The sequence below is a fragment of the Patagioenas fasciata genome, chromosome 3 (genome assembly GCF_037038585.1).
Source record: "Patagioenas fasciata isolate bPatFas1 chromosome 3, bPatFas1.hap1, whole genome shotgun sequence".
NCBI lineage: Eukaryota > Metazoa > Chordata > Aves > Columbiformes > Columbidae > Patagioenas > Patagioenas fasciata.
Window position 1 is genome coordinate 77,786,723 of NC_092522.1, and position 230,535 is coordinate 78,017,257.

General features: G+C 40.1%; 5 protein-coding genes and 1 long non-coding RNA gene across 12 annotated transcripts; 3 read left to right on the forward strand and 3 right to left on the reverse strand.

The window, feature by feature from the left end:
* Positions 1-24,634: 24,634 nt before the first annotated feature.
* GPR6 (G protein-coupled receptor 6) lies at positions 24,635-26,233 on the reverse strand. Its single transcript, XM_065835126.2, has one exon. It carries the CDS (start codon positions 26,201-26,203, stop codon positions 25,103-25,105), a length of 1,101 nt encoding a protein of 366 aa, XP_065691198.2. The 5' UTR covers positions 26,204-26,233; the 3' UTR covers positions 24,635-25,102.
* Positions 26,234-44,265: 18,032 nt separating this feature from the next.
* LOC139827600 (uncharacterized) lies at positions 44,266-57,108 on the reverse strand. The gene is made up of 3 exons (XR_011738422.1): positions 56,995-57,108; positions 54,698-54,905; positions 44,266-44,472 (listed from the first exon to the last, which is right to left on the reverse strand). It is a non-coding gene; the product is annotated as an uncharacterized lncRNA (long non-coding RNA).
* A 271-nt stretch (positions 57,109-57,379) lies between these two features.
* On the reverse strand, positions 57,380-125,062 carry FIG4 (FIG4 phosphoinositide 5-phosphatase). Of its 2 annotated transcripts, XM_071806645.1 has the most exons (24): positions 124,812-125,062; positions 116,605-116,703; positions 115,433-115,556; positions 112,393-112,549; positions 111,553-111,603; positions 109,976-110,069; positions 109,547-109,664; positions 106,573-106,701; positions 104,900-105,000; positions 104,365-104,527; positions 103,606-103,703; positions 101,095-101,228; positions 98,847-98,963; positions 97,284-97,329; positions 95,592-95,740; positions 92,897-93,063; positions 86,756-86,894; positions 83,700-83,758; positions 83,373-83,520; positions 82,449-82,532; positions 79,520-79,715; positions 77,198-77,280; positions 72,164-72,253; positions 57,380-59,222 (listed from the first exon to the last, which is right to left on the reverse strand). In XM_071806645.1, the coding sequence occupies exons 1-24, from the start codon at positions 124,875-124,877 to the stop codon at positions 59,045-59,047; spliced, it is 2,790 nt and encodes a 929-aa protein (XP_071662746.1). In that variant the 5' UTR covers positions 124,878-125,062; the 3' UTR covers positions 57,380-59,044. The 2 variants fall into 2 exon arrangements, with proteins under 2 accessions (XP_071662746.1, XP_065691678.1); XM_065835606.2 differs by lacking the exon at positions 109,976-110,069 and having other exon boundaries at positions 109,547-109,695; positions 124,812-125,059.
* A 69-nt stretch (positions 125,063-125,131) lies between these two features.
* Positions 125,132-199,114, forward strand: AK9 (adenylate kinase 9). Of its 2 annotated transcripts, XM_065834561.2 has the most exons (38): positions 125,393-125,495; positions 126,682-126,811; positions 128,268-128,331; positions 131,488-131,540; positions 131,625-131,721; positions 135,606-135,718; positions 139,296-139,469; positions 140,162-140,287; positions 142,325-142,399; positions 143,807-143,905; positions 144,960-145,099; positions 145,190-145,370; positions 145,785-145,929; positions 147,996-148,115; positions 148,502-148,635; positions 149,279-149,435; positions 154,485-154,635; positions 155,137-155,198; positions 160,493-160,594; positions 167,970-168,173; positions 169,130-169,248; positions 170,230-170,442; positions 171,020-171,286; positions 177,660-177,778; positions 179,460-179,679; positions 182,017-182,079; positions 184,009-184,197; positions 184,889-185,107; positions 187,877-188,090; positions 189,036-189,237; positions 190,405-190,551; positions 192,125-192,345; positions 193,548-193,744; positions 194,248-194,417; positions 195,137-195,235; positions 195,314-195,416; positions 195,991-196,105; positions 198,777-199,114. In XM_065834561.2, exons 2-38 carry the CDS (start codon positions 126,695-126,697, stop codon positions 198,977-198,979), a joined length of 5,394 nt encoding a protein of 1,797 aa, XP_065690633.2. In that variant the 5' UTR covers positions 125,393-125,495; positions 126,682-126,694; the 3' UTR covers positions 198,980-199,114. The 2 variants fall into 2 exon arrangements, with proteins under 2 accessions (XP_065690632.2, XP_065690633.2); XM_065834560.2 differs by lacking the exons at positions 125,393-125,495; positions 195,991-196,105; positions 198,777-199,114 and adding an exon at positions 125,132-125,287 and having other exon boundaries at positions 195,314-195,913.
* Positions 199,115-199,198: 84 nt separating this feature from the next.
* Positions 199,199-214,088, forward strand: ZBTB24 (zinc finger and BTB domain containing 24). 5 transcript variants are annotated; one of them, XM_071806648.1, is made up of 9 exons: positions 199,213-199,292; positions 199,781-199,899; positions 200,712-201,976; positions 202,406-202,573; positions 202,730-202,813; positions 203,523-203,606; positions 205,491-205,572; positions 209,409-209,555; positions 212,895-214,088. In XM_071806648.1, the coding sequence occupies exons 3-9, from the start codon at positions 201,007-201,009 to the stop codon at positions 212,971-212,973; spliced, it is 1,614 nt and encodes a 537-aa protein (XP_071662749.1). In that variant the 5' UTR covers positions 199,213-199,292; positions 199,781-199,899; positions 200,712-201,006; the 3' UTR covers positions 212,974-214,088. The 5 variants fall into 5 exon arrangements, 4 of the variants coding, with proteins under 4 accessions (XP_065691152.2, XP_071662749.1, XP_071662747.1 ...); XM_071806646.1 differs by lacking the exons at positions 209,409-209,555; positions 212,895-214,088 and adding an exon at positions 206,750-208,749 and having other exon boundaries at positions 199,217-199,292; XM_065835080.2 differs by lacking the exons at positions 199,781-199,899; positions 209,409-209,555; positions 212,895-214,088 and adding an exon at positions 206,750-208,749 and having other exon boundaries at positions 199,199-199,292.
* Positions 214,089-214,825: 737 nt separating this feature from the next.
* Positions 214,826-224,089, forward strand: PPIL6 (peptidylprolyl isomerase like 6). The gene is made up of 8 exons (XM_065835289.2): positions 214,826-214,982; positions 216,281-216,376; positions 216,810-216,998; positions 217,890-217,952; positions 218,088-218,235; positions 219,588-219,644; positions 222,620-222,755; positions 223,874-224,089. Exons 1-8 carry the CDS (start codon positions 214,896-214,898, stop codon positions 223,983-223,985), a joined length of 888 nt encoding a protein of 295 aa, XP_065691361.2. The 5' UTR covers positions 214,826-214,895; the 3' UTR covers positions 223,986-224,089.
* Positions 224,090-230,535: the final 6,446 nt, after the last annotated feature.

The following is a 230,535-nucleotide window of genomic DNA, read 5'->3' on the forward strand; positions in this document are numbered from 1 at the left end:
TACAGCAGCTGGTTAAAATCAAAGACTCAAAGTCTGCCACAGAAATAACGCATCAGTAATGTTCAATATAAGTCAAGGGAAACCTTTGTTCAACTTCACACCTTTCTTGAACTGTAATCTGGGACAGTTAAAAATGATTTACCTCTCCTACTGCAAAATGGGGAAAAGAGAATGAAATAAAAAGCAGGGAAAGAATAAACGAAAGGTATGTGGTGGCAGAACTGGAGCAGAAGACTAGGGAGGTGTAAAATTGGTCACTAAGAGTTTTTATGAAAAGATTATGTAGTAACAATAGCACAACCATCATGGACAGGCCAAAAATAAATGGATAAATGGAAGAGGACAAGTACTGAAGAAACAAAAGTGACAAGGAGACATAATTCTGGTTCTTTTTTTAGTGTTACTTTGTGAACAGCAACCATTAAATACTAGACATTCAGGGATTACGTAATCTCCCATTAAATTAGAATTAAACAAGCAGGAGGCATCTAAGAAAGGCCTTCCATGGATCAAATCATCATTCCCTACATGTGGCACAGGGGTGCACTCTTCAGCACTCAGGTGGATGCCTGTCTGATGGGTTCACGGACCAATGCAGAGTCAGCTTCAAAAGGTGCGTGGGACCTGGGCGTGCAGATAGGTACTGACAGCCCCAGTTTCATTGTGATGAGCATTCTCCATGATGCTGGAACCACCCCTGAAGAGGGATGTGTTATAACAGGACAAGGGGTAACTGTTTTAAACTAGAAGAGTGGAGATGGAGGCTAGACCTGAGGAAGAAATTTTTTACAATGAGGGTGGTGAACCACTGGCCCAGGTTGCCCAGAGAGGTGGTAGATGCCCCATCCCTGGAGACATTCCAGGCCAGGCTGGATGGGGCTCTGAGCAACCTGATATAGTTGGAGATGTCCCTGCTCATTGCAGGGGGTTGGACTAGATGACCTTTGAAGGTCCCTTCCAACCCAAACCCCAAATTCTATGACTCTAAGCTTTACCTGGTGGCTGTGAGCCCTCAGCCAGCTCCAAGGACACAGACAGAAACACAGGCTCTGCAGTGGGCTGCCACATCCCCGTCTCACCAGCCCATGGATCATCATGGGGAGCAGAGGGTCACCACCAGCTTCAGAGCATGGTGCAGAAACCCCTGCACAACAGCCAGGCAATGCCAAGTTTTTAGTTTGAAGCGGTGTACCCATAACAGTACAGTACCATGTCAGGAGTCCAAACCCCAAAACCTGGCATTTGCACAAACTAGAGCAGTTCCAAGAGGAGACACAGAGGCAAAGCCTCGCTGCAACCTCTGCAGCTGAGGTCTGCATCAGCAAAAGATCTGACGGAAATTCGACTCGAGCTCCATCAAGTGTCTGCTCTCTCTCTCCTCAGCTACAGGGTAGAGCGGAAGAGTTTTATCCTCTCTCACTCTCTTTCACGGGTGGCATCATTGAACACCAGGAGAGGACTCAAACCAGAGGCCAGGGACAGCAACAGCACACTCCCTTTTTGGGGACACTCAGCTGTTTTTTCCCCTCTCCTTCCCACTCCTGACTACTTTTCCCACTTGAACGATTCTGGGGGGCGGTAGCCTTCCCGTGGGAGACATTTCACACACCCTTTGTGGCTGCAGCTGAGATGGACCTTACTGATTCCCAGCTGCTTCTCAGGTACATCCTCAGCACTTAGTGGACATTTGTGCCCCCTATCTGCCCCTTGAGCTGCTTGGGCCAGCACTCCCTCACCTGATCCAACTGTAATGAGCTGGGATAGGTTTAAGTGCTTAGAAAGCCAGCTCCTGGCAGCACAGCTGGTTTTGACAGCACACATCCAGGGAGCAAGCGCTCCCAGGAGCGACTTGGCTGCCAGCTCTAAGGACTTCATCAAGGTCTGTCAGCCACCACCTGGCAGAGCACTGGACAGCTGCTCCAGCTACCTTCCTTTTGGCAGCTGGGAACATCTGGGTATGGATCAGAGTAGATATCAAGTGTCTCTCACCAATTGGTTGAATATTCCCCTCCTTATGTTTCTTTCTCTGAGGGTTCAATAGTTTCACTTTCAGATACAGGATAGTTGAGGTTCCCCCCCTACAGGTTGTTTCCATTTCCCCCCTCATTTTAATGCCTTTAATGAGTGTTTCCAATTGCAAAACCTGTGTCATTTTCAAACAGCTTCATGGCAGTATCTCTCTGAGAAAAGCTTAAAAACCTGTCTCCCTTCAGTACAGTTTTATACTTCATTTTAGCCACTTTCACACCTCTGCAAGTCATTTTCTTCATCACAGTTTTAAAATCTCAGAAGAGGACTCCTCAAGCTGCCCCACATCACTCAGTGTTGTATTAGCACAGCTTGATTTTGCACTTGACTACTAGCCAGAAATAACTCCAGCAAACTGCCCAAGCCTGCTAACCTCAGGAGAGAGCAGCGTGCAGCCCAGGTGTCAGCGTGCCTGTGGAGCTCTAGCTCTGCCCCTTTGGGCCAAGCAAATAGCATAGGCTGAATTTTCCCAACTGCACTTTGGCAAAACCAGTTTGTAAACATCACCAGCAGGACGCATGGCCAACACAGCCCCATGCACAGATGCTGAGGAGCTGTCAAGCAGCCCAATGTGAGACCACCCTCCCTCACAAAGAGGGATGTGTCTTCTAGATTTTAAAAGCACAAAGAAGTTAGCAATGCTCCCAAATGGGTCAGGTGTTGCCCATGAGTCAACATCATTTGCTGGCCAGCAGGACTCCCGGCAGTAATTCAGCAGTGATTAATTAGAAAACGTTAGGATAATTCCTTTGCTTCTGTATGCTTTGTTCTGCACATGGCTGACTGCGCCCCAGTGCCTTCTGGCAGGAGTTTTGGTGCCAATGAATCACCTTTGGATAAATCAGAAATTGAAAGCAGCAACTCAGCTCCTTGTTTCCTCCACAGGGAGAGCCCAGCTCTGGGAGAAACCAAATGTACCTGAGCTTCCCAGGCAGCTCATCTCTGTGGATCACTCTGATGGAGATCTCCAAGGTTGCACAGAAAAGTTACAACCCTAAATCCAGCGGTTTTCAGACCAGGCTTGGATGGCTCTTCCATTTTTGAAACCTTCCACTGACTTGCCACATCTCTGCAGCCTGCAAAATCCCAGGGTGTGAGTGTCTCTGGAGGACTCTACAAACACAGGGCACAGCCAGACCAGCTCCCACAACTGTGGCAAAGCTGACTACACACTTCCTGCAACCAGGAGGTGGTTTTGGGAGCATCATGGCCACGGCTCTGCCCCAGAGGTGGCCACAGTGCCCTCTGTGCCTGAACAGGTCTCACAGGGGCAAACCAAAGGGGTTCACATGGCTGCAGCTGCACGTGGCCATCACCTGCATTTGGGCTAAACTGAAGTCCTGCTGGAGCACCATGCCATCATCCATGGCAACTCTTCAGAACTGGCACAGTCATTGACACCTCTACAGAGGTGTTTAACAGAAATCTGGTGGCCCAACACACATGGAAGCAATTACTTTAGCATTTTCCCCCCTGATTTTAATAGTCCTTACACTCACATAAATTTCATTAGCTGAATTTATGTGGTCACTAAACTGCTTGATAGAGTATTATGTTCACAGCAGGAAATTATTTGCCATTCTGGTGAAAATGAGCATTTCCTAGTTTTGTCAGTGCAGAGAATTACATTATCAGGGAAATAATAACCAGCTGAAATGAAGGAGGGTTTGATTCATGGTAATTACTGATTATATGCAGATTACTTTATGGCTTTAATTCTTTGGTCTCCCGCTGTTTGCTTGCTAAACCTCTAAAAAAAAAAAAAAAAAAGGTGGGGGGGGGGGGTGTGGAAGCAAGCATATGAGTGTCTTGTTTGTAAGGTAAATTACAGAAACTAATTTGTTGATTACATGAAAGGAAGCAGAGCTCTGCACAAACCAGGACCGCGGAGGGAAGGAGCCAGCAGTGAGCCACGCTTGGCTCCATCGCTGGCTGCTGCTGCTTCTGTGCTGCTCTTGAGCACCCACTTGCCGTCCCCAAGACTGCAGCCTTCACCTGTGCTTGTGGCTGGTTTTACGGGGGCCACAGCATGGGCTGGCCCTGGTAAAATACCCATGAGTACAGACAAGGGCACATGAAGGTGGCTCCTTGCTCGTCCTGCCCACAGCTCTCTTTTTCTGCTTTTACCTCCCATTCGTCAGATGGAAGTAAGAGGATGTATTGATTCATTTGTGCTTAAAATGCCCTTAAAAACATTTATTCCAATCTAAGCGCAACAAAAAGGCCTTTGCAAACCTTCTACTTTTAACTAGCACCATGCTTTAAAACATTAAAAGCTGGTTAGCAAACTACAGGCTGCCTTTGACAGAAAGCTATCAAGAAATAGTGGCACATCGCCGCTGTTTCTCAGCCTTTCCAAAACAGCTCTTCTCCTCTTATTTCCTACAGCAAACCTTCAGCAGACTCGCAATCCCCAGAGACGAAACACGCCTTTTGATCATATATATATATATATATATATATATATATATATATATATATATATATTATTCTTAGCATTGCTGCAAAGAAATTTCAGCCCCTACTTTCTCTGTAATGGAGAGATGGGGAGTGGTGCTGTGTTCCGGCTGCCCCTGGCTGCCTCCCTGTCTGGTTAGGGACCACAGCCACCCCCACTCTGCCCAGGCAGCACTAATTCCAGAGAAGGTCCATGCTTCTTAAAATACATATCTGGACCCTCTTCAGTGAAAAGCGGGTTGCTGGAGTTGGGATCCAAAAATATCGCCCCATGTCGGAGCAGGCTCTGAAGTGTGGCTGGGCACTCCAAAGCGGCTCGGTGTGCTTGTCTCCCATGGGTGCTGGCTGGGATCTTCCAGCTTCCAGTGCTTTATCTAACAGATGAAAGGGAGAGAGAGGGAGAGCGCTGTGATTACCAGCACAAAGGACAGCCCTCTGCACCAGCTCTGTCTGCCCGTGCCCCCAGGGAAGGCAGAGCAGAGGAGTGGGAGGTGATCAGCACTTGCCCAATCCATCAAGGATGGACCAGAGCAGCACTTGCAGCTTGGGTGAGCACTGTCACCACCATGGCATGGCACAGGGCTGGAGCCAGGCTCTGGGATGGAAGGCTGGCACCAGGGGAGCCTCCAGGAAAGCACCCTGTCTCCTTGGTTGGTATCAGCCATGATGGCTGCCCCAGCCCAACTGTGGGGTGATGCTGCTCCTTTGGTACATGTTATTGCCTTTGCTAGTAGAGATTCCCCCTCCTGGATGCAAAACTGGATCCTCAGCTGTTCCCAAGTGTCCCAACAGGTGAAACACCCTGACCCTGCACCCCACTCACTGCAGTGACCAGCCCCACTCCTGGGATGGTGTTTTCAGCTGTCGTCTTTGTTCCTGCCATGTCAATGGGGATGTTTTAGCCTTTCTGTTTGGCACGGGACAGCTGAAGGTGGGCAGGCAAACCCGCCAGCAGGCTTTCATCTGCATGTAAAGGATGGCCACCCTTTCGATTTCTGAACTTTTCCTTCTCCCTTTGCAGATAACGAGCCTTTGGAAGAACTATATATGCCCCTTTGCTCTGACCAGTAAGATCTGTTCATCCCCACATTTGCCACCTTATTTTTCTGCCTTTCTTCAGTGCAAGAATAATAGTAAAAATGTAGTCATAATGAAATAAATTTAATTAAAAGATAAATGTTTTCCTTTTGGCTATGTCTATGGAAAGGCTGCTTCTTCCCTGTCTGCCCCTGTTGTTTCACTCACACCCACCGTCAGGAAACATTTGATCAACCTCTGCAGGTTAGCAGATTGCTGATGATGTATAATTTCTGTGCCCTTGGTGCCTGCAGACAGCGTGCTCGGTTTGGCTTTATCCCGGGACTAACCATAAACCGCTTCATGCCCTGCTGGCCCTGGGCGATGGCGAAACCTGAAAGCGGCGGCAGCCGGACCCCGCGGCCGGGTCGGGCTGCGCGTCGGGAGGTGGCGGCATTTCCCCGCCTTGCAGAGCCCCGGCGGGTCCCTCCGGCAGGGAACGCGCTCTTGTCAGGAGAACAGAAGCAATTTGTATCACTTTTGCTTTCCCTGTCAGATCCCGCGTTTGGCATCTCATACTTTCCACTTACCATTTATTTCTATTCTTAGCTCTCCCCTTCTTTTCTTTCCTTTATTTATTTATTTTTTAAGAGACGGGAAGGAGATAAAAGAGGTTGCAAAACGGCAGTAAACTGCGTGCAGCAGCCAAAGCAGCCTCCCAGGGTCTCACCCGAACTGTGCTGGTCACCCCAGTCCCCAGGGAGGATGGACATTGAAGGAGAGGGCTCGCAGGGCACCTGTGTCATCCCTGGGATGCTCACTGAAGGACCAGGGCCCCCATCTGCTCAAGGAGATGGGGGCTGCATGGCCCCAGCATTGGGCTGTGATGTGATGGGGCTCCCACAGCCTCCTGCTTGCCCAGGGACAGGGGGACAAGTCCTTTAAGAGTCCTGTGAGAACACCCAGGGTGAGAAATCCCTCTCATCTGGTCATCTGGGAAAGGGAAGAAGGAACCGCTACAGCTCTGTGAGCAGCTCCACACCATGGCAGCACAGAGCCCAGGAGAATCCCAAAAAGGGACCCTCAGGGGTCTCGGCACAGCAGCCAGACCCTCACGCATACCTCTCTGCCCATGGACCTGCTGCAACATAGGCTGGGACAGGTGACACAGCCCCACCATCCCAGTCTCCTTCAACTACCAGGAAGGACAGAAACCACAGGATAAAGAGTGAGAACATCATCTAGGGCTGGTTCATGTAGCAAGAGCTCTGCAACACCTTTCCTCTACAGGAGGCAGCAGTCTGATGAGCGATGCCCATCTGCTCCTCCCTGCTGCAGAGCTAGTGCTCCTCCCGGGGAATTAATCGATCAGCCCACGTGTACTGTCAGCTGCAGAAAATGCTTCTAAAACCCAAAGCATTTCCTTGCTCTCGGTGTGTCAGCTTCAGCCTCCTGTGGACCACAGATCAGTTCAGATCCAAAGGAGCTCGAGAGCACTTAAAAAAAACAAACAACAAGCACCCAGATGACTGCGGATAACCTGAGATCTCTTCTGCAAAAGAAGCTACAGTGCTTTGGACTCTGAGACATTGTTCAGAAACGTCTGTGCCGTTTCTGAAAATGGAACACAGGATGCTTGAGAATATTTCCCCTTGTTTGCAGAAAGGTCCTGAGTGAAAAAACACATAGCTTTGCCACGGGAAGGGGCACAAGCAGCCATGCTGCTAACCCGCAGCCAAGGTCTGGCTTTGGTGGGCACTGGCTGAAGATATTCTCCTCAAGCAAAGCAGAAAAAATAGAAAACAACCTCACCTCTTATTTCAAGAATATTTGGGCTATTTCTAAAGGTCTTTCTGAAAAACTGTGACTGGGGCCTTTTTTGTAGACATGGCCCATCACCACTAATCTTCAGGATTCAGGTGTAGGAAGGCAGGTGCTGGCATTTAAATGCACAAGAGCAGCACAGCCCGAGGCCACACCGTGACATAAATTGATCATAAACTGGTTGGAGGGATGCTGGTCCCAGCAGAACAGCAGCACAGCCCTCTGGTGCAGGAAAAGCCACTGGGAATTTGCCCAAGTGCTAATTACTTAATGAACTAGACTGGCCAGAAACACCAGAAGGCAGGTGGTATAAGTTAAGCAAGCTGTTCCGTAAGGATAAGCAGAGCATGGTTCATGCACAGCTATTCCTCTGTGCTGAAATGGTGTTTCTGCAGAGGCCCCTACCTGCAGGAACACTGTGATCCTCGCAGCACAGTTGAGGAAACACAGGGCTGTTAAGGAAGATTTAATTCCTAATAGGTTAGTATCATCTTTTATAAATACTTAGAGATGGGGTTTCCATCTTATTAAGCTTCACTTAAGCACGGCAAGTAGCATAATTACCAGTCACATGTTTGTGAATTTGTTATGTTGTGGCTCTGCTATGACGGTTGTTACTTACCCACCCTGATCACAGCCTGGGGTTCGTGGTGAAGCCTCTGTGGGACTTGTTACTGTTAGATGTGGGGTGCTGGTGGGTGCTGGAGCCCTGCTGCTGGGGTGCCCTGTGCCTCTGCACCCCTCTCAGCCTCATGACATCCTTCCAAACCAGACCCTTTCCTCATGGCTGACCCAGGAGATGAGGCTGAGGGCAAGTGTCTGTACTACTTATCCTGTTTCTGCTTGCTTTTGTAGCATTATGTTGAGTAGTTTTTAGGAGCTGTTGACACTCTTGAAGGCAGAAAGGCCCTGCAGCGGGATCTGGACAAACCGGAGAACTGGGCAAACATTAACTGCATGAAGTTCAACAAGGCCAAATGCCAGATTTTGCATCTGGGACACGGCAACCCTGGCTGTACGTACAGACTGGGGAACAAGATGCTGGAAAGCAGCTCTGCAGAGAAGGATCTGGGGGTTCTTGTCGATGGCAAGATGAACATGAGCCAACAGTGTCCCTGGCAGCCAAGAGGGCCACTCGTGTCCTGGGTTCATCCAGCACAGCATTGCCAGCCGGGCGAGGGAGGTGATTGTCCCGCTCTGCTCTGCACTGGTGCGGCCTCACCTGGAGCACTGTGGCTTGCACCCTCCTGTGCTTACTGGAGGTAAGAAGGGCAGGGGTTGGCCATGGGTTTCAGTCTCCATAAGCAGCAAGAAACTAGAGCAGGTGCTTGTTGCGGTGCTTCTGTGCTCTGGCATCTCCTTGGGGAGCAGGGGCGAGTGAGCCCGCACAGGGAAGGCAGGTTGCTGTGTTGGGAGTCAGGGAGCTGCTCCTCACCACTGCTAGAGCTTGTGGATGACCCGTCCAGGTTGTGCCCGAGAGCCGGCGCTGGGCTTGGCTGTCTCCTGGCGATTTGACAGGTCAGGTAGCACAAACGAGCAATCCCACCCCAAGGCTGCCTCTCATGGTGGGCCCCTGCCCTGGGACAGAGACTGCTGTCACCCCAGGGCAGCTGGTGGCTTTCAGACCTCAGCTCCAAGCATGCATCTTAGCTTGCTACCGGGTGTTATGTACAACACACATGCTCTGGGCACATTTACACACTCCTGCCAACACACGAGCTGGTTTACAGTGTACTGGATCATTACCATCCCATAAGTGTTTGTATCGAGGTATGAAACTGGGTCCTGGCCTCTGCTGCACTAGGCAGCCATGCAGCCATGTAGAAAACTAGTCCTGCCTGGAACTGGCAAACACTGACATTCTAGGTCCTGGTTTAAGCATATAAACAGAGGAGCTGATGGTGTGACAAACTGAATGCCAGCATGTCCCGGAGATTTTAGAGGAGCAGCCCGGGAAATGGTTTTTATTCTTCCATGGAAATGCTGGAAAGGAGGAAAGTACAGTTTGGCTGAAAACATTTGCAGTGCTCAAGAAAACGAAAGTCTACAAATGAATTTTTGAATATCCATTTTGTCTGCAGGCATGAGACATTGCAAAAAAATGTATCTTTCTAATCAGATCTTTGAGGATGGGTGAGCTGCCACAGAGTCATTTCTTGACAGCGTCACCCAAGTTAAAACAAAGAGTGTCCTACAGGCAATCACACCAATAAATCCCCAGGCTTTTACTCATTGCTGCTGTACCATCTCCTAACACCGGCCAGGGGCTGGGGAGGAGCAGCCTGCACAGAGGGATTCTTTCCACCCCGGGAAGGAGAGGGGAAGTGGCAGGGACAATGCTGAGACCTCTCCACATCTCAGACTCACGGGACAAGACCAAACCTCCATCCAGGCAAAGCTGCTTGTCTGTGGTGACCGTCTCACAGACGCGCTTCTCCATGTGGAGCTGGGCAAAGTATATTTCATAAAAAGAAAGCAGTATGTATCAATCTGGAGCCTGCTGCCCCACAAAACCACCATGTTATTCTCTGTGTTGTGCAGTGCAAGACAGCCTCACTCCAGCCAAGGCCGAGCTGCTCAGAGGTAAACGTGGCTGGCAAGGCAAACAGGCTCTGGGGTCCCGTTAAGTGAAATAACTGATTCTTTTCTCATAAACGTTTCCATGCAAACAGTGCTGGACCGACCTTTATCAGCGACCAGATATTGAGGTATTGATGCCCGTGATTTCAGCAGCTTGTTTAGGTGTGGATTTTCCTTTGATGGGCTGCAATAAACCAAGCCAATAATGTTGGCTAAATTATTAGTTTTCTTTTGGTTAGTTGTCTGCAGATTAGAGACTTACTGTCACAAATAACTGCATGTATTCCTGTGTCACATACCTTTCTAACATGAAAATTTTTAATAGTACGGAAAGAAAATGCTGTAAGAGTCTTCCCTCCCCTTCTCCTCAAAGCAAAGCCAACATGAAGACCCAGCTATAAACCAATATTATTGCAATCATATGGTTGTGCTAAACATCTTTATTAACCTGATATTCACAGAAAAGTAAATACTCTGGGAAAATATCGAAGAGGCTAACACATTTTATGTGTCAGTTGATTATACTTGGCTGCTATGTGCTTTGCTATGACCATTTTATAGCTGGTTACCAGTAGTGCTGGGTTTGTGCCACAGAGATAGTACAGAGAGTGTTACAGATGTGCGCTGCCAAAAGAGGCCAATGAGTCAAGTCTATAACCCAAACCCTGGCCACAGAGCAGGACCATGAACAAGGGACTTGATTAGCACTCTCATTGCTGAGGACACAACACTTGAAGTCCTGCAGCAAACCCACTGCTGTGATTCTTTTACACAGCTGCATCCATGGCAGAAACATCCTTTTCAGGTAACAGCCACGTCTGTGCAGGCACTTGCTGCCACATGCTGCCCTGCCTGCCCCAGAAACAGGTGTCCCTGTGACCCCCTTCACACCATTTCCACTGCCCAAGGAGCCTTCTGCCTTTTCTTCCTGTATTCAATTCTTGCATCTCTTTGGACAGTGTATCCACGGGATGGTCCTGGGGCTGACGTGTCCTTGGAAAGATGCACCCAAGTGACACCAGTCATAGTGAACTTGCTCTATACCACAGATCTTCTAAGCCATATAAAGGCTTTCAGTCAACAGTTCCTCGGGGTAGTGAATGAGCAGAGTTTCTGCATGGGGTGATGAGTGCAGCACGCAGCTCTGTGGGTGTTGGACAGCATCTGATCCTTATTCAAAATGCATCAGGTCAGCATCCCTCAAAGGGTCCAGAAAACTGAATTCTTGCCTTTTTTTAGCTAACAGTTTGACTAACTCAAACTTAGCGGTATGAGCATCTGAACAGATTGCCTCCCTGCAGGTTTTCTACAAGGTTCTTTGTTGAAAGTTATTATGATTTAGATAAACATATCCTGTCATCACCAAGCCTATAGCTTTGACAAAGACAGCTATCGATTTTGTCTGATGTGATCTACCCCGTATGAACACATGCAGCTTCTCACTCGTCAACTTGTTATCTGCTACATTATTACGTATTGATTCCCTTATTTGCTTTGTTTTTACCAGCTGTAGAAGTTGGTGGAGTTGTTTGGCAATCGGGGGAACTAACCTTCATGAAGACTCTTTGCTTTACTCCAGTTTTCTCAGCAAAGCTTGGCCAAAGTTTGTCAGAGGGATGGAGTTCTTTTCTCCTTGTTTCCACAAGTTCCCTAAATGGCCTGAGCAGATAGGGAACTGGGTGATCCCTTAAGATCCCTCCTACCCTGACCTTTCTGTCAAAGCCCTAAGTTCCATCCTCTGAGGTTGCAGACACTGACTTGTGCACATATGCACGTGTGCATCTACCTTAATTCCGCTGTCAGACACCATTACATTACAATTACCATTAATTCAAATTAATGTCTGTGTCCCACTGACACAAGTTCCTACTAGAACTTGACCCCATTTGTTCATCCACATCATTATGATTTAATTTGCAGTCTCTATAGTGCTATGCTGGTTGCTACAGAGCACGTACAACAGACCTGAGCATCTCAAGAAGATTTTCTTCCACCCCCTGCTATTTTTGGTTTCACCAGCCCCTGCTTGCTGGAGGCCCTGTCCTCTGCCTGGGGAGCGATCACTCACACTGTATGGATGGGAAGGGCTCAGAGCTGTGAACAGGGGCTGGCAGTCTGGTATTAGGAACTTACAGTGATTCAATAACCCTTCCCTCCCATTGGTTGTAGATAACATGGAATAAAGACCATCTCCATGGAAATCACTTTACTTGGGACGTTTTTCCTTTACTGTTATTCGTTTGTCGCTGGTTTCCAAACCCAGCTTCAGCTGAGGAGGAAAGACAGTTTACTCCATCATCTTTTTGCACAGTATCTCAAAGAAGAAGAGGGCTTCAGCCTGTACCTGCAGGTACGGCTCTCCTCAGAGGGCCTTGGTCATTTGTCTACAACAACCTGGTGGTCAGCTGCTTATGACTGTGAGAGGAAATGTACCAAAGTGCCTTCTGCCGTGAGGGATGATTGTAGCACTCCCTCCTAGCAATGGGATGCACTCAACAAAGTCCATCAAAAGAAAACTTAATTTAAAAATATGTGTATATATACACACACACACAAACTCGGAGTTCAAGACTTGAGTAAGAAAATGCGCATACTCTGCAGGAAATACTTTAGGGGAAAAGCCTCCTGTACTTATTCATAAACGATTCTGCTTATAAGGGCTCCGTTGTGGTGTCTAGATATTGAATGAATTGGGAGAACAATTGCTGGTCCTAGGGGTACAGCAATATGTAACAAAATAATCACCAAGTCTGGACTAAACAGAAGGTAGAGAACCGTGGTATCTGACTACCCACTACTCAAGTATTTGCAAAAAAGAAAATTAAAGAAGTACCTGTGACTGTGACAGTGACATACTAAAATAGTGCTGGAGGAGACCTAAAGAGTTTATTCACCCTGTCACTCTGTCTGGAGACAGACCCGTTCTCCCATGTTGTTCCTGCTGGAGGTTTGTGACTTGCTGTGAGAGGTTTCCTGTGATGGAGGTCTGCACAACCTCCCCACACAGATTATTTCAGTGCTCCTTTATTTCAAGCAATTTTTCAATGTCAAGCCTGACTCTTTCTTGATATCGTTGAGTCCATCATTCATTATTCTACAAGCCATGGATGCTGAAGGCACAAGATTTCCTTCCACTTCTATAGCAGCTTTCACATACTGGAGGAGCTCCCTTGAGCCTTCACAAATGGTGAGACGATGCTATTGACCACGTTCAGCTCATGATGTTCCTCCACGGGTTTGCTACATGGCTGGTCACTCTCCATCCTGGATTTGCACTGCTGGTTTTCCTGCTGAGATGCTGCGCTTGCCCCTAATAGACTATCTCCTTTCCCCTCCTCCTGCCCCCCAGACTCTCTTTCCGTCTTGATAAGATTGTGTTGACCACCAAATCAGTCCTCCAAGGTAACTGCAGCCCTCCCAGCTGCCTTGACAGCTGCACATGGAGTAAGTATTCTCACTGCCCATCATCCAAGTAATCTATGAAAAAATTGAATCACACTGCCTGAGACAGACATGTGTGAAACATGATTCAGTACATCCTCCTGCACCAGCAGCACACCCCCAGTGATTGCTCTCACAGGGGGCTTTAGACAGAAATCACACCAAAACCAAGCTCTCCTCCCTTGCTTATGAGATTAGCTCAATGCTCTTGAGAAGTTACACAGAAGAATTAGTGTTTGTGTCAGGCTTTCTTCCTCCACTGCAGTTATGGAGGACATTTGCATAAAGCAGTTGTTGTATTTATAGAAAGCAAAAGCAACAAAATCAACCCAACAACAGGAGAAGAGGCATAAACAAGCAATAAAAAGACTCTCAAGCTCTGCAGATTCACTGGCCATGCTGCCTGCATCATCTGCAGGTAAGACTTTAACAATTAAAACCAGAAGAAGAGTAATATAAACCATAAAGGTTTCCACTGTATCTCTCTACAAAGGAACATTTTCAAATGTTAGAAACCACCACTACTGGGTCACAGCATAAAGGATCTTGCAGAAAGACAGACAACATCTGTGTGACGGATGAAGTGTACAAGCAGCTCATGAGAAATTCAGCTCGATGGGAAACTGCACCAAGCAGTAGTTCTCTCTCCTTTGCTTGGGGTGAGTGAGGGTGATGGACCCAGTTAACCACAGCACAGCGAGCACATCGCAGCCGATCGATAGCCCAAAGTGCTGGAACAGCTGAGAGATCGTTGCTATGGATTTATATAGGGTTATAAATTTTAAAGGGAGGTCACTTGAGAGTAATCTTAAGAAGCAGGAACAGCAACTTCCCTTCTATGTGGAAGCAAAGAGAGGTAATACCAGGACAGAGCGAGCTGTAGACATCATATTAAGGCATTTGGGAATGGAGCAAAAGCAAGATTATGTAAAAGCCAGCTTCTTAGATTGTTTAAAATATATTCTTATTGCTAGTGGCTGATACGTTCAAGGACATAAACATGGATTTCTCAGTCTCACTTTCTGATTAAGAAAGCCAGCAAATTACAGACCATGACTGAAGCCTCTCTGAGAGGCATCAAGGCCGGATGGGGAGGGGGATCCTAGGGGGCGCAGCACCACCTGCCCCAGACTTGGGGTTTGTATGACCTGAGTGCGAGAGACAAGACACCCACTTCCCTGAGGGCTTGTGGCAGAGCTGGCTGCCAAAGCTCCCCCGTGTTGTGTTGCCCTCCCCGTCTTGCCTGGTTTGCCCCCTCCCCTCTGCCTCCTGCCCACAGCTGGGTGGCTGGGCTTCTGCGTCCACAGGAGCTGTCAGCAGAAGCTCTGCCACAGTGGGAAAGCATTTACTTTCACCAAAGAGGCCACATCTGGAGTACTGTGTCCTGTTCTGGGCTCCACAGTTCAAGAAGGACAATGAATTACTGGAGGGAGTCCAGCAGTGGGCTATGAAGATGCTCAGGGGTCTGGAGCATCTTTCTTATGAGGAAAGACTGAGAGAGCTGGGTCTGTTCAGCCTGGAGAAGGCTGAGAGGGGACCTTATTTATGCTCATAAATATCTCAAAGGTAGTGTGAATAGAATGGGACCGGACTCTTTTTAGTGGTGCCCAATGATAGGATGTGGAGCAGCAGGCACAGACTGAAGCACAGGAGGTTCCATTTGAATATGAGTAGAAACTTATTTATTTGAGGGTGCCAGAGCACTGGAACAGGCTTCCCAGAGAGGTTGTGGGGTCTCCTTCTCCGGAGACATTCAAAACCTGCCTGGACACATTCCTGTGTGATTTGCTCTAGGTGAATCTGCTTTAGCAAATGGGATGGACTAGATGATCTCCAGAGGTCCCTTCTAACCCCAACCATTCTGTGATTCTATGATTCTGTGACTGACCTCTCTGATACATGCAAAAGCAGCTCATGGTGTGTTTTTTAGATGAATTTGAATATACCTGCACGTTGGCTGTGCTCTGTAAGTGGGATTTGACCTCACATTACACCCACATTAATCTGTTCTACTCCTACCCGGACACCTGGAAAAAATTATCCACGGGGCACTGCACTGCCTATCACACCCCAAAGGCTTGGAGATGTTCTTCAGGTAGCCCAGCAGTACCACATAGCCTTTACGATTATCCTGGCCACAAATCATCACGTAATGGTGCCGTGGGCTAAGCCTTCAGTGCTTGCTCTGAAAACCTCAGGGATGTAACATGCTGAGTATGCTGCAAAGTATCACTTCTGTTTTATCTTTTCACCCTTGGTGGTAGGTGGCTTTCAAAAGACAGAGAATAAACTCCATCAGCTTACAGATCCTTCTGGGGAGCACTAGAAGAGGAAGCAAGCTGTAGATCTGATAGAGCCAGGCATTTTTGTTTGCATCTTTATTGGTTAGGCCCACAGATCCCTCTCAGTCATGGTTTCCCCAAGTGTAACGTGAGTAGAAGTGGTGGAGAAGTGTTTGGGTGAGCAGTCCTCTCTGAGGTGATGTCCACTTGACTCCACGTGTGAAACCCCTCTGAGAGAAGTGGTAGTGCTGTCTGAAAGGAAAATGGAAATGCATTTGTAGAAAGGTGGTTCATGCCAGGAGCAGGAAACTCAACATTTTCACAGTGCCTTCAGGGAAGAGAGAAGGAAAGGCAACTTCTGGGGCAGAAATGAAGGCAAATGAGGGTGTTAGGGCAAGAAGTGAGAGAAACAGAAACAGACACATATGAGTGTTCCCAAAGAGGGAACAGAAGACATGCATTCTGTCTGCATTTTGTAGGCAAACCCCTTGTTCTAAGCAAGTTTCACTGCTGCCTGTTTTTCTCATATCATCATTTGCTGCCCTGCGGAAGAAGAGGGTAACAAAGCACAAGCTTTCATGCAGGTGTCCAGCTTTTGCCTGTTGCTATGTAGGGATGCTCTACAGAGTGGGATAGGACACCACGTCTTACTTTGCCCAGTGCTTCATGAGAAGCACCCACAGCACTGAGTGCCACCAACACACTCCTCAGTTTGTGGCAGGAATGAAATGGAGAGGGTAATCACTGGAGAGGTAGCGACACAGCCATGTAGCTTGGCAGGCAGACAGGATAAGTAACTGGTTGGGCAGAAAACCAGTTCTGCTGCCTGCACGATAGAGAAGCTGGACTGACATTGTCAAGTGAATGATCAGACACATTCAGCTTGTTTCTGTCTGCTCAGATAAAGCAACAAGGACTCATTTCAGAGCAAGCATGGCTGCTGGAAGAGTATCATTAGGAAGCTTTTCTAGATCTGACCATTATTATGGACATCCTGTGGTCAGATAAAGGTCCCAGTTTTAATGATGATGAAGACAGAGTCAGAGCCTTCCCGAACTTCCAAAAATATCTCATGAAAGAGGAAAATTGCAGATGTTCTGGTTGGCATTATAAGTGCTGCCCGCTGCTGACGTGGCGGTGGGTTTCAGCAGACCAGCCAGCAGCCAGGGTATTCACCTAAACAGGTCTGGGAGAGTTGTGGTGCTTCAGAGTCTTTATCTCCTGCAAATGTGTCTCCTGTGGCACTGACGCTGTCTGACAGCACAGCAACTACAACAAAGTATGATAATATCTCCAATTTAATTTCAAATGAGAACAACGCAATTAGTTGTTCTCATTCACGAATAGGCAGTGTCTGACTACTCTTAGGGCTCACTATTCCAGTGTTACAAGCGAGGCCTCATACAACTGATTGCTCTGCAAATACCTCTTTCTCACATGACGGTCTTTGACTGCCACAGAGCAGCTCACATCCCCGGGAGAATGGAGTCCATCTTCAGCTGCATCAAGTTGAGAAGCTGCTCAGAACCTTGGATTTATGCTTAGTGCACAGATCATGCCTTGTCCCCAAACCCTCCCTGCAAAAGGCTTTCTGATGTGTTTATTCTGACAGCGTAATTCAATCAACCGTATTATTTTCTTTGAGCCATTTATGGAACAGCAAGTGTACAGAAAGGTGGAGCCCTTAATTTATTTGTCTCCCATTTTTCTTATTTGCCACTGCACAACTATGTATAAAACAGGATACACTGTTTCGAAAAATCATAAATGCTGTAGGAAAATCTAACTTCCTGTTGATGAAGAAAAATTAGCTCTGTATCAAAAATCAGAGACTGATTTTTGAAAGGAGCAGGGTCCGCATATTTACTGATGTATCTAATTTCTGACAGAAGAAACTTCTTTTGACAATACCTTAGTATTACCTAGATGCACGTCTTTCTATAATAAGCAGCAACAACTAGAAGTGACAAATTATATCTGCCTGCAGGTACACAATCACATCATCTCACCATGATGCAAAGGATAACGTGTCACTGAAAGTGATGATTAAAAAATTTCAGTCATTCCAAATGCAACCTAGAGCTAATTATATGTTATAGGAGACTCAACCTTTATTCAAACAATCTAGATCTTGGGGAATGTTTCCAGAGCCTCTACTTCTACCTCAGTTTTAAAAGTAATTATTAATCTGCATGCCATCATCCTGCCAGTGAGAAAAGGAGTACTGATCTATGCAAAATAAGCTTTATCTCAAGAAAATCACACGGTTCAAGCTAATTTTTAAAAAGTCTTTCCAAACCTGTCCTGAAAACACTCATTCTTTCAAAATAAGCTACAAACTGAAGCAACCACACACGGAAGCCACTTGGAGACTCCTTTCCAGGAAAAAACAACTTTGTTTCAAACCAGCCAGGAACTAGACACTGAGCAGCAGGAAAAAAGTATGAAAATATTCCCCCAGCTGAGAATTTATTCCCTTCCCTCAGAGCCTATTTGTCTCCTCCTGACCCCATTCAGCCCCTGTGCTTGAAGCATCCCAGCCAGTCTGTCCCTGCCATCCCCGCATCGTTGAATCAAAACACCCTGTGCTAGACAAACAAGTATTTCCAACAGTGCTGATAAACCTCCATTGCCTAAAAAAACCCCTCTCTGCCAATATCCTGGGCTCAGCCCATCCCTCTGCTGGAGGGAATTTAAGCCTGTGGAAATACTGGCCAGTGCAGACAGAAAATACCTGGATTGTTCTTATCTCACATGGTGTTTCTGTGCTACCAAACAAAGCCATGTGGGAAATACAGGTGTAAGGACACAGAGCTCCTGGAGTTTTGCGGGGTTGGGGAGGGGAAAGCAGCTTCCAGGCTGCTTGGGCTGTGAAAAAAGCAAAGCAGCCTGTGCAGATGCTGCTGCCTGGCTATAAGGGCTCTGAGGAGAAAAACGTAAAACAGCCAATTGATATGGCACTTGTAGTTCTAGTCAGTAAGCAAGATCACTGAGGGGCCCATATTTAGGAATATGGGTGCTTAAATCCTTTCCTAATTCTGATCCTAGACATCTAATTCTCACTTTTGATTACTGACCTAACTTTAAAAATCTGCCATCGTAAGAATTTTACACACTAACTTCACTCCTTTCTGAGTGACGCTGGAGAGGCAGATAGAAACTCAGAATTCAAGAGCTCAATTCACACAGTATTACTTCTTTTTTTTCATATTATAGAACCATAATCCCTGTTTACATAGTTATAAGGAAATACACGTGCAGGGAGCTAAAACTTGACTTGGAAAAAAGTTTCGTTAACTGTTATTCAGATTTGCTGTTTCCCCTCAACATGTCCTATAATGCCTGTGGGCACTGGCAACAGGTAAAAGCTAGGAACCAAAGTGCTGTCAAACACTGGCAGATATTTTCCTCAATATTCTATTCATTAGTCGGGTTCTGACTCCATGCCCAGCTGTGAGTGAGATCAAGAGCAAGCTTGCATCGTCTCACACCACTCTAGGATACAGCACCTTCAAAAATGCTCCAGGATCTGAAACACATGGAACAAGGAGCAGCTTTCTGCAGATGTGAAGACACGAAACAGAGATCACATTGGGCAACACAGCAGTGCAGCAGTCCAGCTGTGTGGGTGACATGAAGCACATGGAAAGACAAGGAGAAATCAACAAATGTTAACAGGACATAGTGAAGGACTCAAATAAGCATGATAGAAATACAGGTTCCTTTGTCTGAAAACAAATGAAAATGTATTTTCTTCAACAAAAACAGCGAGGAGCATGGACTAACTGAGACTGGCAGTGTTCAAGTGCAGGGACTGTGTTCTGGTCCTGCCTGGGTGGAGAGGAAGCCCGTGCCATAGGGACAGCTGCTGGGAAGCCCTCTGCTGGCCTGGGGAAGGTGCAGGAGATGGGCCAAAGATGCTCTGCCCCAATACCTTGTGTCAGAGGTACAGAGGGCAACAGGGGATAGAAGAGGCATGTGGTCTTGTAGGTGATTGCCAAGCCTGGGCCTGCAGCTAGAAGCTTAGTTGTGCCCAAAGGCAGGATGAAAGGTGGATCTCGACCACGTTTTATTCCTCCACAAGGTGGTGAGGTAGGTTGGGCAGCCCAGGGGATCTGCCTGCACTAGCAGTTATCCACTTGAGGGTGTCTAGGATTGATGATGTAATAACTCTAATGACACTGCAATGAAGAAATGTTTTTGGTCTCTTTTTTCATGTGCAGCACCAACGCATTCCTGGAACGGCTGAGCATTCAGTATTCAGCTGATGTATCTGAGGTACCTGGTAGAGCATCTGTTTCCATGTTGTGCATGATACTTTAAAACACTGCACTCTTCACCTAATACAGACCTTAGTACCTTCATCTTTTCTCCTTCTCTTTCACTCCCATGATGTGTAATATGGTGCCAACAAACTAGAATGAAACAAAAATAAAAAGGATGGGTACCTGTTGGAAAAAAACCCTTCTCAGTCTTTGTGGACCCTGCACAGAGACCATGCCATTACTTCACCTTCTGCCGCCTTCTGTCACTTCTTTGCAGAGAACAGAGCTGGCACGAGCAAACCTGCCCCCACCGAACCGGTTGCCACATCTCCCATCAGCGCTGAGCCAGCATTTACAGCTCTCCATGTGCCCTGGCAGCAGCTGGATTATTTCCACGCCATGTTACTGCCCTCAGTAAATGAAACTCCCCCTTGGGGGATGTTTTCCCTGGGAGAGCTTTCTGTATTCAGAGAAAAGCGTTCAAACATTGAGAGGGCAGTGAAATGCATGCTGGTTTTCCACCCAGGGGAGTTTTTTGTGGCACTCCTGGGCAGAATGCAGCGGCTCGGGAGCTGCTCCCGGAGCCTCCAGTTGCTGCAGGTCTCTGGGAGGAGTTAACTCGGTGGGGACCAGGCAATGGGGAGACACCTCACAACTCAGAGTGCCCCCCAAGAAACAAACCCAGCAGCTTCAGGTGTGCTCACCCTCTGTGCTCAGCTGAACAGCACCCACTCAGTCACTCCTTGCACTCCGAGTCGCAGGTCTCCATCATGAAGAAGCAAGAAGGAGAAAACATGGGGTTTTGTTTTCCCCCTTGGCTTTTTTTTTTTCTTTTTAAATGACTACCAGAAGAAAAAAAAAGCCAGCCAAAAGCCATCCAAAGAGCCTAGGAGCAGCTGCACCATCAGAAATTATTTTTACCTCATTAAAAAAAAAATAATATTCCTTTAAAATGAGAGCAGCAGAATAGAGATTAGAACTTCTAGTGCTTTACTGGTGTTACTTAGTGCCTGTGGATCATTACATTGATAAAAATATGTACAGGCTCACTTTTCAGGTTTGAAAGTGTTTTGTCCTTTTGTTTGCTTTGCTAAATAAAGAGGTTTTGTTTGACCTGTGATTTTGAATCCAGCTGGCTTTTTAATATACAGTGACTCATACAAAGCAGCCTGCAGAGTCAGTCTTGTTTCTACCATTACATTGCTGATTTCAGCAGAAGCCCCACAGAAAATCAGACGATGTGAGGGGCTTTTGGCCCATCTCCTGAACAACCTGTCCTCACCAGAGCTGTGCTCTTCATTCTGTAATTGCTCCCACCCAAAGGACTGGGCTAATCACAGAGAGAGGTACTTCATGCAAGCCTAAATGACGGGATCTGATCTTTAGAGACACTGCAAGTCCTGTAAGATTTTCAAGGTTAGTAATAAACCATTAGTTTCTAATGAAAATTGGAGCTGAGGCCAAGGACTTCCTGCCTCAAAATGGTAATTTTTTTATAATGAGATAGATACTGTCATTATCTTGGCTGATGTGCAATAGAGCATTGCTGGTTTCAATGGGAGCAAGCTGGGAGCTCTTTACACCAAGACTGACATGACTATTATCCAGAATAAGCCAAAGAATTTTTAAGGGTGATAAAGTAGGAAATCTCGTTTTCATTTTCAGTAAAGGCAGCATATAATATATCATTACCAAACACTGGGTCTGATCCTTGCACCTAGCTCAGTGTGTGTTTTCTCCCCTCACAGCCTGCACTATTGTTGTGAAAATGTAAAACCGTGGAGACACGGGCCCACAGGCACAAGGAGAGATCCATGCTCACTGGTGGTGACAGCAATTTCTATTGCAGTTCTACAGTCTCTGTGCAAGCAAAGTTGCCCCTTGGCTTCTGGAAATACAAGATCAGACACAGGACGTGTTTGCCCCCAAGGCTGGCTTCCCATCAGGACTACAGGGGGGGTCATGACCATGTCCTACCCCGCAACTGGCAATGGAGGCTCCAAGAATTTTTGTCTTCTGCAAATCATTTCATGACCAAGGTAAAAGTGCCATTGTCTGACAACAGGAGGAGCTTGTGAGTCCAGAGACTGCAAATGTAGCACCGTTTTCTCAAGTAAATATCTGCTGTTTTGACAAAAAATTCAGCAAAGAAACTACAAGCACCATGTTATACACCTTCCTGAACTTCCTCCATCAGTAATTACAGCTTTTCTTTTTCCAAACTAAGATGTTATTCGGGGAAATAAGAATTTTTGTAGCCTGCTTTATGTTATTTTGCTCAGGCATCCCTGCAGATCAGGACTCTCTTTCAAAGTGAAAGGCCATATCTTACTGCAAGTGCATTCCCGTCAATTCCATTCTCAGGGCTAATCAAAAAACACTGAAATACTCTCTCCTCTTTTTGCCTTAGTGTTTCTAAGAATTTATGAATCAGCAAAAGCTTTCTGAACATTGTGTGTAGAAAAAAACCCCATATTTGTATTGTCAAAAAGAAAGGCTAAGATCACTGTGACCAAAATTTGCTTCCTAGAAGAGAGGAAGAATGCTTAGGTAAATACTTCAGAAGTGTTGCACTTCTAACAGGAGGAATCCAACTTTATTTTGTAATACAGTAGGTCACTGGGGAAAGTGTTAAACTGAAAATGCCTTCATATGGCAGACAAATGAAGTAAAACAAATAATATGTTGGGCTAAAAATGGAAAAGTAGCTCACCTAAGACCTTTTCACTCCCGGATTAAGTGGTTTATTACTGAAGTAGGATTTTATCCGTCTAAGTTTCCTACATCTATCTTTTACACAGGTTGTCACCGCTTGATGAATTCATGGTGAAAATCACTGATGCCCAGTTCCTGACAGAGTTGATGGAGGCAGGTGGCATCAGGGGTGGTCTCTAGCAGATTCCATCTCCCTAACTTCAGGGTCTAAAAGGACACATAAGAAATTTCTCCTGGGGGCTTTTGGAGCCAATACTGGTGTTCAGAGCCTGCACAGGGGTCCCAGGAGCCTGCTCAGGTCCTGCTCAGCATCTCACACCCGGGTGCAGGTTCAGCGCTGGGGTGTGAGGACCTGCATCCAGGTGTGCAGCACTGCCTGCAGGAAACAGTAAGAGAACCAATGGCAACCCTGCCCCATGGTTTTACTGCAGTCTGTACAAGATCGACAAGGATTTATGAGATAAAAGCCTAGCAGATGGCAAATTTTCCAGTTTTACCAAAAAAGTTTCTCCACATTTCACCAGTTTGAGGCACTCGCTGGTCTTCTGTCTCAGCAGTTCCTACTGTGGGCGATGCAGCATCTTTGGCTGAGTCTACACAGGTCACTAGAGCCAGCCCAGGAAGCTCCAGCCAGCAGTTTGGTCCCTGGCTTTGCAGGGGGAAAAGAGCTTAGGCATGCTCTGCGCCACTTGGCTGCAGGGCTAGAGGGCAGGCCTTGCCCTCTTTTAGTTACTACCTTAGATGTAGAGCATGAGATGAGGGCTCAAAAGAGGGACTAGCAACTTCAGAATTAGCGTTTTGAACTGTCAATTGAAATGTCATATTTATGATTATTAGAATTAATAGAAATAATGGGGGTAGTGGAATCTGGAATATGGGTTTGGTGGTGTTGTGTTTTGTTGTGTTTTGGTTTGGTTTGGTTTGGTTTTAGTGAATCATCTTTGCATTATCAGTTAAACGATACTGGATTTCACAATACTTGCACTCACTTAAGTACAAAACTACAAATTCACAGCCTTGCTGGGTTTTCTTGGATCCTTGTGGCCCCAGCTGCTCCAGCAGGTAAATGCTCGATGCATTGCTCAGTCATAAAGTGGGAAACACATTAGTCCAAACTTTTTATATGGTACCATGCACATAAAAATATCCTGTTTCAGCCCTTAAATACAAATTGAAATGATAATGGTAAACTATAGCATAATCAGGACATAAATGTAGCATAATGATAAATAAATAACCAGCAACACTGTTTCTGAAATCTACTGCACATTGTTATTGCTTTAAATAAATCAGTTGCCCGTGAATTTAAACCTGAGTGAAGGTTTCTAGACTCTAAACAACATTGACCTCTGATGGGTTCTTTGAAGCCACCAAGTGATGGGATTATCAGAAAACTGTATACTGCTCCGAGACAGGCAGACAGCAAATATGCACTAAAAAGCTTTTTCAACAGCATGCAGTCCACAAAAGGAGGGGGAGAAACAATTCAGGTTCCCCTCAGAACTGCAGATGATCAGGGAAGTCAATTTATTGTGGCATTGTACAGGCTTTTAGGAAAGAAGACGTGACTTTTTTTTCTTTTTTTCCCCTTCAGCATTAGACTAAAAGATGAACAAAGAGTCCAGCTTGGAGTCCAATTTTTCCCTACAGTTTGCTAACTTTTAAATGGAGTGTTATCATAAAGGGCTACCTTACAACTTAACGATGAAAGCTACTGAAAACCCAGAGAATAACTGTAATTAACAGCCTGTTTGACTGGGCTTTTTGTTTCTTCGGTTGCTGGAGAATACAAAGGAGTTTGTGCTCTTCCTTACTCTCCCTTTGCCAGAGTAAAGAAGAGACCAAACAAACAAGCAAGCAGGAAGGTGCCTTTCTTGGTGCAGTATTTCATCTCCATAGTGAATGATGATCTCTTTAGGCAGAATTACACAGGGAGCTTTCAAAAGCAAACAAAAGGACTTTGCTCAACTGGCAAATTTTCCAGCTGTCTTATTTCTAAAAGCATCTGAACACACCAAGTCATACTACATCTTACATGTTTTTATTTGTATACAAAATGTTATAATTTATCAATATTGTGCAGCAAAATATAGATACACACATACATACATACAGCCCCCACTCCCCCCAACACACACACACACACACAAATACAACACAAACACAACTTTCTTTCTCTCTGCCCTTCAGAAAGGCAACACTGTTTTGGCAGGTCAGCAGCTAGAAATAAGGTGCTATGATTAAGCGGTATCGGAATGTCTTCACTTTACAAATGTGATGTGCAAATTTATATACAACCTTTTTTTTTTTTTTTCATGGAACCCAAAACTCCATACCCCGAACAACTCTCAGAGTTACAAACATGTATAAAGTGCTAATACTTAAGCATGTTTCCAATGACTTCGCGATGTAGTTTGAGGTTTAGAACAGGCACTGTAAGAGTTCACTGAGTAGATTGTCACTTGGTGTGGGTACAACAGAGAGAAAAGTCACTCAGACGTCGCTGGGGGACCGGGAGCGAAAGGACACTTTAGCCTGAAAGCAGCCACAGAAGAGCACCCACATGGACCTCTGGATTTCCTGGTTTCTGTAGGCGTAAATGATGGGGTTGATCATGGAGTTGTAGGTAGCGGGTAGAAGCGTCGCATACGTGTACACGGAAGGGTAGTCAGGATCCCCCACTACACAGTAGATGGCAAAAGGCAGCCAGCTGGCTCCGAAAGTCCCGAGGATTATAGCGAGGGTAGAGACTCCCTTTTTGGTGGCAACATAGTGCGAAGCAGTCAGAAAGTGCTGCTGGAGAGCTATCTGGTGGGCATGCCTGCAAACGATCTTGCAGATCTCGATGTAGAGATGGAGCATGATGAGGAAAATGAGGAAGAAAGAGGTGGACAACAGTGTCACGTTGCTCTTGGTCAAGGGTCGGACAACGCTGCAAGCAGCATGGTCGTGAAGGCAGTTCCAGCCCAGGACGGGGAGCAGCCCTAGGCAGAGGGAGACCCCCCAAGCACCCGCCAGCATGGTGTGGATGCAGAGCACCGTCCTCTCCGAGTAGTAGGTGAGGGCATTGTAGAGGGAGAGGTAGCGATCGACCGTGATGGCCAGCAAGCTACTCACGGAGGCGGCGAAGGAGGCGACGAGGAAGCCCACCGTCAGCAGGCTGACCGTCTCGGAGTGGATCACGTACTGGAAAACGAAGTTGAGGATGAGGCCGAGGCCAGCCAGGAGGTCAGCCGTGGCCAGGCTGCCGACCAGCACAAACATGGGGCTGCGCAGGGTGGGCGAGTAGCAGATGATGGCCACCACCAAGGCGTTCTCGCAGGCGATGGCGGTGCCCGAGACGCAGAGCATCACGTCCCAGGGGTTGAGGACGGCGGGTGCGGGGGGCCGCGACGACAGCTCCAGCGAGGTGTTGCCGCTGCCCCCGCCGGCCGTCAGCCCGGGGGCGGCCGCTCCGCTCTCGTTCAGCGCCGCCGCCGCTTCCATCGCCGCCCGGCTGAGGCGCTGAAGCGGGTCGGTGTGGCGGCGAGGCGGCGGGACGCAGGGGCGGCGGGACGAAGGGGCAGCGGAGCGGCGCGGCGGCGGGGCGCGCATGCCGGGCGGCGGCGCCGCGCCCGCCCTGTCTGTGGTGCTGAACCGGGAGAAGTTTCCCGCCGCTCGGGCCGCCTCCCGCGCCCCGCCCCGCCCCGCCCCTCCCCACCGCCCCCCTCGCTGCCCCGGGGGGCGGGCCGTGCCGCGCGGCGCTGACGTCAGCGGCAGGCCGCCTAGGGGGGGAGCGGGGCGGACAGGGGCTGATGGCGGGGTCGGTGGGTGGGTGAGCCGGGTCGCTCCGTGGCGGTGAGGAAAGCGAGTCAGCAGCGGGCAGCGCTCCCCGCTCGGCTCCGGGGCAAGCCCGGGGCGCAGCGCGGCCCCGCAGCCGGAGGACTTGCTCGGGGGCACGAAGGAGGGAGCGAAGGCCGCTTGCGGCTGCTTGCAGGGAAGCCTCGTCCGCCCCTCGCTCCGATCCCGCTTTTCCCCCGATTTACAATGGGTTTTCCCGCCTTGAGCGGCAGCCGCGGCGCCTTTCTGGGGAGAAGGTGGCAAGTTTGGTGTTAATACAGGGCTTGCTGTAGTGTCTATGAACCCAGCGGGGAGGCTTCTACACTACCGAAAGTTAACGGTTTCAAAATAAAACTAGAAATCGGTGTGGAAAAGACTGCTTCACCTTTATCTCCTCTGAACAATATTTACTCCAGGGTTAACAGTCTGTTTACCAGCAAAAGCATGTGCATTGTTTCCTGAGGTCCCCCAGAACGATAAGGTCAAACCAGAGGAGCCCCAGTTGCTTGGGCATAAAAAACACCAACCCTCTCTTCATCTCACCCTTTGCACCTCGCAATGAATTTCCTTCCTATACATTTCCTCTCTAAACCACATTAATTGATGAAGCAAAGGATAACTGTCTTGTGCCAATCGCTACCAAGTCCCACATCAAACAAACGTGGGCAGCAGGTGGTTTGCAGCAAAGTGGCTTTCCTAGCACTCTGGGGACAAGCCAAAACGTGCCCTCCCTGCCCTGACCAGTCTGGGAGAGCGTGTTTGTTCCGTACTTGCTGATCAAAAGAATGTGGAAATACAATGACCGCTTGGTTCTGGGAACAGCATGTAAACAATTTATACACAATTTTGAAAAATTCATTAGAAGAAAATGTGTTTACTGCCTTGGACAGCCCAAATGAAGAAGGCACGCAGGCTGTGCCACGGTACAAGGTGGGCACATTCAAAGGGAATTAGAGTGTCAGCATTCATTACATCCATCCCCATCCGCGTCCTGCCAGCTAACACTATTATCAAGACAAGCTGTGGACACTTTGTGTCTCTGTAAACAACCAAAGCCACGACTTCCTAGGATTTCTGGAACACACATCTCGAAATAGCTTAGTTTGGAAGGGACCCATGGAGGTCAGGTCTGGGGCATCTCTCTGGTCCCACCGCCTGCTCAGAGCACGGGCAACATCAACTGTGTAAAGGTTTTCCTCAGGGTCTCGTTCAGTCAAGTCTGAACACCTCCAAGGAAGGAGACTATGCAGCCCCTCTGGGCAACCTCTGCCTGTGCTTCACCCTCACTGTAAAGATTTTTTCCCTTTTATCTAGTTGGACTTTACTCCACTGCAACTTTTGCCCACAACCACTTGTCCTGTGTGGTGTCCCACTTCTGTATGTCCCCCCATGCCTACAACAGCTTCTATAGCTGCAGCAAAATCAGTTGCAAGAATATTTGAGAAGTGTTGGCAAGTCTACGTGGCTCAAGCACCTGGACACATGTCTCCACTATAGTTCTGAAAATACAGTATTATCTTATTCCATTCGCCAAGTAGAGAACGAGTCGGGTATGGTAAACATTAGCTTGGATTAAGATGAGGACTGAGACCACAAGAATCCCAGTGCAGAAATGGATGCTACAGAGAAAAGTGAAAGAAGGCAAGGTAAAATCCAGGGTAAACTGAAATTTTGGACTTGCCCAGAGGAAATCCTCCGGTGTAGCCACTAAACAGAGGTGGCTTATTCCAACATTAAAGTGGCTGTGACAGAATAAATTACTCCAAATAAAACTCAAAATGGATTAAAACTTGTGCTACTGAAACTTAGCAAGTCAGGTTTACAAATATGAACCAGGAAACACTAAGATCTGCAGCATTTTTGTGGCATCTGTAAAGTGTAGAGAGAAACATGTGATGTATCTGCTTTTCAGTAATGAAATGTGGTGTGGGAAGTCCTGATTGTGGGTAATTTGTCACGTCTTTGAAGAACCCATTACCTCTGGGAAACAAGTATATGGCAGATCTTTTCTATAATAGCATATATATTAATATCATAAAGCGGCGTAAACTTTTCATATTCTGGATGTATGTAGTTTTAAACCTCTTTGTCTGCAAATGCTTTTTAGTTAACTGAAAACCATGAAGACCATGCTATCAAGTCACAAGTCCTTTCATGTGTGGTGAAACCTCATGAGAGCATTAGTATCTCAGGGTAAGATGGAGAAAGAGATTGTAACCCCATACCTGTTACCACATATTTCACTCAGTCATTAGAACAAGCTTATTGCTGTAGTACTAATCTGAGCATCTACATAGTTATTTCTTGAGATGCAATTTATAAATTTGAATCACAAGCAGAAATAATTGTTCAAGCACTGCAGCATGTCTCAGAAAGAGAGATGCATGTGTCTGGCTTGAATTTGTTCCTTGCTATCAGCTGTTTTCTGGGTTCTTCTGGCTCCATAGTCCCTTCATGTCCCTGGACTTTTACCCTTTCAAGAGGAGGATGCTCTTGCAGTCTGTGTCAGGTTTCTGCTCACTGTGCTCAGCGAGCAGTGCTCCGCACCTCCATCCTCTCCCTCACATTGCCAAGTGCCAGTTGTCAGGATTAGTGACCAGTTCCACGCTTATTAAAATGGTTACACCCCCTTGGGAACTGTTTGTATTTCCAGGCCCATCGTTACAGACCTTTTATCTTCTTAGTACAACTTCTTGCATCAGTCATTCCAACAAAAGGTGAGCCATCTGGATTGCTCTTGATTTTCCATGGTTGTGGGAAAAAGAGGATTCAAAAGGTAGATAAAGCTGGCACCTGACAACTACACTCATTTACCACAGCACCATAAGGAGCAGCGGAGAGAGGAGTTTGGCCAGACCTCCTGCACTGCCATCAAGATGTTTTCATCCTGGCTTCCTAGCTGAGACTGGATCTGCAGGTCTCACGGGAGAATATAAAATTAAAAAGCTAATGTTTCAGCAGTGCATACCTAAGCACAGCATAAGATATAACTCAGTAATTATCTTAGCAAATTTCTGAGCATTGAACAGCAACAAAATTTAAAAGTTGCTGAAATAAACGATCTAAAAACTCTCTGCTTGACTTCTCCATCTGTTCTGAAGGCTGAGCAATATTGTGGTGTAATTTTAATATGCGATTACTTAATTTTGATTAACTATGGATTATTTTGATAGCTGGTATTCTTTAATGATTAATAAGTAGGCTGAATAAATGTTAAGTATTATTAAATGTGCTTTACATAGTATGAGTTAGAACCAAAGAAAAGCACTTCAAAATTTATCTTTCCAATAACACGCTGAAAATATTGAAGAGTCATTTTTCTTCTGGCAACATAAAGAAGCCTTAAAATAAAGGGGAGAGGAAAGGAAGAGAGAGGGGGATGACACAGATGGTGAGCTAACCAGTGCTGACATTTCGGAGATTTCTATGCAGCTGGTATGAAAAGATGTTTTAAACACTTAGCAATCCATTTAGGCATCTCTTCAAGTTTATAATTTTCCTGACTTGGTGAACTCTGCCCTGTAACCTGGTGCCACTGATGACTGGGCCCTCGTTAATGACACCCCCTGGCTGATACTTCACATTCAGACAGGTGGCCACCTGCAAACATGCTGTATTGCAAAACCTGCTGATGAAATGAACCTCAGAGGAGTTCAGGCATCATTTAAAATTTCAGTCGCAGCCTACGCAGTCCCGTTTCTCTGCCACACATTGTGTTTCCCACGTGGTCCTTGACTGTGATTCTTGATGGAGCTTTTATGGTGCCATCAGTCCCTTCTGATGAGTCTTCAGCTGCTGGGCTGCTCTGTCCCTCATGCAAATACGGTCCAGAAAATATCCAGAAAACATCCTGCATATCTGTAAGATCTATTTTACTTGCACGGGAAGGCTACATGGGACTGCATAAAAACATGAACACAACCATCATGCTTTTTTTAGCACATGCTTGGGATTAAAATCCTGGTTTACTCTGTTGCATTCACAAAGCTGCATTTCTACAATGGATTTTATGGGTGCTTTGGAAAGCAGTGCTACATCTTATGTAGTCTCTGAATTGCTAGTAGAAAGTACAGGGACAAACTTCACATAAGCGGGTGAAAATCTGCTTTAAATAGTGTAACAAATACTTATTGTCAGGGATGAATTCAGACTGAACCTTAGGTTAAAACCTGCAGAGTTTGAACTACCATGCATTACTTTTTCAGTGAGAAGAAAATGTAAATGGGGATATGTACAGAAAACTAGACAGAAGCATAGCTTCCACTTATGGCTCTCAATGGGCTTTGCAACAATTTAAAGCCAAATAAAGAGAGGAGTCAAACTGTGTCAGCAGTAGATTCATGGGAGTATCATAGGTCCCCATTGAAATTTCCAGGAAAACAAAATATGAATCTCTTAAATAGTCTTCTACAAGGTAGTCTCCAGCTGAAAACACTTTGTCACAGAGTGACCTAAGGGTAAAAATGACAGGTTTGGATCTAGGTAGGACTGATGGAAAGGAGAAAGGACTTATTTCTTTCTTATGAATTCTTCCCAACGGACTCTTTATGGAGCCCCACAAGTTCCCAAGCCAACCTGACTCTTCCCTATGTGTTATCTTCTCTGAGCCATACGCAAGCTGAAAGCTCACACATTCACTCACTCTTCTATCTTGGACAGAGGCCAAACACTGAAATATAACATGCATCCATTCACTCTTTTCTACCTCTGCTAACCCACCAAGCAAGAGCTCTCTTCCATCTCCTTTCCTTCCTGGGGCAGGATCCCCCCCAACCTCCCCTCTCCCTGCCCCATCCACCAGTTTCAGCAGCTGCTGGTTCTGCCTGTGGCTGCTGCTGGCATGGTCCCAGGCTATGATACCTTCTCCTCCTACCACTCCCATTTCAGACAGCATGGGTTTTTGATTCAGCTTTGACCTCCTAAGCTTAGTCAGGCAGTGACTCTCCACTGGAAGGCACCTCTTAGTGCTCACCACCCAGAAAAATTTATATATTTTTTAAGTGCTTCAGCTTTCACATTATCTTTTGGTAGGAATGTAGTGACTAGGAGAGTGATCTACAGATGTGCTTAGCAATCTCCACATCTGGCAGCCCACTTCCATCAGCCAGCCAGGGAAAGGCAGAGGACCTGGCTGAACTGCTGAAGGAATAACATTTGCCAGTAACACTTGGATACTGAAAGAGCTGCACATGGGTTTGTACAGAGTCCATTATGAAAGGCACGGTCATTGCTTACCTTTATTAAAAAGATAGCCTCTGGTCCACTCTGTTTACTTCAAGAGATTAGCGATGAATATACTGAAGTAAAATACACATATTTTGCAACTTTCCCTTCCTTGCCCTGCTTGCTCTGTTGATGGAAAGAAATCAGCAGCAGCAAAGGTCATTCATCATTAAATGTGTCATCAAGTGCAATGGAACACGATCTTTTATTGTTTTAATTCTTTTAAACTTTTCCAAAACCTTTTTACTCAAGTTTTTAAATTGCATCAAACTAGCCTTTAAATTGTACAAGGGCTTTTCTGTACACCCAAGTGAGGAAGTTCTGAGTTTACTGAACCAATGTATTTTTGCAGCTTTCTAAAAAGAAGCTGCAAATTTATTTCACTAAAGTGTTTGTATTGTTCCATGTGATCCTATAAGTTGCTGATTAGTTACTACGCAGGAGGATGTAGATATATTTTTTTTCATTAAAGTTAATAGTGAGTTTGAGAACAATTTTTCCGGATACTAGAATGCAAGCTAAAAATAAATTACATTGTGGAAAAAGCACTATGCCCATCTTCCTGTCTGAAATTGCTCTTAGAAATTGCAAGAAGACAGCCCCATTGTCACCCACCAGCAATTTCCCTGCCTGCAGCACAGAACCAGCTCTGCGGGCCAGTTCCTATAAGGCGCTTTTGGAACTACAATAAGGTACGTGCCTCACACAAAATAGAAAAAACAATCTATTTCTAAGCCAAGAATCCCAATGCTGAGGATCCCTTGAGCAGGTGGGGCTCAGAATAGGATCCAAATGGAAAAGGAATAAGCTCAGTCTTGACATCTGTGGGGCTGGCCAGAGGGATGCTCAGGGGGGCAGAGCTGCACCACTGACCAAGAAGGATCTGCACTAGGACTCTCTCCCCAAAACTGGTAGCCATGTCCTTGTTTTTAGAGACTCGAGCAGGGCTTATTTGTCCATTTATTTTAAAGCTAAGAAAGGATGTTTGTAGCCGTCTATATACTCACTTAGTGACTAAACAAGTCCCTATAGAAAGAGAGAGGGAAGGTCTGATTCCCCTACTACATGTCTCCCTTGGAAATGAATTAACTACACACCAGACCAAAAATCTGGGCCAAGAACTGTACGACATTAAGTGGCCACTGCACATAATACAGAAACATTCCCTTTGAGACAGGACCAAAATCCCCATCTTCACCCACATTATGAGACCATAGTCAGGCTTGCTTTCTTGTGCTTGCTCTGGTCCATCTCCACACAGCCTCACTACAAAATCAGCTATACTTAAGCTATCCCACCAGATGGGTTTCCATTTTGCCCCTAAAATTCTCCAGTGATGGAATTTGTTGCCCCTCCATAGGCTATCTCCTTCAGGGCTCAACTACCCCTTAATTACAAGGTGGTAGCCAAGAAACACTGGATGGGCTTGGCTCACTGAACTACAAGAAATCCTAGACACCAGAGAAGATTGTGTTCTGAAAAGGCACAGAAAAAAGACAGGATCTTGTTTGTTAATGGTGAGGAAGTGGGTGAAGAGCTACTGCAGAGAGGAAAGCTGCACCTTCAGTAGCAGGATGAAAGCAAGCTCCCCGACCACCCATGGGAATGCTAGGTATAGATATATACATATATGCTGGGTATATATATCTATATCTAAACACACATATATACCCTGATTATTATAATGGTTAGTGCTTTACATATTTTGTCTTCCAGATATGAATGTAGTTTCATATTCCTTTACATGTCAGCTTGGCAACACTTAGCAAAGCCATTTCTTCTAAGAGAACAAACTAAAGCAACTTCAAAACAAGTCTGTTATTACTCAGCAGCCTGGGTCCCTACCAGCAAGAAACAAATTGAAGATTATTTAGCTGCAGCAGCAAAACAGAATTGTAAATTCTCAGAAAACTTTTTGTTTGTTTGTTTGTTTGTTTGTTTGTTTGTTTTGTTTTTGTTGGTTTTTTTTTTCCCACCTAGTGGTGTCAGCTTTAATATAAAAGTAAACCAAAGGTAAAGGTGGCAAGGTCAAAGTTGTTAGCACAACAGTGTGCTTATAGGAAAGAGCATAGGGGCCAGGATGGTTGTGTTTCCCAAGGCAGCAGGAAAGGCTGGGAAAAATCCATGGGCAGAGACATGCTCAGGTGCCAGCAGCAAGCCAAGGCCATGGTCCTTGCCTCCTCCTGTCCGCACAGGGGAGCACACACTCGGCTCGGCAGCAGCAAGTGCAGGGGCAGGGCCCAGTGGTGTAATATCCATCACTCTGGACCTTCCAAACAAATGCTCATGCTGATCTAGATCATAAATTGGTAGTTTCCCAGGCAGAAGGATGATTGCTTCCTCTCTGTATCCCTGCGGAGGGGCCCATTTCCTGAGGTGGCTGCTACAATGACCTTTTAATATCAGGCATCAGTTATCACTATTATTTCCAAAAAGTGATAGTAGAATGGGTTTGAAACATGGTGTCGGAATATGGAGAGCTTTGAGCTGAAAATTATACTTTGAGTCACTAGCTAGTAGTTCACAAAAAAAATGAGGGACTTTGAAGAGCTGACAGTAGTGGAGTGCTCTGGGGAGGGGAGGAAGGAGCAAAATACAAGTTGAGCATCGATACTTGCCTGAGCTGTTGATGTATGTGCTAATTGGTAGCATCCACTTTTTATCTAATCAAGGAAGTGTGTATATGTGCCATAAAAAAAAAATAATCAACTGCTCCCTGCTGTGGTCACAAACACAGCAGCAGTGTGCAGTGGCTGAGCTCAGTCTTCGGTTCCTCTTCTTCGGAATCCCAGAGTAGGGGGGCAGCATCCCTAAAAGACTGCTCCCCTCATCAACATCAGTATTTCAACGAGGAGAAAATGCAGCGAACATCACTTGCCACCAATAATAATGGCTTCCTGTGTCTAAAAATAGCCAGAAGGCCTTTTTTTAATCCAGAAAGTGCTATATTCAGCTAGAGATAATTTGATGGTAAATTACATTCTGACAAAGAAGAGTTAATCACTGACCTCAAAATTAGCTGTTGCCTAGGTAGCCCTCGTTGGGCTCTGTTGACATTTACGTTGTGCAAACAGAATGCAATATCAACCACTCAGATGTATATTTAGGGCTTCAAAATGGCTGGTTTTCCAAAGTGTAATGCAATTGCTGGGAGCATGAGTTTAATGGTGGAAATGTTGATGCCCCCTGGACATCATTCAGATCATTCTGTGGGTGCTCTTGCACATTCAGTTCCAGAAATGTTGTAAAAAGCTCCAAACACCCCCACTATGTGTTTTGTTGGGGAGAAGTCATCCTGGTTAAAGGAAGATACACGGGTAGCTCTGTCAGCCAAGTATTACGTGCTGCAAACCTAATTAACATGGTTAGCACAGCTCCTCAGAGGACAGACCACATTATACAACTTTTTCTTTCCCTCTGTGATGAGATTAGACCTCCCCTTTGATGGGATAAACACCTCTATGCAGAAAAACGCACTTGGGTTTCTCCAAAGCCTGTGACTTGGTACTGTCTGACACTGTGATGTTAGAGATTTGCATGATGTGGTGTTAACAAGGCGTAGGGGTCAAAATCTGATTCGCTGTCCAGTCGTGGCAAGTAGTGCAACGTGGGGGCGGAGGGAACCAAAGGCTCTTATCTTCACTGATGTCTCTTAGTAATTATTCCTTTTTTTTCTAGATCATCCAGTATCAAAAAACCTAGAAAATTATTAAAAACAAAATAAAACAAAAAACCCGCAACAACCACTAACCAACCAACCACTAACGTGACTGCTAAAGCTCAGAGCCAACACAGAGATTACTGGTGTAAGGAGCAAGAAGACAAGCCAACACTCTGGGAAGAGCGAGATCCCCTCGTTGAGGGATTGTACCTGAGCAGGTACATTTCAGTTACAGTTAAAGGCCAGGCAAGCCTAGCAAGTCTCCCTGGAGAGTGAAGCCCTGTCTAGGAAAGCTGTGACTCAAAGGAAGAGTTGGCAGTTGACATGGATAACCACTCTTCCATTTGAGTTTTGGATTGGAAATTGCTTTGTTAAAATGGAAATTAGTAATAATTTTGAAGGTACGGGATAAGCTGGGCTCTGAGGAGTGTAGAGGGATGGGTAGGATTAAGTTGGATGAGTGTGGGTGTCTGCACTGGGGCTGAGGGTCCTTCCAGCTCAAGTTGCTTCCCACCTTTCTGCAGGGCTCTGCACTTCTGCATTAGGGCAATGGTCTTCAGACCTCATGTGTTGAGGCTTCAGCTGCTTGCTGGAAAAGGATATAGCAGGTTTTTTCCTCCAAAATAGTCTTAAGGAATTAATTTTCCCTGTTGCACTGGTGGCTTATTTATCATCATCATCATAATTATTATTATTATTATTGTTATTATTATCAAGGTACTTTTTCACCTTCCTCTCAAGTATCTAAGATATTGGCTAGCTGTGTCCTCTGAGGTGACATAGCAAAGATTTTTCCTTTTCTTCCTTTTCTTCCTTTTCACACCCAAAGGTGGTCCTGACCAGCAGCTCCAGGCTGGCGTAGCCTCATATCTGATTGTAAGGAAGGATGTGGTTTGCATACTGTGTTCATCTTCCTTTGTCAATCCCCTGCCATTACAGGGGACCAAAGATGTGAGAAGCTCGTGGAGGCCACCACCACTTGCCTCTGCTGAGGGCTGAGCTCCTCAGGCTGACCACAGGGTACAGCACACGGGGAAGTTCAGACTGCTGGTTCCTCTTCATCCAAAGCACTATGGAAATATAAAAAAGCAAATCAAACCGAAACAAGGCAGGAGCCAGAGCTGAAACGTGTCACACCTTGTTGACCTGATACTGATTCAGGGGTTAACTGCATTTTGTGAGGTTTATGAGCAGATAACTGGTTATTTGATGATTATCTGATTGCCCGGAAATAACAATGTGCTCAAGTTCCTCCATCTCCATGGCCTGCGTGCCTTCATCATTTTGAATGGGATGAAACGGTCTTGGCCAGCTCACACCCTGCCTGCAACTCCACCCCAGTGTAAGTCAAGCAGAAATCTGGTAGAGCTGCTCTTCTGTCCACAATATTGTTTCATTCACATTAGTTCTGCATTCAAGCTGTTGGCTACCCTTTGAAGCATGCTGTTGCAGTGCTTGCAAGGCAAGGCTCTATGTCAGAGCCTTTACAATCTTCAGTAAGATTGTAAAGAGATTCTAAAGGAAGTATCAGACCTTATGTGATGAAATATGATTTTGAAAAGCAAGTGATAAAGAATGTTAAAACCCCAACCCTCTTCCGAGCACACTGACTAATACCTTCTCAACATGCTTCCAGACAAAGCTGTCCCCACAGATACCCCACAGCCAGCAGCTGACACACTGATGCTTGCTGGATGTAAGCTGCACTATGCTTGGGTTTGGACTAGAAACCACAAGAAAGGAAAACAGGTTCTTCCTGTTAGAGGACTCGTAATCCTGCTGTGACTATGGAAAGGAAGATAACGTCCCTCAGGTGACCTGCTCATCTCAGCAAGAGGGCTGTAACCTGTGTCACAGGGAGACAGCTGTATGGCCCTGTTGGTGAAGTTATGGGTAAATACCACTCTGTGCCATAAATAGGGCAGGAGGAAGCTGAGGTTGCTGCTGTGACACCTGCCAGCCCCTCAGCATGGGGGCTGGTGGTGGTGGGCGGGGCAGAGGACTCCTGACTACCAGCCCTTTTGGACCATGATGCCTCCAAAACAGTGCCTTTCAGTGGGGGACAGTAGTGTGCATGTTGGCCATCCAACATGGGGACACGAATTTGAGAGCACTGATAGTCCAGGAGCAAGCCCTGCCTGTTGTGGAGGAGTGTGGCTTTGAGATCCTTAGTTGACCTACAAGCCTCTGCTCCTTGGGTGGGTTTTGGGGATGGGGCTTTTTCCTCTTCCAGCCTGACAGATCTCTGAGAAGTGTTGAAAGGGCAGATGCTTTGTGTTGCCTGCTTCTGCCACCGTGTCAGCCTGCTGCTCGTCTCCTTGGGAACCAGCCCCAGGTACAGGCCAGCATGCCAGGTGGGGCTTGCTAATATTAGGTGTGAAGACTGGTTCGTTTGCAAGTTGGGCAAAGATTGCCAGTTCCTGATTTGCACCTCTGTGCTTCAGGCACTCTGATCCGATTTTGCCTCAGTCTGCTTTGAAAAAGAAAATGTGTTAGAAGAGAAGCCCGAAGATCTGTTCCAGTCTCAGCCCTGTCATCTACCTCTGCTGCACATGCAAATGCAGTAGTAAGTCTGTGTTCTCGTAGCAATAGGAGGAATCAATTTAATGATATTATTAGGCCTTATTTATATGCATGCACACGCACACACAGAAAAGGAAAATGAGCAAGTCCTACTCTTCAAGAAGATCCCTATGAGAAGTCAATCCTGTACACGAGGTTCAAAGTGACTGCAAGGTTCTGATTTTCACTGTAAACCCAAAAGCTAACTGACCAACCAAAATAAATGCAGCAACACAGCCCTATGGCAACGGAGTCCAACCTTGTGGCAGAGCTATAGCTGGGAGCAGGAACCCATCAAGTGGAGGCTGGAGGACTCCCCATCCTGTTGCCCACCCCATGATGGCACCTCTCACTTTGCAGGTGGTACCAGGCAAGAGGCAAAGCCTTGCTCTGTGCCTGCGGGTGGATTAGCAGCAGCATTTTGGTCCCATCTGACTTCCCTTTGTGCTGCAGAAGGATGCTTTGCACTGAGATTCACAGGGTTTTGTCTACTTCATCCCAGTGGGTGGCTTTTGGACACACTTTGTGTCATCAAACATGAGTCAGAGATTTCCATAAGCCCAAAAGCACTTCTTGTTTATTGCCCTTCTGCTGTTTGCAGTTCCACATTGGCCAAATAAACTTCGGGTGGAGCCTTGCCTCTCTTTGCATGTTAAAACACTGGTACTGTACATAAAATATCTCACAAAGAGCTATTCATTGACAGTAAGGACAACTCTGTTTTTTCTCAGATACCATACCTTGAGCAAATTGTTTAGCAACTTTGGTATTTAAAATAAATTCTTCAGAAAACCTTGTTGTGAATTTCTCATGGGAGTCAAAGGATATGAAAAAACCAGCTACTTTGTAAGGGCTCTCCAAAAATTATGCCCCTCTGTCTTTCTGGCATTTAAAATGCTAACATGGCTTTGCTTGTGTTTATTATCTAAGGGTGTACAAATGTTTATTTTAAACAGTCCAAAAGGTCAGATCATCAAGATCAGACGACTTTCTAAATCAGTTTGCAATCAAGGTGAAAAAAATAAACTTTATTAATTTATCTGAAAGCAACCAGTACAATTTAAGAGATGAGCCACTCCAGCATTCCCACACATCCCTGTGCCATTCCTACCCGCTGCCCTGCTGCAGGAGCGGGGAAAGAATTCAGGTCTGGCTTGAAAAAGATACAAACCTCGTTTTCTGGGGAGCATCCTTTAGTGTGTTTGTAATGACCTGCTTGTTGCTGGGTTTGAGTTCATGTGCAGAGCCAAAATAAAACACAAGTTTTTTTGTGTGTGTGTGTGTCACTCATAGACTTCTAATGCTGTTCTCTTTATTGGTTGTCTCACATCTTTCTCCACCAATACTCAAAGTTAAAACACAAGGTTTTTTACTCTACCCAGAGAGTGTTCTAATGGATCTAATCTCTAGTAGTGGGGATATTACGTATCTCAGCATTATCAGACTTGCCAGTCCAATGATGCTCTCATGATTGCATTAGATGCCTCCATTCCTAACCACCCAAATTCACCTTTATTCCTTTCTCATGCAGCATGAGAGACTTTTAAAAATCCTGGAGAGGAAAACACAGTTGTTGAGCAAGGGGAGGAACATGATGCAAACTTGACTGGCACTGAAAAACCTGTTGCCTTGGAGACATGGGCTTTTTCTCCCCTCAGACCTCTCCAAACACAGGAGTTGCTGCTTGGCAGCCTGTTGCAGACGGGCAACCAGTGCCAGAAGTGCATCTGTGCACAGGGATTTCATCCTTTGCTCATACCACATTGCTTTTGTACCTACCAGAGGAGCGGAAAGAGTGACAGGTGTCACTGCCTCTGGGGTTTTCTCCCCCACCACCCTTGCCATGGTGGGGGGAGCCTGTGCTGCCCCTGCATTTTGAAGGAATTGCCTGAAATTCCTGTATAGGGACAATTTGATTTCATTTGGGTGGCAGCGAGCTGAGAGACAGCAGACCCCCATGGCTGGCAGCTCTTGGCAGGGCAGAGGCAGGTAGGTGATAAAAGTTACAGCTATAGAAAGAAATGCAGTGAGTGGGACGGCAAGAGAAGATGAGGCAACTGTCAGAGGGCGAACACCTTGTGCAAGCCTCTGGCCCAGTGGCTGACACCTGGCACAAACAAGTTTGGGATTTTATTTGCAGTATCTAGTGTCATGGACAAAAGGGAACACAGGTTTTGCCCAGGTGAGAGTTGATTTGGCATTGAAATATGTCTAGGTAAGGCTCTCCTCTGGATCATAGCAACAGAGCTGGCATGCCTGTGGCTCATAGGGAGTCTCAGTGCCCAGCAACAGCAATGACTGATACCAAGAGAGATCTTAAATAAAGGGCATTTAAGTGAGGCCCAGGCATTGCAGCAGACAAGCCATGCCCTGGAAGGCTATAGATGCTGGAGAATGACACTAACAAGCCAAAAATCCTTGTGCACTGGGCTGAGGGGGGACAGACAAGGCTGGGACCTGTGCTGACCACTGTGTTCCTCATGGACAACAAGATGAGTTGAAACAACAAGTAACAGCTCACTCCTGCCCATGGAAAGTAAAAGGCCAAGAAGAAAATGTGTGCCAGAGACCTCCCTGTACTTATTTCACTGGAAGGATTGTAAAGGAGGGCTCTGTGGATTTCAGATGCCCTGTAATCTCTTGAAAACCACTTGTTTCTGCAGCAATAAGCTGCCCCCAGGCCAGGGGAACCAGGTGGCCAAGGCAGCCCTCCTGCTGCCGCTCCCCAACCTTGCACATTCCCCAGTGTCCCCAATCTCCCCCAGGTCACACCTTGGCTGTTGGCAAAGCTCTGCAGAAAAGCAAACTTTGAAAGCGTTGCCGCTCAATAAACCCAGGTTGTTTCTGGTCATTTGGGGGTGGTGGGGAAGGGAGGGAGGGAGCGAGAGAGTGAGGGAGGGAGGGAGGGAGGGAGGGAGGGAGGGAGGGAGGAAGGAAGGAAGGAAGGAAGGAAGGAAGGAAGGAAGGAAGGAAGGAAGGAAGGAAGGAGGAAGGGATGTGATATTGTCGAGGGTTAAGATTGTGGGGTGACAATCAAACCCTGGCAGATGTATTGTTAACCTCCTCTCCCCCCAGCTTCCCCCTTTTGCCCCTCCCTCTCCCCCCTTCCCACTCAGGACAGGCGATCGGGAGGGAAAGAAGGACAGAGAGAAGAGAGTTGGAAAAGTTAAAGATGTTTTACTAGTGCTACTAATAAGAATAGAGAAAATAATACAAAATCTACAAAACCAATCTTGAAAGTCTCAGCAACTGCAGAGCCAGCACCCAAAGTCCTGGATTAGACTCTGCAGCCAACTGGAGCTGGATTCAGTCTCTCACTAGGCCTCAGTTCGCAGGGACGACCAGCAAGGTCCTCTCCTAATGTCAGCCATGAGGAAAAAAGGGAAAGAGGGCAAAGGGACGAGATCCTCGTGATCTCCCACTTTTATATGAAGTATTCACGTGAATGGAATGTTATACACCGTTGGTCAGTCTCTCGGACATCAGTTTCTCGTTGCCCCTCTCGCGAGATGTCCATCCGTGCTTATCAATAAGTTTGCATTCCATTGCTAGGTTTAACCAAAACATGTGTCGGGTTCTCCAGGAAAATGCAGCTAATATGAAGGCTTTAGCTGACAGGCAAATTCACTAAAAGAGAACTTGTTTTTAACAAAACCAGGACAGATATGAATTTGAAAATCCAAGGGACTTTGCAGAATAACTCTGCCATACCTATGGGACCCCACACAGGTACCATTGCCTTAAGGATTGCAGACCAAGGAACATTAATGGTCCCTGGTGACTGGAAATTATGGCCATATATTTTTAAACACAGAGGCAGACATGGCATCATCAGTCTTTCAGATCTGCACCATGGATGCCAGCTACCCAAGCAACTACACAAAGGCACATGGAACAGAGATTTGGGGCTGTAGCTATCCCAGTGCAGCTTTTCACTGGGCTTTACTCTTGCTGCATGACATGGTCACTGAATAGAGTAGCACAGGCTACACCAGAAGGAGAGAGCTACAAATCCTCACTCAAGAGCACATGAGAAAAATCAGCCTGTCCCAGCCATGGCTGCTACACTCTTCTCTTGTGAGAGCCGGGAATTGAGATGCTGAGACAGAAAAGAAGGAACCATCTTCATCAAAGCAGCTGATATAAATTTGTCTTTATTTTAGTCTCTTCCTCAACCTGCTGTTGTCCCTTTTGTCCTGTCTAAATTGAGATTTCATACTTGGAATTCATCCATACTCTGAAAATATCTGGATCCAGAGAGAAAGGCACTGGATGAGTCACCAAAAATCCGAGCTTAAGAATTTAAGAATGCATTTTAATTATGTTTAGCATTAATGTAATGCTAAATACAATGCCTTTCATTACACAGTCATTTATTTTTAGTACCAAAATGCAACAAAATATATTTTCCTTTATTTTGAAGTATTTGTCTTTTAGCATATGCAAGATTTGAAAGGGAGAGCCAACTGTAACCATCATGATATAGTTTATTATGTTATTGTTTCCCAAATTCAGTTGGGTCTTGTAAGGTCACAAGTGGGACACCTGAAAAACCCAAACAATTACTTTGAAGAGTAATGGGAAAGGACAGTAATGAGTGCACTGTCAGTGCTCGGAAATGAACTCAGTTCCTCACTCTGCTGAATATGAGGCAGTGAAAAGGCAAAGCTGCTGAGTTTTAAAAAGCTGTTTGCAGGTCACTTTTAAAAAACAGCTCTGGTCATACCTATTTTCAAAAATCTACTTTTGAACCTGATGGCTTAGCAAATAATAATCTCATATAAAATATCCCTTTCAAAGCCTTAATGCTGGAATATGCAGTGCTGATGTGGCTGAAGATAGGCACTTAAATAAAGGTTATTATTTCCAGATCTGTGGAAAAAAATGCAGCAATAGGGCAGCTGTGTTCAAAAGATACTCAACAAACTCATCGAATGCTGATTCTGGTTATCTGTTCCTCTCTATTAGATTGCTGCAAGCCCTTGAATCACTTCATGCTCCAACAGTGCTGACAACACCTTCCTTGCTGGCCCTTCAGGGAGAACCATACCCCGTTTCCAGGGATGCCAGTGCACCCCATTCTCTGCTTGCAGCATGACAGCACTGCTGTAAGCACCCAGTGTCAAGACTCATTCACATAGTCAGCTCAGAGAAATCAGACTTTTGTGGTTAGGCTCTCACTTCAGTGCAGGTATTGGATCCTGTTAGGAAAGTTAAAAAAAAAAAAAGGAGTCCTGATATTGTCCTTTTGTGTGTCCACTGCAGCCAGAAGCAGCTGCAGAGGTTTTTTGGTGCTCCTTTTATTTCAAACTATTACTATACAGTGTACATTGCATTAAACACCTTTGAGATCTGCACACGGTAGTTCTATTCTCTCTTCATATTAAAAATCACCCCCGGAAATACATGCATGGTGTGCAGAGAGCCCAACCTGTGCCAAACATAGCTGCTGTGTTGCCTGGACATTTCTTCTGGTAGCCCTTCTTCCATGTAAACAAGAATCAAGGCAGGATATGAAGAAAAAGGTATGTCCGCTGGCCTGGTCTTCAGGCCTGTAGGCTGGATCTTCAGGGTTCAGATGGATTTTGGACTTCTCCGCAGTCATCTTCAAGTCTCTTTCAGTCAATTCGTATCACAGCTCTTTACCCACCCTATGAATAATCTATGAGTGTATACACTGATTTTAGTCACAGCCACAGTCTGCTAAATATGTGCTGCAGAGCAGCCTGCTCCACTGAAATCAATACAATTGCTAAGAGGTAGTAAAGATGGTCAAAGGAGGGTAGAGGTGACAGAAGCCACCCATCAAGGTGTTCCCATTGCCTGTTGGTTGGTTTGGTTTCATTCTTTCCCCTCTCTTGCATTTTTTTTTTTTTAAATAGTTATGACTGAAGGACACAGCTGAACTCCTTCCCTGGCAGAGAGGAGAGGGAGAGGGTTCAGCCTTGCAAGCTGCCAAGCGCTCTGGCCCTCCATCAGCAAAGCACTTAAGCACATGCTTGCTTGTAAGCATTTAAGCAGCACCACTGACAGAAAGCGCATAGTACAGAGCCCTCAGGATCCTAATCAAGGATAAACAACACATGTGGGATCTTAAAATGCCTTTTTTTTTTTACCTTCCCAGCTATGATGCAAGAATTGCCCAAACAATCAAACAAAACTGTCCTATTGAAAGGCTGCCCATCTGGCTTCTCTCCTAGGTGTGCTAGGGCAAACAATACAGCTTATCTAGTTTAGTTTATGATTATACAAATATATTGAAAAACATTGATATGATTATATGATTAGTATATATACTATAAGTACTATCTAAATAATACATAATATATAACATCTGTATAATATATATATAATCTATATATAACATATTAAAAATTACATAAAGGATGGACTCTGTCTTCCTTATAGCAGACAGTAACGCACATTGAAGGGACGGCATGAAAACAACAGCAGCTCCAAGTTTCTTGCTGCCCCATCCTGAAAAATTTCAGCCCAGTGGAATTCAGCAACGGTGTAGCAACCGAAACTGGGATTCTGGAAATGGTCAGGGAAGCGTAGTGGATGTCACTGCCACCTGTGCTGCCACTGAGAAGAAAAGCTGGAAACACAACCACAGTCTGAGATGCACGTGCCTCTAAGTGTTTCATAAATGTACACAATTCCTGGGCTATGTTTCAGAGGGAAATGCATAGAGGCTGTGACGGGTTGCATGCTCTGGTAATTATTACGCCTGTCTGCACCATGTATGATGCATAATGTATCACAGATTCTGCAGGATAAACACTCTAAATTAGGCACATTTTCACCTCAAAATAAGTGAAAGGAAAGCCAAGCCACTCAAAATTAAAGCCAAATGTAAGTCAGTGTTTTCCTATTGAGTATTCTAAAAAATATGTTATTTCTGTCATTAACTCTTGATGATTCATCCTTAACCTGGACTATTTCAATCCTGGGTTTTACTGACATCTTTCACAATGGCCTTTGTCTGACTGGCTGGGTCAACAATGCCTGTGCTCCTTGAAACTATTTGCTAAACTATTGACCAGACCCTCCCTTCTCCATGACTTCAAAGTCATTAGAAGTCAATCTATCTAAGCAGTCAGCCTTCAGTGGTAATGGAACCAACTCCGGATCAGAAAAAAATACCCCTCTTTTCCTGAAGCTAAAGATTTTCTTCTCAGATCAGTGTGTGGTTTATTGAACTCTCTTCTCTGACAGCAAGTTAAGTTCCTTATTGCTTAAGCAGAAAGTTATTTATTTCATGCCTGATAAGCCTGAGCCTTGACTCATTCGACTCAAAAAATACAGTGTTCCTGTAGTGTTAACGGTTGGATGGGAAGAAATCAGAAATTTCTCTTGCAAAATCCATCCTGGAGTCTCCATCAATCTAAATATGCAAGCCATCAGCAATGGCCACCTAATCCTAAACCACCTAACTATGAGCCAAAGACCATGCTACTGGCCTCCTTTCCCTGTGTCCTCTGACAGCCCGGATACATCAGTGTGCACCAACATCTGCCTGCCCCACCAGCACACCCCAGGTCAGGGATGCAAGGGGCCAGCATCCTTTGACAGGCATGTAGAGAACTGCAGGGAGATGTTAGGACAAAAGAGCATAAATACATGAGTGAAAGCAAGTTAGTTGTAACACCAGAGAGATGAGAAGGAGCTGTGGTGAAAAGAGGGTGGGGAGAACAGTTACACCACATTCCCAGCAGAACCTGAAATAAATACAGGATTCCCCAGATTTGGTGTCCCCATGCCAGAGTATATCAGGGAAACATCTATCTCATGCTCTTCATGTGGTTAGCTGGCACATAAGATCACAACTTGCAGTGCTATTGGCTGCTGTGTGGTCTGAAGTGCCAAAGGCTGAGGCCATGAATCCACTGACTCAGTTCTGTCCATGGGCACCTGAAGAGCGTGTCCAAATCGCACTGCTTGAGAGTTGACAAAACTGTCATTTGAGGGAGAACAAAGAACAAAGAACAAGAGCTGAGGTGTTTGCGGGAGAAGCAGCAGGTAGGACTTTGGGCCACATACAACTCCATGTACACCGAACACCTCCTGGCACTTTTAGATCCATAAGCAGTAACCCAAGGCATGCAGAAGACATCAGCCTCCTTATACATACATGTTGTAGTCCCCTGCCATACACAGAGTTTTTCGTACAGTGGGCAGTGAGCTGAGGTTTCTGGATGGCTAGGAGCACTGTAAAATGCTGTTTATTTCACAATAAAATGCTGCTTATCTCAACCACCATGGTTGCAGGCTTGATGCTGTGCTACATCCCAACCATTGTCATCTAAGGCAGCTTCTAGAGAGCTTCTAGTCCAACCCCCCTGCAATGAGCAGGGATGTCTTCAACTAGATCAGGTTGCTCAGAGCCCTGTCCAGCCTGGCCTTGAATGTCTCCAGGGATGGAGCATCTACAATTGATCTACAAAAGATCCTCAAGTCCTACCCCAAAACCATTGCTGGACCACTTTGTACATGAGAGGAATCCCAGCTCAATGAAACTGACACTAATATCTCCATGTTGCCTACTGGCACTAAAATGAAATATTAGCTGAACATCTAAAAGGTGCTAGAACACTTATCATATCAATACATAAGCAATGTTGCAGGCTTTGTTTCATCTCCCATGAAACTCTATGCTGCAGACACGGTGCCAGGACTCTGAGCAACCACTTTTGCTTCCTTCTGGTTCCAACACTGGTTTTCTTCCCTGCCTGCATTTCCACCTAGAAATGATGGCTTCGTTATCTAGCCACGACACTGTGTCCAAAGATGAGCACAGCAAATAAATTGTTTTCAGATGGTGAGGAAGGAAGAGAGGAAGAACAAGGTGGGGAAGTGAAGTGCACAGAAAGCAATTACGAGAGAGCTGGGAGCCTGGCCAGGGAAGAGGTCACTTCTTTTACAAAGGCCTTTCTGAGGGAAATTGGTTTTGTTGGTTGTATTTTCTAGAATACTAAGTAAATGAAAGTCAGGACTTGAAATGTATTCTTTCCTTATTCTTGCCTAATCTAGATTGAAAAATCAATGCTTTTACAGCCGACTAAAGAGGTTTATAGTCCGGGAACCTTCAGGGTATCACTGGAATTATGCTCCTGGTTACACCATAACCTCACTGTTGTTAAAAGCAATGTTTCTGGGCAACCTGAGGGAAATAGTATGCATATACAGTATGGCATAATTCTGCTCATGTACCAGAGGTTTTAGAAGCTTTTTATGCTCACATTTTAGGGCTGACACTTTTTCCACTGAACTCAAAGCAGGGTTTCCACAATGCTCCATGTGAAAAAGACTTTGCCTTAGATATTAGTGTCCTTAAAAATTAATTCTTACAGATGAAGCAGAGACAAAGCTACATGTACATTTTCCTTCTGTCATCTTGTTTCTTGGAACTGAAACTCCATTGTAGTCTTTGTAGCTGAAGCAATGAGCACCTCCCTTCATGTTGGTGGAACGTGAAATGAAGGGTGTTCTGCCCAGACTGAAGCGTGAGCAACAGCTTTTAGGTGCGTTAAAGTGAGTATCAAGCCTCCAAAACCCCCTTGAGGTTATTGTAAAAGACTATCTGGGATGGAGCCTGTGGACCATGGCATGCTAGCATGAGTAAGCCACTGCAAAGGAGAGGAAGGAAAAGGGAGAGAGAGGATGAGGAAGAGTGTGAGTGTGAGGAAGCTTTCCAGCTGTGTTGGCAAAAAGCAGACTGTCAGCAGAGAGGATGTCTACAGTCTTGAAGGTACGAGTCAAAGAGCAAGTGCCCGGCATGAGTCTGCACTGTGGCCCTTCAAAGCAGGATAGGGCTGATAATACAAAACCCTGGGACCAATTCTTGGCATAGGTGAGAACTGCAGGCTTCCTACTTGTGCTCCTGGCCACACAGCTGTTGAGTTACAAACCACTCCATGTGCAAAAAGAGCCTGAGCTGAGTGGGGAATGTATGCTCTAAAATCACATCAATTACAAGAAAAGCATTGGCTTTTTTTTTTCTTTTATATTGTCGGTAAAAAGAAATGAACTGAAAAACAGATAAATATTAATTACATTAAAATGTCAAAGCATGTTAATTTCTTTGCAGTGATGCTTGTGATTGCTCCATAATTAGAAGCTGAAAAGCATCTTATGGTTGTGTGTGTATCCTTCCCAAAGTCACAGCACTTACATTGAGGATAAACATTTTTCAAAGGATTTACAGACTTATCTAATAATTAGCTCAAGTTAAATGGTTCCTTTGAGAAAATTCATACTGGACCAAACACTTTGTAGTACTGATGGCGTTTTAATATTTTTATTTTGTACTGAAAAACTTATCCTCTAACAAAAACCAAAACTGTTCAGCTTCAGAGGATTCTGTGCACATTCATGCAGTTGAGAAGACGGGTGGGATCTGGGAACGTTTTCCACCTTCAGCAGGAATGGACCAGTGGGTCCATCCGTTTCTGCAAGGGGGTGAAGAGCTGTTGGAGATTTCAGGTGGCATCAGGAAGGAACTGAGGCAATTGTGAGAGACAAGTCTTTGATGAAGTTCAAGTGGGAAAAGAGTTATTTTGTGTTTATGGGTCCTCAGGCCTTTTCTGAACAGCCTTTTCACTTATGAGGATGTGATGAAGTGCCTCTAGAAGGGTATTTTGGGACGATAACCTCAGCACTCAGACCATGCTGCAGTTTGAGTCAGTAGCAACCTCCTGAGAGCAGGGAAAGGGTGTTAACTGCCTTCATCACCTACAGTCTATATTTCTCCAGGCATAGCTAATAGCCAAATCACTGAGTCTCTGCTGAGGAAAAGAAAAAATTAAACAGAAGGAAAATATTAGGGGAGATAAACACAGACATCTAGTTGCAAGTCAGCCCAAATCTCCAGTCCAGAAACAGCAATGAAGAAGCAAACTAATGCCTAGAGGAAGAATTAGCAAGAAACACATCCTTGACTAAGCCTTCCAGCTTCACATCTGCAATGACAGAGCTGGAAAGGCAAAGGGCAGTTTGGTGATTGCTCAGAGTGTGAATCATGGCCCTGTGCTCAGACCCACGATACTTGAGATGTGCAGAAGGATTTAGAAAATCAGCAATGGCAAAGATACGTAGAATAAAGGCAGACAGAAAAAAAGATGCCTGTAAGTTGGAAGTTGTAAGAAAAAAAAAAAAAAGGCCCATATGAGAAACAACTAAACCAACGCAGTATCCCTGCAGCCAGCATTTAAAAATGGGAGCATGAAGGAGATGCACGGTGATGATTAAAACAGACCAGCAGATTCAGAGATCTGTTGGACACATGCAGGACTGAACATCCAAAAGCAGGATAGATTAGGTAGCTGAGGGGTCAGGTAGTATTTATATGGCAGGTAAGTGAATATTTTCAGTTATGACAAATTTCTTCTGACCAAAAATGCAGGTAGCCTTGTCTTCAGGCTGTGGACATTTTCCTGTGCTTGGGGCAGAGCGATGCTCTCCCGAGTGAACGTGTGGCTTTTGCTCAGCAGCTCCAGCACAAACTGACTGTGTCGAATACCAACCTTTGAAAGAAAAGCATTTAATGAGTGGGAAGTGGATGGGTCTGTGGACTCTCTAATGCTATAAATGTTACTGGAAAAGCCATTCCATAACATAATGTTAATCAGAGATCCAAGCCAAAGCAGCAAATGAAGAATACACTGGTAGCAGGCAGAGGAGAAGCAGGGCTAAGCTGTGCAAGTCTCCAGGGAGTCAGGGAGAGCTGGTCCCTGGATGAGGCTCCTGAGGCGGGTAGAGAAGTAACCACAATCCACCAGCGATGGAGACACAGACAAGCCCTGTTTTGGTCAAAGCCACTCATGATTGCCAAGCTCTGCTGACCCTGAGCAGCCCATTCTCTGCACTGCCTGGTGACAGATCAGAAGTCCCATCTGCTCCTGACAGCGTGGGGTAGCCCTGAAGTGGCATACGCCAGGTAAGATGGACTTCAATCAGGTGGCCCTACAGACCAACCTACCCCTCCAGAAAGCTGCTCTATGGGTTTCATGCAACACCCAGCAAGACATGCCTGCTAGGTCAAAGTCTGATCACCTGTGTAGTGTGTCCCCGCCTCCTACGACACCCCTGAAGCAGAAAGCACAGTAGATGAGCCTGAGGCCTTGGTGGCAGCCCTGTGCCACACTGCTTGGTTACAACAGCATGTCCTGAGGCCACTGCACAGGACCAGCTGGAGACACTTGTTAATGAGAACGCTGGTACACCGAGAATGACAAATGTGACCTTTGGAAATTCAAATGAGTCGTGGCACATGTATCTTCCAAATGACTGCTGTGACTCCCGCCAGAGTTCATGTGGGTATGGGGTATGTCTCAGCTGCAGGCTTGCTGCTTGTTTTACACATGCTGTGACCCAGCCTCCTCCCCACCACGGCAGCACAAGCCCTTGGCTCCACATGTCTCCGTGCGTGTCGGATCCACGCTCACACGCTCAGCTGGGGCTCTGCCACACTGTGCGCTCCGGCTTTGTAATGTCAACCTGCCCACTTGCCTGACAACGTGAAAGCAAACGATGTGTGCGTGTCCAGGCTCATGCACAGCTCTTCTGCAGTTCCTAGCAACTAAACTACGGCCTCCCCACCAAGCCATTCTTCCCTGTACATCAGCTTGGTTGTTCAAATACACCTTGCTGAGGTCCAACCCTCTATCATCACACAAACAGCTCTAGCTCGTCCCTTATTTGCCTTTTTCCTTTTCCCCTTGTCTCGCTAAGATGCATTCTGCCTCTTGCTCACCCCTGGTATTAAATCCACCTGTAAGGGACTGTGATTTATGGGAGAGAAGGGAGAGAAAAAGGAAAAATACCTAAAAAGCTCACTTAGGCCATGCTGTGGGAAGTTTATGAAAGTTCTGGGGAAAAAGGATTCCCTGTCAAATGACAGGTCTCACTCCTCCTAAAAATCCTGCCTCTATTAGAAGAGGCTTCACTGAATTGTCCCTCTCTTGCTGAGCAGGGAGTTCATGACCCTGCAAAATACCTTAATAAACCGGGAAGGAGGAAAACAAAACCTCTCAAAACAGAGTGCAGAGCCTTAAGCCCAGCATCAGGCCTCACAGCATCTATTAGCCAAGAGTTTGATCAGGGAAAAACCTGGGAAGAGAGAGGCACAGAACATTTATGATTATTATGGGAGAGGTTACTATGGCATTTCTGGGCTGTGGAGAATATCTGCATGCAATGAGATGGATTTAACTTTGATTGAGAGTCAATATCTTACTATTTTCCTTAATTTCTGCTTTTCCTTTCCCTTCCTCCTTACATGATCCACGCTGTATTTACAGGGAAGTATGTGGAAAATTAAACAAATTAAGAAAAATTAAACTGACTCATTTATGGCAACTTTGAATACATCAGTAGTAAAATAATCAAGACAAAGTATTAGAACTACTGACTAGGCAAAAAAGTGCATATATTGCTCTATTGCCCTCTTAGCACCTTTGTCATACTATTAGAAAAACACTGAGTTAGGTTTTTACCACAGTTGAATTATTGGGCCACCTGAATCAGAAATGCCAGGAAAAAAAAATGGAAAGGCTCTTTGTGGAACTTTGGATACCATCCATTCCCAGGCTGGTGACAAAAAGAAGCAGGTCTGCTGTTAGAAACCTGCACCTCCATGTCCAGCATCCTGAGAGCACCTGTCTGAGCTTTCCTTCATTCTGGGCTGCTCATGCTTGAGACATTCAGTTGGTGGTGGTCATGTTTGGGTTTTCTGGTGGTGGTGGTGATGTGTTTAGTTTTGTTCTGTTTCTTTTTTTTTTTTTAAATCATGCAGAGAAAAATGCAAGACAGACAAGTCTTCACTAGATGCTTCAACAGCTGCTCAGTCAGTAAATGATAACTTGCTGGGATAGGCGGGATTCAACAACATTAGGTGATGAGCACAATATCTGCCAGGGTGGGTTGGTGTTACATACGTGTAGTCCAACCAACTACTATATATAATACCTGTCAATGGGATGGTGCCCTTCAAACTCTGCATAGTCACACTACTTTCCATAGGCACATTGAGGGTTTCAATGCAATTTGGGAACTCTCTTTTCTCAGAGTTAATTATTATTGAGGCAGAAAATCCTGAAATTAAATATGCAACCAGTTATTCATACTGATTTTGAATGTATTAGTAACAGACAAACAAAAGCCCCAAAGGCAAATCAAGATTGCGAGTTTAGCAAAAAGCATAAATTTATCTTCATATTGGCACTTTCCATCACTCATAGGAAAAGTACAGCATTATCCACCCCACGAGCCTCCATTAGCAGAGTAACACCACTGGCACGTGGCAGGGTGGTTGGTGCTGAGTCTGAGTTGGCAGTTTGCAGGCAGCAGTTGCCGTCATGGGCTGGACTCGGTTTGGCTTCCCTTGTTTGCACATTTGGGGAGAGGATGCTCAGGGCAGGTGTCTCACAAAGTTTCATGAAAGGCTCTTTGCTTCTGCAGAAGGTGAGGAGGGGCTGCCGGTGGTTCCCCCTCAGCAGGGCAGGGCAGGGCAGGGCAGTCCCATCTTCCTGAGCCAGACAGGTCACCAGTGAGGGATCCTGCAGCAAAAGATGGGTGGAACTGGTATCTGCTGTGAATTCAGGATATTAGGAAAAGCTTATTCACAGAAAGGGTTGTCAGGCACTGGAACAGGCTGCCCAGGGAAGTGGCTGACTCACCATCCCTGGAGGTGTTTAAAAGATGTGTAGATGAGGTTCTCAGGGACATGGTTTAGAGGTGGACTTGACACTGTTAGGTTAACAGTTGGACTCAATGATCTTAAAGGTCTTTTCCAATTAAAACAATTTTATGATGCTGTGATTCAGCTGCATTTCATCTTCCTGGCTAGCCTAAGAACGGCAGAGGACCACTCATCTCCAGCATTTAGCACAATGCCTTCCTCAGCGCAGCCATACACCAACCAAAGGCAGAAAGGCTCATAAGAAGTTCCTAAACAGATGTGTCAAGGCAGAGGCTGAAAGGGGTAGAAGTATGAAAATGCCTCACCTGAACTTCCTGGCAGGGCAAAACTGAAGAAGGTTCCAAAAAGTTTTACATTTTACCAACTTGTACCAGAGATCAGCAGCAATACACCACCAAGGAAATCCCTTGCCAAGCACAACAAGCAACGTGAAACATGGGTGGCAAATGTGGCCACAGACACACAGGGGCCAGGGCGCAGGTACCCACTGCGGCACAGCCCTGCATGTAAACTCTGCATAATAATCTAGGAATGCTGTTTTGACAAGTAAAGTTTACAGTAAGCATTTGCTAGGCTGATTGTCTCATACGTTAGTCAGCAATCGTAAGAAATGGGATAAATACTATGTAAGCCTGCATTAGGGGTTTCTCCCATGGTTTGCAGTAAATTCAGGTTTTCACTTAGAGATTATAGTAATGTTTACACAATAAAAATGAAAACATAAAGGTGAAAGACAAGGTAAACATAGCATTAATAAGTGGCAAAATTGAGAGGTGTCTTTCTGTATTTTAAAATTTAATTTATGTTTTTATTTCTCTTCCCCAGTCCAAAGGATCTTCCACCAAAACCCACGTCTGAATCATTTAGAATTTCGGGTATAAAGTGGCTATATGTTTGGAGAATATTTGAACATCAGTGGGATTTTGAGCACCAGCGCTTCTGCAAAACCAGGTCAACATATAGCATTGATAACTACCTCTGGATGCCTGAATGTTGAAGGAAATGTCTGCAGTAGAAGTAAGATCATAGAATCACAGAATAGTTTGGACTGGAAGTAAGAGAGTGCCACCTCTGTGAACCTGACACAGCATGAGCTCGTAACTGTGTCACCTGTCACCTTACTGGTGTGTGTTTGGGCTGGAGGATGTGGGGGGCTGATGACTGAATCCCACTTTGCATGGGAAGGTCTGTCACAGAAAAAATGGCTCCTGCTGCAGTGTTGAAGTAATATGTTGCCTGTCTTAACAACAATAAATAACGCAGCCTGTGAGCTGCTTTTTCTTGTATCTTAAGAGACATTTTAACCCTATTTAGGCAAGCTATCTGGCATATGATAACACATGACTTAAGAAACGGATGTGCTTAATAAATACTTGCTGAAAGCACTCAGATGAAGGTCATCAGAGGCCAATTTCAAGTGTGTGAAGCTGCTTTTCAACTGGAGATTTTACTCAAAGAAGTCATCGTGTACCACCCATCCTCCCAAAGCCAGCAAAACTCATCCCAAGTATATTCCAGGATTAAGAAGGTGGGTAGATTCAGGCAATAACATAATATACTTGGTATTTGTTACTTTCCTTCTTTGAGAAAAAGTAGGTTCTTCCCTTGTAACCAGCACAGCCAGAAGGTATGGAGTTTCGCATGTGTGCAGAGGGCCAGCCCCCTGTGCCCCCAACTGTTCTTAGCACTGGGGAAGGCCCATCCCTGGGGGAACAGAGCCTGCGCTCAAGCTTAACCCCATGGTTAATACCAGTTTTAGCAGGGCTAAGGGCCACAGGAGGCAGTGATGTGAGTCTCAGCCCCCTGCATGTCCAAGCCCACTCTTAATGTGGAGGAAGAGGTGCGGGGAGGGGACAGAGGCATTGGAACTGAAAGGATTAAAACCCCCTAAGGAACCCAAGCCAGACTTGTCGCTGGAAAGTCTGTCACTGGACACACCAGTGCACTTTGACATGTGTCAACATGTATTCAAATATATTCAAATGGGCTGGATCCAGTTTCTTGGGAGTACGAGCAGAAAACACCTCTCTCCCCTTGGGACAACTCCACGCAGTAGGACACAGAGAGCTCCTGTAGCAGGACTAGAGACAAGCAAACGGGACGACTTTAAACGCTCTCTTACCTTCTTAATCAGAGCAGTGCTTGGCTTTCTCTGGAGGAAAAGATTTTAAGTGATGTCTACAATTTGTTCAAGCACTCACATCCTGTACCCAAGCAGAGCACTTCTCAAGAATCTGTTACCAGGACACAGAGAACCCAAGAGGGACAATAGACGCGTCTGTCGCCACCACGGGAGGTAGGAAATGAGGCAGGGCAGATGATGGCACAGCCTGCATTGAAAAAGGAGGGATATGGGTCGCTGAGGAAAGCATTAAGGTTTTTCAATTAAAGAGTAAAATTTATGGAGTTTTTCTTCAAGAAGTGAAAGTTCCAAAAGGAAGAGATGTATAGAGTGGGTTCTAGGTAAGAAAAAGAATTCTGAACCACAGGTGAAGAAGTAGGAAGGGAAATTAAACAAATACATTAACAAAATATCAGAAAAAAAAAAAAAAGGGGGAGAGGAAATAACAAAATGTAACCCTTACATAAAGGAGTACCCGAGCTGTACGTGCTTTGTGCTAAAATGGGAAGACAACCACCAATGCATATTCTGCACCTACTGTAATGCCTAAAAACTGCACCGGGCTTTGGCACCAGCAGCACAGCTACAACTAGAATGAGCAAATGCAAATAGACCATCAAAAATGGTTCATTACGTGCTGCCTGTCTGCCCTACATTTACTACACTCTATCTTCATTCTTCACAGATGAATATATTCAAAATAATAGAATTTTAATGTTATATTCAAACTTTGGGTCAGATATGGCAAAAAGCACATATTGCTCCTCCAGAAATATATAGTAATGCTAAACATTGTTTCTCATGCCCTTTCTCAGTGCTCTTTTACTCGCTTCTAGTAGACTGATTAGAAGCTGTAACAGTTTTCTTTGTAGCATATAGATTTTAAGAACTCCAGTGGGGAACTGCTATATCAATTTTTGCAAGGGTTGCAATTTCGATGTATGGTTTTTTTCATTATTATTTTGTAACTTATTACACTGGTTTCATATTATTTTTAAATCACCGCCAAAAGTGACAACTTTAATTAGATTTTTTAAATATATAGAAGACAGAGAAGGCATTTGGGAGCCGAGCATGTTATATCTTTTCCCTATCAGCCTCCAGGTGATCACTTGGATTCAAACTATGCCAGCAAATGGAGCAATACTTCATACATATCTCAACACTCATGCATGGAGTTTATACAAGTGAAGGCTGGCCTAAGCCTGTGAAACCTTTCTGGGATCCTGCACAAAAACATCAAAAACTCAGTAACCAAAGAAAGAGCTGCCCAGAACTAGGTACTGCTCTTTCCCTTTCTCTCCTGTGGTGGCTGCAGTTGTGTGCACATTAAAATGATCCTATTTCGGGGTCATATCTGGGTCTCTCAGGAAAGGAGTGAGAGAGAGAACAAAAAGTCAGTGGGCTTTGGAAGTAGAAGCAACACTCACAAGGAGGGGAAGGTACTAATGAAAGTGCTCCGACGGGCACAAGTATCAACCTCAATAGGGGCACAGAACACAGCTGAAGCTTTCAGAGACACATCAAAGAGTCATGGGCTCAGAAATGACACAGTCCTAATCCGATCTCTGTGCTTCCCCATTCCACAAGAAAAGAACCCAAAGTCATTATTCTCCAGGTGGACACTTCGGCACTGTATTACAGTGTAACCTTCAAACACACTGAAACAAGCTAAATACATTGTGGAGGAAACCCAATGTATTTCTCAAATATTTTATTTGTCCGTATAGTTGAATGTTAAAGATGATCATTAGCCCTTAAGAGTCAAGAAGAGCTCCACGTTAGTCTTCAGAGCCAACACAGCCCAGTCTCTTTGTGTTTATACTTACTTTACACATTTTTTCCTCACCTTCTGAAAGGGAAATATATGTATCTATTCACAACTTCAAACATGGTTGAGAACTGGGCCTTATTATCACACGAACAGAATAAAGTCGGCAGATGCAGAGGCAGCACCTCTGGAGTCCTTCGTATAAATGACCTTGTTATATGTGTGATGAGTGTATTTTCTTTTTAAATTAACTCTTTACATACATTAGGCAGCAGATCTATTCAGCCTGTTGAAAGTTTGTCTTTCAGGCAGTGTTAAGATGGGAGTCTTGGTTTGTGCACATTTGTTGTTGGTTTTTTTTTTTTTTAAATAAACCTAGTAAACAGTTGACATTAGCAACCTGAAGCATTCTTAGCAGCTGCTAGGAGTACACTGATGGCTGATCATACAAGCTATCACCTGAATATTAATCCCCAAGCATATGAAGCACATGGCTTAAACCCCTACAAGCAGCAGTTACACTTACTAAAAGATTCAAGGGGATGCCCAGACAGAGAATGGACTGAGATGTTATTCATCTCTCATGGCTTTGTGAAAACAAAACCCTTGAATCTTCTTTTCCTGAGGACTGTTTGAATTGCTGAAGTGTGAAGATGTTTCCTCTTAGAGCTGTAAAATGATCATAGTTCCTGCATTTTGCAACATCAGATGTTGAAAAAAAAGCACATCATCTTGTGCCTTATCCGTGGTTACGTGGCACACTTCCAAGAACAACTTTTATGAATTACCAGCATCTATGAACAACAAAAATATAAGGATTGTGACAGGCTAGAAAACATTCTTTGAAATAGTTTAAGTGCAGTAAGAAAAGCATGCATTTGCCTCATTAGGATAACGACTCCAGATCCACATTTTTCCAAAGTAAGAATTTATTCCTTCAAATTAATTTTCATATTGGACAAAAGAATTCAGTACAGGCTTTTTCCCAGGAAAAAAAAGTTGACAGTTGCAGTGAAGTATTACCTAAAGTGACATTTCATTCTTGCACCTCTTAAAATACATTAGTTTCTCTCAAAACAATATTAATCAAATAACAAAAATGTATGGACATCAAAACTTTTCAGTGGCTTGAGGTACCATGTTCTCTCACTGACTGTATACAAGTCATTTCCTGAAGTACACAGACTTCTATTGCAAGAAACTTCTATCTTTTCCCTTTCCCCACTGTATCTTTTCTTTCAGTCATTTACTGCCGAAAGTGCAACTTACTATTCAAACATATTCAGAATATGTTTGCAGCATGCAGCCAAGAACCTGCAGTAGCTTCCTGCAAGCAATTTACTATGAACACAAACATGCTGCCTACATCTAGTACACACAGTTGGCTGACATCCCTAAAACAGATATTCCAGAAAAGCCGGAAAAATGGTCTGTACCAGCTTGCAGAATCACATGGCTTGCTAAGGATGCTGCCGATACTGTCCATATTCTTCAAGGCAAAGGGCTAGGAAGCAGTGTTCGGAATTTTAGCTTGTAATTGCAAGTAATAGGCTTTCTTTAAAATAAATGTTTTAATTACAAGTTCAAATTAAACAACCTATTTTAGCTACCTGCTGCCTCTCCACTTCTAACCTAGTGCTGGGCATGATGTTCAGACTTGCCTAACCCAACTACTGCTTCCTCTTGCACGACCTCCCCAGCTGATCCAGTCTCTATACCTCACTGACTGATACCGATTTCTTGGGAGGCTGTGAGGCTTGAACCTGAAAGCATCTTGCAGGAGCACAAGTACAGGGATGGATAGAGTATGCTGCAAAAAGATAATGCTTGTCACACAGAAAAATGATAGGATGCCTTTGTGCCTTCTAAAGTCTCAACCCAGTGAAGTGCAGAGCCTTCCTTCATCTGCAGACGCAGTCAGTAAGTGCTTCACCTCAGTGTCCTACTAGAAGCCCATGACAATTTGTCAAAAGCCCCTTTTACCGTGCATATGGCACACATTCTGTAGCTACTAGCACCAGCGAGATTAGTTTTGACACAAATTAGGGTTACAAAGTTCATCAGTATTTTTCACGTTTGCTTAAGAAAGCAGCAAATGACAAGCAGTCATTTTAGCACTCAGTTTGCTAAAAATATCAAGAAACATCAGAAAACATTCTGCTCTAAAGAGATTGTTTGTTGTCACAGAACAAAGAGGAAGAAAAGTATTCTCTTCTGATTCTTATGTATGAATCACTTCAGCTTTACTAGCAAACATAACAATGTAAGAAATTAATATAAAAACCTAAAGATGCAATATTTTCTTTGCCATAAATTGCTACACACTCTTCAGTGACTGTAGGTGCTCTTATTATTCACATAGTCTCTTAAGACACACAGTCTCTTTCAGCTGAAGAGTAGACATTATATCACTTTTTTCCTGTAAAGCACAATACTGTAAATATATAATAGTAAAGCAAAATAAATAAAAATGTTAGATAAATTTATTACTGCAAAATAACAAAACTAGATTTCCTTTCTAAATTTTTTTATGACCTATCAGCACAGCAGACTTGGCAGGAGAATCCAGCTTGTATTTACATGTATCTGTTTCGAATGTACTCTCTGTACATGAGGAAGTCGTCTTTTCCCAGGGGCTGCATATTTCCTCCTCCAGCCTGAATGTGTGCATGGAAAATCTCTATTGATTTCCTATCAACTCTTGGAGGCTGAACTTCGTAAATATTGTCTTGAGAAAAGGAGGAGATGGGTATTCTGAAAAACAAACAAATAAACATGCAGAATATTTGGAACTTTAGGTAAAATTTTTCCACAGAGAAAGAAGAGTATTTCTTTATCTTGAAATATATATGAGGGTCAATGAAAAGGTTACTTTCCACTAGAGAATTCATTTACCTAGATTTTTATCACTACTGCAGACCTCATAAGACCCGGCTCTCCAAGTAGGGTAATTAGGTAAGTTGTCACTAATCACTGAATACTTTCTCACTTCCCTCCAACTCTGTCCTCATTTCTTTATCCTTCCTCTGATCTGCTACAGTGACTAAGTACCCAAGCTGAGACAGATCTATGCCATGCATTATAGCAGATATAAGAAAAACTTCAGTGAGGTATTAACTTAGTAGCAATTATAACAAGCAAGTGTGTTTCAAAAAGATGAACCCAATTTGAAATCACTATATCTTTGCAAACACAAACTATCAACTATTGTCTTGATGTTGTCCATACAGCAGGTGGAGGGAATATAAAGCATTTATTAAAAAGTTAGTAAAATCGGTAACTCATTAAACTGCTTGTAAATTTTTATGTAATTCTAATACACAGGTCCAACTTCTTGAAACACCCTGTACTCTGAACCAACATACAGAAAGGATTTCTCAGATAAGAATTTTCCATCTAATTATCAGGAAACAGACAACTTATTACCAGCAATGGTACTCTGTACGCTGGGACAGCTTTTCTTTTATGAGAATGTTTTTTAAATAGCTTTGTACCATAAATGCTGTCTTTAAATCCTAATATTTATATCTACTTATCTTATGAGAAAAACATATAAAGTTTACACAAACCTGAGTATGTCAGACCTTTTCTAAGAACTATTGTAAATCAGACTCACTCGTAAGGTAATTTTAACTTCAGCTCTTTGAAATTGCATAGCCAGCAGGTCAAGCAAAGTGATGATTTCCCTCCATTCAGGGCTTGAACAGCCACATTTGGAGAACCTTGCCCACTCTTGGGCTCTGCCATACAAGACAGACAATTAAATACTTGGATGAGACCAGCAAACATCACCGAGATGATGAGAGAGTTGGAAAAATGATCTGACAGAACTATGATTATGTACAACAGTGGATGCAATGCACCTATAAATGCTAAACAGGAGAAATAAATTATTTCTCAGTTATGAAAAAGATTACATACATGTTTTAAATAATTCTCTAAATCATAAGTTTCATACGTGTTTACCTCCTATTTCAGCTGGAAAAGGTGATTTACTTTCTAGCTAGCTACTAAAATACTACTGCTTTATAAATAATCTATATAAACACTGCTGCCCAAGTATTCAGTACAACACAAACATTTCAATTCCAGAGACTCACTTTCCTACCACCACATACACTGAATGCTTCTCTAAATTAGATCTTTCCGTCTAGCCTGAACCCAAATTTCATGGACCCTATTAGCCTGTTGCATGGAGGAGGTAGCAGCAATTTTTGCGGACAGGTTATTAAAACAGAACCGGTACTTAACAACCCATTTTCCAGTATATCCTCCTGCATTTGAGCAACCAGGACTTAGGATCGACCTCAGGCAAAATTTGAAACCGGACTATTGTTTCATGAAAAGTCATTTCCATAGGTTTTCACTAGTTTTTTTTCTGGCATCTGACACAGGATCTTGTGGCAATAAGTACCATGACTTGCATACGATGTGACATTCCTGTCATTTCTTATTCTACTCTGGGCCTTGGTTGCTCATAACTCTTATATTGGGAAAAATGGTGGACCGCCATCCTCTGTTTGACTCCTCCACATCAGTATCATACAACCAAGAGTATTTCATCTCTCCACACGAACTAGTTATTTTCTGATCAACCTCGTCACCTTGCCATTTATTCAGAGTTCCAAGGTCTACTCCATCCTCTCTGACAATGCAGTGAACAAAAACTGTGTTTAATACCCGAGATTGTTTTTAAACTAACTTTTCATTTGTCACCTACTATTTTAGCTACTGAATAAAACTTTTCAAAATACTTTACATAATAGCGTATTGCAAGAATAGCCAGTGCCAGTGCCTGAAAAACAGTCAGAATGCAATTGTTGAATATTGTATTAGCATATGCACATATTTTTGAGCTCAAAACTTCTCGGGTAAGAAATGACAGCAGCAACTTCCCGTCAAAGCTCACTGTTTCCAAAAGGGAACATCGATCAGCTCAAATGCAATGAAAATTCATAGGTATTAGCATCATTGTCATATTCCACAGAAGCCACAGTCATGACTCACTATCTGGGTGCTCTTCAAGAGACAAGAAGTTATTTTTATATTTATTATATCCTCTTTTAAAGGGAAAACACAAGGCATCATGCCTTTGAAGAACTGGAACACTCAAACAATGGCAGAGCCCTTCTACAAATGAGATGCAGTAATAGCCCTCTAGTCATATTATTAGCATAAAACAGGTTCTCTATTAAAACTGGCAAAAAACTTGCTCTCTTATTTTATAGCCTTTTATTTTATTGAAGTATGTCAGATTTCAGATGTTTTATCATGTGATGGCTTGTTAGTCTTATAAAACAACTGCAATGTGTCATGTAATAAAGTATGCCAAATATTCCACTAAAATGGGAATATATCATATAAAAAAAAAATCTTTGCATGTTAAATTCTCATTTTTCAATTTCATAGTTAAATTTGTATTTTTCTATTTTACATAGCAATATATTCAGTTGCTTATACTTTGACAGTAGTGATACAATTACTTATGCTTTTAATAAAATACAGGTGTGCTATTGAACTTGAGACAGTACAATCTATGGTCACCCATAGAGTTCGGCTACACACTTAAAGCCAAGCTACATTTTAGCAGGATGTAGATGGAACTTGCTAGGTTGTGTCATAGAAATACAGGGTGTTTCAAAAAGCTGGACCCAATTTCAAGGCAGTATTTTTCACAATGGCAACATGTTAGAATTACACAACAATTTACATCCAGCAGTAATAATTTGAAACTCTGTACCTCACCCCTTCAAGTGGTGAGAGTTTAATTCATGGGTGGTTCGTGAGGTACACTGATTTCAAATTGGGTCCAGCTTTTTGAAACACTCTGTATGCGGTTATTCTAGAATTAGAGAAAAAAAGTAAAGCTAAAATGTTTGCCAAAAAGGGAAGCCTTACTGCACAGATTATGTTTTTATTTTTCCTCATTTTAGATTGTATTACAATTGCACTTCAAGTTTCTTAGTCTTAGAATTCCACTACAGTGGAATTTAAGCGAACGCTAAGAATGTGAGCAAGTTACCTGCCTGTATGATCGGGATAAAATTTCCAAACCCTTGCCATTTTTATGCTTTTCTTAAACAATACAAAATTTCTATTTCAGAAGAGTTGAAAGTTTTCTGAAGAGTTTAACCTCTCCTATTATGTTCTCACCAAATCACCAAATCAGCATTTTATTTTTTGCTGGTAAACTGTATGACTAATACTGTGGAAATTCCATAATACTTACTATTTTCTTTCTATTTTTTTTTCCCAACAGAGTGATAGTTTCTTCTCATCATCACTATCATATTCTTCTAGTTTCTCACAACACATTAAGGTGGGTGTTTTAAAAACTGGTACCAAACAGTAGTCTATCTACATGTATATCTAGAGACCTAAAACGCAGATGGTTTTTCAAAGCACCCTCAGCTTCTACAGATACTTACTTATCTAGTTTAAGCATTCAAGCTGAGACTCTAGCAAAGCATCTGCCTTTAGCACACTGTACTTACCAATGTCACTAACACCAAACAAAGTCAAACGTAGCCATCCCATCTACTCCACTAGCAAGTCAGTAGTTAAGCAAAAAAACAAAACAAAGCCATAAGACTAATTTGACGCCTTCTCTATTTATTGATTTGTTTGTAAAGACATGACATTTCTGAAGCAATAATGAGTCAAAAGTCATTTCCTTATGCACAATGGAAGACTGGGCAGTAAAGTGTATTTCATTTTGAGTATTTAGTGACTATATCTTAATTTTCCACCTACTTGCTTCAACATGGTAAAAATATATTGAAAGAACTGCATGTTCATGCATGCCAGTTTTGATTAATAACCTTGTATTAAGCTGTAACTATTTGTAGAGCGCTTGTATTAACCAGTCATTCAATTAAGTCACTTCTCTAACACTATTCAAGTAAAAATCTCATCTACTGAGTATTTTACAGTAGAGCCATGAAGAAGTGCATGTTATTTATGACTTGGCTATTGGATCTCCCTGGGCGAACTGTAGTTCTATGGCCTTCCGATGAAAATTACATAGACAGGAACGTAAACACCGTATCATGAAGGACAGCACCCTTGACAGGCAAAGTTCCCTTCATTTCTTCCCACTTGTGAACAGGCTTCATGGTGTTACGGTTTCAGCAAGTGGCTTTCCCTCAACAGTAAAAGCAGATACAGCTAAAATCTTCAGTGACAACGGAGATGTTCCATACTTTGAGGGAAGAATGCACGGTGATGTGCTGAGCTCTCAGAAACACAGCAGCCACCAGAAAGCCACTGCATGTGTTGCAACATTGATTAGTTCTCCTCAGGTCTCGGAAGTACATCTAAAGAACGAGACAAAATGTACTTCGTGGCCTTGTTTGAATCCTATGCAAATACATCTGACCTACAAAACTCCGGAAAATCCAGAGGGTTTTTTTGTTTGCTTGGGGTTTTGTTTTGTGGGTTGTAGGGTTTTGTTAGTTTGTTTTTCCTCCCCATAAATAGCATCCCTTTAAATTCCTTGCCATGCTCTTGAAAGAGCCTTCAACAGACTCTTCCTTCCTTAGACACCAACGCCTCCATACAACAAAGTTTCAGTGACATTCTTTGTGAGTGGAGAGGACTGAAAACCAGGAAACCTTCTCCGTCCGATATTTCTGCAACTTGTATCTCACAGAACCAACTCACAGCAAAGCTGGGACTGCAGCCAGAGCCCAGAGCAATCACCTGAAACTCCAATGGCACATACAGTTTCAAAGGCTGGAGAAAGGCAATTCTCTCTACACAGGTATACATCTAAATGAGCATTTTACAATCCAAATTAGAAGCAGCTTCTCTACAGTGCCGAGAGAAGGAATATGAGAGAAGGACAGAACATCTGATACAGAAAGGTGATCCCTGAGGAAGGATGAATCTTTTAAGCAGAGGTGCTTTATGCTGGCCACAAACTAATTCAAAATTTAAAGACTGAACACACAAAGGAACCTACAGGTAGTACCAGACAAAACAAGTATCAAAAGAACACTCACACACACACACACATACACAAAAGAAAAGAAAAAGAAACAGGAATATTGTGTTGCTTTTTGGAAAGGAAAAGCTTTGACTTTTTTCAAATAGAATTACTTGAGGAAGACAGTTTTCTTAAACTGATTAATAGAAATCTATCACTTCACAGACAAGACAGGACGGGTTGAAGAAGGGTTCCTGAGAATTTTCATCACAAAGTCTAAGAGTAGATGGGCTAAGGTGGCACATAGTTTAGTACTTGCTGTTTTTTGCTAGGGATTGTTAATACTACAAAATCCCAGATTCAAGAAAACCATAATATGCAATGTAGAAATAACTAAATTTACTGTCATATTTCACAGGGATTTGTTATAGTCACATTTTTAGAAGATATGATTTCAGCACTGCTGACATTAGTATCAAAATGAGACTTCAGTGGCGAAAGTGAGTAACTCCAACCACTAACCTCAAAATAAAATAAAAGCTTCAAGCCACAGAAATTCTGAAGCATTTTAACTGTGATCACAGTACTAAAAGACACAATAGTTATTTATTTAAAATTTGGAAAAAGGCAAATTTAATAGCAAAAGAGAACACAGTTTTGACACATTTAAAAAAATAGTTCAATTCAGTTATAAAAATATTTTTTTCTAGTCTTGGGAGACTACTGCATTATCCTTTTAATACATGATGTACAGAAATACTAAACCAGGTGGACAGCAGATACAGACAAACTAAATTTTTATGTGTGTTGCAGTAACAAGTGCCCTGTCAAGTCAGAATTGTACTGAAATAGCGTGTTATAGCTCAAAGTAATTTTTCAGGTTAAAAAAAAGTCCTTGGATTTTGAAAAACAATAACTAAATTTCATCACAATTCACATATCATTCTGTCACTGTTGCAGGCTTCTTTTACGTCAATGGATGGCATGAGATTTGCCACGAAGACTTTTATTCAGGATTCAGTGTAGATAGGGAGGAAATATGGAGGACCCAGAGATCAAGTGGGAACATTCAGGTATTAAAAATGTATTTTTTAAAATTTGAAATAGACATCAATAAATGAAAATTATGATCTAAAGCAGTGTGAGGCAGGTAAATGCTAACAGTTTAATTATTAAAATAATATCGAGCATCTCAGTTTACAAGTGTACTAAAAATGCTCGGCACATGAACTTTTTAATCTGAAAAGCTCACACCTCAATATTGACAGAATAGATTAATGTGAAAAAGATAACTCTTCCTACAAACACGGGGATCTGAATCACAAAGAGTTCAAATCACCTTGCCAAGATCCCTGGGAAAAGCTCATGCTCTGCTCCCCCATCTGTCCTAAGGGTGCTCTGCAAGATGACTGAGCCAATCTAACAAATCGCCACCAGCCAGGTAACAAAGTTCTGCTGCGTTTGACTCTGTGGCTCTGCCTCTTCTGCCCTAGCTCTGGTGATAACCGAGACCATCACCAGTCTAAATAATCTCTTTAATCTACCAGAAAACTATTTGCCTTTTTTTTTTTTTGGCTGTATTTGCCTGCTGCAGACTGATGATCTGGACCGATTTATGGAGCGCTGTAACAAGTAGCAAAGCTTGCACAAGTCAGTGAAAAAGTACGTGATAAAGAAGGGGGGAAAGAGCATGACCTCCCCCTTTTGGTGGCAACAAGCTGTCAGAATTGCCTTCTCCCATCAAATCGGGTCATACTGTGACTTAAACCATAATCCCAAACCAAGTCACCTGTCATACTTCAGCAGAGCATTTTAGAAACCATCGCAACATGGACTTACTTATTTCCTACAGTCTTTTCTGGAGAGTCCTACAACTCTGATCATACCATTGATTTTCCTCAGACTCTTCCCAGTAGTATTCTTCTTAAGATGTGTGATTAAACATGAACAGAGCATTCAGGCCCAAAATGAAAAAAAATAATTCTTTTTATGTGGTGTTGATTCCTGATAGGTTTTTGTCTTTTCCAGCCAACACGAAGTACTGAGTACATTCACGTAAAGTGCCCGTATTGACTTTAAAACCACTTCCCCAGAATGTAAAACGAAGATACTCTCAGTAGTAGTCGGCTTAGGCCATTTTGCAAGAGACAAGCACATAGACAGTGCTAAAGCCATTTAGAAGCCCAATGAAGGCCAATCTTTCATTGTCAGACAAGAGGAAATCCAGGTAATTTATAAACAGCCTGACCAGTAAATTTCAAGAGAATTCTCACAGGCAATAAATACTGGAGAATCACAGGAGTTCTTTGTTTAAAAGTCAAAAAGATGAAAGATTCAAATTAAATAAGGAAGACTAATCCTTTATCTAGATGTCAACAGAGATTTAGATCATATATACTTCTTAATATAAAATTGTTAGAGAATATGAGATCCAGCACAGCATATTTCAAAGTAAAATGAATCCAAATAATCACCAAACCGGAAAGAATTTCATCCATCAGAGGCAAAGAGTTTTTAGTTAAGGAGGAAAGTCAAGCAGATGGCTCCCACTTTACCACAGATATTTACATCTCCAAAGAGCTGAAGCAGTGCTTGTTTTAATCAAGAGGCACAGCTATCCTGTTTCCAAGAAATGGAAGAAATAAAATGAATGTAGGTAAAAATACAGCATTTATTCAGACCCTTCTGGGAGATTTCAAATGCAAGACTAAGGATAGTAAACTTCGCTAAATACTAAAGGTTGCTCAGACAATGGGTTGTCTAGCAAGAAGGTGCTCTATTGAACTGCAGAATACGCTGTTGGTTTTTTTTTCCTTTTTTTAAAAGGAAACCTTGACTGCCAATTTATCAGGAGAAGAACACAACTAGATAAGAGACTTTTGTGATTTAAGCTTAGTGTAAACAGAAGACAGACTATAAACAATTTCTTTCAGTATATTGCCATGAATATTCATAGCAATTCCCTATTTTGTGAATAAACTCCTTTGCTTATCTCACTTTCTGATGTGAAACAACATGTTGGGGTGCATATTTGAAGCACAGAGCATGCAAAAAAGCACTGTACTGTGAACCATCACATGCTTAAGAATCCAGGATAACTTCTAATTTCCAAAGTCACTTCTTGACTAATTATGAACCCCTTTTGAGTCACTGTTTGCAGAGCAGTGTCGAGAAACTATTGAGATATTTTGCATGTGTTTAATGTAAAAAACAAATATACTCAACACTCTAAACATCCTTTATTCATTTACTTCTGCCTTTCAACATACAGAATCCCCCCAAGAACTCCTAGGATGTGAATGCACAGAAAGATGACAAGTTCAATACCGTCTTTTTCTTTAGTGCAGTTAAAAAGGAGCAATAATGCCATTCTTGCGAATATAAAGCTATTTTTATAAAATCCTCCAAGAGATAGACCTCATAGTAACATGCCATATGGAAGTACTGAATGAACAAGAGAATTGCTTTAAACTGAGGGAATAGCTTTCAAAAGTAAGTAGAGTTGTAAAACATTTCATTAAAATTAGAAAATATACTGCCCTATTTTTACTTTTCTATTTTGAAGTGGTATTGTAAAAATACTCCAGTAGACCATTTAATTAACAAAAATGGAAAATATAGAGTACTCCACTGCTCACTGAAATTTGCTGCATTATTTTTATCTTGGTGAGAAAATAATATGTATAACGTGCATGTACACAGAAACAGTAAAAAAGCCCATATCACTACTTGTACATCAGCTGCTAACTTGTTGATAGTTAACTGCTACTCATTTTGAGTCACTTTGATCAATACTTGGATAACAAGCAGAATCTAGGTAAAGATGACACATTTAATATCAAGGGAGCTTTTGAAACCACAGACCATATGATACATCTCTGAAGACAGGGTATGTTTTCCCAATATTTAAGGAGAACATAGCTCTTGATCACGCTGCAGATATCACTCACTAGTGTTCTCCTGCTTGAGCATCATCAGCGTCTTGAAAACTGAACAGGAGAGTAGATCCCGGTGGACGAATGAAGGTTGGAGCACATGCATTATTGCTATTATATACTGTACAGGTCACAATGGGCACAGGCACTGCAGACAGCTTGTACCCCGACATATGCAACCAGCTACTCTTCACTGTAAGAGCACTACAGCATTTCCACACTCTTCTCCAGAAGTGCTGCAGTGAATGAAAACACTCAATTCCCTGTTCAGGAGGGAATCAAATTTTCTGTGCTCCCAAATAAATGTAAGAAGTACATTTGGAGAGTGATTGAGTGCATAGTTTTCAACACTATTATTTATACAACACCGCAATGAGTACTAGGGAAGTAGGAAGAGGTGCACTGTGTCAGCCAACAGTAATTATACTACAGTATTCAGTCTCTCTTCATGTACATGATAATAGACTGTGCTAAAAGCAGTCCAGCTCTGTTTATCTCTATTTACCTCTAACTAAAATTCTAACCTTTTTCCCTTCCTGCAGTTTCTGTGAACAAAAAGAGGAACTTCAATATCCTTCCACATTCTCCACTACTCTTCAGTATTATTTCACTGCATCACTGTAGTCACTGTTCAAGTATCCATTTTTTGCTTCTAACATACACTTACAGTTTCTAAATTTAAGTCTGAAGCTTCTCTTCAGTATTTCTACAATGCATACTGGAGTTCACAAAGATCAAAAAAGGGTATTAAAAAAAACCTTGAAAAGTGTGGAAATGACAGCAAATAACCTAAGCCTAAACTACATCTCACTGCTGATGAGAAACCAAAGTTTTAGATTGAGTACTTCATTTTCCTGTGAAAAGGACTGGGGTTTAATTGCATTTGTATCTAGAAGGAACTACTGGAGAATCAAATTTGCCAGATGTTTTTCAATTTAAAAGGCACCTAACATAAAATTAATTCAAGTTACCACAATTTTTCAATTTCTTCAAGTGTTCCTTGACAAACAAGGAAACACACGGTCCAACAAGTGCAAGATGTGCCTCAGCTGCTGTTACTGAAAACCTTCTCTCTTGACCTAATCTTGAGTACAGTATGTTCATGCTATTTTGTATCTAAGTTAGTATTCTCCAAGGAAATTCCTGATTCAGAGCAGCAATTCAAACTCAGTAAGAGAAAGCTTCCTTGTTCCAGAACTGAACAACATGCCTTAAATCCCACCCAATGAGTATGTACATGTTTTTTAAAAGTTGCAGGACAAAATCCGAAGAAAACTTCTAAGCTGCATAAAGATATAATTAAAAAAAACCAAAAAACAACAACAAAAAACCCCCCTGACTATAAGATACCCTGTTTCCTTGCAGATCTCCACAGAAGAGCATGTTTGGTAGAACTGGCAGAGAAAGATAATCTACGTGACCTCAAGACCAGGAGGAACAGAAGGCACAGGTTTGTGTGCTCTATGAATTTTACACTTTCACTATTCAGGAACACATAGAAATTACACTTGGGAAAGGAGAAAAATGAACATATTTGCAATCTGCTCTAGGTGAACCTGCTTTAGCAGGTGCGTTGGACTAGATCATCTCCAGAGGTCCCTTCTAACCCCAAACATTCTGTGATTCTGTGAATACCCAAAACCCACCAGAATTACCTGTATAGACTCTCTTTAATATGTTAATTTTGCAGCAGCATATCCTGGAGAATAATTTACTTTAAGGGGGCAAGAAAGAAACTTATCTCCTGCACTGTCTGTGAGATTTTGCAATTACACAAAAGGAATTGCCTTTGTTCATAGCAAAACTATTCCTATCATTATAAAATAATTTTTAATAACCACTTCCCTTCAAAACATTCAGAGTTGTTCCTTCATATTTAAAAACAGTTTTACAGTTTACCAACCTCATTTACTATTTTAATACCTATCAGATATATTTTATTATAAAATTACAGGCACATTCACCTACAAAGTGTAAGCTTATTAATGATGAACGATGCACAGTGGTATCATCACTTCAAACATATACAGTACCAAATGACTAAGCACTGATAGGCAGTATTGTCTCAAACACAATATTAAACTCGTTTTATGTTATCCTGCTCCCTCAGCCCCACTGAGACACCCCAGTGTCTATCCCAGCTTGGGTGAGTGATATATTTGAGGATCCCTCACTTCATCAGCGCAGAAGGAATGGACTAGAGGCAGTGTAGGAAACAAAGCTGAGGCTTCTGTAAATCAGTGGATGGCAGTAAAGATCTTGCAGTCCTACAGAGTGGCTGTGCTGCTGGGTAGATCACCACATACCCCAAATAGGAAAGTAAATAAAAACCTGCCTTGGTGAAACTTTAAGCTGCCTACAGCAGAGGAAGATGTCAGCTGGGGAGTTCGGGCTTCATCATCTAAATTCTAAGACCTGCTTCAATAATACCATGACGTTTGGATATCATGATGAACCTCTTTATATTAGTACTAATAAAAGATCCAAATGATCTGGCGTACCACTAGAGGCCATTCTTGTACAGTAATAATCAATCTATAATCATAAACAGTTAAATTCCTTATGTCAATATGAATTAAATATGTGCACCTATTGTAATTTGAATGGTAGAGTTATTTCTCATATTAATGGAAAGTTACTCCATTCACAATGGAATACATAGAAGTTATTCCACATGGCAGATATCCCTGGAGAGCAATCCTCCTACCATCCCACCACAATTAGCTTTGTTGAATTTGGCTCTCATACTAATCTTTTGGAATTAAGGTATTCAAGAAGTGTTTCATTGACAAGAAGCATTCAGAGCTTATCTTCCCTTACAACCTACTCTCACCTACTTACCTGTTTGGAACAAGGTGCAAAAATTATCTACTGTAACAAATGAGCTGTATAAAAAAAACCCTCTTCAGCTCAAAGTATCACTGACAAAAGCATAGAACCAGTGTGTAACAATGAGCAGACAACCAAAAAAAGCCAAGGAGATAGCTTCGAGGAAAACATAGCAGATTTTAATTGTTAAAATAACATCTGTGCAAGATTCAAGATGTTATTTTCTTCAGTTAAAACACTGCATACTGATTAAAGCTACCACTGATCTTTTCACTTCAGTGACACAGATGGGGATCCAGTACACAAAAGAAAGCAGCAATCAATTCACAGTTTACCCTACTCTCTCCAGCATCTGGCCACATACCATATAATATTAAAAAATACATAATATATAAAAAAATATTTCATTTGACCTCTCAAAACTCCTCAAATGTCCACTAAAGCAAATACGAGGCACTTGTAGCCTTCTCGGAACAAATAAATTCAGATAACTGCTCACTAAAGACCAATTTGCAACTTCAAATGCTTTTTATACAAAAAATATGCACGTCAACCAATCTCTTTTGAACTACCTCTTTCAAAAGTAATCACAGCAGAAGAAATTGCCTTTTAAAACTCAGTGGCTTCAGCACTTCATGTTGTGATAACTCATGCTTGCTAAGAATTTTGAATACAATCATCTTGGCACTACAAATACTAAAAAAAAAAACAGAACAAAAGTAAAATGACCAAACAAAAACCAACCAATGCCCTCCCAAAAAATCCCAACCCCCAAAACAACCCCAATGAAATAATGAGCCACAAAAAATGATACACTTCTTTAAAGTTACATGGGAAAAGCAGGAACTCAATTCTTCATGCTATGCATTCAATCCCGTTATGCAGTAATACAGCTGAAATATGACCTTAAACAATTTAACATCAAATTTACCTGATTATTTTTTGGGACTGACGATACAAGCAAAAAGAAATAGGCTAAAGGGAAAAACAGAAAGAATACTTACAAATTTATAACCCTATCCAAGTGGTGTTTTGAGCAAAATTGCTGGCTGCTCTTGTCATGTTTATGCTGACTCTGTCCCAGCTGAACAAACCTGTGAAAAGCAGTAGATAGGAGAATAAATCAAAGAAATAAAATAACGACTCCAAAAAACATTCAGCAAATGAAAGAAGATTACACCAGAAAGTGCATATTTAAGTCATGTTATAGAAGTCACTGATCATGTTCTGCCTCTCTAGTAAGAAAGGTATCTTAAAACTTTGCAGTAGGTGCATGTGAGAATTCAGCAGCTCCTTTTAGCTTGAGAAAGATTTGCCTATTCATTGGTGTCACCTAGCATGTCATGGGATAGAAACAGGCCTCCACTCCTACGCAATATGCAGTCTGCTACACTACAGTCAACTCCTGTCTTCTCCAAAGCTTTCAATCACATTAACAGCCTATGGAATAAAATCAACAAGAGAGACAGAAAGTCTCTCAAGTTCCAGATTTAAGTCAGTCTTCAGCCAAATTTCTGGCTGAAATCCTGGTCCAGCTCACTTATTTCTAAGCCCAAGCTTTTGGGATAATTACCCCATCTCCAAATATTTCCTGGAAGACACTCAAGATGCAAAATACTGTTTTGGGTTTTTCCTTGGCAAGGATTGGGAGTAAATTTTTTAAAAAACAGTTAATCACTAATTTTATTCAGTCAGTCTAAGAGGAACAGTCAGAAGGTTTCAAGTATGTGCATGTGCAGTTATCTCACACTTGAACTCAATTTGTGCACTTTCCAACACATCTGTGCTACTGAAAACAGAAGTAAATATTCATTATGATGTTAATACTTCAGTCTTCTGATGTGGCAAGGGTATTTTAATAGCTAGCTTCCATTCAGCTTAAAATCAGTCTTGTTGGTCTATTTCAGAAATATTTACTACATTTTAACAGGGGCCAACTAACAGTGCAAAAGCAACTGCATGGAAGAGTGTACAGAAGACAAAGGAAAAATTCACTCCTAAGCAACTTATTGTGGCTTTTCTTTCTGGTTCATTCAGATTCTACACTGTAGAAACAAGAGCCTCAGAAACATGCAATATCACTTTGGATGTTGAAGGAATACTTACATTTCTAATAAGTGAATTATAAGTGGAAATAAAGATAATTAAGATCTATTAAGCACAGGAGATTGCAATTGGAACAAGCTTAAAAAAATAAAAAACAAAAGCAAACTAAAGGTGTAAGTATCTTTACTGATTGCTCCAAATTATCCATTATTCTGAAACAAACAAGGCCTAAATTAACACAAGCGAGCTACCAGACAGCAATATCATGCACAGTTGATCTGCAGTATCCATCCTCAAATTACTTAAAGGCACCTCCTGTCCCTTCCAACCTCAACCAATCTGTGCTTCTGTGTTTTCTATTTCACAGTATCACAGTATGTTTGGGATTGGAAGGGACCTCAGGGACCTAGTCCAATCTCCCTGCCAGAGCAGGAACGCCTAGGTGAGGTCACACAGGAACATGTCCAGGTGGGTTTTGAATGTCTCCAGGGAAGGAGATGCCACATCCTCCCTGGGCAGCCTGTTCCAGTGCTCTGTCACCCTCACTGAGAAGTTTCTTCTCAAATTTAAGTGGAAACTCTTGTGTTCCAGCTTGATCCCATTACCCCTTGTCCTATCATTGTTTGCCACCGAAAAGAACCTGGCTCCATCCTCGTGGCACTCACCTTTTATATACTTATTAATAAGGTCCCCCCTTAGTCTCCTCCAAACTAAAGAGACCCAGCTCCCTCAGCCTTTCCTCATACAGCAGATGCTCCACTCCCTTAACCATCTTTGTTGCCCTGCGCTGGACTCTCTCCAGCAGTTCCCTGTCCTTCTTGAACCGAGGGGCCCAGAACTGGACACAATACTCCAGATGGGGTCTCACCAGGGCGGAGTAGAGGGGAAGGAGAACCTCTCTCGATCTCGATGAGAATTAATGCAAGTTATCTCAGCCATCAGTGAAATGGGGCTGAACACATTCAAATTACTTTCCATTTGCATATATACTTAATATAGATCAGTTGATGTAAAGTAACTTAACCTGAGGTACTTTAAATCTGCAAGCCTCTCATGCTAATGAAAAACAAAATGCAAAACATATCCAACAATGTCAAGTAGAGTCAGGATCTTACATCTCCACTTCCCTTATTACAATACTAGAAAAAGACTTGAAGTGAGAACTATAATCATACTGTGAAATCAATTGCTGCTATTCTCAAAGGATGTACATTGTAATAAAGGATGTCAGCAAAATCTATACTTTCCACATAAATCAGCACATCAGACCATAAATAGCAGTATGTCTTGTTAGCCAAAAGAGGTAAGGCATTTGTAATTGTTATATTTTTAATACCTGCATTGCTTGAGGGAAATGAAATACATGCAAGGGGTTTTTGTCTTGAAAATGATAGGAATAGGGAAATTCAAAGCCCCCATGGAGTTTACAGTACTACTGTAACAAGAGACTGAATGTTAGTCCAGCCTGAAAACGACAAACGGGGTTAATGCAGGTTATGGTTAATGGTTAATATAGAGCTGCTCATCTGCACAAAGTGACTTGTAATAGACACCAGCTCACACTGGGCCATTTGCAGAACAATAACTATCCAGTATAGCAAAGGGTAATTGTCAAATTGGCATCCATTTTCCACTGGTTAAAATAAAGAACTGAAGTTAGCAGCAGAGGTGAAATTAAAAATTTCAGAGACAATAAGAAACATCTTCCTCAACCATCTTTAAGTGTACTATCTCCAAATTACTCAGCATGCAGGAAACAGGTAGAAATGGAAATTTCAAAAAACTAGAGTGAAGAGAAATAGCTACCCCTAAAGAAAAATTAACAGAAAAATACTTGTAAATAAAAAGAAAATTATTTCAGAGGATTAATGAACTAAGGATTAATCATCACATATCACCAAATGCGAAGATATCACAGTGAATTAAAACTTCCCTCAAAAATTGAAGAAATTACAAATATAACAAGGTAATCACTGCTATTACACATTAGAAAATAAAAATAAATGCCCACAAGCCCATTTCAATGCACGTTTCACAAGTATCCACTTCGATAGACAGACAGTGCTTTTCTAAGGTGACATGCAGTTTTCTTACACCCCTTTTCTCAGATTTCTTTAATTCTACATTTTAAGCAGGTGTTTCAAACCTTGGTTCATTACGCTAATGCAATTGATTTGCACTCCTGGTGTCTTGCATAAGCAATCGCTCTCGGCAACAGCATTATAAGCCTTTAGGAACTAAGAGGGTCTTCAATTTGGATCTAAATTTCTCCAACTGATCGCCAGTATTGAATTCCCATTATTCTGTCTAGTTTTCAAAGAAAAAACAGCAGTTCAGGAAACAATCTTCTTCACCAGGGAACTGAATAAGTAAATTTTTAATTCAGTTCTAGTTCATCTATAACTGAAATTATTCTAGTTTAGTTTTGGTTTGAGATAAAGAAACAATGCAAAAGTTCAAATTAATTTCTGATTTAAGGAAAAAAGAAGATTTTCATCAGTTTCTTGTTGGCTTCAGAGTTATTCTGTGCTATTGAGGAAACAACTTGAGAACAATAGCATAAGTACACATTTTTTAACAATGGCAAGACATAGCCAGCACTCTGTATGGGGTTATGGCAATTCAGAAACAGCATTCCTGACACAACTGGAGTCAGTGGCTCCTGTTGGAGGAGCGCCCTATTGATTTGCTGATGTCTCTTGGGGAGCTGGCAGCTCATGGCTCCTGCACGAGCGGTGACAACAGCCTTGGATTAAAGTCCAAGTTCCCCTTGAATAAAAGCAGAAGTTCTTGTGTAGTTGGAGCTGGGAGGCAGGCGATACGTGGACGCTTGTCCACTAGCTCTTGCCTCCAGCTGCTCCCAGTAAACCAGCAGCGCCGGGCTCCTGAGGAGACCCCACAGGGGCTGTGCCGCACACCTCCTCATGTTTTAACAGCTTAACACAACGTGCAGGAATTGAGCGGGTACCTGCTGGACCACCTAAGGAGCTGTGTTTTGTTTTGCACCACAGTGTATCTTACCCATTTCCTGTATGTACAGTTTGCATTCACAAATGCATTTACTAAGAACAAGTAGCAATATGACGCTGTTCAAAATGTGGTGTGTAAGAAAGAGCACATTATTACACACGATGCTTAGAGCTGAGCATATACAAACACACACATAACCCCACACATCACATACATTTGCACATTGTTATTTAGTTAAACTCCAATAACGGGCCAAACTAATCTGTCCCTCTCTTGGAACTTACAGTACAAATATCTGTCACTCAGATATCCATGCTTCTACAGTGTGAGTTGTTCTGACCACTTTACACAACTTTTCTACTCATAGTCTATACCAGATTTACTAACAGTCTCAAGGTCTCCCTATAAAATCCAAAATTTTTTATTTCAAGCTCAAAAGTCCAAGATATTTCAAGAAAAAGGCTGAATATTATTCAGACAAAAAATTTTCCTTGAACATCAAAAGTCATGCAACTATTTAAATTTGAGTAAAAGGCAGCAGTTAATACATACCCCTATGAATAAGACATGTTGAATGAAGACAACTTCTGTTGTTTTGTATGCGTTTTTATAGAAGAGGCTCTTTTATTTTTGACTGATTTGAATTTGTGTAATTCAATATTTGCAAAATGCAAAAATCACAGACTATATAGCTTAGAACCATGGAACCACTCTCAATACAGAATTTTCTTATTAAATTCTAGGACTGTGCTAAGTGACAGGTATTTCTATTGAAACATCTTTCATTTAAGTTCCAAATTTTGCATTCAGAGACATCTGTATAACTTCCACTGAAATCAGAGTTGACACAGACATCTGAAAAAAGTTTGATTTTAAAAACAGAATATATATATATATATATATCTCCAAATATCTCTAAAATTTATAATTTAAATAAGTTTAATCAAAGGTAGCACTTTAACAACCTGTATTTAACTAGCTCAAATTTTCTTGTACTGATTACCACTGGTAATTTATCTCACCTAGTGTATATTGTGAGATCATCTTCTGAAGGACCATCTGAAAGATTGACTCCATACACATCTTTTGTTGATTGCACTACATTCTGCAACATAAGAAGAAAGATTAAGACTGAAGATCCAGTAACAACATCCAAAGAAAAGCTTGCTTTCAAACAATGAATTCTTTCTACACCTGAAAGTGATTTTAAAAGTGTAGGCAAGTTTCTTACATACATAGTGGTCTTAGTTTGTGAATGTGTTGTGTGTGTTTGTTTTTTAAATAAAAATAATTTATTAAAAATGTTCCTCAAGACATTTGTTTCACAGCTAAAGGAAAGGATTCTCGAAAGATAACATCAGATAGAACAACATATTAGGAGAATAAATTATATTTATAGGACACGTAATGATGCGGGTATTAAACTCTCTTCTGTGTTTAAATTTAATATAGAATAAATCATATTCATTCAGAACATGCTCCCACATTTACTTTCACATTTTCTGCTGTCAATTCTGAAATAATTACAAACTTCAGGTTGAACAAAACTATTTTTATTTTATATGTTACACAATCATGTCATTCAACTATAACAAGCAGACAATGCACATGCAGTTCTTCACTATGTCTAATGATTCGGTGTTAAACTGAGGGGGTTTACTGACAAGACACAGGTGACTGCAAATAAGTCAACTATAAAAATAGTTTTCTTTTAGTTCAACAAGATCCAAAGGCAAAGAACTTTGGAAAGAATGTCCTGACCAGCAGTACAAAAGCATTTTAACTTCTGTGAGATGTGAATAGAAAGGAACCAGCTGTTCACGTCCCCCTCCCTGTAACGTTACAATTTTTCTCTACACGTGCTGAACGTAAAATGTACCAAAATTCAAATCCCTCACCAAACATCCAGTCATTCTGGAATAACCATATTTACTCAAGAATGCACCTAAAAATATAAGTTTGCAAATATCAATATAGTTTACCAACTCAAGAAAACAGATGCTTATTTAATCAACTAGACAGATTATCACCTTTTTCAGTCATAGTTGCTTTGTTTCTTGCTACATTATTCACTTCAGCCATCAAGTTTTGAAACCCTCCATTACATGCCTTCTTTTTAAACTTTAACTACATGTGTCAAGACAAGTAATTGCCATTGCCAGAAAAATAATTCCAAAACATTTCTTGAGAAGACTATATTTGATGCTCTGCTTAGCCTAGTAATGGGAAAACACCACAAGCTAAATGAAGATCAGCTGATGAGCATGTTAAACCCTAATGTCTAACACAGTCTTTACAGAATCACAGAATCACAGAATGTTAGGGGTTGGAAGGGACCTCGAAAGATCATCTAGTCCAATCCCCCTGCTGGAGCAGGAACACCTAGATGAGGTCACACAGGAATGTGTCCAGGCGGGTTTTGAATATCTCCAGAGAAGGAGACTCCACAACCCCCCTGGGTAGCCTGTTCCAGTGCTCTGTCACCCTCACATAAATCAGGTCAAAATTTAGCCAGATTGAACATTAACCTGCAGTGACATCCACCTGCAGTTACATTCCAACCTGGAATAGGCTGCCCAGGGGGGTTGTGGAGTCTCCTTCTCTGGAGACATTCAAAACCCACCTGGATGCCTTCCTGTGTAACATCATCTGGGTGTTGCTGCTCCAGCAGAGGGATTGGACTAGATGATCTTTCAAGGTCCCTTCCAATCACTAACATTCTGTGATTCTGTGAAGTAGCATAATTTGAAAGGAACATATTTGTAATTGAAAGAGGTGGTGCTCAGGACCTCAGATCAACAGTAGATGTCTTTCAGGAGAGTTTGCTCCAGATTAGCTCCCATGGATTAAATGATTAAGTATGTAGACAGACCAGAGACATTCCTGGAGAAGCACCTCCCAGTTTAGTTTCATCCAAAAGGAATCCCATTTGCATGCTCCAAGACCACCTCATGATGTGAGCCAGAGCACTGTGAGGAACAACGATCAGAAGTGCACCACTGCTCTGAACTAACATACTAACATGGATAGATTTTATGCTTTATATTATGGACCACACCTCACCTGAGTACTTCTCAAATGCCACAGGCTTCCAACAGTAATTTTCATTTTTTTAAATGTTATTTTCTGTTGTGTTTCACCACTACACGACAAGAATAAGAGCGAGGTAACCAGTTGTGCTAATACCTACACGAAGAAAATACACTGGAGACCTCTTTCACTTAATTTCTCAATGCTTTACTTCCGACCGTTCTATAACAGTTACTGTTTTGTTTTGTTTTTAACGTGAATTTTAAGTCCATGATTAGCCTCTTTGCCTTTTGCCTGCCACAGTATTTTCTTACCTCTGTGATTTTCGTATTATCTCCTGTATCAGTCACTTTTACTGGAGTTGAACGTTGAGAAACAGGACCTTCATCTTCTTTGTCTGTCCCAGAATCATCTTCAGAACTACTTGACACTGCTTCCTCACTTGGGGGTGGAGGAGCACTAGCAGCTGTTTTGCGCTGCAGCACAGTTTCTTCTCTATTACTTTTGTTCCTGTTATGAAAGACAGTGTCTATTTATGAAAGAAGCAAGATAATAACAACAAGTATTTAAAATCCCTAATTTTGGTTACAGTCTTACTGGGGGAAATGAGTTCTATCCTTTGGAGCAACTTGTTGCTCATCTTTAGAATCCCTCAACTGATTTACTTTTCTTAAATCTCTTCTTATTCCAGAGCATTTCAAGAGAGCTCAAAGGATTATGTCAGCTTTTCTTTAACACTTCTCTGACTCTTCGTTTAAATCCTTCCCCCAGACTGAATGAATAAAAATGAACAGGAATTCATTGAGACATCATCATGTCACTTTTTCCCCCTTCCTTTTCCATACTTCTTCCCTCCATTTAGTTCTTTAATCAACAACATTTCTTTATGCAGCACATATTTCTTACTCTAGAAATTCTAGTCAATATAAAGAGATGTCTTATTTGTAAGAATTCTTTGAGATACAGAATCTATATTTTAGTAGGCTAACACTGAGTTTAACTGTACAAGCTCTGAAGGGTATATGTTACTTTATCCATCAGAAATTGTACCACCCTTAGGTACTCTACATCCTTTCCTACTGGCCACAGAAGTGCAGTTTCCTTTCAGACACTGTCATCCTCTTTCAGATATTCTGAGGGGAAGAGGGCAGGTAATGAATATATTCATAGATAATATATTCATACCTGGAAGGCAGGTAATGAATATATTCATAGACAAATCAGTTCTGGGAACAGGCAACCAACATCTTGCTGAGGTGACTGTCCATACATACATTGACACTGCGTGACCTACCCTGAAGGAAAGCCCTAAAGGAAGCCAGCAGCATGCTGAGAGGCTTTGACAATGGCATGTGGTTTGGTGAAAATGCTGGTTTGAGTCCTCATTGGTAAAGGCATGGAGGCCACCAGAGTCAATTGAGCTCTAGTGGAGCACACCATGACTGTAACATGGTTCTGCCTTTTGCAAACCCATACGTCAATTTATCCCCGTGGTGAATTAGCTAAACTTTATATACTTTAGGTACACACAGAAACAAGTAGGAAAGTCCTTTCAAAGCTTTGTGATCTGAGAGCATACCCCATCCCTAAGGACATTAATATACCAGAAGAAGTCTAACAACTGGAACAAATGCCCCAGGGGAAAAACTAACAGAGATAAGTTTAATTTCTGACTCAGCAGAAACTGGCATCTCCTTAGACTAAAATTCACAGAAAGCCATAAAGGCATACTGCATTCTTTCTATAAAAAAATGCAGTTTTCTTCCCTGCTTTTCTAAATGGGGTGAAGGTCACAAGAAAGCAGTTCTTGCTGAAAGCTGAAGAACAGAGCAAGTAGCCAAACACTGGTAAGGGTGATATCCCCAGATATTCTTCAAAAGAAGGCCAAGATGTAATTGTCCTAGGGGACCAAAACACTCACAGATTAAAACAGATCACCAAACCCTCTAGAAATGTCATAGTAGATCAAAAGATGATGACAAACATGCAAGGCAAAGATACCATCTCTACCAAGTGCTAAATATGGGAAAGGTGGAAGATTGAAGGCACTTCTAACCAACTACACAGCCAATGCATGGGATGCCTTATCAGCAATGCCCTGGGAGTCCTGGAATGTGACTTTGATCCAGCTGAATCTCTATCTCGTAATAATCCCTAAAAGTCACAGTGAAGAGCTTGCAGCAAAGTGCCTAAGAAATATGTATAATGGTCAAGTCTTCAATGGAGTATCTGGACAGAAATTAGTCCAAAATTTGACATTATACTAAAGCAGAAGAATAAAGCTTATCCTCAAATTACCCACAGACTCACAATTCTTAGCAGAGGTAAACTGTATAACTGTCAAACAGTCTTCCTGCTTATTCCCAGGGAACATCAGTAGCATGAAATCAGGTTCTACTAGTGATAGGCATAGTCAACTCTCAACATTCATTGACAGCAAGTCCCTTATGGTCAAGTAACAACAGACATTATTTATGAAATAGTCAAATTTTGTAGCTTTTAACAGAGCGGAAAGTTTTCAGAAGAACTTATAATATTGTGACAACACATGTTTAGTCATTACTGACAAAAGGTTTCTGTAATATGAGGTACCAAAGAGAGAATGAAGTGGTTCAGGAAGACTTCCCCTAGCCTTGCTGTGATACAGCAGATCAAACACAACAATGGACTAAGTAAAGTATCAAAACAAGCCAGGATGCAAAAGCAGCTAAATGAAACATTCATTTGTCCCAATAACTGTTGCTGCATTGCTTTATATAATTTGATCTAAAAATACTTTAAATGAGGTGTTTTATAAAAAACTGAGCTGAAATTGGCATTTAGTTGCTGTTTCTTGGTATGTTCTCTTTATTCAAAATTTATTCAATCTTTGCTAAAATTTCATTATCTTGTCATACTAATGACAACTGTATTCCGTATTGGAGGTGACAAGAATGCATATATTTTGTTGGGTTTTTAATAATCTCTTTAATAACCTTTATTCTACATAAAATTTTCTCATGAGTTTCACTCAGAGGAGTAGAAGAAAGCAGAAAAGATTAAACAAATCTGAATAAAGAATTCCCAGTGTCAAATAAAAATCTCAAATTAGATATGATTTTCAAAGTGTACAATTCTACAGCAATGATTTTTTTCATTTCCCCTGTAATAAAGAATACGCTACACAAACACACAGAGTTGACATATTTGCATTACAATTCCACTATTATTAAACCAGAACAAGTTTTCATATTTCAGACTTACCCCAACACCGATTTTCCAGTTTCATCAGGTTTACGAACAGTAAATGGACTTGGATCAATCCCCACATTCTTAGGCATAAAATCTCTGGCAAAATAGAAAGGAAAAACTGTTAATGAGCTAAGTTCAACACTTAAAATTTTAAGATTTTCTGGAAGAAACATCTCTACCTTTGAATTTAAAAAAAAAAAAATCAATATAGAAAGAAATATCAAGTTCTAACTTCAACATTACAAGGCATGTAAATTTGACCCCCTAGGTATTTAAAAAGCTTTTAATTACATTATTTAGTCCCATAAACAGTTGCAAACACTACCATTTGCCAAGAAGGCACAAGCCTGCTCCATTCCTGTGCTAAGAAGCCCTGTAACTCAGCCACATTGTTTTCAAAATGCTGCCAACACTCAAATTGGGTCAAAAAGCAACATAACACATAATCTGCCTGAAGTCTTTAGCCAAAGTGTGATTAAGATTATGCTTAGAATATCCAGCTGATTATTGCCAAATAAATAAATCAATCAGTCTGGTGAGCTGCAAAAATCTGATGAACTGAAGAAAATGATTGTAAAATGAAAGCAGAGCAATTAGAAAACAATTGCTTTGAAGGTACTCCCTGTGATCTAATGAGTCCACAGAGAAAACCCCATTTCTCTGTCTTAAAGTGCCCACACGTTTGGCACCCCATAATGGAAAATAATTGGAAGTTTAAGCACTATCTTAACAGATTATTTTTTTTTTTACAGTAGCATTTCCATTTCAGTATTGTGATGCAGTTTCAGGAAGTTTGCTAAATTTGAAGCTTAAAACAAAAAACACCCCACAAAACCTGAGTTACACAAATTTAAACAAATAAATCCAGTGTACATTTAATCCACATCAAATCAACTTCCAGTTAAAGATTCATAGTTCCAAAACACCCCAATATACCGTGTAGAATTGGTCATTGCCAAGCAGAAGGTCTCATCAAAACTGCTCAACTCATATGGCCGAAAAAACTCATTGTGGATATCAATTTCCTCTTCATACTTGTGGAATTTCTTCACTGTCAACTTGCGTCTGTTTTCAGCACATGTCACTGGAGAAAAGAGAAAAAATAATCTTTTTACTAACAGCTACTGACTCCGCAAAAATCTAAATGAACAGAAGCCTGCTTTCCTTTTTCAGGTTTGGGATCTAAAGCAGTCTAAAAGTATTTGTGATTAAAACTTATTTTTCAAGATACTCTGTAAGGTAATGAGCAAATATGGCTCCTACCTTCATCAAAAGGAAGAGGTAAATGCTTTAGCACACCTGTGGTCCACCAGTAAGTATAGCTGTACAGGAAAAACAGACACACAATTGATAGAGAAGATTCAATCTCGTATCTAGTCTAAACATTTGCACATCACAGTTACCCAGCCATACAGTGTCAGTTTAGTAATATTTTTTTAATAATTCAAGCGTGGAAGAAAGTAAAGAACTTTCCTTGGATGGAGGACCTCAACAGGGCCCTACCCCCCTACTTTGCTCTCAGACTATGAAACTCAAACACATGAGCTCAACACAGGTGTGGAGGAAAGAAGTGGTTTTGTCCATTAAACAAAATACATTTCAGGTGCCTACCTCTACAGCATTGAGAACTATGGTGTAGTACATACAGAAAGTATTCTCTGTTTCTCTTGTTCTGGTCTTGAACAAAAAAAAACCCAAACAAACACCACCAGAAAAACATGCATCACCCTCCACCCCACTTGTTCAGATCTTAAAATTTAGGAAAAAAGTATGAAGAAATGGAGGTCAATGATAAAATCAGAAAATTGTAAAAGCAGCTGACTTCTACACATAGAAATACATCTTGATGTGACAGCTGTGCAAAGTTTGAGAACTGTATGTCAACACAGCTAACAAAAAACCAGGGCCTGCTGGAAGCTTATTCAGGACTTTTGAAAAGCAAAGGAAGTCAAGCAACATTCATTACATAAAGCATGATAAAACATTCTCATTCACGTTCACATATTTTTATTTTCTCTTCTCAAACATACTTTAATCTCTTCTCTGAATTATTCTGATAGTTCCTTCTGTTTCATTACTTGGGATGAAAACACATTTAACTTCACTGATTTTTATTTCCACTAAGTGCATATTCATAGTACTATAAAGGCTGTGATCAGAACAATAATGCGGTTATCTCCTACTCGTGTCAATGCAGCCATCTGGAGCAGAAGCAATGGGTGCATCCCATGCCCAGAGACAGGCTCGTTAGTGGGACTTAGCACATGGTGCGGAACAGGCAGGACGAGACATGTCAATGTTATCAGGGAGGGAAGACGCCCAAAGGTTTGCTTTGTGAACCGATACACGTGCCTGGAAAGAAGGCAGGCAGCATTTGGCTTGGTCTATCTCCCCCATGCAGTAAATAATAGAGTAAACCTGCCACTGAACTCTTTTAAGTCGCGCTTCTCTTTAAGAAATATAAACATTGTTCTCCAGTAAGCAGAACCTTAAATTACTCCCCATGACAATGACCTGCAGATGTCCTAGGGAGAAAGGAATGAGTGATGCCTGACAGTCCCATCTCTTCCTGAAGTCCTGTATCAGGCCATGCTAGCCAGCTGTTTTCTCCAGGGCCTTCAGAAAGTATGCAAACCTACCCAGTTTTGCTGCTTGCATAAATAATAAGTCTCTTTTTCCATATGAGCAGAAAGTCTCTTTTTCCATATTGACTGTCCTTTCATGTGAATCACAAATCATGTACAAGTCATACATGAAACTCATCACGAAATCTCCTCTTTCTCATGGAGACGCAAATAGAATATAGGAAAAGCACAGATAGTCAGAAGAAGTTTCAAAGGCAGGAAATAACATCTTCCTTCTCTTGCTATGTTCTTGATTTTTTAATGAGTTTTCATTATTTCCTTTGCTGCTGTGCCCAAGAATCCAACATAAGCACTGCACAGACAGGTAGGAAGAAATTATAAAAAGAACTTGTCCAATAAGTTTGGCAGAAGCAAAAAATTACTTGGAAGAGCTTTTTTTACCTCACCATTTACTACATGGAGGTGTCATTTTGTTCACATAAGAAAATATCTTGGTTTTATGTTCTAAGTGCTCAGATGAAATTCTGGCCAGAATGAAAGACAAAACTAATTAACGAGTAAATGAAGAATGCCAACATTTTTTCTAAATGTTCCAGCTCATTTGAGAGCTGTATCTGTGACAGAGACAGTTGTTCAAAAGGGTAACAGATGAGACTATGACATTCACATATTTGAGATATATCAGCTGAATTAGTTTTTTACATACAATAATGTTCAGAATGAGTAGGCAATAAAATTAATGTTGCATGTTTCATGTGTGCCTGAAACAGCACTTGGTTGTATGGCTGATGCGAGCTACTATCAAGAGAAGCCTCAGGAGACAATATGAAAGGATTGAAATTTAGAAACAGTCATATCACATGCCAGCTTCCACAACTGGTTAATTGAATAAGCAGCCAACAGGGACTAATACACTGTTTAAACACTTGCCATTTTCCCCAGACAAAAATCTAAATGCAGATATTCAGATCTACGATTTGTGACACAGAGCTTTAAGACTCACTGAATGAACAAAGATACAAACAGGGAAATTCCTAAAAGAGATCATTTAGTTAACAAGTCTAGTACTGTACTTATTATTAAAATGGAAAAATATTTTTTTTCTTTACATGCAGTATTTACAATGCTTAACAAAATCATTCTACATCATGAAGCACTCTGAAATCACTTCAAAATTTTTAAGCTTTAGCTCTATTATTTCTGTATATTACTGTGCAACTACAAAGGAACGCAGGTGAAGAGAAACAGTCTTCAAAACAGGCTACAAATGGCTGAAAGACGGTAGAAGATCATGGGCTTCTTGGTATGCACAGCTGCAGACTAAGTGATTACACACACGCACACACACAAGTTATCCTCATAACCTAATCTCAAATACAACACTGATTTAATAAATCCGACCATCAAAATACACCTGTATATTGCTTAATGACACAGTGGTAACTGTACCTCAGCAAAATAGTGAAGTATTTCATACCACAGCCTAGAATTTCCTATGACATGGAACTTCTTTTTTCAGTAGAATAGGAAAACATACTAAAGCAAATCCTTTAAAACAGCAACATCCAGCATTTTCGGTAATCTCTTCAAGGTTTGTTCTTTTAAGTTTTTGTAAAAACTTAAAAAACAGTAAGCAAGTTTTTGACAAGCTGACTGAATTATTTGATTAACAGCATGCATTTTTAAAATTTATTAGAGCAATACAAACCAAAAAGAAACAGAACAGCAAAATACCTTCGCCTGGTCTGTGACAGACTGAGGGTGTTCTTGTGATGCAAATAAAAATCAGTGGGAAGTTCCCAGAGATGAGGTTTTCCTTCTGTAGGCTTGAATACTCCCAGAAAGAGATTGATAGAATCTTGCCTGTCTGCATCTGTTAGACAAGAGGGACACTTAACGCCAGGAACATCGCAGAGCCCAAGCCCCTTCAGACATTTGCTTGTTGGTTATGTTTGCTCCTCACAGAGTGTGTATATCCTACAACTTCCACAGGGACCTCTAGGCTTCAGCCACCACAACAAACCTTAATTTAGACCTGACTTTCTGCCACGCTGCAGTGCATGTTGGGCTGGTACCAGTGCTGGCTCCTTCGTTGACTTCTCTCGCAGAAGCCAAGGCAGAAGCTCTGCTCATAGGCTTTGCAGAAGATCGATCTCATGCTGCAGCTCAGTCTCCCACCTCTGTGTACGTGTGTATGCATGAAACACGTGCATGTATTTATGCATGTGTCAGGGAATCTGATATATGATAAGTTTACTGCAGTCTAAATAACAGAAGAATTAATGAAATTAAACAGTATCTACACAATACACAAGTTTCCCACATCACTCAGAAACGATGAATTCTTCCAGTTTCTTTAGCCAAAACATATCCAGTAAAATGATTAAGCTTCATAAACACCTTTTAATAATTTGCACTTTCTTTCCTGTTGGCTTAAGTCATCGATTTCACTTATGTTCTAAGCAACACCAAACTAAATACAGCAAGTGCTAAAGTCTGTAGATGAAGTGTGGCAAGAAACGTTCACTTTACGTCTTTAAAATCTCTCTTGCTAGCTAGTTGCAGTTACAGATGAGTTACAACACATGAAGAAAAGCTGGAGTCAGGTGAGGGCTTGGGGTTGGTGAGCAGTGATAAAGAGAACTTTGCAAGCAGATTTGTAGGGGCAGAGGAAGGCTCACACGCAAAGGATCTTCAGATATGGGGGAACACATGGAGAACTGAGCTCTGTTTGTGCTCTGAGGAATTAGCATGTGGAAAGCTCTCATCTCCACTTTTGTTTGCACTTCAGTGATCACCAGACAAGGAATAGTTCAGACTAGTTCAACAGACAGTGTTACTTCATTCATGAGTTCTCTCCACATTTCAAGAAGAGTATTATGAGAATTGAGTGTCTCTTTAACAACAAACTGCATCAAAAAGACTCAGTAAAAAAACAGGCACAATCCACAAAGTGGTGGTACAGCAGCAAGGACAAAGTTCCTGGCCACCACCAAAGTTTAAGTCAATACCTCTTTCCCCCTAGGATTTGAATGCTTCTTCCTCTGTGCAACATATAATATCATTTACAGGGAATGAAGACATACAAGCAGCTGACAAATGAAGTGCTACGTAAAAATGCAGCGACAACAGGATTATAGAAAAGTGCAGTATTTTACAGAAGTGTGCATATGTGGAGGTCAATATGTAGAAGTGGGATTTTCAGTATAAAAAACCCACATGGCATAACAGGGCAAAGCACCAGGAAAACGGAAAGAAAGGGGAAACCTCCTGATGTTGCTGGGCTCCCCTCCCCTACTTAGAGGATGTTTCATCTGGAATATGGCATTTTTCTTCCTTCTATCCCCACTCATACTCCCTCCAAATGCTTTCACTGTCCCTTCAGAGCACTATTCCAAAACAACATTTTTCTTACCTTCTTTCTACTTCAACTTATAAACACTAACCATTCTACACAGTGCTACACAAAGCATATGTATGTCTTTATGGTTTGCAAGTCATATTGTTTCTGCAAAGTAGTGTCTCAGTTTAACCAAGACATAAGGAGAGAAAGAGGAGAACAACAAGATTTCAAAAGAAAGAAAAAGCCACAAGCAGCAACATGTATTGTTTCTTAGTTACTGGTTTAAAGAAAGTGGTGCACAAAACCCAAGAAAGCTCTCTTCTTTAAGCATAGAAACTGGAGGAGTGCTATAGACAAAATTAATTAACATGAGCAAACAGGTTAAAATCTGTGTTAATTTCTGAAAGCTAGTGGCAGAGACGAGTCTTTCTTTGTTCATTTACCATTGTTTCACCTGCCAGGAACCGAAGTTATAGTGAAATTGTTCATTAAATAATTGTAAAACAATTGGAGTAAAAAAATTCAGCTAACAAACTATGTCACTACTTGCATGACGGATGCTAAAATGAAATAAAACTAAATGAAATTTGTTCTGTGAAAAACAGCTTGAACCTAAACTCATACCAACTAAATTAACGAATGTACTGTCTGAAATGGCCTATGGCAGCTGCCTATGGCAGCATTCTTACCTTTCTTCCACAGCAAAGAAATGACTGTTAAATGTTACACTGCAAAAGGACTCAAAATCTTTTGCATTTATCGCCTCATTTGTGGAGCTGTGTTTTAATCTTAACAGAAATTCTGGACATTTGTTCGAAAACGTCTTTCTACTGTCCTACGTCTCAACTTGTAATTTAAAATTAGGTAAAAAAACCATAACACTAAATAGTCTTTGTGCATAAGTCTTCAGGCAGGCACAAACATATTTTATACATATATGTGACTGGGGAAGCAAAGCAGATACTTGAAAGGTGACAATCCTCCCCCCTGCCTTGAGGATCGATCAATTTTATATCTTAATTTTGAAAAAAAAAAATAATGAAAGCTTTTGTCTTTCTTTGAAACAGTGGTCAGAGAAAACAGGATATTGAGCTTTTGAGATCGATTTTCTTATCTAGACAGAAAAAACCTCTCTTTTCAAAAATAAATAAATAAGAATGTGTCAATGCAGTTTGGAGCACGGACAAAACAGCAAACAGGTTTTCTCCCTTCATTGTGAGCACTGAATGTTATAATTACGTACAAGCAAGCAGAAAGACTGCACTGATTTTTCAAAAGATACTGCAATGTACGTGTATACTAGCACATTTTTAAGATCATCTGAGAAAACAGGAACTGAAGGGGCCGTTTAACTGAATTAGCCTAAAACAATCTACTGTTCTCAATCTGAGTTTGCAACTGCACTACATGACAAATTACTAAATCATGAGTGATGCAACACAATGGGGACTATAACGTCCCATGTCTAAAAGGTTACAGTAATTAAGTTTACTTTCATACAACACTAAAAGGTAGCTTACTATGTCCAGTCCTGTTTGTGGATAAATGGATTATTACAGATTCCAGAAGCTTATTATGCATGTCGCAACTCTAGCACTGAAGTCTGCAACGTCACATTACTTCCTAAAAGGCATAAAAGCTAAAAGAATATTATTTGGAATATTATTTGGAATATTATTTCCTAATTTCTCTGACACTCACAAATGAAAGAAAAATGTTAGAATTTAGTTAATCAGAATGCCTGCCATAAAGGGCATTGAAGGAACCCCTAGTGCTTAGCTGAATGATGTTCTTTTCTCTGGTACAACACATTTGTTTATAACCAGGGTACTTCAAAAACTTGACTTCCCAAACTACACTGCACCCTCTACTTTTTTTATCAAATACTACTATTAAAAACATGCATGAAAAAAATAATATTTTTTGCCTAAACCTGCAAGATTTTTTTCAAGTTACCATAAAATCAATTGTCCCATATTTTTAGGAGGAAACCTTGGTTTTCTTCTAAGCTTCAGTCACTAAGTCAACCCTGAGAACATTTTTTCAATTCTTCCCTCTTCAATATCTATAGAAAAACTAAGCCACATATCATGAAGTAGGGTGAAATAGTATTCAAATTTATCTTTCTTACAAGTCTATTGGATCAGTATCTCCAGGCAAGTCACTTAACCAATACATGTCTTTCTTTTTCTCATCTGTACAACTTACTTAGTAAGTGATTATCCTAAGGGCTTTGAGGTCAACAGATAAAATAATTTTCTTAAAAGTGTAAATTATTTTCAGAATCATGTATTTTTTATGACGGACAAACACAATAAGTGTGGCTAAGTGATTTACTTAGGAGGCACTGTTAGCAGGCCATTTGTAACCTTGTTCTGAATCTGATACACAGCACGACTCAAGCAAATCACTAAAATTTTTCTTGTCTGTTTACTTACTGGTACATAAAATTCATGAGCATTCAAAAAGTTTCTCAGATCAGAAACATAAGGAGGTGCTGGCTCAAGAATTGGCTAGCCCTCAGATTTTTATTTATATTTTACAGGGTATGTGATGAAGAGTAACAATAATAAGTGCAGTATAGCAAATCAGAATCCTGTTCTAAAAACGCATCCTTTATCTCTGCTTTCTGCTAAAGTTCAACAAGATGTCTCTCGATGTGTCACATTGGCAGGCTTGCAGATGCCACCTGAAGAGGTGGTGCTGCACAGTGAACCTTTACATTTCACTGAAATGAGTAATTTAAAATTTCATACTAAAAATGCAGTCAATAAAACATTGACTGCTATGTTTCAACAATGTCATCTTCAAACACAAGGTGCATAAAGCACCAAAAATATTTGGCTCAAATGGGATCAAATACCAAAACCCTAAATAAATTGGGGGAATCACAGAATCACAAAATGTTAGGGATTGGAAGTGACCTCAAAAGATCATCTAGTCCAATCCCCCTGCCGGAGCAGGAACATCTAGATGAGGTTACACAGGAAGGTGTCCAGGTGGGTTTTGAATGTCTCTAGAGAAGGAGACTCCACAACCCCCCTGGGCAGCAACTTTTATGAGAGTTTCACTTTGCCCATTGATTTCAGTAAACACTAACTTCTGTTTGTGTACTCAGCTACAAGTTTGCCCAGGTGACAAGATGGACAAGCTCTTTTATTACTGAAACACACGCAGATCTTGACTACCATCGCAAGCAGACCACATCTCCAAATGTGGATCTAGAACTTTGCTCAAGCTTTCACCTAACCATTTAAGTGGCATAAAAGTGAACACCTTCAGAGAGTTGTTTCATCTGGAACTTATCAGCATAGGTGATGCTGCAAGTGTGCTTTCTTTTGTTCATAAGAATTGATGAAGCCATAACTTACTGCCACTGCCAAGATGAACAGGCCACCTCACTGAAATAAAGACGCAAGCTCTCCATTTCTCATTTAATTTGGGCAAATATGATACATGAATTACATGAATTATATTCAGAAACAGCACTTTAAATGTTCTCACATTTTGTTACATACACAGAATTGTTACTAACAAGAACAATAGCTTCAGCTAAAGAAACTAGAGATTACTGAAGTATTTCTAGGCAGTGTCCAACTCACTGTTTTAAAATTCACACAATTTCTAAATTTCTAATTGCAGCTTACTAGGCAAAAAAAAATGCAACTTCCTTTCCTGGCTATGCAGCTTTTGTGAAAACAAGTAATAGAGCACTGACACAATATTCAGAACATGGTAGCACTCAATGTTTGTAATTCTGACATGTCTTAGACTGTCCTTTGATCATTCTTTTAGATCTTTCTCCTAAAAACACTAAGCATTCTTTTCAGTTATTTTGCATAAGGTATGGCTCAGCATTTTTCAATGAGATTTTTTCTTAGCAGTGTTGTCAGGAAAAAAAAATATCAGTGACCGATACAAGCTAGTAAAGGAGTAAGCTTAGATTTTACAACTTTCATTGTGCACCTTACTTTTAAAGTTTAATTTTATCTTTTCTACCACAGATTCAACAGTCAGTAGCTTGTATTCGGGAAAGACAACTACATACGTCAGAGTTTGCTTTTTGTTTGAAGTCCCCAGGAATATCACACAGAACACTCCACTGGAAGCCTTCTATTATACTTGTGTTGAGATCTAGATCTGCCGGTTCCCTTATATTTGTTGAAGTCATTTAGTCCATCATTTTAACTCTATATTAAAGTCTATAACAGCTACCTGCTTCTCTATTGATGTACACATGTTACTGCCAGTTTCAGTGCTACATGTGTACATTTTGTAAATATTTCTTACATCAGTTCACTAATTTTTATAAAATAAGACTGCTTGCTACAACATGCATTTTCATAGGATGTGATATGAAGGCTTCATCAAATCAGAATACTCATTTGACATTCATCAGATTTTACTGAATTATTTGGAAATTATAGTAGAAAGAATCTCTGTCATACGATCATAGTACTGATTATTGAAACATCACAAGGAACATGCTTTTCAAATAATGGCTTAAAAGAAAGCACTTAAACTAAATTTACCTGAGAAAGCGTTACTATAGTATCTTGAGAGAGTTTGCATAATATCTTTGGAATGCTGAGTCCATGGAGCTATCTTTCTATATGTTTTTACTCTGTGCACAAGCTGAGAACCTCCATATTGCAGAGAAAGGGTGTCCCCGTGATCCTCATACAATTCTTCAAATAATCTGAAGGAAAAGCAAAATGCGACATCTATCAAATTGCCGAAGAGAGGTTTTAAGAGAAAAAAATAAAAAGTATTACTATAAGAAAGTATTTCCATTTAACAAGCAATATATTTTCTTCTCCTAAAAACGTCTGCCAGTTTACAAACACAGCATTTCATTAAAATATTCTACTAACTTGCAAACACTGAAATTTAAAGCTACGTCTCTGTTCTTTAGTCAGACAAATATGCAGAAATTTTATTCCAATATAATAATTACTAAGAAGGATTAAACTAAGATTTTCACTAACTTATATCAGAACGCATTCACACTACAGACCATGTGCTTCTGTAGATCCAGGGAGTAGATCAATATGTCCTACTAGCCTGCAGGGAGAATACACACCATATAACTTCACAAACTAAGGTATTTTAAATACAATAAATGGGACAGAACATGCCAATATCTCAAGGCTATGTTTTCTGTCAAATCCACAGGGAATGAAGTTAACACAGCCTTCAAAAAATCTCCCTAGTTATGATAATAAACTCCATGTATGAAAATCTTCTCTTTGCTTCTTTGGGGTTGGTTGTTTGTTTTTAAACAAGGGGAAAGACAGCAATACTGGTCAGCTAAAAGCTAAAAAGCTGGTAGAAGACAATGACTGGCAGGTAAAAGGATGATACCTCTCAGAAATTTCCCAGTCAACCATGGCGGATTGATGAACAGAGTTGCAATGACCCTACATGATAAAGGTTCACAGAAAGCAGACAACTTTAAATTCATTAAGGACGTTGATCCACTTGATTTGGAAAGGACTTGTAGAATTATATTACCCTTCCACAGCCCCAGAATATTAAGCCTACAGTCAAACACAGACTAGTCATCTGTAGAAAGAAAAGTTAACTACATGTGACAAAATAAGGTGCTAATGTACACTTTATCTAGGAAACTTCCTCCATAGGAAAACAATTACACTGAAGGAATCACTAAGAAATACAGCTTGCAGAAACAGTCCTGTGCAAAGTCATTAAGATTAATCTTGCTAGATGCAAAATTGGACTGTTCCAAGATGCATGGTTTCCTTATTCTTCAGGACAGTCAACCAAAATAAAACACTGACTTCAGAAATGTAGTTCAATAAAAATTTTGGATTGCAGCCAGTGAGACCATATAAGAAAAATCAGAATTATAAGGACAGTCAAAGAATGTAATTTTAAAAAGTTAGGTTTTCAGACACGTTAGCTAAATTAAGGAAGACAGACTGCTACAGATTACCCCCTTTGGCCAGGTAGAAGGGTGTACGTTAAGGGGCAGAGCACGCAGGGAGCAGATACTCAATGTGAGACAATGCAGGGAACAAGGATGGAAGAGGTTCAAGTGAAAGACTGCACAATGGAGAGATAATACAGCACATGCCTGTCTCTAGAACTTGTAGCATTATAGAGCAGGATTATTTTGAATACAGTAATTCAGAAATAAGTCTTAACAGATGACAAAATCAGTTTCAGACAGGCATACATCTAGTGCAATGCAGAAGAAAAAGTAATCTTTTATACCAGGCTAATAGACACATTTCAGAGAAATGAGAAATGAGGTGTTGGGAAAGCCAGACAAAAAGCAACCACTATAATCTTAAGAGATGATGGTAAGAGATGGAAATGTGTGTGGTTGGGGCACAGAGAGGAAACAAGAGAGAGAAGATAGATAGGGAACTTGGGACATGAGTAAAGGGGAGGGGAGATGGGTTACTTTGTCTTTTCTGAAACACGAGTTACATCTTCATGTTCTAAAACTAAGAAGTCACTAGGTCAAACCCAGCAATGAAGCCATAAGTTTCACAGTCACAACAACACCTATAAGGAATAAAACCACATCACCTCAAGGACTCTTACATTAATTTCTGAAGCATATTCACAAGTTAAGTAGCTTAGTTTCCTCTGACCCCCAGAGCATTTCAATTTAAATGCTGAGTTTTCTTAAATGGTTTGAGGATGCTTGAAAAAGTATTGCTGATACATGATCTGAGAGAACAACTTTGTTGAAAACTTTTCTTCAATAAATCAAAAAAGCACAGATTTTTTCCAAAGGAAAAGTAGGAAAGATCAAGGTAAGATGTACTTCAATACAAATATCAATTTGGCATTCTCCATAAAAGAATGTACTTACCTCAGTTTTCATTTTTTGTTCGCATTTTGAGTCAAGCAAGTGAAGTAAGTGTGAAAGACTGGTGTGGGGTTTTTTGTTACATTTATTTAAAAGGGAAACTCTTTGGTTTAAGCTTAGGCATATAAAGAGAATGAAGTGAAGCAGTTATCTTCTAAGAAGCCTGATTAGCATACTCTTCCAGAAGAGCAAATTTTCAGCACGTCTGGCTTTTCTCAAGAAAATTTCAAGTACAGATGATTTTTTGGACTTGCATAAATAAACATTATTAAATCATTCCAAAAGAAAGAATTGCGCTCTTTTTCTATATAGACACACTTTTCCTAAATCTTGATACTTCATTAAAAAATAAAACCACGATACAACTTACTAATTTATCTTACCTAACAGCATCCGTATCAAATTGTAAATTGGGTTTATCAATCAATCCCAATGAATAGAGCTGGTATGCCAAAGCACATTTTCCCACCATAAACTGGGCTGTGTTAGTGCGATCCAAACAGTCCACACAATTGGTTCGGAGAACTCCGGTCTGGTAAAGTAAACCAAATAAGAGACTTTTCTTAAGTAACAAATTACTACACTCATGATTATTACTCTTTTCCCCACTATCTCAAGATTTATCAAATCTCAAATACTGAATTTTTTGTCAGTTCACAAAAATTTGCGCAAAGACATTTTTAAAAAATATTAAAAAAGCAGCTCTAGCAAGCTATTATATATTAGACTGCTATAAGGCCTACTTTCAAAATATTCTTGCTTCTATCATCACACAAAGTGTATTTCTTCTTCAACTTCCAAACAGCTCTAAAGATTTATCTTAAAAAGAAAGGCTGTGTTATTTCACTGAAGAAGGTACTTATTTTGGTACTTATTTTCAAGCATGCTGTAACTACTGCAAAAAATAAAGCACACTTTCAGCCTGCTGTGGTTCTACAGTGATGGTGCTTCTATATAAGCTTTCCATATCTGGAGAAACACACATGAACATTTTGTTGAAGGTCGCAGTCAGGCACATATTCTTTTATGCTTCGCGCACCACCATTCTTCAATTCCATAATGCACATAGAAATTTATTTTATAATATGAACAGCTGCAAGAAACATTTTAATATAACAGCATGGGTGACTCTTCTGCTCAAATATATACGGCAACATACAAGTCAGCCAGCTAAACTTTTATTATCTTAATAAAGAATCACTTTTTGGGTGTGACTCTCAAGATACCTATTGCAAGATAAGATGAATGATAATCCAAAAGCTTATGTAGTATGCCTGTGGTGACTACCTCAAATGATTAAGTTGAAAGACAGATAAAATAATCATAGCCTTAAGAGAGAGAAATCCCTAAGACCAACATTAAAAAAAATCTAACTAGCATTGATCTGTTTTAAAATAAAATACATCAAGTTCTATCTACTCCATTCTTTATCTGCCCTCAACAAACATATCCTAGTGATCAGAGAGTAAAGGAATGGTCTTAAGACCATTAAGAGTACAGCCTGTGGTCAGGATATACAATCATAACATTCAGGTGTAAGTCTGTTCCTGTATAGTTTAGTCAGCACTTTTATGACCTTAAAGAAAGCAGTGTTGCCAGCTGTATTTTCTTTCAGAGATGAAAATTATAACCATGTACAGAATATTCAGCAGTGGTGAAAATGCCTTTGATAACCCATTTTCATGTGTACGAATATGTCACCAGACTTAAGTACGTTTGTCCTTACCACTCCAGTCTAACATCGCATTATGCAGTTTGCTAAAATGCTTCTGCTGTTAGCTGTAGCGTTACCAGTGCTGCTACAGACTAAATAGTAATGGAAATTAGTTTAAAATATGAGTCTTTCTCAGACTGCCTCCAGCAAAAATATAATTCCAAGAGCATAAGCTTTTGTGATACCACCCAACTGGGTTTTCTAGGACGGACCGCTATAATGCTTTTTACTACAAACATGAATTTAAGAGCAATCTGTGAATCACCAATTGGGTATTTCAGTGAAACGGTTCACTGGTGCTTTAAGAATGCTGATCTACATCACTATAACTATGAATTAATAAAGAATATTATCTTAGTACTTGCAAGCGTCCAGTGGAAACAACACAACCTCCAAGTTCATTCCACCTGAAAAAGACACAAAACAGAATGGCATACACATAATTAAAAAAAACCCAGATCATACCATGTATTGATCTTCTCAGTGAAAAAGGTGACCACTAAAAACCTGCCACAAAGCAAAACTGATATCCCTGAATAGCAGAAAGCATTGAAAGCTCCAAAGAGTAGTAAGGTTTTGTATGTAAACTGCATTGCAAAAAAAATCTAGCCTTAAAGTAAAAATATTCCAAAGCCATAGAAAATATTTCCTTTGCTTCCTATAAAGCAGAGTATGAGTGACACCAGGTTTGCTAGATTGGGTCTTTAGTGCACAAAAATTGCAGTAGGTACAATGCCAACATCTGGAAGAGGCACAACATACCCTACAGCACAAGCTGGTTGATTTAAATCTCTCCCTTGTGCTGATTCTAGGTATATGGGCTATTTATCCTCTAGGTTTTGCAATTGTATACATGCCTTAGTGTACCCAGAGGCAGAGAACATGACTCAGAAATTAATGACATTTTGAGGTAGAGGAGCAGTTGTGTTCACCACAAGCAACGCCCAAACTATTGAATATTTACAAGTTAATAGGGTTACCTAGTCTGACCAGAGCACTGCTACGGCAAGCCTATAAACTGCTTTTGTGACTCACCAGACTGTCTGTACAGAACACAGCATTACATGGATGCATTGATGATGTATTGATCTTGTTCATGCCAGTCTGCAGCCGCCCCATTTGCTGCATTGCACAGCAGAAAAAAGCTCTGAGAGTCCATGAGAGCTTTAGTTCAGACTGTTTCTAAATGAAGTGAGGCTAAAAAGGCAATAATGCTCCTATGGTAAAATATGAATGCTCATTCGGGTAGTGATTAATTAGATCCCTAATATGAAAACCTGAATCAAAAATATATAGAACTTTTAACTTGGAAGTTACATAACTTTTGGATTTTCAAGGACTTGAGATAATTCAGCTGATTAAATCACTGTGCTTCTGCAGTAGTCTAAGCAAACACAGCTTCTATTAAAAAAAAAAAAGTTTTAAATTTTGTATGTATGAATAACACAAAATCAGTCAGAAAACATTTGACTCATTAACACTTAGATGATACGTATTTTATTACCATGCCTCAAAACAAGTCACTTATTAAATTCCAAATGTTGTTTGTTTTGTAAATTTAACAGAGTGATAAATTTAACCCCCAAACTTAAGATTCCTTTGGTTAAAGTGAAAAAAAATGCAAACCTCTATATTAACACACATCACACAGATTACAACTTACAAATAATTTTTTAAAATCAGAATTCATTATAAGTAGAACAACAGCTACACAATTACACTCTCTATAGATTTTTCAGAGTTTTAGTGTTTCTTAGCATGTGCCTCTGACTGCAATCCTCTTAGCTATAACTTAATAACAATTTACATTATTTCATAGTAATTGAAGCCTTAAAATAAGAAATAATGTAATGCGCACAGACATTCCAGATGGTTCTCCAAGTAATAGATGTTATTCATTATGAATCAATTAAATGATACGTACTTTTCATCTGGCCGCAAGATACTGCAGTAGGAATCAGGTCGATTTACAAAAAATCCGGTTTTCTTTACTACGCTTTCTGCAATCACATTCAGTCTATCAAGGACATTGCAAAGTTTGCTGATGAGAGAAAACAGACAGTCATGACATATGAACCTGGCAGTGTTCAAGAAGAGACTGAACACCCTCAGACACATGGTGTGAACTGCAGGGTTGTCCTGTGCAGGGACACGAGCTGGACTCGATCCTTGTGGGTCCCTTTCAACTCAGGACATTCTACGATTCTACTAATAATAATAAAAAAAAACCAACAACAAACTAACAAAACCAACAAAACCTGCTTGGAAATTATTTAAAGGAAAACTCATATCACAGCTTTATTTATCTAACAGTAAGTAGGTCTGCAGTGTTCTTAGATTTTACAGACTTAGAAATCAGACACTGATGGTATCTGAGCAATTTCATCTACTTCTTATAATAATAAAACTTATTACATAAACTAGAAGTGGAAGACTTCAAAAATTTAAAACTTCTTGACTTTTATGTCACACTAATTTTCCTCTAACAAACTTTCTGTGATTCAAAAAACCAGAGTGAGGCTGAAAAGGATAAATGATTATGCTGAACCATATTCCCTCATTTTGTTTGCAAGGTGCTATATTGTTTAGTAACATTTGTTTCCATGTGCGGCCTTCACAATCTGCACCTTCTGCTCAGATCAGGGTATCCATCTGTTCATTGTTGGGGATTTAAACTTCTTTGTACTCACAACTTTATTTTCAAAGTTTTTATTACAGTGTTTACATTTCAAGTAACAAAAAACAATGATCTATTTTTTAACGACTGCTTACACTGAGATGGAAGCAATATTTTGGAATGTTTCCACCAGTACTACTTTTCCAGGAAACTTCAAAGCTACATGTTGAAGCAAAAATGTTCTCAGCATTCCTGAAACTGTCAGTTCTTTAGGCTGACATATACATTACCTTCTATTCTTAAGTACCTCTGGCTTGCATAAAGAATTAATCTTGTTCAAACCCTCAGGTACTTTTTATATCTGTACTAGGTTGGATATGTATACAAATATACACCCAGCTTAAAGCTAGAAGGGGAATCTTTTGATCCCCTAGTATAATTTCTCACATAGGATAGGCCATTAAGCTTCATCAGCATCATTCCATTTAAAACCCAAGAACTTGCATCTAGCATATCCTCTGAAAGGAAATCTAGCCTTATTTTGAGATTTGATATTTAGGCATAACACAAACATCGAATATATACCTAATGGTACACAATGCTATTTTAGAATAAAAATGTAGTGTGAAACCGCATCAAACTTTAAAGTAACAGTTTCACACATACACAACCAACCATATCAACCACTTGTCATCTAAAAAAATAAATAAGACTTGTTTTCCAAAGCTTTTTTCATATAATTTTATCGAATAATAATTATATTCCTGTCCTTTGAACTATACCAGTTTTTCCATTGTTTTGCTCAGAGTGATGTAGTAACAGATACCTGAAAGCTGATGCAACAACTGTCATTCTTCTAGAATTTTTGGCATTATAAGATACATTAGACATATGCAGGTCAGAGAACTTTACAACCCAGCTGTGTGTTACTTAGGAATAGCAATCCACACCTATAGATTTCAAATGTTTATGCCTTGTAAATATTTATACATTTAGGAAAACATTTATCCTTTTCACATGATACTAGTACAGCATTCTGTTGTCCAAAATTACAGAATAAGAAGTTATAGAATATATTTGCCTTTCTAAGAGACATGCTTCTAATAATTCAAATGTTTCACAACATTTAAATTAATGTCCTAATTTCCTTTTGGAAGAGGAAATGGAAAAGACTGATGGATATGAAACCCCTTGTTTTCCAAAATTTTGTAACTCAATAAATTCAATGACTGAATTGGAACATCCCCAAAATGCAGTGTTTTGATGAATTCAAAATAAAGATGGAATGTTGATGGCTTTTTGGTGGCTTTTCTCTAAAACTTTCCTTTGCAGAGAATTTCCAAGTGTTCAGGTTTTGCTCTACTTTGTCAAAAATAAACAAACAAACAAACCACAAAGCATTAACAAAAAACTGAGGTTTTATTCTGTGCAAAGACTGTAACAGAATTTTCCCATCGTTCCTAAGCTACACTCAGCTGAAAAGAGAGACACTCAGTAGTATACAGTTACTTGTGTTGTGGCTAAGGGCACTAGTACAAAGGAGGATCTTTTCTACCTTTTTGTGTATTTGGCCATATCCCAGGGTATATATATAATTGCATGCTCTGGAGGTAAAAACTGGTTGAGATATGTCACAGCAGCAACAAGTTCTTCACTAAGAATCCTTTCATGCTTTCTTTTTTCACGTTCCTTTATGAAGAAGAAAGAGAAGTTAACGTTACAAGTTTCATTAACAAATGTATGTAACCTGTATACATACACACGTGTGTATATAAAACAAATTAAAAGTGGAAGCTGTAATAACAGTGGGCACTTCTTCAAAACTAGTACAATTAAATTAAGAACACAAGAGACAGAAAAATCTAAACGTTCTGGGCTTTTAACAATTGATCTGTATTAGTAGTACAAGCCACCCATCTCAACTGCACATAATCATTTTCTGAAAAATGGAACCCAATAAGAGCAAAGAAAAGCACACAGAAACAAAAGTGGTTATACGGAGGAAATGGTCAAAGACAAAAGAGAAAGAAAAAGACAGAAAGGAAAGTATCCCATTCAATTCTGGGGTACAAGAAGACCCAGGTAAATTCTTCTCCATTACCGGCAGGAGATGGGGGAAAACAGCTCCCATCTCCCAGTCTTGCAATATTTTTAAAAAATTAGAATTAACTTGTCATTCTCTGACTGTACCATATATTTTGGCACTCTATGTGTTCTTCGCTCTCAACCTCATCCAAACTAAAACCTATACTGAGCTTATGTTACAGAAACTTCTTTTAATATATAATAGCAGTCAGAAACAAACCCAAAGGAAGACTAATACATTAATTGCTAGTTAACAGGTTTCTAGGATAGACAGATAAAGGAGGACATAGACATATGTTTCATCTACATTTAAGAAATCATATTTTAAAAGTATTGGAGATAGAAACACTTAGCATTTATGTAAAAGCAATGGCAACATCCAAAAAAAAAGGTGTTCAGATCTGGGGGCTTTTCCCCCTGCTGCCTTTATTTTTGAATGCAGTACATAAAGTAATAAAGGAACATGAATTTTAGCATCTTATTATTGAGCATCTATAGAGATGGAAAGAGAGAGAGACATTTTCAGCCACCGTATCATCAAAAGCCCTGTGAACAAAAACATATGGTGATTCACACGGAAAGGTTATATGAGCCTTGACTCACAATGTAACAATGGCTTTTCAAAGCTATGTCCGTCTGCAATAGACAAAATAATTTTCTTGTCAACAAATGCTATCCTAAGTTGATTCCATAGACTACTGGAGAGTCTTAAAAGCACTCCTACACAGGAAAGCTTCTAGAAATAGAAAATAGGTTACTTACTTGCCATTTACTACAACTTAAGAGTTTTAAAAGCCTTTCTCTTGTATTTTTCCTATTTTTTTATACTAATAACAGATTCTATATGCATATAAAAGATCCTTTTTTCTATTGAATACAGTTCTACAATATGCTAAACTAAATATTTTTTAAAGTCAAAAAAGAAATAAGATATGATTCAAGTAAAACTAATCAATATATTAAGCATAAATGTGGAAACAGGTACCACCAGAAGTGGCTGGAGCACAACAAAACAACAACAACAAACCAAACCAACCAACCAACCAAAGACCCCCACAACACAAATACAAGATATAATAACCAAAATGACAGTGCCATTCAGTATCCAGACTTTGTACTACAGCCTCGCTCACAGCAGTGAACCAAATTAGTGCAACAATCATGAAGCTCCCCCCACCAGCCCAGCCCTGCTGCCACTGCCAGTTACCCAGCATCAGATGCTGCAGTTTTCTCCCCGGCTCATACTTCCATGACTCCACCAGACTGAGCAAACAACAGAAGATAAGTCTCTATCATAATATTTCAAATAATTCAGTCAACTGTGTCACGGAGCCTGCAAACCTCACTTCGCATGGAACCTGAAAACAACGCTGAAAGGGTACTGAAAGAAGTCTATCACAGAATGATTTAGGTTGGAAGGGATCTTCAAAGGTCATCTAGTCTGACCCCCTGCAATAAGCAGGGACATCTTCAACTAGATCAGGTTGCTCAGAGCCTCATCCAGCCTGGACTGGAATGTCTCCAGGGATGGGACATCTACCACCACTCTGGGCAACCTTTGTCAGTGCTTCACCATCCTCATTGTAACTATGTTCTTCCTTACATGTAGCCTGAATCTCCCCTTTTTTACTTCAAAATCATTATCCCTTGTCCTAGCGTAACAAGCCCTGCTAAAAAGTCTGTCCTCATCTTTCATATAAGCGCCCTTTAAGTACTGAAAGGTCTCAATAAGGTCTCCCTAGAGCATTCTCTTCTCCAGGTTGAACAACCCCAACTCTCTCACTTCTTTTTTTGAAGTGCTGTAGTAGAAGCAGTTAGAAAGTTATGCATTTTCCGATGTAGGACGAGATTTATTAACAAAATACGCTATTTATAAGCTAGTATTAGTTTGGAGCACAACCAAAATTACGGAGAGACTGTACAAAAATAAGCATCATATTAAAAATCAGAAAACATACAGAACATATTCAAAATATTGTACCTTCACGAGATTCAAAATAATAATGGGAGAGCCAAATCTCTGAAGCATTTGGTCAAAGTGAAGAGCAGCAACATGTGCAAAAGGATCTGCTTGGTCCACTGCAACAAAAACATATATTCAGAACTACATTAAGTAAGCTGTAGTCACTTAAATAATTTTCCCTTAAAAGTATTAATCACAAAATACATACTAATTCTCTAATAGCAATTATTCAATTACACACACTCCACTCTTTTCATGCAAAAGCTGTTAAAAAAAATCTTTTTTCCATATTGGAAGTGACTTCTCAACCAAAACCTAAACGAGATGCTTAAAAAGTGCAATTATTCTGGCCCCACTAAACTTACCCCAGATGTATTTCACCATTTTCAATAGGCTCAAAATTATACACACAACACTAAAATAAATGTAACTAACTTTGCATACTTCGTATACTTCGTATACAAAGTAATAAGCTCAAAGAAAGTGGATATCCTCAAACAGAAGTTTTTTGTACTTTATTTCTGAATGTGAAGTCTAAGATGGAGATTTTTTTCCTAGTCAATTTCACCAAATGCATCTTTTTATATGGTTGAACGTTTGTATGCCATGATGTTCATAATAAAGAACATTGGTTTACCTTAAATTATGGCTTCCCAAAGAACAAATGCACAGACATTTGTTCATTTTTTGCAAATTTAGTTTTTGCTTACTCTCTCATGTGTTCCTTTAGGACACAGCACTAACCATTAACTACCACAAAGAATAATTTGTACATACACGTTATGGGTGGCTTAGGCATCATAGTTGAAATATCCTGAGACCAGTACAGAGGGACAGATCCTCGAACCTGAACGTAGGAAGAATAACTTCCTGCAGAAAATGACATAACTGAAGCATCATAAAGTATTTGTTCAGTTTCCACTTCATTAGCAACATCTCCCTAAAACAAACAGAAATATACACATGATGTAGACATGACACTTCAGAGCTGCATGCATTATAAAGAACTGATCATTACAGAGTAAAACTAAACTGTAAAATACCAAATCACAGTAGAGAGAACACTAGTGAAGGTTAAATTCTCATCTGTCCCTAAATGCATATTATTAGAATTTATTTTTTTCTCTATTTGGGAAATAACATTATCTCTAAGCGTAAAAAACAAAACAAAACAAAAAAACCAAAACTTGCTGGTTAAGACTTATTATTTTAAGACCAGCATAATTTACAACCAAAGCCCTAACAACCCTCTAAAATATTCAGTTCTCCAGTGAGACAAGGTCAAGAACTGCTAAAATCACATTTAATTTACCTCGCAGTTTGCTCCTCGTTTCAGAAAACGTGTTCCAGCGAATTTGCTTGATCTTCTGGCTATCAGAGTGACATATATAGGGCGACCATATATTAAAAGTTCTTGAAAGAGAAGTTAAGGTTTACATATCATGTGCAATTTTTGTTCACTTACTTCATGCAAACAAAAATAAACTCTAAAAAAGGTGTATGAAAGTGAGACATCTGATTTACTGAAATCTCCCCAACAGAGAAGAGTATCTCTTCCAAATTTCTTTCACAGCTCGGAAAGAGCATTGCCCTTTTCAACAACTGTTTTGAAGAACTTTGAAAAAGGAATCTACATTACAATACATCAACCACTTTACATGACATATGGAAGAGAAGTATTTCTATTTTATGAAGTGACAACAGAGATGAAATAGGTGCAAGATTCACCTTGGGCTGCAAATACTGCTTTTGTGAATACTGGGATTAAAGCCTGGGAGCTTCTATTTTCACATCAGCTATATTAGTCATCATCTAATTATTTGTCTGGAAAAGTACACAAATTTGCAACTACCTAAGTAACAACAACTGAAAGCCAGATGCAAACAGCTACAGATGTAGTGGTGGCTCTCTTTTAGGCTTTTTATTTTTTATTAAAAAAAAAAAAATAGAACGATATGTCTAGCATGACTATCACTGTTTCCTTAGTGTGAGGGTGGCACAAGAAAAAGGGAAGAAGATGTTTGATCATCAAGTACCCAGCACAAAAACTGTTGTCACTCACAAAGCAGCTGCAGGGATAATACTGGTGGTCAGATCCACAGTAACCACTTTGATTAGGACCCCAGACGAAACAGTCGTTTATAAAAACAGATCTAGATTTCCGTATGGGGATCAAGCCAAAGACCAGCAGCCTTACAATCATCAAAAAAAAAAAAAAACAAATCAAACCCTAAATTAAATTTTACAAAGACATCACTGACTTTCGCTTCATGATTATATTTGCTTCCCCAGATATTTTGACAGGCTTTTGAATTAACATGACACTACTGATTATGAAAATATAGTGTTTCTGTGATATCCTAAATACTTATCAACGAAGACGTAGAGATGGCATTTCTTTGGAGTGTGATATGCATTTGGGCTTTTTCTTCTCCTACTACAATGTACATAGACCCATTTACCCATTCTAGATAATATACAGCCAGGAAAAAAGACTTTTCAGATGTTCTAGTGTTTACTTAACTCTCTTCACACAGAGGCATGGAGTTCTATCATCTTCTTCAACAGAAACAGAATTTCTGCACATCTCAGTTACTAAAAAATGTTTTAAAGAAGATGAGTAGGAGAATATTTCTATGTCAGCAATTCAGTTCTGTTTAGCTTTTCTCCCTTTCCTCAAATATCAGTGAAAAATAACAGCTGAGCCTTAAAATCATCTCAAGTCCTTTACAACTAAACCTCATGCTCACAAACAGTGCCTCACTGAGAATGCAGTCTACCTGTGTCAAGACTCTGTAATAAAAGCATAACCGTATTTCCCGTTCAGCCATAAAACCTAAAAAAGTAATGAGAATAAAATCCAACAAATAATTCAAAAATTGAGAAGTATTTACATGACAAAGAAATAGTTCAACATATTTCACATCTTCAAGCTTTTTTTAAAAAATCAGTAAACCAACATTGATTACAACAGTGAAAGGATACTTGATTGCCCACAGAATCCATGAATAATATACAGCAGCCAGTCAGGATGAACAGTATTTTTTACTGCCTCCAGAAGCCTGCCATTCCACACATACTTTTCATAAGGTTTACTGCAAATCCCAAATACACCTAGGAAGGTATCAGAATGAAAACACATTAGCAATTAAGAAACAAGCTTGTCTGCATTGGACTGTTTTAAAACCCAGGTATTTGGACTTTTATTTCGATTTGCTTTTGGTTGCAACTCAGCATATCATTTACTCTCATCCTTGAAGATTGCCAAACACAGGTAACTTCAGGTACGTGCTGATGTTCAGCACTTATGATGATCTACAATTTTTCTATGCTTGCCCACCAGTGCAGTATTTGAGAGCCTTCATGCAGAAGTTTCTGATACTTCCAGAAAGAGATCTCTGCATTGTAGCAGCAAAGGATTTGATAATAAGGGAAATAAATCAAATTGTGAACCTCAGTTAAGTAAAAAATACTCTCATAGGAGAACTTCATAAACTTTTCAATTCTGGGTCAGTTCTGGAGTCACCCATTAGGCTCTGGAAAATCATGCATAGCCCTGGCCCTCTTTACAAAAAGCATGTCAATCCCCCTCTCATATAATTTAGCGTGGTTTTCCTAACTTGCACTGACACCAAGAAATGCAGTCATTGTAGACCTGCAAATTAAAATTCTGATATATCTGGAACCCAAGCCTTTCTGTTTAAAAAAATCAGTACCAACATGACAACTGGCACTAAAAGGTGGTGAAGGCAACTGAGTAACTCTGAATCTTAAAGAGAAGGAACTCTATTAGCTTCATTTTTTGTCTAGTTTTGTCAAAGGAAGCTTTTGGCAGGATGAGTTATATCATAGCATGATGTATGTTAATTACAGAAGTCAAAGGTTCTGAAGGCAAAAATGCAACTGCTGAACAAATTCTTGCTACCTAGTCACCCAAATTACCACAAGCCCAGGGAAAACTGATCTAACCATTTTGGTGAAGGAGCATAAACATTCAGGGGAATCTGGCCACAAACACTTGGTTGGCTCTTCCTCATTTCTAGTAACATTACTTTGGTGAGAATTTATTCTTGAATGACAGGTGGTTAATTATTACACATATTCTATTGTGAAGAGATATGCTGCTGATAACGACTTGAAATGAAGTTCTGTGTGTTATCAGCATGCTGCTGATGGAGTCACAGTTGTGGCACCTTTATCTCCCAATGTTTTCACAAAGACATGGAGGAGATGATGTCATTGTATGGATTCCTGAGGGATCCTGGAGGAGGAGGAGGAATTATTGCTTCTTCCACTCTTTATGGTCATTTCTGACATTGCCATATTTGACAACCAATTTCTGATATCCTGATACATATGACCATGTTACTTATATCTTTTTCAGGTGTGGAAGTAGAGACTGGGGGGTGGGGTGTGTCTCTTTCCTTAAAAATAAAATATATTATTTTATTATCTTTCAATTTTTCCACCAGATTTAGGGCATACTGAGTACAGCATTACCTTTTACTCATAAACGTCTAAATGACAGATGTTTATAACTATTTAACATAGTAAGTTCCAGTGTCAAAGATGACTAGTTATTTAGAAAATGCTCACTATCACTCTTCAAGTTGTAGTCAGTGTAGGTCTATTCTAGGGTGTCAAAAATTAAAGGGTGGATAGTTTGTATTGCATAAATTTGGGTCAGGGGTTGTTTCAGGCATTTCTGTATCCTAACTATGTGCTTCTCAGACCTTTAGAGGTCCCCGTGGAGGCAGGGAAAGCAGGACCAATAAATTCCTTCTTCAGTGTCTCAGAAGATACGTTTTGGATTAGAAGAAATAGTGTGAATTGCATGACTCGTCTTCTATCTCAAAGAAATCTAAGTAACTTTAGGACAAGCATTATGTTGTCTGTGCAACAGAGGTGACTACAAACAGGGGTGGTAATGCAGAGAGGCTGCTGGGCCTCTTTACAACCAAGAGAAACACAGATTCCAGTTCTGCGTTGCATCTAAGCTGGCTTCCACATCAGGTTGATAGTGTTATGCAAGATAGTAGCAGACCTCCTCTATCCTATTGTTTTGCTTACCAGTGATGTATTTAGACGGCATGGTGTTCTACTACTACCTTAGCAGCTTAGTTGTATCTCCACAGCTGTTTAAGACAACATTTACAGTAATGTATTCATTACGAATCAAGGTAGCACCGTTATTTCTGATATTTCATGATCAAACAAGGAAAATAGCGGTGTTACATGCACAATATAAAAAAAAATAAAAATAAAATTTATTTTTTGATAAGCATTCAGATAATTAGTACAAGTCACAGGGCAATAAAACATAAAAACACATCAGCTTCAACAGAATGAAATAAAATATTGAGTGTTTCAGATTGTTTGTTTGTTGCTTCTTGTTTGTTTTAAGTGTGAAGCAAAAGGGAGAGAAAATAGGCTGGCTGCTCATCTTCACACCCTTATGGACATGTCAGATCCAAAGTGAGGGCTATAGTTTTCAACTGAACTCAATATTTTTTCTTAAATTTTCTGAAAGAGCTTACTACATCGAGTTCATACTAACTTCATACAATTCCTCTGTTGTCAATATTTTCCAACACAAAACAAAAAAGATTTGTTAGTACTTAATCAGTTATTGCTTCCCACTCCCTTTGTAAGTCATTCCTATTGGGAGTCTTACAAGTCTGTTGAAGAATCAATTGCTGAAAAATGTCAGCATGATCAATTATCTCCCCGACTCACAATGTAAATTAACAAAACAATGATTAATGACTTCTGGAAATTGCATTGTTCAAATTGAAATGTCTGTAATTGGCACTTTATGTAATCTTTTATTAACTCACAGCTGTTATGAGACTGCTGATCAACACAGAAGACCCAAGTGTTTCTCAAAAGTAAACTTAGGTAGAACATATTTGCAATCTACTAACAACCAACATGAGCTTAATTAGGCATATTGGCTTACCACTTCCACCCTGCGTTGAAAGTCCTTCATCTTCAAATATATCAAAACTCTCTTGTCGTGTCTGAGTTGTTTCAGTTTTTAGTGTCTCAAGTGGCATTCTCAGGACAGTAAGATTATACTGAAGGGAGTGAGATAGATCATAGCTGTAACTGATAGACAGTTACCGTTTATTAATAATTGTAGATGCACAGGACTTTTAGAAAAGCCCTTACTCTCCATCTGTACTTATATTTAACACAGTGCTATTTTACCCATTAATAAAAAAACTTTTAAATAAGATACACAGATTCTGATGCTATAATGGCAAATGATACAAATTATTTCCAAAGTTTTACAAATACAGAAATTGTTTACAGTACAATAGCTGAAATATCCACATACATAAACAACCTCATTTTTTCTGAGATGTAAGTACATTTTAACTACTACCTGAACCCAAACCAGCCAAAAATTTGTTCCACAAAAACTGTATCTGTCTCCAAATTTGTGACTGCAGCAGAGATGTATCCCAAGACAGTGGCTGCTGAATAAGCAAAAGGTGGATTTTTTTTATTGGTTCCATAACAGTAACAAATTCTGCATCTCATGTCTTTTATACTGACAACACTCTACACTAATTACTAAATTTTATACACCACTAGTATTCATTTCCGCAAGGACAAACCAAATTTACACAACACTTGAATCAGAAATACACATTTCCTAAAATTTTCCTAAGATGATATAAATGGTTACTGCCCCACCCAGTAAGTTCCAGATATTCATTAATGATCTAAAAAAAATATTTAAACATTGGACATTTAGATATATTGCTGATGATAACAAAGTCTAATCTATGTATTCACCATATTTCCATAATAAAGACCCGGCGTGCTTATCTGTTAGAAAATATGCAAACACACAGTCTTATATGCTCAGTTTCCATATAACAGAACCTTTAAACAGCATCCCAATAAGAGTTGTTCAGGCTATCCCTCCGTTTTCCCCTTCTACCAAATGTTTTCTTGTAACTTATTTCTAATTCTGTTCAGGATTTATATGAAAACCATGCAGAAAAATACACTATGATTTCAGCCCAGAACAATTTAAATTAAGCTGATCTGTGTGTTTATAAGAGAGTCTTGTAAGAGCCTCTTCGTCTCTCCTCTACTCATGAACACAGAGGAGTATACATCATCTCCAAGCAGAAAGAAACCCCAAAGTTGTGTAATATTAGGGCTGGGAGAAAAAGCATGGAAGAATGCAGGGTTTATATTGTGAAAAAGCCTTTCCATGCAAAAGCACAAAACAGACATGAACCTTCCATAGGTTTCACCTTCACAGATACAGTTGTAACAAAAAGCCTCTATTTTCCAAGAGGGAGTATGTTCCAGACTGATATCCCTTTTGGTACTTGCAAGAGGCTTTGTTTGTTTACTAAGTACTGCTGTCAGCTCTATCACCACATTTCCCTCATTTTTCTGCTGACCCCACAATCCCATTTAATAGTAGCTGGGACAGAGGAATTTGTCTCAAGTATGGCATTCATGAAGCAGTAAGCAAGAGAACTGGTAATGCCCAGAAGGTCCTATGAAAGATGTACCTATGCAGGTACATCTTAGAAGAGGACCTATTTCTGTCTTTGTTTCCGAATCAAACAAAGCTTTATTTCTGGAAAATGAGATCAAGAAAGAAAAACTGGCAGGACAAGCAACCCCCCTGAAATACAGTGCTTTTCTAAAGAAAAAACATCTGCCCAATCTGACAAAGGTGAACAGTCAGTCGAAACAGTAATTTCAGTGTCTGCTTTCTACCATGTCACTAATATTTCTATAGCTTTTCAACTTCATGGAGACTGCAACTCCTAATCAATTTGTTGAAGAGTAAAGCAGGTTCAAAATGCACAGATGAAAATGGACAAATAGTGTGATCATGTATCTTACTTCCCCAGAACATGAACAAAAATCAGAATCTTATAGCAAGTATAAGCACTCATTTTTTAAAAGGAATTAGTAATGAATACTTACCTAAAATAGAAGTTGCTAGAAAGGTCCACATTTTGAAAGATTCTCAGATACCTAGAAAAATAATTCAAGTTAAAGGGAAAGTTATCACTTTATCTGGTGATCACCACATAGACCCCAAGAAGTCATTCAGAGGATCTCAGAAATTAAACTCGATATAAATATGGACCCTTGCTGTAAGTTCTCTAGTTATCTTACTGTAATGTTTTCACAGGTAATTCCACTCAAATGTCAGCATCTGAATCAAGTAAGTCAAATAGCCTTTTTAAATGCAGTGTTTACTCATGTACATACCCTGTTTCTTTAGGCAGTTGTAGACAGAGCTGCAGTTCTACTTTCCACATATGTGGGTCAAATTCTCTAGGACTTACACAACTAAACTCCCACTAGTACTATACAAGAATTAAATATTTATACTGTTATTCTCAAATAAATGAACAAGAAAAGAAAAATCTACTTCAATGTCTCATACACTTAAAATTCTCAGAAGAAACCATAACACTATGAAAGACAAAATGCCTAACACCATAAATGTATACGTAGTATGGTCTGTTGCATTCTAAGAGGGGAGACTGAGGTTTACAATTAGTGAAAACTTTTTAAATAGTTACCATTGGCTTGATTTATTATGTGATATCAGTTTATCATAATCTATCAAAACTTTTAGACTATTCACACTTGGTACAGACTGAAAAGCAGTTCATTGATATAATTTATCAACTAAGATAAAACGTTTGAACGACGTACTAACAGAAGGAAGTCCATGGCCAAAATTTCTAGTTACAGTTCACCATTGCTCAGAAAACATTCAAAAAGTATACACTGTTTACCACCATTACGTACCTGGCTTCATCAGGGTGAGTGACTCTCACAGAGTCATTTGGAATGTAGATCATATTTGTATCTTCTATTTTATATATTGCATGACCTCCAATATCTGCCATTTTTCTTCTTTTTGTTATTAACACAATGTAGTAGCCTTCTAAAAACCTGACAAAACCTGTTAAAACAGCATTAAAAGGCTATTAGTTTGATCAAACATATTTAGAAAAACAGTATCAGAATTGTTTCAAGACTTCATAGAGTTTTTGTTTATTCTTAATGTGTAACGTGCATATCTATATATATATATATATATATATATATACACACATACAAAAATATAGAGAGTCCTACAAGTAACACCCAGTAAATCAATGAAGTACATAGTTTACTTTTTTTTCCTCCTTCCACTGTGCATATTTTTAGTATTAGGTAGCAGAGTTAAGACACTGAAAATTCAGAATAAATTGCTGTCTAAAGACACTTGTATTTGCTTTTCCTAGGACACTCATAGTTCATAGCAAGGCATATCCTGATTACTTCTGATACGAAAAGGTTATTTTTCCATGGCAAGGAAGACTCCCAATCTCCAATTTTCTTTTCAGGTTTATGTATTCTCTACTCGGGACAGGCACAAAACAGCAAAAGGAGTTGCAGGTACTACAACACCATTGTGCTCTCTCTCCTTAACAGCGGGGAATTAAATTCTCTGTCGACAGCATCATCTCCCCCATATCAGTGATTAACAACATCAGGGGTAATCCTTTCTTTCTATTTCCTCTCTCAGATACCAACACTTGATGCTGCTGAAGTCCAGAGGACTAAGGAAGTAGAACAGGCAGTGTCTGGCTTCATTGCCTATAAAAAGGCAGCTTCAGAAGCCTCCACCCTCATTCCTTAACACTACAGGGCATAGCCATGCTTCTTCACTGAGTTGCTTCTTTGGATGTCTCTATTACATATCATTAGGAAAAAGAGTAACAATCTTTTAAATACAATACAAATGTATAAATTCAAATTCAAAATAGAAACATGTAATGACCCTTGAACCCAAACGTATTTCTAATACACTATAGGCAGTGATACTGCAGCACTGAGTTTTAATAACTAATAAGTTACATTAATTATCTCTTGGAGGTAGCTGCTTCGATGAGTTGTAAAGAGCCTGAAACTCAGTTGCTGCTGCACTAGCAACAAATATTAATGAGGGTGGGGAGAGGGAGAACTCTCACAATTCACATTTTTACATGTATTTATATTCCGTTCTTTCAGCTTTCCATTATAAATTAAAGAAGAAGGATGAGCAAAGCACACGTTTTCCTCCCAGTCACTGCTGGAGGCTGCAATGTGATCGAATGAATTGCAATTCTTTTCTTTTGCCTTATTAGCCCCCCTTGGAAAAATGCTCTCACCTGTACAAGGAGAGGAGACCCTGCTGACAACAAGAAACAAGTCTTCCATTTGAAGCAGCCAGGCTATTGAATTTCAGTTGTTAAACAGCAGTCAGAGTTCTTCCTGTATCCTCCAGGTATCAAAATCACTTACATGAACTTTAAATTTCACCAAATGTTATACCAAAATCTGATAAGGAACCCAGCCTTTCCCCTTGGCCTGGTTCTCTCCATTTAAAAGCCATTTCTACTTTTAAATGCTATACAGTGAACCAGAGCTTGGCCTATCAGCACCCTCATTCTGAGGGCACTAAATGTACTGTCTCTGGTTAACACAATAACCAGAGAACAGAACAAAGCTGTCCTTTCCAGTTCTACAAAAAATAGCCCTGTCCTGGCCTGAGACAGGAGGCAGAAATAAAAACCAGTTGCATTCCCTCAAATTGCATGTTTATACAGATATGATTAGATAGGATCAAGATGGAAGACATCTAAAACATATACGCTAAAAATGAAAGATCACTAAGAGAGCGTGTTACTTCTAAAAAATAATCTAGAAATAGTACACCATATCTGATAACCACTACATTTGTCCAGTTACAGAAGAGAAATTCTCCTGATATGAAGAGTACATATAAACAAACATAGAAATGGGATGGAAAATTTTCATTGACCACTATCACTTTCTATCACATACTTTGATAGTGAGCACTGATGGCTTGTGCAAAAAAAAGCCAATACTGCAAGACTCTTAGAAGCTTCACTAGGTTTACCCATATCATTAATACTCTTAAATTACAAAGGAACATAAACCTCATCTGAGGAATTTCTGAAAAGTAGCTCCATTGGTAAGCTGAAAATGCTTCATGAGCAAAAAGAATATAGAAGAAAGTTTGCTTAATCTGTCACTTTAGATTAGAACACTAATAGTATTTTATTATGTTTTCGTTGTTATGCAAAAATTCAGGACCATCTTTTCAAGTAACTGCATTCTCCACCTCTTCTGCAGCTTTAGAGTTAGATGTTCAGGTGTATATTGATGCAAAGAAAGCACAAAGTATTCTTGGGGGCTGTAAGAACACACATTAAACATTTACTTTGGACACATGACCCATCAATATATTCACCTCAGTATCTAACAACAGGGAGGAAAGTAGTCACTTCAGATGAGGTTAGAAGCTTTTAAATTCTTGAAGTAATTCTCTAGGATTATGGACAGCTGATAAGCAGCTGAAATTCAGTTGACATAGCAGTCAGTTATATTTGATCAAACATGAAAAAGGACTACGTAAATATGTCACTGCAAAAAGTTAACCAAAAAGAAAATTAAGTCATCTTTCTGAATAGTCTGTGATGAAGAATTAAAACCTAATAATCCTACAGTCAGTTGAGTTCGGTGAGATCTTCAACCAAGCTTACAGAATTGGGCTATTTCCTAGATCTCTCCCTTAGTAACAAAGAAGAGACTAGTTACACGCAACTCTCATCCCTGTACTGGCCATGCGTTTTCACAAAATACATAGAAACTCTTTTATATTTTGGAATGAAATTTCTCACTCCTCTTCAGCTAAAAACAAACAAACAAAGCAAAAAACCACATACATAAACAACAACAGAACAAACAAACCAACCCCAAAAGAAAACAAAAAACCCTCAATACCCACACTTACCTACTACACCAAAGGCAGAGACAGCCCGAGATAACCCAGAAGAGCCCTTCTGCCCAATCTTTGTTCTGTTTCCCAGGTCTAAACGGCCAAGAAGTTCCCTCACCTCTTGTTGTGTATACACATGCTTTAAAACAAAAAGTCACTTAAGTTAGTGCTTTGGTAGCTAAATGCTATTTCATGTCAGAGAACAGTAGAATTTACTTAATAAACAATAAACCAAATATCTGCTCTACATCCTTGCTCTCCTGTTTCAGTCCTACCAACAAGTACAACAAGTTTTTTAAGCAGAAAACTCACTGTTCACTGCAACGGAAACGGTCATGTTCACATGTGAATTCAAACATTCCTAAATCTCAAGTGTTAAGATTTTAAACTGTAAACTTCCTGGAAAGGAATCAAGTCTTATTCTATTGTGTACATTCAAACTCCCATTGTTGCTGTTTATTTTATTTCAGTATAGCACATCGGAAACACTAAAAATTTGTCTAGATAGCAATTAAATGTATTTCGCATTTAGAACAGCATAGCTGAACATCAGAAAACCATTGGGATCACACACATAATAAACTGAAAAACTTGGAAAAATGTCATTGAAGTGAATGTGCTGTTGGGAGATCTTGTGGCCACTCCCATGCTGTAACTGGTCATGCTAATGCCGTTTGCATCTGACATACAAGGGGAGGCTGAGAGAGTTGGGGCTGATCAGCCTGCCAAGAGAAAGCTCAGACGGGATCTTATCAATGTGTGTAAATACTTGGCAGAAGGGAATAAATGAGTCTGAGGTAGACTCTTCTCAGTGGTATCCAAAGGACAAGAGGCGACAGGCACAAATTCAAAAATGGGAAGTTCCATTTGAACACAAGAAAAAGTTTTTTTACTGCCAGGATGGCTGAACAACAGAACAGGTTACTGGAGATGTGGCATCTCCATCCACATCCAAAACACAACTGGGCACAGCCCTGAGCAATCTGATTCGGTTGACGTTGCTCTGAGCGCGGCCATAGGACTAGACAATCTTCAGAGATCACCTCCAACCTCAACTGTTACATGACTCTACACTTCTGTAACATACCTTTGTTGAAACAGATTAAATATGTAATATTTAAACTCAGCTCAATATAGACGGTGTTATTTGGAACAACTGAAAAAACCCTGAATAGAGAGGCACTCACCTTATCATCAATTACAACCAAATCCTTTGGTTCAGTGCGATCTATTTTCAAAACACGGTATTTGGTCTCCGCAGGATTACTTCCAACAAGAAAATAACGCTATATTTAAAAAAAAGAGTCAGATAATTATACAAGATAAAGCAACCAAAGCCCATTGTAACATAAGTCATCAACAATGCCATTTATATTGTTTTTAGACTAGATACATTTCAATTAACATCAAATATGTAATATTCCATATGGACTGTGAATAAACTGGTTTAGACATCAGCACCTAATGATGTATACACTCAACCTTTACAACTTAAAAGACCTCATTATCTCCACTGTACATGGAGGAAACAATGCAAAACTTGAAGAAAGGTGAAAATCTGTTTAAAGAGGAAAATATGTAACTTACACCAGGCACTGTACAACTGTGCTCTGCCCCAGCCATTACTGTCTTCCCATTTGCTTTGTAAAATTTAGCAGAGGTTTATACACACAGTTTGTAACTTTTTATGTCTAGAACTACTGCTGTTACATTGCAGTCCATTGCTGTTTCTGCCAACTAGTCTTCCCTAGTTCATACTAAACACAGAAAAATTGTAAGTACTTCGGTACTGCAAGTTTTCTTCATTTTTTAATTTATATCTGCTATGATAAACTTCTCACCAGTGCTCTTCCACAACACTCAAGTTTGATAGCACCAGCCATGCTGGTTAAAAATATTACTTCTTTAAAAAACTACTAGCTTCATTCCTCATTTAAAATATGAAAGAAAGACCACAGATAATTGTATAATGTGTCTATTTCTCATTTATGAAAATCAAACTATAAATGAATTTTTTCATTTAGTGGAATTAACAGTAAGCACAGGCTGCAGGACTGACTCATTTTTCTAATTCATTTAATCAGTGTGGTGCTACCACACAGCAAGGTGCAACTCATTAATAATGCTCAGCCTAGCAGGAAAGCATGGCAAATTCATGTGGATATATGCGACCAGCTCTTATGTCACATGGATTTTAGATGTGAGATAGGAAATAAATAATAACATTCAAACAAAACTCAGAATTTTGTAATTTATCCCAATTAGATGTTAAGAAACATCTGAAATGACAAAATATTTAAGGTGAAGTAATAACTTAAAGCCCTCTTCACCTTCCTTGAAATCAGAAAAACATCTAGATAGCCAGAAAGCTCTAAAAAGGAAAATAAAATACTTAACTTTGATCTATAAAAGGTAACATCACCAACTCCTGGCTCCACCTTGCACACTGACATTACAGTGACATTGGAACAGGCTGCCCAGGGAAGTGGTGGAGTCACCATCCCTGGAGGTGTTTAAAAGGTGTTTAGACAAGGCTTTTAAGGACATGGTTTAGTGCTAGAGTTAGGCTGTGGTTGGACTCGATGATCCTGAGGGTCCTTTCCAGCCAAAATGATTCTATGATTCTACAGTGCCTACTGAGCAACAAGTTTTGCTGTTTACTCCTAAATGATAGTAAAGAAGGCCTTTCAGTCATCTGCCATTGCACTACCCTCTCACCAAAGCCTTTGAGGCAGCACTTCGGCCCAGGACACTGTTTCCTCCTGTTTTTTCGGCAGGGATGAGCTGCTGTGAACAGCCCAGGCTCCCACCAGCCTCCTCCCAGCAACCTCTGCAGGAGCCCCCGCAGTGCCGTGATCGGAGCTTCCCAAGAGGGAAATCACAACGACAAGGAGCAGGTCAGAGCCCCCACTGCAGGGTACCAAATGGCACAAAGGTGGTGGACAGAGCTCTTCTGCTGGTGTCACAGAACCACAGAATGTTAGGGATTGGAAGGGACCTCAAAAGATCATCTAGTCCAATCCCCCCATTGGAGCAGGAACACCTAGATGAGGTTACACAGGAAGGTGTCCAGGCAGGCTTTGAATGTCTCCAGAGAAGGAGACTCCACAACCCCCCTGGGCAGCCTGTTCCAGTGCTCTGTCACCCTCACTACAAAGAAGTTTCTTCTCACATTTAAGTGGAACCTCCTGTGTTCCAGTTTGGACCCACTGCCCCTTGTCCTACCACTGGTTGTCACTGAGAAGAGCCTGGCTACATCCTCCTGACACTCACCCTCTACATATTTATAAACATTAACAAGGTCACCCCTCAGTCTCCTCTTCTCCAAACTAAAGAGACCCAGCTCCCTCAGCCTTTCCTCATAAGGGAGATGCTCCACTCCCTTAATCATCTTTGTTGCCCTTCGCTGGACTCTCTCCAGCAGTTCCCTGTCCTCCTTGAACTGAGGGGCCCAGAACGGGACACAAAATTCCAGATGTGGTCTCAGTGGGTGTCACCCACCAGCAAGAACCACTACATCACCAGGACAGATACTTGCTTGGACCACACCATCATACCATCTTTTTCTTCATGAAGTAGAAGGTGAACAGGCAGAGAGCAATATCATACTCATTCATAATACACAGATGATAAGTGAGTTTGCATTTTGAGAGTGCTGCTTCTCTTTTTGGAGAAAATTGTTAACTAATTAAAGCTAAACAAATTTAAGTGGTCAATAATACTGCAATACAGCTTAGTGATTTTCCTCTCTGGGTCCAGTTCATTAAATGAACTTACAGACAAACCATATGTATATATATATATGTATAAATATATATATATATTTTATATATATATATATATATATATATATAAAATTATAATAGAACAGTACGACTTTAAGATACTTGTCCAAAGAGCAGTCTGGACCAAAAACCACATTTGAAATTAGAACATGGAACATGACACACAGGAAGAGAGAAGTATATAGAGTTGCAAACACTATTACTGCGGAAGTTCAGTTGGATACTTCTCAATTTCCATTTTAATAGATGGATAAAACACAAGGAAGCGCTATGAGGAATGCATCCCTCGCATCAGCTGGGCAGCTGCTATAGTTACGGTATCTGCAGACTATGGTAGCAACCACCACAATAAATGGTACTTAACAAGCTCTCTCTGAAGTCCTTTAAGGACTAATTTTGAGTTTTTCTTTTAAACCAGAAAGCTAGGCTGTGTAATGCACTAAGGAAGGTCAGCTGAAAACAGAACTAAAACCCCACATCAACAGACTTAAAGAAGCCACTTTCTTAGAAAGCCAGACAATGTGAAATCTCAATTTAGCAAATGGGAATCCTACCCGCTGCACATTAATAGGATATTGGTGTGAATGTAAAGTGAAGCATCTGCAAAAAACTTTTGAATTCGGACAAGTCCTCAAAACTTGGAACCCAAAATGAGACTTCTGCTTGGGAAGTTTTCAGGACAGGCTAACGATCAACAATCCCAGAATTACTTGAAAAATGACATGATGTACCAGCTCGCACCCAAACTTCAAGGTCTAAAATGAAAACAAAAATGACATGAAAACTAACAATAAAAAAATTGAGCAAAAAAAAGACATTTCAGCATTAGCTGCTTCTGCTACCTAATTTATGCATCTAATTAATAAATCAGTCTGTCTTACCGGAAGATATGAAGCACAAATAAAACCATATCAGTGACAAGTACCACAATTAAATTTGCTATCACGTGAATACTAGGAAAGAACAAAGAATAATACCAAATCAACACAACACTGAGCATGTATCAACAAAAATTAATTTCTGAGGTTGTAATGTAATTGTAAAATTAATCAAAGCTAAATGCACCGTACTGTTTACAACTATTTTGATTAACAGAAATCATTACAGCAGTAGAAATGAGAATCCACAGGTAAGCTACGGAAACCTTTCTGAGAGGTTCTATCCTTGTTCTCTTATTTTATTTATTACTAAGTTGAGCTGCATAAATTGAAGCACTTTCCAAATGTCTCAAGCAATTCCACTCCACAGCAAAGCCACTGCATTTAGGTAAAAAGACAACCTTGACCAACAAAGTACTTTCTCAACAGAGCAGTTCTCAAGGAGAAGCAGCGCAGACCTCCTCATACTGCTCTGCCGAAATCCTTCAACCATCACCTGAGATGAAACACCCTGTTTCCAGGTTTAGTCTGCCCTTGGCCTTGGCTGACACTTGCTAACAAGAGCACTTTACCAACCACTGCAGTGCTCCGTGCAGGTACATGCCTATGAGAACTGGACTGAAGCTTAATTTATTGCACAATTATCACTAAGCAACCACAAGATAGAAACAATCATTAGTCACTGCCACCTGGGACTGAGTTTTAATGAAAGCAATCTAATTGAAAGGCTTTAAATCCTCTTTTATCAATCTTTTGATTCAGCCAAACTAATAAAAATAGCTTCTTCTAAAAGGAGTCTAAACAAAATAAAAAACTTCTTACAGCAAATTGTTGTATATAATGGCAAGGTAATAGTTCTGAAATCAAACATTCTTTAAAAAAAAAAAAAAGTAATTGTGGGCAGATTACTTCCTAGGACTCCTGGTCTAAGACTATGATTTGCTTCTTTGTATAGACTAATTATCATTAAGAAATGTTAGCACTGTGAAGAATTTATTTCACACAGCTTAATCAGCAGAAAAATAAAAAGTGAAAATACACTAAAAGTTACTCGAAAAATACATCAGTGCACTAATACAACGAAATTTTAAATCTGCAAATAGCATAAAGAAAACACTTAAGAACTTCTACAAAATGCTTGCAAAAAAATACTTGCTGAGCCCGTAGATGTGTCTAAAAGCACAAGCCATAAGCAAGCATGGTGGGTTGACCTCCACCAGCTGTCAGACCCCAAGCTGCCCTCTCACTGCCCCTCCTCCTCAGGACAGGCAGAGAAATAAGATGGAGAAGGTGATGGGTCGAGGTAAGGACAGAGAGATCGCCTACCATTAACTAACACAGGCAAAACAGACCTGACTTGGGGAAAATGACCCCCAAAACCCCCACATAACTTCCCCAGGGTGAAAGGGTAGAAAAATCTACAGGTAATTATGCTAGTCACATTGCTTAATAAGCTTGTACAAGTCAGTTGGGTACTGTGGAGACCATGACTGTAGAAGAACCTGATTAGAATAAAAAAATGTTAATTAAGCCTCATAATACTCTGAAAGATAGGCAAGTGATTTGCTTTTATAGAGATGGCACAAATTGACTTGTTCAATATCATGTCACCTCAGGGGAATGACAATTTCTAACAAACTAACCTACAGTTTTCAGGTGCGTTTCATTTGAGGGATACACAAAAGTTCCATTTTGTCCTGAAGAAGAAAGGAAAATATATTTTGTTTCTTATTTGTCATATTGCTGAAATATCTTTACTGCCCTCTGGCGTGCATTTCAGCAGTAAATATATGCATAAAATGAAAGATAATTGGCATTGATATGAATACAACTGTTTCAGTTCATTTTTTTGACTACTTCTAAACAAACCCTCAACTCCCTAGGACAAATAGGAGATGATATTCACATCTCCACGGTATTTATTGACGCAAAGCATCAGTTTAAAAGGTAGGCCTCAGCTGCCCTTAGCTACCCTAAATATAAACATTAATAGAAAATGTAGAATTTTGTTCTCTGTCGCTTCAACTGACACTGTGAAATCAGTTCTCCTCACCTCTAGAAGTCTTTAGTGTTTGACTCCAATAATGCTACCAGAACCTTTGCTGTGTGATTTAAATAACGCTTAACTCAAAAAAAACCCAAAATCGACCAACAAAAAAAAAATTCCCGAAAAACCACACCACCACCAAACACCATCTCCCTAAAACATTTCCACTTTCTCATCCATTTCATGTGTTCCTCCTTCAACACAGAGGGGTTTTACAGCAATAAGCAGCGTGATCAGTGTAAATTTACTATTTCTCCCACCACTGACAACTTAAGTCACCCCTTCTTCGCCCACTCAGGGTCTCCACAAGGAATCTTAGGACACAGTTTCATGTTGCCCCATATCTGACATAACTCCAGGTGTCATGTGCTTGCACTGTAGCAGGATCTTATTGCTGTCTAAAACTATCTAACCAGAAGGCGCAGATAAGACAGAGCCAAAGCCTTCCAAGAGGTGAACAGTGGATGGACAAAATGCAACAGATACAAGCTGAAACATGTAAAATTCCAACTTAATATAAGGAATTTTTCCCTTTAAAAAAAAAATAACTTGAAAAATATCAGGGTGGTCAAGCTGTGAAATTTCAATACTTGGAGATATTCAAACCTCAGGTGGACACAACCCTGACATCACGCTCTCCTTTGAAGCTTCTCTGAGCAGGAGGCTGGACGAGATGATCTCCAGAAGTCCCTTCTAACCAACATGAGTCTGTGCATCAACCCCTTTCAAATAGTTACTCCAAAATAATTCTTATAGCATTTTTCCTTCGGAAAAAAAGCAGTACATTTTCACTATCAAAATTGAAGCACTGCAATTTGCACTTTTTAATTTTTTAAGTAAGAATATAACCACACCTAGGGAAAATACTCCATTTTCATCACCCACAAGAAGTGACTGAATAAATGGCTTTGAGACACCATTAGTCAGCTGAGACATTTCAAACAGCTCATGCTGATCCGCAAACCACTGCCTCCCATAGCTGATCCAAATCTCCTGGTGCAAGCAGGACTGCTGGATCTGCCCCTTACTGAAATGTAAATGCAGCAAAGCATCGGCAAACTCACTGATTCAGGCAAACGCTGCCAGATGCCATTAGCCAGATGTGAAAGACTCTGGTTCCTGAACCAACAGGACCAACTTGAGAGGCCTAGAGAATTTTAGCTAGCTGACAGAACCCTGAAGTGTAATATTGTCCCTGTAGTTAGCATTTTGTTTCTCAGTAAGTACGCCTTACACCTCAGAGAAGCCAGATATACACGCGTACCACTCACAAAAAGCCAAATCTCAGCTACCTGAAAAATTGCATTAGTTGTAAGCCAAGAACATCTAAATTTTGGTAATTCACGACCCAATTCAGGAATCATGTTTCCCCATTGCCTGTCTCCCATATAGCAATAACTTAGCTGAAAATAAGACAACAAAAAGTGTTTTCCAGCAATGCTGAGAAAGAAGATTAAGGTAGCCATCAAAATTCTTTTAGGCATAGGTGAAAACAAGTAACATTCTGGAAAGCAAGAGTAACCCAAATCTTTCCATTTACTAGTCCCAGTAATTCTGCATGTTTTAATCTGCCATTTTTGTGTATTTTTAAGAGGCTACACTGACTTCAGTGCAAAAACTATCTTTCTGTTTATTGCTACGGGTAACATCTGAACTTAGAACCAGAGATAACTGTTGCATGGCTTTAACCATGGTTCATAATTCTATCCAAAACTACCTCAAGTGAAAAAAACAACACACTATGAAACAAGAGAAACTACACAGAGAAATTTGATTGGAAGCTAAAGGATGATAAACACAGCCGTATTATCTCAGATTATTTATACCAAGAACCGGATTCTGACACACACGTGATGCTCATCACATGGCTAATGAAGCAATTACCACTCAAACCTCAGAATCCACTTTGCCCACGGCAAAAAGTACTGTGAATAGCACATGCCTACAGCTTCTCCAATAGAATATTAAAAAATGCTAAAAATCTTCAACGGCTTCCTCCCAGAGGTCAGACTGAAAACTCTGGAAGTTGCTCCACAAGCCCATTCAGCCAACGAGAACTGAAATCTCTCAGCAGCTGTAAACAGACAGGTGCAGGGGGGCAACTACTTCAGCCACCCTGTTTAAATTCCTAATTCAAATCTTAATTTTTTAATTCTGGACAACTCCAGCTGCCCAGTTTTCATTCACCATGGCACAAGCCAGCACCGTTAACCACAGCAACACAAAGAAACCACACAGGTCCCAGTGCACACACTAACAGCAGCAGCATTGGGGGGGCCTAAACTTGCCCCCCCCGGCAGCCTACAGCCCCGGTGCTGTCCCCTCGCCCGGGGACTTGAGCTCACAGCACCATGCGTGTAGCTCAGCCTAGACCTGAGCGCACCAAAAGCGCTTAGGTCAGACTAAGAGCACTTAGGTCAAGAACCAGCTCTTTGGTTAAGTCAGACGAGGCAGAAACGCGGTGAAGGCAAGAATTTTAAAAGCTTTTCTTTGGTTATTCATATATTTTGGATGTGTGATGGGGAAAATATAAATAAAAGAGAGGAGGGTAAGGAGCAGCGTTTTGGCAAGCGGCAGGCCAGCAAAGGCAGCAGCCCCGGAGAGGGTAGCAGGGACACCTCCCGCGGAGCCCGCCCGGGGGGCTCCTCCCCGCCCCCGGGAGCGGCGGGGCAGACGCTACTTACAGCCCTGGTCTCATACAGCACCAGCTTCTGCACTGAGCTGATCATGGGGGCGGCGGCGGCCGGCATGGCGGCCACGCAGGGCTCGGGCCTTGCCCCGGCCCTGAGGCACGGCGGGGGCAGCGGGGGCAGCCCGACAGCAGCCGAGAGAGAAGCCGAGCTCCTGCCGGAGCGCAGGGACACAACGAGACGGGGGACAGACCCACCGGCCTGCTGCCGGGACCGGGGGGGGGAATCCGGAAGTGCCAATACGCCACCGCGCAGGCGCCTCCACGGGCGGGCGAGAGATAGAGAGAGCGCCTGCGCCGCCGCCTGAGGGGGCGGTGGAGCTGCCTCACGCTTGGCCCCTCAGCGGTGCGGCTCCCCGCGCCGGGGCAGGCGAGGCCGCGGCAGCGGCGCTGTCAGCCGCTGCTCCCGCCGGGGCCCGCTCGTTGGGGGTTGCGACGCACACTGCCGCCGCGGGCGGGTACCCACGCAGGGTCAGCACCAGGAACAGCTCCCAAGTCCCCTCCTTGCGCCGAGGAGGGGGCGGGTTCTCCGCCTTCATCCTCCTTCCGAGCGGGCGGGGCGGGGGGAAGGGAAGAGGGCGGTGCTCTCCGGTTGCCCGGGTTACAAGGGGACACAGGGACTGCGTGCGGCGGCCGTTGTGCCTTCTTTCTGCTCCCCTTCCGCCGCGGTTCACTCAACGTAGGTGCAGTTGTCTTCCCCCCGCCTCCGCAGCCCGCCCCGTCCTTGTGGGGCGCAGAGCGGGGTGTCGTCTTTGTCCTACCAGTCACGGGGGAAACAAGGCTCCGCCAGGCTCTTGGTCAGGGTAGGGGGGAATCTGGTTTATTTAGTTGGTTGGGTTGGGTTTTGTAATTAAGAAACCGCCCGTTAATTGGGAAGGTTTGAGAAGGAGTGAAACTGCTGGAAATGCCAGCAAAGTTCAGCCAGTGAGTTCCCATGAGAGAAGGGGAGGGGTGGTTTGTGAGTGGTGTTTTTTTTTTCTTAATATTAAAATACTGCCCCTAGTGTACAGAAGGTCTTATTCTGAAAGTGTTGTAATGTTTCAGTTCGATGTTTCAAAACAAACTTTTCAGATATTCATCCTGAAATGGAATTTTTTTAAGAAAAATTTTAATTTAAAAATGACTGGAGGTTGGGGAGTTGAGACTTAAGTGGCCCTCCAAAGCAAACGAGGTTTTGTTTTGTTTTGCCACCTTCAAACCACACTTCATGTTTTTGGGCTCTGTTTGTTGGAAAGGCCCATCTGTTATTTGCTCCAGCTCACTTGAATTAGAAACTTGTTTCTGTTTCACGTTGTTGCGTGGATGTGTGATCTCTTGCAGTCCTGGGAGAGCTGGGATTTATGAGAGTATTACAGAACAGGTTGTGAACCATGATTTGATTCTTCAAAGCCTTGTTCACATACCTAGCCATGGAGACAGCAAATACCTCCACTGACCATGATGGGCTCTTCTGTCTCTGAAGCTCACATGCAGAAGACCTTGGCAAGACCATGGCTCATTTCAGGGACTAGAGAGAAGTTATAACTGTAGTAATTAGAACAGGAAGGAAAAGGCACTGAAACAACTGCATGCTGTTTAAAAAAGAGCTACAGTCAGTTTGAGAGTCAGAAAGAATCATTATCAACATCCATATAGTTGCAGCTGAGGATTGGGGGTAGTTCCAACGATCCCTTATTTTTTGGAAATAATTCTTAGTGCACTGTCTATGTTCTCTAAATGCTTTTACTTCTTATAACAGTTTTGTTAAAAAGCAATTTGCCTTGTATCAAATTATTATTCAGTTACATTTTTAATTATGTGTAATTTTAACCACATGTAAGCTACTGTATTTTGTAACAAGCTTTTTTTTTTTTTTTCTCTCTCAGTCTTAGATAACTTATGGCTTCACAAGACAAGAAACAAACTCAGCCCTTTGCAGACATCTTTGATGAAGATGAAGCTGAAAAATCCTTTCTGTTGTCCAAGCCCACTTGCTTAATTGTCCTTGGAAAGCCAGTAAGCTGTTTGACAGACATTTTTTTTCTTCAGATATTCTGCAGACAATTTTACTTTGCCTTTCAAAACCGTTGTTTAGTGACATTGCCAAAAAGATCAAATGCCTACTTTTTTTATCTTTTCCATTTTGCAAATCCTGCAGAATGTGGTAAATATTCTTATCTCATTTAATGAGGCCAATTTTTGGCCTGAGTGACCAGCTGATTACAATTACAAGTGTTATTACTGTAAAAAAAAAGTCACATGTTGCTCAGAAAGTTTCTTCTTTTTTCACATTGTCAACTCGATTGTTTTTATATTATTTCAATATTCTAACTTTTAAAAAACTTGACAGATTCAAGACAAATAGGCATAAAAGAGCCTTCAGGTTGATGTACTAACAGACATGCAATGAGATATTAAATATTTAAATGAACTTTTATGTAATTATATGTCATATATTTGGGAATAAGTGAAATCCACCAAGGTGTCTGCAATCATTGCCTTCAGTAGATGCTTGATATTGAAACAAACTTTAACGAAGGGTTGAAATTACACAGGCCTCGTCAGGAGGGCAAGGAATTAAATATTCTATATTTATGATTTTTTTTTAACATGGCTGATGTGTAGAGCATCTATCTTATTTAAGATATATCTTTTAAGTTAAAAACATAATGTCAAATAATATTCTCATATATATTCATATATATTCTCATCACACCTGTAAGGTATAAGGTATGAGTAGACTGGAGTGTTTGTTGACACACTAAGAATGTGATTTATTAGTGGGTTTTTTTACTATTTTTCAATCACAAAATTTATCTAGGGTAAATAGACTGTCAAAGAAGGTCTTGTATGCCCTCGAAAAAAAGGGCATAATCCTAAGGGTGGAAGATGGTGTGTTTTGCAAAGTCACATTCAGGTAGCTGTACTCTTAGACGCTTCATTACTCCTGGTTATGTTGATTCCTCAGAATTCATGTAAGTGGTAAATATTTTGTCAGTATCTAAACCAGATTTGTGGACTAACAAGGGCAATTTTTACATATTCATTGTTTTAGTGAAAGAATACTATCCCTATGTATCTTGCTCAGAAATGGCTGAACAGGTTTGCTTCATAATTTGCTTGGAGGCTTAGGATAATAAATTTCAGTCCTGAAGAGTTTCTCATAGGAATTTGTGGGCAAATCATAGCTGCATTTTAGACAGAGTTACTTAGAAATAAAGTCAATGTAATTACTTTGGAGATAATTAGCTGCAAAGGACAGTAACAGTATATCAGCAATGCTAGGCAGTGTAAAATAGAGGATCGTATTAAAAAGTGTTTATGTTTGCCCAGTGCATAACTCAGAGGCCCTAATCCTAATGGTGGCTTTTAATTGGTTTTATCACATGAAAATATATTCTTCATTTTGTAGTATGTTTGGTTGTTGTTGTTTCTTTCTGCCTATTTTATTTTGTGTATTTTTTATTTTAAGGGCTCCGGAAAGAAAACATTAGCTAGAAAGCTAGCACAAATGTGGAAATGCATTTGCATAGAAGGTAAACATACACTATATTTGGAGTATTACATTGCTTTGTATTGTCTTTTGGTTTAGAATATCTGTTCTGTTCAATGTAATTCAAAATGGCATGTTTCTGATTGTAGTAAAAACTACTGATAAGGACCAAGTAACCATTTTGCCAGAAATGCAATTGCTGAAAAACAGCCTTTTAGTTATAGAGAGGCTTAGAAAAATAACTTTCCTCACTTTTTTTTTTTTTTTTTGGAAGGGGATAAATGTAACACATAATAATCACATTCTTTTCTAGTCCTTTAAGGTGATTCATGTGACCCTTCTTGTTCACATGGAGGTAACTCATTGAACTACAGAGAGCACAGAGATTTCTGTATCAGCATGAGTAATAGTGGAAGGAATGGGAGCTGGCACTTTCAGATTTCTAAAACAAAAATATCTTACAGTTTATTTCAGAAGATGTAGCTAATTTCTCCCTCTATGCATTTACTGGAATACAAGATATCATTTAATTGTCTAAGCTTATCCAGGTCCATTTCTGACAGTCTGTCTCACTGAAGATTTTTGAAGGTCTGTAGAGTAAAACCTTTTGCTTACAACATTATCCTGCTCCCTATCAATGCATCACTAGAGATTTCTTTTTTGTTTTGAGACACCTCAGTGGGAAAATAGATTGCTACAAAAAATAAGTCTCTAGTAGTTTTCTTTTGTACTAATTTTGTCAGTGGTAACTAAAAGAATTAAAATCTGTATTTTTTTTTTTTACAGGCCTAGTAATATTTTTGTATCTGTGACATTATAATTCACAAATCCTAATTAATTCACTTTTTTTTTAATGAAAAAAAAAAACATTTCCACCAGACTTGTCCTACTAGTTTGAGGGCTAATATGATAGTTTTAAGTAGAAGAAAGCACATAATAATATGATATTTTTAAGTAGAAGAAAGCACATAATAATCTTAACTATGAGGCAATTTCTTGAGTGCCTCCTTTGGGACAACAAATTATAAACCTTATTTTATAGTGTATGTGTGTACAGTTGTTCTGATTATGAACTAACTCTTCAAATATCAATTTCCGCTACATTTTTTTCTTTTAAATGTGCCCCTTAGTATTTTCTGTTGTTCTAATAATAGCCCTCTACTGGATGGTGTAACAATTCATACACAGGCTTATTTATCAAATGAAGTATCTTTATCTTATTTTGATATGGTAAAATTCAGTTTAAATAAAGGTCTTTTTTGACTTCTGTAGATATAAGCTTTTAAATTCATGGGATTGTCTAACAGACAGATTAATACCTGGTTCAAAACATAGATCAGGCCAAAATCAGAAGGGACCTTAGGAATGTACTTAAGCAAACTCACACTCTGAAGGTATCTAAACCATTATTATATATATATATATAAGTTATTTTTTTTTTTTAATTTCCAGGCAGTCTATATCTGTAACACAGTCTTTACCATTAGAAAGTTTTTATTGGTGACTGATGTAACCCCACTTTTTGCATTTTTATGCCTAATTTCTGGTAGAATCAGAGAATTATTCTTCTTTTGCTCATGATAAATCTCTTAATCTTCTTTTGTCTAGTGTACCCACATGTGTAGACACTCACATTCCTTCAACTTCGGCTAATAGCTTTTTTTTTTTAATTTTCCACATCAAAAAATAAAGAAACAAATAAATTCAACATACAAAACCACAACAATATAGCTAAGAAAGGGCCTCCAGAGGTTACTGAGTCCAACCTTCCACTCAAAGCAGGGTCAGCCAGAGAAGGTTGCTCAGGGCTGTGTCTTGTTGAGTCTGGAATATCGCCAAGGACGGAGACTCCACCATCTCTCTGGGCAACAGTTCCAATTTTTCAACCACCTTCATGACTAAAAACTGCTTCCTAATTACCCCATTGGAATTTCTCATGTTCCTACATGTGTCTGTTGTTTCCTGTCCCAGCCTCACTTCTGTAAAGACAGTGGTTCTGTCTTTGTGCCTTCCCGTTAAGGTGGCAATCAAAGCTGTCCTGTTTTCTCCAGGCTGAAAAAGGCCAGTTCTTTTGGCTTCTCCTAGTATGTTCAGCACTTTTAATCATCTTGGTACCCCCCACTGGATTTGCTCCAACTAATCAAAGTTGGATAATTATGAAATAGGAAAGGTGTTCACAGTCTCTTTAATTGGACAAAATACTTTCTATCCATTTATCCAATGAGGATAAAATTCACGAATAAAACAGGGCAGGGGTCCATGTAGAGCTCTGATTTTCAGTTTCTGTGTTGTTTGTTAGTACATTCCCTGTCTCGGTTGGGGCCTGTGGCAAAAAATGCTCTCCTAAACACACACATTTGTAATATGAAGGACAGTGAGTGAGTTGTCATTACTAATAGGAATAGTTTGAAAACAGCCACTGTGTTCTGGGGAGAAATATTTTATCTGTATAGGCATGAGCCACCTGGCTTTAGGACCTTCCCTGGCCTGGTTTATTAACTGTATAGAAGTAGCCTTAAGGGTCATTCTTGAAAACTTTTGTGACTATCTGCTAATTTCAATGGTATAGAAGTGTGTAAAGGCTTGCAGGATCATTCTGCTATGATGTCACTGTCCACAGAGACAGCGGGCAGGCCTTTGAACTTGATGGGTGTCAAATTTAGTGTTTTATTTAATTTGAGATAATTGGACTACATAAGGAGTAGGTTTTTAAGGGTTTTTTTTAAAAGCCCTTAAAGCTGCTTTTAAAAAGCCCTTTAGACAAATAACTGTTTTTGTGTGTCTAAAAAGTTCTTTTTCTAAAACTTGCTGTTAAAATTTGGGAAGCATTTGAGCTCAAATACTCAGCTCTGGATTACACAGCAGTAATGCTAATTTGATATAAACCAGTAGTTAAAATAATCCTGCAAGGCTGCTGTTGTGTGTTTGTCTGTAGTGTGTATATGTATATATATGGCTAAATTGTAGAGAAAAACATCTACCCAGACATTGCCAGAAGGCATCAGGTTCTGGATGGACAAAATATAATAATGGCCATAAATATAATAGCTGTTCATTCAGAAATACTCTGGTTGCTTGAAGCACACATACATACTTGAATATGTGTGTGTAAATGTATGTATCTGTGCATGTACATGTCTGCATATAAAATATTTTTATTAATTATTTTATTTTTATTCTATGTGATGTGCTTTCTCAGCTTCAGAAGTAATTCAAACAAATATTAATGAAGAAACAGAATATGGGCTTAAGGTAAAGGTCTAATCTTCTAGTAAGTTTTTTCACATTCTTGAGAAATACATATTATATAAGACTATGTTTTGCATTTTACCTTAGTGTCAAGAATTACTTTTTAAAGGTCAAAATATTTCTGAAGAACTGGTTACAGAAATGATTCTGAAAAAGATTGAGTCACCAGAAGTTGCTCATTTTGGTAAGTATATTTATAGCCTAAACTTCTTAGAATGAGCTAGCTATGATTTTCACACACTTCGCATCCATTACTGCTCAAATATCATTTATTTTGTATGAAATAGTAACATCTTTTCTTGTGCTCAAATATAATTTATTTTATATTGGATGATGGCATCTTTTCTTGTGCTCCTCAGGTTGTGTGATATCCATAAACTTGGACTGTATTTTGGGATTAATTTACCAATATGGGAGATCAGAAAGTGTCATACCAATTCTATATTGTGTTAATTTTGAGAAAACAAATTTGCCCCAAATTTTAAGTGTTGCTGTGACTCTCATTTGGTAATATCATCTGGTTATAAAAGTTTTAGGATTTAATCTTTTTTTTTTTTTTTCCTCTAGTACTTCTGTAACAGCAATAAGAACACACAGACAAAAAAAAAAAAAAAACAACAGCAGAAATGTATGGTCTTTCTTTTCTTGTTTTTCTTATGATGTTGTTTATTCCCTTTGCATTCTGTCACTGACAGTAAGTTAGATAAGAATAGTATTGGTAGTAACAATAGTTCTTTTTGAGGAAAGATTGTGTTCATTGAGTCTGTTAAGACTAGTTCTTCAGACCTTGTTAGAGTCTGAACCTGCTTTCCTGAAGAGAAAAAAATACACTGCTAAGCGGAAAGAAAGTAAACGATAATGTAGTGTCTTTTTCTGATGCTGACTTTTATTTGAAATTTCCATCACAGGAGAGAGACATGTATAGTGCCAAGAATATCTTCAGTTTCTACTGCTCTCAAAACTAGCATGCTTCTATAAGCTTCTAATTGCAATGGGTTTTGTTCCTTCCTTAGTCCAAGACTGAACAGTTTTGCAAAAGATGTAGCCTTGCCTGGTGAAACCAGGCTTTTGAAACAGTAGGCAAAAGACAGAGAAATAGGGAAGAAATAAATTAAAAGAGAAGGGGAGGAAAAAAAAAAAAGACAACAAAATTATGGGGAAACAAATACTTGAGGGAAGAAGTTGCAGTAGAAATACCAGTCTCTTAATCCATATGTCAGGACTTTAAGAAAAGCCTGAAGAGATGTCTGTGTTATTGGAGATCCCTTCTTTTAGTCAGTCAGATAAAGAATGACTAAGATGTGTGTATCACAGGGGACCTAGAGTCTGTAAACATGACTGCAAATTTGATTAAAAAATTGTTTCTTGTAGCCAAACCATTTTCTGTATTACAGATGCCCAAACATAGCAAGGAACAGAATAACCTACATTCTCACTGTTTTTCCTACCAACTACAACTCAACTCCAAAACCAATTTTTTGTCAATTATTTTCTTGTTCTAATCACTTTTTTGTTCAGTAACTATCTTAATATAATCCTTGGAAAGCTTAAGTAGGCTTTCAGCTGGAACTAATGAGTCAGTTGACTATTAATTATTCATTGAAGATTTTAGAAACAGTGTTGTATGAAAGGCTGATTTTTTTAAGTTTTAACTTTTGTTTCTAGCATTGTAAAATACAGGTTTTCTTAACAGTATACACAATAAGGGATTCTTTTCAATTATATTCTTCTAATAAACACATTATGTTGGAGATGGATGTGTTGGAGGTATTCAAAAGTGCCATAGCAAATGATAATAGTTAAAAATTGTAAACCACTAAAACCAGAATTTCTTTGTGATGAAGCTTCTAAGCTATTACTTGAAATAAGCAGTGTATGTTTTTAAAATAACATAGGCACCGAAGAATTGGAAAATAACAAGCATACGATTATAATATCTATGTATCTCATATGCTTGCTTTTTTTTTTTTTAAATAGAACAAAAAAACAAGCAGAAGTTCATATCGTGTTAACCTAAATAATATTTGCAAAGGAAAATCTATGTCATTATCACAAGGGAAACCTGCTCAATTAGCATGATTTAAATAATGGCCAAAGTTGTTTATTGATTTATTAATGGCAAGTAATTAACAGACAGTCAGTGAACTGGTGGTCACTGAAAAGGTTCAGTGTCAGCCACGTAACAGACAAATCGCAGCACTAGACACTTGCCAAATATTAACAAATACCTACACATTTGTAAACACCTTCCCAATATTAATTCCAAAAAGTATACTCAAACTTCCATGGTGATGCATGTAAACCCTCTTTCAAAGATGGGTGGAAGATAGAAGCACACATTGCCCTTTCTGAGAATGGCTGCTCACCTATTTAAGCACATTTGCTGCTCTACATGTGGGTGCTTTAGCTTTGTCTGTGTGTACCATTTCCTACAGTCTACTGATGCACACACCAGGGAGAAGGCTCCCCATGAGCTCACATACACACACTTGAGGTGTGGGTCACTACATGTTTAACCCTGTTCTGTCAATCCGGTAGTTGAAATGCAGGTTACTCACAGCATCCAACAGGGAAGCTGCTCTGTCAGGCCTCAGCAGAAGTTGTCGTGCTGGCACATCCAACCTGATTTGGCTGCTGTTCTTTTACCTTGTCCTCATTCTAAGGTCTCTTCCCCCAAACACAAATTTTAATGTGTCTTTTCAAGATGGCTCCTTCTCTCCTCAGAAGTTTCTTGGTAATCCCCTGGTTACTATTTGATCTGGTTGATAGTTGCCTTAGGTAAACTTCTTCATCGTTAGTCTCCCCACAACATTATCAGTTTGGGGACAAACACCCTCTCTGAGAACAGTTTGGGATAATCTTTTCCCTTGTTACACTCCCATGTCTCTATCATCCACTGGTGTTACCTGGGATGTGTTGATAAGCATAGGCAAGCTCCCCACATCTCACTACCAGTTAGAACTCTCTGAAGGTATCAACAATTTAGAATCCAGGATTTAAATTTCCTAGAGGAATGACTATACTTATCCTTTTCCATAAATTTTGCATCTATGGGTAGTAGATCCCCAAAGAAGGAGTCGTCTTCAGTCCTAATACCTCTTGCAAAGACTGCTGCTGTGTTTTTATACTGCATAGACTTGCATTTGAATGCTATCACATAAAATTCTAAGCATTTGGAGCATACACCATTTCTCTAAGGGAACATTCTCATTATTAGGCTGTAAAATCCACCTGATTCTTGTTTAGTCTCTCATTCTGGCCTCATGAATATTGAGTTCCGTGCTGTACAGTAGCTCTTACTATACTGCATACAGCCATTAGTAGTTACAGTACTCCCCTAGGAACTTGAAGCCACAAATTTAACTGTAGGGTTGAGCACTCTAATACTAGGAAAAATGTATTATTACCACCATGCTTGTCATATATAGTCGGTGTCTGTCTACCAAAGAGGATCAGCATCATGAATCCTGTGTGAATGGATGCTTAGCAAGCCAGGTGCCTCTCAGTATGCGAACTGTGTGCACAGTGCCTCTTTTTGAGAGGGTTTAACATCCAGGAGCACTATGTATCCCAGAGAGGAGTTCAGACTCCCTTTATTGTCCACCGAAGCAAAGACCTTTGAAGGTTGAATGAAAAGCCTAAACACTTCATTTGAATGCTTTATATCATAGAGTGGCTACTTTTTCTAATGCCTTTTTGCAAAGTCTTTTAGTGGCAAAAAATGGTCACTAAAAGCTTGTTATTTTTAGGCACTACAGTGTCTGAACTAGGCACATGAAGCAGGTGGTCTGAATATGATCTTTACTGTCTGCGTATTTCTTATACTTCTCAGCTGAATTAACAGACTCTGAGAGTCCTATATCAAGTTGAAAACCACACACTTTTTTGTCTGAAGTAGACACGGGTGCACATTTTTTTAGTAGTATTATCTTTTAATAGTATTATGTCATGTATGTGGTTTAAAATTGTGCCACTAGATAGATGTATTGTTTAAAGGAGATGAGTGTAACTAGTGCTGCATTTGACATAACCTTCTAAAAGATATATTCAAAAAAATGTATTTGACAGGTTATGTTCTCAGTGGATTTCCTTCTCTCTCAGAGGAATACATGACTGTTACACAGCAAATAGAAAAAATAAAGAATCTGAAATTAAAACCAGATGTCCTGATTAACATTAAGGTAATGTCATCTTCAGTAACTTACTAGAAGTTTTCCTAATTATTAGCAGACTTGTGTGCTGCATAAGTCAATAGATAATGTTTTCCCCTGTGCATTTGAGTATGGTATTTATTGAGGAATAATAAATTGTTGTCTTTTATATTGGAATGGAATTACACTAGTTTGTTCCATTTTAACCATTGCTCATGCAAAATAATAACCATTTTTTAAAATTTCAGTAGCAGTTACAGTCTTTGCACTTCTACCAATTAGAAGATAGAGGTTTTCAAGAAAATAAAACATTGAGTAACACTATTATTATGTGATTTTTGGATACATGTACATCTACTATTCATATACTTCAGGAATAAACTTTTCACATATGAAAGTTAGAAAGCAAATTGTTTTATTTTTTACTCACCAATTGTGAAACTGCATCTTAGTCATTATTAATTCATCTGCTTTAGAAATCTCAGTTTCTTCATGAGTAGTAATGTGACATGCCAGATATTTTACAAAAGTGACAGATATAACCAGAGAAACATGAATCATTGTTAGTGTAGGATTAAGAAGACTTTCTCAGTGTAACTTAAAATAATGGACTTGCTGGATATGTCCCTATTAGTAAACAAAACAAGAGCATCTCTTCAGACATCAGACCAACTGGTCTGGTAGAACACAGCTAACCTGTCTTGTTAGTCAGAATGGGGTGGCCATGTTTGAACTGCCTGCTGGGAAAGGCCCTTGTCCAGTGCCAGTCTCTAGATTGTGCCCACTGGCTGGCCCACACCAAACTTTGCCAGGCTCCATGCAGACAAAGTAAAAGTATGTATAATCATGAACAAGGGTTCAGGCCCTTCTTCTTGTAGTGTTTTATTTATTATCAACTAGATTATTTCTGTCATTCTGAATGTGCAGAATGAGCTGCTGGGGCAACTCTGAATAGTCTGCCTCTGTTGTGCTGCATTCTCAATGGACTTTTTATTCTAGTTGTCATATCTATGTGTTTTCTCAGGTGCTAAGCTTCAGTGTGTGGCCCTAGTCTATCACTTTGCCAGATTCCAGTCCGTGTTTGTTTTAATTCGCTACTTTTGAGACTTAATTTGGTTGACCATGCATAATGAAAATTTGTGAATGCCTACTTAAAACCTTTTTTTTTTATGCTCATGGAAAGATCTTTAAACATCAGAGAAATATATTTTTGTGCTGCTTTTCAGGCAGTTTTTATTTTTTCAGCTATAGAAAGTCAATCTTTCTTTTAATACCAGAGAGTGGGAAATCCTGTTCTTGGGAATATATGTTACATAGTTTCATGTGCAACAGTACAAATAGATGAGTGATACTAACTACACTAGAATGAAAAGAGAATTCTTGACTTTGTGCAGTTACATCATCATCTCCTCTGGGAAGAAGACTGAAATTGAATACTCATTAAAAATCCCTGCCCCAAAGTCAAATGAATAATTTTGCCTTTGATTTCAGTGGATCCAAGCTGTGTCCACAGATATGTTGAAACTGTAACCATTTTCATTATATGAAAAAGGAAGAAGGGAGATTCTAGATAACTCTGGGAATACTGAAATACTGTCATTAGCAGACCAATTTAGAGATGTTTTGTCTCTCCAAGAGAAAGGGCAGAATATGCACCTTTGAAAAAAAGAACCATATCTAATCAAATTTCTCCTTCCGTATTTCAAAATGTGCTATGTCATGTAGCAGTCATGTCAGCTGTATGACTCACTATAGAAATATCCTGAAGTATTGTAATACTTGAAGGGATACCTCAGGAAATGACCATAGTGTGCCTGTTACTAATGCAATCTCAAAAGCTCTGTATTTTCTGTAGAAATCAATTCTCTGTCTCTGTAACAATTTGATGTTAACAGCTACAATATTTTCTTGTTACCTCAGGCTTTTCATATATGTTTGCAGGGTAGGTGTTAGTGATTTAGTAATATTTCTTGTTACCTCAGGCTTTTCATATATGTTTGCAGGGTAGGTGTTAGTGATTTAGGAAGGAAGAATTTATTGTTTGTTGTACCACACCCTCAATTCCACAGTAGAATTTTCAGGTACCCATCTTAAGACCTGTTGGAGATCTGTGGCCTCCAAGTGCGTATTAATGCAAGCACAATTTAGGACAGGTCAAATAGACGCTTTATTAAATATGGTCATAGTGAGTGAACACTCAGACAGCATCTCCCTCTGCTCCCTTGTTCTCTGCTAAGTGATTGAAGGGATCAAACAAATTTTTGTTGGTTTTTTGTTTGTTTGTTTTTAAAAAGAGTGAGGAAAAACAATCCTTTCAGTGTTAAGAACTTCAGATATCCATCCCTGGAGTGGATGGACTCCTTAAGTAGCTTGCTGACAGCTGCAATTCTAAGAAGGAATCAAACAGTATATAATGTGACAATGTAGAAAGAAGGTTCTTGGTGGCACTTATAGGAGTGGCTCATTTGATATTGTCTTAGCTTGGAAGTGGGGAGGTGAAAACAGTCACAGACTGTTAAAATCATAGGATAATAGAATTGTTTAGTCTGGAAAAGACCTACAAGATCATCAAGTCATGTTAGCTTTTAGTTGGAAGGAATGTTCTTTTAGTTAGGATAAACTTCTTAGCCAAACCTCTCAAATATTAAATATTAATGATTTAATCACCACAGACCACATACAGATCTGTCCGTGTTTAATATTAACTAAATCTGTGTCTGCAGGGCTTTTTATGGAAAGATCATTACTTACTCTTCTAGAGCTCCAGACTACTGAACTTATTTAGCCTCTGAGACAATGGCACTATGCTTCACAGTAGAACTCTGAGAAGTCAGAAGCACCTAGTAAAATTGACTGTATCTTAGAATCATAGAATCATTTAGGTTGGAAAAGACCCTTAAGATCATCAAGCCCAACTGTAAACTTTACACTGCGAAGTCCACCACTAAAACATGTCTCTAAATGTCATATCTACATGTTTTTTAAATACTTCCAAGGATAGTGACTCAACCACTTCCCTGGGCAACTTGTTCCAATGCCTGACAACCCTTTCTGTTAATAAAGTTTTCCTAATATCCTCCCCTGGTGCAACTTGAGGCTGTTTTCTCTTGTCCTATCACTTATTACTTGTGAGAAGAGACCAACACACTCCATGCTACAACCTCCTTTCGGGTAGTTGTAAAGAGTGATAAGGTCTCACTTCAGTCTCCTTTTCTCCAGACTGAACACCCCCAGGTCCCTCAGCCAAGTCCAAACCACTTCAGCATTAATTGCAAGAGCAATCACAAGCCTGTCTGCAAAATACCTACACTTGTCATACTACAAGGTATAACTTGCATGCTAAAGTATGCTCAAGTAGTGGCTATGCTCCTGATATGGAATGTAAAATGCTGATGGGGAAAAGCTATGCAAGCATTTAAGTCTTTCTTTAATATTCACTGCTTTTGAAAATTTTGTGTTCGTTTAGAATGTGATTGGAGAAGTTGTTTGTGAATTCAGATATTTGCCAAACAGAGTCCTACCCCTGATTCTGCAGTTTCAGGAAAATAATGTTGTTATTATAGCAGTACAATAATCACATGATTTCCTTTTAATTATTCCTTGCTAGTGTTCAGACTACGACTTATGCCAAAGAATATCAGGACAAAGGCAACACCCTGATTCAGGGCAGGTATATCAGAGGAACCAGTGGGATCCTGATGTTATTGCAAAGCATAAGAAAAGGGAAGGTCAGCCTGAAGAAGACAATAAAGAGGAAGATGAAGAGCAGGAAGAAGAAGAGGTAAAGATTGCAGATTTCTAAATGGTACAAAGTATAATAATGTACTCTAGTCAAAGCAGAACAAATTTCAATATTCTAAAATATCACCATACTACATTATGAATTAATTTTGCTGAACTCTGATCTTAATTTAGTTTCTGTTCTGCTTTATGTGGGATAGTACTTAAATGGTAGTTTTCAACAACAGCAAATAGTAATAATTGTATAACTTAACCTGGATTCAGTCTCTGACTTAGAAGTCATGGAATCATTTCTTGCTATAAGTTAAAAGGGTGTATCAGGATAATGGTGTCTCAATATTGTCTGTTTCTTTCTAAGCAAATAAGAGAGTTCTTAATTTTTGTTTATTTTAGCAGTTTTTACTAGTATTTGCAGGATACTAGCTTGTTTTCTGGCTTTGGTGTTAGGCTACTACAATTTTTTTTTTTTTTTTTTAATGAAGTTATTAATTTTGAATTCAAGTTGAATTGTTCTGGTCTGTAATTCTGGCCAGAGACTTATCAGTGCAAGTTTTAGGCACATTCATCTAAATTTGCAGAAACTAGACTTCCTGAGGATTGGATCACAGTCAGCAATCACTGGGCTAATATTCATTGCAATACTCTGGAAGGCTACTTTACTTGAAGACAAAAATTAGTTTTGTACATTATTTTATTTCAATATCTTGAAATATTTAACTTTTCATTTTGCAGATTGCAGAAGATCCACTTATGATGTCAGAATTTTTGAATCAATTAGTACAGAGGCCTGAAGATATTCTTGAAAATGCAGAGGAGAGACTTGGAACATATAAGGATATAATGCTTCATCCTTTAGAAGTAAGAAAATGCAAAATAATAGGATTGTATGTAACAAAAGACCTTTTAAAATATCTTAAATATCTTGCATTATTTTTTTTTTTTTCCTTAAGTTTGAGATTTGTTGTGTGGAGGTGGGCACAAGGCATGCTACAACATATCCCCAAGTTCTGATATTCATACAGAAATTGATGATACAAAGTTGTCATCTCTAGGTGTTGTTTCTACTCTGGAGTCAAGATAAAGTAATCCGCTTCAGATTTTAAAAGTGAAACCATACCTGCCACCACATATGCTTCCTAATCTAGGAAGTGGAGTATTTGATGGGCCCAGTGTATCATCACCATTACCAGAGTCAATTCTAGCATGCAATCCCATAAGAAATCTGTTCTTTCTATCCGTTGCCTTCCACTCCAATAGATTCCCTTCCTCACCTGCTTCACTGACTGCAGATTTCAAAAAACTGAACATGTCCAAAGCAATAATTTGTTCTTTTCTATTTTCTCTTTCTTAAGTTTTTAATCTTCTGGTACAAGCAGCTGCAAAAACCTCATGTTTGCTGCACCCTTGACAATTACCCTTTATGTCCTTCAGTTTCCCTATGGATTAGATAAACCTGTAGAAAAAAAAACATGTAAAATTGGTGTAATGTTCTTTGCTAGAGTAACAAACTTGTTACTGCTGTGAAGGGGAAAGCAAAAAATGTGATATCTTTAATCATTATACAATCTCATGTGGATTTTTCATAAGCAAACTAAAGGAAAGTTGTTTAGAATAAATTACTTTATGATGTACACCAAATTTCTACACTTTCAACACATTCCACTAGTTGGTAGGCCTTACTTAGACTTCACTAATGATAAATGTATTAGTGAACATACTTAGTAGTCCACTAATACATTAAAAGAACACAGGGGTCTATCATTGGCCTAGGTAGAGGTTATGATGGTGAAATTGGAAAAAAAAACTTAGATGATGTGCAATTTGCACTGAACTAGGATAGGTAGAAAAAACTTTGGAGAGCAGGCCATGATTTCTTGATAAGTTGCTAGGATGAATTTGAGTAGAAATAAGTGCAAAATGCTACAGTTAGGGAGGAAACCTAATGAACAACTATGATGTGAAATAATTGGCTATACCTAAGTGCTACAGATAATCTTCAGTCTGTGGGGTTTTAGTTAGTCATAAGCTGGATCAATAAATGTGTGTGATGCTCTTGTACAAAAGCAAATATTATGGATGTACAAATAAGACCATTGTATATAAGAGAAACACAAATTATTTTTTTCTCTGTAGAAGAGTACTAGAAGGAAGTAATTAGTTATTATCTATGTCTACCAAAGATAGGACAAATAATTTAATTTATAATATAGAAGCCTTAGACTACACGTAAGGAAATTAACTCTGGACGTAAGTGTAGTGAAGAACTGGAATAGATTACTGAGAAAGTTGTAAAGTCATCTTCCCTAGGATTTTTCGGAGCTAGGCTTATACCAACATCTGTCAGGAATGGAGTGAGTGTTCTCAGTCCTCAGAGACATTAACAATAGACATAGGAAGCCTATTTTAGTCTAATATCTTGTTTACTAGTTGGAAAATTGAAAATAAGAAAAATCAAAGATATGGTTCAAATTTTACAGAAATTGAGGGCCAGGACCAAAAATGAAAAAATTGGTCTCATGGCTGATATTTCCAAGAAATCTGTTAATTGTCATTGTCACAATTTTCCAGCAGAGATTTAAAGTAGTTAGAAGTTGAATTAACACACAAAACATTACTATATCTTGATTCTTTTAGCACTCTTGCATTTGAGCTAGGATATCTAATCTGTTTTCTGAGCCCATTGCAACCCCAATTTTTGAATTCTCTCTGTATTTATCTATGACCAAATGAAAGTTCATCTCCAGAAGGTTTTATAAGACATCAATACAATGAAACTTGATTTTGCTGAAGTCCACAGTACCCTAGTCTTTGATTTGTATAAGAACCGCATGAGCTTCAATGTCATTATCTGGTTAACGATACTCAATTGATGGATATGTCTTTGCTCTTAAACAGGACTTGATGGCTGAACAGGATTGTCAATATCTTTTTGAACTGGATGGAAATCAGCAACCAGATGATCTCTTTGCAGTAAGCAAGCTATGTTCCAACTTACTTAACCTCCACCAGAAAATAACTTCTCCGTTTTGTGGATTGTTTTCTTTATTAAGGTGTTGACAACACTTTAAGTTGTATATAAAACTCATTTGATTACTATTAGAAAACATGACCTTTGAAATGCTAACTCTTGTTGCTCTATTAAAACAGTTGTAAGATTCACTGCACTGCCCCCAGTCTTACATATGTTACATGTGAATAGTTGCAGTCAGGCTACAAAACTCTGTTGCATTGTATCCATCTGTTTCTAGTGCTTTATTTTGTCTATTAGTGTAAAATACCGTTACTAATATGAGTAATTAAAACATTTGTAGTATGATATATTTACATAATTGACTTATTTTGTGTTACTGTCTAAAATAATTACAGAAAATTTATGAACTTTGATATTGTTTTACAGTGTAATAGAAGACACTTCATTATTTTCCATTTGCAATTCTGCTAAGTGCTTGTGTCTAGATTTTTAGCTCATAATATAGCAATTCATTCTATTAAAAAGGCTACAGTGATAAAATTTAAAGATAAATAATCTTATCCTGTGCCTCTGAAATAAGAGTCGCTTAAAATCAGAACCTAAATTATGGGGCTGAAAATTAAGTGAGATATTGTCTTTGACAATGTAGGAAGTGAGCTGCTCCTTCAGTTTGCCCTGTGTTGTTTGAAACAAATTTAATCAATTATAGTTCTGCAAGTATTACTGAAATTTGTGCTTACCTTTGCTAGCAAGAGCAGTCCTATGGGGAAAAAAAAAAACCACACTAATTTTGCAGAGATGGAACATAAAATTTCCTTATTTATGATCTGTTTGTGAACAGTACAACAGATTTATAGCAAAGGCAATCAAGTTGTGTAATGATCCAGATAAAATTTGCTTTTTAATTTAAAGAACACTTGTATTCAAGTAAGATTACATTCAGAAAATACTTCAATTAAATTCAATATCATCTGATTCTCATTGGCAGACATCTGGCTTAAGTATCTTTTTAAATAAATTACCCTAAACTGTTTTACTTCCAAATGAGCATAATCTGATCTCCTAAAGAGGTTTTCCTCCTTTTCAGATTGGAGTTCGTCTGAATACTTCCATTGCTTTGTGAGAAGGAATCCTTCACAGCCTATTCCTTTGAAAGGCTTAGGAGTCACAGCATAATGAGGAGATATAAAGACTGTGATTCAGCATTTCACACTGCCTGTATCTACCAAATAGCTTGTTAGAAATCAGCTCAATAACTAGCTTGACTCCAAGCCAGAAATTGGGCCTTAGTGTATATGTAACTATTATATAAATAATCACTTACAATTTCAAAAATACTTTGGGGGTTCTTGTGGCTCACAAAAGCAGTTCTGATTGGTACTAATCAAGAGTTATTTTCTCCGCAGTCAGTGGTAGTTCGACTTCAATCTCTGGGTGTTCAAAATGGAGCTCCTATAACTAGACTTCAAAGTCAGGAAGAAGAAATGCTGGAGACACTGGAAAATGTAAGTTTGCTCTTCTGAAATGTGATTGACTGTAATAATTATAAACGTATTTTTTATTTTCTGATGTAAACTTATAACATCTTTGTTTCACAGCAACCGGTTTGTTTTACCATGCAATAAGGGCATTTTTTGAGCCTTGATTTTTCCAGAAATGTGTATTTAAGATCATTCTGGGAGTGAAAAAGATGTTAGGAGATTAGAATAAAATTTTGAATAAAATGTTTGTTTTAGCAATAGAAGAAGAATGAATTCCTCTCAAGAAAATAAAGAAACTTTAGCCAAAGCATAACAATGTCAGCACCTGACTCTTAGCTCAGTCTTTACTCTTTTTCAAACATTCTTAACATTAAGGTTGGTTTTCTGACTGCTCTTGGGCATTGACCAGATGTTTTCATGGAAGTATTTATTATAATTCAAGATAATTCCTGAGTAGTGACAGTCAATGACAAGTCATCATTTTCTGTGTAAAACTGCTATTTTGATGCTTGGCTTCCTAGATTCTGAAAGTCCTTCTGCAGCTCTTCACAGCCAGCGCTTGTCTATTCTATTCTGAATAATTTGGTGTCATCATAAACTTTAGGATTCACTCATTATTCAACTTCTGGAAAAGGTCTATTAAATTTACTGCTATCACATGACATTTCTGCATGCCTAAAAGAGATATTTTGGCCTTGCTTTTCTCCCACACAGACCATCGTCCTTTCTTCATCCTCTTTAGAAAAAATCTTGGCCATTTTCTGTTGTCTTCAATAAATGACTGGTTTGTACATCTTTATTGTTTTAAACTTCTGACAATAATAAACGAAGCCTACAGGAACTATTTGAAGTAGTATTTTTATTAAGTAAAATAGAAAAATGAAATAGTTTTTTCCTTAAAATTTTCCTACAATTCTGAAATACGTAATTAAAAAACTATAATCTAAGCAGTGTGATGTGGATTTCTTTTTAGATTTGCTTATTTTCCAACAAAATGTATCAAAAAGAGGCTAAGAACAAGGCATATGTAGCTTCAGATAAAAATTACAAATGCTATTGTTGTTGTTTTAATTAACAGGATGAACTTCTCCGGGTTCTGTCATCTTACAAACTAATAGCACCCAGATACCGATGGCGTAGAAGCAGGTGGGGGCGGGCATGTCCTGTGGCTCTAAGGGAAGGTGATATTGTAATGGGAAGCCCAGACTTGGCTGTCAGGTTAGCAGAATATGGCACTTTTTATTTCTATTTTTATTTCTATTTTATAAGATAACGGTCTATATCTGCTAGCTTCTCTTCTGTTTTAAGTTTTCTAGGTAAAATGTATGTACTGTCATCCCCAGAGGCACTGAAAACATTTATGTTGAATCCACGGCCTTACCTGTTACCACCAATGCCGCTTCCTCCTTGTAAAGTACTGGTATTTGGTCCTCCATTGTCGGGAAGAACAACTCTTTGTAACCTAATTGCACACAAATATAAAGGAAAGGTAGGTTTATAAATATCTTATGTAACAAGGGTATCAGCTGAGGCTTGGCAATAAGTTAAGCACATTCTTATTCCTTTTGTGTTATTAACATATACGCTGAAACATGTGGATTACACAGTAATTTTGTGAAATTCATTTATAGAGAAATAGCTAAATTTCAAAAATATTTACTCTCTATGTAACACAAATATTTATGTGTCAGTTATTTTTCTTAGCGTAAGAATATTATGAATAACTTTTGTAAATGCAAATTAGATTTTTTTTTCCACAAAAACCCCTGCACTTTTGAATTATATGGATTTTTTTTTCTGAAGTTTGCAGAGATTTTCCAAATTAATTTGATAGTATAGAAGTTGGATCAGATGCTGTATTTCTCTTCTGTGATGTTTTTACTTTTTCAAATCATTTCACTAGGTTCTTGATATGGACGAACTCATTCAACCCCATATGGAAGAATCAAGAAAAGAAAACATGGAGCAAGTGCGAAGGGATGCGGTAGAAAAGGCTATAACAGCAGTGAAAGAAAGGTTGGAATTAGAAAAACAGTCAGGAGAATCAGGTGAATGAGGTGTTACATGGTCTTTGAAACCATCTTATTTGCTTAGGTTATTTAACTGAAGCAATAGATTTCACTTTGACTTATAAAATATTACAGAAGCTGTTACTGTTGTCATGCATCAAATATGAACTAAAAGAGCATGCAGTGAAGGGAATAGCTGAGTAGAACTCAGTATTTTCGATGTTATATAGAAATCCTCCAAAGCTGAGGGCCACAAGTATGTAAGAAAGAGTTTTATGAGCCATTTTTGAAAGAAGAAATTAGTTCTGACTGTTACTGCTTGGAAACTTTCCATTTGACTGAATTTTTGACAAGTTAAATCTCTGCAAAATTGAAATTTTCTTCAAGAAAGGAGCTTGTCAGCTAAGTTGCTATGAATGCACAATCTACAGATCTTCCACTTTGGAGCAGTCTCCCATGTGTGCTGTCTCAGATGGCACATTCACAAGACTTTCCACCTCTGGTCACATTTAGACTTCTTAAGCTGCCGAGTTTTTTTGCAACTTGATGAATTCAGAAAATATTTCGAAAAGGTGAAAATAACATGTTCTTTTAATATCTGTTAAACAAAAATCCGATTTTCTTCTTACTGGAAATTTTGTGGGTTTTTTTTTCAAAATTTTCTTTTGAAATGAAAATTTTCCATTGAATTGGAATTGCATTTTCCAGTTAGCTCTAGTTATGGTTTAAATGGACAATCAGGCCATTTTACCTTATTCAACCAAGCAAGGAATCACCATATTTGACTTACTCCTGGGTAGATATAAATCTGACAAGAAAATAGTATGTTCCTCCTCAAAGCATAGAAACTGACAGTGAAACAAAAAACATTGGTCTTTCAGTAAGAATAAGCGTGAAGTATGACACTAAAATTAAAACCACTGAACAGTGTTATGTTCCAGATTCCTGACTATGTAAATACTTTTGAGGACAGATATGTGAAATCATATTAGGATTAATGAGAACTTAACCTTGGAGAGCTCAAGCAATTTTATTGCAAAATGGAACAACAAACAGATTAAGCATGTAGATTGTCATAGAAAGTAAGAAAGTTTCAGAAGGCGAAATTAAATAGTTTTAGAAACTTGACTCTAGATCTGGAGTAGATAGTAGATCTAGATCTACTATCCCAGAAAGTATTTCCTATTCCTATCAAGATTATTTAGTTAATTACCTATTAAATTCTGCCTTTTGAGAGAATTACAGAGAATCACTAAAAGATATGCAAAATACATAGATCAGTTTAGTTAGGTAAATGGCCCCCTGACTGTTCTGGGTGCTCCCAAGTCCAGTTCAGGGCTAGACAGTGAGGCGATGAAATTCCACTGAAGTCCCCAGAGTTTCTGCCAGGTAGGTCAGGAGGCTGAAGCAGGTGGTGTTGAGGACTCAATATCCATGTCATGCACAGAGGACTTTCAGACTGGCTATATTGTGGGCTCGTGGGCTGACCACTTAGTGGTTTCAGCATGGTAGATGTACATCTGGAAAGAATAAATTAGTTTGCGTGTTCTAAGACTGCTTTTCCATGTGTACTAAAGCATGAGAAGGATCAGGAGATTGACTTAAAACATTCTCTTCTGATTAAAATTCAAAAGATAACATATACATGCTCAGAGGGTCCCAGTCTGCTCATGCTTATATGACATCCAGCTCAAGCAGAACCATGTTGTTCTGTTTTTGGAGGAAAATAGGGGAGGGCATTGAATCTGTTGAACTGAAGATGTGTTCAGGACTTGTGCATTTGTTAACTCTTTTCTGGCTTTTGTCATATTTCTTATCTCTTTTGTTCTAAGGGAAGAAACGGGCATATAAAAACTGGTACTACCAGAGAGCCATTTGTGTTTCACAGGCTGATGGGTACTAGTTTTGCCTTCTCTAGGGCTGGAAAAGTGCTTGTGATTCCTAGGAGGTATGTTGAGGTATTTTACAGATTGGGAGGCTGCAGATGAAGAGCAGACTGACATGGAGCTGGTTTAGTCATGTGGATTTTGTGATGTAGTATTTGTATAAAAGGATTTTCTACTGATCTAGTTTTCTGTGAATTTAATATGATTTCATAACTATAGAAGACTTGCAAGAACATGGTAGTGTGAAAGAAGCAGACGATTCTGAGGAAACCACTAAAACCAGCGAGGAAATAAGCTTGGAAGAGGAGAACACTATAGAATCTGCCATCATTGAAAAACGTAAAGTAAATCTTAACTATTTTGAGCATTTCATTCCATGTTTTCAGTATGTCTTGCAAATTAAAAAGTGAAAGATTTTTTTTTTTCCTCATTTACACTTGTAGAACTATTTTAATTTGTTTCATTGTTGCTGATACTGTTGTTTTGACAAACCTAAAATGAAATGGTTGATTTTGTCATTGAAAGATGTTAACCCATTAATACCACATTAGTGTACAGGGGAAAAAACTCCCACTGAGACCTTTGCAGAATCCAAGCATGTATGGTATTTTCACTCACATAATCTTTTTATAGCATAAGACTGTTTCAGAATTTTTTAATAGATAAGGAGAGGAAATGAGTATTTCAGAATTTTCTGAAGTGCTTTTAAAAATGTATATTGTTAGGAATGTCAGAGATAACCGCTGACCACCCAGAAGTTCAAGCGATGGTAGAAGAAGCTGTAAAAAATGCATCAGTCTCCAAAGTTACAGTGTCACCTGAAATATATGCTGAAGTACTGGAGAGAGCTATTGCAGAGGTAAAACTACAAGTATTTTATAGCAAAGCATTTTTTTTCTAAGAGCAACCTGTAACAGTTTATACATTATTGGTATATATTCTTAATTGTTCTGTTTGAAAGATCAGTTTAGTTTATATCACATAATCTGAAAGCTTACATAGGAGACTGAGCAAGATCATGAAAGACAAATGTATTGAGGACTACTATATATACCAAAATTATTTCTGTCTTGCAAAGTACCTGGGACAGAAGTTGTTAAAGGCTGGGAAAATTGTCTAAGGCAAGTATCACTGTATACTTGCCCTATTCTTTTACTCTTAGTCACTATTAGAGAGCTCAACACCAGATACAAGTGTTTGAAAAGGATTGTATATGAAGGTTTACCCAAGAATCTTGAACTGTTTTAAATTTGTTCGCTGGTTTGTAACTATTGAAATTGGAATCTAAATTCTTTTTAGATTACCTTAAAAAAATCACTGACGCATTAATATCTTTTTTTTTTCTTATGTTTTTATTTCATTCAGCCATACAAAGCTATAAATGTTTCTTTATTGACAGGAAATTACGATAGGGAAAAATCATAACATTCAGAAATTAATTTTGTATTGTGCAGTCTTTTTGAACAGCTCACAGACTATCTGAACCTGACATTTTATAACAGGTTACGAAGACAAACAAAGACAGGTTCCCTGGTGCTCCAGAAAAAGGAGGGTGGGTAGTGGATAACTACCCTCTGTCAGCAGATCACTGGTCAGCTTTATCAGAAAAAGGACTTTTACCTGACACTGTTGTCTATCTGAAGAATACAGAAAAAGATGGTTAGTAAATGCACACTAATGAAGCTTAATCTTTTCTTTTTCTATATTGGTATCTGTATATAAAGCACACTTACAAGGAAAACTAGTAGTTGTATTCCATTTATAAAGTTTCAGGGGTCTAGAGAGGGAAGAATCCAGTGAATCAACAAGGGTACCCCAAATTTCTTACAATTTGGATTAAGGGAATTACACAGAATTGAAAACCGGAATACTTTACAAAAGCGGTAAAGAAAATGCCTCCTGTTTATAATCCTGTTTACAATTTCCTCCTATTAACAATCAGCAGTAAATGCCGCTGTACACTTGCAGTTTCAGACTTTTGTATTCTGTGTCTGGCTGGCCATCAGCTTGCAAAGTGGCTCTTAGTCTAATTTCCCTACCTGCACATTGGTCTCCCCACTTGCAAAATCAGGTTACAGATACAAACTTCCTGTGCTTCAGAGAAATATGGAGGGAGAAATACCTGTATGCAGGTGAATCCTGTTCCCCATCCTGGGGTCAAAAGGAGTGGAACGACTTCTTATCCAAATTGATATAATAGTTTAGTACCCATTAATTCAGAGGAAAGGACTTTTACTGTATTGTTTCAAGCAAGAAGGAAGGCATAAGGAACTGAACAAGTTCATACACTTCTAAAAGTTTTGCCTGCCAAATCATGACTTAATGGGTTATGCCTCCTTGATTGATACTACCCCACAAATTTCATTGCCTTGTGGCAATGTTTGATCATTCAATTGTTCAACCCAGTCTATTATCAAAACATCTTTCAGTAGTAGAAACTTCCCTTCCAGAAAGGAATAATGGGCCTATTCATACTTAGTTCAAGAAAGCTCAGTAACTGCCTAGTATTAGAATCAGTCCAGAGAGCTTTTCCCTAAGTATAAAAATCAACCTGGGGCAAATTAAGATTACAAAGGTGCTTTTCAGAAGTATGGCATCTTTATAAACTAATCATCCTCACAGCTCAGCTACTGTACCTGAACTAGTTGGTCACATAGCTTTGTGAAATTTTATAACACCTAAAACATCTTAACTAAAAGTCTTCCAGTGTGGCTGGAGGTTGTAGACAGAGTAATTACAGACTGAACATTTCTATGAGAAAGTTCTAGATCCAGTGTTTGTCAGAAAATCATCTTTGCTGCTCCTGTCATTCAAGAAAGCCTCATCTGAGATACTTCCAGAAAGAACTTAAGGACAAATTGCATTTTCATGCCTTATCTTTGCTTCCGAGACAGTTCAAGTGTATTGAAATGTTAATGAGCCTGGTTTCTGGGACATGGTGCATTGTGTTTTCTTATAACCGCAAAAAGCACCTTATTCATGTAGTTGGCATGCCGTAATGTAATGTTAATACGGTATATTAAATAACAAAAAGCAGGAATCAAGCTCTAGCCATTTCTGCAGGGAGAAGACTGAGATCATAGAATCAGAGAATGTCCTGAGTTGGAAGGGACCCACAAGGATCATTGAGTCCAACTCCTGTCCCTGCATATGACAACCCCACAGTTCACACCATGTGTCTGAGGATGTTGTCCAGTCTCTTCTTGAACACTGTCAGGCTTGGGGCTGTGACACCTCCCTGGGGAGCCTGTTCCAGTGCTCCACCACCCTCTGGGGGAAGAACCTTTTCCTAATGGCCAACCTAAACCTCTCCTTCAGTATTCTGTTAACTTTCTCTTGACTTCTCAGAATTTAACAAATTAGTGAATTAATTGGATAAAAGAAAAGCTTGTGTCATTTTCCCTGAAAAGCTTTATTCTAGATCAGACACTTTGGGAACAGAAAATTCTTAATGGGAGCCCTGTTGAAAAATGGTCAATTGTAACCGCCCCATTTTTTTCTTTTGGGAAGGGAATACTTGGGAGTCCATAGCAGAGGCTTTCAAATTAAGTGGTTCCTTCCTGCAATGTACACCTTTCTGCCATTCCCACTAGTTCTCAAAACCTAACTCTGAATTACTTGTTCTAATCTGAACAATCTATTCTATACTCTTGGTAGCCACCTCTTCCATGCAATCGCCTACTGTTTCTCTATTCTGGCAGATGACAGATGCTTTAAAGTATCACAGTATCACAGTATGTTTGGGATTGGAAGGGACCTCAAAAGATCATCTAGTCCAATCCCCCTGCTGGAGCAGGAACGCCTAGGTGAGGTCGCACAGGAAGGTGTCCAGGCGGGCTTTGAATGTCTCCAGGGAAGGAGACTCCACAACCTCCCTGGGCAGCCTGTTCCAGTGCTCTGTTACCCTCACTGAGAAGAAGTTCTTTCTCAAATTTAAGTGGAACCTCTTGTGTTCCAGCTTGATCCCATTGCCCCTTGTCCTATCATTGTTTGCCACTGAGAAGAGCCTGACTCCATCCTCGTGGCACTCACCCTTTATATATTTATAAACATTAATAAGGTCACCCCTCAGTCTCCTCTTCTCCAAACTAAAGAGCCCCAGCTCCCTCAGCCTTTCTTCATAAGGGAGGTGCTCCACTCCCTTAATCATCTTTGTTGCCCTACGCTGGACCCTCTCCAGCAGTTCCCTGTCCTTCTTGAACTGAGGGGCCCAAAACTGGACACAATATTCCAGATGGGGTCTCACCAGGGCGGAGTAGAGGGGAAGGAGGACCTCTCTCGATCTACTGACCACCCCCCTTGTAATACACCCAAGGATACCATTAGCCTTCCTGGCCACAAGGGCACAGTGCTGGCTCATGGTCATCCTGTTGTCCACCAGGACCCCCAGGTCCCTTTCCCCTACACTGCTCTCTAATAGGTCATTCCCCAACCTATACTGGAACCTGGGGTTGTTCCTGCCCAGATGCAGGACTCTACACTTTCCCTTGTTAAATTCCATCAGGTTATCCCCCGCCCAACTCTCCAGCCTGTCCAGGTCCCGCTGGATGGCAGCACAGCCTTCTGGCGTGTCAGCCACTCCTCCCAGCTTAGTGTCATCAGCAAACTTGCTGATAGTACACTCAATTCCCTCATCTAAATCGTTAATGAATATATTGAATAATATTGGCCCCAGTACTGACCCCTGAGGTGTAAGTGTAAGAATTTCCTAGAAGTTATAGAGGTCCTTCATGAAATTTAAATTTTATGCTCACAACCCTGATGGTGCCTCTTTTTGAATTAACACTGTTACAGGCTTTATATTAAATAGAAAAACAAACAAACCTACTTTCTTAATTACAACCCATTTGGCCCTATGTAAAAGTAGCTTTCAGGCTTGGAAAGAAATCCACCATTCCCATTGTTAAAGTGTTTGAGATGATAATGAGTCTATATCCTAATTCTATCCCTGGAGTTGTATCAGGCTTTCATATGAATCAATGATGATTTATTTTTCTTAAAAGTTTCATTCATTGGTGGGAGGGAATGAATTAACATTCTTTAAATAATAATGCATATATTTCTGCTCTCTCAGCTTGAAACTGGCACAGAGATTTTCTTAGCAGACTTTCAGTTGTATTAAAACAAGACATTGCAAGAACATTGTTCTTTCAACCAGAATCAGCTGAGCTACCTACAAATCTGCTCCATTAGTAAGCCAGCTTATTTCTGGTTAATGCCAGTAGCAGATATTCTCAGCTCAGCCCCTTAGGACTTTGCTAATTTATTATCCATTATTCTAAAGGGTTATGTGTCACTTGACCAATTTGATCAAGTATATTGAAATCACTCATCAGATGAAACCATTTTGAATCCTTTGAATAAGGAACACACATGCTGGTACCCAATGAAGAAACAATAGTTAGTTACAGTATAGTAATTGTGATGGTTCTGGACATTCTGCATATGATAATTCTGTAATTTAAGCTGCTTCACTTCAGTTCAAAATCATTTGGACTCTGAATAATGAAGTAAATTAATGTTCTTTGGCATTGTTGCTTTTCATAATACTGTGAGAAAACACAAAGATGGGAAATCACATGCCTGGGCCACCAGGCAAAGCCACTGAAAAATCTCACAACATTTTTCAGAAGAATACCAAGACAGAATTATCTAAAGATGAGTTTACCAATTATATTTTTAAAAAATGCCCTTAACTCACCCTTCCTTTTACAAAACTACATTTAACTGAAACTATTGGTTTAAAATATAAACCATTCCCACAAAATTATCATCTGCTTCAAATCAACGCCAGTGTACCCAACAGTTAAGTAACTTGTTTCTCACAGTTCAAATTTAGATAAAAATGCATTTTTGTGTCAGTTGCTGATAGTGATCGTGTGATATATTGGAGAAATAAGTATGAGTAAAATGAGGTGAAAGAGGCAAGATCATAATATCTGCTATAAGGTTTAGCTAAAATGTTGCTTTTTGCCTTTGGATATGTTTCCTTGAATTTAGCTATTTTGTTTTCTTTTGTTCTTTTTATTATATTCTTAATTTGGGCAATTTTGTTAACTATTTGATTCCCACTTATTTCTGTCATTTAAATACTAATGTACTTGTGGAGTTTACATTTTTACATAATTTTGAGTCATTACCTTGTAAGCTATTCCCTGAACTAATCTAAACTGTCATAACTAACTCCACTGATGGAAATGGATTTCAGCCACACAGCCATATATCATAAACCTATTTGCCCAAGTAAATAAGTCAGTAGAGTTCCTAGTAGGAACAGCATATTCTTCATTTCTGTCAACCAGCTGTAGTAGTTTTGGTATGTATGTTATTTATATTTTTATTTGAATGTTTTTCATTTGCTTCTTCATAGTTTTCTTCATACATATACAAACAAAACAAATACCAGAGTAATGCGTGATATACAGAAATATAAGACCAATCCTTTCAGTGCTGTCTCCCCTTATAGCCTTCATCCTAACATGCCCATATCCCAGACTGAGTTTATTACGTGCTTGAAATTGAAAACAAAGCTCCAAAACCTTATAACACAACAATATAATAACATTTCACTTGTATGTATGCCCATCCTTGGCTTTCAAAAGAAGTAGGAAAGTTGTCTATCATTTATTAAATAATTTTCATAACTCAAATAACTTTTGGTTTATACAGATGCATAAAACTCATTACTGTTCTGTAATTTTACTGCAGGAGCCTGTATACTACACAGAGCATACTTAGAAAATAGGGATGAACTTGATCCTAAGATTTTGAAAAGACTAACAGATGAAGCATTACAAAAGAAAGAAGAAGAAGGAGGAGGAGGAGAAGAAGAAGAAGAAAAAGGAGAAGAAGAAGATAGGTAAAACATTCCAAATATCTCAATGTATAAAATGAGCATAAGAAATTTCTAGCCTTACTTTGTGTTCAAGGCATCAGTGCATTTATCAAAACAAATCACAGAATCACAGAATGTTAGGGATGGAAGGGACCTCGAAGATCATCTAGTCCAATTCCCCCGCCGGAGCAAAATGTACTAAAAAATTATGCTAAGACTAGTTGTGATGTATAGGAAATAATCCAATATGTGTTAACTTTGAGGAATATCTAATTTAGATCTGTAAGTATGGTGGCAGAAGATTCTCTTGCTAAATGCATTTTCATTAGCCTTTCGTTAGTCCAGGCTTTTAATGCAATAAGATAATTACATTTTAGATGATAAAATGTATTTGATTTTTATTTTGTACAACCCAAATTATATTTCAGTTCCCAGCAGTATATTTCTACATCTTTACTTATATAGGTGCAGCTTGCTTCTGTAGTATTTATGTAAGTCTTAAGATGAATAATCTTTTACTTACAGGAGAAAAATGCAAGAAATACCGACAGAGGAAGATCCATCTTCAGAGGCTGCTGAGGAGAGAGGTGAAAGTGTACATCATTTGACTTCTATTTTATCTAATTATGTGTTTCCAATCATTTAACAATTTCGGTTTTATGTATATTTTACAGTTTTTTGTTTCCTTTTTACGTTCAGCATCTAGAAAAATGACTTTCTATTACTATCTGCTTCCTTCACCGATTCAGGCACTCATTTCTATGTGTCATTCTTAACAGATGTTACAGCATAGAGATGTATTAAATCAGCCAGAATAGTTATGGTTTTCAATAAATCCAAAGCACAGGACTCTATCTCCTCTAGTAACTTTTCTAGTGGGTTATTAACTGTATTGAAACTTCCTACTCATCAAAAAGGCTGTATCCCCTTACAAGTTAGACAACATTGTTAGAACTTAGCCAACAGCTAATGAGAAAATCGCAAAACAGTCGGATTTTCTGTTCCTCTTCCAAGGAGCTCAGCCTGAAGTAATTAAAGGGGAATGGAAATTATTTCAGGAGTGACTCTCTTGTAACAGGCATTATGTATTGCTGAAGCTGGTAGCAACACACATAATGAATTGCTGAATCCAGTAGCCCAGTAGAGATGAGGCTGCTTCATCTCCATGTCCCCAGGACTATTCAGTAATGAGTCTGAGCGTGTATTCCCATTTCTCCTTTCATCCTCTTATTCTATTATCCATGCTTTTTCCTCCCCAATCCACTTTGATCCTTCCTTCTCTTTGCCTGTGGTCCATCTCAGAAATGCCTCATAATATTATAAGTCTCACAGAATCCCAGACAGCTTTTCTTGACATCCTCTAATGAATCTCATACCCTGTAGGTAATAATTCCCCTCAGCCAGGGAGAGACCCTCTGGTTAACTCATCTCAATAGATCCTACACTCAGACAATGCCTTCATCATCCACTTTTAATGATGCCAAGGGAAACCAAGTCAAGGTTATGTTTCTTCTGATTAGGGTATATGGTTTCCTCAACCTGTCATTGTTTTTTTCCTCCTTTGTGCTTATGGGGTCTAGCCTTTAATAACACAACCTAACAACATAAATAAAATGGAATTATGTGTATTACACAAGGTTTTGCCTCTAATAAAAAATTGGGGTAACAACATTCTTACTTTGCTTATTTCTGTATTGACAGAACCACACTATTTTTTTAGCCACTCTGTATTTCCTGTAAAGATCCTACTTTTATATCAGAATTGTTCTATACTTTGTTTCCAACAATGAAAATATAGGTGTCCTGGGCAAGAGTGAATAATCTGTGAGGAGTGAGATTTTGTGGACAGGCCAGCTGTCACAAATAGGCTGGATTTTTGCACCTCAGACAATTCTCTCGGTTGGGTCAAGGTTTAGAATTAATTCCAGTTAGTTTCAATGCTTTTAAAACTCAACAGTCAAAAAAATTGCAGGGTTGTACTTTCTTTTTTACTTTCTTTAATCACTGCCTACTTTCTTAGAAGAATGTTGCTGTCTGATTTGGATCTGCTGTCAAGATGTAGTACCATATACAAGTATCTGTCTCTACATTAAAAACTAGGTTGCGAACTTCGGAGTATTTTCTTCCTCTGCTATGGGAACTCAAGGTTTCTCCATCATAGCCTAAATTACCACCTGAGGCCTGAAGCTGAAATTTAAAAATTAAGCGTATTAATATCCACTTCCCTTTTTCTCTCAACAGTGGGGGCCTAGATTGCCATTACTGTCTTCCTTTCAAACATAATGTGCTGATTTGTGTAGAAAAATATTATGGCAAAGCTTAAGTTCTGAATTGTCAACCTGTGTCACATACACTTTCTTTCATTATCCAGCCTGGTGTTTATGTTACTTATACATAACAAGGGCTAAGTTGTAAAGATAGTATAAGACAGGCTGAGTATGATAGCATGCTTTTAAGTTTTCTTAGGTAACATTTCACCTACTCTCTGGAAAAAAATCTCTAGCTTTGTAGGGTTCTTTAAATTGCATGTAATTTTTTAAAAATTTATGCATCATAACTTTTTATAGTTTCTAATAGAACACATAGCTCTTCTCCAAAGTGAATGAGTTCTAAAGTATTAAATATAAAGAGTTCTACACAGATACTCTATTATCTGTGTCTCAGACAACAAAGTTCATCTTAGCTTTGAGTATCTCACTCATTTTGATCTGAATACATCAAAACAAAAATTATTAATGATAGAAGTAATAATGTAATATACACACTTGTGCTCTTAACACGTGATAAGTCCTTGTTTAGAGAGAATCATTTCATCCTACGCCTACATTTGATTTCAATAATCAAATACTGACTCACCAAAACACTTCAGTCATGCTGCTCTTAGCCTAACATCTGTTTTATTTCACATGTAGTGCCATCAGCACATTGACTGCAGCTTTTCTCCCATGTGACATGTCTTTACAAAAATACAAATTAATTATATGTTCACAGTTTTAGTTGTTTTTTTCTTTGCTAACACAGCAGTTATGGTATAAAAATGAAAACTCAAAAAAATACTCCAGATCCCAAATCATGCTCTTTTGATGTCTCATATGTCTTATCATATGGAAATGACTCAAAGATGTACCCGGGAGATTTAGACTGGACATTAGGAAGCATTTCTTTACCAAGAGGGTGGTCAAACACTGGAACAGGTTTCCTAGAGAGGTGGTCAATGCCCTAAGCCGATCAATGTTTAAGAGGCATTTGGACAATGCCCTTAACAACATGCTTTAAGTTTTGGTTAGCCCTGAATTGCTCAGAAAGTTGGATTAGATGGTCCCTTCTGAATGAAATAATCTCTGGTCTAATCTATATAAATATACATTTCAATAATCGCAATTTTTGTAACCTCAGTGTAACATTGAAGTAACTGGGATTCCTTCAGAACTGAACATACTGAAATCTATAGTGTTGTTTGTGTTTAAAAGGAAAAAGTGATTCCAGTAATGAGCAAGGTGTTTATGTGTGTATTTAACAAATGTAGTTAAGTGAGTTAGGATGCTAAGTTCAATGCTGAAATTGTCTGTTGAAGGTACATGAACAATTTATGTGGTAACTCTTGAGTGTAGTGTCTAGCTGAAAATTATAGCCACACATCTTTTTCCATGACCCTTGGCACAATTATTCTGATCTTAGATTATTTGCTGCAATTTCTTACTGTATTTAAGCATTTTTGCAGCAGGTTTGCATGAGTATGGATTTATTTATGCTACCAGACAGCTGTATGACTTCATGAGAATATATTGCAGGCTTTGTAGAAGAGTTATACAGCTTCAGGCAGGTCTGTGGATTCATTCCAGTCTTCCTGAGGTAAAACTTAGCATATTTATTTCCTGCCATGTTTCAGCAATAAAATATTCCATACAACTGATTTTATCCACTGAAGCAAACAGTTGTCATGGTTTAAGACTGTATTTTTCTGTACTTTATTTATCAGCCCTGCTTTTCTGCCAGCGATTACCCCCTTCCTATAGCAGACTCAGCTGGAGCACACGTCTGCCTGTGCTTCAGTCACTGTAGCTCAGGGTGGTGTGTTAGCACAACCCCGTCCTCACTGGCATCTCTTCTGCTACTCTTGCTATTTGAGCAGAAACTCTTGCATGAAATAAATGAGTAAATAAATAAATGGGACCTGATAATTCCAGGCGTCTCCTCTTGTGCTTGTTCTTCACAGCTGTTAATACCAATATTTTTTATAAACTCTTTAATATTGATCTCATCCCTTGCCTTTGATGTGTTACAGATGGTGGAGGGTTGAATCAATACCCACTTCTTTAGCTGTTCTTTTATGTTCTTGATTTTTTTTATTTTTATCATTGTGTTAAATTTAGTAAGATATTTTAACAACAAGAAATAAATATAATAATAATTAAACCTGTACATGTTAGGACATTTCCTCGTTAGTCTTTGAAGAGAAATGCTTTTTTGCTATATCCAGCCCTACAGCCTCTAAATATATTTTCTTCATTTTTTTTGGCTGGCTTGCATCTTGATTTGGTTTTTTTTCTACCTCTAACTGGAGGCTTTTCAGTGAAAGAGTATGAACACGGACAATTTATTCATCTGCAGTCAGGGGATAGCAAATTACTTGTGCCACAAACTTCCAAGCAAGCTGTAGTGATATTAACTTTACAGTTTGTTCAGTTATTGAGCAAAGTTACATGATCTTGAAAGCCACTCTCTGGCCTCCTTCATAAACCAGATATGATAATTACATTCTAATATCTGTGATCACAGAATTTTAGGCAGAGAATTTCAAAATAGAAACAGAAAGGTTATGAAGGACTTTCTCAATTAAATCCCAAATACCCTCTGTTTTTAAATTCTTTTAGTCTCATTCAGATAAATAAAGGCTGGGGGATATTGGTTTAGAATTTGCATGTTGACAGTCTTAAAAAAGCATCTTCCACTTTGCACATATTTTCCTGCATGTTGTTTTCCTATTTGTGTATATTATAGACTCTTATTTATTGCAGACCATCAAAACTCATTTTGCTTGACTGCATTCCTGTATATATCAAAAGAAAAAGAACTAGAATAAGTGAATAATTTTCTCAATTTGACACACTCTAAAGGTTGTGAATTTCTGTCCATTATATATAAGAGGCTTGTTTACCAGATGAAGTTTCCTGATTCTGCGTAAATCAGAAATTCAGTGTTTCAATCCTTTTTTCCATGACGTTTGTGTTTTCTTTGCGAAAAATGAGATGTACATGAAAAGAAATGTCATCATTTCAGATTTTAAAATACATTCTTCTTTAATATGATTTGAGTTTGGGTAATTGTAACATGTTGAGATGTATTAGTGGTTTTTTATTATTCTCAAAATGTTCTAAGGACATAAGCCCAACAAGGCTTGGAGGAAAAAGTATTGCTCTTTATTGACTGACTGATAGAGTCGGAAAAATTACACCAGCCTTCAGGTGCACAAGCGTTTCTTCAAATCAAAAGCATTTCCACCCTATAAGAGCTGTTCTCTAGAATACCAAGTTCTCTCTTTTGCAAGATCTTGTTTTTGAGCCTGGTTTGAGCACAGAACACAGATTATAATGAATGAAAAATATTTTTATGTAAAAGCACTGAATTAAATAAAATAATTCTCCACTTTATTAATAGCCATGTGGCATCTGATAGATGGTCTACCTTTCCCCACAGATCAGGTAGCTGATCTTAAAATGTTTTGATCAGTGTGTAATCACTGAGCATCAAAGTAAATACTTTTTTGCAGGTGATCAAATATAAGTTCTGCAGTGTGGTCCAAAAATACCTTTATTTCTATAGTGCCTCCATCACCCCTCAATGGGTTTGTTGAAGTTATTGATTTTATTTGTGCCAACAGAATTTGAGGACAATAATGAGCAGCTTCCACCTGAAACTGAACAAACGCTCCAGAAAAAGCCCGGCGATTCTGCAGATTATGAAGAAGAATTTAAACCTACAGGTTGGCCTTATAGCATATGTAATCTCTCTTACTTGATAACATCAAGAATTGTATGCCTTCCTTTTCTACAAGTTTCTACTATATTTGAAAATTGGCTGTAAATATCATCCTTACCTTAACTTTTTTTCTTTTAAAGAAGTTTATAATGGAGTAGTTAGGTTCAAGTTATTTAAAGATTTATAAATGCAATTAAAGGCACAATGTTTTTTCCTGTTAAAAATAATGCACCAGGTATCTGCACCTTGAAAAACAGCAAAATCCCACTATTGTCTCTGCTACCTAAATACCAAATTAATAATGTATACAGGGATCTATGGGAAAAACAACAAATAAAGTGAGCGTCGCTGAAATTCCAGGTCGACACAACTTCTTATATTCAGAAATAACATGAGCACTCTCTACAGGATAAAGTAATAAGGGAGTGAAATCAGAGGAGAAAAAAATAAAGTGATAAAGTCACTCCTATGGATTGTGACCCCCCCAGAAAAAGTAGAAAGAAAATACTAAGAAAAAATGGAGTGGTGGGGAGAATCAAATTGCAGTATTCACAATCATTTGCATGTGATTTTTATAAATCCCAGTTCTACAGACCATTTTCAAATTAATACTGTATTTGCATTAATCAGAAATTACTTGTCCATTCCCTGTGGCTAGAGATCTTGGGAAAAATGGGAATGGATTAATTTCTCTTCGGATGTGAATGATCAAAATATGTCCTGTATTTTCTTCACTCTTCCATTGTCCTGCTAACAGCTTGCTAGATTTCACAAGGAATCATGTTTTCTTCTTTTCAGTATAAGGTAAAATTCTGCAGTACATGGAACTCCACAAAGCCATAAGCTAATGAAAATATATATGAAATACTCTAGTAACCTTCTCTCAAAAAATACTTTGAAGGCAACTCATCTTTAATAGAGATGGTCTGCTTTACTTTTTAAAATATACATTTTAGCTTTTATCTACTAGAATTTTTAAAATATGTTAAAGTCCAAAAAGAAATAAATCCGACAAAAAACATTGTTGTTAAATTTAACAAGTTGTTAAATACATACATTTTATGCATTAGAAAGAATCAACTTAATCTGTAAACAGAACTGCTTTTTTTTCCAAACCCCAAAAAATCAGTACACACAGTATAAGTCTGTTTCCTAAGTACATTTCACTGTAATGTGCTGAAAAAAGATTTGGCAGCGTATATTTATAAGTAAGTAATGAAAAGTCTGTATAAACAAACTACTGTTTCAAAAAGACAAAATATGTTCATAATGAAATATCCATCTGTTCCAAGGAATGGAAGTGTCACTGTTACCCCACGTTTTACCTTTCTGTTTATTTTGATAGTTAAACCCTAATGAAGAAGACATACTGGCTTCTGGTGTCTATGTCAGTTTTGACAGGGTTTGAGAAGGGAGGAAAGAAGGATTTTTTCATTTTTCGTTGCTGAATATGCGCTGAGGGCAGAATAAGTCATATCTAATACTAGCAGAACACTGGCAAAAAAAGATGTTAAAGCCTTTCCTTCCCCAGCAACTCACTTGGAGAACGTGGGGGCAGAAAAGCCTTTGAGGATTGTTTGTCTCTATGGTAACTATGCTCAGAAAAGCAAAGAAGACAGAGCAAAAGAAAATGAGAGATTGCCATACAGGCATTCCCTGTGAAAGCTTCAGATTTAGGGCTGGGGAGGATTTTTTCCTATTGCCTCTGTGATAAGGAAAAGAAATTAGGAACAGCACTGTTAGATAGACTGCCACATCCTCTAAAGTAAACTTGTTGGCATTTTTACATCCATTTATTTTTAGACCATTACTATCTTTTCAGATATTTTTCTTGACTATGTTTCTTGTTTGTTTAAAAATACTTCTCACTGTACATCACCTCTGCAAGCAGAATTATTATAACATATCTAATAGCAAAGTTACAGCTGCATTACATACTTTAAAGTATTTTCAGTACCCTGAGACCCAGTTCAAAACAAACCAAATTTGGAGACAACGTTTTTGTCATAATTAGGTTCAAACACCTGAACCAAAATCAAATTATGTTCGGGTTGTCCCGTTTTTGGGTTCTTCCTTTTCCCTTGGAATGTAATCCTTTTCTTCTTTTTTTACTTCCTCCCCTTTTCTCAAGGGAAAGTTTCTCCAGTTTGCTTAGGCCTGTATAATCTATTTTGAAACTGCGTAAGTACGCAATAATTGCTGCTGGTTAAGTTTCCTTCAGCAAGAAAACTCTCCAATAGAAGTCATCTGAAGGAATTACATGCCTAGAGTAGAGAATCAAAGCTGGATCACATGCTGGTCCATCATTTACAAACTGTGGCCTATTAAGAGAGGCGTAACATGAATTTTAAGTGTTTCTGAGATTAAGGTCCAGAGTGGATTTGTTACATGTTTCAGTGTTCTGTCTCAGATGAGGGTGGTGAGGCACTGGAACAGGCTGCCCAGAGAAGCTGTGGATGCCCCATCCCTGGAAATGTTCAAGACCAGGTTGGATGGGGCTTTGAGCAACCTGGTCCAGTGGAAGGTGTCCCTGCCCATGGCAAGGGGTTTGGAACTAGGTGATCTTTAAGGTTCCTTCCAACCCAAACCATTCTATGATTCTATGGGATGATGTCAAGCATTCATTTAAATCCATTATTCTACCTGTATATTTCCAAAGTTTCATGACCTATCCAGAACTGAGAGGTTTTTAAAGGGCAGGACTATAAAAGGTGACCTGTTGAAGGCTAGATCCAGGCAGCACACATTACCATCCTTCATATGTTATTGCTTTGAATACAGCTGTTGTTCACAAGGCAGCACATGTGATTTCTGCTGCGTGAACGTGCCAAGGGTAACACGTGCAAAAAAAGCAGTTAGTGTAACCTAGTTATTAATGTGTCCTTTGCTTATTTTCTTAAAATCTGTGTTCCTAATGGAATCATCATTACATAACGCTTTAGTGCTGTCCAAATTTAAGCAGGTTTTACCTGGCTATGTCTCTGTCTCATTTGGAATACATCACTGCAGAATGCAACATAATTAATTGTGACATTTAACATCATCTTTAATGCACATTAAAAGGAAAGTATTTTCATGTTCCTGTTTAGAGTCACAGCAAGAGACAGAAATGTCATTGCAGGGGGTAACTAATATAGTGACATGTACAGAGCGAATGTGTATTTTAGTAAAATACACATTTATAAACATTTTCAATAAAATTCTAATTCAAGATCAGACTTTGAAATCTGCAAGGTGTTTCTTACTTAATGATGTGCCCTTTTGTGCTTTTGTTTGACGTTTGGTCTAAAAATCATTCAAACACAGAGGTCAGCCACTGAGGTGTCAGTCTAATATTAATAATTGTGTTGTTCAAAGCTGTAAGAAGAGGGGAAATTCATTAAGTATTCTTTATTATAACGCAGCACAAAAATACTTACCAAAATGCTTATTTGTTAACCTGTTATTTAAAAGTGGCTTTTGCGGCTCATTTTGGGGATAGCATGTCAGGGCACTGTGAGGGCCAACTGCTCCCAAAGGAACAAGGAGCCGGGAGCAGAGTGTAGTAATATGGCCAGAGCTGTCCCACCACCCCAGCCAGGAGCAGGGCAGCTCCAGCCCTGGGCATTGGGCACCTCCCTGGGGACAAGGACGAGCTGAGGATGTTGACCCATGGGTGGGCCCAGCTTGGCAGAGCCCATGGCTGGGCAGAGCTGTGGGAAGCTGGAGACCGGCCCCACTGCAGCATTGCTGGGGCAAGGCCTGATGGCCCTGGGGGCTGACATGGGGTCCTGGGCCATGGGCAGGCGGGGGGAAGCCCCAGGGGTCTGAGCAACTACAGCTGGGCTATGGGGTCCCTCAGGTCCCTCAGGTCCCTGAGCCAGCATATGAATTGCCAGAGGGCCTGATTTATTTCAAATCTCAAGTTAATTTACATACAGGACAGGTAAATGGGAGTATTGAAAGAATGAAAGTTTCAGCCTCATAAGTGAAAGAATGAAATTCTCGAAAGCACCTAAGTATCTAGAAATTCACTGTATTTCTAGGAGACTATACATTCAAACCCAGACTCATAAGAAGATGTATACATTGCAGTGCCCAAAACTGCTGTGCTAACTTTTAAGTGCGTGGCTTCATATATGGAATTAAGTGTTGTAGAAACAGGCACAACAAGTAGCTAACTGGCAAGGGGGCAACCTTAGTGAGCCATGACGGAATGTCAAAAGGAGGCACGTATTTGAAACCCTGCATTGTTTTAAATTTGGGTGACAACAAAAGAATGCGAGTCCCTAACTCAAGCTCTTTGGCATTTAACTCACTGGAGTCAGGGCACTGGCTAGCTTTCTTCTAGAAGACAGTAGTGGGGCTGACCTTTGATAAGGTAGCTTAGCCATCCAAGTCAGAAAGATTTGTTAGGTGTGTTCCTCATCCTGCAGGCACTCATATATCCCAGCTGCTTTGACACTTCCAGGCAATCCTTTAGTTGGTTGTATGTTAGATAAAAGTTAAGCAGCATCTCTACTCTGACTATTATGTTTAGTTCTGTTTCCTGCCAAATCTTACTGGTACCTAATCACTGAAATCCATCTACATTGTACTTAGTAATAGTTTTTGTTTTGGTTTGTTGTTGTTTTGTTTTTTTTTTTTTCTGTGTCTATTTTGCAAAGTTAAACATGGCATTTGTGGATTTCTGCAACAACCCACAAGAGGAGACTGAGACACATTCAGTTCTGGGAGGAAATACTATTTTTCTTAAAGAAGAAAACTGTACCAGGGCAGTCTAATTCTTTGTGAACCAGAAAAATCCTTTGGATTTTTCAAGTTGGGGCAAACTCAAACCAAGCTTTACAGTGCTGCAATTTCACATAGTGGGCACTGGCCCACTTAATGCCAGGTAGTAACCATAAAACACTGTTTTTTTAATGTTTTGAGGTTTTGTATTTTTAAGAAAATGGTCAAAGCTTTTAATATACAAGGCATTAAGTAAGGCTTTCATTTTTAGTAATACATCTTCTTTTTATGTGTAGGAAGTTATATAAGGAAATATAGCAGTAATCGCCCTTTTCTGTAAAAATCAGTAAAAATTCACTGGAATAGGCTGAACCTGTTCTTGTTTGTGCCAAAATATGTTCCTGCTCTTTCAACCTCAAAACAAGACAGAAACAAAAAGAGAAAAGGAAAATCATATCAAAGTAGAAAATCACTCCATCTGCTGTTCAAGCTCTTTCTTGCAGCTTCATTTCTGGCAAGAGACAAACACAGCACACACTGTAAGTCCCAGCAAAATTACACTCATGTCAGACCACTTAACCTATTGCTCTCAACTGCTTTTCCGTCTGTTTGTTGGAGACGCTGATATTGGACTTACAGAACACAAAAGAAAAATTATAAGGAAAAGAAGAAAATCAGGGTTGAAAATTATATGAGTGCAGGGAATGGCAGCAACATCACATTGCCACTGCTAGAAACTGTTCATGTTTTAGTAAGGACAACGTGGTGATGGTGTCATCAAGGCATTTCTGTATCTTTTTCTAGCTGAGGTAGAACTTTGTCTCAGGACTTTTCAGGGCCCAACAATGTCTAAATAGATACTAATTGCAGCCCTAGGAAATTAGTATCTTTCTCCTTTATTGTCAATTTGTCAATATCGAGTTTTTAATTAAATATCTGCTGTCAATATCAAATTGTTAATGCCCACTGGCTTTTTTCAGCAAAATGGATGGTGGTGGAAGCAGCTATCCCTTTGTTATTTTGCTCACCAAGTATGACAACACCTTTGGTATGGTTTTATCATGTTTACTGTGAGTAGTACCTGTGAATTTCTTATTTATATTAATGCGTTCTTTCAGTTTCTGAATCTGCTTACTTTTCATGAGACATTGTTAGAAGACAGGCTTGGACTTCCATCATCTTAAACAATTGACACTACAAGTTTCTGCACAGGGTATCTTAAGAGATTAAAGTCTTTCATTTCCCTTACTCGTTAAGCAAGTTATTGTATACAGACATGGCTTTGTCAAAGCCAAAAATGTTTGAGAGTTCCTCAGTTCAAGGGAACAGTGTACAAAGTCATGCTCTAAGAGCATGGTAAACCTTGGCTGCTGCCACTTACAGGGGCTTTGCCAATAATGTAAGAGAAGCTGTTCCTGACAATCCTGTCAGTAACACAGAGACTTTCAAGTATGATGCATTCATAGCTCTTAAGAGGCCTAGTTTGGTGGTTAAATCACATAAACGAGGCTTGAAATTCAGGAGAAATTCATTCCCTCTTTCAATTCTGTTGCGGACTTGGTTCTGAACTCTTCCATTCCAGTTCTTGGAACAAATAGGTCTAAATTTCAAGCCGTTTAACATCCACAGTTTCTGTTTCATATAACTGCCAAGTGTGTTCAGCATCTCTGCAAAGATTAAACATTAGGTACCCAGGAATCAAGACATGCCCATTACAGATCACTTTTAAAAGGCAGATCGTATTATCTGTGTCTTGCTTCATTTGTTGGTTATGGTTAAAGGCATCAGTTGTAACTGAAGAGCTCTTATATTGCATGGTTTAGTGTTTTAACTCACAGATTTGCCTTTAGCAATTTAGGACTTCAGTCTTTGATACCATCTCTCATATCCTTGATTTTTACACTGAAGTGGACTTCTCTGTTTCATCCCTTCTTTTTCCTTTCTCCCCTAAATCTTCTATTTTCGCTGAAGTTTTGCCATGTTGATCTTTATATATGTGTCCCTTTGAGTAAATTAAAGTTTAGTTCATTAACATCTGTGTATTGAGATCTTATGCCAGAGAGGAAAAACAACTAGTAGTATCCATTCTGTTTCTATTCATGTAAAGAGAATATGGTCCACTTGAAAAAGAACAGAAACCTAACATGCTCCACAATAGCTTCAGTAGCTGAACCTGGACCAGATCAGAACATGGAGTTACTTTTCTCAATGTATGCCAGTTTTCTTACTTTTTATTTCTTCCTATCCTGGCATGTTCCATATGAGGCATGACCAAATGAATAGGCCTGTCAAAAACTGTTCATCATTAAATAATAATTTTTAAATTGATGTATATTCCTTATATATCTTTGCAGAAAGAGTCATCATATTTATTTATGTGCTGGTTTAAATAAACATAATTAAATTTAGTTAAATAATTTGATCTTGTTTATTTTCCTGGAGAAGCATCAGTATACACTATATCAATTAATCTGGCATTTTCAAAGTGTCTTTGTAAACTTTTAATATCATAATTCATAATTACAGGGGGAGGGGAGAGGAAGCGGCATTTTAAATAAAGATGCCATCATATTTGAAGAAAATAAAAATAATCTTAAAGCATAATGATAATTTTTAAATGCAAAACATTTTAGAAGAGCATTGCCCTCTATACACTATTTGTTTTTCAGAAATCATACTGCCTGAGTTTGCAGAGGATGATCTTCCAGGTCTACCAGAAATGGAAATATTTAAAGGGAAGATTGACCTTTTTCTAAATGACTGGCAAACAGTGGAGTCAGAAATCAAGTCATCTCAAGTTCAGATTGTTGCTTTAGAGATTGCTGGGCAAACTCCAGAAAATCTGCTTAATCAAAGTGTGCTGGGTATGGAAAGTAAGTAATACTCTTTATGTGAGTTACACTTAAGCTACCAAGAGGGATTTTGGAGAGCTTGTGTGATGAATATATGGAGAGGGGAGGTTAAACTGAGTTCAGCATTACTCACTTGAAGTGGGCACAGGACATGCTGTGTTCTATGGGTGAGCTGAAAAGCACACTAGGAGCCTTTAGGATATAGCAAGTGTAGGGAACATATGTATTTGAAAAACATATATAGGGTATGCTATTATGTACATAACAGCTCCGTAAACATTCTGACAGAGCATTTCCCCATTTACTTGCTCTGTCTGTTCATATCAGGATACTGGTTTGAGAAATGGACAGATAACAAAGGTTCACTAATGAACAACATTTGCTGAAGTCAATGAGACTTTCAGGGTGTTTAGTAATCTAATCTACCCACCTGCACAGATTGTGTTTCAAGACTTGATTGTTACAGAATTTATATTTTTTTAGGAAATTACCTTTCTTCACTTGCGTGGTCAAATCTCTAACAATTTTAAGTACTGCATAAATAATACTACTTTTTTTTTTTGTATCGTTACTACAATGCAACTATTTTATTAACCAAAACATCTATTGTTCTAGCTTTATAATAAAATAAAATTTGACTGATACTTTCCACAATGAACAACAGAAAAAAACCTGTTGCAAACAATAATAGCACTATCTGTATGTGTTTGTATAATAGTTTTGTACTACAAGTTCCTATTGAAAATACTAATTTATTTCATCCAAAAAATAACCAGTAGAATTTCCATTTTTGAAAGAAGCAATATATTAATTCCTGCATCTGGGGAGAACATTTTGTTCTATGAGTAGGATAAATGCAATATACAGTTCATGTGTTTTGTTTTCACATATGTCCTTACTTATATAGACAGAGAGAATATATTCTGGCATAGCCAAATGAAGGTATTGAAACAGAGAAAAAAAATTAACCTTTTCAGAACCTCTTAGATATAATGGTTGGGAATTATCTGCTGAAGACTTAGAAGAGGAAGCAGAAGATCTGGCTGCTGAAGGGGAAGAAGAAGAAGTTGAGGAAGATGAAAACGAAGATGAAGAAGTAAGCATGCTGACTTCGTCCATTTGTGCTTTTATTTTAACTAATTTATTTTTAGTTTGAACATAACACCAGAGAAAACAGATTTTGCAGCTGGTTTTGTATGATCCAGTTTTAACCTCACCGAACAAATACCAGCATATGTTTCAAGAACACTTTCATTGTATTCCTGTGTTCTGACTGATAGTAGTTTTACTCCAGTGAGAAGCATAAATATCCCATGCTAATAGAGAGAATGAATGCACCTGGTTTTGCCAGAGGCAAAGAGGGGTTTATTAAAGAAACAAATGTGAGCTTTCATTTCTGGTAACTAACAATGATTCTGTGCACCATCATGTAAACATCAGAAGATGCCGAGTCCTAATGTGCAATCCTCTGTTTCATCTCAGCTATTGATAATTTTAAAACACCCACTTTAATTGAATTAAAGGTCTAGCTTTGCCTTTCTTTTATTTTCATCCTATCTTGGAAGATTCCCATCCCCCAATGTAACAGTACAGGATACCCATATGCTGTACTGGAGCAGTATTAAATAAATTTTTTAGAAATTTATTTTATTGGATGAGTAATCTGACTTAATACCAACTCTCATTGTGTTTTCTGAAGAAATCTGCTTCTGCACATTTAGAAGCAACAGCAAGTGAGTTTCAAGAACACGGCAGGAAAAGATTTTATCATAGATACTTCTAGACTAATTTTGGTCTTCAACAGCTAACTATGATATTTTCATTTCAAATTTAAAATGGTTATTCTTTTCTTGATAATTGTCTCTATTAGATAGGGCAATTTGTTTTCTGACTCTGGATCTTAAAAGTGTATTTTTTCATAGGCTTATATTCAGTTTACAAGCTATTTTGAGAACATCATTCTCATTCAATGTCCAGTTGATGTATTTGCCATTACTTAATATCCTCTACTTGATCTACTTTATGTATGTGAACTACTGAATTCAAACAGTTTTGAAAATTTTCGTAATATTTCCAGGATGAAGAAAAAGCTAAGGAAAAGAAAAGGCACATGGGAGACACAAAACACTTTTGTCCAGTCTATCTGAAAGAGAATTTTATCCTTTACCCAGGACTCGATGAATACACAGCTAAATATAAAGAAAAGTTTTATTACTTTTCAACTTCTGAGTACAGAGATAAATTTTTGGAGAACCCTGAGGAGTATGTGGCTCACAATGAACCAGTACAAGTGAGAATCTTCAAAATTGTTTAAAGCAGATAATAAATTAGAATCACTATTTTCCATTCTAGTTTATGACTGTTTATTATTGCTGATTTTTTTGCAGGTAACAATACATATATCAGGCAAGTCCTTGAAACAAATAAAACACATTGCTTCACTTGTGACATTTTAGTGTACGCTTAAATTAACACATTGAATTAATGATGCAAATGAAGCAGAAAATAAAGGAAGATTATGAACACTTCTAATAATCATAAGATGTAATTTGCAAATCACACATATTGTGCGTTTTTTTAGTCTTTTTTTGAAAGTGGGCAAAGGTAAATATAGGGAAGATTTACCAGAACTGTCTAATGCAGTTTCATTTTACCTACTGGCACCAACTGCCATAGTGTATTTGTTCAGTAGTTCCAGAAAGCAGATAGTCTGTTTGGAACAGCAGTAGAAAGTTTGGAAAAATGAAAATGCAAAATTATGTGACTGTTTTTGATGCAATTTTTATGATATTTTGGAAGTAAAAAACAGTAGGGGGTGCACTGTAGACTTCAAATTGTTAAAAAAATAATAATATTTTTTCCTATAGGCTCCTCCCTTACGGGTGTGCTTACTTGGGACTCATGGAGCAGGTAAAACTACTTGTGCACGACAGATAGCAAACAAATTAGGCATTTTCCATATTCAGTTTGAAGAATATCTCCAGGAATTGATCCTACCCAAAACTAAAGTGAAAGTGGGGCAGGATGTTGATGAAGAACCTGAAGAAGATGACAGTAAAATGCCAGTTCTCCCACAGGAACTGGAAGACTTCTCTCAGACCATAACTGAAACTGAGACTGAAAAAAGCAAAAAGGTAATAATCTGATCTTTTTTATGTCAATACACAAAATAACCATTTTGAGACCAGAATAGGAATTTCCTATAAAATTGTTGCTTGATAAAAATCACTTATATTAAATTATTTATTCAATGAAATTTGGAAATAGTAGTTCTTGACAATGCTTTCTTATGAATGCTACATTCTTCAAAACATTTCCAAGAATTGTGTATAGGTGGTGTTTTGTTTTGTTTTGTTTTCCTAAATAGTAGAGATAGATGCTAAATGAGCAAAGGAAGACAAACTGAGAAAAAAAAATGAAGGTCAAAATAAGAATGGGAAGGTAGGGTTTCCTTCAAGTATTTATAATAGGCAGGTTCAGTCATTGTACAGGAGTTTAGAAACGTTCACCAGCAGGGTTCTTTGCGCTCTCTTGGAGTGAAAGAATGGAATGTCTCTACCAGCCCTTCAGTCTGATCATCCCTTGTCGAAAAAGCAGAAACATCTCACTGTTCATAACAGGGTAAACTAGTATTTTTTAATACAGTAGGCTTTGTAATCTGGATTGTAGTGTTTCAAAACAGAAAAATCTCTTACATAGCAAAAAAATATGCCTTCTGGTTGAAAAACTGTTTCAAATAGCTGGATATTCATGATACTGGTAAAATAATTAATAAAATCAGTTATTTTCCTTAATCAGATTGAGTGCTGATTCGAAATTGTTATAGGTATACATTCTAAACCCTATCTCTTGCAGGATGTAATTTCCCTGAACAATAAACATTTACATAAATGTTTATCAGGAGAGAGTACTTTCTTTAATTAGACAGTGATATATTGGGAAAAACAGACAAGGTTTCAACACAAATAAATTATTGTTTAGATATATGGATAGGATAGAAGCTTTTAGTGTGCAGAGAAGTCTCAACACAGGTACACAGCATATAAATCTTTCAAAAAGCTTGAAAATATACCTCCTAGACAATACAAATAAGGGTTTATCCAACTCTTAAAGCTTCAGGCAGAAATAAGTTTCTGAATCACATTCTAAGTGCCAGTTTCTTTGTGCTCCTGATGCTTGACATGTTCCTTCAAGGTACTCATCACCAAAGACCTTCAAAGATTGCCCACCCCAGGATCTAAGGAGCATACAGGAAGGGAAGCAGGCTGCAGAGAAGGCATGCAGAAACAGCCAAAAATTATATTAGAAAGATAAGCACTCAATGGAAGTGGAAAGCAGTGAGGGATCTGAAGAGTAGCAAGCAGAATTTCTACAGGAATAACAGTAGCAAAATAAGACCTGGGAAACAGGAGTCTGCCATTGAGTGGGGCAGGTGACCTTTTGGTGAAAGCTGCTGAAAAGGCTGAGATGCTCAATCCCTTCTTTACTCTGGTCTTTATGAGTGCGGTCTAGTCTGTGGCCTTCCAGGTCTCTGTGCCTAATTGGAAAGCATAGGTAAAGAGTGGTACTACTCACATCTGAACTCACATCAAATTTGGGATCATTTATGTAATCTGGACATATACAAGTCAACAGGGTGCATTCATGGGTGCTGAGAAGCTGCCAAAGGTATATTCAAGGCCACTCTCTATTGTCTTGAAAAGTGGGGGAGGTTCCTGATCCCTGAAAAGTAGTGTACAAGGGCAGGTGATACTGGAAGCAAACTCTTCAACACAGGTGGAATACAGATGAAAATCATTGATGTCAGAACAAAACTTCAGGTTTTCATCAGTTAAATCTAAGAGGAGGCTCTTTTGGCAAGTCAGTTTAAAACTTGGTCATCACAGCCAAAAATATAGCAAGTGTTCCTGGCACTGATGTTTGTGGCTGGCTCTCACTCAGCTTTATTTTTCTGGCATCAATACATGTCTTACACAGAGGCACTTCTGTTAGTATTTTTTCCTCATCATCTTTTTATCTGCTGGTAAACAGTTTTCTACAGTATATTTTTTTTTTCTTACACTTCTCATAAAACACTTTATCTGATGGCATGACCAAAACATGGCTGGAGCAATTGCGTTTCAGTTTAGAAACCTATTCTTTGGTCCATGCACAGAACTCTATAGAATAAGCTTATGGACTCCCTTAAGCATTTCTCTGAGTTTGACTACCACTGTCGGACTATCCTGTTTTACACTGATCAATACCTTGCCAAAATAATTCCATTTAATTTCATTTATGTCATTTTTTTTCACCTTGACACAAGATGCTAAAAGCGTACGTATCAAAGCTTAAGGTAAAGGTCAGCTGTAATACTCAAAGGAAAAATATTAAAGACAAACAAAACACACCATGCAGTCTGGGAAGTTTAGCAAAAATACATCATCCTGGTTGTTTAAATATGTCTCAAACAAAGCCCTCACAGCATTGACAGGTCTGGGGAGCAACCTTGTCCTTTGAACCATTGCAATGTGAGGTGTTCTCTTTTCTGTACTCAGAATATATGTCTCATGTTTCTTTTCTTTTATCAATACAAATGCAGTTTTGACAGCTCTTCTGCAGTGGTGGTATCAGTGACACATTTTTATATGGGTTTACTGTTTTCTCCCACTTCACACATTGCTTTCAAGATGCCTTTGTGTTACAGATCTGGCTACCACTTGGCCTTCTTAGGTATCCATTATGCCATACTAATATCTTTGAATGTATTTTCTGGATCAGGAACTAGAGAAAATGGTACTTACACACACACTACATTAGACCTGTGGCTGCCAGCATGTTCTCAAGTTCTTTTGGCTCTATTATCAGAATAGATGTCTGGCATAGAAATGCTGATTCAGACATGCTCTTGCAGCAAGCAGCCCCCTACCATCATTTGGAAGGTTCCTGAATAATTTTGGATCCTTTTGTTGAAAAGGATTATTCCTTTCTTTTCTGACAGGTTGTACTAACAAATTCTTGAGCAATTTGGGTTAATATGACTACTACATGAGGAAAGGACAGCAGAACTTTGTAGTAAATTCACAAAAGAATCTCAGGGGACCACTTAAATCCATTTTCTGAGAGGATCAGAGGAATAACCAGCTGCATGTTCAGTTTTCTCTCCAAGTGACTTTGGATGCAACTTAGGTGCATGTTTGATGGTCACTGCCATTAAAAAACACGCTCTTTTGGTAGTCCATGTCTAGTCTTCTTAAGAAATATAGATGACTTTTTACAAATGAGACCTGTGTAAGGAATGGCAGAAAAAGTACTGAACTTTTTAAAGGATACCAGACACATTTCTCTTACAAACTTTGCCATTCTGTTTTCAGGGAAAAAATTTCAACTAAGTAGAAAATAGCATTTTCTTCTTCTGTGAATATTATCATGAAAAATTAACACAGCAGGTCAGGAACAGTGATATTTTCTGACTTCTAATGTTGTCTTTTGGCCAGTATACTTGTAAAAACATGTATTTTGATATTGTGACTGGTGTAAACTAATCCAAAATCACCTATGTATACCCTCTATTCATTCTTTTTTACTGCCGTTTGTATCAGGAAACCATTCTATGAGAAGTGCATCCTCAGCCGTATGGATCTCACAGTGTTACAAGTTCTGAAAAAAATAGGTTTTGACAAGAATTTAAGAGCTACATTTGGTATTTGAATGGTCTGCGTCTGAGCAGTCACTAATAATACTACTGCTCTGTAGAACATCTCTCCCTTTCTGATGTCTGGTCATGTGCCTGTGCGCAGTAACCTCACATACCTTTTCCTTGACATCTTTCTTTGGATTACCTCAAAAGATAAAAAAGTTGCTTTTAAAAAGTAATAAACCATTCTGATGTAGAGCAGATAGTCTTCCAGCATGCAAACATGTATAACTAAGTGGAAAACTTCTTGTAGGCAATTAGAAGAAACTGTGATCATTTCAGTTTCTATTCCTCTGAATTGAATCACAGAATCACAGAATTGGCTAGGTTGGAAAAGACCTCAGAGATCATCAAGTCCAACCCTTGGTCCAACTTCAGCCCATTTACTAGATCATGGCACTAAGAGCCATGTCCAATCTCAATTTAAAAACCTCCAGGGACGGTGAGTCCACCACCTCCCTAGGCAGGCCATTCCAATGCCTGATCACTCTTTCCGTAAAGAACTTCTTCCTAATATCCAGCCTAAACTTCCCCTGGCAGAGTTTAAGCCCATGTCCCCTTGTCCTATTGCTAACTGCCTGGGAGAAGAGACCAGTTCCCACCTGACTATAACTTCCCTTCAGGTAGTTATAGAGAGTGATGAGGTCACCTCTAAGCCTCCTCCTCTCCAGGCTGAACAAACCCAGCTCCCTCAGCCTCTCACCATAGGTCATGTGCTCAAGTCCCTTCACCAGTCTTGTTGCTCTTCTCTGGACCCACTCCAGCACCTCAATATCCCTCCTGAACTGAGGGGCCCAGAACTGAACACAATACTCCAGGTGTGGCCTCACCAATGCAGAGTACAGGGGAAGGATCACTTCCCTTGTCCTGCTGACCACACTATTTTTGATACAGGCCAGGATACCATTGGCCTTCTTGGCCACCTGGGCACACTGTTGGCTCATGTTGAGCTTGCTGTCAATCAGTACCCCCAGGTCCCTTTCTGTCTGGCTGCTCTCCAGCCACTCTGTGCCCAGCCTGTAGCGCTGCAGGGGGTTGTTGTGGCCAAAGTGCAGGACCCGGCACTTGGCCTTGTTGAACTTCATCCCATTGGAATCAGCCCATTTTTCCAGTCTATCCAGATCTCTTTGCAGAGCCCTCCTGCCTTCCAGCAGGTCGACACTGCCCCCCAACTTGGTGTCATCAGCAAATTTGCTGATGGTGGTCTCAATCCCCTCATCTAAATCATCAATAAAGATGTTAAACAGGACTGGACCCAACACTGACCCCTGGGGGACACCACTAGTGACTGGCCGCCAGCTAGATGCAGCCCCATTTACCAGCACTCTCTGGGCCCGGCCCTCCAGCCAGTTCTTAACCCAGCAGAGAGTGCACTTGTCCAAGCCATGGGCTATCAGCTTTTGAAGGAGTATATTATGGGAGACAGTGTCAAAGGCTTTGCTGAAGTCTAGATAGATCACATCTACAGCTTTCCCCTCATCCACTAGGTGGGTCACCTGATCATAAAAGGAAATCAGGTTGGTCAGACAGGACCTGCCCCTCCTAAACCCATGCTGGCTGGGTCTGATCCCTGGTCCATCCTGGAGGTGCTGTGTGATTGCATTCAGGATGATCTGCTCCATCACCCTGCCAGGCACCGAGGTCAGGCTGACAGGCCTGTAGTTGCCAGGGTCAGCTTTGCAGCCCTTTTTGTGGATTGGGGTAACATTTGCCAGTTTCCAATCATTTGGGACCTCCCCAGTGAGCCAAGACTGTTGGAAGATGATGGAGAGCGGCTTGGCAAGCTCTTCTGCTAGCTCCCTCATCACCCTAGGATGGATCCCGTCTGGTCCCATAGACTTATGAGGATCCAGATGGCTCAGTAAGCCACCAACTATTTCCTCTTGGAATACAAGGGGACTATTTGGCTTCCTATTCCTGTCAACCATCTCCAGAGGCCAGTTATCCTGAGGGCCATCTGTTTGACTGGTAAATATTGAGGCAAAGTAGGTATTAAGTACCTCAGCTTTCTCCTCATCTTTGTTAACTATATTTCCCTCAAAGTCCAGTAGAGAATGGAGGTTTTCCTTGCCCCTCCTTTTGTTATTAACATATTTAAAGAAGGACTTTTTATTATCCCTAACAGAATTGGCCAAATTAACTTCAAACTGCACTTTTGTTTCCCTGATTTTTTTCCTGCACGATCTAGCTATTTTCCTAAATTCTTCATAGGTAGCCAGCCCTTTTTTCCACAGTCTGTAAACTCTCTTTTTATTTCTGATTTCCTTCAAAATCTCCCTGTTTAGCCAAGCCGGTTGTCTTCCCTGTCGGCTAGCCTTTCGGCGCACTGGTATAGCCTGATCCTGTGCCCTCAAAACCTCCCGCTTGAAGTATGTCCAACCCTCCTGGGCCCCCTTGTTTTTAAGCATTGTTTCCCAGGGTATGCTCTGAACTAGACTTCTGAATAGCCAAAAATCTGCCCTCCGGAAGTCCAGTGTAGAGGTTTTATTGGTGGCTCTCCTTGCATCTCTAACTATTGAGCGTATGTATGATTAAATACTTCTGTTTGGATTTAGGTTTCATTAAAACTCATACAGCAGCAATTGCCCCAGCATTAGGGAATTACCAAACCCCAAGCACATAAAAAATATCTCAAAATGAATAATGTGGTACAGTGAAATGTGGCAAATGGGTTTACTTTGTTTCTGCTGATTTAAATCAAATGAAGGCAGTATCACAGAATCACAGAAGTGTCGGGCAGATCTATCTTTCTGTGCTTTTTGTTTGGTTGGCTTCAGTGTGGGGTTTGTTTTGTTTTGTTTTAATTTTTTGTGGATTTTCTTTTTATAAAGGAACTGGAATTAACTGAAGAGGAAGAAGCAATCAAAGCAAATCTAGTGGATAATCAGGAACTGCCTCCAGAAGTCCTTGATAACATTGTTCCTGACTGGTGGAGGAAAGAGCCGTTCCGGTAACTGTAATTAGATTCTCTCCTTAATTAATCTTAGGAAGTATATAATTCATTATGTCCACAATTACAAATAACTATTGCAGACATTATTTCGATGCTCTTGTACTTTTTATGAATCGTGACCTGCTTCTCAGTTTTGGTTTTGTTGCTCTATTTTGACTGATATTTTGACAGCAATATAATGTCTCATGCACCCTCCACAGGACTGGGCAAAAGTACTTAGTGCACTTGAATTTGATTAAATCTCCTGAATAACAGGGTAGTTTTCATGGGCTTGCAGGACAGATATGAAAACAAACCTTTTATGTTTTCATGTAATTAATAAATATGGAGAGCGGGAATCCAGCTGTAACTGTTGGTTTCCATATATTGTAAATATTGTGTGGAAAGCAAAGACAAAGTAACAATGGTCTCCAAAATAACACAGAATCAGGTTATCTTGTGCCTTCATCACAATCTGCACTCCAGTGATGTATTCACAACAGAGTTCCTTTTGTATCAGAAAGTACATCCATAACACTGTGATAAACATTGATTATTGTTCCATAAATAAATAAAATCATCAGCTCCTAGGAAGCACACTGGTTTTTTTTATTATGTAATTGCCAGGAAATGTAATTGCAGGGAAAAATCCTTTTTTCCATGTCCTATCTATTCCATACATTTCCATCCAGATCATAACTGCTGGCAGCTTGACCAGTAGGTTTCAATTCCTAACAGTATGAGAAATGCCTTAAAAAGAATAAACAAGGCCATCACACAGACTTTTGTCCTGTCAGCCCACAAATAGGGGACATTGTTCTCTTAATGGTGTAAAAATAGGGAGGAAAAAAAATGCACTGAGACAAAAAATTGCCCAGCATTACACATAATGTCATGATATTATATAAATTCAGTTTCATCAGGGACTGTATAGCAAAAGAGAACCTTCATCATGATATAAATCATGATCGATATCCTCCCCCCAACTTCTTTCCACAGTATCCAGGACCACCTCTTTCTTCCATCCACTCCCACCTCTTGTGGCCTCTTTGATCTTCTGCAGTTTTACAACGCATCCTATTAAGGACTAAACTAATAAAAAGAAATATTAACTTATTAACACAATATTCAGCTTTACACAACTACTCATCCAATTTGAGATTGTAAGAGCTCCAACAAGCCATAGAGTTTTCCTGACCTATCTGACATGTTTTTAATATCTGCAGGAAGGGAGATGCAGGTCATGCTGTGTGGCAAAATTCTCATCCTATACTAGAGAATTGTCAGGCATTTCTGAAAATTAAATTTTCAGGCAACAAGCTTTCTGTGGCAGATAAGTAATGTTTGGGGCACCTTCCATTGTTTTAAGAGCAGTGGCAAAGAAGTACTGTTCTTATAGTCACACAAGCAATACTGAGGACACAATTAATTTTCCTTTTTAAAAGTTATTTTTAAACAACCTCTGCATGTTAAAACCTCAGAAGAAATACATTTGTTAGTACAACAATTAAAATACATAGTTAAGTATCAGTTTTACATTGTCAAAGCTAATGCCTGAAAGTATTTTTTTAAGTTTACTCTTAACGTATACATTTAATAAGAGAGTTTATTTATTTTCTTTTTTTGAATTAATTGCATTTTCACCGTGTTGCACTTTAAAATACATTGTGTGATGGTAAATATGTTATTTTCCAATTAGGTCCACAGGATTCATACTGGATGGTTTCCCTCGTACTCCAGATGAAGCCCAGTATTTGTCAGAACGAGGACTCTGTCCTGATGTTGCGGTTTATCTTCAAGTAGAAGAAAGTGATGTTCTTGACCGCTTTCTTCCTCCACGTCTGCAAAAATGGAAAGAAAGACAACATAAAAAAATGGAAAAAAAAAAGAAACTGAAAGACCTGAAAGCAAAAATAAGGGTAAGTTTTCAGTCCTGTCTATTTTTTTTTGTAATTTCAGCAGCAGAGGTCTGAACACAGATTCTAAAACGCCCAAAGCAGTGAACAGCAAACAGAGAAACAGATGTGGGAGCAGGAGGCACAGCCGCACACATCCACAGCATTCCTAGATTCACCATGGGAACCAAAAGCAATTTAGGGCTTCTTTCCTCCTCTGTGCAATTAATTTGTGCAGGAGTTTAGATATCTCACAGCCCAAGAAAAGCGTCTGACAATGCCAGGCACCTGGAAAGTCCTGGGCAAAAGGCAACTAGATGGAGAGAGTGAATATAGCCATATGAAAATCATTTACATGTCTCACGCACCGTATTGTTGTTGTATCCTGGATTCCCTGAGCATGGGCTGTTGAGCTGATCTGCATCTCTCATAGGCTGACTTCATAGGTACTGTACAGTGTATGTGTCTGTTTCCAACTGTGATACTCTGCATAGAAATTTAAACTGAAAGAGGATAGATTTAGATCAGATATAAGGAAGAAATTCTTCCTCATGAGGGTGGTGAGGCACTGGAACAGGCTGCCCAGAGAAGCTGTGGATGCCCCAGCCCCGGAACTGTTCGAGGTCAGATTGGATGGGGCTTTGAGCAACCTGGTCCAGTGGAAGGTGTCCCTGCCCATGGCAGGGGGGTTGGAACTAGATGATCTTTAAGGTCCCTTCCAACCCACACCATTCTGTGACTCTATGAGTAGCACTAAGGCACATTCTCTGTGCTGATGCAGCTGCACAGTCTCCCATTTGAGCAAAGCTGTGCCTACTACTGAACAGGTTACCAGTTAATGGAAGTCACCTGAAACCTGTATACAGACATTTACAGTCAGCACATGAAAATTATTCAAGTTTCCTAGCTTTCTATAAAAGTGAGATAAAGTACTTCACATGTACTGTCAGAAAAGGTCTGAGCATGTGTTACTATGGAGTGCTAGTTACTACAGATCAGCTGACACACAGAAATTTAGTACAACAGAATTTGGGATAATGCTCGTACAGTACCAGTAAGTTTTCTGAACTGCTTATGCCAGAGGTTGGCTGTGACAATGCATACAATCTCGGACAGTTAAAGTATTTATTTTGATTTAGTCCTTCCTGATGCAAGTTGGCAGTCTTGCTGGAAAAGGTGCATTCTAGTGACCAGCCTACTTTGCTGCACTGGGCTCACCCTGTAAGCAGTTACTCTGATAATTCAAGTGGCAAATACCTGTGCTACGGATCTTAGGGTCCGAACTTCTAATGAACAGTGTGGGCATCAAAATGGCTCCTGATGACAATGGAAAACAGCAGGTTCCTGTTTAAAATACATACACAAAGCAGTGATAGAAATTGCAAAAGACATTAAGAAATAAGGAAAGAACAGAATCAGAATTTCCTAAGTGACAGCAATTTGATGTATTTGCTTATGCATATTGCAATATAGTTTTTAGTTACACATTGAGTATTTTTGCATGGCATCCAGTTGGTGAGCAAGTCAAGTGGTGTTGTGAGCATGCAGCATTGCTGGGTATACTCTTATTCCTTCTTTTCTTACTAAAGCTGGACAACATACAGAGGGCCTGGGAAAAGCAGACCAGTTGAATGCTATCCTGGAGTTTCCTTCTCCAGTGGAAGAGGCTGGCAACAGGATACTGAGAGCAATGAGTACACCTGCAGTGCTGTGTCACTGAGGAACACCAGACCACTTGCTTGGAGTTAACATGGATTTCTAAAATCGCACTGTTGCCAGTGTATTGACAGTCTTAGTTTTTCTGATCTCAGTTCAGGGGACAGTATTAGAGTGTGCAAGAACAGCAATTACAGGTTGAATGACCATCAACCACACTGGCCTTAAGAAGAATGCTACTGTATATTACTTCTGAGTTAGAATTTAGCCATCTGCTATTTGACATGTATCTACTGAGTACGTAAGGGGACTGTATTTCAAATGCTTATAACTTGGTCAAAACCGGGCAGCACACATTTAATGCTATGCTCAGTCACCCCTTTGCCAAATGGGAGAAACCACCTATAAGTTTAGAAACACTATAGCTTACCAATATAAATACTATAATATTCTCAGTGTCCTCAGAGTCACAGTATTTTTCCCTGCTAATTTCAATCTTAGAAATTTTACTAAAATTTACTTTGATGTTCACCTAGTAGAGAGGTATATATGGACTGCAAAATTTCAAGCTGCACAGACAGCATTTTTTATCATTAGAAGCATCTAGAAACAGATTTTTAACATTAATTCTAGGTCACATTAGCAATTCTCAGAGGAGAGCTTTTATTAGCAAATATCAGTCTTACATCCTTTCTCCACTAACAGGATGAGCAGATTGCTAGAAGAAGAGAAGAACTTTTAGAAGAACAAAGGCAGAAGAAGCAGGAGGTAAGAAAACAAGCTAAAAGAAAGATTTTAAGGATAAGTGCTTGCATTTTTATCTTAGAAATTTCTAGACGTTTTAGTCACAGAGTTTTCAAGACAATGTAGAATAGTAAAAGTAGACTGTCAGAAACTTCTACTTTCAAAAATAATTTGACATGATGTTTAAATCGTTTTAGAAACTATTGACTCATGAACACTATAAACAATTTTAGATGAAGTCTCAATTTGTGCTCCAATTCACCAAAATACTTACGAATGTATTTAATACATCTGATTTGTAAGCACAAGAGTAGCCCCATGTGGTGGGTTGACTCTGGCTGGATGCCAGGTACCCACCAGAGCTGCTCTATCACTCCCCTTCTCAGCTGGACAGGGGAGAGTAAATACAATGAAAGGCTCGTGGGTCAAGATAAGGACAGGGAGAGATCACTCACCAATTACTGTCACAGGCAAAACAGACTCAACCTGGGGAAAGTTAATTTAATTTATTACCAATCAAATCAGTGTAGGATAATGAGAAAATAAAAACTAAATCTTAAAACACTTTCCCCCCACTCCTCCTTTCTTCCCAGGCTTAACTTTACTCCTGATTTTTCAATGTCCTCCCCGCCAGCAGCGCAGGGGGACAGGCAACAGAGGTTGCGGTCAGTTCATCATACGTTGTAACTACTGATCCTTCCCCCTCGGGAGGACTCCTCACACTCTTCCCCTGGTCCAGCCTGGGGTTCCTCCCATGGGAGTCAGTCTTCCACAGACTTCTCCAAAGTGAGTCCTTCCAAAGGGCTGCAGTTCTTCACTAACTGCTCCAGTGTGGGTCCCTTCCACAGGGTACAGTCCTTTAGGAACAGACTGCTCCAGTGTGGGTCCCCCATGGCGTCACAAGTCCTGCCAGCAAACCTGCTCCAGCCTGGGCTCCTCTCGCCATGGGGACACAGGTGCTGCCAGGAGTCTGCTCCAGCAGGGGCTCTTCACAGGGTCCCAGCCTCCTTTGGACATCCACCTGCTCCAGGCTGCAGGCAGGCATCTGCTCCACTGTGGACCTCCATGGGCTGCAAAGGGACAGCCACCTCACCACGGTCTGCACCATGCTGCAGGAGAATCTCTGCTCTGGCACCTGGAGCACCTCCTTCCTCCCCCTCCTTCTTCACTGACCTTGGTGTCTGCAGAGCTGTTCCACATATTTTCACTCCTCTCTTCTGGCTGCTGCAGTTGCTGTAGCACAGATTTTTTGTCCTCTTTTTTAAATATGTTACCTCAGAAGCGCTACCACTGTCACTGATGAGCTCCGCTTTGTCCAGTGGCTGGTCTGGCTTGGAGCTGGCTGGCATTGGCTTTATCAGACATGGGGGAAACTTGTAGGAGCTTCTCACAGAAGCCACCACTATAGCCCTCCCCCACTACCAAAACCTTGCCATACAAACCAAATACACCCCACTAATTGCAATTAGTGTGTTTTAGGTACCCTGTCAAATCTATGGTTAATACAGAACATTATTGTGCCAGGCTTTCTGCTCAAACTCAGTTACAAGGTATACTTATATGTGCATTAATGTACTACTTGACTGTTCATGAAATTCTGTCAAATACACTTTCAGCTAACAAGCTTGTTTATAACAAGTCTTGCCAAACTACAATACCATGTATGAAAAAATATTCCTCTTATCAAAACTGCAGTGTAGCACTTGAGTTTTTTAAGCACTCTTGGAACTGGTACAGTGTTTCACTGCATGCACTACGCAATACCTCTGTATTTTCTTCTGAAATATGATTCTAGAATTTACTAGATTTTTGCTTACAATAAAGGATGCCCCAAAATGTGGTTTTGTTGAATTAATGATTTTTCTAATTAAAAACGAGACAAGATTATAATATATTCCTTCAAAATATCTGTACCATAGACATAAAACAAAACAAAACATTTTACCTTTATAGGCTTTAGCAAATAAGGAGCATTCTGAAGACACTGAGGAGGAAGATATTGAAGCTATACTTGAAGAAGAGTTTTTTGAAGAAGAGGAAGAGGAGTCTGAAGAAGAACAGGAGGCTGATGCCATTGACCGCATCCAAAATGAAATTTCAGAAAAGTTTGATTCAGAAACAGAGGGTTTACAAGGTGTACAGGTACTTACTCCACTGCTGATTTTGTTAAATTATATGATTGCATGACACAAGAAGAGTTTTCAGTTTTATTTTAGTTGTCAAATTCAAAAACCATAGTGCTTAAACAATTGTGCTGCACTTATGATTTAAATATGTGAGCAAGATAAAGGCTGTAGTGAGAAGGTATATGCTTCAAAAAGTAGATCATTTATAAGACTGATATTCTGGGAAAAATAACAAAGAACACTTTTTGGTAGATCTAGAGAGTCTTGGCGTCCTTATTTCCTTTTTGACAGGTCAGTTGATGCAGAAAACCAAACAATTGTTCATTGTTTGGTTGTCACCAGAGCGCAGCAATATTTTTAGGGTAACTAAACAAGCCATCCTGAATTGTTTGGAGTAGGGAAAGAATAGTATTTGTTTTTAATGAAAGATACTTCTCAAGCTTTCACTTTATCATAGTAGATTCCTCAAAGTTAACTGAAAGATCATCATTTTGTTTTATTTTTTAAATAGTGTGATAGCTGGATAATTTAAACTTCAATGGGCAGGAAGACCAATTCTCATCTCAAATCAGATTGTGCTGACTTATGGTGACTGAGAACATGCTCAAGAAATCCTTGATATTTCACAGAAAATCTTGCTGACAGTCATTATTACAAATCTGATCACGTTTATGATTCTAATATTTTGTTATGTTTTTATTAACCAGGAAGAATTTGAAAAATTGTTAATACCACAAATTGAGATCAATGGAGGACGGAAGCCTCGCATCGTGTGCTACCAAATATATAGCAAGCTGAATTCTTTAGTGGAAAATCGTGAAAGCATTTTTGAGAAATGTTACCCAATAAGTTTGCCTGTTGCACAGAAGATGCTAGCTTGCTTATATAAATTTCCAAGTTCTTTTGGTCGGTGGGATCCAGTCAAGGTAATGTTCTTAAATAGCTGAAGAATATTTTCAAGAAGTGATACTTTAAAAAAAAAAAGAGCAAGCTAATATTAATATTAAAAAGTATTATCAGACAGTAGCAACTAGTACCAGAAATATTTAATGAAAACTACATTACTGAATCAAAACCACACCACTGAACATACACAAAACATGGCAAGCATTGACAGTGAAAGATGTTAGTCTTTCACTGTTGCAGCTAAATTAAGGCTGAGGGGCATAAAATTTGTTGTTAGGTTTAGTGATGATTAAAGGTGGCACTGAATCAGAAAAAAATGCTTAATACTGAATGATCCCAAAAAAAAAAGGCAACAGAGAAGGTCTTAAAGTCTTCCAGAAGCAGTGAAAACAAAACAAAAGGATTTGGGTTTTGAATCTGTAAGAAGCCACAGAGGTGGCCACCAAGCCTATCAGTGGCAAAAAAATAAACCAACAAATGTTACATGTATGTAATTCATCACCAATAGTTCTTTGTTGTCAAAATGTACAAACTTTGAAGAGCAACAAATCTAATTCCATAGTATTTTACTAGAGATCTGGAAAGCTGAGGTCAGAAAGTACTCATGTCTATCCCCAAAAGTGGGCTGATCAAGTTCTATTGGTAGCAAGTGAAATGTTAGTGGTTTTTTTTTTTTTTGTTTAATCATGGAAATAAAAGCAGGTTGGATCGTGAGTAAATCAGAACTGAAAATGAGGATTGATAAAAAAATCCATACAGTGAACAAGTTCCTGAAAGAAACATTCTTTGGCCTTTATTTTACTATGCTATTTAAGTAACTTTTATTTGCTTTTGTATAGCTGTCATGTTGGATCTTCATCTGTTTCAGATCACATTTATCTTTCTTTAACCTTGGCAATCAGAACTGAATATAGATCAGCTCTTACTACAGTTTCATATAATCAAAATACTTATTTAAAATGTTTTAGGATTTCAGAATAGCCTTTTCCATGAGTGCATCAAATTGGCATCTCATAATCTAGGGACTTATTAACAGAAGCAGATATTTCTTCTCTTCTGTCATTTCCAATTACTGAACCCCAGTTTATATGTGAAACTATTAATAGTCCCTACACACTAGACCTTGCACTTTGCTATATTAGATTTCACTACATTTTTGTCATTTCATTTCTCCTGTTCATTGATTTATGCTGTACAGTGTTTTTTTACCAACCAAAAAGTACAATTCAGTTAGAAGAAAGAAGTCATGGAAAGCTATTAGATAAAATCAGAGTGGTGTGCTCATAGGGGAAGTGTATGTGCTGACAACAATGAAGGGGAAATAGGATCATTTTGATGGTATTTGAAGATATAACAGAAATTATGAAATTGATTAAGGACCAGAGGTTTTTTTGTAGAAAGGCTGATAGAGTATATGCCAATTACTTTTAGATTAAATTGGGAGGCGAGTGAAGTAGTTATGCAACTGATTAGATAAGCAGAGAATAAAAATGATGAGCTGAAGGAGGAACGGGAGCAAATATACAGTAGAACAGACTCCTGACATCTTACAAATTGAGGGCAAACACCCTGAAATGACTTCATGCAGGAAGAGGAACCTAAGAATCAGAGAAGGTCTGGCAAGGTAATGCCACACAGCAAAACAATCTCATCTCTTACTGTAACATCCAGATCAACTTATATTTACTGACTCCTTCAAAGAATACCAGTAGAGTTGTGAGGTCTGATTTTTCTCTACAAGGAGCCAGATTGGCTCTTGCCCATTATCCCATATGTATGCCCAATAACTACTGGGTTTTTTCCTTCATATATTTTAATTTGCTCAATACAGGGTTGGATTTGCTGGACTATGTTTGCCAGGATCAGTCCTCAAGGCCTTTACAAAAAATGGTCACTTTGTCCACCTTCCTTCTTTTGTGAAAAGTGGCCAACGTAAGCAACAGGTTACATATTAGTCACTAACAATTTAACTTCTGAGTCCCTTTAGAACTGCGTGGTGAATATAGAATCGCAGAATCATTTTGGGTGGAAGAGACCCTCAGGATCATTGGGTCTTAGCAATTTTTTCAACAGATGTCAACAGTTTGTTCTGAAACATATTTTATTGACACTTTAAGGCAGTTCCTCCAAGAAGGGCTGCCACAGGGGCATGAGTAAGTTCTTCCACAGTGAACAGTGATGCAAGGAATCCTGCATTTCTGCAATGACCATTTCTGCCATCAGTGCCCTTCTTACATCTCAATGATCCATCAGCACTACAGAATTTCTAGTGGGCTGTCTGATGTGTTTGAAAAGATTTAATCAGCAGTGTATGTATTTTACCAAAAGCTCTTTTGGCTTGCCTTGTGTTTCTACACTTCACCACAATGTAAGTATTGATATTCTTTTCTGTTTTCTTAATTTGTACATGACTTCTGCTGAATACAATGTTCTCAGTGTATCTTCTACTGTCAGGCAGATAAGTGGTTTTAATTCACAGAGGAATAAAATTATTTTCTTTATTCTCTGAAAATTAAAAAGTATGATGCTGTGCCTCTCTGACTACACTCTCTTGATGGACAGAAAGTGTTACGGTACCACCTACTGGAAATAGTGAATATTCTTTCTCTCTTCAATGTTTACTTCATCTTTTTGTACAAGAATGGTATATGTATGGAAATTCCTCAGACCTAGACAAAGTATTATGTCCATATGTATGAATTTCAGAATGCTTTGATGGTCTGTTTCATAGAGTTAGTGCTCAGAAGAGGTTTTGTCAAACCTAATCAACTGCTTCCCATTTTGTACAGCTAAGTGAAGGAGAAGTAATCAAGCCACAAGAAAGCCATGAAAACAGTGTCTTTCCTGTAATCCATCGACAATATATTTATTTCTTTTCAAGTAAAGAAAATAAAGAAACATTTATGAAAAATCCCATCAAATATATTTGTCAGCCAAAAGCTAAACCAGCTGTGCCAGTAAAGATTGCTATCGTGGGACCTCCAAAATCAGGAAAGACTACAGGTAGGAGCCATTATTATCTATAAAACAAAACCTTTTCTAATGACTGCAGGTTAATCTGTGATTACCATGGTTAAAAAATCATAAACCATTAACATTGTTGGTCTTCCTGCTTTTCTTGCTGGGCATAGAATCTTTTAGTTACATTCTCTAGTGTCTCATTTGACAGTCAGATACTTATGTCTTGACCATCTGAATTTTATCCTGTCTTAAGAAGTTAAGGGGCCTGGACTAACACTTAGAAAATCTTGACTTATACTACTTATATGCCTTGTATTATTTCTGATTTTTTTTTCTTATTTCTTTCAGTCAATATGATCTAATGTAAAATGAAGAAATATTTATAGGATCAAGGACCAGAACTCAAACCTCCACATTCTCCAGTCTGTTTCCAAACTTCTAGATTAAAACCCCCAAGATTTCCGTCTTTCTCCCCTCTCCTTCTTTCTCCATGACTCTTTCAATCCACAGGACTCTGCCTTTAACTGGAGGAGGCAAAAATTCAGCTTACACCATAGCTTAATGATTAGAATAGGGTGTTAGAAAAAGAAGAGATGGGTTCAAATTATCTCATATTAAGGAGGAAATTTTAACCATATTTTCCATTTCCTGGATAAATGGTCTAGCTGCTAGGCTGATCTGTAAAAGGGGAAGCAGTGAAATAATATTTTCTAACATCTCTTGTAATAACATTGACTGTTGCTGCTGAGGTTTGTGCTAAACTGAACACTGTTAGTGCGTTGTGCATCTTCTGCACATATGCCAAGGTTTGGACTCTTTAGGGGCCCAAGAGGATTTAGGGACCCACTTACTGAGATTAGGCATTGGGAATGACCCAGGGAATGAGCTGAGCAGTTAGTTCTAAGACTAAAGCCGTACTTTAACAGACCGCTAGGTTGTGATGTTGCTTACCTAAAAGTTGGGTGTTGAAATCAAAATGTTTTGCAGTTGCCAAGAAGTTTGCAAGTGTGTATGGGTTACAGCGCCTGAGTATGGGAGAGGCCATACGGCTGGTGTTAAACCAGCAGCCAGAGAGTGAGTTGGCACTTGCGTTGAATCAGCATCTTCACAAAGGACAGACCGTACCTGATGAACTGGCCGTCCAGGCTCTCGACGTGGCTCTGATGAATCCTGTGTGTAACACCACTGGGTAAGAGTCTTGTTTGGGTTTTGGGGATTTTTTTCCAGACATGCTGGTCCCTTCATAGGCAGTGATTACCATGTTGTCACTGTCGAACAATTTCACTTCAAGACATCAGTGGTTTATGCATTAAGAAAATAATCCATCCAAACTGAGGTTTTTCACGCTATTCTGGAAAACCAAACTGAAGCACAATCTTCTGCAATTTTCAGGTATGTATATTCCCATAAATCCAAGTAATATGCTTTCCGAAAGTTACCTTTTTTCAGTCAATAAGCCAGTATTTTCAATTATCCTTTGAGAACTATGGTTTTATCTCTCTTACACCAACTCCAGTACCAACTTGGATGCATCTGATTCTCTTTGGTCATGCAGACTTGTTCAGTACTCAAGGTTTTTTCCAGCTTTGTTAACAACTGAAGTTATTAAGGAGGAACTGACACGAGTGAGTCTTTCCCCATCATACATACGTGATCCTGATTTCCTAAGCTCTTTTTCCATCACTGAAACACCTTCCAAACTGGCAGACTTAAAATGCTTCGTGATCGTGATTTCAGGACATTCAACTCCTCTCCCCAAAAAGGGGAATTGTTACAGAGAAAAGCAATTCTGGAATAATCTCTGAAAATTATTTGAGCTTGAGATCGGAATTCTTTCAACTTTTCCTTCACGTTAAATACTGGAATATTGTTTCAGTATGCTTTGCTCCAGTATTGCCTATTCTGTGAAAAGCATTTCTTCTTCAATATGATTAAAAAAAACTCTTCAAGTACTGTAAATTATTTTATTTTTCACTTTGAAAATTACTCTTCCCAATGCATATGGAGATTTCCCATCGTTAAAATTATGTTTCCAAATGACTGATGTTATCAGAATTTTAAAGTCCACCATTTTTATAAGTCAGAACCATCCAGTTACATTCCTATACTTTTTGCCGTATGTGTATTTCTTTTACTCTTTACTATTTCTCATTCTATCTAATTTACTTTTTTTAAAATTTGATTGCAAATTCTTAGGAGTGAAGACTGTGTCTATCAAGTCAGGACAGTGATGGCACCATGACATGGGTGTAGACTTTTGTCTCAATTGAGAACGTACTAGGAATATTCATAGACTTAAAGGTTAATTAGAAACTGACTTCTTAATAAAACTCTTTCTGTTTCTGTTTGTATGCAGAGTTGTGATTGATGGATATCCTGTAACAAAAATACAAGCAAAGCTCTTGGAATCAGCAAGGATAATTCCAGCGAAAATCTTTGAATTAGATATGGATGCAAAGGAAGTGTTCAGAAGAGCCCTGCTGGATAAGGAAAGCATGGACAGGTAGTGATGCTCCCTGATCGCAATCTTTTTATCCACATGATATTGTCACTTCTCTATTTAGGTGCCTCAGTGCTGTACGCGGAGAGGCTGTATCTAAGCTGGTGCATAACCCAGTCCCAAATTCCACATGCAAAAAGACGCGGACACCAGTCCCTCTACATTCCAGTGCTTTGATTTCCATAGACCAGAAATGGAGATATAAGAGACCAGAGGAATTTGTGGCGAGCTCTGGCCAGACTCCCTGGTTGCATGACTGAGGTCACTGATGTACAATGTTGAGCCTCCACTGCTTCTTTTAGTTAGTTTTAATGAAATGTTACTAGTTCACTCTGTTGTTGAAGTTTATTATTCATCAGTTCAATTATTATCATCATAAGGGACATTGATATTTCATCTAATAAGCTCTTTTTTAAGTCTTAATTAGACTTCTTTTAAAAAGATGTAAACAATGTCTATTTTAATAATGTATACAATTAATGAGTTATTCATCTAATCATTTCAGTTTGGCTTTGCTTTGTTTTTCTAAGGAGATAAATATTCTCTTTAAAGAACTGTTGGTTGTTTTTGAGGAAGAGCAGTAAGTAGTTTATAAATGGACAGAGAATTAAAAAGAACAGAACATTCACCTTAAAATTAAATTGTATAAGAACCTGGTTCTCATTAGAGGAAGTGTTTCTAAGAAGTCTGAGATAGCTTAGAGCATTATTGCATGTCTCTTTCATTTTGTCTCTTTCTTTTTATCATGTAATCAGTATAATGCTTAATTGTTTACTGAAAGCCTAAAGACAATTTGCATTGCAAAAAATTAAATTACTGCTGTCTTTTAGAAAGCATTTACTTTAAACTTCTCATTTTAAATACCAAACTAATTATATTTCATAGGCTTAAATACAATTCAAATGTGCAGTATCAGATATTTCCAAAAGGTACAACTTACAGAGAAATTAATCCTATTAAAACAGAATTTTATCTTTTTTTGGCATCATTTAAATTAAGAACCAGAACAAAAAATCCTTCTATGTTCTAGTCAAAATATCTCTTCTGGTCTTGCACAATATTTTTAGAGGTCAGATAGATTATTTTCATTTATGTAAATGACAGACAGTTTTCAAAATATATCCAAGGATTATGGCCTCTCCTTGATTTAAAAACAACAACATAATTCAAATTTAAGCCTGTTTTTCAATAAACAATTGACTTCCATTTTAAAGTTTCATAGCATTGTGTCTAGGGTACCGTTTTATGGTGTATTGGTAGTGCGTGTCACTCAATGTGCTGATACATTCCAAGTCCTTTATAAAATCATTGAGCTGTATTTGGGACAGAAATAGCCAAAGTTTTGTTCTTAGTTTCCGACCATAACTGTCTGATCAGAAGTATGCTGTTTTTCATACGTAACTGCTAATATTCTTAATAAGAAAGTTGTATTTCTCAAATGTGTTCTAGAGTTTCAAATATGCAGAATTTTGTAGAAAGGTCTTAAAGTGGACTCTAGAATTTACACTTGAAATTCAATGAAATGGTCTATTCTTCAGACTCAAATTAAAACAGTGTTATTTTTCATTGTCTTCAGACCTCCCTACCCTGAACATGACAGCTCACAGATTCTAGCTATTAAAAATTCCTGCTATAAACAGCACATTGACGCAATTAGGACTTACTATAAGAAGGAGCATCAGAACTGGTGTGTGATTGATGCTTTTCAGAGCAAGTGGTGGATCTGGAACAAAGTACTGCAGGAAGTTCAAGTGGGTGTTAAAAAAATTCAAATATACCTGGAAAAAAGAAGAGAAGGTAAAAGAAAAACAAAGTTTCTCAGAATAATATTTGATCCTTTAAGAAGCTGCAATGTAACAAGTGTGTTTTGACTTCAACTTGCTGTGGATGAAGCTAATTCTTGGTCGCATACATACCCTCAAATTCTTCAGTCTCATCTGGAGAGACCTTGAGGAGGTCTCTAAGACAAAACCAAGCACAGGGCAGCCTGAGGCCATTTTCCAAAGAACGGGGTAACAGAATACAGCTGAAAGAAACCAGCGGTCTCATGGTCTGTGGCAGATTCCTCAACACTGGCTGACAAATCACAAATGGTACCCCTGAGTATACGAGGGGAACTATGACTTGCAGCATGACTCAGGTGTCAGCAGAGGAAGAGGGGAGGGGAGAATGTTAATTATCAGCTCAGAATTAAGGTTAAATGTGCCTTTTGATTTAACTTCTGTGCTCCGAGAGGAAAAACACTTTAGTCTAAAATGGCACAGTTCCCACTTGAATTTTTGTGTGTTAGCATGGGTCATGATTAAATAATCTTTTAAAATATGCTTGTACAGTTTAACTAGAATTCCTCTAAAGGGCAAACAGACTTCCTTATCTTATATCCACTTTTTGGTTTGAACTTTTACAGTTCTATGGCTGTACCCTTTTTAAAAATCGCAGTCATAAGCCAAAAAATATGTTTTAAGTATTTAACTTTTTCACATCAAGCTTGAAAAGCACAATTTTTAAATAGCTTGGGGTTTATATGACATTTTATTTGAGATTTTGAATCTATTTCATTCAGATAGACTGTAGCATTTGCAAGACATGGATGAATAAATGGGAGGCTTTCTTCACACCTTGTTCTCTGTTCACCATTGTAAAGAAATAAAATAGCTGAACTGCTCCTTAGCAACACAACAGAGCAAAAAAATAAATACTAAATAAAACTGTCCGAGGGAAAACAGATTAATAAGTTAAGCATGCAGAGTATCCCACATCATTAATAATGCTTCTATTTCTTAAGTGCTAGAAAAATGTTATTAAAATGAATTGGTAAAATAGGTTGCAGCTTCATTTTAATATAAATCTATACAAATTGCTATTGTAATATTCATTGCATCATTTCCACATGATGAATTATTCTATTTTTTTAAACTGCAACATTTCTGAATAGAAATGTCTGATGCTTCCGTGTCTTTCATTAACAAAACATTATTATTAATTGCTCTTATTAACAGGAAAAGCAGCCAGCATTGCTGATTTATGTATCACTCCTGAAGAGCTGCGGCATCGGCTGGGGGAGTTTGGGCAGTACTGTCCCGTCAGCCTTGCAGAAAAGGGTGAATTGGTTGACTGCTCCGTAACGTTGTCATTGCAGTTTGCTGCAGAATTTCGAGGACACTATTACAAAATGGCTTCACAGGAAGAACTGGACGTAAGTGTCAAAAAACGGGTCAGGAGGGGATTAAGGGCAGGAGGAACATTGTTGCTTGGATTCTTTGATTCCATCCAGAAAGAAGCAATATGTAATCTGAATTAGACTAGTGGTGTTAGTATTCAAGCTTTTGTTCTGCATCCTTCTGCTGTCAAAAGTCTAGGCAGACAAAATGCAGCAGAGAATCTATTCAAACCAAATTGTCCTAGATCAAACATTGATTTTAAAACCTTTTCCTCCTTTTTTGGTCTGTTTTGGGGAGACTGGAGGTAGAGAGTGGCTCATGGCAGCAGTGGACAGTGATGGCTGGTGGGCAGATAGTGATGACTTCAACTGAGAGTGGGCGGGAAAATAAATTAATTACCTGAGAGCAGCAGCACACTGAGAGAGGGGCTGCAGAAGAAATAAGTATCTACATTGTGTGAGCAAGTCCTCTGGAGCTGGACTGAAAGTCTTAATAGTGCTTCCTTCTTTATAAAAACATTTCATTTCTTTTTCTACAGAAATTCTTGAGCAGACCAGAGATTTATGTGCCACCACTGGCACCTCGCCCTCTCCCTCTTCCAGACATGCTGCCGAAGAGACTGACTGCAGCAGACGTGAAGGCCTTATTCCCTCTGAGCGCTGAAATGCAGGGATACTGTCCCGTCACTTACCTGGATGGAAAACAGAGGTACATCACTGCAGTTGTCATGGGCTGAATTACAGACTGTGTCCTACATTACCATATTAATGAGGAAATATTTCAAAGTGCTTTTTAATAGTGTTCAGGGTTTGGACAGGAAAAGCAATTACAATTCTCCATATTGTGCCTCTGGCTTTGGAAATCAATGTAAAATCACCTTTTGAAACTCATGTGGCTACAGGATCTGTGTTGGCTTACTGTCTTTTGTGATGAAGACTGCTTGGATATAGTTTGAGTTTTCTCTGTCTTAAGCCTTCAGAAGTTCAAACAAATCTCACAAAACCTTAGCAGATGCAAAGCCATCTATTACAATTTTTATAAAAAATCCATTAAACTCCACCATAAAGTCCCATTGCTTTTCCTCAGCATGCAGGAATTTCTCATCAAGGTAGAACGGTAAGAATCAATTCCATGCTGTCCCTCCTTAATCTCCTGAAAAACCATGACTGGCATTTTAACTAGAGAAGCTCTAAAGAAGCACTATAAAAGTCCCTTAATAAACAGATTTTGCGGCAGAGACTTTCTCAGATTTTGAGCCTTGTAACTGTCACTCATGTGGTGGAAACTTGGATAATCCAATTGCTTTTTTGTAGTTCCTATACTTAATAAATTACTAGAAGGCTTCCAGCAGCTCATGAATTTACACTGTGCAAATGATATTTTACATTTCTTGTGCATTAATGGTCTTTCTTGTTCTGTCTCTTCAGATATGAAGCTCTGGTGCCTGGCAACATTGAGTATGCAGCAAAATATCAGGATAAGGTATATATTTTTGAAAGTGAAGAAAAACTTCTTAAGTTTATGAGGTGAATATACTAACGGCATTTTAATCTTTAATCATTTCACAGTTTATACATTTTAAAAGTGCTTGTTTATCTGGTTAGGTTACCAGAGAAGTACTGGAATCTGAAGCTGCCACATAAACTCCCTCCAATAAAGGAGCCAGTAGTACTCACTGCACTTCCTTTATGTGGATACCTTGAACAGGCCAGTTCTTGCTTTTCTATTTTAAAACACCACTTTGCAATATATAGTATATACCACTGTTTATTTCATTTTTAAGGCAATATGAGTCCTATAGTTTATTAATGGGATTATCTTAAGTTGAAAATTCTGCACTTACAAGTGAGAGGATTTTTTAAAAACCTTTAAAATTATAGATATTTGTAGCTTTAATGGAAAAAAAAATACAAGTAAGATCATCAGAGGGGAATCATACACTGCAATATTATGTAATGCATTTTCTGACTCCTTTGTTTTGTTTTGTTGTCTTGCAAGATCACGTTTTGCTCAGATTTCTAACATCAGGATGGACACAAGCCTGTCTGGAATCATTTAAGGATAGTTGGTTACATTTTCAGACATCAATATGGGAAAAAAAAAAAAAAAAGGATTAATGGTCACTTCCCTACCTATTTTATACTACTTGTTATCTTCTACATTTTGCAAATTTAGATATCACCCTATATTGTTAGATTTGCATGACAACAGGATCAGACTTTGAATATATTTTTGTTCTGGATTTCTGTAAGAGTCTTCTAAAACTGTTTGCTTTCTTCAGGGAGTAGCAACTTCTTTGATAAAAGCTCTGAATGAAGTAGGCTGCTTAAAGCCAAAGTTTCCCTTCCTAAGTGTAAAAGAAACTGCTCTGCTGTTTGTCGCCTGCCATTTAAAAGGTAGTGTACAAAATAATGCTATAAAAAGTTAATTACATAAATGCACTAAATCATCCAATACAACACTGATAACCAATTTGTGTAGATTTCCTATACCTTTTGTAAGTCAATCCGTTCAGTGGGTGAACTTAACTTTGCCTTTTGTTATTTTGAATTTTTACTTATTCTTAGATAATGGCAATTTTTATTATTTGTCTAAAGTTCTTCAAATCCTGTGTTTCCCGATGCAGTTCCCAGAGCCCTCCAGAATTTTCTCGGACTACCACAGGTTTTTGCTAGCACAGCTTTGTTCAGGAAGACCACCGAACAGCGTAGGCACACGATAAACCCCTGCATAAATGTACAGTTCTTAAGCCAGCAAAACTGCTTTTATACTGTAGTTTGTTTCATCCACAAAGACTGTTTTCATTCTATTGTTAGCGCAGCTTTGCTAATATAACAATGTCCACGCTAGGAATGCTTTGTTCATACATTGCATCATTAAATCATTGTTAGCACTGGATGATGAAATGGAAAGGTTACACAAGTGGACAGATCTCTTTTCCTCATGCAGCAAGAAACAGTTTGGCCATAGGAATCCAGGAGAACAAGTTCTTCTAATACTTTTTCTAATACTGGGTAGAGCTGCTTACAACTTTAAGATGCAGTATTCCTGTACACTGAAAAATCTCCTTGGCAAATATAGCATTATTTATTATTGTGGCTCTCTTCAGACTAGTCATGCCGTTCTTGATCAAAAACTTGATCAAAGTGCTTCACGTTGTGGTCTCTTTGAAATTTTTTACGTCCTGTTTCTATCTGAAGTAAGACTTTCTCATCTTCAACTTACGTCACTCTCTAATGTCACATTTAAATAGGGAACAAGAAACAGTGGTTTAGTTGCTCCTGCAGCTTTTCTAACAACAATACTGGATTGCTTTTAGTATCCGAGAAGGTATAGGAAATCAATCATGCATGCAGAGGGATTTACTCCTGGAAAAGAGCAGGAAACCATACATCACTAGAGTGATTTAGTGCCCTTCAAACTTGACTCCTGTAAGTGCTCTATGCTCGAAAAAATCGCTCAGAAGCTGTTAAATGTGGTTGTCTACAATTTAAAGCTAGTGGGCTGAAGTGTCTCCTAGCATAGTCCTTCATGCCATCCAGTTTTTCTAATGAGATATAAAGTACCATCTACAGGAAAAAAAAAATTGTTACAATTTGGCTGTCTTCAATCACTCCTTCCCCTTTGCTTCAGTGTAACCATTAAAATAAAAAAGAATATTCTGAGGATTGGCACCCGACACTAATGTAGGGCAGAGAGGTAAGAAAGAAAAGAAACAAACTCTCTTCATTGTAGAGTTCTTGGCCTTGACATGTCCTTCCTTCTCTGAAACATCAGTCAACTCGTGTTTATTTATGGGCAAAGCATTTTGGTCATAGAACAGTTGTGCCAAGGACACAGTGGCCCAGTGCCAGCCACGCCGCACCTGGGCTGTGCCATTTCAGTGGGAAGTTGATGGCAGCTGAGCATATAGAACCATAGAATAGTTTGGGTTGGAAGGGACCTTCAAAGGCCATCTAGTCCAACCCCCTGCAATTCTCAGGGATATCTTCCACTAGATCAGGTTGCTCAGAGCCCTGTCCAGCCTGGCCTGGAATGTCTCCAGGGATGGGGCATCTACCACCTCTCTGGGCAACCTGGGCCAGTGTTTCACCACCTTCATTGTAAAAAATTACATCCTCATGTCTGGCCTGAATCTCCCCTCCTTTAGTTTAAAACCTTTACCCCTTGTCCTGTTGCAACTGGCCCTGCTAAAAAGTCTGCCCCATCTTTCTTATAGGCCCCTTTTAAGTACTGAAAGGCCACAATAAGGTCTCCTTGGAGCCTTCTCCAGGATGGCCTCCTCTGGCCCCTCTCCAACAGGTCCACGTATTTCCTGTACTGAGGGCTCCAGAGCTGGATGCAGGACTCCAGGCGGGGTCTCACCAGAGTGGAATAGAGGGGCAGAATCACCTCCCTCAACCTGCTGGCCACGCTCCTTTTGATGCAGCCCAAGATACAGTTGGCCTTCTGGGCTGCAAGTGCACATTGCCAGTTCATACCAAGTCTCTCATCCACCAGTACCCCCAAGTCCTTCTCCACAGGTCTGCTTTCAATCCCTTCATCCCCCAGCCTGTATTGATACCAGGGATTGCCCCAAAACAGGTGCAGGACCTTGCACTTGGCCTTGTTGAACTTCATGAGGTTCACATGGCTCCACTTCTGGAGCTTGTCCAGGTCCCTCTGTATCGCATCTCTTCCCTCAGATGTGTCAACTGCACCACTCAGCTTGGTGTCATCTGCAAACTTGCTGAGGGTGCAACTCGATCCCACCGTCCATGTCACTGATGAAGATATTAAACAGTACTCGTCCCAGTATGGGCCCCTGAAGGACAAACAAGTAACAAAATATGTTGGTTATTGTTTACAAAAGCCTTGATCTTTCTGAATATCATCACCCTTTTGTAGTTAGGAACTTCTAAATACCAGACTTGAGTTTTTATTGGTTTGGTGTCAACAGGCACGACCCACGGCAGTTCTATCTGCATCGAGGATAAAACCATCAGGTGTAAACTGCTTTTAAAATTTCCGTCATGTAACCCCACTAAGTCAACAGGGGACACTGACACACGGTTTATCTTCTTGCAGCGCACAACCCCCGGAGCTCGGAGCCGGTGCGGCAGATGTACCGGAGGCAGCTGGCGCAGTTCCTGGAGCGCTGCCAGCTCCTGCCCTACCTGGGGAAGGCCATGGCGGGGCCCTACCGGGAGCCGCGGCGCAGGCCCCCCGGGCTGGACGACAAGCTGCGGACGTTCCTGTCCCTGCAGGGTGCCAGCCCCGGCTTCGGGTAGCGCCGGCTGCGCGCTCCCGCCACCGAGCGCCTCCTCTGGGTAACCACGGAGCGCGGCTGCGGAACAACGCCACGCTTTCTACGAGCAGCTTCTCAGCCACAAAATGTTTAAATTAAAACAACTTTTAAGTCTTGAGTCCCGCTTCGTGTAACGTTTATCGCTCAGCGCGGGACACGCGGGAAAACCGAGCACTGACGCCACTTGCCCCGCCCGCGACACGTCATACGCTGCTCGGTACGTCACGACGCAAGGCGCGCCGCTGCCGCCCGGAAGTGCGGCGGCGGCTGCGCAGAGCGGGGCTGGCGGCGGAGCGGTGAGTGCCGGGCGCTGCTGGGGACACCCCTCCCTGCCCCTTCCAGCCGCCGGGGCCCGGGGGTGCGGCAGCCGTCGAGCCGGGAGGACGCGGGGCGGCACCCGCTCCTCCCCAGCACCACGGAGTTGGGCCCTGGGCGCCGCTCCCGGCTCCGCTCGGCGGGCGAGTGGCCTCCCCAGGAGGGGCGGCCGGAGCCGGCGGGGGCGAGTTATGGAACTCAGGGCTTTAATGGGGCGGTGGGAGTGGGCGGTAGCGCTCCCGCCGCGGCTTCTGGCTGCTCCCCCCAGCGCTGCGGCGTGTTCCGCGGGCCGCCGTGCTCCCGCTGGGGAGCGGCCTGGGGTCAGCCCCCCAAAACGCACCTGTTGCTCACGAGTCCTTGCAGGGTTCATCAGTGGGTGGGCTGGAGCGTGTCAGCCGCTGGCAGGACAGGTGCTTTCACCTTACATACAGCCTTCCTCTAGAGTTACTTGTTATATTTTTGTTTTTAGGTAAGCGTGCCCGTTTGGACTTTGCAGTCAAAATAATTATGATGTCACCTTGTGATCAAATACCGAAGTCCTTCACGTGACCCAGACCCACAGAACAGCCGCTGCCCCGCCTGAGACAGGTGTGGGTTCAGGGAATGCCAGCGGGCAGGGCTGGTGGCAGTTCCTCGGGAGTCCCTGCCATCTGGTGTCACACAGGGCTGGCTCAGACCTGCAGCCTGGCTTTAGGGTGCTCTAGCAACACCAGGCTCACGTCCTCTGGAAATTAAAGCTCCCAGATAAAACAGTTTGGCTCCAGCCTGAACTGTTCGGTAGCTGAATGAGGCTAAAAAAAAAAATACTGTTTGGACATCTCAGTAGGATTTAGGTATCATCTGTGTGTAGTGTGTGTTGTTTTTTACAGCCTTCCTTCAGGTGATTGGAACTGCTGTGCTTGCTAAACACAAATATGAATATTTGTATTTCATATGATAGTTTTATAAATTAGGATCCTGGGTAGCTGATCTGTTTCACTTCTGGCTCAGCTGATCCTCTTGAAATGGATATTTTTGGCAGATCTCTACCATAGTCAACCCTAATTTTAGACAGGGCTCTTGGAAAAAAGCTGCAGTTTTATGCTTATATTGCCCACTTTCATAGGCTGAAGCTTAGCAGGTAAATGTTCCAAAAGACAAATTTTCAGAAGGAATAGAAGTGGGTAAAAGAAGGCATGGAGTCCTGCCATACCGATGCCGGTGAAGTTTTATCATTGATTAAATGATTTCATCCCTGAATAATACGAAATGTGGCATCTGCAATGATGAAGCTGCAGTTGACCTTTTTTATTAGTATTTGTTTCCAGTGGCTGTGAACAAAGAGCTGTTTTTGTCTGATTGTTTAATGGTGAAAGGCGTTTTCAGAAGGGGCAGTGAGGTTTGTTTTTTTTTTTTTTCAGATGCTGTACAGTTCCCAGTACATCAGAGATAAGTGAAATAATAGACAGTAACTTGGATCCAAGAAGAAACCATCTGCCGTCATTTCTTAGGATTTAAAAACACTTTTTTAAGATAATCTATGGCAGCATTAGTGCTGATTTTTTTAAAAGAAAGTTCAGAGGCTTCAGAATTGCTTTGGGAGCTCTTTGGTAAAGCAAATTATATTTAATGTCTTATCATGCAAACTTGTAAAATACTTCTTTATTAGAGCTGTTCTGATCCTGTAGGCACCTCCTTTGATATTTTTCAATAAAAATGGCAACTTCTGATGCTTCTGAGAAACTGGTCGTCATCCAGTCCAAAGCTCACAAAGATATCATTCTAGCTAATTTTGAAGAACAAAGGAAAAAGGATTTTCTTTGTGACATTACTCTAATAGTGGAGAATGTGCATTTCAGAGCCCACAAAGCTTTGCTTGCTGCCAGCAGTGAATACTTCTCCATGATGTTCGTAGACGAGGGTGAAATAGGGCAGTCCATTTACATGTTGGAGGGAATGGTTGCAGACACCTTTGGAGCGCTGTTAGAATTTATCTACACCGGTTGCATCCGCGCCAGTGAAGGAAGCACAGAACAGATTCTGGCTACTGCACAGCTGCTGAAAGTGAATGACCTGGTAGGGGCCTGTACAGACTACCAGGCCAGCTGTAGCCCCAGTAATGTGTCACCAGCTCCGGCAAACGGTGGAACCTCTGTAGCCGTTATTGCAAGCGACAAGAAAAATGAAGATCCACCAAAGCGAAAACGAGGGCGACCGAGGAAAATCCAGAGTGTCCAAGAAGAACAACCAGCTGCAAATCCTGCCGAAGACGTGCAGCTGAGAGAGAACAACTCCATGCAAAATACGCAAAATTTCATGAAAAAAGATACTGTGGAAGAAGAAACAGTTGCCAGTGAACAGGCTTCAGTGAGGAAAGATGCAGAAGAAAATGAACCTGCTTGTGGCTCAGAAGCTGCTGTCGATCTGTCAGCTGAGAAAGATGAGAATTATGACCCCAAATCTGAAGGAATAACACAGAGCACTCAGAGCCGTTACAGCAAACGTAGAATAAGGAGATCAATCAAACTAAAAGATTACAAACTCCTCGGTGATGAGGATGAAAAAGGACTGACAAAGAGGACTGATGGAAAAAGAAAACGTGTGGGTTCTGAAGCTCGCTGTAAAGACTGTGGGAAAGTATTTAAATATAATCACTTCTTAGCTATTCACCAGCGAAGTCATACAGGTAGGCATTAAGAGACTCCTGCTTTTGGGGTGGGGTTTGGCGACCTGTTGCTAAATGCGAGCTAGTTGTTGAAGTGTGGGCTGTTGTCTACAGCAAGAACTGTCCAAAATAGCACACTGATCCAAATTATTATGGTCTGTCTCCAAGACAGTGTTCACTGTTTTATTCTTGTCAGCAGATTTCATAGCCTTTATGTCTCACATCGATTACAGTTAATAATTTCTCTGTTTAAACATCGAATTATATGGCAATACTTAAAGAATTATTTTACCGCTATGTGAAACTTGTCTCTTTCTTTTAGTTCTCCACATCACTACTTAAAAGTAATTTTTTAGTGGCTACTACATTGCGGTGCATCTCACTATCAGTTCAGAATTTGTAGCAAGAACTAATGCATCTGTACTTACAAGTGTCATCTTTTGCTTTCAGGGGAGCGCCCTTTTAAATGCAGCGAGTGTGGCAAAGGCTTTTCCCAGAAGCATTCTCTTCAGGTCCATGAGCGGATGCACACTGGAGAACGGCCATACACCTGCACTGTCTGCAATAAAGCTCTGACAACAAAACATTCTCTTCTGGAGCATATGAGCCTACATACAGGTAAATATTTCAAGGCGAATGTAACCCCTCTCCCAAGAATTTACCTTTCTGAAAAGAGTTTTTTCTGCTCCCTCTGGTGTGTGCTGGTATGTTTATATAGATCCTTATGCTTGGTTTGGATGTTGCTTACATTTTAATAAGTGATTTTCTTTACAGGGCAGAAGGCTTTTACATGTGATCAGTGTGGGAAATACTTCAGCCAAAAGAGGCAGCTCAAGAGCCACTATCGTGTACACACAGGTATAAGAAGTTTGAATCAAAGAGCTGGCCAGCAGTCCATGTTCATTTGTCCTCCTAAAGCTTGACTAAGGCTGAAAATTCTTGTTCAGTGATGTATTTAGTCTCTGCTACCCTGATATGTGGTATCTTGATATAACTATGAATAGGGTGAAGAAGACAGAATGATGTATAACAAATGGAATGTTCAGAAAAGTAGTTAATGAAAAGGACTCTTACAATGGTTAAAAATTAGTAAACTGTATTTGACGTACAATTTTATTGTTCTAGCCCTGCTGTCCAAGTTACATAGAAGCTAGGAATTGTATAAACAATTGCATCTGTGGCCAGTTGTGCAAATTGCCTTGTAGTTTCCCACTGCTTTGGACTAGAAACAGCAAACAAGCCCTAAAAAATCTCATTTCTGAACCAGAATGGAGATTAAGCTACACGCACAGGAAGTGGTGGGAAAAATCAGAATTTACAAAGCTTCAAGGGAAAGTGTGTTTGGAGGGGAGCAGGTGTCAGTCCCCTCTTTTCTCGTGATAATATTAAATAGAGAAATAGAAGAAGTGTGACAAATCAAGACAGGGAGGAGGCAGTGAATCACCTTTTGTTTTATCTCTATATTATATCAAAGTGGTTATTTTACAGGAAAGTGCTTTAACAAAGATCACTGAAGAGATACAGGGGATCACTCTTGCACTGACACTTTTTTTATTATTGCGACAAGGCCGTTCACTGCCGGAATGTAACCAGTGTCGTCGCAAATTCATGGATGCAGCTCAGTTAAAGAAACATCTAAGAACACATACAGGTAATATTGTCTGTCATTTTTGTGTGGTTTTTTTTTTCTTCAATTAACTCAGACAAAATGATGTTAGGCAAATGACACTTTCTCTGTGATATGAACTTCTGTACCTATTGTAGGAAGACTTTTTTTCCCCATTCTTATAAAGCCTGCTGCAGAAAATGCCAGTTTGCTCTTCTCTGGTAGAGCCTTGGACTGGGAATTCAGTTTATCAGGAGAGGCACATCCAGCATGTGTGAGGCTAAAGGTGAAATAAGTAGTAACTAAGTGCACATCTTCAATGAGTTGCGCACCCCTGTCTGTGAGGGATGGGGTGCTTATGAAAAATGCTGCTGACCAGAAAAATGGTTATTTCCATTTGCCTTTTTATTATGCTGTAGTAAACCAGTTATTGGCAGGAGATGGCCTGGGAAGGATGATTTAATGCAAGTGTGTCAGAAGGTGTTTTTAGAGGTTTAGAGGGCAAGGTGAATGTTGGATGTATGTTGCCTGCAGTTGTAGCGAAGTCTGCACCAGATCAAGTTATGTATCTCATTCATTTCCTTCTCTTTCATAGTGAAAAAAATGTAGTTTTAAACTCCCTGGGTAGGATGAGGTCAGAAGTTGTGCCTTTGGGAGGTTAGTGTTAACTTGTGATACTTATAGATGCTGCATTTCCTGTTGAGGAGAACATAGTGTTTGTTGACACTCTCAAGAGTTTTGTATCTGAAGCTGATACAGCTCTATAAATATACTGGGAAACAAGAAGAGGAAGCATAGTAGCAACGTAAGTTAGAAAAATCGATCAATTAAGATGAGTTCTGGCAGAAACTGGCTTGCAATATATTTTTGCTTCCAGGAAAGACAGGCCAGATACCAGTATTAACAATGAAGAAATAACAACTGATCTGTCCCATCTCGGAAGCAAGATGTAAAATTCTAAGGAGGCTGGGGACAGATGTTAACATCGATACAGCTGTTCTGCTTTGGGAGGAGAGTGCCATGAGAATACAGTCTACTTAGGAAGTTACTCCTGTTTTCAGTAGGAGGGAGGGACTAGGTGACGAGAGGTCCCTTCTGGCAAATATTTCTTGTTCTCTTATGCTTTGCCCCTGCCCTCTGAAGCCATGTGAAAGCTGGTAAATGTTGCAGTTCTATACTAAATGGGAAGCTTCCTTGGAAAATCACTGCTGCCCCACCCCCAGTTCAGTGTGCTGGGGTGGTGTGAATTACCACAGGGGTGATCCGCGTTTTCAGTCTGGTGTCTTAAAGAAGCTCAGTGCAACAAGGGTGTGTTATGGTATGAATTTGGATTCAGTTTGGCTAGGTAATATCTGTTTCTTGTGAACGTTTTTGTTATTTAATTTAGCTTCTCTGCTTCTACTCCATTAGACACAAGAATTCCAAATGCAGTAAAAAACCCTAACAAACCCACAGTTTATTCAACTCACTGTAATTTTTCTTCGACTGGTGTTCCCAGGATACCTCAGGCCTAGGATGGGGTCTTACAGGAAGCCAGTCGACTTGTTAAGATGATGGTCTGGAAGTACGAGCATACTCATCTGCATGGTGCTGCACATGAGCTGAGCATTAATGCTGACTAGTTTGGGGTCAGCCTTTTCCAAACTTGTCTGTTCCATGTGGAACACCTGTATCGCAGGAACGTTTTTTGTTGCTCCGAGGGCTTGGATCACTTAATTCTTTAACAGGGAGAAAGGTCAGAAATATACATTTGAAGTACTATATCCTCGTTTAACTAGTGAGTTCGTTCAATTTCAGATATTCTTTGATTTCTGACCCATGGCAGAAGCGTGAGGATTTGACAGTACACACTTGATACTGTGTGTGGTAAAATATAAAATATTTTTAATATATTGATGGGAAGTGCTATGTCAAATTTCTTTTTGATAGGTGAGAAGCCCTTCACTTGTGAAATTTGTGGCAAATCATTTACAGCTAAAAGTTCTCTTCAGACTCACATTAGAATTCACAGGTAGAGTATGTCTAATTTTCATTACATTATTTTAAAATGTAACTTCTAATCTGATACCTGTAGGTAGTGCTTGTTCAATTATAGAATGGGCAGGACTTGTCTGCATTTTGAATGGGTGGTTAAAGATGGACATACGTGTTTAAGCTATTTAAAGAAGTAATTGGTAGTGGGAAGTACTGCACTGTTAAATACTAGTGTGCCAAGACCTTGTGAGGTTCTTCTTTTGTGTATTGTGTCCATTTAATGGCAATGTACTTCAGTATAATTTATCTGAAAATTTTACTGTGGATTTTTGTTTGACAGCAGAACATTAGCCATGGGGTAACAAGGTTATTGCATCATTGTCCTGTTTCCCTGTAGTCTATCATGTCTCTTTAATAGCATTAGTTATCTTTTACCCATGTCAGTGTGATGTATTGCATAAAGGCATGTCAAATTTTTAGTGGGGCCTGTTGTGATAGGACAAGGGGTAATGGTTTTAAACTGAAGGACGGGAGATTCAGGCCAGACATGAGGAAGAAATTTTTTACAATGAGGGTGGTGAAACACTGGCCCAGGTTGCCCAGAGAGGTGGTAGATGCCCCATCCCTGGAGACATTCAAGGCCAGGCTGGACAGGGCTCTGAGCAACCTGATCTAGTTGGAGATGTCCCTGGTCATTGCAGGGGGTTGGACTAGATGACCTTTGAAGGTCCCTTCCAACCCAAAGTATTCTGTGATTCTATGAACTTTTGTGGGCGTTACATAAAATAAAACATTTCCAGTAAAATTCCTCGTCCCTTTGAGTTGGGCAGCAAGTTAGGATTTGGATATTTCTGTCTGTTTTAAAGTCCACAGTCTTAAACATTCTTACTTTGAACGGTAAGCACTAAACATCTTCAGTTGTTGCATTCTTATCAAGGTCTATCAGCATGGAGTTTGTACCTCTAGTATAATGACAGGAGAGCAGTTAACCTCTGTAGCGTTTGAGTATATACTAATGAAAGTGGTTGTACAGCTTATGACATCAAATAGAAATAATTAGGAAGTCGTACAGAGAATGTTTTTAGCGTCACTGTTCTTAACTGCTTATGACTTAGCAAAACAATCATTTAAGTTTTTTTAATTCTACAATAAGGTGCAGCAAACAGTACTATCAGAGTGAATATTTTAATGAAATCAAGTACATTCTTTTGCAGAGGAGAAAAGCCATATTCTTGTGGTATATGTGGAAAATCCTTCTCTGATTCCAGTGCTAAGAGAAGACACTGTATCTTACACACAGGCAAAAAGCCTTTCTCTTGCCCAGAGTGTAGTTTGCAGTTTGCTCGTCTGGACAACCTGAAGTCTCATTTGAAAATTCATAGCAAGGAAAAGCAGTTTCAGGAAGCCGGCGCTGCCCCAAGCACCAACACCAGTTCAGAAGAAGTGAGAAACATTCTTCAGCTGCAGCAGTATCAGCTTGCCACCTCTGGAGGGCAGGAAATTCAACTACTGGTTACAGATGCTGTACATAATATAAACTTCATGCCTAGTCATAATCAAGGCATTAGCATCGTGAGTGCAGAAAACGCCCCAAATATGACAGCCGAGCAGGCTGCCAACCTCACGCTGCTTGCTCAGCCACCGCAGCAGTTGCAAAACTTGTTGCTTACAGCTCAGCAGGGGCAAGCAGAACAAATCCAAAGTATCAATATGATTGCAAACCAAATAGAGACTGCCCAGCCTGAACAAATGCATGTCATCACTTTTTCCAAGGAAGCACTAGAACATCTTCATGCTCATCAAGGACAAAATGAAGAAATCCACTTAGCAGGATCTTCACATCCAGCTCAGCATGTGCAGTTAACTCAGGAATCAAGTCAACAGTCTCATTCTGGACAAGATACAGTTCCTTCCCATCAAATCAGTGAAGAACAAAATCGAAGCGTACATGTTTCTGAATCCCATCAGCAGTCGTTGTCAGTAAATGAGTCATCTCATGAGCATCCTATTCAAGGACAAGCTTTCTGAAATGCTTATTTGTCATCAGAGTGCTGGGCTGTAGCGTGCTTCTCATCCAGGCAGTGACTACACGTACTGCCTGTCCTTTTCTGCAGCATAATCTGTCTGAAGATGCGTTTCCTGGTAATTTTTGATGGGCGGCTTTCAGTTTTCTTAACCTTATTTATTTTGGACGTTTTTATTTTTCCAGATTGGTATTTCTCAACCACTTAATCCATACCTCACAAGCGATTAGCATGAGGTTTTTGTGCCTCATGCATGTTTATGCTTATTGAGGAGATATTTGTCCCTGTACTTGCATTTCCATGTGACTCTCTGGAGAAGTGTACCTTGCTGGTAGAGCAACAGTGTTTAAGGTGTGTGCTGATCAGAAAGTACGACTTCTGTGATGAAGTCAACATTACCTGAACTACTGTCAAGCTTAATATAACCAGTACTTTTTGCAAAGCTAACACCATATGTCTTATGTTTAATGAGCTTTCTCTCTGCAGGTTAATGTGTGATTTTTCTATGTGATCATTCCCTTAAGTGCATTTTGATTTATTGACTACCAGATTTGTTTAGTTTGGGTTAAAATTGTTGCAGCCTTTGACGGTCTGTGGATCACCTCTTCTGTTTACTGTGTGCTGGACAAGCGTTGCTCCTCAGAAATGCTTTAGCCCTTGCACTTGAATAGTGGCAATGAGATGCGGTGGTTACACAGAACAACTGAAAAGCCCAAGTTCTGCTCTGTTAGTTCTGCCACTCACTCTCTGTGTGACTGTGGGCGAGGTAGTTGACCTCTGTGCCTTATTCTGTCATCTGGGAAGCGGGGATAGCATTCACGCGCTCTGCCAAGCACTTTGAAGAGCTCTTGATGTTGAAGGCACTGTCTATTGAAGTGCAAAATTCTCTTCCTGACAGGATTCAGTCTAAGCTTAGGAGCCAGTGTATATTTAAAGTGTTATTTTTTTGTACTTTCGAGAGCAGAATGTAATGTTGCTTTTAATATATGTTAAAGCTGGTAATTGTTTCTTTTGGGGACTTAATGAATAGAATCACTTCAGAGCATAATGAGCTATATAAGTGGGGCATATTGTGTTAAAGTCGTACAGCTATTTTTGCTGACCAGATGAGATGTGTATAGATTGTTTTCAATGACTGACTGACTGCTAACAAAAGAGATTTGACATCTTAATAAAATGCCATGCCAGAATATGTGCTTTGCATTTTCAACTTTGGCTACCGGTAACATCTTGCATAGTGTACTAGTGTGTTTAAAATCCAGATAAAATGCACCTGGGACTTAAAGCAATGTGCTCAACCATCACTTCAGTTTTAAAATATACTTGTAATTTACATTGATATTTTATGTTTTAACAAGTGAAAGATGTGAAAATTAAGGTGAATTTGAAAGTGAAACAAAAGATCTCTGTACGTAAATGATGGCCCGGAGAGAGTCACTGGCAGAAAAGTCCAGTGAGTAGAATGATAGAATAATTGAAGGTGGAAGGGACTTCTAGAGGCCATCTGGTCCATCATGTTTCTCAAAGCAGGGGTGCCTAGATCATGTTGCTGTTGTCTGGTTGAGTTCTGAATGCTTCCAGAGATGGAGATCCACAGCCTCTCTAGGCCACCAGTTCCAGTGTTTGACCATATTTTCAGTGAAAAAAATGTTTCCTATATTTAATTGGAACTCCCCATGTTCCAGCTTGTGTCCACTGCCTGTCGTCCTACCTCTGTGCCTTCAAGAAATGTCTTCTCTCCACCCTCCCATTAGGTAGCTGAAGACAGCAGTAAGGTCCTCCCAAAGCCACTTACTCTTAAGGCTTGCACAAACACAGCTCCCTCAGCCTTTCCCATTGTGTGCTTCAGCTCTTCAGTCACCTTGGTGGACTTCTGCTGTCCCCAGTCCAGTGTGTCAATGTCTGTCTTCTTCTGGGGAGCCCAGATTCTGGATGATGTTCCCTGTTCATGTCCAGACTACTCAGCCGGTTCCTCACCACAAGCTGGGGGGTTTGGGTAAGTATCTCCCTCTTTTCAAAGTACTAGATCAGTTTTTATATAAATGGATCATGAAAAGGGTAGACAGTGGGAATTAATCAATGACGAAAAGAAAAGCCCAAAGCATCCCACAGCAAAACTCTGTTTAGGCTTTTCACCTTTTATTTCCTCTCAGAATGGAAAAATAACATTTGTATACTTTCTGCCACCAAAGAAAACCAGCATATTCCACTGTTGCACTTCAGAAGCTTGAAGTCTTGATGCTGTGAGAACAGATGAAAAAATACAGTAGAGCTTGGTACAACATCTATTAAAATCTTGCTGATTAATTGTATAAATTTAAGCTTACAGTAAATATTCCAGTGTTTTCATCCTAGCAGCAGCTTTGAATTTTATCTGAAATACTGTAATGTGCTGCCATAATACTTTCTGATCATAAGTTTACACTGAGTTCCTTCTCTGCCATATGTTAATTAATCTTGAAATGCTTAAAAGCTGGTTACAAGCTAAATTCTAAGACTGCCAGTAAAGTAACTGTTAAATACTTTCCTCCTTTTTTCACCTTTGATTTGTTCATTATGAACTTACCCTTGCAGGATTAAGGATGATGCTACACTTATGCCTGAGCCACTATCATATAGTGATTGCTCAATGCTTTCCCTATAACTAAAAATCAAGTTGTGGGTTTGGGATTTTCTTATGCTTTTTGACAAATTACCAGTGAAGAAATGGGCTCCTGTGAAGAGCACAGCAGTGACAAATCTTGCACCCGGCATTGCTTCAGCTGTCTGCACACACTGGAGCCTGTACTTGAGAAGCTCGCGTGGTTTCTCCAACCACAAACGTTGCTTTTTGACACCATTTGCTTCCTTTTTGTTGAATGCATTTCTATTAAAGATGAAAATAAATCCCTCTTGTGTGTGCGCATTTTTAAGGCTGCAACTGAAGCCTAGGACTGCTTTGAATTTGAAAGGAAATCCCTTCAGCTTTGCTTTTTAGACCAGCTGCCACTAAGAATGGTTTAGCAAAAAAATGCATCCCTTAGAAACTACATTTCATGCAGCTCTCTAAATATCTGTACTCCTTAGCCAGTAAACACCTTAATTGCTCATTTTCTCACGTAGACTAATCTTAGCAAATCCATCTCATTGCTTTCTATGTTCAAATGAGATTAGTATTTTAGGCATCAACACAGGACAGTAAGGCTACTACAGAAAGATCACTTTTTGTGAGTATTTAACACCATTAAAAGGATTTTACTTTTTTTTTTTTTTTAAATACAAGTTTATGACATTTTGGCTTTTCCTGAAGATTTTGGCTGATTCTCCAGATGAAAGTAGAAACAAATACCTGAGGGGTAGAGCAAACATGCTATAGAGTATGCATTCGACTGTTGTGTGTGCACTTACTCTGCTTGCCCTTCCACTCCAGGATCTCATTTTTGACAGATGAATATCAGAATATTCATTTCATATGAGCTGTGAAAGCAAATTATCCTGTCAATATGAAAAGCCTCATCCCAGCATGTGTAACTTTGCAAAGGGTTTTTCAGTACTTGTTTTATGTTCTCTTTTCTGCTCAGAGGGACTAAAAAAGGACTGTGAGGGATTGTACAGCGATTACCTCTTAGCATCTGAGTGGAAGAGGAGATGACTACCTCACTGTGAACTCTAAAAAGCTGAATGCCTATTCTCAGGTTTAAGTTGGGGGTGCTGAGCCTGGCATTGATCTTGACAGTAGTTCATCTCTTTATTTGTAAGACACTTGTTTTATTGTCTTAACTAGTTAGTCATTGTGATCAAGTTCATGGTTGGTGTTTGCTAAGGCCTATCCTACTGTGCTGGGATTTCTTTTTTTTTCAGTCTTTTCCCACTTGACGTTAAATGAAAGCCAGTATGGGATTCGTTCCTCATCACTGATCCAATGCCCATGTGAGCATAGCAGCTTGGTACTTCTGCCTCCCCACGTCTTCCACCCCTGCAGCAGACTGTCTCACTGACTCTCTGAGTGTCCACGTCCAGGAGAAGCTCAGTCCAATCTGGAAGTGGCTGGGAGGAGACCAGTTTGGGAAGCAGGTGTGCCCCAGAGTCCAGGCAGCACTCAGGGATGCTTCCTGGAGACATTTATCTTCCCATGGTCAGAAGTCCATCTGGGCAGGGTTTTTCACAATCCTACTGCTATTGCAGGTTCTTTTCAAGAGCAGAGAAGGAACAGATAGTGCCATACTTTCCATAGCTGTGGTTTCAAGACCTTTTTTTGTCTACTTATTAGAAGTATTAGAGTCTGCTTCTTGCAGACCTGCAGTCCTGTAAACTATAACAGTCCTATTTGCTCCATCCTTTTTCAGATCCTCTGTAAAGTATGGTGAACAATAAATGGTTTTCTACAGCAGAGGGACTGCTGTTCATTTCTGGCCCAAGCAATTATTCCAAATGGAGAAACCCATCCAGCCATACTGTAGGTGAATCAGCATCTCACTGTAGTATGCTTACTGTTCATTTCTGGCTAATACTTTCAATCAGGTAGGATTAAAATATCTCTGGAATAGCAGGGTGCAGGGTTTTGGTTTAGTTAGCAACTCCCTACCCTGTCCTGCAAGTTTTTTTAACACCTGAGGCTGTATCCCACTGTCTGTACCTTCCTGAAGGGAACCCAGTGTTCATGGGTCTTTCCTTCAAAACCACTGGATCCTCCTTGTCCTCGAAAGCAGCATGCCTCGTGGCTACTACAGCAGTCACCTGGAGAACTTCGGGTTGTTGTGAACAGCCCTGCTAGTACATGTCATCTTCAAAACCAGCTTATCCCTTTGGCTTTGCTTTGAATTTCTTGATGAAGTGCTATCAGTTTCTGCCTTCCACCTGGAAGACTAAGCTTGTAGAGATCATCTTTCCTTCTGGAGCTGAATCTGTCCATCGTTCCCTGGCAGCAGGAGGACCTTTTTTTGAGGTCTCCCATGTTGTTTGCTGTGATTGCTGGGGGATCAAACAGCTCTGTTCTCCCTGCATAGTATCTCTCAGGAAGGACCTGTGGCAGCCCAAGGTGGCCCTCCCACTAGTCACCACAGCACTCTGTTGTGGTTCAGCAGCTTCAGCAGACGAGCTGTGCAATGTTTCCTCTCCAGGTATTTGCTGTGAAGTTATTTGGCATTTGCGTCTTCGACAAGCACAGCGTTATTCTTTGTGCCAGCTTTCGGCAGGATGACGCTGTATTCATTTGACTTGCCCTTCACCAGAATGTCGCGGTTCTCCTGCCAGAGCACCGTCAGTACCTTCACCTTTTTTCTTTTTTTTCTTTTTTTTTTTCCCCCCTTTAATTAATCCAGTCTGGTTTTCTGTTCTCTTTCTCATTCTCTTTCAGATGCTGTCTTAGACCAAAAGGAACTGAAATGGCTGCAGGCACAGCAGGTGGAGTGGTGTGGAGTGAGGAAACCCTCTGAGAATCACACAGAAGCAAAACTCTCAGTCTCCTGTCAGGGCACGTGTGCACGTTTCAAAGGACTTTGCGTTTGCAAGAACATTAGCTGCACGGCTTTTGAAAGGGTTTCAATACCATTATTTAGATGTACTGCACAACATCTTGTGGTTTCCATATTTTGCTTCACGATAATTGTTTTTCTCTCCAACCAAATGCAGCATGGCACATCTGCCACAGCTGGCGAGCAGAGCCGTACCAGCAAAATCCTGTCTAACTCTTACCAACAGCAAAACATTTATGTGTATTCAAGTACTATGAATAAGCTTGCAGAACAACATCATGTTGTCATAAACAGGTAACAGAAAGAGGCTGACATGAATAACAATCATCCAGTTCAAGATTTCAATATTTATAATTTTAATAATTGTCAACCTGTTAAATAGATTTTAATGTACCTGAAATACAAAGTGATGTGAAGAGGAGAAATGAAAACCAGAATGGATGGAGAGAGCAAGTAAGCAATGGTTCTTGGCTTGCTCTTCTATTAAAAAAAAGCTCATAGTAAATTTTCAGAAAACAGTCCTGTCCAGGTGGACAACATCATAAAATGAAATTATAACATCTTGTACACAGGTCTTTCAGAGAAGGGAGTAGCTGTGATAGCTAAGCCTTCAGAATCTGATAGTTTTCACGGTCTTTGATGAAGTGAGGATGGAGCTCTTCAAATCCAACATTGCTGCAAGATAACTATGAAAGTGTGACCCCGATGAATCACTGTATGAAAATATCAGTGAACCACACACAGACCAGAGAAAATCCAGGGCTCTGTGGGAGAGCCCTTCTGCAACCTGTGATTTCTTTCTCAATCTGAATTTTTTACATGGGTAGTTCACAGACATCTACCTGAGAGGCTACAGGCTTCTTCGTTCCAATTCTGTGGTTATGTACAAATTTATCACTTTATAAAGCCATTTGTATAGACAACTGGAAAAAAAAAGTGCACGTTGTTATTAAGAGGAGAAATTAATGTAATTTTTGTTGATTTTAACACAGGTTTGTTTCGCAAAATGCATTTTCCACAGGAAAATCACAACTGTCTCATCTGCAACAGGATTTTGACACATTAAAGATGTATTTTTCCTGGGGATGTGATGATTGTTCTGTGCTCCATGATAACAGAAAAAATTACACAAATTTTTGGCGTGACATATCACTCAGCCTTGTCATCAGCATCTCCTAAAATTCATGTTCCTCAGAGACAAAAGCGACCTGCCCCAGCTGTGCTGAACCTACAGCTGCCCCACAAAACCACTTTTGCGGGAGCCACCATCCCTCTGGAACGGCTCCATTGATGCCCTGTAGGGCTCTGCCTGCTCTGCTGGTACGAACAGTGTCTTGGCAGCACCCAGCAAATACAGATGTGGGTAGGAGCTGCTGCATCAAAAGGAGATGCACGCTTTCCACAGGGTGTAATTAAGATGTAAGTCTCATCCTCACTGGATTTTGTGGGTGCTGGATATTTACATTTGTCTAAAAGAAATTAATATGGAAAAGAGCCACCAAGGGGAATTAAACAGAAAGATACCAGGAAATCTTTGAGCTGAGGATCACCAGGGGCTGGAAGCGAGGGAAGCGCTGCTCTCATGTCTGCTATCAGTCACCATTAGCAACAGGATAATGACCCAGTACTGACAGCATCCATCATGAGCTCTGGAAAGAGCTGGCTTCAGTCCCCTGCTCAGCCACACGCTTTCTGTGTAACCTCATTTTCCTTCCTGCAGGGGAAAAGAGAAACGGGAGCATTTCCCACCCTCCCACAGGGTTGAAACCTGCTTACGTTGGGTTTGGGAAGTGCTTAGAAGTGGAGGGGGGTGTGTTGGTGTCCAGCGTTGCCAGGGAGCCGGGCTCTGTTGACGGACTCAGACTCGTGGTGGCCGGGGAGCCATGGGCCGGCAGGGGGTGACGGTGGCAGTGACAGTGGTGGGGCTGCTCCGGGACACGGCTTTCCACGTGGCCAAGTGCGCGGCAGAGGTAATCCCGGGGCTTCGGCCCCACTGCCGGGTCGGGAGCAGCGCGGAGCAGTGCGGGCTGGAAGTAAATAAGCAGAGGAACGCCTTGCCTGGCAGCTGCTTTCAGGAAGAAAATATTTCAAATTTTCAGGCTTCTGCTCTTCTTTGGCACTGACAGGCACAGGCTTTACGGGCTCCCAGCTTGGTGCTGCCCAGGGTGGGAGGTCTCTGTTGCAGCATCTTCCCCTCCTTATTCCTACACCTCCAAGAGATTTTACAACTGTGCAACGCTGTGTAAGATGTCATCCATATTGCAGCCTTGTCCAACTTGGCAGCCTATGGCAAGTCCCTTCATGCAGCTCTGTTGGTTCAGACAAGGGAGCAAAAAGCTGCGAACCTCATGGGGTTTTGCAGCTCAGCCATGCAGTGGATGCACAGCATGGCACAGCACACAGCCCGCCGCGGGGTGCACAGTGCTGACCTTTATGCCCTCTCTACCCATAAGAGCTTACCTGCCAGGCTTGTTCCCCAGCATTATTTACAGCTGACGAAGCTCTGCCATCTATCAGCGGCCCTAAGGACAAGCCAAGCCAAGCCAACAGCCGCAGCAGGTGTGTGCCTCCTGGTTTTTTGCCTTTTTTTTTTTTCTTTCCAGCCACTGTCCCAACAATAGCAACAGCGACCAGGAGCTGAATAGAAAGTCACTTCTTTGCTTCATTCTTTTTAAGACCAGCTGGGCTGGCTTTAAGCCTCAGCTTGTGGCACCTGTGTGCCTCAGCCCAGATGGAGATGAGACTAAATGCATTGACACGGATGTCCCATACCTACATAGTGATGTGCTCCAGATGCACTACTTACAAGCAACAGCCACTGGAAACGTTTGCCTTGCAGCCTTCACCGAGCTGCTTGCTTGCCCCAAAGCCTTGGGCCCAGTCTTCTGGGACAGTACATGACTGTGACTCTCTGTGCACACGAAATTGCAGCTGATGATGCCCAGCAACATCTTTCAATGTCTCACTGCTCACATCAAGGGGAGCAACATGGGGAGAGGGCACGAGTACAATTCAATAATATTTGTGAAGCAGCCCTTCATTTATAAACAAGACACCTATTAGATCTGCAATGAGGGATTTAGAATGATTTGTGTGTACTTCTGTAAGTGTCGGGAATTACAACAAAGGCATGAGGGATGCAGAGCAATAACTGGATTGGAATGTGGCTTAGGTTGCAGTTCATGAGAGGAATACAAGCTGTGATAGGACTGGGAGGGGGTGTTAAACTTCTTATAAGAATTTTTTTTTCCTTACCTTGAAAATCTAGGCTCTGAAGCTGAAGTTTCCAAGCAAGTTTGCAGATCCTGTAATACAGCCTTTAGTAGAATTTGCATGGCATGAATATTTACAAGAGAAAAAGAAGGTAACTCTTGTTTCCTCAGGTTGCTTTAGACATGAGTCCTCTCCCCACAGCTGCAACCTCTCCCAGCTCAGTGCCACCCGCAAGTTTCAGAAGTGAGGTCTTCCACCCGGATTTATTTAATGTTCTCAGAGACTCCTGAGGGGTCTGTTCAGTCTGAACTGGCCCCAAAGTGACACCCAGGCAATTCTTGCCACAATAACGTCCCGCAGCAGCAGGATCCAGACCTTTAGGGCACGTAACTGCGTGCAATGTCAGCACAGTTCACCAAAAGCTCCTGCCCAATCCCTTCCAGTTGATGGCTTTTGTAGTTTTAAAAGTAGGAGAAGCATAAAAATGTCACAGTCCACCTTACCTGCGGTGAATTATTACTGATTGTTTCTTCACTAAAAGTGTAAATAATCCCTGGAGACTGTGTTTTCCCTCTGAAATGCAGGAACTGAGAGGCGAGGTGTGGGCATATGCCTCCTCGGTGATGTGCTTCCTCAATGGGCAGCTGCTGGGGGATGAGAAGGAGCTGCTCAAGTGGTCTTCCCATGAGTGGGACTATCGTGACTTTAAGCCCGAGGCACTTTACCAAGCGATTGCTGAGGATTTCTACAGCAAATACCTGAAAAACACCCAGGCAAGTAGCACTGTTTTATGAGAAGAGTATAAGGTCTGTAAGCAGCTGGAGAGGTTGTCAAATGAAAGGGCAGATATGAGGAGGAAAGAGTGAGCACAGTGGTGGCAGTTTTTTCGTTTTCTGGGGCTGGAGAGGCTGATGGGGAGCATTCCCTGCTGAGAACAGCAGCTTCTGTGCCTCTTGGCAGCCAGGAAGGGGCAAACACCAGACCAGATGCTCAACATCTATTAATCGCTTCAGGTCTGAAGAGATCAAAGTGCACTGCTGCCCGTGCTGCAACTGCACTGCTCCAAAATCCCAGACCGCCCAGCCCGTGGGTACCGAAATTCTTGTGTAGCCTTATTCTTGGGTGCCAAAAGCCCAACTTCCAAACCTCTGCTTTCCTAGCCAAGACCACCTGAAATGCTGTGGTGTCATAAGGTGTGATATGGCTGGCTCTGAGTCGGTATTGAGAGCAGAGAAAAAAAAATATCATACTAAAGTGAGTAACATAGAAGGTATGGCATTGATGTTGTGCAGATTTGAGGCTGACTGGAAAGAGCGAGAAGTGTCCGTTTTGGTGAGGTGGCCAGTATTTCTGGAGATTCTTTTATTCCTGCCTCTATTGTACAAGCTGCAATAGGCATGTAAATAAATGCAAGATGAAGCAGCCCTGCCCAGTAATTCGCTTTAACACACTGTTAGGATGATTTCTGCCCAGAGTGAAGTTAAACATCACATTTTTGCTTATTTAAACAAAACAGTAGGAATGCTGTTCTGCAGTGTCGATTCTGCAAACATTTCCTGAGACCATTCTTGCCGGTCAGCTGGACCCTGGCCGGCGTTAGGAAGCGAGTGCAGCACAGAGACCTGGCCTTTCCCTCACTGCATTTGTTTTTCTGTTCTAAACAGCACGTGTTTGTGTACCTGGAGATAGCCATTGAGGAACAGCCTGTTGGGAGGCTGCTCTTGGAGGTATGTTACAGAGTAAAAAAGCAAAAACGAGGAACAAGTCCACCTAGCACCATGGTCTCACCTGCCCATGGAGGGGGGACAGAAATCTGACCAGCTAGGAATTTCACACATATTTTCCTCTTCTTGTTTTTACAGCTCTTTTCGGATGCATGTCCCAGGACCTGCGAGAATTTCCGTGCCCTGTGCACCGGAGGAGCAAAGTCTCTTCGTGACGGCCGAGAGCTCACCTACAAAAACTCCCTTTTTCATCGTGTAGTGAAAAATGGGTGGATCCAAGGAGGAGGTGCGTCTCCAGGGGTCCTGAGTAAAACTGAGTTACAGCACAAGGCAGGGGGATCTGCAAGAATAAGAGTCTTCATTCATGGAGACATAACTGAACTCCAGGACAAAGCTAGTATCTTTGTTAATATATATATATATATATAAAAACATATTTATTTTTTTTTTTTAGCCATGTCATTTTCTAAACATGGGGAAAGTTTGGGCAATCTATTCTTTTGATTATCCAAGACCTTTATCAAAAGAATTCAGGAAACTAATTGAAAACATTAAAACTCTTTTCCATTAAGTTATTTGGTAAGTAATTTGGAAATTAATTGGAAACTTGCAAAAACTAAAAATATCCATAGGAAAACATATTGCTTGTTTTATAGAAAGATAACTCACAGAAGTGTTTAGCCAAGTGTCAAAGCCCTTGCAAATGTGCTGCTGAGTTGTCTGAACACCAGTGCTGTACCCGGCGCATGGTAGCAAGCAGAAAGGCACCAGGAATGATGGGTCACACAGCTTGCCCAATGACATCTCCAGGAAACCCAAGATTAGTGAGGTGTATCAGAAGGCATTTCCTTCATCACTCCATTTTGGTCTATCTATCATCCATCTTACCTACCTGTATTTCTTACCTGTGTTTGCCTTGCTCCAAATGTGAGTGCTTAAATCCATTTCAGGTATGTATAACTTTGGAGATGATACACCTCCTACTTTTCATGAATCACTATGCAGATATCTATGTAGTCCATACAAAGAAGCCTACAATGACAAGCTTGCTAGTATAGAGGAATAACTATAACCTGACTGGCATTAAGGCAATGTCTAAATAAAGTAACAAAATCAGAATTCTTTTTAAAAAAATAAAAAATAGAGGCATCAGGTTTCTTTAGTGCCTTATTCATCAGAAATCTGGTTCAATGGGAATTTCACTCTTATCAAATCTCTTTTCTTAGACAAGCTAGTGGTCTTAACTCACCATAATATCGCAGCTGCATTTTCATCCTTCCTTCTTCTAACGCTACTCCCTCCGATAGGCATCCTTCTCCAGGGTGCCCTGTCCTCAGCTGGCCACTGCCACCGCAGGACCTCTCCCAGCAGCAGATGCTGGACCTTCTCAGAGGTGCCGCAGTTAAATGTGCCATGCAAAATAGCTTTCCATAGAGCAGCCATCTCTTGGGACAGAAGCAGAGCTCTTCCCAAAGGTCTGACAAAATTTTGGCAGTAAAACAGAAAGATGGGTGCAGTTGTTCCCCCAGGCTGATGCACAGCCCACGTCTCTGACCTCGGCTGAGCTGCTCACTGACAACCCCCAATAACCCCTGTGATAAACCTGGTCTCTGATGATTACTTTTATCTACCCTGCAGACATCATAACTGGAAGGGGAGATGAAGGAGAGTCAATTTATGGTCCCACCTTTGAAGGTATGTTTCCTTGGCTATCTTACTGTACAAATGACAAATTCCTGCAAAAATCAAGTTGTTGATCTGATCTTATTCACAGAATAACCTGGGAATTGCCTTTGATCTCCCTAAAACAGAAGTGTTTGCTTTTCAGTCAGAATTATTATCTGCAATAGCTTGAGCAGATTGCTTTAGCGAGGTCACTTTTTGATGTGTAACCTCTGATGTCCACTGCCTGAGGCTCAGCTCCACCAGCCCCTTCTCCCCACCTAAATGAGGGCTGATGGTCACCCACTGCCTTCTTCAAACTGCAAATACCTTGTGGATAGGACCCTAGAAATCCAGAAGTGGATTAGCTACAAATCTCTAGGCATCACTTGTTTAAAAGCATTTAAAGTAATGGAAGTAAGTTGGCTTAAACTCCAGATTTCCTGAACCTCAAGCAGCTTTTCAGGCTTGGGGACACCAAAGGCATCACTGCCAGCAGCTACATGGCTCTGCTGATGTAAGGGCAGTTACTTCTCAATCTCACATAAAAACATGGATGTCGAGAAATGACAACCATGAGCTAAGTTTAACAAAAAATGTTCCCCCATACTGGTATAAAGTAATAAAACATAAAGAAAAAGAGAACATTATAACTTGCAGTACTTGAGAAGAACAACCCATATAACTGACATAGACACTTGGGATCTTCTGTGTAGCTGAAATGCTGCCCATAAAGATGTTTTATGATAGTTAAAGCACTTTTGAAACTGATTTATGTTCCCTTCTATAAAAGCTTTCCCACTGCCAATGGCGCAAACGATGTGACATTTGAGCAGGCTGGGCAGCAGCCAGCAGTGAGATCAGAAATGGCAAGTGCAGCTGAAAACTTTCTTTCCCAAGACGCCGAAGATCCTGCGGGCCAGGAGAAGCTGCTCTCCCCTCCACCCCAAGGGACGGAGGGAGCAAAGTCCAGCCCAGGCACAGCACCAGTGGGCAGGGGAGCTGCTGAAGTGGAAGCCCGACACGCAGGATTTAAGGCAGCAAATGCGACGGGCTGCCCAGAGTGGGCAGGAAGGGGCAAAAGTCACTTCTTTGATACTGGAGCTCCTGAAATAGCAGCGAGCATGGACTCTCAGGACACTCACATCTCAGAAAGAACATCAACTGGTATTGGGAAAAACAAGGGCTGTCTGTTAAATTGTCTGAAGGCAGACTTCCCCGAGGATTTAACAGTTTCTAAATCCTCTTTTCTAGCAATGCTATCCAATAGATTAGTGCTTGTGCACATCTCTTGTTTTGCTCCCAATTCCATCCTTCTCCTCCAGGCAAAGCTTGCGCTTTCCCTGGGCTACTTGGGAAAGGAGCTGCTCTGTCATATGGAAGGTGACAATGTGTCAAAAATCGCTTAAGTAATTTTAAGGTGGATTTAATTTGGAATCTGTTAAACTTGAAAGTGTCCCTGGAAGAGTTTTATTACCCATTTGCACATACTCCACATATTGATGTATTAAAGGAAAGGACTGGTAATTCTTCCCCTCTCTCTTTTTAACTAAAAGTTGCTTGAGAAAGGTGTTCCCTTGAGTATGCCTTTCTATTTTAAGGCTTAGATTGCTTTCCCAGTACTTTCCGCAAAACTATTTCACACTGAAGGCAGAGGACAAATATCTTTGATATCTGAAAAGGGTGAGAGATGCCTCTGTCAGACAGTAACATTCTGGAGACTCTGTGCTTGGCACACATCCGGGCACTGCAACGCTTGCTGAAATTAATGGGACGCAACCGCATTTTACTGTAATGAGCTGAAAGGACTAAGGTAACTACAGAGAATCACTCAGACTGGAGCATCATGTCATAGGACAAAGCATCCTGCTCCAAAATTAGTCTGCTGAAGTCACTTTGTAAACCGCAAGGGAGTAATTCTTCAGTTAAAATTTAATTACCATTTTTATGAATCAGTTTCTGAGAAGGGCACTCAAACAGGGTAAAAAGAGCTTAAAAAAAGAAAATCAGAGAACAATAAAATCTAAATATTTCTACAGCTTCCTTCAGGTTTGTTGAAATCTTGATGGGCCTCTTGACTGGTCAGTGTGATCAGGTCAGAGATGGGTGATGGAAGAGGTCAGAATCAGTGGACTCCCTGCTCACCTCATAGCTAGGCTCCTCTCCACAGAGAAGGAGGAATCAAGTCCTTGTCATCATCCCCCAAACTCAAGCATGCTTAATGCCTGTCTTTCCCCAGACATCCCTCCCTCACCAGTCCTTCCTCAGCTGGCACGGAAGTTCCCCTTCACCTCTTTGTGGCTCTCACTCCCATCACCTGCCTACTCTCCTAGCCCAGGCTGCCAAATAAAGCTTCTTCTCTGGGAGCACCTCAGCCTCCTTAAACAATCATCTGCTCTCCATTTATTCAGCTCTGTCATTTTATTTGGCTAAAGACAAGTCCTGCTCAACCTCTGGAGCCACCTGAGCATCCCATCAGGCATGTCGTGCCCGCACAGCCCTGTTCCCTCATGGGGAATCTTGTCCTCTTCACCACAGGCAGCGGCAGGAGGGAGGCAAGGCAGAGGTTGTGCTTGGAGCATCCGCTCTGCCTCCCACCTTCCTCATCCCTACAGTGGGAATAATCCCAAGCAGCTGTGGAGAAATATCACACTAAGGGCCCCGAGCTCCAGGAAGAGGCATTATAGACCAACAACGGGGAGCTGGAGGCATCATTGCTGTGGCTCTGACATTCAGAAATAACCAGAGTGCTTTTCCATGGCTATTTTTCATCAGCTTGCTTACTGGCTTAAGCCCTAGGCAGTAGTGGGAAGCTCTTTCGATGAAGGACATTGATTCAAACCAGAATTGGCTTGCATGAGACTTGAGGCCTTTGTGGAAAAGGAGACGGGTAGAGGGAGAAGAAGAAAAGGGAAGCTTGCAGGAGCTGCCAAAAGAGAGCTGCACAGTGAATAGCAGCACAGGGAGCAAGACAACTGCAGCCTTTCACCCCTGAACTCTTTCCCTAGATGAAAGCTTCTCTGTCCATCACAAGGGAAGAGGAGTCCTCGGGATGGCCAACAAGGGCCGCCACAGCAACAGCTCACAGTTCTACATCACCCTCCAGCCAGCTCCCTACCTGGACAAAAAATATGTGGCTTTTGGGTACGTACGTATGGGGGGCATTGAGCAAAGCCTCCAGGCTCCTCTGCCCTCATGAGCTGAAAGTATCTCACAGAATGTGTGCTGAGAGTTTGTTCTCAGTAGGTCAATATATATGGCTGGCCCTGTAAAGATTTTTAGATTTTCAGGAATGCAATAAGGAAGATTATTGCTCTGAACAGTTTGCTTGATGTAAGAGAGCAAAGTATGTATGTATTACCATCGAGAGAGAAATTCACAGTGCAGTTTTCATGTAACAACACTGTGGAGAAAGCATTTTTAAAGGAAGCAAAAAGCCTGTCTAACCTACAGAAAACAACTCAGAAGCCATTCCTGGCTGGATATATTTATAACCAGCAGCATTCACCTCAAGTTTCTGCCTTGACACTGTCTCCATGTAATGTGAAAGGTGCAGGATCCATGAAGCCAGGCCCTCTTCAGTCTGAGTGGAAGTTTGATGCTGAGGGAGCAAAAGGCAGCCACAGCATACGATGAGCACAGATGGGCACTTTAAAGCCCTGCACTGGCTCAGTTATTCTGATGTCCCCACTTGGGCAAGAGCCATCTGCAGTGTCTTCCCCGCCTGGTACCACCGTGGTGGATGGGATGGGGTGGGGTGGGATGGGATATGGTATGAAGCTTTTCAGGAGACACAGCTCGTGCTCCCACAGCGTGGGAGCAGGACAAGCTAAAAATCATGAAGACTGTAAAATGTTGGACTGCTTTCAGGATTCGGATTGGCATTGTGAATGAAAGAAATGACATATTTCTCAGGGAGTCACTTCTAATAGCTGTCACCTCTGACAGCGTCTCTTGATGTCTTTCTCCTCAAAAGTAATGGCCACTTGTCGTCAGGGCACATGGTAAATGGTTATTTCTTTAAGCAAGTGTAGCTGCATAAAGCCGTAACATTATCATCTCTCCTAAAATGCTAACTAGCGGCTACTTAATCAAAAACTTTAGTCACTCCATTGCGAAGAACAACTCTTCAAAGAGCAGAGCAAGTGCAGCCTGTTGGTAGGAAACCATTGTGGTGTTTGTTACGGCCTCACACAAGCTGGAGGCCGCAGAGGTGGCTCTGGACAGAGATGTATCATCTCTGCACTTTCTCCCTCCCATAGGAAACTGATCGAGGGCACGGAGGTCCTCCAGAGACTGGAAGCCGTACCTACATTTAACGAAAGGCCTACAGTAGCCTGCAAGATTATTGACTGTGGGACTTTTGAGCCATGATTCCCAGCTGGCTTTCCTGCCTGCTGTAAGGTAGAGCACCATTTTCCACTCAGCTTTTTACTGATCCTGATGGCTTTCACTTAAGGCAAAAATAAAAGCACTTCTTGCACATATGAATGGCTTGGAAATGTTCTTTTGGCTTAAGAAAAAATGTTCATAAGCTGCTAAAAAGCACTTTTACAGTGGTACAGAAAAAGACTTGTGAACATATCTCAGTGCCAATCTACAGTTTATGGGAAATGGTGTTAATACGATTATATAGTGACAAGTAGATATGATAAAACATATGGCTACAGCATGGGTGGACAGATGGATACACACCCATAGGGATAAAGCTAACTGTTCCTGCCTAAATTCTGCCTCTGCCACAACCACCACAGCACAACTGCCCTGCCAGGTTTGCCCTGTATAGCTCAGATACCAGATGTAGACTGCATATGGTAGCTCAGACATCTCAGAGGAAGGGAGAAATAGAAACGTTTGCAGGACTGTGATGTCTCTGAATGCCATGCATTTGATACAGCACTGACTACTGTAAAATAAAAGTAACACCCTGAAAATTAGGCTGGGCTGCATCAGAACAACACGAGGAAATAGTAGAACAGGTGTAAGCTTTAAGCAATTGTTTCTGGCAGATGGTCTCAAATAACAAAAATGTGACTGTCGCCACTAAAACAAAGAAAAATGTTGTTTATAAAGTTATTGCAAACCAGGAAATTTTAAGGTTACTTGTGGAAACAAATATATAATACACGATTGCTGGCATCAGTGATTTCTTACATGCAAGATTTCTCTGATGTACAGTGCAGAGCTTGGGCACGGACAGCTTCAGCAGAGGAGGGCAGGTAAGCATTGAAAGAAGAGGTGTGGAAAATCAAAATACAGTGTGGAAAGAGAGCCCATGACCAGGTGCATTGGAAGTTCAAAGGTAACAGCACTCATTGTCAGGCTTGCATGCAAACACAGGGCTAAGCCAGCTCTGCTGTGCCAGGGCTACAGGGGCACCATCGGCGCACATAGAGCTCTCTTGCCTCTATTTCCAGCACTGCAAAGCGACCTTTACTTCTGGGCTCACTGTATGAGCCGCTAAATCCCACAAAACAGCACCAATGTAAGATGGGAAAGGCTGAATTAGAGAAGCATTAGGAGAGACCTAATTTTGTCTGAGCTTAAGCCGACAGATTTCATTAAAAGTAACAATCTTACGTTTATTTGCTAAACGGGAATGAATTTAGTTGAAGTTTAACTGAACACCTGGAGAGGGCACAGATTTAGAGTGATCTCCACATGCTCTGAGTCAGAACAGAGATCGCCTTAATTTTAGCAAGGGGATTTGGGTTTCTCTTTACTTATGTCACAAAACAAAATGATTCTTTAATCTAAAATATCTGTATATGTCTGTAGCCAGGCAAGAAGCCTTTAACACATTCTCTCCTTTTTTTTTCTAAAGCATTCTGCAATCTACACAGAGGCTACTAAATAGGAACTAAGTCTTCCTTAAGAGCATTTCAAAGCAATTAAACTGCCTAAAGAATAATTATTTTCACTTCATAGTTCCGTATCAAAGATGAAAATATGGTGGTGTATTTTCTTCATAAAATAACAGATTTCCTGACTAATCACTTTTCATAAGTATTAGAGACTATTGTTATAGCAGGATATGGCTTCAAAACTCAGCATTGGGATGGAGGTTGGTGGCTCTTATTTCTTGCAAGTGTTTTAAATTGTATTCAAATTTGTAAAGTCAGGAAAGTAATTTTAATTCTGCAGGTTACAGAGGACAATGCTAAAAGATCAATTAATTGGCTTTTTTATTTGGTATTGGCTTGGTTGCCCTCAGAGGGTCCGCTCTGTAGCATAGCTGCACCCTGATGTCCTCAGTGTCCCCACGAGGGACCAAGCCAAAGCACAGCATGTGCTTCAGGTCCAAATGACCTGAACTGAGCAGCCATCAGAGCACAGAAATGCTCTGGCAAAGGGCAGCATTCAGGACCTCTCAGGGAGGACAAATGACTGATCATGACAAGTAGCAGAAAGCTGATCCTGTGCCAAAAGTCACAGACCTTGTAACAAGTATGATGGCTGGATGTACAACACACAGGGTGTTGTACACTTGGGATCTAGGAAAGCCATGCAGGGTGACTGGGCAGGGAACAACTGGTTGAAGTTATACCACATGGAAGATGTTATAATGAGGAGAGTAAAACCAGGAAATATTTTTAATTTCAGGCATAATAATCCTTCAGGCAAGCCACAATTACTGTATTTGCATTGGTCATGATAGGACACTCTGCCAGAACAAACGTGGTAAAATCTTTCATCCATTATTAAGGAGGTCAACTAAAAGAAAGAGTGTGTCTTTCAACCCTGGTTCCCCAGTGCCTGCAAGCTGGATACACTTAAGGAACCCAAGGCAATGAACAATGAAACAAGAAAGGAAGAATTGTCTTAACCTCAATCCAAAATGATGTTTTGTGCCATATTTTCTTTTGTAACCTACATCTCTGATCAAGTCACAAGGAATGCCTTGCCTCCCCCAAGAGCACCAGATCCAAGAAGCGGTGTGCACAAGCATCCAGAGGACGCGCAGGCCCAAAAGGCCAGGAAATTCAGGGGCTGTCTGCAGACAGGGAGGTGACGATTTCCATTGCCAACTGATGGCTTTGGAATAGGTCCCTTCCCAGCAACCACATACAAAAACTCCCTTCTACAAAGGGCAGATGGCAGCTGCCTGCATCCTGAGAAAACTCTTATCTTACCAGATTACACAGTGTTTTATTTATGTAATGTGTCACTGCTGTAGGAAAAATTGGTGTCTTTCAAGTTTTGCTTTATTAAAGCTTTATGCTGAGCTTCTTTCTCCAGCAAAACACTCTTAGAAACTGCTCTAAATGAAAAGTGATGAAAGAAGCCCTCAGACTACATACAAAGTTATTTTCTCCATACAGACGTATGTGTTAAAATTGCAAGGACAGTGTTCTAATAAACCACAGACAGTACGCTTCAGTCATTACCCCTTACTAATTCAAGCACTGATCAGACGCAAACTGGAATATGAAGTCATTAACTACAATGTAGTTTACCTAATCTGAGGTCAGATGGTTTCTGAATCTGAGCCAGGACGATTGCTAAGGTCAGTAGAAATTGTTAGGTGGCCCATCAGCTATGTAGGCATTCCACACTGACCTGGGGAAGCCCCCTGGGATCTCTGAAGTGTATGTTCATTTTAATTGTATCAAGTGGGCCTTAGACAACATATTTCATCTTCCTACAGACCACCCTCACTTTCCTTTTTAGACCATCATGGCTACAGCTCTCTGCTATTGCCCTTCATAGACCTATTTCTTGGGATAGACTTCACTAAACCTCCGTTGACCCCAGCCGTAAGTCAGAGACAAGAGTTCCTGCCACCAACTCCAGGGAGAAAAAAGGTACTTCAGAGGACTGGGTTTGAAAGAACTTTATTGAAAATATCAACAATGCACCATATCAAATGGATCAGAATTATGTGATATAGCTATCACACGAAGCAAATGTGTAAATGGAATTATTTTATAATACAAACTTAATAGAAAGACTCTTGGTACTGTAATTCTGATAAGATTTAGAATACTAAGAAGTAGTAATGGGTGGCCATCTAGCAGAGCTCAGTCATGCCAGTAGCTCAACTGTGGTGAGGGGAGAAGCACTGGTCTGGGTCATCAGGGCGCAGCGAGAGCTGAAGGCCGTGTCATTGGGACCCAAGGCCAGGCATGGGCAGGGCTGTGACACTCCTGGGGCTGCAGCTCAGGCAGGGACCAGCTGCAAGAGCCTCAGCCTAAAACCATCTCCTGAGAAAAAGTGGCAGAGCACCTACTGGGGTTTCTTCTCTCGAAAAGCTCTCAGGCTGGCGTCTTCCATCAGCCAGCCAGCCTTGAGCATACAGCTGGGCTCCAAGCAGCCCTGACACAGGCCAGAGCCCACTGCTGTATTACATCATCACCAACAGAAAAATGCACATTAAATGGATGTATTTAAGTTATCACTCTGCTGCAGGGAGACTCCATCTAAACATCTGCTTTATTTTTCTTTTTTTACCTAAACCAGCCTGACCTTGTTCTGTGGTTGGTCCCAGCTGTTCAGATGAAAAGTTCATTCCTTCTGCCCCATCCTGCCTCCGTCCTATTGCCTTCCATTCTTCTTGTGACATCTCTCTTTGGCTTGCCTTAGGCTAAAAGCATTGGCCTGTACCACCATCTCTAAAAGAGCTAAGAAAAATCCTCTAGCATTATTACAACCTCAGTATCACTTTGCATGTATATATATATATATATATAATTTTTTACCTGTTCCTTACATTACAAGAAGCCTTTAAACCCCACCTGGTGGGGCTGAGCAAGTGCCTGTACCAGAAAATGAGTGAGGGGGCACCAAACAGCTCCACCTTGTTTGCCTCAAGCAGGTGCCACTGTCTGCCCCGACAATTTCTGCCAGGAACAGACACGGGCACCTTTCATGCACACTTAGACGTCATTCAGCACGGCATGTGCAACCCCGTATGTGCTTTGAGGATGCATCCAGTCCCCGTCAGATACACCTCTACAGCGGGATCTATTACCCTATCCATCCCATGATGCAAGGATTAACTAAAGTTATGAAGCTCTGAGCACAGGAATCAGTGTGTTATTTCTGAGTGTTTACAAAGGCATGGAATGGCACCAGAATCCAATAATGCATCACTATGTAATAGCATGAAACTTATTGCACAGTGTATTTCAGTACTTTAAAGGGACTTATAAGAAAGACAGGGACAGACTTTTTAGCAGGGCCTGTAGTGATAGGACAAGGGGTAGAGATTTTAAACTAAAGGAGCCGAGATTCTGGCTAGACATGAGGAAGAAATTTTTTACAATGAGGGTGGCAAAACACTGGCACAAGTTGTCCAGAGAGACTGTAGATGCCCCATCCCTGGAGACATTCAAGGTCAGGGTGGACGGGGCTCTGAGCAACCTGATCTAGTTGAAGATGTCCCTGGTCATTGCAGGGCATTGGACTAGATGACCTTTGAAGGTCCCTTCCAACCCAAACCATTCTATGATTCTATGATTTCCCTTGTTAAAACACCCACCATGTATTGACATTTCACAGACACTTCTCTTTCCATGCAGGTGATATGGCAATTTAAAAATGAACGCAATTGTTTATTAACTGAACCAAATATATGTTCCCTTTAGTTTATCTATTTCGTTTTTTTTTTAATTCATAGCCACCATCCCAAGCAGTACACTCCTCTGGTATCTCTTCAAAAGGCCCATTATCACATCTTGCCCAGCACCAACTGATATAACAGATCTGCTGCAATTCCTGGGCATTTATTACATTTAAGACGTGCTTCCCTAAAATGGACATCTGCAGACCTTTAGCTTTTACCCACTTCTGCCAAGGACTTTACATAAATTTCCAGTAATGCAGTGCTCGGAATTCCTTAGAGATTCAAAACAGAGGTAAATGCCTTACTAACCACTAAGTACAGAACAGTGCAATGAAAAATGAATACAGTGATGAATGTGATACTTCAGATCCAACAACAACAACCCAGCCTGCCATGATCCTGCTGACAGTGTACTACAACAAAGTCCCAAAATGCTGACTTTAAGAAAAAACAGACAAACCACATTTATCATTCACTTGGATTCCCACCAGCCCCCAGGATTACATGTTTTCACTTGCTTTTGGAGACGAGCTGTAGCTGTAATTCTTGCCCTGCTGGTAATCTTAGTTCTGTTTTATTATGTATTTCATTTTCCCCAGTTTTTCCATACATACACATACTGATCAGAGTATTTTATCAATCATATTTAACTTATGATGTCCTCTTTGTTTTTCTTCTCAAAACGAGAGATTTTTAGTATGTAGTCAGTCCTCATGAAATGCAGACTGCAGCAACCATGACACTTCAGGTGTCCAGCACATCAACCGAACTGCCACTGCATCCCTCATAAAACACTACGATAACTGCTGGAGATCTATTCAGTATCATAACCCACAAGAACTGTAAAAAGGGAAACCTGAGTTCAAATAATGCCAGATATCCAGTCCAATCACAAGAGATCCCATTAAACAAGCCCTGATCCCAGTAGGAGATCCTTTGTCCTTGTCCCAGAAGACACAAGAATCTCTGCAGGCAGAGCCAAGAGGGACGAGTGGAAGCCAGAGGAAACTCCCATATTCAATGCTCACTGCAGTTTCAGTTAGGTCGCAATATATATTTATGCTGCTCCTCAATTTATTTTACATCCTGCTTACTCTAAGTTAGAACAGAAACAGGATTTTTGTAATGAATGTGAAAATTATTTCTTGTCATTAAAAAGACAGTAACTTTAAACATATTGTTGGAATAACTGAGCTATTTTACATTAACACTCCAGCAAAAAAAAAAAAACAAACATGCAGAATGAAAGACAACTAAAGTGAGTGACCTGAGTGACCTTATTACTTTTCAGAACTCAATTCAGCCATCACTGACATTTACATCCAACAAAACATGTTTGGTCATTTCACTGCAGCTGCT

Coding starts and splice junctions, on each gene's coding strand:
- GPR6 (XM_065835126.2), bottom strand. CDS start 26,203: ATGCGCGCCCCGCCGCCGCGCCGCTCCGCTGCCCCTTCGTCCCGCCGC.
- FIG4 (XM_071806645.1), bottom strand. CDS start 124,877: ATGCCGGCCGCCGCCGCCCCCATGATCAGCTCAGTGCAGAAGCTGGTG. Junction 111,604..112,392: donor ACTCACCCTGATGAAGCCAG/GTACGTAATGGT, acceptor TTATTTTTCTAG/GTATCTGAGAATCTTTCAAA. Junction 106,702..109,546: donor TTCAACGCAGGGTGGAAGTG/GTAAGCCAATAT, acceptor ATACCTTCCTAG/GTGTATTTGGGATTTGCAGT.
- AK9 (XM_065834561.2), top strand. CDS start 126,695: ATGGCTTCACAAGACAAGAAACAAACTCAGCCCTTTGCAGACATCTTT. Junction 145,100..145,189: donor AGCCCAGACTTGGCTGTCAG/GTTAGCAGAATA, acceptor TTCTGTTTTAAG/TTTTCTAGGTAAAATGTATG. Junction 193,745..194,247: donor CTTCACAGGAAGAACTGGAC/GTAAGTGTCAAA, acceptor CTTTTTCTACAG/AAATTCTTGAGCAGACCAGA.
- ZBTB24 (XM_065835080.2), top strand. CDS start 201,007: ATGGCAACTTCTGATGCTTCTGAGAAACTGGTCGTCATCCAGTCCAAA. Junction 202,574..202,729: donor GCATATGAGCCTACATACAG/GTAAATATTTCA, acceptor TTTTCTTTACAG/GGCAGAAGGCTTTTACATGT. Junction 203,607..205,490: donor ACATCTAAGAACACATACAG/GTAATATTGTCT, acceptor TCTTTTTGATAG/GTGAGAAGCCCTTCACTTGT.
- PPIL6 (XM_065835289.2), top strand. CDS start 214,896: ATGGGCCGGCAGGGGGTGACGGTGGCAGTGACAGTGGTGGGGCTGCTC. Junction 214,983..216,280: donor TGGCCAAGTGCGCGGCAGAG/GTAATCCCGGGG, acceptor TTGAAAATCTAG/GCTCTGAAGCTGAAGTTTCC. Junction 216,377..216,809: donor ATTTACAAGAGAAAAAGAAG/GTAACTCTTGTT, acceptor TCTGAAATGCAG/GAACTGAGAGGCGAGGTGTG.